At 32.2% G+C, this 288,358-nt stretch overlaps 8 protein-coding genes across 11 annotated transcripts in view; 5 read left to right on the plus strand and 3 right to left on the minus strand.

Moving 5' to 3' along the window:
• Positions 1-61,869: 61,869 nt before the first annotated feature.
• Positions 61,870-81,876, plus strand: LOC130891427 (dnaJ homolog dnj-5). 2 transcript variants are annotated; one of them, XM_057796175.1, is made up of 10 exons: positions 61,870-62,272; positions 63,211-63,551; positions 63,616-63,843; positions 63,900-64,299; positions 72,584-72,710; positions 74,960-75,253; positions 75,323-75,456; positions 76,716-76,897; positions 77,949-78,121; positions 81,629-81,876. In XM_057796175.1, exons 1-10 carry the CDS (start codon positions 62,011-62,013, stop codon positions 81,777-81,779), a joined length of 2,292 nt encoding a protein of 763 aa, XP_057652158.1. In that variant the 5' UTR covers positions 61,870-62,010; the 3' UTR covers positions 81,780-81,876. The 2 variants fall into 2 exon arrangements, with proteins under 2 accessions (XP_057652158.1, XP_057652159.1); XM_057796176.1 differs by having other exon boundaries at positions 61,893-62,272; positions 77,949-78,146; positions 81,629-81,781.
• A 1,762-nt stretch (positions 81,877-83,638) lies between these two features.
• LOC130891244 (DNA polymerase epsilon subunit 4) lies at positions 83,639-85,517 on the minus strand. 2 transcript variants are annotated; one of them, XM_057795863.1, is made up of 3 exons: positions 85,346-85,517; positions 85,004-85,257; positions 83,639-84,020 (listed from the first exon to the last, which is right to left on the minus strand). In XM_057795863.1, the coding sequence occupies exons 2-3, from the start codon at positions 85,241-85,243 to the stop codon at positions 83,880-83,882; spliced, it is 381 nt and encodes a 126-aa protein (XP_057651846.1). In that variant the 5' UTR covers positions 85,244-85,257; positions 85,346-85,517; the 3' UTR covers positions 83,639-83,879. The 2 variants fall into 2 exon arrangements, with proteins under 2 accessions (XP_057651846.1, XP_057651847.1); XM_057795864.1 differs by having other exon boundaries at positions 85,019-85,372.
• Positions 85,518-85,597: 80 nt separating this feature from the next.
• Positions 85,598-86,104, plus strand: LOC130891451 (PHD finger-like domain-containing protein 5A). Its single transcript, XM_057796214.1, has one exon. The coding sequence runs from the start codon at positions 85,687-85,689 to the stop codon at positions 86,017-86,019; it is 333 nt and encodes a 110-aa protein (XP_057652197.1). The 5' UTR covers positions 85,598-85,686; the 3' UTR covers positions 86,020-86,104.
• A 280-nt stretch (positions 86,105-86,384) lies between these two features.
• Positions 86,385-86,954, plus strand: LOC130891452 (PHD finger-like domain-containing protein 5A). The gene has a single exon (XM_057796216.1). It carries the CDS (start codon positions 86,512-86,514, stop codon positions 86,842-86,844), a length of 333 nt encoding a protein of 110 aa, XP_057652199.1. The 5' UTR covers positions 86,385-86,511; the 3' UTR covers positions 86,845-86,954.
• A 6,339-nt stretch (positions 86,955-93,293) lies between these two features.
• LOC130891444 (putative autophagy-related protein 11) lies at positions 93,294-230,807 on the minus strand. Of its 2 annotated transcripts, XM_057796206.1 has the most exons (12): positions 230,622-230,807; positions 205,447-205,476; positions 167,316-167,477; positions 156,346-156,533; positions 126,246-126,337; positions 105,608-107,505; positions 100,828-101,026; positions 100,477-100,684; positions 98,163-98,417; positions 96,315-96,417; positions 96,135-96,260; positions 93,294-94,043 (listed from the first exon to the last, which is right to left on the minus strand). In XM_057796206.1, exons 3-12 carry the CDS (start codon positions 167,465-167,467, stop codon positions 93,752-93,754), a joined length of 3,513 nt encoding a protein of 1,170 aa, XP_057652189.1. In that variant the 5' UTR covers positions 167,468-167,477; positions 205,447-205,476; positions 230,622-230,807; the 3' UTR covers positions 93,294-93,751. The 2 variants fall into 2 exon arrangements, with proteins under 2 accessions (XP_057652189.1, XP_057652190.1); XM_057796207.1 differs by lacking the exons at positions 167,316-167,477; positions 205,447-205,476; positions 230,622-230,807 and adding an exon at positions 109,662-109,714 and having other exon boundaries at positions 93,306-94,043; positions 156,346-156,532.
• Positions 230,808-261,873: 31,066 nt separating this feature from the next.
• LOC130891450 (protein-lysine N-methyltransferase EEF2KMT) lies at positions 261,874-272,821 on the minus strand. Its single transcript, XM_057796213.1, has 5 exons — positions 272,635-272,821; positions 272,242-272,574; positions 271,821-272,077; positions 266,244-266,497; positions 261,874-262,050 (listed from the first exon to the last, which is right to left on the minus strand). Exons 1-5 carry the CDS (start codon positions 272,719-272,721, stop codon positions 261,950-261,952), a joined length of 1,032 nt encoding a protein of 343 aa, XP_057652196.1. The 5' UTR covers positions 272,722-272,821; the 3' UTR covers positions 261,874-261,949.
• A 4,483-nt stretch (positions 272,822-277,304) lies between these two features.
• On the plus strand, positions 277,305-277,793 carry LOC130891569 (uncharacterized). The gene has a single exon (XM_057796393.1). It carries the CDS (start codon positions 277,305-277,307, stop codon positions 277,791-277,793), a length of 489 nt encoding a protein of 162 aa, XP_057652376.1.
• An 8-nt stretch (positions 277,794-277,801) lies between these two features.
• Positions 277,802-288,358, plus strand: part of LOC130891570 (glucose dehydrogenase [FAD, quinone]-like) — a 15,256-nt gene continuing 4,699 nt past the window's right edge. Inside the window, exon 1 of the mRNA XM_057796395.1 lies at positions 277,802-277,919. Coding sequence (XP_057652378.1) covers positions 277,802-277,919 — 118 coding nt within the window. The remainder of the gene's footprint in view (positions 277,920-288,358) is intronic.

A 288,358-nucleotide genomic window follows, 5' to 3' on the forward strand; every position in this document is an offset into this window, starting at 1 on the left:
CCATGAAAGTTTTTGTTATTTGCTAATTTGAGACATAGATACAAAACTTTCTTAAACAAAATCTTATGAAACTTCGTATATTGCTATATGAAATCTACATTGAAAATGTGATTTTGTTCTTGGTATAAAGAAGGAAGTTTTATTGTAATTTTCCTTCTGATTGTGTACTTTAAAGTCGTGTCAAACATATTTGGAGTTTATCTCTTTTCAATTATTAAACCTTATAGTTGTTTTGCAATTTGGGATGAAATAGCCATCCAAATACCAATTGAATTTTGAAGTTTTCGCGAAGTATAGTAACACAAGATTTTCAACAAAAACCATTCGCGTTCTTGACCTCATATAGTAAATAGAGTGCGTTGATTATAATTGCAAGTGTCAGTAACAAGTCTCATCAAGCTTTACAAAAAGTTTCGGCTTGCTACCTCAGCCTTTTTTTATAGTGAAGCTCGAACAACTCAGTCGAGTTATTTTGAAGAATATCTCAATTTGAGTTTCGCGCTGTTATAATTTTTTTTACTTTAGACCGATTAACACCATGTAACATGCCATTCGGCATGTTCACGTATTATAGCACATAACTCACTTCAGATTTATTTATTCTAACATTGGAGTTTTTGACCTCCCACTTCATTGGAGAAATTCAAAGAAGCTTCGGAATATAATCGAATTCTTCCACTTCCTATCTTCACTTCAAATCGCAGTAAATTTTAGTAAATTTGTTATATTTTTATTCTTTATATTCGTTTTTTTTTTGGTGCTCACTAAAATTCCATTTATCTTTATGAATCCCCTTTTGTTTTAAGCAAATTTTGTATGATAGTTTTCATGTAAATTCGTATTTTCTATTAATTTGGAGAGCCGAACGAATAGAATAGAACAGATTCCTGTAAAAAATATAAATTTAGTTTTTTTATATTTTAGAGCATAAGATCTTTTTATTTGAATATGTTCTTTCTACTCGTTCCTTCTTCTGTGATTTTCATATGTGTTCCCTTTCCTTCCTCGCTTTATTTTTTTCCCTCCATTCCTGTGGGTTGGGAGTTTCAAGCACAAAGGATCCAACCACCAGACCACAAATTCAACTCTGGGAATCTAATTGAGGGTTGCAACCATCCCGGATTTCCAAATCCCAAAAGAGTGGAAACTGTTTACGGTGACTTGTCTCCATTGTTCTCAACAATTGAAAATTGGTCCAGCTTGTTTCGCTTTAGAAGATAACCTACGTGCGGGAGGTCTTGTTAAGAATAGTCGGCGCCTTAAGACAAATGAAATTGCAGAAGAGATCTGCATTTCCAAAACAAATGTTCTAAGAATATTACACGAGCATTTAAATATGACAAAAATTAGTTCAATGTGGATTACCTCGAACTCTCAACGCAGCGTTAAAGCAATGTCGAATTTAATTATTTGTAAAGCTTTGCCGAGAGGATCAAGAAAGATTAATCCGATCAATTGTGACGGGTTATGAAACTATGGTCCTCTACTATAATCATGCCAAAGAAAGCTAAGGTAATAAAAAGCACCAAAGAAGTGATGACTGCAAGCGTATCCTTTCTATTGACTTTAACGAATCAAATACAACCATGAAAGCAGCGGGAAAAAAATACGGCGAAATCAGGCGAGTTATGGGCCACTGTACACGAATATGGTTTCACAGAGATTGAACAACCACCATACGTTCCTAATCTGGTCCCGTCCAACTATTTGTTGTTTGTATCACTTTAGTGAGACGTTCTGAAAAGTATGGGAAAATGAAGGGAGAATATTGAAAAATAATCACGGCTTTTTATGACCCTTCTTTCTGTTAGGCTAAGAACTCATGTATCGCACTACGTATCTGTTAATTTTCGTAAGATTTGAATATCTGTTGTTGTCTTTTTCCTTTTTTATAATGCTTAGCAAATGTATCTAGTTTATAATCAACCCTATGAGTAATTGTAACCAATTTTTTTATTACTTTATGGTATTATAGCTGTAAAGTAAAAGAAAAAATCGTACACAAATCCCTCAAACGAGATCACCAGACGAAATAATACAAATTCATTCTATTCTCGACAGATTTATCTACGTTTAACGGGTAATAAAATTAGGTAATTTGGAGTTCGAATTACATTGTCTCTGTTGTCACTTCTACAATCGCTATTGCGGCAAAAGCAATAACCACATCTGTTGATAAAGTTAAACATAAACCCACCACGACATCGCATACGATGGATCTTCAATCTCCCCTTAACGCGTCAGTCTATGGCCCTCTTCCCTTTTTGTTTTACTTTATTGTGTCATTTTGTCAATGTAATATGTTCATGTGTCACTACTCCCATGTAATGGTGGCTAAAATACCTTTAAGCAACTATTAAAACATAAATTTTTAAAGTTTATGGAATGATAGAACTGAAATTTTGTCCGATATACAAATTTATAAAATATATGTAATTTCTTTTCAGATCGTTTCTCTTTCATTATTCATACATTTCTCATTTTAATATCAGTATATGAATAATTTAAAAAAAATTTCTTGTATTTGATTTAATTCCAAGTATATCCGGATTTTTATAACTAAATACATGTTTATTGCTTTGTCACATCCTGTTAACTTATTAATGTATTTTTTCTAATATTAAGATGTTTAAACTATGTAAACAGCTTCACAATTATTACGTGAAACATCATACCTATATAATTATAATATATATAATATATATACATATATAATATAATTATAATATAATTAGCATAATTTTTGATATTTTCGAAATAGATTTTGATGTATTACGTCCTTTATAACTTAAGGTAAAGTCACAGCTGCTTTGAACTTCTGTTTCCAATAATATCTTAACAATACATGAATATTATATTTGTAGCACTCCATACTATTTATAATGGAAACGTACTACGCCGTCAATAAACAAATATAGAATAATTGAAAGAAAGTATTTGTACTTTTATGGAATTAGTTACTAATATAAACAAGTTACAATATGTTTAAATTGAGGATAGGAATTTTCACATATGAAAAGCGACATTACGTATGAGACACTCTCCGTATATTCGGTTTGGCACATATTCAAAATAGGGATTAAAAAACAGATTAACAAAAAGATTGAATAGAGAGTCGTATTTGATCACCTCTTCTAGAATCATGTAAATGTAATGGCGATCCTGCAATCTGGAGGAATGACTAGAAGACATCGGGAAGACATTATATTACAGTAGAGCAAAAAATAGTAAAAGTCGTAGATGAACAGGGTAGTAAAAAATCGCAAGATTACAAAACACACAAGTAAATACAAGATATATTTTAGCTCGAATTACAAAAATTACTATAATAAAAGATTTTAAACACGCATATAATAATGTTGAAAAAAATTTCTGGAAAATGACTGAAAGTTTTTGAAAAAGAAGTTAAAAAATCTTTGCAACAATGTTTAGGTCTGATAAAGATCTCAAAAATATATAATACGAAAGCAATGAAGAGAAATAATCATAAGACTAACATTGAGATTTAGTAGAAAAGAAGTGAGTGAAACTGTACATACAGTATTTCTGAACTGAAACACTAACAATAATCTTGATAGTGAGTGCAAATGAAAATAATAATTTAAGAGGCTAGGTTATTGACAAAAAAACAAGATTTGATGCAAAATAAACGTTACAATTTTAGCAAATACACGTGCTCAAGATTTTAATATTGTTCAATTTTAGAAAAGAATTTAAATGGATAAAAAAATTTAGCATGCTTGATTTGGAGAAAAATACGAATACCAATATATCTTAGGTTCGGTTTCTTCATGATCTAATATGTTGAATATGACGATGGTCCTAGAAGCACCAGGTCTGACCTAGATGCGGCGGTAGTTACTTGAAAAATACCACTAGATTAGAAAGTATAGAATCTACACAGCATTGGTTTCAAATTTTAAGACGCCACTTTGTTTAGTATTTGTTTGGCAGCCATCAATAATGAACATTTTCAGTGAATTCAAAGAATAAATGTGAGTTTAAAAAGTAATCTAATACTACCCCAAACGTCTCTCAACGGTCTTCTCGCAAGGCGGGCTCAGCAGAGATGGATAGAGATACCTGGCACCTCGTTCTTCCCACACCAATCTTGAGAAACGAATAACTGTCAATGGCGAGTATTATGCCACTTTATTGCAAGGCTTGAGCGCAGAAATCAAACAAAAGCGGCCGCATTTGGCTAAGAAGGAAATGTTGTTTCATCAAGACAATGCACCGGCTAACACGTTTCTTATTGTAATGGTCAAAATTAATGAATGAAAGTTTGAATTGCTACTTCATGCACCCTTTTCGCCAGATTTAGCCCCTTCGGATTATTTTCTGTTCACAGACAGAAAAACATGGCTCGGTTGTTAAAGATTTTCCAATAAAGAAGAGGTGATGTCAGCAGTTAATGGCTATTTTGAGGATCTTGACGATTCTTATTATAAAAAGAGTATCGAACTTATTGACCATCGCTGGGAAAAGTGTATGAAGCTAAAAGAAGATTATGTTAAAAAATCAATATATTTTTTCCAAAATGTTTGTATTTTCGTTGTTGTGCCAAGTACTTCTAGGACCATCCTCGTAATTGTTAACTACATAACTTTCAATTGGCGAATAAATATGCACAGCCCCTTCACCCTACTTGGTTTGAATCTGAAACTAATCTAATCAATATGTATTTGTCATTATTTTACGTAGTTAACAAATAGTCTACCATTGGTAACTCTATAAAAGATGCCTCAAGTTGAAAACTGAACGTTAAATGTCTTTCTACAAGATGTGATCTATACGAACACTTAATCAAGACTAATACGCTTTGTTATATCCTACCAGAAGTTAACCATACTTCAGGCTTCTCTTTACATTGCAAGTGATTGTTCCCTGTTTTCATACTTCCGTGGTCGAAACACTCGAACACCCGGTATAATCACTATCGGAATGGAAAGACCGCTTTGTTATTTTCACCGCAGGAAATATCAAAGATTAAACCATTAAGCGTAATAAAACAGTCCCCTAATTACACCAGCCCAGTTTTTTACGGAAAGAATTCACTTGAAACAAAACACAACAATACTTTTCAAGTACCTACTCGAAGTGAATCATTAAGGGGTAGTATATTGGCGCTCTCGCGTGCCGTATCTCTATCCCTAAACAATAATTTGAAAGATCAGGATCCCAGCTGTCGCGGTGGTCCTCGCAATTCTTCGAACTTTTCTCGAAACAAACGCCACTCGAGAAACAGTTAAAACAATGTGTCTCCATTGTGCACAACAATTCGCGGCGTGTGCTCTGGAATTGTCTCTACTCTTTTGTTTTAATTGAAGTATCGACCTACCACCGCTCTAGGCAGGTACGAGTATATTAGTTCTCTCTACATTCAGGATTATTGCCACCCGGAAATGCAAATTTTCTAGGTTGTATGTATTAATATACTTTCTACATTAAACTTGACTGATTTTGACTAAAAATCTGTTATTTCGAAGACGAGAGATGTGATCAAAGAATACGATGCATTATTTCATTAGAAACCACATAATAAGATTATAAAAATTTTAAATCAATCTTCTCCACGGTACCTCCCTTGATTAGCAATTTACTCATCGCAATGCATATTTGGGAACATTAAAGGAAAGCTTCTTTGGGCAGGTAGGGAGACAAATGAAAAAATTCAACTTGAAATACAGCGTGTTGCCATGACTGATAAAAAACTATTAGTCCGTTCTATGGATATATGAAAAAAATATTCAATTTTACATTAACTTCTGTGGATTTATGAATGTTTGTCCATCCTTCACCGACTAATTGCCTTTTTAATGATTCATACCACCTCTCAAAATTACTACAATATCACCATAAATAGATTCGAACATTTTATAAGTATCTCTAACACTTGAAACAAAAAGCTTATGTTAATGTGTTGTTCAAGACACATAAAAGACACTTGAGCACTAACCTCATTTCGTCGGTTTGTTTCAAATTAAAGCTTGTATATTAATTAATGTAGCAAAAGACATATTGAATTTTGCAAATCATTAACTTTTGTGGATTTCTTTCTGTTTGCTTTCCCATTTTTTGCACAGTCGAAGGACGTCTGTAGCGCTTCCCATCTTTCACTGACTCATTGCCTTTTCTTAATACTTATCTCACTTTAAAAAGTCTTAAAAATTACTACAATATCACTATAGATAAGTTTAAACAAACATGCATGATCTATGTTTAAAGACAAACCTGCAAGCACGAACTCACTAACCTCACTTCGCCAGTTAGTTTTTATTTAAACCCCGTATGTTCATGGATGAAGTAAAAGATATATTCAATTTTGCAAATCAATGACTTTTGTGGATTTATTCCGTACATGATGGTGAAGAAGTGGCCCAATTGTTCTTCAATAAGCTCTCAAATAGTCAGTTGCATTTTTAGCAAATAAGTTTGTTCATTTTTTCAATAGTTGAGAAATATCCCGATCGCTCTTCATTTTTAATTAACTCATCACCTATCTTAGTCGCTCATTCCTTTAGTCAATAGTACTGAATCGGTACCAGAGACGTATTTGAACATTTTTTAAGTTACTTTGGAAAGAAAACTGAAGACGGAAACTGCAAGCATCTCTCTAAATTCACTTCGCCTGTTTCTTTTATTCAAACTGTATATATATAGATGTATCAAAGGATATATTCAATTTTGCAAATTATCAACTTCATTAGATTTGGTTGGGTTCCAACGCAATATGTTTGTATCCATCCACTAAAGCATAATACGCAAAGTTATTATAAACAATTTACACAAAGAACTTGTAAACCTTTTTACTCATTTAATAAAACTTAACATTTCCAAACCTATTATTTGTATACCATTAACTACCACCAAACTAACCATTATATTACATAATAAAAACATAGGAAACATCTAACCCTCTCATAATAAAAGAAAAACACCCGTTTTAACATGAACGTTTCATTTGATTGAATCAGATAGTTCAAATGAAACGTAATCTATAATCAAGTGGTTGCTAGTCCCATCGAAAGAGAGAAAATAAATTACCCGAATAAAATTGAAGTGGTATCGCAGGAAATGTATCCCTAGGGCCTGTGGGGTTTCATCCATCCCCTAAATATCTCTTAAATAAGGGTAAATATTCTATAATATCAGCTCCAGCTTTACTTATTTGATTTTCGCAGCAGGACATCGGAATTATTAGCAAGATAAAAATTATGGTTATTAAAAAAAATTATTTTCATAGCTTACGCTCCACATACATATTCGACAATTTATTAAGTAGTTACATGTTAAAAATATGAATTTGACCACTAGAGTGAGCGATTTAAAATTCGAAACATATCCATGAAATTGGGGCGAGGGAGCAAACTAAAAACACAAAATTACTGTCTTCGGCATCGGGATATAATTCATTCTATTTTGTAGCGAAATTGGTAATGCCGCTGATTAAACAAACTTAACTAAACTATCTATAGCAGATAAGGAACATTATGGTGTTTTTTGTTTTCACGTACTTTTGCTTCCCACACTCTTTTCACTGGTCTTGACTCCTCCATTCTTTGTAGATGACCCCACCAACTCCACTGACTTTGTTCAATCAATTCCATAAGTGACTAAACTTCCAGATATTTTCGAAATATGTTCATTTGCTAGCCTATCATTTTTGTTACACCTCTCACACTGCTTAAAAATTTTATGTCTGCTGCTTGTAATGCACTTTTTTTTCTACTAGTGAGAGTCCATGTTTCGCAGTCATAGGTTAATATTGGTCGGTAAATTGCTTTATAAACTTTTAGTTTTGTACTTCTTGAGACTTTTATTTTATTTATTAGGCAATTGTTTACGCTGTAATATGTGTTTATGGCGTTTCTAATTCTCTTAGCAATTTCTGCGTCTTCATGACTTGTATTATCTATTTCTGTTCCAAGGTATATATTCTCATACCAAATTGCTTCAGAGTATTTGAGCCGGTGTGAGTAAAAGTGGCATAAGTCAGTTTATGGCCAATTTGAGTAACATGCTGGTTTCATGCAATTGCTATGAAAAATTTAATTAAAAACATATTGGGATTGCGATACTAAAACTGCAAAAAGGTCTACCTGTAAGTGGTTAATGTAATATACAAATATTAATTCTGCATTTTTTATTATACAGAAAAAAAATAAGTTAAATTGACTCGGCGAGTTTCACTCTAAACATGTGTAAGACAATCAAAATGTATTGTATTGTAAATTTGAATGTTGAATATACCATATTCATTGTTGATCTTTTAAAATTGTTATGTTACTGGCTTGCTCTTCATTATCTTCCTCTTCAGCATTAGGTTCATAGATTTCTTCTTCATCATATGACAAGGGTCTAATATCTTCAACATCTAGCAAGATCTAGCATATCTGGCGTTTTAACTGTAATGTTTCTTTATATATTATTTCCAGAGAATTGTTTATTTGTTTAGTCTAAGCCACTGAATTTTTAACCAGTCTACAGGATTCTTATCAGTGTTTATCTTTCTCTTGCTCATATTTTTTTCTAAACTAGCAGTATTAAAAAATGTTCATTTTTAATTTCATTTACAAAGAACTTTTTCTTATTTCTACACTTTGCCATTATGTCATGGCAGCTTTCTGGAACATAGATTACTTTTGCAGCCAAAATATACATCATTTGGCAAGAATGAATAGCTTGAAACCAAAAAATGTTCTGAATAAATCTCACCAATGCCAAATACATATTCATGTTTCGGTTTTGCTCTACGTATGTATCTCTATAAATAATTACATATTTTAATTACATGTTTTTTATTAAGTTTTAAATGCTTTAGTAAGCAAGAAGAAATGTCTTATGAGCTTCATTCCATACATAAAAACATCTTTGACAAAATCATGTCCTCCGAAATTGTAGCGGTAAAGGTTTTTTTTGCAGTAAGCATCTGAAAATGTTAATACTGAAATGGGTAAAGCTTTTTACAAATCCATACTGCAAGCGTGAATCCTTTGGTTGTTGCTGAAAATTTTGGTGGCTTTTGTCATGCAATCCTTAGGTAAAGTTCATTATCCCTCTCAAAAATTTCCTTATCTTATTGGCCCAAATCGGGCTTTTTTTTAAATTTTGTAATTATTGTATTTTTCCTAGGAATGTAGAAATGCAAGTTGAACTTTGCTTTGAATATTTATCTCTAAAAACTTTCCTTAACTGTACTTCTCTGAAATGAACATTTTTCAACATTAAAGGCATACTTATTTCGTATGTTCAATGATTCACATAAATATTTCCGGTTTAGGTTATGATATTGACATAATCTCAACTTTTAGTAAGATAGTTCTGATTCCACCTTTACTGTTTCCAATAATAATAATCACAGTATTCAACAATACACACTATTTAAATTCACTTAAAATATAACTTCCTGGAATGAATACAACAATATTAAGTTTGTAGGGATTAATACTTAAAACTGCACTTCACTGGTGTATAAATAAAGAGTGACTTACTTTAATTTAATTGTCTACAAAACTAATTATTTATGAAGAGAGAAAACCAGTTCTACATAGAGGTTAATTTATGTACTAAATGACTGAAGCCACTTTTATTCTATGTAATACTAAATCTGAGGATTTATTCAAATTTTATGACTTGTCACTTCCATTCTCACCGGCTCATTTGTTGAAGAATTAAATGAGATAAAACAACGGAATAAAATTTTTGGAACCACACTATTCAAAGTGCACTAAAAAATATTTAGCCTAAATCTTGGACTTATTTGAATAAGGGATACAAATGATGACAAAGTTGAAAAAGTATACTGTAAACATATAGATACAGAAACATAAAGGAAAGTTTATCATATGGAGACTATAATTTTATGATAAAGTAACGTTTTTAGTATTTATTTAGACTCTTTTTATTTGTGGGGTAAATTAATAAACACTGTCTCTTACTTCTTAATTTATTTAAGCACTATACACTATTTATTTAAAACTAACTAACTGCGTTTACACAAATCATTTATATACCTAAATAAAATTTTACAAAGTTCTAGAATAAAAATAATCAAAAGGAATAAATTAATAGACTTTCCTTTAAATTATATATGAATGAACATCAAATGATTTCCGCCAAAAAATATGAAAGAGAAGCCGCCCGAGAAGCGACGCGCGAATTTACCGAATTTTCAAAATTCCATAGTAGCTGGTATTCCAACCTAGGAAACCAATTTGCGAACTTACTCGTAACAATAATTAGCTGCGGATACCATGGATACAAATCTATCAATATGATATAGTTGAAATAGTTAGAGTAAATGAACATGATAATATCATAAAGCATGAACTTCTGATGTATGCAATTAGTTTTGGGAACACAGGGACAAATTTTAAACATACTCATACTTTATTGTATTACTATGTTCATATACTCTAGTATCTATATGACTAACTTTTCTTTTATATTTCTGTACCTACATGTTCGTAAAATAACTTTTCAACTTTATGATTATCAGCTAGAGTATTAAACTAAAGTATTATACTGTTTTTCACTAACTAAATTCTACTTTTCATATTGGGACAAAATAAATTACACAAAATACTGTTTTCAGCACCAAAATGAAAACATACGTGTTAAACTCTCACACAAATTTGTTTTCATTTAGTCAGAGGGCGCTGACTGCTCAACGCTATGCAGTCATAAACAAATCACACTGAATTTGTGAACAAATCTGTCAATGTCAAATATTTAAGACTCACCCACTGATTGCCATGCGAGTGGATGCGTACTCACCTAAGCTTTTTTCGCGTGGACCTTATTTTTGTTCTACAACAATAAAATTAAAGTAATAAGGTATAACATAAAACGACACATAGGAACCCGATGGCTATCTCTTCTATCAGCAATTGATACAATTTTACTTAATTGGACACCAATTTGTAACTACTTTGTTAGTTTGAATGTTGACTAAGTTTATAGTTACCTTCGTTATGCTAGTCATATATTAAATGTTTCCAATGAAACAATAAAAAAATGTGAAGGAAATAATGTGACTATTTCGGATGTTAATAACATTATGGATGGTTCAAAGACTGAGCTAATTCAAAGAAAAAATCATAAATATTTTGGCCATGTAACAAAAAAATTATTAAATACTAGTACAGAGTCTTCCCAAGTTACATGCAGAAAAATTCTTGAAGGACATTTTATAAAACGCAATTGTATTAAATATCGTAAACACTTCATCAGCATTTATTTTATTATAAATATGAATTATTGTAAACAACTTGGCAATGAATATATGTATCACTCTTGAATATATAGTTCATTCAATGTTGATAGTTAGTTCGCTCTTAAGATTAATTGTATTCATTTAATTTTGTGTAAAACAAAGTTTTTAAAAATAATTTTCGAAAACAGAAAATTATAATTCCCAAGACGTTTTTAATAGAACTATTAACTCCATACTTTTTATTTATAAGAATAATTTGTATTTAGAGAAATGGTTCGATTTCAATCAGACTAACTGGTTTTCTTTAATGACCTGTTTGTCATTGAAGTATTCGGTCATATTTGATCATTTTGAAAAAATTATAGATAATCTAAATTTGTATAGACTCAATATTGGTATGGATAATTTATATTCAGAATTAACAAATTTCAAATTAATTTAAGTAAAAATATTATAAGACAAAGACTTTCTTGAAGTGAGTATTGGCCATTTATTAGTAAACACTACAGAAGAATTTAAAAACATAACTAAAATTGTCTCATATCTACTTTATGTTCCCGCCATCTCAGCATTTACTGAAATGGTTTTTTTAGTAATTAATGCTTAGTGGCGGGAGGATAGAAGAACATCTATTAATAAAAAATTATGCCCTCATTTATTTCAATTTCAGTTATAATTATGGTGAGACCTATGAAGTTTTTAAAAAAGATTTGTATTCAAAACATTAAATAAATAAATTACTGTGAATTTTTCTAAAATACTGTTTAATATTCTTCATAGACCTGAATATACTTCATTTCTTGTAAAAAAACTTGGCAACCGTATTATCAGCATCCATTATTTAAATCGTTCTTGAAGACCAATTGTATACTAAAAATAGACTAAAAATTTTCTTTTTTTTGGTGCATTTTAAACAAAATGTGATTATTTAAAAAAATGTCAATAATTTGTTTTCAATTTTCAATGCATTCAAAATAAAGTGTGGTTTCAAAAAAATGTTTCACCCAATTTTATTCACTTCTCATTTATATTATTGATTCCTACACTCTTTTAACTTGTTTATCATCATCCATTCTTTGAATATTTTCCCACAAATCGTCCACATAATATTTTTTTATATGTTCATATTTCTGTTTTGTCTTTTCGATTTATTTCTTTCTATGTCTTTCTAAAGATGTATACATTTTTTGTCCATGGTATAACACAGCTTTCTTATTATCTCTTTCTATCTTTCTTTTAATATTATTGTCCAATATTCATATATTTTATTTGTATTGTGTCTATTTTTGTTTCTCGCTGGGATTTATTTGTATTAATTTTCATACCTCCATTGCAGCATTCCATAAATTTATATTTTCTTGTGATAGCTTCTTACTCCCTTCTACTAGTACTACATCTCTTCAGCTATTTCGACTCTATGTATTTTTATTCCCAACAAATATTTTTTTTTATTTTCTGTTAACTTCTCTTTATGATATCTATAATTACACAATTGGGATTAGTCCTATTCCTTCTTTTATTTCTTTAGTGGTCTTAAATGTATCTGATGTGATCTCATTTTGTATAATTCTATTTTTCTTTTTATATAAATTTTTTTATAATTTTATTGGTTTCATTTTTTATTCCTTTTCATTCTATCTTTCTAAGTGTTGGTTTATATAAAACAAGATTCATTAATTCTAAATATCCAGTTTTAATTTCCGTGTGTCTCTTTTCTTCTAGCTTTTTTATTTTGTGGGCTTCTCACTATATAAACTAACTTTATATCTCAGATATTGGTTTCCTAAAGATGTATTGATACGATAGATTATAATTGTAAAAATTCATAGACGCTGTTTACGGGTGTCTTTCCTTTTTTATATTTTGAATTACCAATTCTTTATGTTCTTTTCAATTTTCTTTATCGACATTTATATTCGGTTGTTTGATGGTCGAATAACTCTTGAAAATATTTTCACCTTATTTTTATGACTTTTTTTCTTTCGTTAATATTTTCAGTTTGTTTCTTTCATGTATTGTTCCTTTATCTAGTGAAATATGTCCATTTGGTTTCCAAAATATATCTTTGAATTTTCTTTTACACCTATTACTAAAGGTTTATTCTCCTGTACACATTTTTAAATATTTTCCCATTTCTCTTTTTCTTCATTTACATTTTTAAGTTCCTAAAACCTAATATACAAATTTTTAATAGAAAGTTAATTTGTTTATGGGATATGTTGAGGAATTGAAAGTCAACTATTTAAAATTATTCCAAACGATAATTTAGCAATTATATGTTAATAATACACAATTAGATGAAGTATCTACCGTAAGTACGTCCTCTTCGATGTGTAATTACAGAAAACCAGACACTCATAATGAAAGTATTGAAGGAATAACATTCAATTATATCGATAGTGAAGCAAAAAATAAATTATACAAATTTACAATATAATAATAAACCTTGTTATTATTTTGTTTCTCTTTTAGCTCGAGGCAAATAAGGGGAGGTTCCGCGGTTACAACAGCGCCGTACATGTATGGTGTGATTATTTGAAACCCGATTAATTTGAGCTTGTCACAATTAAAGTCTGAATATTCTACATGTCGTTTACCCTAAAAGAGTTTTTTTTTTTTGGAAAAAAGTCTTTGAGCACAAAAACTTCAATTTGAGTACCAGAACGAAACTATGGCGAATCAAGAAATTTAAAAATTTAGCCAACTTTTTTCTTCTTCATGAAAACAATGCGCATTAGCAGAAGTTGCTTTTAATTCGCAAGCTTTAGCCACTAAAAGTTACTAATGTTTCACCAGATTTAGCACAATGTGACCTACAGTTTTTCCATATAGTATATTAAGAAGACAAGAACAAAGCAGATAAAAACCATTTCAAAATAAGATTTGTTCAAGAATCCTCTTAATCATAACTTCAAAGTTGAGATCAGTGCATTGCTAGCTATTTATTTATATTTAGATATATTTTGAAGAAGATTAATTCAAATTTTATATCACCTGTTTAGTTTGTTTCAAATAAAGTAACGTAGACTTTTTCCCTTCCCAGTTTACCTTCAATATCTGAAGTCGATAACATGGTTACCGAAACTTGGTATAGTGGTAGTTCAAAACAGTGTGTTTGGTATATAATTGATGAATTTGTAAGAAAGCAACTGACTTAAATAAAACGAAAAACCATGGTGAACTTAAGAAGATTATAATAACGGTAATAGATTTCAAATAGTATACATGACATGATCGAAAAGAGTGTAAATTGGTGACTAAAGACTTTAATAACCTTTGTTTATTCACTCCATGAACAATTTTTTTTCCAAATTCATTTACAATCTGTGGAATCTGTTGAGCAATACTTATCTGCCGGTATCACAACACTTGGATGAAAAATAGGTTAACAGCATAGATATATCAAAATTGTTGAAGTTAGTGAAAAGACAACTGTTAACATAGAAGGCATTATGTAATTACCTCTCCTAGTTAATTTAAAATTAAATATGATAAAATATAATACTAAACACTTCTTAACTAAAACTTCTAAACCATATAAAATATATTAAAATCTGCTAGCGGGGGAGAATCTTTTGAGTCTACGTCGGATAATAGGTTCTAACACTAGGTTTTTGGACAATTGATTGGGGTAAGACTGAAGTTTTTCATTGTACTTTTCACTGATCACCTCACTTTCTTCTCTAACCAAGAGCACTTGCAGATCCCTAGCAATGATGTTATTGAGCCCATACCAAGAATCATTTGTTATTAACCTCAGAACTTCTCACTTAAGTCTCCTATAATATTTATGTTTGATATAGGAGCTGATCCCCACAACTGGATCCCAAATAGTTTTAAATTGTAGTATACCAATAACTTTTTATCGATAGATAGTTGTTATTTTTTGCCAATTATCCAATATAGTTGTCCAAGTTTAATCCCTAGCTGTTTTCTTTTAGTGAAGAAGTGTATCTTCCAACGAAGTCTCCTATCAAAATGGATTTCAAGATATTTGACTTCCTCTCTTTATGGAAGTTCATTCACGTTTCCGTAACGGTTTTCTCGTCTGTTTGTGAAGGTCACTTGGATGGATTTAGAGACGTTAACATGAATTCGCCATATTCTTAAACATTGCTGTAGCCTATAAAGATTTGCTTGAAAAATTTGTGATGTAGTTTAACGATCTCGGTGTGAAGCTAGTAAAGCAGTATCATCGGTATATGTTGCACTAAGTGTGTTCTCTGATGTGGGGTAATCGGCTGTATATAGAAGATATAGTAGTGGACCTAAAACACCACCTTGAGGAACACCTGCGTTGATTACATGAATGGTTGAATAATGTTTCGGTACTTAACCATAAAATACCGATCTTCAAGGTAGGATTTGAGAATAAGGAAGTAAATTAGAGGAAGGAATTTTCAGATTTTATTAAGTAGTGTTCAATTAATAACCAATATTTTTATTGCACCTTGTATTGGATCTCCTAATTCAACCGCGTATATCTATTGTCACATATATCTGTTATCCTTCCCATTCTTACTATTTCTAATACGTTGCACTTCTCTTTTAATCCTGATTAAATTAATTATCTATAATGATCACTTGTAGTGAAACGCTACTGATTTAAGACACTTCGAGAGGGAGATAATTGAACTGCTCGGTTAGTTACTGGCTCTTCTTGCATATATTAAACCACATTGGTTGGTATTCTTAGAAAAAGGAGTGTCCGATACCCGGCACATTCTTTTCTTTCAATTATATTATACTGTCTTTTTTGTCACCAGATGTGTAAGAGAAATTCGTATCATATCCCTAGGGGATAACCCATTTCAATTTGGTATGCATAAACATAAACAACATTTTCTTAAAACTCAAATTCATTCATTCGTCCGTTATAAATAATTTATTATGATCTATACAGACAATTTGTTGTGAAGATGTCATCTAGACATCCTTGTACCAAAACTTTAGTATTATCCTGTTAGTTTAAGAAACAGGAAATGTAAACATTTCTAGATAAAATATATTTATGACAAAGATTGTTAGATACAGAAATATGAGTGACAAGGATATTATAATTATTGTAGGTTTGTATTAGCAAATAAAAAGAACATACTTTGAGCTAAGGAAGTCGAAAAATGTGCGATACACTACTAGATCTTATGATAATGTACATACAGTTTGAGAGCCAGCGATGGGTAGATAAACTATGATATGGTAGTAAACTTTATATTGTTACTAGGTACACTATTTCACCTGCCCTCTATATAGAATAGGGAATCAATATCCCCGTCAAAGGTTATTTTTCATTTCAATATCCTAAAGTGTACATTTTTTATTAAAAAACGCTGAGACAGACGGTTCACAGAATTTATTTCAATATCTGGCCTAGTTGAGTTGATTAAAATATTGATCATTTCCATCCAGTTAAAAAACACTTTTTTATACTGTACTGTAAAGTCGACGTTACAGTACTAATTCGAGTCCGGAAAATGGCACTTTACGTTTCAATACAGTTACTCTTAGATTCTCCTAGTGACTTCTGTTAATTTTTATTTTTTTTAAATAATAAGAGAATAATCAAAGGAGCTATTTTTCAGTAAAATTGTCAAATATGACATTTCATATGTTAATATCATTTTGCTTTTTATTTAAAACCGAAAACAGTATGAAAAAAAATATATTACGATATACGTCCGTAATGTTTTTACGGTACTCGATTCGTCGCCTCGTCCATAAAGATCTATCTCGTACCGTACTAAATCTAAGATTTCTCAAATTATAATGAATGATTTTGGGCGTCAAATCTAAAATAAATGAGACGGTTTTCAAAGAACACAATCTCGAATCGAGGGTGAACTTAATCTGTTTCTGGTCGCTTAGATAAGGTAATCGTAGCTAAATCGCATTGCCCCCTTTTATTTATACCCTCAGGACTTTATTCGCCCCTCCTATATACAGGAACCTGCAACAAACAGTGGTAAAAATCCTTCAATTTTCAATTGATGACATGATTATGATACAGAAATTGTTAATGACCGTTTGTAATTTATCAACAACAAAAGGTTTCTGATTCACGATTAACAATTGAATATTGATAAAATGAAATTTTGAAAGCGATCATTGAAATTTTATATTGTGGCCTTAGCTTTCATAACTAAATAATTATTATAAATTATCTACCTAAGTTGAGATACGAAATAAGTTGTTAAATAAATACAATTATTAAAGTAAAATACCATCATCATCAAAAGTTAATTGAAGCGTATGTTAAAAGATATTGTTTCAATTAAGAAAATTATTATCTGTGAAGAAATACTAATTTTGAGTCTTTTTCAAAATATTTTGAAGTAGCTGGCAAAGACTTCGATATATCGATATATATATATATATATATATATATATATATATATATATATATATATATATATATATATATATTTAAGCGGTTTCTTATTGGGAACGTGGCAAGGAAACACCAAAGTGGACTAACTTTAATATATTTTTCGAGCTTTCGAATACTTATGTATTCATCGTCTGGGAAATAATTAATATTGTCGATGATTTTGAATCGTATTAATTCTTGTGAAAATTTTAAATTCAATATTCAAATTGACGTTGACAGAAAGAAGTCATTTTCGTGAGCTTTATCAGTTTTATTGGTACTTTCAGGTCTCATTATTTTATAAAAATGTTTTCTTCCAATTCGAAATACGCACCGAAATTCTTCCTGCATGGTTTATCCATGATCTTTTATTTTTCGATCTAGAAACTTTGCAATTATTATGAATAGGCAGATAGATATATTTTATATAGTTTGAATTTCTCAATACACATAGTTGAAATATATAATCGCAGCATCTAAGTCTATTGTGTTCATCGATTAGAGCTGTTTTCATTATCTACAGACCTTCTTCCAGTTCCAGACCTCCATTTGTTTGGAGCTTCATTTCCACAGATTTCTTGTTCAAAGTATTTGCAGACTGCACTTAATTTCTAAAAGACTCAATCTGATTAGGTGCTTTTTGAAGCGTAATAATCTGTAATTAAACCTTGAAACAATTTCACTTGTTTTTGCTGAGGTTTATATACTTCTTAGATCTAGCAATATTACAAGACCATTTTTCTACAACACAGAACAATCTATTTTCTGATGAGTATATTTGCCTGTTTATTTTCTTCTTCGATCTCTTTGTGACCAACATCTATTATTTTTCCTATTTTATCGACTATTCTTCAGCATTCTCTTGAGACGTTCAAAAATGGAGGAGCTCAATGTTTCCATAGGTATTGGACAAGCAGCATGAATCTCTATGTCACAATAGTGTTGGTATCATATTCAATAATCGTACAAAATATGCTTTGGTCAATTTTTTGTGCAGCTAAAGGAATTAGAACATTTAATTCTATCACAGCATATTTGGAATTTTCTATAGTCAGGTTCTTCAAGAAAAAACTTGTATTTGGTTGTTAAATTTTATTCAGCAACAGTAAAAATGTCTTAGTAAATGCTACTTGACAAGAAAATCTATATTTTCAAGAATATGTTGTTTATTGTAGATGATAAGAAGTTATTTTCGGTTAATAACATGCAATATATCAACAGATCTATACAACCGCGTTTTCCTATAAAAGCCTAGGTAAACTAGCTGTGAACGACAGCCCCATCCACCAGTGTATGCAATGATGCAATAATGAAAGAGATAAAAGAAGAAGAATATCTATATAACCATATGTCAGTAAAGAAATGTATCCAATAAAAAAAACTTTAAATAAATCAGTAGTACAATAAAAGATTGAGGTTGCTATTTCATTTAATTCATATAATCAAAATATTTGTGATAAGTGAATGAATAATTATTATAGAGTGGTATTAAATTCATTTGGGCTGTTTCAAACTAATAGCAGATTTCCAAAATATATCTCCACACATCTATAACATAATAATCCCGTATTTATAAAAGTAACCGAAATATTTTCAAAAGATGTGTTTCAATTTTAAATTTTAGAAAGAGGGAAAATAATCCCATTACAAACAGCTTCCAGCGCCCTGTACAAGCTATGTATCGACTGAATCACACTGGTTTATCCAAGGCTGACACCATCAATTAGACCGTTATCTAAAAACTGTTATAGAATAATAACAGTCCCAAATGAGAGGGGAATGGAATTATTTAAAATGATTTACTGATTATTGAGGTATGATTTGGGGTAGAATCAACGATGACAAATTAAAATGCAAATTGGGAAAAATGTAAACTGTTGTATGAATATTTATCATAGAAATTGAATGTTTATTTCACAAATTGAAATTATTACGCAGCAAACTCAATTTATTTTTACTCAAAAAAGGCGAATCGTTGCAAATAAAAAATTCATATTTGCCTAAATGTGATTTAATTTCTCAACGAAACAAACATATATCATGGATTAATAAAGTGAATTTTTTATCTTAATTCCCCTTTACATAGAGTATTTCTTTATTCCTAAGATAGACGACATAAAAACAGAATTACGTCTGTAGCGTGTCGTCTACACGTGGATCGATTGAACAGAGCCGCACTTTACAATAATATACAAAAGAGAACCAGAAAGTACAAAATCAAGTTCTATGTATACTTCATCAAACACAAAGCAGTGCCATTTTGAGATGTATAATTGGCTTCGCAATACTTGATAATTTATTTCGATAGAGCCACCACCTTTAGATATTCGCATTATCATATAATACACATTTTTCGTCTTCAATGATCAAAGAACAATTCTGTAATGTGACGTTGAAACAATACATGGCTTTGTATTCTTTGAACAAATGACTCAAACACCTGCTCTGATTATTTTTTCAATCTGCTGCAATCGTTCTTGGATGGTCGAGCAGGGTTCGTGAAAAGTGTTTAAGAGTTCCAAGATATCTCACATGGATTTGTTCCCACTACTGCCCTTAACATGTTGTTGTCTAATGTTGTTGGGCATCCAGATCGATAGGAATCAGAGAGCTCGAAACTATAATTCAATAGGTAATTGTGTTTTGTTTTAGGTTAAAATAAAACGTGGCCAATAACAACAGTCCTAGTCTGTCCGATCGCCTTGACTACTCGAGTTAAAATTTTCAACAATACAATTTTGTTGGTATCTTCTAATAAAATATATTTTTTCTGGTTAGAATTATTACGTTTGTTGCGGTTACTTGGTAATAATACAGATTCCGCGTTTCACGGTATTCCAGAAATCTCTTTTGGCACAAAAATTGATTGTTTTTTGTAAATGTTTGATAAATCTCGCGGCTCGCAAAAATTTCCAAGGTGGTCATGGGCCCGCTGTCATCCTGCCTTATATCCTTCATTTGATATTTCTCAGATGCATAGCTTATAACTTTTTGGGTAATTTTGACATTGTCATGCTCTAGAAACAATATTGTTTCAGTCAATTAAAAAAAAAATATCGATCAGTTTATTACGTAATGACAATCAAGTGTATATTAAGTATATATCATTTAGCAATCAATAAAATTAACAATGTCTCCCCTCGTATATTTCACATCGTTAAATATAAAATTGAATATCACTACTTGTTCCTAATACACTACCGATTCGTATTTAATATCAAATACTATTTTTCAAAAAAAAAATGTTACTGTTATCGTTCTCAATATCAGCTCTAATCTGCAACGCCGTTGCATTCGCTGGTTTCTCATTCGAGTCACGTGACCGCCGTTCGTCGGTCACTTAATCCACTATTTATATGACTTTGGGGTGGAGACGCACGTTCGAACGTAATGCCAGGTCCTTTTCAGGATATTCAGCCCTCCTGACTTTGCGCTCCGCAACGAAAAGGCTAATGTCAGGATTAAATTTACACTTCCGATAATCCTAACCTAAGTGTGGGACACTAGTAGGATATATAAACGGAACAAAGGAGCGTTTGATTTATAGTTATAGAGCTGGATGTAAGGATTACCTGTAAATACGCACTGCGGTTTCAGTTTGCTAGAAGTTAATGGTGCGTTATAGACTTGAAAAAACAGAACACACATCAACTTGAGATTATTCAATTACGTTTTGAAAATTTAGGTCATATGAGATTATTTCTACAACAAACAATCACAAAATTATTTGAGCTAGGAACTAGAAAGTAATAGATAAAAGAAATATAAATATTTATCATTGATTTTCAAATTATTTTATGCTTAGAGACACCGTTAAGGACGTACCCAAGAGTAAACTTAGGTTTGTTACAACCTCCTAATCTGGACCGTTCTTGGAAGCGTTTAAATGATATTTTCGTGCAATCGCCGGCAATGCACTGATCTTGTAAATGTACTTGCTATAAGCCAAGTATCGAGAGGATCGTTCCGGAAACGGTTCGCAAACGATGCCAAAGTCAGTTGGAACACAAAAAAGAATCTTTCGGATAACGGTTACTGCCCTGTTGGATCACCTAATCTCTATTGCGCAGAACCGTCACCGTTCCCAAAACGGTTATCTGATGGGTCGAAATCAAAATATTAAATACGTATTTCAGTTCTAGAAACGATAACTATAATGCCAAATGCTTATGCCAAATATAAACAGTACAAATGAACATATAACAAAGTAATGTTCATCAAATATAAATTAATGTTTAAAATAAGAAAATTTGACTGTTATGTCTTTCAAAGAATATATACAAGGGCTAATCACTTCCTATTACCCCTAACTCACTTACGAAGGTGATCTAAAAAGATTCCAGTACAACAGGAAAACAACACATTTTTTTCTATACATAGTAATTTTTATTTTTAAAGATAGTATATTTTTAAGTCACACTTGATCTATCGTTTCTTTTACCTTTTTAACCCTTCCAAATCTAGTTGGGGTTTTCCTTATCGAAACAGGCGTTCACGTATGTGATAAAGTCTTCATCTGATAAAAATCTCTCGCCTGCAAGGGAAACCTTAGAGGTTAGGAAACAGGAACCAGTGGGCAGAGCGGGTGGATAGAGGTACAATCCGTGAATTTTAACCATGGCAATCACCGAAATAATAAGAAGTGCTTTGCTCTAATGGAGAAGCAATTTCTTCTTCTTCAAATGTAGTCGTTTTTTGGAATTTTTCCATTACCTCATAAAGCAATTAGGCGAAATACTCTCCGTTTGTTTCATCTTTTTAAAGATATTGAATGAACACAATCCCTAGATAATCTCAAAAAATTGTCGCTATCACTTTTCCGGCCGATGAGCAACCGCGGCACCCAACGCGCGGATAACCTACGCATACATATTTCTTCAGTCAATATATGGCAAATGCGTTCTTTTGATATACCGATAGCCTCTTCTAACCTCAATCTGACGTTCGTCTAGTATCATTTGGTTAACTCTTTCGATGATATCGCTGGTTGTCTCAATTTTAAGCCTTCCTGAAAGCTCGTCGTCACTCAAGCTCAGACTTCACGTTTGAATTCAGCTGCCCAAAATTTTATAGTCATTAGTGATGGTGCAGAGTCTTCGTATTTATTTTCTAACCATCTTTCAACTACGTATTATTTTTCGAAAAACAATCATTTAATTAAAGCTCGATACTAAATTTTTTATTTTTAGCATCCAAAATGGTTGAAATTTCAGTGAGAATACGCAAATATATTTTCCAATTGATAATTATAAGTGCTAACATATTTAGACTGTGGCCGGAAATATTTCCAAACACTTTGGTAGATATTTTTATTTATTTTAATAATAAAGTCTCTATTAAGGTTAACACATGAAATGCTTCTCGAAAGATTATTCAAGCTCTGTAAAATACTGACTCACATAATCAGAAGAAAATCGTTTACCACGCAAGTGTTCTTTAAGTTTTGAAAACACCAGGTAATCTCTGGGGGCCAAATCTGGAAATATAGTAGATGCCCAATTAATTCGAAGCCTACCTGAGATTTTACAGCTGTTACAGATAAGCGCGTTATTTTGATGCATGAGAACACCTGTGCGCAATTTTTCCTTGATCGGCCCTCGTATATTTCGTATGTCTGCTCTTATTAAATATTAATCTATTTATTTGGCAAATCTGACTATTAACCTAGGAAAATTATTGGAAACAAACAAAAGTAACAAACTTTATTAATCATCAAACGAAAAAAAATTTTTCAATGATTTCTATTTTTTTAATACAATTGTATGAAAATTGCTTCTGTTTCGCTTTCGCTTTAATGCGCAATAATATAATTCACCTGTTAAATGTACAATATTTTCAAAATTTAGTGTCGTAAAATATGAAAAAAATAATTTTTCCATTTAGGAAACTCTTCGAATTGCATATATCGGAATTTTCTGAAATAGTCCATTGTACATTAATTTCCTACGAGGTAAATTTGGATAAAACATTATATAAAAATAAATCCACTGACAAATGTCACACGATGCACATTTTTTTCCAAATTAGAAACAATTTGGTTTATTTGTAGTGTATTATAATCTCAACTGTTCAATTTAACAGCATTGCCAAGATGATTATGATCATATTTTTTCAAATTTAATTTTATGGATCCCTCAGTAACCAAATTCAAATTAACCAGAATTAAACTAGAATCCCGTAAAAATAAAATAAATAAAAAGAATAAATTGAGCAATTTTAAAAATAACATTAAATAAAAGTTTATTAGAAGTTGTAATTTGCTACAGACTTTTCTATGATTGATAATTCAATGACAATTCAATTGATAATTTCACCAAGTACTAATACTTCATAGGTATACGAGGTATTATCAATTCTAGAATATCTTTAGGAGATAAGAATTGAGTTATGACAAAAATTAAAAATTCTAAATAACAAACCAGTAACTCACTTCATTCTGTCAACCAAATATCAAGACCATGGACGATGTTTTCTTGAAATATAAAAGCATACAGCGATTAGAGTTCGTTTCAAGAGGAATAACTGTAAACTCCCAAAAGGATACTGATATATTGTTCTTCATTATGACAACGCGTTATAGCACCCCCAGGGTAAGCATTAAGAGTTGTATTGCTCTTTAAGAGCGAATTAAAAAATGTACTAAAAAGAAAACGTTTCGACACCATTCCTTTCGATTAAACGTTGTATATAAATGTTTACTAGCTTCCTTAACATTGCCTATTATTGAATAAAACGTATTTAGTGCTATTTGTATCATCATGGGACTTACATACAGATAGTTCTAAAGTTAATTTAAAATTTACATATTGCAAATTGCTTCTATACGCCAAAAATCTATTGGAATCTAAGAAAAATTTGAATATGCATAAGTTGGAGGACACTCACAACATCTAAAGCAGGCCGATATTTCGGTTTCAATTGATTTAATATGAAGCACAAAATAAAATTAACATTACGTATATATCTACACATTAAAGCCTGTATTTCAATTTGTCTTCATAGAACGAATATGTTGAAATTATAATAACACACTATCATTGAACTCTTGTTAATTCGCATAAGGGTTTAATACTAATGTTCTTTGATAGGTACACCATATTCAGAATAATATCTATATATTCTTAGAAGGATAGTAACCAAAAACTACGAGTATTTTGATCTAAACAAGTAATTTATAGTAGCAATCCTAAATATTAATAAGAACAAAGAAGTATCAAAAATCTCACCGTTGCGTAATGAACTGTAATAAAAAACATAAACTTTGGATACTATTGAATTGTTTACAGTTTAGAGTCCAAACACCCCAATCTCAGTCTAATGAAAGCCTTAAAAATGTTTTGTTCAAACTATAAACCAGAAATCACTTCATGATATCATTAAATTATCAGATTATTCTTATGCTTCTCATTATGAAGTTTTATTTAGGTTTTTATAAAAGTAAATACTCCAAAAATAGATTATAATGCCTTATATTCACTCGTATATGAGGATAATCTTATCTTTACTTCGATAATATACATTAATATTTAGTTTTCAGTTAATAAAATAGCAGTAATATCTTTGGATTAGCATATATCCTGAATTGAAACTACGTCGATAAATTAAGTCAAGATGAAACAAATCCTTATCCTTGTATCATCGTGTATATTCCGAATCATGCCAACAATTCTGGCGTCTTGCGAGTCCTGTACGAGCTTTGTCTGCCTTCTTTGATCAATACTGGGAGGAGGCAGTGACGTCATATCTCGGCCATCTTGTCATATCGGCCTCCATTTCGCCGAGAGATGCGATCTCCTGAAAGCATCCTCGTTGATTTCCCTCCCGCTCCTGTTCGGGGGTTGTTGCTCCCCGACGTAGTTTTCAGAACTCGAGATTCCGAAAGTCCTGAGCGCTGGTCCGCCACAAATTGCAAATCGCTCGTCCCGTTCTGCTTTTGGAATTATCTTTGAGATAAGAATTTGGAGTTTGGAGTAATTGAAATTAAGACATTCGGGTAGATATGTTTGATCGAGAGTTAAAAATAATATTATTAAATCAAGTAAATGTCAGCAAAGCTTTTTATCGGAGGGGATCCGGTAGAAATTTTTAGTTTGCGAAAAGCCCTATAGTATGTACTTGAAACACAGGTGGAATCTGTCTGGATCATTGGTGATCCAATGTATTAAATCGGATATTTTCTCTCTAAAGAATAATTTTCCGAACTGAAATATATCCTGACAAATTTCTACAAAATTCTTCATACTGGAACTAAATTGATTAACAGATCATCCAGACAATACATAGTTAATTGTAAATGTAAAAAAGTCGACGATAAACATCCTCCTACTTCGTTTGTTATAAAGAGTCACAGAGACATCTCCCAGCATACGGCGACTGTCACTGTGATTGATCGACAACGTAGGAGCGTGGCGCTCACTTATTTTAGCTCTGTGTGAAAATACTTGCGTCGAAACGCCCTAACTAACAGTGTAGTAGATAGTTTTTAAAGGGGTGGATAGCATCCACAAAATTTTAAGAAGTATATAATAATAATAGTAAGGTTTTTTCCAGAATTCATTTATTCCAAATTACTTATTATTTGCTATGTGAATCAAAATAAGACTTCAAATTGATTTCAGGAACATAAGATAAGTTTGAAAATGAATATTTACAAAACAGAAAACTTTGCAGTGATCGGTCCCACTGCCAATAAAATTAATATCTTTTGACTGGCAAATATAGAAAGATATTTCAATTTCTAGTTTCTGATCTTCTTAAGCCTCTTCACCACATGTTAAAATTGGATATTCTCGTTATTAAAATGAGCACATTCAAATTAAAAATCAAGTTTTATTGATCTTTGTCATCTATCAAAAACAAGTATAATGCTGGTTTCCAGTTTTTACTCTATTTTTTAGATAATCATACAAAAAGAAGGCAACTCGTTCAGCAAGTTACCACCAAATTCTTTTCACATAAGTCTTTCCGCTCGAATCGACCTCCCTTTGCGACAGGTTCTAATAATTATCTTTTGTCTAACCACTGATTTTTCATGTTAGAGTTGTTCATATAAATCCATTTTTTATTGCTAGTAACAATCCATCTACTACTTCACATGATTCCCGTGTTGCACAATTTTTATAGATCTTATTTTATAATTTTAAATGGAAAATAATCTTATCTTTAGAAGGTCAAAGGAAGTCCGATAATCGGCGGATACTGGTACTAAGTTGGTTTCCTACAGCTTTGCATATAACCTCAATATCCCACGCAGGTGGACGATCTGAGTGCGAATGATTTTCAGAACAGTCAAACGCGGGATTAAACCAACGCGGTGCGGTCGCTCATTAACTGTGTTAATGCACTAATTTCATATATATGGCACTCATACATACGACATATTTATTATAAAAACGTACTGCCTCGTCAATTGTAATGTAAAGCAATGGTACTCTTTATAGAATTAGAGAATCATAGATTTAGAGAAATTATAACATGTTAAAACTGAGGCATAGGAAATTTCATATATGAAAACCAACATTACTTATGAAACTCCTTGAATATTGAACATGATGAATTCAAAAAAATAAGAGTCAATTTGTTCCCCAAAATATTAGCTCATATATTGTTTTCTTATTGTCTTCGCGCATAGCATTCTTGCAATCATTCATCCTTTGCCGGGATCAATTAATTAAGAATTGCGGTGTGATAAATTTTGTAATATTTAAAAAAACATCAGATTCATCAACCTCAAAATTCAATATTCAAATGAACGCTTGATTATTTCATTGGTTAGATTATGCATGAGTTGAATTTGTTTTAGGTTAGATAAGGCTAGGCTGTTGTGAATGATGTTTAATATTGATTGGTTGGTTTATAAAACGCTCATAATTTAGCTGGCAAAAACTTCGTTCCAATTCATACTCCTTTATATTACTTTCAAGGAATTTTCCATTTAACTACAACTCTCTGGTCATTGCTATTTATTGGATGTACGACTGATCCAAGACATTTGACTTTTTAATAGTAAGTATACCTTACATATATTTCTTGGTATATACTTGTAAGAAGAGATCCAGTAGGTATTCGACAATGGTAAATATTTAAATATTTCTCCTATTTCTTTATTAGTAAATAATAATAAGGGGAAAAGGAATGATTTATATATCTGTTCTTAATAGTCCTGCCGGCTTTCAGTGTATGATTTATAGTAATTTATCCGTTCTATTCCTATTGTTAGTAGTGATGTAATGACTTTCGTTTCATTTGTATGAAAAATCTCTTGATTCTAGAGCAGGTTCTCATTTTTGAGTAATGTTTATTGCACTTTTGCATGGACTGGTTTGACTTTTGGTGACATTTATATCTATAAATTTTGAACAATATTTGTATTATATCAAATCTTCGATTTCTTCTCCTTCAGCTGCAGCGTTCAAACATTTCCTTAAGAATTTATTTTACGTTGACTGATTCCCGAATATCGATGTCAATAGCACAATATTTTCACACCCTTTACAAAGTCATTATTTGCAACGCCCTAGGTACAAGTAACCCTTCGGACGTTAATCTGAATAGATTCGCGACTAGAGCCTACGATACTTTTGTGTTCAGGCTACTGGGAATAATGTAAAGTGGGTTCATTTAACATCTATCATCGCATTAAAGAGCGGGCATTGTAGAGTTTTTTATTCAGCAGGGTGTTTTGTTTTCGAAATGCAAATAAACTGATACATTCACACATTGATCTTGATGTAGCATTTTATCATTTAAAATGACACAATAGATTATTTTAATTTCTTTAATTTCTTATTTATTAGACTTTTTGATATGTTTATGCTTTTAAATATTCTTTATTTTAGATCTAATCTGTGTTAAAAATAGTTTCTCTTATAATTTTTAAAAATAGATAAAAATTCGACGTTTCGACTACTTTCAGTTTTTATCAAAATATGATATTGACACTGATAAGTTGCGTATTTATATTAATTAATAGATCCCCTACATCATGAATATCAAAATGAAAATATAATCAAAATAGAAATTTGTTTTTTAACAAGAAAAATTAATTTTCCCTTAGTTTTTACATCTCAAATATATAGCACTAATCAATTAAATTATTTGTAGTTGTATTAGAATGTACAAAATAGAGCTATAAATTTTACATAAATTATTTAGATCTTTTTTATCTTTTATATAAGTTTTTTTGAATGTGAACCATTTCTAAAAATTCTCTTTTTCGTGTATTAGTTAGATTCCGTTCCAAGACTTTTTTTAATCTTTATAATTGAATTTATGTTTTTTCTGATATTTCATGGTTCGTTGATGCATTCGTTATTTTTTTTATCGTATTGATGACCTTTTAGTCTATTAGCTAAATACTGAGATGTCTGCCCTATGTAGACAGCGCTTCACAATTAGTACAAGGTACTAATTTTAAAACAAAAGAGACCTAAAATCAAGAACCTTTAGAAGCATAGATTATTTTGAAATTTTTGTGGTTTTATTTTTAGTATCGAAGTTACTTTATCAAACTGAGTATTACAATGATTTCGTTAGATTTAGTAATATTTATTCCCCACTTGCAGAATATTTGCTTAGCATACTAAGTGATATAAATGCAAGTACCAATTAGTTTTCGAGATATTTCGGTGTGAAAGAAAAGCAATTGATTTCAGAAAGCGAATTGAATAATTTTATTCTCAATTTGAATTTATCTAAACAAAACGTCAAATTTCATCACGGGTGCAGGAATAAAAACATCTTCATCGTTAACAAACTATCTATACACAAAAATAAAAATCACGCGATTGTACTGTTCTTCGAAATATATATGTGATTCTGCAATGGCATCAAATCAAGTTATATAAACAAACAACAGTATCGGCAGTTAAAAAATCATGAGTTGGAGGTCAACAATATTATTCCAAAATCAACCTCAAAAGTAGTAAGAAAAATTATCAACAACGAATTTAGGACATTATGGAATAGTGGAAACACATCTTACAACTTACAAGGTAAGTTATTTTCTTTCTTGTTTTTGTGTCTTTTAAATTAGTATTTTTTAGGCAAAAGTATTGTCCTAGCTAACAATAATTTAGAATAAAAAGGACTAGTGTAGACAAAAGAACACAAATTATGGTCTCCAAACCAATGTAACTCTTTTATTTGGAGTGATGAAGCCAGATTCGGAGTGGATATTGGTGGTAATTTGTCATAAGAGCATTCAAACTAAAATTGAATAAATCAATCAGGTATTTCTTTTTGCAAGCAAACTTTATAGTTGGGCTAACTTCACTGAGACTAGGCTCTTATATGAAATTAAAGTAGCCTTGAAACAAGTATCCACGGCAAAAACTATAACCCTTATCATCTCTAAAGAACCAATGAGGTGCAAACACGCCCTAGAAAATAAAACCATAGAACATGTAATGTCATTTGACTACCTAGGCACACAAATCAGCGCAGACGAGAACAGAACAAATGAAGTAAAAGGGCAAACAAACAAAGCCAGCCGAATATCAGGCGCACTTCGGAACATTATCTGGAATAATACCAGTATGAACAAAAGGGCAAAAGTTAAAATATACAAAATCTGCGTTAAACCCGTATTGACATATACTATAGAAACAAGAGCGGACAACAAAAGAGCTGAAAATATCATTCGAACAACAGAAATGAAAATGCGGATATACACTAAGAGACAGAAAGAGAAACACAGACATGTGAGGTGGAAATTTTACAATAGCTACCAGATCTCGGGTGGAATAGGAAAAAGTCTATAGTAGACTGGAAAAATATTTGACCTCAGATTCAATAGCGAAAAATCTAATAGAAATGCAATGGCAGAAAACGAGGAATATCATTTTTAAAAAGTTTAGTCCTTCGACTATCTAGGTATGTTGAATACGAATACAAATGATGAGACGAATAAGCTAGAAAATCGGATAGTAAAGGGTAGTAGAATAATGGGGTCTTCGAATAATATTCTTAAAGCAAAAGTAATCTCCAAAGCAACAAAGATAAAATTTACAAAACAATGATCAGGCCGACTGTACCTACTCTATGGATGTGAGTCCTTCCTGCTAACCAAGAAGAGTGCTGAAAAATTACAAGTGTGGGAGAGGAAAGTACTCCGAAAATATTGGGTGGTGTGAAAATAAACAATGAGTCATGGAAAAAAAGAACAAATGTTGAGCTGAAACAAATATATAACGCGCCTAATATTACGCAAAGAGTCCAAAGAGTCAGGTAGTGTGCAGAATTAATGATTTGCAAATTTGTCAAGAGAGCACAAATAGAGGAAGACGAAATTAGAAAAAGAATAGGCAGGCCGAAAAAGAAATGTATAGGAAAGGTAACATAGAATAAAAATTGATGGAGTAAAACAGTAAAGAAAGAAGAACAAAACACAGCTTAAAGATTTTGAAATATATATTTTGGAAATTTATAGCACTCCAAGCCCTGGAGTGCTATAATATAATGTATTTCTAATTCTTTATCAAACAAAAACAGCAGTTCTCAAAAATAAAATATTAAATTATCACAAATAAATTTATTAGCGATCTCCGGATATAATTGACTCTCTAAATCTGGTTTAATAAATACGATTAACAAGTTAGTTCACACGACGTAGGGGCTAAATGATAGGAGGATCAAAAGAAACAGAGGCGTAGAAACTTCAGTTACATCAATCTTAATGTAGAATTTTATTTGGAAACTGTATTAGAAACTTCGATATTTGCAACTTAATTAAAAAAAAAACAGATTTTGATGAACATTTAAGATACTATCATATTGATATGTGACATTGGTATTATTGACATGGACTGATTCACCATCTTTTCTTCTTTTCACCTTCTACCTTTTGAAGTATCGGTGCAGACTTTTCATCTTTTCATTTCAATTAATTTTTGGTATTTTCCCTCTCCTCAATATTTGTATCATTTTCATCTCATAGTTTTTCTTTACTACATAGCCCATAACTATTATTCCGATTCTCATTTGTAATAGAAATTTTACTGCTTTCTTATCATCATCAAGATTTATTACACTTTTGTTTAAAACGAGATCTACTATTTCCAATACACCTATATCTGGTAGTATTATTACTAAATATTTCTTCCTTATCGTCTCTTGTCAATTTCATTTTTTTTTGTCTTTTACTCCCAATTTCCATTTCCAAAGCTCTATATTTGTCTTACCATAGCCCGTTTGTATTAGTACTCATTTTCTTCGGTCTTCCTGTAGCTTTTTTTATAATATTCTACATTTCTATTTCATTTTTGTTAGATCATGATTGATGTATACCCTTCGGCTCTTCATTTTTTTCACCTGCTTTTGCATCAACTTCAAACGTTGGTTATAATTTTTATCAGTTGGTGCTCTGATTTTATTTCCACTTTTGTGTTCCCTAATTATTATATTAAATCCTCCATCTTTATCTAGCACTTCTAGTTTAATCATTACTTTAGAAAGATTTTATTCAATTTCTTTCTATTCTAAGATTTCTTTCTGTTTCTTTCGCATTTTCTTTTTATTTCTTCTTGGTGTTCTAAATGATAATTTTTGTAAGATTGACAATCCTCTATGCACATCATTTTCTTGATTTTCATATTTGATCGGTATTCTGTTTATTTCTTGCTTTCATTGAGAATATCTTCACTCCTTTCTTCCTTCTCATTTTTTCTTCTTTTCTTCTAAACAAAATGAAGACGAAACCGATTATCATTAAAATTATCATATTAGATTTAATTCGCAATAAGACATTACTATTGTACGTCTCTGATTTTGCTATCAAGGGTCAACGAAGCGAAAGAACTGGAGAGGAAAAAGGGATTAGGGCAGTCACCGCTTCGCGTATTGTCGTGGTTACTGGTGTAAAAGTGAAACTGCCGATTTTCGCACCCCCGCCTTATGAAATTCAAACGCTCCCTAGCATGCAAAAGTCGTGTGTTACAGCTTAAATAGTTTGCTCTTCACTAAACTCAGCGGATTAACTATATAACTGCACTGAACGGGCGGTAGCATATGTTTTACTTCTTTTCGAATTAAATTACTTCTTTTCATGGCGAGGGAATAAAGTAACTTACTTTGTGGTTTTTAATCATATATTTTAATGTTTTTTAAAGGGAAAATATAAAGGCAAACGGTTATTACTCATACACATCACTAGTATACTTATTTATATTTTACATGTCAGGAAAATAACGAAGATTGGTAAACCAACAAAAAAACGAAAAGAAAAAATAATCAAACAATGAATTGGCTAGATACAAAAAATATGACTAAGTAAAGGAAAAACTCTATGCAAGAAAGTACTTAACAAAAACAGAAAAACATGGAAAAATTGGTTAAAGAAGACAAGGAGCTCAAGTCGTCGAACGTCTGAAAAGGTATAAACATAATGCATTCAAAAAGGAGGTTAGCAAATTTATTGTTAAATAATTCAGATGAATTGGTGACCTCAATTCAGGAAAATTGTTCGTTTTGCAGTTTTTGATACGTATGCTTGTTTATATTAATATATTATAGAAACCAAACAGTTTGAACAAATCACTCTACAAAGATCATATGAGAGAAATTTGGACGATTCTCTAGAAGATAACGCTAAATACAGTATCCAATATGAAGTTGACACTATCGTTATATCGGCAATTTAGAAGGAAACAAAAATATTGAGGTTAATTGAGTTGAAGCATATACACAGTAATAACGAAGAAGAAGACGACGATGAAGACAACTTGCCAATGTTAAAAAAGATGTTGAGTTCATAAAAATAAAAAAATAAAGATGGGTTCAAGAAGACGAAAGAACATTTGCTAATATGATCGACATGTCTTGTCAATGCTGTATGATTGTACTAATCAGTAAAAAATCTTATTATTGAAATTTGAAAGAATAAATCAATCAACACTAACTGATAGCAGTGATGAAGGATTTTTCGAAGTAATTAGATCAACAATGACAAATAACCATTATCACAAAAAGCTAAGTTACTCAAAATTTGCAGTGATCCTTTGTATTAAACAAAAGTGTGATTAGTTTTATTATGTTAACTTATTGTTGTTTTATATTTTCGTACTTTTCTTGGTACATCAATATTTATTTTTTCTGTCACACATCTATTTTTTCACTAGTGATAGTTTTCCAATAACACACATTTCAGAATAATTATCTTTTTCATTCAGATATCTAGAATTTTAATGAGTTAAGTAAGATATTGTATTCAGGGAGTGTTAGAGTCAGAAGTACCAATGCGATATTACCTTCCCAACTCCACCCATCCCTGAAGGTCTATTTTATCTCTTCCACCCAGTATTTAGTTCGAAACAAAACTATGACGAATGAATAATCAGAGTCGGATTCAGCAATTGTATCTGTATTTTTGCGAATTAAATCGGTTCAATTCTCATAATAGTCCTTTAAAATGGATCGTAACCAATAAGAGAATCACAAGTCACAATATTTGATTGAGAATAAGGTCTGATTTGCGGTAACAGTCCAGCTTTGCTTAGAAATTTGATGATTTGCATGAGTTATTTACAAAATTATTCATTTCTACTAAATTCCATCCAATTACGACAAATCAAATTAAAATATTAAATTTTAACAACCAATTGTGCAAATTCACAGACGTTACCGATATGTTTAGACAAGATGTACTTATCTCACAACATTACATAACACAAATGGAACCTTCGGTCTTATAATTTAAATTTTTGTAAAGCACAAGCTTCATCCAAAGATAATCAAAACCCAGTTGATATATTTGAAATGAACAGTTTTTCTGCTCAAAAAATAGTGGACATGATATGGTTAGTAGATGAATGTAATTAAAATATTTTGTGCTTGTATCTAAAGTGAAGATTTCCAGACTGTAAGACTTCCAACTAATGGTTGGTTTCAATTGCGTTGGTGAAGTAAAATACAAAAAAAACTAACAAAAACAGCCTTAACGAAATGAAAGTACTGTTCAGTATCACAAAGAATCCGCAAGTGTGGGAAATATTTCAGAAAGAAATTAATTATGGTAGCATTTCAACAGTTATTAGAAACCAAAATCCTTCCCTAACATACCAACTACATCATGATTTACTTGACCTAGATTTTCAAAGGAAAATAACATTTTGTGCAAGTTTAAAATAAATCGCCAGAAGTTTTCCAGTTGAGTCAAATTTTCATAAAAATTGATGTGTGAATCGACATAATTTTCATTAATATCTAACTTCTAATCCAAATGTCATCTAGATCCGCAATAGCCATTAAATGTTTGGGGCGAAATAGTAGGTGTTCATGTGATAGGACCATAATTGTTTTCGGCTGACATTTTTAAGTTTTATTAGAAGTTCTACATGTTATTCACCAACAAATGTAGTATTTGAATGATGGTGCACTTGTTCATAATTCATAATACTACACCTATATGAGATCGTCTCTATACCGTATTCGAAACAGATATATCCGTAGATTGGCTAGTTCGGACTCCCAATTTATCAAAAGTGGATTTTATAAAAAATATACTTTCTCGGATACTGAAGAGGACGTGATAAAGAGAATCAGAAAGGCAATCCGATCCATGAATATGCTGAGAACTATAAGCCAATCATTTGAACTCATACTGCAGCGTATTCATTATGATTATACTGTCGGTAGCTTTTTTGTTTAGAATAAATTGTTTGTTATCATTTATTCTTATCACTAGGAAATACTAAGACAATTTTAAGATTAATTTTAATTATGGTTTCCAACAGATATTACAATATTACCTTATAAACAAAAGAGAAAATAATTAAAATTAAATCGAAGCTCTGTTAGGTAAAATAATTATTATTTCTTCAACGTAGAGTAAGCTACACATTGTTTATTTACATTCTATTTTCACATAAACGTATCTATACCTCTTAAATGACCCTGTATAGCGTAAAAAACAATTTTATGAGAAGCATCAAAAAAATATAAGCAATCGGAAACCGGATACTTGGGTATTCATTTAAAGAATCATATATAGTTTATTCTTATGTACCAGGGAGTAATAAAACTAAATTTCTATTGCAAAACTTAGTAAAGTCATTTTGTATATTAGAATGTTCATGAACGTACCTGAACTAATTGAAGTTTTCTATCTTTTATAACCATACCATACCATACAGAACAATAGAAAAAGTTTGGAGTGGACAAAAGCCCTGTGTAGTAAAGATTAAATATCCGTATAATTCTCAATAAGTGCCTAATAGCCAATAGAGAAATTTTGTTTTATTACAGGACAATATTACAGAAAAAATTATCAATCAATCAAAAACAATCTTTTGATTTCGATTCTGATTTGGTTTTTCAATAACTAGAACTACTTATGGTGGTGAGTTTTTATATTAAAATTATTATTATGAACAGAATCAAGATCTGAAGAAATATTTATGGTTAATCACTTTGTAAGAATGGTAATAGTCATACTGAATACACTGTTTACACCACTACTACACCAACACTCAAAATTACGAGTACACTATCTGACGAGCGTTTCGATAACCAAGTTATCGTCTTCAGAGGCTGAACGTAAATTGTTAGTGTTGGTACAGTGGTGGTGTGAAAATGGTATTCAGTATGAATCTCACCAATGGTTCCAGAAATTCCAACCTAACCAAATAGCCAGACAAACAATTTACGATATCTGACGGCGTGTTGAGACAAATATTTCTATTGAAATGAAGTTAGGATCAGACACAAAAACAAAAAAATGCCAAAAAAGAAGAGAGACGCTTCGATAAGAAATGTGTGAGCAACATTCTATAGGAATTAAAATATCAAGATAATCAGCATCCAAATATTCTAAGAAACAACAAATGGAACCAAAATCAAAACTCAGTAAAAAGTCTCAGTAATAAAGAGATATCGCCCGTTAAAGGTTCGGAAATCATTAAGACGATGAGTCATATTTTACTTTTGACGGAAGTAAAACAGCGATTAATAGGACTTATTATTGTCAAAAAGGCGAGGGAGTAAATTCAGACGTGTATTTCATAAGACAAAAAGTTCAACTCGAAACGATTGGTATGGTTACCGATATATGCTCAAGGGGTTCTTCAGCATACTGTTGTTCTTCTGGAAATTCTGCAACCTCCAAAATATATGAAAAAGAATGTGTTAGATCCAACTTAATGCAGTTCACAGAGAAAAAGCATCCTGAAAGAAATATTGGGTTTTGGCCAGATATACCAACTGCTCATTATGCTAGATTCATTATTTCATAATTTAATGCAATATAAAAAAGCAAAAATTAGGAAAGCGGGTCAACTGGGTGCTGTTATAAAATATGTGTGTAATTTTAGGAGCTGTCTCCTAAAGAAGTGATAAACCTATGGATAACCAATGCTTCATTATTTTTATACTCTGCCATTCATAAATATGGTTTCAAAATATAGACCTTATAATAACCCAAATAGTACCGAACTTTATGGCAACCTTAAATAAAGGTTTACAGCATAAGCTTAAATAAGATTCTTTTAAGTAGGTTAAATAGTGTAATAATTAAAGCCAGCCCTGTTACCCGCGAATAGAAAAAAGAAATAAATTAAAGCTCGACTTTAATGGCTCGTGGCTGCTTTTTTTATACGCGAATGAAAGTTTAAAAATTCTAATACGTCATTGAGATACCATCTAAGCCCCGTGTGCATGTATTTAGTGGCGGTCAGAAATATCTGAGAAAATGGTGCTTGACTACACGAAAAGCTAATAATTCATTACCAACATGGAACAGCCGTCAACTCTTGAGAATATTTAATCGGTGATTCGGTAAGCGTGATGGCAAACAGCAAATTTAGCATAGAGTTTCAACGAAGAAATTACTGAATTGACTAAAATGTTTTCTCACAAATAAAATAAACGCAGATGGAACTAATGGCCTTCTGTATAAACGAAATGAAATAAATAATTATAGAAAATTAAACATGAATTTCACATGTTTGTGAACAATAGTCGATGAGCAGATTTTTTTAATTTCATTCCAGGTCAGTTGTAAATAAGAATCAAGAAATTTCACCTTAAAAGATCATCAGGACGTCTTGAAGAAATTTTCTTGACTTCGTGGTTTGTAGACGATAGGTTATAGATATTATTTGTATATATCTGTAGATTTTATTATTATTGTTATTATTAATATTATTATAAATAATTAAGGAACCAAACCATGGTTTCTAACACCACAAAGGGACAACACAGAAAATACCCGAAGAGTCGTTATTTCTAGAATATGCTGACGATGTAGCGGCACCTATTGCTTATCAGGCTCTGGAGCTGACCTAATTAAAACTGAATCAGGGTATGCAGGTAATCAAAAGCTGGATATAAGTTCATTGACTATCGTTAGCGCTGAACAAGACCGAAGAAGACATTCCTACAAAAAAGAAAATCAATAACAGTTTTCCTATTCCAGTGGGAGATTATGAGCAACTTGAAACAAAAAGCACAGCCATGTATCTTGAAATAATAATTGTGAGCTGAGCTTCTTAGAGCAGAATCGTCTTACAGCTGACAAAGAAGTATCAAGAAAGACTAGATTAGTACATATCCAGAGAAGAATGGAATTGACAGTCGCTTTAGCTTATGGGACGATCTCTGATCCAGCTATGATGGTGATTGCGACAGTAATTCAGTGGTGTTGTCGAGCCGAAACGCTCCGAAACGTCGTTGCGGTACTTCCTTTTTGGACAGGAACGCGTTCCGGAACTAAAGATGATTTCTGATAACGAGAATTGGCTGACGTATTGAAAAAAAAATTAAAAAGAATTGCTGATTTTTTTTTCAAACTTTTAGCGAATTTTTATATGTATTATTATAAACAAGGGTTTGAACCGAACCCGAACCGGAATAAAAAACCGGAATGAACTGGCTTGTTTCTCCGAACCGTGAACCGGAGTCAGGAACGTTTTTTTATCTGCTGAACCGGAACTCGAATAGAGCCGAAACAACGGGAATTAAACTTTATTTATAATAAACATTAGAAAAAAAAAATATATAGTTTTAAAAAAGTAAAGATTTCATACATAAATTTTAATGCAAGCGGCTCACGGACCGTACGTTACTCATCCCTTGTATAGTTTATTGCCATACCCAAATGAGCCTGCGGCTAATGCTAAGAATTTTTATTATACATTTGTTGTGAACTAGAATTTCCAGATGTTGGTTTCCAGTATTGGTAGATGTTTTAAACTTTATTAGTTTATTATAGTGATGCTAAGAAAAATGCCGACAAACGTACCGATTTTCATCTGAAATGCTGGGAAATTCCCATCTTTGTAGTTTTTACATTTCCCACCCTTAGTGTAAGAAATTGAGTATTTAAAACCATTTTTTTAATCAGTGTCAAACCATCTTTGGGACAGCACAAGTGGAAGTTTTAGTTAGTGAATAAGAGCCACACAAAACTATTGTTTGCATTAAAACCTTTATTACATATAATGTAATAATAAGATTAATAAGTAATACTGTTAGCAAAATATTCTATGCACGCTACCTAAGTCAAAGAGTCGATTAAAAAGTGTTAATTTCGCATATTTCTAAGAACCTCTCGCTACAAGATTACGTGCGCGCTATATATATGTATGTAGTAGTTGCATTTTTCTATAATCTTTAATCTAATAAACTTAAAGTGTAAGTATATTTCATTTTCATTATTAATAAAAAAATGTCCGTTTTTTTTCCTATTAAATAATAGTATTTATTTATTAGGAAAATGCAACATTGAGCCAAGTATCCAACACCAACTTCAACGCTGATTAACTGGAATCTGTTGAGCTTGCAGCCATAGCATCAACGTCAATGTCAACAAGTACTTATAATGATAACGATTCTGACGAAGTCTCGAGGCCTAATATTTGGAGTGTTGAAATATGGTTAAAAAAGAAAATACAGTTTCCTTGGTTACTTTCCGAATCCGGAAAATTATAATATAAATACACATAGCAAAACTTTAGCTTCGATAATATTTTGTAACAGGACCGGCTTCACGGTCTATAACAGTGACGAGTTGTTTTTGCTACAAGTACTATACTAATAATTAATAATGATAAATTATTCAATTGTTGGCAAAATCATTTTGAATGAAAAAATAAGCAACACTCAGTGCTGTTGCGAAACAATCGCCAATACAAATTTGTGATTATCTACGCATACCACATACAATGGTATGACGTGTTTCACCTTATTTTTAATTGCTTCCAATACTAGTTACATTCCCTGGTTGAACAAGTATTCTTCTCAGGCTCTCAGATTGTGTGTATTTTGCCTCCGACATCATTTGTAGTGAAATGGAAAACTGATTGTTCAATTATACGTTATAAGTTATATGTTGACATTTTTAATTTCGTGAACTAATTATGTAACAAATGGAAACAAAACATTTGCTTTGCGTGTATACCAAGTTTTCTATTCCACGAGCATGAATAATATTAAAGTATTTTATCTTGCTACCTATAAATCTAATTCGTTATATTCAAAAATAGGTTTTTGGCCCATTATTCTCAATTTATCTTGAAATCCCACCATCTTGTATCCAAATTCTGTAGAAACGTATGAAATCTCTCCCTTTATTTCACCGTGCACCATATGAACTTTATCATCACTATATTTTGCTAGTGATTAAATTTGGTCGATGTGATACAAGTCGACTATTCAAGTATACACCACGTTTAATAAAACAATATACCTTGGATTAAGAGATGATTTCAATTCTTAAAATGTAATCAAGAAAAGTAGTTTTTAGTTTTTTTAAACTTCTTAGTTAGTCCTAGTTAGTCCTAGTTTGTTCTAAAACTTTCTCTACACACGAGGTGACTCAGAGAATAAAAAACGTTCTATAATGATAAATGAGTATCTATATGAAAAAATATATTATCTACAACTACACTAATCATACCTTTCAACACTTTGAAACTCTTTCGTTGTAGAATAGTCTCTATAACAGTGATTATTGGCAAAATCACAAAGTGCAAGATCGGGTCACCACTTGGGTTATCGCGCACACAAAAGCCAAAATAGGCGTAATCAACCCTCGTATTTCTACACAATTATATAGACACTACTGAGTGAATGAAAATGCAGAATTATATTAGCATCATCAACTATATCCAACATCCGTATCTGGTAAAAAGTCATGCATGAGCACTGATAAGAGCACCCAGTAATATGAATAGCATTTGTTTAGCGGGGCTCACTGATAAGAATTAAACGGCCGCCCGGTGACGTCATATAGGTCGTGACTCCCTCATCCCCCGATAGCCTAACACATATCGTAATTGATTTAGTGCTTTGTAACCGACATTCATCCGTGCACTGATAAAAAAATTAATAGCTCTCCCGGTTTTTGGTGGATAACCTCGCAACGATGAAATTTTGAAATATTAACTCGAAGAGCAACGTTCGGACTTCAGAAGTGATATATATGAGAAAAATCCCACTCGTTATTGATATGAAGTATCCCAAAAAATAGTAATATTAAGCTATAGAATAATGACAAGCTCGTTTCTTAGAATTAAATACAAAAGTATTATGGAAGAGAAAAAATACTCGGCTAGTAATTTATTTTAATTTAGATAAAATACTTCCTTCTGTTTCAAGAATGGTTCACACTACGGTCGAATACAATAAACAAATATATGATAACATGATGGATTTAAAAAAAACAAACAAAATTCCAAGTCAAAAACTTGGTGTTAAGTGTAAAGTGCGGAGCTGTAAGTTTAAAGAAGAAGCCAAAATAAAGTGAATAGTTGATAGCGAAACTTAAAATGAGTAGGAAGAGAGATTGGATGATCTAAGGTAACAATGATGATAGGAAAATGGTGGCCGTATTGATAATAGCTGTATTCAATGTGTAGGATGTCGATATGAAATACTTATATATTGCTAATTTGGCTTGATTTGAAGATGATTCGGCGTTTGTGCTTCGGTAGCAGTCCTTTATATCGAAGATGCCAAGGAAGGGCAACAGTGACGACGGTCTGAGAAAAAGTAAAGAATAAATAAGTACTGCTGTGGTATAGAGAAAGATACGTATGTATGAGAAGGACATTATGGATACTAATGGTGACGATCGAGTATGGGGAAATATACAGAAGAAAACCGCAATGAGTAACAAAATTATAGGTAATAGTAATAGGTAATAATTAGTATATAAGTCCATAGCGAAATTAAACCAGTATGCAGCATGTTTACAGAGTAGAAGGCACTTTCCAGTAAATATTCCTTCAAAATTCAATTGGGAAGTGATTGTGCATTTTTTGCATGGTAAAATATTGAGCTTTTAACTAATTCCGAACGTAGGTTGGTAGGTAAAGGTCGTGCTCCGCGTTACTCAGTGGATAGCCGTGCAATGATCTTTCTGAAATTGGAGAAGCGTACTTACCGGTTAGGCAAACGGATTCAAAGATGAATAAAGAAGGAAGAGTCAGAATTTTTAATTTTTTAAAGAATTGCCTACAGTGAGCCCTGCTGTTTAGTCCGAGTAAATATCTAACAGCTCTCTTTTTTAGTTTGAAGATTCGCTCAAATTGAGTCACACTCAATAAGGGGTGGATAAGTGGAAACTGATCTCAGCGCAAAACAGGAGGAACTTAATTTTTTAGATGAAGCGGAAATATATAACTCCCATTTCAAGGAATTGACCACAACAAACACTAGGAATTTTACAGATTCGGCAACATCAATGGTGGTGCTATTTAATAAAATAGGCAGCACATCATGCTTTAAGGGTGATTAGGGAACTACATACTTCACAACTGATGTCTAAATATGTGATATCGTTCATAAACAGAAGAAAAAATAGGGCATAGTACTGAGCCTTGGGGCACTCCATATTCTATTGGCTTTCAAGATGACATCGCTGTATCAACCCTTACAAGTTGGCTTCTGTTGGTAAGGTATGACTTAAACGAGAGGTGTTCCTCTGAAATCGTAGTACTGCAATTTGTTAATTAAAATATTATGATTAATACAATCGAAAGCCTTAGAAAAATCACAAAAAGTTTTTGCAGTAGAGTGATGGCTGCTAAAGCAAGAGTAAACATTATTTAGGAAGAAGAATATAGCATTATATGTGTATTTGTTACTTAAAAACCCAAATTGATGGGTAGTAAGTATTTTATATTTAAGCAGAAAGCCTCTTTTAGACATTTTTAAGGGTGAACCTAAGCAGAACGTATTATCATACAAGCATTATGTGAGTTGTTTACACATACTTCTTGGTCAAAAAATGAATATTTTCTATAACTTTCGACGTGAATTAAACCAACAGCAGTGTGCGGATCAACTAGCTTCGACTTTTGATGATGAAGCACCATCTCGATCCACCATGTTTTTCTGGTTTTCCGAATTTAATAGTGGTCGCACTTAGTTAGCTACGTGATAAATTTCGTCCAAAATCCACTGATGTGACAGAAAACATCGATGCTGTGAGTGACTGATATTGTAAGATACTTAAGCATTAATTAAACTCGTATATATTCAATATTGCATGAACATAAAGCCGTCAAAAAGATATGTTCGCGTTGGATACCGCGTAATTTGATAATCGCTCAAAAATAGTCGATTGGTGCAAAGAAATGATGAAAAAATTAAATCGCGGTGCTTCAAAAGACGTCTATAAGTTTGTGATAGGCGACAAATCATGGACCTATACATATGAACCCGAAACTAGGCAACAATCTACTTTATGGGTTTTTCAAGACGAGTAAAATGCAACAAAAGCTGTTCGCGTACTTCAAAGCAAATGGTCACCTGTTTTTTCGGAATAACTGAAGATGTATCCACTGTTCCATTAGAGCAACAATGAACGATAACTTCTAAATGGTACACCAGCATTTATTCGGAAAAATCAGGGAAACCAACTGCAAAAAACGGATTATTCTCCACCACAACAATGCGAAATCTCACACATCAATTCAAACAAAACCGTTTTTGAACAGTCAAAACATCGAATTGATGGATCATCCGCCGTACAGTCTTTGTTTGGCACCTAATGATTTCTTCTTATTTTCGCAGATCAAAGTTAAATTGCGAGGTCAACGTTTTTCTACACCTGAAGAAGCGGTTGATACGTTGAAATCATATGTTTTGGAGCTACCTCAATCATAAGTAGCAAACCTCGTACAATAAAATATAAACAATTGATATCTTGATACGAAATGCTTGACGTATATTTACATGTCCACCTTGCAAGGTATTCTTATTGAGAAATGATTGGTAATCATAATATCTACGTCGATTAGATTATTATATTGATTGTCTCATAAACCGTATCTCACTTCTTTCGACTGAAACCTGGACTTCACCTATTATATAACACAGTTATCAATATAATGGATTATTCTAAAGGAATGCACCATGGCATCGGATTGACAATGGAAGCAAAGTACGACGAAAGTTGGCAGATGTATTTGAGATGCATATAGAAAAATGTTAACAAGTGCGATTAAGAAAATAAATAGTTTGATATCTATAAATGTTTGAGTTCTAAAATAGACTCACGGTATGAAATTCAGAGTTTTTTCTGACCTGTCTTACTTCAAAGTACATTGTTAAATATTTCAGTTCCGTTTTTCAAACGACTCCTCTAGAAAATAACTTGATCAACGCTATGTCTAATTCTCACGATACCGTATATTAATTATTCAAAATACCCAAATTGACATCAATCTCAACATTATTCACATACCAAACACAATCAAGCCATTCACATACAACCCCAATGTACCTTCATTTAACCATCTACGAATAGAGAGCAGATCAAAGATGCAAATGCTTCCCATAATATGCCATCTATCGTCCAAAACGACCCGTCTAATCCAAATATGAATAGCAAATGACCGATAATCTGAAAATCAAAATGCAATTAATCAAGGAGAGATCGCAGCAGGCGCTTATTACCATACGCCATAGTATACAACCCCATAACTAGATTGCATAAGCCATAAGTCCATGCATTATTCAAAGCTACATACACATCAAATGACTGATGTATAATGAAATGACTTACTCTCTAGTCTTTCGGCTTGTTTATGGAGTACTATTACCTTATCGTATTTATCATATCCAATTTGTATTATTTGTTTGTTCCATTAATTGTTTTGGATAGGACGTCGCTTTGTATTTCACATTAACGTGACTCACTGTAATGAAATTGAAGAGATACCTTTGTGATTATTATAATCAAGTCATTACAGCAATAATATGAAGTTATAGTCCGTTCATTCACTATCAATTATTTCTGATGTTTTCTTACAGAAATCGAAGTTTACGTAATTGAAATTAGACTATGTATTGAATGGAAAAAACGGGTGATCTATAAGTTCTGTGGTTTAATGGCGCATCTAAGATTTCAAATTTCTTCCAAGAATGGATAATAATTGGAGATTTTCCATTTATTACAGAAAGTACTTGAATACACTTGCTTTTATATAAAGTACTTCAAATGTCGAGATTATCATTTGGTAACAAACAACTTTCACTTTGTTAACCTGGTGCGTTATCAATGAACAGAAGCGCGTTGAGAAACTATCCTTCTCTAGTTAATATCTTTTGACATATTATTATGAGACACAAAAGCGGAACGAATCATTGAAGGACACAATTTACTAACCCATGTTTTTTCATTAAGTCTTTTATGTTCCACCTCCGTTAAATGAATGATAGTTTTGTTAATTACTAATTGTTTCATCATATAGTTGCTCGAAGCATTGAAATAAAAAAGAGCTGATATGTATTTCACTCTTTTATATTCACTAGCTAATTTGTGTGCTCTAGAGAAAAATCTTTTTCCATTCATTTTTTCCAGACTTAATTAGAAGTGTACGAGTTCGAGTTTATTTTAGCAAAATGTGCGGAGTATTATTATGTTGCCTTTGAAACGGCAGATCACTTTTCATCTTTAAATCACGTTAAATATTTCTATCCAAATCTATAAAAAAACAAACAAGGCTATAGTTTTTCCAATTTTTCTTCTTATTGTTGATTTTTTCATAGGAAAAATGTAGTCGTTGCATCACGTTATCAGTAAAGTATTGTAATTATAATAATACAGGGTGTTTCTGTATTCGACCGACAATGCTTTATCACAGAGAGATCTCAATAAATGATTCATTTTGATATAGGAATACGAACCCTTACGGGGCCTACTTTGGAAAAATTTAACCATTGGCGCGCTGTCAGGGTTAATTGTCACTTTTCCCCCTATTTTTGACGCCACTGGAGCAAATACTTTTTTTAATTTTGTTTTACATTGCCTGATTATTTTTAGTTAGAAAACTAATAACCTGATGGTTAAAATGAACGGTGTTGTAGAAATTTGCCTCTAAACAAAAGTCTGCAGATAATTTAATACTACTCAATATTTGTGTCATATTTTTGATAGTTCGTGACACTTTGTGTATTTGACACGATTTTCCAGAATATGTGTTGTATACCTACGAGGCTAGATTTACTAGGGAAAGAATTTTCAACTCTAAATTTCAGCATAAATATTCGGTTAATGTATGGGTGGGTATGGTTGGAGATTGCTTAATAGGGCCTTACATTTTACCAAACAAATTAAATGGAGCGCTTTCTGGAAGAAATGTTGGATGCATTTCTAGAGAATGTACCATTAAATATTACACAACACATGTGGTTGCAACTCGGTTTTAGATAAAAATGGATTGGTCGTGGTGGACCCAATTGTTGACATTCAAGATCACCTGACTTAAATTCTAAAATCATCGAATCTGAACAAGATCTAATAGCTATAATTCAAGCTGCAGCAGAAAACATTAAATCCCATCCAGATTTATTCTCAAAGACACTTTTTTCAATGACAAAACGGTATAATAAGTGTATTGAAGTAAGGGGCCAACAGTTTGAACAACTACTTTTACTTTGTCAATTTTGTTATTGTTGTAATACAGTGTTGTTTAAATTTAATTTTTGCTATTATTAATTAAATTGTAAATTCTTGCAGACTTTTGTTTAGAGGCAAATTCCTACAACACCGTTCATTTTAGCTCCATAAAAGGTTATAAGTTTTTTAACTAAAGATGATCAGGCAATATAAAATAAAATCAAAAAGTGCGTAGTGTAGCGTAGTTTTGCTCCAGTGGCGTAAAAAATAGGGGGATAAAAGTGACAACTAACCTTGACAGCGCGCCACTGGTTAAATTTTTCCAAAGTTTGTTTATGTCAGAATATTACTTATTCAAAGAGTATATTGGTCACCAAATTTAAAAAATTTAAATGGGATTCTTGATTTATGGCAAATTTTTCATTTTATTTTAAAATTTGGAATATCATTTATTGAAATCTTTCTGTGGTACAGCGTTGTCGGTCGAATATAGAAACACCCCGTATATTATAATTGTCGTTTTACTCAATGTTTTGCATGAAGAGAGCTTGGAAAACTGATAAAAGTATAAAAAAGCATAAAAATCTATTTCTATAATAAGTAATAGTGATGAAGCATGAATGTGAATCTTTTTTAATCACTTGATTGAGGACATTTTTTCTTATATAGTTCTGAGGAAGAAGATATATCATTTGAACAAACCATTCTTTAAAAATATCAGCATTCATGTCCTCATGGTAGTTTCCGAAAAGTGTAGATTCAACAGTCAATAAACCACCTTTAACAAAAGCTTTTGAACTGCCGATGTGTGCTATTATCAGTCTTCGTCCCTTTTCTGTTAGTGAATTTAAACCAGTAGATAAATTATTTGAAAAAGCCTGTCTTCGATTTTTAATAGTTTCATCTTACCCATCTCTTAGTTTAGTCCCTTATTGGTTCCTTATTTCTTTTATAGTCGTTAGGTAATTTCTTTTCGATACCAAAATATGATGTTTCTTTATATCAACATAAATTTTCAGAAATTTTTTTACCAGCGAAAAGCTATATCTGAAGTTTTTATAGTATGCTTCGACTCACTTCAGGGTAATCGTTATTATCTCCAATCTTGGCAATAACTTTGTCTACTTCTTTTCTAAAGAAGAAAGCATCTACTTTTTCTTCCAACTTATTTTCTATTCAAAATTTTGGTTTTCCTGCAGCTTTAGTTCGCAATGGTTTGGTAGTGATCTAAGCACCGTCATTCCACAATTTAATATTTTTTTAATTTCTCTTTATAAAGAGAACACAAAGAATATAGTTTCTCACAGTACTGGGTAGAAATTAATATTTTTTGATTTTATCTAATTCCGTGAATCTTTATTAACCACTTGGTTGTGGCAATTTTTCCGAAAGTTTGGAGTGATAAACTATATCCTTTAAAAGTTTTCATATTGTGTTTTGACTTATTTCATGGTAATCCTCAACATTTCAACCCGTGGCAAGAACTTTGTATACTGTCGGAAACTCTTTTCTTACGAAGAACGCATAAACTTTCTTTCGAAGTCTCTCTTTCACATGATTTTCTATTTGAAATGTTGATTTTCCTGGACCTTTATGTGCTGTTTGAAACTCACCACATTTCTCTTCTTTAATAATTCGACAACAAGCGTAAATCTAACTAATTCAACTTTGTCATCAACACTTTTACATAAATGTTTTTCTGTAGATGATTTCAAGTTGCATCTAAACTGAATTGTTGAAATTACACAGCTTGGATCTTCTTATTATGTGGAAAAACCTAAAATCGTATTTTCGGCACAGGTACATTTATGAAAATTTCAGGAAAAATTTAGATTATTCTATAACAATATTTAAAATGACCGTGCGTAAGTTTTGGATTAGTAAGCAGGTTTTATTACTCTCCCGTACATAAAAATAGACAATAATACGTAGCGACAACAAAAAGCTATGAAAATGTAAACTTGACAGCTCTTATAGACTCGTAGTTAAAAATAAGGGTTTTCTCTAGCTTGCTTCTACATTATTTTCAAAATATTAGTTTAAAAATTGCATAAACGCGGAATCACATAAAACAGGTACTATATAAGCATTTAAATTGTAAAAGATAAACATCGAAATAAAGAGTTTTTCACCACGCTGTATAAAATTTCATAACTCAATTAAAAATTATTATAATATTTGAAACTCTTAAAATATGTGAAAAATCACATTAAATTCGTCTTTTCCATTTTGTAACCACTCTTATTTTAAACTTTCAAGCGATAAAAGTGTTGATAAACCTTCCTCCGACATTATTTCTTCGATTTTCCTGTCCAGCTTTTACAAAGAATCAGAGTGGGTTGCGGCTGAAATCAGGCATTTGTTCACGAATGTAGCACGATGGCAGCGCCTCTAGCGGGTATTCCCTACGAACATTTCGAGGCGTCGACAGGAAATGACGCCGCAGTTTCATCTCCGGTCCATTTCCGGTTCAGAGGCGCTAATGTGCGCTTAGCCGCTAGCTGGTAGCTAGTATGATATAGCTCTCTGTCTTGCTTCTTTAATTTGAGAGGGTAGAAAGAGGCCTTTATATTTCACCAACCTTTTTATACGTTTTGAAAAATGTTTTTAATCAGATGTTTTAAAATATAAATGAAAATCCTCATGCAGAGTTGGTAATTATAAAATTTAATAACATATAAACTTGATTTAAATGCAAGTTAATATTTAAGTATCATTTTCCATACTTTTATTTTTACAAGCTTCAGTACATCAAAGAATATAGTGGAAGAGGAAATCAAATAACACGTGAAAATAATAAATATGGAAAAAAAACTGATCATTTTGCATTACTCGATTTTTTTCACACTGTTTTTCATATTTGCACATCAAAATACTATAAAAGCCATTTAGAAAACTCTTAATGTATGTTTTCGCTGTTAAAATCCAACACTAAAGCTCATTTTTACTACTTTGTTGACTAAAAACGATTTATTAGCTCCAGCTTCTTTTGTCCGAATATTTAAAATCTATTAATAAAAAAAATACAATGGCGTTTCCAGCAGTTTATTTACATCATTGAAACTGAATTATATTCCCATCAACCTTTTTGAGCCACCTCAATAAAAACCACAAAGGATCAAAAAATAAAAAATAATAGATACATTTTCTCAAGACTCTTTCTTCGATTCTTACAAACACCTTTGTTACACCATGGGTGGAGTGGTACTATATATATATATATATATATATATATATATATATATATATATATATATATATATATATATATATATTGATTTTATTCTTATTTTTATTTTCATGATGTATTGATCTATTGATTGATATAAATGCACTTAAAGAAAAGTAAAAACGTCAAATTTTATCTTCCAAAAATTATTAAAAAATTTATTAATATACCAACAGGTCTAAGAAATAAGAAATTAAAGAAAGCAACTACCAGATATCAATATTTCTAATTCTGTGTAGTTTTTTGGAAAATTACAGAGCAATTCACATTTCAAATTGTTATGAAAGTTAATAAATGATTTCTAAATATTTAAAATAACTAAATAATCGTCTGATACATTCTAAAACATCAAAGACCCTTTAGAATTATTTTACGTGACTACGGCAGATTATAAAATATTATTGACCCTTTTGTATTATGTATTTTAAAACATTTAAAACGACTACAGAAGACACTCTGGAACATTACAGAACTTTCTACAGTATTTTAGGAATAGTTTATGTAACTATGAAAAATCACAGAATATTGTTGAGAATTTTAAGCCACTTGAAATAATTATAGCATCCTTTGCTACGTTCTGGAACGTTTTAGAAATAGTTTATGAAAATCACAACATATTATACAGAATTTTGTATAGTTGAAATGAATAGTAATTCCTCTAGTACGTTCTGACATAATACAGAACTTTATACGTGGTTAAAATGACTAGAGGTACGATCGATAACATTACCGAACTTTGTACAACCTTTGAGAAATATTTTAAACAACTCTCGAGGATCACATTATTGAATATTTTGTATGATATTATAATGGATTAAATAAGTAGAGAATCCTCTTGTTAACCAAGTTATCATCTTCAGAGACTGGAGGTAAACTCTTGTGGTGTATGGTCTTGTATCAATTGAACTATCAACCCTCTCGAAATCAGTTTACCTTCAGTCTCTGAAGACGACTGAGCCAATTTCGACATCTCTTATTGACATACGTATATTGCTTCTCAAAAATTTTATTCTTGAGCTCAACAGTGTTATTGAGTATTTTGAAAAGAATCGAATGACAAACAGGCTTATACACTGATATATTTAATTATTAAAAAAGCATCAATGCTTAATATTTGCGAATTATTTAATCATCTTAATACCTTCCAAATTAATGGAGAATAAAGCTTTTACAGAGTCAGACAATGAATTTAATCAAGTAGGCGTATCTAGAGGAACAAAAAAATGTGAAACAAAGCACTTAGAAATTCAATAGTCTAATGGAAAACAACTAAGTAACACAATGATTTCTCCTATGCCCAAGAAGTAGAGGCACGCCGAGAAAAGCCTGTAGAAACGATGTACAGAAGGACATGGAAGTACTGAGAGTTGTATACCGGATCATGCTATAAAAAATAAAGGAACTTTATAACAAAAGCAGCCAGAACTAACGAGAAACTAGCAAAAATGATAGAAAATTGAATAATAATAAAAACCTTCCAAAGATTGGTGATGAAGGATAATTGCAGCGAAATGTAACTAAAATATTGGAAATATCACTGTTTTCTTTTCTGGATCAATACTTCTTAACATTATTTTTATGTAACTACGCCTATGGTATAAATACCTCATAAACACCAATACGTTTTAGGCCGAATTGATACGTTTTGTACAGATACAAAGCTTAATGTGTATAAATAAATATAAATAATAGAATTTTGAGGGGCTGCATCAGGTGACAGTGTGGCTCGACCCACGCAGGAGGGGGCCTTTGTGTGTTTATAGAGTTCATTTCATTGCTAGACAAAAAGTGGGTGGTTTATTCAATGTGACAACTTTTTTTATTCTGCAACTCATTTTTTCTATGAAATATGAAGTCACACGTTTTTGAATAGATGTGATCTTTATAACAATGAAAACACTTATTTCAAATAAATTGTCCGTTATCAGGAATATGATAAACAAAGTTTTGGAAAATGTATTGGGAGAAAGTTTCAATAATTCCTGTCAATAATTAGATTGAAAAGGCAACTTTGGATATTGATGAACAGTACTTTAAAGATATAATTTTTTAAGTTGCTATATTTACTCTGTCAAAACAAGATCGTGGTCAAAACCAAGGACTTTCCACGAAGCATAGAAGAGTCTACTTAACCAAATCTGTAAGGCTGTCTTCCGACGATAATAATTACACGACATTACCCCCCTTTATAGTAATATATAAACAAACATAATAATAAATAATATAGTTGATTTCATGTAAACATCGCTTTATAAGGTAAATAAAATGTGAGTAGCTTCTAAATTTGAAGAAAATTATAAGCACAAAATAATAAACGTACCCAAAAAATTTAAGCGAAGCAATTGAAGTTTGAAGAAATATCTATCAAAACTTAATATGACCATTGTTCAAAATTGGATTGTGTGGGGTTAATGAAAATAGACGGTAATTAGAAATTAACTAATAATCATTTTGTTTTTAGAGTCAATTTGTTTTTTATCTGACATTTATCTAATTTATCAGATAAATATTATTTAGTTAAGGATTATCCCACGCCTATGGGTTAAGATTACGAAATATATAATACTATTTCACTCCACAGGCTATTGAAAAAATAGCTACTAAAATAAATCACTTTCAGTAGAATCCAAGGACTAAAAAAAATCATCAGGTAGCATAATAGTATTTTGGATCCTAGGGTGAGTTGGCGTGAGACAATTTCTCGAAGTTGACAAAACAGGACCTTTATTTAAAAAAGGCATAGATACTATATCTATACAAATTCTTCAAAGTAATCTATATAAATATTTCAGGGTTCGGTAGAAGGAAATGAAAACAAGTTTTTGACGATTTTTACATCTTCAAATCTCAATTAAATCCCAAATATAAGTATAAGAGGCTATGAATTTAAAATAAGAAGCAGGAAGTAGTAAAATTAAAACAACTTATCTGAATGAATGCGAGTCCAGTAAGAAACGTGGTGAAAATCTAGTACAAAATCTATCAATGTCGAAATTGTTGATGGATACATATGGAATCAGCGTTTGATCTCCTATTGTGAGACAAAGGTTTTCATTAAAATGAGCCCTATCAAGAGGTTTGATCACGATTGTTTTATTACGGAAAAACATACACTGAAACTATGAATATGATACTCTGCAATTTAAAAAAAAATCGAACATACTAATAACTGGTACTAAATCCTTCTAGCATATGTATAGTTATCAAGAATGGCACATGCCGCCAGGATTTTTAACTTAAAATCACAGACATTTGTGGATTTTTTCAAACAGTAAGGAGGTACAATTTGTGTATTCTTAACAGTTTAGTTACTTGTAACTTGCAAGGTGCAATGTGTAATCTGTTATGAATTTTAGTGTGATTATAGAAATTTTAGAAAGACTGCGGGAACGCTAAAAAATCGGTCCTTTAGCAGTTTATTCAAAAAAACATATTCAATTGTTTTGAATCATTTACAGACGAAAATTTATATAAATATGTCGAGAACATAATGGCCTCAGTTAATTGTATCCTTGGTGGTGGAAAATCTACGATTTACAGAGTTATTGAAGGGCAATGTGGCGAGCTTCAAACAGCACATAAAGGTCCAGGAAAATCAAAATTTCAAATAGAAAATCATATTAAAGAAAGACTTTGAATGAATGTGTATGCGTTCTTCCTTATAAAAGAATTTCGGACAGTATACAATGCTCTTGCCATGGGTCGAGATGTTGAGGATTACCATGATAAGAGCACGAAGCACACTATGAAATAGGTTAAAACTTGAATCTTTCAGAAAAAATGCTCACAAGTGGTTAATAAATATTTACGGAATTAGCTAAATTCAAAGAATATTAAGTTCCATCCCGGTTCTGTGGGAAAAGAATTGTATTCTCTTCAAAAAAAATTATCCATATCGTTGCAAACTAAACCCGTTTGAAACAAGAACAAATAATTCCTTCAAAATGAATTATGTTGAACAATTGTTTTATGAGACTGTAAATAATTGAAAAACTAGAAAGGTAGTAAATCATACGATTAAAGAAGAAGAAAAACTTATAGTTGCTCTACTTATACTGGTTTTTATTTTAAAATTATTATTTCTTAGCGTAAAGTTATAATGTTGTTTGTGATACTCACATGGATTACGAATTCATTATTATTTTAATACTCTTTCATATATAAAAATAGACTATAATGATGCCATTTTTTATGAAATACGTTATTTTATTTTTCCATGTATATATATTAATTGTACATTACACTAGAGACATAACATTACATTACAACGTCTAAGCTTCTTGTTCAAAGCATTTTCTATTCGCTTGTGATTACGGAGCATTATATAAATGGATGATCAACGGTTTCTTCGTCCTCCTTACAGAACTTGCAAGTGAAATTTTCTACTAGCCCTACTTTTATGAGACGCTTCTTGAAGCAGCGGTCTCTCTAAGAATTTGTAAAGTATAACTTATTGTTACCAGATATTTCCAAGATGTCGCGGTAATAAAATTCCAAATGACATTTTTTGGAGTGATTTTTTTTGGTCTCGAAACTGAAAGTTCCACGCTATTTAAAGGCATTTGGTCAATTCCCTTGATTACTAAATATTTAGGCATCAAAATCAAAAGGATCTAATAATTCATGCCTAGGTCATTAAGTTTTCTACAACATTCCTAGATCAAACCTGAGAGCTCTATCCTTTGATAGCAGCATGACTGTCAAAAGGAATCGCATTTCTTTCCAGATTCATTTCCATACAACAATAGATATTTCTGCCTTAAAGGCACTAGCGGTAGTGATATAGCATGAAATATTTCAGTGTCAGATGTCATCGTAGCTTTTGAATAGTCTGTGTATCTTTTGATGGTATTTTTTTCAAGTATGAGTGGTAGTACATCACTCAATAAGTCGTGTGACTGACACACAGAAGGCGCTGCCATTGTCAAATCCATATGACATTTATGAAGTACCAACTTTAAAAAGACTATGTGTGAAGTTTCGTGATAATTCAATTAGTCAGAAAAAAGTGACGTCCATTTAAGTGAAAATATTGGATTCAAAATAATTCCTGGTGTTAATTTATTATTGCTTCTTGATGAGAAAAAAATACTGTACAAGCTCAGCAATGGCCTCAATAGTGTTACCCGAACTCTGCTCCATTGAAAAAAACGATTTGTTATTGGTTAAACCTGCTCGAGCAGACACCGATGATGGTGAATGTTCTGATCGTCAAATTGAGATTTTTACTAGAGAAAACATCAAAAAGGTCCAAAAGGTATTTATATCAAATCGTAAATTGAAATTGCGTAAGATAGCTGAGGCCGTAAAGATATTAGAAGGCTGTTTGTTTACAATTATGCATGAACATTTGACCATGAGAAAGCTTTTTTCAAAGTGGGTGTCGCGTTCAATTACAGTCGATCAAAAACAACAAGTGTTGATAATTCAAAGCAATGTTTGGACATGTTCACACGTAATAAATGATTTCTTGCGTCGATAAATGACAATGGATGAAACATGGATCCATCACTTCACTCCGGAATCAAAACGATCATCATCTGAGTAGACTGGAGTCACGTTCGAAGCGTCCAAACGCACAACAGTAAGCTGAGAAGGTGGGTCACAAGTCAATGGCAACGATGGTTGAATTGAACAAATTACACTTCGAATGACTTCCTTATCCACCGTACAGTCTAAATGTGACTATTGGCTATTCGCTGCTCTCAAAAAAATGTTCGTACATTGATGAATAAAATCGATTGTTGGGAAAAAATGTTTTTTTCTTAGTTAATCACACGACTTATTGAGTGTTGTGTTAAATTCCTATATTTCTTTGTCATGTGCAAAGTTAGGGCGAGTGATGGCCTGCTTAAAAATAAATCTGATTACATATTCTAGATCCCCGTCACTCATTATTGCATTATACAAAATTAGCAAAAGTCATCGATCATCTTAATGTTTCTTGATCAAATCTGACATATATATTGACAATATTTACATTAACGATAGAATATTCAAACTCGCTTGGATACGTTGTAAATATCTAATTTTTCCATGGATTGTTTGATATTAGATCTTAGAATACGGATTGACGACACCATCCATTCTCCTCCGTTATCAGTGAGAGGCAGAGATTGTCGCTACTCTCGTCATATCGGCAGGGATACTTTTACAGGGGGTGGAGTGGTAACGGTTATTTAGGGATGTCGCATTCATATAAAGTGAGAGTTGGGAAACTTTCACATAAAAGGCTTGATTTAAAATATTAAAAAGTTCCGAGTTATCATGTCCGCAAATTAAATAAATCTTTCACAATAAAAAATACTATTTGGTGTATAAATTCAGAGTGCGGGATTATATTGGAACAATTTTATAATTCACTTTACGTTGTTTTTTTTTTGAATTTTTTATCCAAAATTTTGTCTGGTTTCATGTTTTATGTATTCTTGGTATTCGTCTACATCTTCCTTATCAAGATTCTTGTTTCCCAGCATTTACTTCGACTAACTCCCCTTCAAGCTATTATATCTCTATATCTACAAATAAAAGCAACGTTAAATGTCTACCGTGTATGTTTATTTTCTTTGGAGTTAGTTTTTTATGTATTTCCAGTTCTTTGGTTTTCATTTATTCATTTTTAGAACACCTAGATATCAAGTAATAGTATATTTTTCATTATTTGTGATGAATATATATATATATATATATATATATATATATATATATATATATATATGTGTGATAAATTTTATCACGTTGCAGACCTCAAGATACAAATAGAAATATTTATGTCCAGTTATCCGAAACACAACTGACTAGATAAACGTAACTAAAAAATAACTAGAAAACGCCCACCTCTGAGTTAAAGGCGGGGGCGGGAGTGGTAATCGCTTATCGGATTAGCGTTATCTTAACGATATAGACGGTGTCAAGACGCGTGTCTATGCCGCCCCCTGTTTAAACGATGCCACTAATGCTGATGGGTTTGTGTACGGGGTAGTAGGTATGAACGTAAAATTTGCAATAGACGCTGAAGTATTTTTTATCGGCAAATTTATGAGTCATTTTTAATCGGATCCTATCGATCTATGCAAATGTTTTATTAATCGAAAAACGACATTCAATTTTACGGATTTGCATATATAAACTTAGTGAAAATCAATAGGTTTAGGTTCCATGTAACTCTATCAAACTATCCTGTATATACAAACTGTATATGTTCATCCTCGATTAACTTTAAGTCATCCAGGTTAAACAATTCGATTGTTGTGATATAGCCCATTGTCTTTCTTTTTTCCTTTGGTTATTAACTTTAGTCTGCTTTCTCTTTATTATTATCTATTGTGATTCTAATACTTTTATTTCGGTTGTTCCTTCGGTCTTATATCAAGTGGTATCCATCAAATATTCTTCTCAAGTTCGTCAACTTTTGATTAGTCAGTGATCTAATTTTGTGCTTTTGTCGTATCTTAAAACCCATAATTATCCTGTCAAAGTGTTTTACAAAAACGCTCAATTGTTCCTCATCTTTTTATACTGAATTTGTAAATTCTACTGCATACGAGGGTTGTCTAAAAAGTTTCTAACCTGAACCTGAACACTTATCAATATAAATTGAGAAATTTCTTTTATATCTTATTTTTTAGACATTTCGATATATTAATGCATTAAATTGAGAAATATAGTTGCACATGCGTTAAGAAAATCTTATTAAAAGTTCACTCATTTTGGACACTCAATTTCTGTTTGACAATCGGATGAATGATTCATTGTGAAGATTCTTTTGAAATCGGAAAAAATGATAAATTGTCATTAAATATTTATTTTTGAAAGGCAACACGCCTAATCAAACAAAACAAGAGTTAAGCAGACCCTGCCTCATCGTTAACGACCGTAAAATTTTGGGCAGCAGAATTCAAACCGGCGGCGACGTACGACAACTCTTGATTTTAATACTCGCCACAAAATTTTAACTTCTGTTAAAATATGCCAACTCGTGATCATGGTTGTCATGAAGATTAGACAACTCGTGACGGAAGATTATACAGCTCGGGACTTTAATTATGAAATGAAAAATAAAAATAAAATATATATTTCCAGTACATTCCAGTGAAAATATTTTACATTCTAAACACATAACAAAACACATAAAAAACAAGAAAAAATATTATATTTTGTATCTATTAGAGACCTGTTTCACAAATCTATATTTTGCTATTTTGTTTGACAAACCTAATCAATTGTAAGTGTGTATTATTACGTTATATGGAATTTTAGAAATTATGGCTTCCGCAATTTTTAAAAATTAATTTCTCTATTGTATATTAGTTAGTACCTACCTAATGTTAAAATGCAATTTAAAAGATTTAGAAATTCTATTTTAATTTTTGAATTTTCCAACTTTACAGTGGATAAGGTACTAAATTTCAGCTAATACTCATAATGAATCCGTCACGAGTTGTATTATGTACACAGACCACCTTTTCGTTTACCTGAAATATCCCCATCCCGAATTGGCGCATTCTTTTATTAACGGATTAAAAATCGAGTTGCAGCGCGCCCATTCAAACGTATCAGCTGTATCAGCTTGACTATCGGATTAGAGTTAGAGAAGAAGCTTGAACCTGAGACATCCCACATGTGAGCCTTGTACTTTAGCCACTACGCTACGGAGACCTTTTGATATAAAAGGCTATTAGCATATTAAAATAACGCATTTGCTATGACGAATCTGAATCGAAAAATGCAAAGACGTTTTCATTGACCGGGAAAATGATGGTGACCGCTTTTTGAGATAGACATGGCATTACCTTCAAAAAGGTGATTATATAACGCACATTCTGACACTTCGGTAACTGCCATTGCTAAAATTTACTAATTGAACTTCGAATTGGTTGACCATCGACCATATTGACCAGTTCTGACCATCAGCAACCTTTTCCCGTTTCCTAACCTTAAAGTTTCACTTACATAAAATAGATTTGCATTGAATGACGACGTTATTATATAGGTAAACGCCTATTTTGAGGAGAAAGTCGGCAACTATAATTGTTTTACAAGTATATACCTTAGTTGTGGTTTTTTGTAGTATTTTCTCGTAATCCTTATTATATTTCGCGCTTTGTGTGTATTCTTTCTATATTTGCACATTACCAAATACCAAATAGTTGTATTTGCTGATATCTTTGAATCTATAATCATCAATATTTCATCATAATTTTATGTTTTCTGTTACAATGCCCGCATTTTGTATTGGCTTCGTATATTTCAACCCTTTTTTTTCAATTTTGATTATTTTATATTTAAATCATCCCATCTTTCTACTAATATTGCCATATGGTCTGCCTATGCTATTCTTTTAAGTAAATAGTTGTTGTTCAATAGGAAAGTACGTACAGTCATAAATCATAATCGCACATATTAGGACGAACCTTTTTAAACCAATTTGAAATCACAAAAATATTGCAAAAACTTAGTACTGGTTAACCATAAGCGTATACAGATATAAGGAGAATAATAAAATTACTTTATACTAGTATAATATCCTTTGTAGCTTCATTTTCATTGAGCAGGTAAGAAGGATTGCGTAAGTACTTCCCAGTTTAGATTCCCTTCGGTGCTTTCTTGAAAAAATTAACAACTCATTGTGGGACTGGATATTTAACCCAAATAAAATAAGTTGTGATTTATTTTTAGGAATATTTATGTATATATATATTAAAATAATTGATTCATCAGATTGTACTTGATCTCAAATAATTCCCTTATTTGCTCTTTTTTACATGCTTATTTTGAATGAAGTATCATTTCTTACCACCTCGCCCTTAATTTGAGCCCCATTGAGTAACATTCACAATAGTAAGATGGCAAACGTCATAATTTGCGATGTGTAAGTACAGCTATTTCATGTACAAATGTATTTCTCCAATGCCTTATTAAATTAAATGAAAATTAATAGTTCTACTAGCGACATTAAATGGAAATTTTCCAAATCAAATCTATATTATTCATAGTGAGAGCTATTCTTGAACTGCAACCGTCACTGGACATTTATTGAATTGCCTGATGATGATTCTGGAAGATATAGGTCTTATTTCAGATCTGTTAAAAGACTGAAAAATGTAGTTGACATTATATAGATAATAAAGTGGTTCATTCATAAATCATGAAAGATTTGGGCTGGAGTGGCGAAAACGGGAACCCACCGATTGGCTTAAAATTTTTATCAGATCCATACACTAGATGATTATACCTAAAAATTTTTAGCGTCTTGCAAGGAGAAAGGATGAAAAAAAAATTTCCTAACCCAACCTAACCTAATTGCCTATATTTTCATATTCTTTCCATACTTTTTGCAATATCTTTCTTTAGGTAAAAATCCGATTTCCTTTCACGGAGTTTTTTTGTGCCATAAACAATCTAAATATAGACACAAAATATCAGAAAATACGTGGTTAGGTTAGTTTAGGAAAAATTTTCTTATCCCCTTTCCTTGACGCCAAAAATTGATAGATGACATAAGTATAAAACCATGTTAACACTTTAAAAAAAATGTAAACAACTGATATTTTCTATTACATATAAATATTGAACTAAAATATGTCAAGATGATTGAAATAATAAATAAGGGGTTTTTGTTTTTTGGCTACCTTCATGTCTGCCTTTGTCAAAAATCAATGATTTTTTTTCCTGGTTAAATTGTAGCTATTACGAATAACTAATTTTTTTATGCTGAAAAGGATACTAGTAGGGGTAGAACAAAGAGAGAAGTGAGAGGGAATAGATATCATCCATTTCAATATTAATCCATACATATATTTTTTTTTCATAGGTGTAAAACTATTAAAAAAATGATTATAAATTTTTTTTAACCTCCTTCCTTTGCGAAAATCCTATCTAGTGAAAATTTAAAGCCAATCGGTGGGTTCCTGTTCTCGGAACTCTATCTAAGATTTGTTGTATAACAATCGTTTATTAATATTTCTATCAATAAATCTGCGCAAAATAGGACACAGTCTTCCCAATTCAAATTAAGAAAAGACAGATCTTGAGACACTCTGTATAAAAAACGAATGTAAACAATGTTTACAAACGGAAAGCCATGCCTAACCTTTTACTTATTGACATATTTGTGATGTTTCAAAATATTTTTCTAATGATATTCACATCTTATCTCGATAAATTAATAATTATATTTATAAATCAGTAATAATTTGCGATAACCCAATTACCTTGCCCTACGATACAGCATATTTTCATTCGTAGAACATACATTTTCATTAGGACCGGATAAAGACCACCCACGCCGTTCAAATGTGCGCGGCGGCTGCGCATATTAATTATGTTATTTAGATTGCTCTTCCAGATTAAATATCATAATTATTATAATTAACAATCCACAAATAGAAATCTACGTAATATAAAGGATGTATCTATGTGCAATTCACAGTAAGCTTTTATGAAGAACTGTGTATATTGTAACTAAAATCCAAATAAAGTACTCAATATTTCTACTTATTACATTTCTAATAGGTTATTTACGCGAAATACAATTTTAACGTCAACGACCTAAGCCAACGAAGCAAAAGACTACAGTGAAAAAATTACCGTAGACGTATAGTCAATTTATTAGATGCGGAACTAAATGTAAACTATTTGTATTTAAAACCAAAAATCACTAAATGAAAAATCAACATTGAAAAAAATTATATTAACTGATCTAAAAAAGAAATATCAACACAAATATAGGAAAACAATATACATTTATAATTTTTAAAATCTAATAATTATAAAATTGAAAGCAGACCGAGAAAATGACTGTAAACAACCTTAATATCGTTTATAAGATACAGTAATTGCCATTTACATATGTAACTTCAAAATACAAAAGCATATTTCTATAAAAAAGACGTTTTCATTAAATTATCTTTGAGATAACTTATTTCTTAATAAAATTCTCATTTCAAATTGCTAGTGACATCTACTAACTTCTAATTGAATCTTGTTCAAAAATTACAAAAATCTTTATTATTTAAAGATTGAAGTACGTTTTGTTGAGTGTGTGACTTACATCTCAAATTCTCTATGAAACGATGATTTATAAACACTGGCACCAAAAGCACCCTCAAATACTCAATATAAATTATTTATACAAAAGTAAAACGAAAAAATTTATTTTATAAATACAAAAATCTGTTGGCCTTTCTTGCAATTGACGTTTGACTTCGCATGTCAATGTTTTGACATTGATGTTTACTGTTGCTTATGTCAAAAATGACGCAATAAATAAGAAAATATGTGTTTATGTGCCAAAAAGGTTTCTTGAAAACCGGACGAAATAGAAATTTTACTACTTACATTGACAAAATATCAGTATGAGCGACAAAACAAGAGCACTTAGCAATGAGGCAATGGAACAAATTATTGAGAATATGACAGCAGAGAGGCAAAATATTGATGGGCAATATGTTCCTTTGGGCTTCACTCCATCGTCTTCAACATCTGAGCCCTTGAATTGGAATCAACAAACTAACTATATTAACAGATTCACTCCGGATGTACAACAGTACCCTCAACAGAGATACAATTTCTTGCCTCAAGCTCAACACATGTTTGAAGCTAATGGCTACAAGAAAGGTAATATGACTTAAATCAATTAATGTTGGTTTCAACATAAAATAATAATTCACAATATATTGTTGGTTTCTACAAAACTTTTCATTATCTATGTTAGATATTGATACATTGTACTAGTTACAAGGATTACCAATATCCCTATTATGTGCTCATCTAATAGATTATATTTCTAATTGATCACATTTAGATTGACAGAACAAAACTAAGAATTAGTGATTGTAGGATACATTATTCTTCTACAGTCTGATGTTGATTTGTTGTTTAATAAAAAAGAAATACATGTAAAAGTGTTCTTCTATTCTCAAAGAGAATATCATTTCTTCTTATAAATGTCTTATTTTTGTTCTATTAAGACAACTTTTGCTCTACACATTCAAATTCTAATGTAGGAATAGTACCAAAGAAATCATAGAAAAGAATCTATTATATTTTTCTTTAGAGAACTGTATGACTTCATTATATTATAAAAAGATCTTAATCTTCATAATATTTTAAAATACTTACCTGTTTTAATTGAATAATTATGAAAAATGTTGAAAAATACCTAGGAAACAACAAATATTTCGGAGATTTAATTATTTGAAGTTTTTACTGCAGCCTTTTCTCTAACCTACCCCATCTCTTATATTTTTTCATTGTTTTATATTATGATTGAGTGTCACCAATTATGCTCCATATTCTATTTAAAGAATTAATAATTTTATTATTAATAAGTTCATGTTATGGATTTATTAATTACCTTTGAACTGTCTTATGTGCTAATTATCAAAAAAGTAAGATGAAGTGAATAAATGCTTTCAATATTGAGTGAGTTCTCAAAAAAGAAGCTAGACTCCGACATTCTTCTGTGAGACAGATGTTCCTCATAATGCAAAAATCATGTTCTGCCTGAAGAGTTAAACAAACAATTTTTATCAACTAATGATCATCTGTTTCAGATTTTGATGTTTATAAATCCATGCAAAATGGAAATGCTGACATAGGGTTATTTGATACCGAATATCCCTATGTGCCCCAAATGATGAACAATATTCCAGAGCACCCTCTGCTCCATTCTCACATTGATAATATGCCTCATGTATCAAATCCTTCACAATTGATAGATTTAGTGGGTAACTGGATGGTACCTAATAATAGTGGTACATATTCTCCATTTGGTACATCTGAAAGTTACAAGCCAAATGTGTTTGATTTACCAACAGATCTCAGTAATAGTGTTCATTTGAAAGATGAACCAAGGTATAAGACTTTGGACCCAATGGATGATATACAGTTTCAGGTAATTACCACATTGAAAAAGAGAAAATTTATTAAAATTAAATTATTTACATTTAAAATCTCAGTTTACCAGAGATGCCAGAAAACCTAGGATGGTTGCTGAAGTTAAACCAATGAGACCAAGCTACTCAGATGTTCTAACTAAACCTGTACCTCAAACAGTGACAAAACCCTTGAAGAATGAAAGAAAAGATAGTAAACCGAAAAAAGACAGCAAGAAGAATAACAAGAATGAAAAGAACCAGAAAGTTTATACTGCAATAGGGAGAAACAATGTTAATAATGATTTCAAGGTAACATTTTCGTTCATTTATTTCATTTCAATATATGCTATCATATCTTGTTTCAGGGCAATGCAGATGTAAAAGACATTTCAGGTGAAAAAAACTCTACACAAACAAAAAGTGACAAAAAGACTGTTAAAGGAAATAGTTTCAATAGAAAATGGGCGTCCTTGGATAACATCTCCGATCCTCAGATGAAAGTTGAAGAAAATAAGAAAAAGAAAAATGATGATGGTAAAAACACCATCCAAAAGTCTTCTAAAAAATTCAACAAGACATTGAATGATGTTAATGTTGAATGTAATAGTTCAAAGTCTGAAAACTCAAATGCAACTAAAAATGGATTAAAAAAAATTTGCAAACCTTCTGTTAGGCCAAAGCAGAATGATTCCTTTGGAAGTAATGATAGACCGCCAGGAAAACGAATTCAGAGGTCTAGAAAAAAAGAAAATCACATCATTTTTGGTAAGTTGGAATAACACTACAATTTTTTTTATACACCAGTGTACTGATTCTAATCCAATATTTTTTATTTCAATGTCACTTTTGTTCTAAAACTTTTTTCTGTCCAATTGCAATAGAACTATGATATGTAATGGGTGTTCGAAAAAAAATAAGCGTTTTTTATTTTCTATGTAACCCTTATGTCTGAAATAGTGCAAAATAAGCCATTAATTTCAATTCGCCATTCAACTATATTCTATAAATAGACTCATACTAAAATGTTATTTAAAATACCTTGGTATGATCAAAATGTTGTTCTTCATTATTTTTTTATCGTTAGCAGATTGTTGAACAAATTTTTCTTCTAATTAAAAGATAGTAAACCTGTGTTCAGCTCTTAGCTCGTTACAAAAAATGAAACTAGCCAAAACTCCCCACAAGGAGGTGGCTGCACGTCTAGTTCCACCCACTCCCTACCCATCCCACCATCCAATTGTAGGGAGGGTTTTGTGATATATTTACAATATACAAAACACATTTATATTTACAGTTTGAAGTAGTATCTCAGTTAGTAATTAAACAGCCTATAAATTTGAACATGAATTTTCAAGTTTACTTATGATCCTGAGGCATTGGTTTGAATTCCCTTTTGAAGTTAAACTATTGCATATCTAATCTTGTAAGCAATGTTGATCTTATGAAATCATCTCTATTTTCTTCTCCGTAAACCTTTGTACAAGACTTTGTTACCAGTTTTACTATTCTTTCTACACTTTGTGTATGACAAGGAAATTTCATCAGCTCTTAGGCAAAACTTTGTTACAAATTAGTTCTCTAAACTCTCATTTGGCACATTGCTGTGAAAGTTTGCACTGAGACCTGTCAATAAGTTCAATATAATCTGAAGCAGCAAAATTGATGGTTAGTGGTTGAAAAGTATGCACTGAATCTCACTTTCTAGCTTTCAGCAATCTTGAAAAGCTAACTGCCGGACATGGATCTGTCATCTAACGCTATTGCTATCGACAAATTTTCGGGATGACAAAAAAAGGATTCCTCTGAATCACATCAATGATCAAACTTGACGCATGTCTCTCTGCTTCGTTGAATGGTTTGATTCTTTTTACTTATGTACAGCAATAAAATCATTTTAAATGTCTTAAAACATACATTTGCATGTCGAACATTTAGGTTTAGTTACATTATAAACAAAAATTACAGTACAAAAAACCTTTCTAAAACACATTTAGGAATTCTGCGCATACTAAAGAAGCTTATAAAAATTAGAACAATAATATTTTGAAGAAAATGTGTTAGGGAATGTTATTTTATTACCATTGGACAAAAAAAAGTTTTAGAAATAAATTTTAAGCAATTTAAATTGTTTTTAATTTAATTTTTTTTTTTCAAACTCGGAGCTACATAAGCAAACTAAAGGTTATAATTTAGATCTTTTCTATTATTTTTACCGAATTCTACGTAAAAAACTGCAACTTTTGAATGGTAATGGAATTTCGAAATCGCAAAAACGTTTTTTTCAAACCACCCTAATATTTAGTACTGGAATAATATAAAATACTAGTTGATAGGTGTATGTTTTGGTACTATCATTGTATAAAGAATAGGTTAGTAGGTTAACTTTATGAGGATATCATTTGACGAGGTGGACGCCACCAATAGATGGCAGTGGAGAGTTAGCGTCCACAGCACGTTTTTTCTTACTGTACATCGTAGCTTGAATTACGTGGTTTCTTAGCTTCGGTTGCCGAATTACCCCAATAACAGATGGCGCAAAAATTATTTAAAATATTATATTCAACCCTTAAGCTGTGTTGTAAAGTTTCTTATTTTGGGTGCCTATAGCAAAGTTGCAATTTGAGTTCATTATTGTATTGTGTTCGTTGTGTTATTGCTGAGTTTCGTTGGTTGTGCATTTGGATTATTTTTTTATTTGAGAATCGTTGAACTTGGATATATATTTCATTTTTAAGGTAAGTGGATATTATTACAATTAATATACATCACTACTCTCTTAGTTAATATATTCAAATTATAAGGGGCGCTAGATGTATAAATGCTACAGCTCACAATTCCGAAAAAAAATGTATATTTAGCGAACTACTTACTAAAATGTATTTATATAAGAAATATTCACTTCTTCTTTTCAATTTTTTAGAGATGGCTGGAAATAAGTGTGTTTATTTCAAGTGTGGACTAAGTAAGAGATCAGATCCTACAATTAAAATGTACCAATTTCCTGTGAATGATCCTACCAGATGTCAAAAATGGATCATACACTCGGGTGAGTTATTCTTAAGACAATTATTTTTCATAAAGGAATACAAAATATATTTTATATATATATATATATATATATATATATATATATATATATATATATATATATATATATATAATATATATGTAATGTCCCTCCATAATATAATCACCATTTTTGTCTCCATATCTGTTAAGGGTTAAGGGAATACTTTCAATAAAAATGAATTGTACTTTCAATTTTATTATATATATTGCAAAAAACACATTTAACAAGAGATAATTTTATTTGCTAGTAAGTACCCGCTTTTATGACCATATATACTTGGTTCAGTAGATCTTTTGCCTGCTTTTATTATACCATTAAACAAATAGATGGTTTTGTAAGCATTTATGGTCTCATTCTAAAATATAATTTCTGAAAGTTGAAGGTAGCAACAAGCTCCTCAAGTACATTTTTCTAGTCGCACATTATGAATGAATTTATCATCCCAACAAATATTGATGTTAGTTATTTATTTCACGATTTGATAGAACAAATTGATTATTTTCAAAAAATGTTATGTATAAAAAATCCTGGAGAAGAGCAATTTATATTTTAAACTGTAGTAGTTGGCCTCTTTTTTGTAACGATATAACTATATTAAATATGACGACTTGGATATATTTTTTAATGGTATATAATTTTTGTATTGCACTTTAATAGGTTAAAATTTTAAAAATATATGACTCATGCTTGATAGGACAATTTTTTTTTCTTTATTAGAAAGAGTTTTTTTATTTATTGGTCTTTCCAAATTTTTGCATTGATCCGTAACTTTCAATACAAAGCAATGAATACAATATTTAAATTAAAATCAGATTATTTAAATAATTTTGGTACGAATATACTTTTTTGTATATTTTTTATTTCTGGTGTTGTTACAATTCTTTTGAATGGTCTTTTTTGTTTGATTTTAAAAACCCTTATTAAAGATAAGTATGAAAGTGTTTTTAACGTTGTTGTGAGCATACCAAGAAATTTCAATGATGTGTAGTTGTTTTTGAGAATGATACACAGGTTTGGAATTATCTTAACACAATTCGGGAAATTCCAAATAAGGGTACTACTAGTCGTTATTCCATTTATGCCCGTTATTGAAATGAAATAAATTCAAGTTTTTGAACATAAAAAAATACTTTACCATAAGCATTATAATAAATATGTATGTTAACATTGATGTTCCTTATTTCAGGTAATGCTGTTTTGGCAAACCTAAGCCAGAAATACTGCTGTACCATTCCGCTACAAAAATGATGAAGGTTCAGAAAGTGAATCGTATAGGGAAAATTTGGATGAACAAATAATCCAATTGAATGTTTCCTCATATCCACAAACGTATTCAAATAGTGATTTTATTACCCCGATTCATTCCAGAAACATTGACATGACAGATAGTTCTATCAGTAACTATGAAGATGAAGAGTGGTTGAAAGAAGGTTACAGAACCTTCCATCTTGTTCTATGGGAATTGGAGGTAAGAAGCAGTCATTGCAAGAAGAAAATGAACGGTTGAGAAGGGAACTAACCAATGCTAGGAAAAAAGTCAATAACCTGAATACTCAGTTGAGAGCTATAAAAAAAAGGATTATGAAAACGCAACTCTCTGCGAACGTTTTGTATGGAGAAGGAACTCTAACCAATTTTACAAAATCTCTTGTGAATATGTAATTATGACATAAGATAAAATTCCCATGGTTACTATCTGAAAAGAAAACTGCCCTGTCATTATTTTATAAAGGACCTAAGACATACAGATATTTGCGACTAAAAGAGTTCATTTTGCCAGCAATATCAACAGTGAAATCATGGGTTGCCAATTTCCGTTGCAAACTTGGATTCAATAAAACAATTTTATGCACCTTACTTTAAAGGCGGAACGATGCTACCTTACGAGAAGAAATGTATTCTGATGTTCGACGAAATGTCAAGAGGAATCTTGAGTACAACATGAAAACAGATTCAATTGAGGGCTTCGAAGATCTGGGCGAGTTTAGAAGTAAGCTTTTCCCTGCCAGTGAGGCTCTAGTTCTCAAGATCAGAGGAATCTATAGCAACTGGAAAATTCCTATTACCTACTTTATATCGAATGGTGGGGTGTCATATGCTTCTTTATGGTGTATAATTACCAAGGCATTGGAAAAACTTAGTGAGACAAAACTATAGGCATAGGATGTGATTTATCGACTACCAATCAGAAATTCATAAAGCATTCGGGGGTTAACAAAAACCTTAAAAACTTTATTTTTTTCATAATGAGAAGAAATATTTTGCTTTTTTTGATGCTCCCCATCTGTTGAAATGCGTTAGAAACAATTTTTTGAACAATTCATATATTTTTCTGACATTCGACAAGTTTATGATCTTGATAAAAGGAGCAAAACAGGAAAGGCTTTATTGAAACTGACTTATAAGCACATCAATCCGAATTCTTTCAAAAAAATGAAGGTTAAATTAGCTACACAATTGTTGAGTCACAGTGTTTATTCTGCCAAAATGACATCTTTGGAAACTGGTGAACTTATTTCAAGTACAGCTAAAAACAGGGCTTACTTTGTTCTAACCATGCATAATTTATTTGATTTAGTACACATTTACATTCAACAAAACCCTGTAATCGTGTTCTGAGCGATACAAATCCAGAAGTGCTTGCAGCTTTAAGGTCAGGATATGATTTATTGGAAAATCTATACAAAGTTGGAAAAAAGGGAAATTTGACTAGACCTGATAGCTTTGATGGTTTTCTTCTCACCATTAACTCCGTTAAACAATTTGCAAGTGATCAAAAAAATGAAGGTTTCAATTATTTATTCACAGACAGACTAATTTAAGATCCACATGAAAATCAATTTTCTGTTTATTATCAAAGAGGAGGGTATAACAGAAACCCAACATTGAAAGCATTTTGAGCTGCATTTAAAATAAATATTGTCGCCAATTTAATGAAGCCACCTAGAAGTGCTAATGCAGGCAGTCAACTGGATGATGATGATAATATACTGCTTTTACCAACAGATGACAATGAAGCACTCGCTTCATTAAATGTTGAAGAAGAATCATCATCTGAACAAACGGATTCATCCACCAATTCAATTTCTTCTGAGGTACATTCAAATGATATTGCGACATTAGAAAATTGTTCTGTAGTATATTTTGGGGGTTATTTAATTAAAAAATGCTTAGATCGCTTCAATTGCAAAGTAAAGTCAGTTTAGAAGCTTCTGATGACATAAACTAGAGCTTCTTAATTGTATAAGAATTATTATTTAAATAAGTGTGCATTGAAAACTCCAACAACATTATTGAAAAATTCCACGATGGTAGTACTTAATAGCTTCGACAAAAATATAGGGAAAATTTCAGATAATAAAATAATATTAAATTTGAAAAAGAAAATTGTTGGAAAAAATTCTTCCCGAGTGGTATGCAACAAATGCAATCTGTTGTCATAGGCAATACATTTTCAATTTATTATTGCAAATTAAGATTTTCAAATATTGTAAAACTTCTCCAAGTTCATTAAAACCTAGACAAACTAAAAAAAAATTATGAATTATCAATAATTCGGCATAACTGAACAACCGATATATTTTGTATGTTTCTTATGGTATATTCTTTCTTTTTTTTTTTTTTTGGTAAATCAATACACAATCTTTTTATGTCAACGTTTCAGTAGCGTTGATCCAGCTACCGTTATGAAGAATAATGTTTTATAAAATTGTTGGTCCCTAGCTGACATTAATGAAAAAATTCGAAAACTAGAACATCAATAATATTATATATTATTTATACATAATAAGATGGTTTAAAACTGATGCAAAAAATTGTCGTACATTTTTCCAAGGTCCATTCACAGTAGATTATATTTTCGATAAAAGGTGAGTATTGAAATATTTGTGTGGATTGTGGTTTCATTTCCAATATTAAACAACAAAAAGAATAATGAATAACCAATAATAATCAACGTTTTTATTTATAGTAGGTGTTTCAATAGTAAATGTGATTACTTGCCCCAAGAATATCTAGAGGTCATCGCGAGTAGATTCTACATGTACTACATTTTTGGGGTTTTACAGTCTTCTTAACGGAGATTCAGGTTGTTTAATAGATTTTGTCCATTTCTCTCTGTGGTCAAAATTAAGAGCTACTCTGCATATATTTTCTTGATAACACATAGTCCAAATGGATCGAGTACTGGTTATAAAAAAAAATAATGTCCAGAAAACAAAAATATTAGAATGTGAATAATGTTCCGAAGCAACACTGTCATACTTTTTAACAAACATTTTGAGAATTTGAAAAAGTTTTAAAATTACAATAAATTTACTCAATTTGTTGGCCATTCGAATTTCCCACTAACAATGTTGTAGCTGTAAAATGCACAAGGAATATATACAGGACCGTACTACTTGTAGTTTTTGATAATTTTTTCAAACGCTCAGTCTATAATTATTATAATTTTATATCAACAATTTCTTAAAAAGTGTAGTTATTATTGTTACTTTATTTAATATTTCTGTTCGATATTTTCTAATTAATTAATTTACTAAAACTTTGAGTGTTTTATTTAGTTATCTAATATGAAGGATGCAATTACCTCAGAGCAAAAATCCGTGATTCCTGACGTTTATGCCAAAATCTAAAAATTTTTTTATTTACATTCATTTATTTCAATTCATTCATTATATCCTTCATAACTTCACATTGTATTGAACATACAAAATTTTAACTCTATTTATATTGAAATCCGTCTGTTTACAATTTAACTGAAAGTCCAAACATCAACTAATGCCATAAGATGTTTATTGCCCAACCGACCTCTGACCTGTTAGAACCCTACTGCTAAAAAATTATCATCTAGGTATCTTTAGAATTATAAGCAATAAATAGATTTAGTAAGTTCCGAATATCGACGACGGCATTTCTTCAAGAAAGGACATATTGCACAATTGAAGAATTCTACAATGTCATTAATTGAATTATTAGTACGATATTGTATTATGATACATTTAGTATATTTCATCTCGTTACGTTTAAAATATTAATATAGTTAGAACTTTTTACAAGTTATTGTTTTTGATTTTATCAAATATATTAATACCGTACGAAAGCGGAACAGAATCAAAAATATTTTTCCCAGGAAGAAAGGAGAAAATGGATAAACTTATTTTTACTTATTTTTTCGCCTCTTCCTAATATCATCAAAATATGAATATTTCAAAAATACATTCATGACCGAGGTTCTAAAATCGCAAATTCATATTATTTCAGTCACCAAAGGAAAGTATATATATTTTATATACCTGTGTGCAAGGATCCCTCTTTCTATCCCAAATTTAAGTGATTAATAGATTAATGAAAAATTATTTGTTTCATTTGCTTGTGCTACACGAACTCATTACAAAAATTGAAATTAGTGACAAATAATTAGTACTGAGATTAAGTTTATTTTCGGTTCGAGATGAATACATGCTATAACATTATTAGAAACATGATATTTCAAAATACTCCCTATCTATCTTTTGTAAAGATTCTTATCGAATAGGTAATTTGTGTCACTTTCGTAATAAAAAGTAAAATCGGCAACAATGTACTGTCGGTTCGAATTTCGAAGATAAAGAAAACTTCACATTTAATTGGGATCTTTCCAAAATTTTAGTTGTTGAAAATAGTGCTGTTTATTTCAAATGGCACTAAGCTATGGGTCATTTTTATGAAGAACGAGCGTAAAAGGAACTAGATGGCGTGCAAAATTGCCTCAAATGGTTTTAACATTGTCACTGTTCTACTATCCTATTGTTTATACAATGGTACTATAGTTATATTCAACTAATGGAAAATCAAAATACATATCACTTTAGTATCAATATTGTTTTAACTGACCTAGAAATTAATTGCCGCAACAAAATATGATCCATCTTTCCTCTATTCACTTACATTATTTTTTTTATTTGGAAATTACTGGATGTATTCTGTTCATTATTCTAGGAGTGGTTGGTCAAAAACTGAAACAATATACCAAAGGATGGTGGAAAATTTTTACTGTGTTCATATTATGGCTGTTTCACTTGATCTCGGACATATGCCAGTTAAGTCTTCACATTAGCCGTGACATGTAAGTTTAAGTGACTGTCATAACAGCCCAACTTATTAATATTTTTTAATAAAAATGTTTAGAACAAACAACAAGAGGTATATTTACAAATACCAAAGTATTTGACGGATTTTTTAAAAGTCATTTTCATTGTATTATTTGCTTGCATTGTATACAATATCTATCTTAAGATGAGCAACAAATAGTGTCACTATATTTTGTGTTAATAAATTTTTAATTGCAAGCAATTATAGAGGTAGTAGTTTGCTTATACAAAATACTAACAACAATAATGAATGGAAGACTGAAAAGGGTAGTAGAACCAGAAATAAGGGAATATGAAAAAGTTTTAGACAAGGAAAATCAACATACATATTACAAAACAAGTAATCAAAAAATGCTATGAGCACATTAGTATGCAAATGCTATACATCGACTTCAAATAAGCATTCGATAATCTGAAAAGGAGGTCAATTATACAGGACAGAAAAACTTCAAGTACCCCAAAAATTGCTGCGATTGGTGAAATGGGTTTTGTTAAACATTGCAGTGAAAGGCGTAATAAGGGAATGTTATATCAATGAAGGTATCATTAATAAATCAAAACCAATAATAGCATATAAGCTGATGATTTAACTCTAATAGCAAGGGACTGAAAAAGATTTGAAGACCCAATAGAAAAAATTGAAAGAGGCACAGGTAAAAGACGATTGAAAATAAATCAGAAAAAGACAAAATATAAGGGAGTTGAAAGAAAAAAGAAGTTCATAAACAAAAACAGTAAACATAAATGACCTCATCTTCGAGGTACTCGACACTTTTAAGAACTTAGGAACAATGATAAGCAACAAAAATGATACAAAGAATGAGACAAGATATAGAATTTGTGCAGGATATAGGACATATGATAAGTACAAAATCATAATGCTAGCAAGAGATTAAGCCGAGCAACCAAATTTTACAAGACTGCGATAAAACCAATAGTTACGTACGTTACGGAAACTACGAGACTAACAAATATGGACCAAGAACAACTGATGATACTTGAAATGAGAATAAATTATGAACGTTGGGAATAATGAGGATTTATGAATTATGAAATAAAGAATATATTAGAAAGTGAGGAAAATATTGAACACAATTAGAGCAAAAAGAATACAATTGTACGGACACAATAAAAGAATGCGATGGCAGGAAAATTACAAAATGGAGACAGAATAAGAAAAGATTGCCAGGAAGACCAAAAAATAGAGGGGAATATCAAATGGTACAAGATATGCAAAGACTAGGAGTACATAATAAACAAACAGATGCACACAAAAAGAAATGAAAAATCATAGTCACCCACAAAAATACAGGTTCAAAAGAGCTCAATCTGAACAGCTAAAATTCTAATTAGAATGTTAGCCTTGTATGTATAATCATCCGGACTGATGTCAATTAGCATTAGCATTACAAGCATTGAAATATATACCCAAGGTAATAATGTCAATTTTTTTAAACCGTAGACAATCTCATTGAAAAATAATCATCCGCATACTTAAGTAATAAATCTCAATAAACCTTAATTAATAAATCATTACTAAGTTGTTGAAGAAATCTTAATTAAAATATGTTGAAAATGTGGTTCCAACCAGAAATTTCGACTTTCTAGTAGAGAAAATCTGTTAAATTCAATTTGAAGCTAATTAATAATTAAAATTGTGCTTTATTACTAAATAAGATAGCAACGAATTTATTCAGATTCAATGTAAGATTATGCATGATGGAAATAGTAAGTTGTTGGCAGGATCTTGACAATGAGTTAGAAATCAAGTATAATAGAGACATATTTGACTATGATCTCGTTGATGATTATTTTTGTTTATTAGCAATTTAAATTTTAAAAAATGGGAGATCCAAATTGATCATTTTTGAAAGAGAAATGATAAGAGATGAGAGAAAACGATTTTTTAAAACTTCTTGTGCAAAAAATCTAAGTGTTTCATCCCAGTATCTGTCAAAATGGAATCTCGTACAATTTATGCAATTTGAATGTAACATAACAGCTAAACAATGCTTTTCTACAAAAAAATTTATTCCACTGTCAGAAAATTCATTAACTACGAGTACTTCTTTAGTTGCACTTTATGAGAATAATTTTTATGACTCATTTAATTAGATAACTTGTAAACAAAACATCAATTTTGTCACTTAAATATCAGAAATTCGGAAATCATATCGTCTGTAGATAGTTTAGATTTGTACTAATTGTTTAAATTGTATTTTAGGGCTTACAATACTTGGACGTGGATCTGTCTTCATTGGTTCATGTTTCTAAACTCTACTAATAGTTTTCTTCAAACGATAAGAGTTTTCAAATGGTTATGTGATAAATTTAAAGGAAGGAAAAAAGTCGATACATCGGATGATAGTTCTCGTTTTACACATAGTGGCCTTCAAAACAACATTAATATGCCCACAACTGGGGATGAAGCAATGAAAAGGTTATTAGCGTGTAAAGGGAAAGATCCTTATAGTATATTAGGTGTAGCACCAACATGTACTGATGACGATATTAAAAGGTAAATATTAACTCTATGTATTTGATTCACTATTTTCAATTTGAACTTTTTCTCTACTTACAATTGTAGGTACTATAAAAGACAAGCCTTTTTGGTACATCCTGACAAAAATAACCAACCAGGGGCTGAAGAAGCATTTAAAATTTTAGTTCATGCTTTCGATATGATTGGAGAGCCGGAACGAAGAGCATCTTATGACAGAGGTAAATACTTTATATCTTATCAAAAATGCATTTATACACAAATATTTTCAAAAGGCCTTTACAAATTTGTTAATAATAGTTCTTCATTAGTAACTATAGTCGTCAGTGATATTTGAAATCTAGTTAAATTGGCAAATGGATAGATATTACCTGAAATGAGTGCTATGATAGTGTCAATAAAAAATCAAATTTTGCTCTAGTCATGTTTTAATTAGATGTTGCTTTGGTTCATACATTTTTATCATCTGATAATAATTTTCCAAGGCTATCCAAATTATTTTAGACCAAGGTCGATAATTTTTGAAACCAAAAAAATAATATCAGTATGAAACCCATTGAAAAACGAGGAAAATGAAAGGAAAAATAGGTTTGGGGCGATCTGAGGACGGGAAGGGGAAAAGGATGAGATTTTAAGAGTAAAAATAGTTGCGGCAAAATTACAAGTCTTTGGAAAAAAGTCAAATAGCAAAGTTGTAGGTAATAAAAGGATCTGCAACTTTTATTTTACACTTTATTCACATAACCTCAAAATTTATGTAAAATTTAAAAAACCCAGTTTTTGGTTTTTTATTTTTATCTATAAAAAAATTTTCACAAAATTGGTAAAAACATACATTTTTATGTACCAAATTTACTGTAATTAATTTGTTTCGAAATATTTATTTTTTATTCTTATTTTGACGTAATATCGAAAAAACACCCTAATTTTCAATTCAAAACTCTCCTGTCCAAATATATGTTTTTTTTAAAAGTCGATGAAATTTTTGTTCGTTGAAATCTTCTAATAGTGTAAAAAAATAATACCATTACTATGGTCAATGTTTTCCCAAACGGCGAAAACACCGAAAAAAGTCACATCCGAATTTTTTTTTTTTTTATTATTTGTACAATTTTTAATTATTTATTAAAATGTACACTCCTATTACACACAGATCGTGAGATTCTATGTTACATTGATAAATATAAACAATTATATCAAATTTTAATAAATATTTAAAAATTGTCCATAATATTTAAAGAAAATTTCTGAAAAATTTTTTTAAATTTTTCACAATGTTGAGGTTATGTGAAAAAAGCGTGAATGCAAGTGTTATAGATCTTTTTATTACCTACATACAATTATTTGTTCTTTCAATTTTATCATATTCTCTTCCTTTTCCAATGGGTTTCATTCTACTATTATTTTTTATCATTTTTAAAGGTTTGTACCCTGGTCTATACAGATATTACTTATTGTACACATTAATTTTCAATTTCAGGTGTTGTTGAATCTGCACAGGTGGTCCAAGCTTGGAGTGAATTGACAGAATTACTCCAGCAATTACAGCAGAAAGTGGAAGCGGCAGCTAATACGATTAGATGTAGTTCGTGTGGTCTTAGACATAAGCGTGTAAAAATCGAAAGACCAAGTTATGCTGCACGAAATTGCAATACTTGCAAGGTGAGTAACAAAAATATTTATTTTATGTAGGATGCAAACTTGTTAAATATTATAGTCCCCTCGTCTAGAAGAAGAATCAAATGCATTTTGCAGTTTTTTACTAAGCTGTATGATGAGTCTTTGGTTATTTGTTGAATACTTAAACTATAAACTATTTAACAAAAAGTTTTCGAAACTCAGTAAAATCATCTGAACATGCACTGGCAGTCAGTAACCCTCTTGTGGGATTACATTTAATAGAAACTAATATACATTCTGTAAAGAGGAGAAACTTCACTTCATCTCATTATAGAATGTTTTCACAGTATAAGCTTAAACAAAAATGCTTCAGGTAAGAGGTCTATATCATCTCTGGAGGAACTGGAAGGCAACACTTTATAACTAATACACATACAAACGGGCAATTTAATTAAGTTTTTATATATAAACCAACCGAATATATATATATATATATATATATATATATATATATATATATATATATAGATATATATATATATATATATATATATATATATATATATATATATATATATATATATATATATATATATATATATATATATATAACTAATCCAGAAACTTTCCAATGAGCATTTTCTGACTCAAAATTCCTATTAGATTCTCTTTCTTTCTCAATTAATCAATATTCATTATTATTAAATTATAAAAATGTTCTGCACTATTTTCAATAATGAGTAAACACATTAGCAAATAGCGCCATTTGGTCGATTGATGCCACGTGGTTTCATTCAACATGTGGGACTATAACGTTATATCCCCACACAGTGCAGTCAATATATGCACTACTAAGCCAACACCAATCCTTGTCAATTACACCAGAAAGTCACAGAGTAGCATGCAACTCCCTCAGCTAGAATTATTCATTTCTGTTTTTTTTTTCAATATTTTCCTGTGTTTAATTGAAGTATATTTGTCCCTTGATATTTTTCATGAAGACATTTTGAATTATGAAAATAATTATTTTCTATGACTTAATAGCTAATAGATTTCTTTTAATTTCAGTATTTTTATTGTTTATTTGTTTAAGATCCATCATTCAGCACGTGAAGGTGATATTTGGGCCGAAGCTAAAGTAATGGGCTTCTTGTGGCATTACTATGCTTGTATGGAAGGAGCCGTATATGACATAACTGAATGGGCAGGTTGTCAAAGAGACAATCTTAAGCATCTACGGCCCGATTCTCATCACGTGCAATATAGGCAAGTACTCAAGTAGTACAAGTAGGCAAGTAATTAATTAGAAACATTACTATATATAAGATAATATATATCTAATATTGTTGGATTTTTGCATCGATTTTCAGTTACTATTTAGGATATTCAAGTGGCTGAACTTTTCAGTTTATTTGTAAAAAAGATATAAGTGTATTCTTTGAACTCTGCAGCCGCATTCTGGACTGGATCGCTTAAAAAATTTCTCTGGCACCTTGATATCTTAAATTCAAAAAATATTCATCTCACTAAAGCCAAGAAACACCTCTGGCTAGCTTCCGTATTAGCCATTGCCGACTGGTTGGAGATTGTCATATTTCAAGCTTTTGAGTGAAGAAACTAGAATAACATATTCAATAATAACTCACAATTTGACCCAAAATTATACTTAAATTGTAATATTTCAATTGGATCTTCACACAGAGAAACCCTAATATTATATTTGTTTGTAATTTTTGAGAAACATCCAACAGCTACTTATTATAAGAAACTTATCTTGATACTTTAATTTCAATAAATATTTATATCTCACTGAAGCCAATAAACTGAGGTTTAAATGTAAATAATAATTATTATTGCTTTTGAAGTTTCAACATGGTATCAAAATAATATAGGAAACAATTATTTTCTTGAATAAATATTCTTGATACTACTAAGATATTCAGTTCCTATTTGCCAAAATACAATTTTTTTGTGACATGTACAAGAACATTCTCAGCAGTTATAACATTATTTTAGTAAATATAAAATTAGATTAAATCGTGAAAGAGACATATTATTGTGAAGATATTGTGATAGAATTTGTGTTGAAATTAAGAACATCTGGATCATAATCACAGTATGTCATTATCCTGTGGTGTAATTGATCTATAGAGATATTACAGATAGAGTAGGCATGCTATAGGCGTACATACAAGTGGGAGCGTCTGGCCGATAGAAAGAGAGAGAATAATTTATGTATTGCTATCTCTGTCTAATGACGCATGCTCGTTGATTAGATTTGGTGTCAGAACAATTCTTTATTAATAAATTAGTACAACTACATAAAAAACCAGTACGTATACTTCCCTATATTACTTCCGGCTTTTCAATAAAATCTATTTAATTACATATGTTACATTCGATTATATTATATTTCAAATCGTAAGTCATGCACATCAGCTATTTTTTGCTACTCAATAAAATTTAATATATTAAACTTTTCAAAAAGCTTGTGTTTACTTAAAACTATGTAAGTTCCTTCATAAAATATTTGTCAGCAATAAATAACAGAAGACTAGCCATTTTTTACGCTCATTATGATTTCGCACAGTATCTTAATAATGAGATTTACAAGAGTGGATTTGTTTTATCTATATCGAGATCCATAACAAATATTTGAAACAAGAAGTAAACATATGAATGTATATACTCATGAGAAGCTATTTAATAAGAAATTTTGTAACGCTTACCTTTTCATAGTGGTATAAAGGTAAATTTGGTTGAGATTTTTCACAAATGACTTTCAAATCACTGGCTCCGTTATGTGCATACAATCTTTTGCTGGGAGAAATATCTGTGATATTGCAAAGTGACAATTTTCTAAAAAATAAATGTAAAATAAATAAATGTATCTATATATGATAATAATATATGTAATTTTAAGAGTAGAATTAACCTTTTGAGATTTGTACGATTATCATTAAACTATGTATTACTAAACACAGTTTGCTGTGTGATTTGCTCTTACAACACTTGAGTTGAAAGAATTATTCCTTGAAATGTTGTCGCAATGGCTTTTTGACAAATTATTGCTCAACTCAACTCTACAGCCACAGAAGTTTGTTAAAAAAATTTTACTTGTATCCAAATCCACAGCCACAGATGACTTTGACATAAAATAACTGACAGGTTTACAAAAATCTTGCTTATTTTCACCAAATGCTTTACTAGTATTTGCAGGCAAATCATTGTTGATAGAGGATAGCAAATTAACTACAGCAAATTCAGTTGTGTTTCATCTTTTGTGACTGTGTAGCTAACACTTTGAACATTATCTGTTGATACAAATCTGCAAGGGACCGCAGTTTTCCGTAAAGATCTCTTAATTTTACTTCCATCAGGCTCTTCATAGGCACTCGTATCAAAATGATAACCGCAAAGTTTTGTATACTTGGTTATAGAACTTAGTCCAGCAAAAGGCATCCATTCCTGTCTTAAACCATCATCATCTAGAAATCTACAATAAACAAAACATATTTTAATGATAAAACATTATATAGATAGTACTCATTTTTATAACACTTCTTTTTTAATATTGTGAATACAATCAAAACAGCGTTTTTGCTAACTACTTCTTGAATTACTTATACGAACTTACTTATGAAAACTGCAACTTTTATCTCCAAGTATTGGCTCTTTTTTGCAGAGAACACAGTAGTAAGGCATATTCGAAAACAAATGTTTAATAATCTTTATCACATTATTTATATTGGGCAAATATAATATTTATTTACAGACGTACAGATTACGTTCGCACTTTACCGTTGCCCGTTGAATCAGAGACACGCATGCGCAGTACACAACAAAAGAAAGAGATAGAAATACATAAATGACTCTCTTTTCATTCGCAAGACGATATCACTTGTAGGCATGCCTACTCTATTCGTAATATCTCTATTGATCAATCCAGTTATATTTTTGACAATACTTGTTAGAAATGTCCGTCAAATGGATCAGACGCAGAAGTGCTCCATGAGTGTACCTTTTGGGGTATCTCAACGCACCCAAACTTATCCTTATCATATGTACAAGGACTTTCTCAACAGTTATCACATTATTTTAGTAAATATAAAATTAGATTAAATCTTGAAAGACATCTTATCAAAATATTTTTGTTGTCTAAAATCGAAATTAGAACATGAACAAACCATAAAAATCAGATTTAACCACAAAACAAAGACAATTTTTAGAAAAAATTGGGCAGAATTTTTAATGAAATTTTACAAATTTTAAGCTGTCTATAAATAATTGCTACATATATTTGTTAATAAATTCAATTTTGACTATTACGAAAGAATATCTTATATAATTGAAGTGTGTATATTGTAATATACATGTGATAAGTAATTTTTTAAATTTCTTTGATTTCTTATACCTTAAACCTTTTATATATGTTTATATTTCTAAATCGTGTTGATTTTAGCTCTCTTTTGTTTTAAAATTAGTTTTTTTTTATAATTTTTAAAAGTCGAAACGTTAAATTTTCATCTGTCTTTCAAAAATTATAAAAAAACTAATTTTAAAACAGAAGAGACCTAAAATCATGACGATTTAGAAACGTAATATTTTAATTTATATATATAAGAGAATTCAATACCAAATATATTCGTATAGGGCTACATTAGTTGTTTAAAAACTTAAAATATAACATAAATATAAAGCTAAGTAAGAAATTGAAGATATAATTATCAAACAAGTCACAACAGTGTTAATTAAGTGACATTTCTATTTCAGGATAGCACTAGGAAAACAGAATCAACCTAGAAGGCATACTCCAACCACACATAGTGATCGACCAGACTTGGAAAATCTCTTGAATACTCTCTATGGTCAAACTGACGGTACTCAAAATACCCGACGTAGAAATAAGAAAGGAAACAAATAAAACAATTTTATCTCCAATATATTAAGATATTTTCTTTTTTTGCAAGAAAAATGCTAATTATAATGTGCGCTTTAAGAATAAAGATGTTTTAAAAATACTTCAATTGCGTTTCATTTGGTATAAAAATGAATATTTTCATTTTGGATTACTTTTTTCCCACTGTATTTTATCACCCAAATCTCACTTGGACATGGCATATGATACATCAAAAATGCTGATTACATTATTGATTATCTTCTAATACACAGGGTGTCTGGGAGCCTTGAAAACCGGTAAAAAGACAGGAATTTCGCAGAGCCGGGGATTCGACGGGATTCGGATTTTCTAATCCGAAAATTTTCAGTAATTTTGAATGAGCCAACCAGGCATAGCAAACGTATCTATGTTTGCCTAACTAACACCTGATATTGACATCGGTTTTGGGTTTCCTCTTGAAGTTTTTAGGATCTCTTTTTGCTTTTTACTAAATATAGTCAGCCATTCTGCTAAAGAAATATTTGAATTAAATAGTAGACAATTAAAATTGAGCATGTACTTTTATGTATGTATGTGGATATTAGGGTATCATATACACTGCGACCCAGAGAATCTATGTCCCCCTTACTGCGATACTGGGGGACCCTCGTGTTTACATCTAATCTGTTAATCCCACTTCTTTTAAAAAGGTCAGAATGTGGGATGGCCAGATCTTTGTCTTCTATTCCATATGCTCCCAGGTGTAGTGCTCTGGAGTTTCTTATTGATTCACACTTCGAGAGAATATGAAGGGCTTGTCTATCCCCGCATTAGCGAGCTTATCAGCTATTTCATTTCCTTAACTCCAGTGTGTCCCGGAATTAATTATAGGGTAACTTTATTTTTCTTGCCTAGCTCATTCAATTTCTCTATGCAATCCCAAACGAGTTCAAATTTTATAATACTGGAGCTTAAAGATAATTTCTCTCTATATTTAACTGGACACATTTTTCTATTGCATAAATTTCTGCTTAAAAAATGCTTGGTGTGTTGCACAGGCTTTCAGAGTATTTTGTGCTGGTCTCGAACACTCCTATTCCAGTTTTGTCTGCTGTTTAGATCCGTCCATATACCATTTAATGGCATTCTGTTCATTTCTTGTATGATGTTATGATCCCACTTACTTCTACTACTTAGTATTGAGGTAAATTTTTCAAAGCACTCTTATTTATAAAATACATTTTCAAAAAAGATACCAATGGTTTATTATGCAACCTCAAACAGTGCAAATTTTCGATCTATGGTATGTCTTTGAAAAAATGCATTGGGTCAGATATAAGAACATGTTGATCTTTCGCAAGGATTTTAAAAACTCTTTGATGAATACGGTTTCCAAATTTCTGGAGAAATGCCCCTTAGCATTCAATTTAACTAAAGCAATAAGTAGAACAATCCGTGCAACTGATGTCTGAAGCATTTGACATTTTGTAGACTGCAAACAGATGCAACGCCACTACGGCAACGATTTTCTGTCAATAAGGCTATTTTGTTGACAATTTAAAAGAAGAATCACTTATAGGTCAAAGATTAGTGTAGATTCTCTACAAAAAATTGGTGGACTAAAAAATGTAGATATTTCAAAATCTATGATACTCTCTGAGGACAAAAAACCACTAGATTTGGTGGAAATTGGAAAAAAACCAGAGAGAAAAACTGGAAACAAAATAGAGAAAAAAATCTTAAAAACTCTCAAAAACAGCATGCAGTAGTGGAGAAAAAAATAGTCAAGTCAAAAAAATAGCTTGTTTGTTTTATTATACTTGTATTTTCTAAAATAAATATCCATCATAATATAAGTGTAGTAAATTCACGAAATTTCAACCGGGAATATCTGAGAGAAAAACGGGAATTTACAGGAATTTTATTTTCAATTTTTACTGAACACCCTGAATACATTATCAAAACATTTAATAGAAATAAATCTAGCAAAATATTTGTTTATATTGTATCTTATATTCAACTTCTAGGTTATAATAATGAAAAATTTTACAAAAATTATACAAAATTAAACATAATTTTTTTACCAATCGTTACAAAAATTACTTCCATAGAATGAAACATGATTCCTGGCATAATCACATTGAATCATTCTAATGCTCCATCTAAAAAACATAAATTGGGATTATTGTCCACAACATTATCAACATCTCTTTTTAATAAGGTTTTTCGTTTTCCAGAAATTAGTTGCTTCATTGCTTCTTTAGTCATATATTCTAAAAACACTTCCTGAAAATAAAAAAAGTATGAGATCAATTTAGTTTTGAGATGCCATGAGATCATAAGGTTTTGATTTATACAATTTTCACTATATTAAATGGAAAATCTGACAGATCTTCAATTGGAATAGAGTTTTATATTTGAAGTAGTAATTAAAAAATTTCTGCCCAGCAAAACTAATGAATAATTCATTTTTTGGCTCAAATTAGGATCAATATAAAATATAATTACTATATAGTCATCCAACTATGAAAGAATTACTATGTGTACCTAAAAATTTGTTCATGTTTACCAATGGAAAATGAAATCATAGCCAAAATAAGAAAAGCAGCACTTTCAACTAAGATGCCTAAAAAGTTATTTTTTGACTAATAACATGTATGTTAGACATACAACTAGAAAAACTTTGGAAAAAGTTAACCAAAAAGTAGCAGCTATCAACCATTTTTTATTTGCATACTTCTTTCAATATTATTATGGTAATTTACATGAAATTAGAATATCATCTACCCTACCCTTGAAGATCAATGGAAAATTAAACCAAAAGTCACATAACTAGACAAACTTTGGAAAAATTCAATTCAGCTATCAACCATTTTTTATTCGCATACTTCTTTCAACATTATTTTCATCATTTATATAAAATAGATAGAATATCATCTCCTCTACACTTGGAGATCAATAGAAAATAAAAGATGATCTGCACTTCATCTATTTCATGATACTTTATTATGGTATTAACTAATAACATCGTTTATAAAATAAAAACTCTATACTTTTAAATTTAGCACATATTATGAATACATAAATAAAAGTTGATAGGTTTTACTGTCTCATTTCTACATCATACATATTTTTATTCAAATATTTGCTATTCTAGTAATATATGATTCATATTCCCTAACCAATAAATTTTGAATAATTTAATTCTTTCTATCGCAAGATTTTTGCTAATGATACACTAATACTGTTTTAGAATAAAATTTTCCTACTGTTGCTTTTGTTACCAAGAAGATTGCATCTTGAGAAATAATAGAAGAGCTGGGATCTAGCTTCATGATATTTTTAATTCTTGCTAATGGTAAACGTAACATTCTTGTGCGCTGAACGGTGTTATCTGTAGTGCTTGTAACATTATCAGTTTGTGGAGTATCAGAGTCTTCAGTCTGATTTTCTGTAATTTCAACATCTAAATAAGCAGATTCTGTAGAATCTATTTCGTTCAAATCCATCACGTTTAATTTAACTATAAGTATTAAAAAATAATATTAAAGCTTTTTTATTTTTACAATTCCTTTATGACCGATGAAATTTTATATTCAATATTGACTTACACTTTTCTGATAACCATATGATTTTAAATTTGTTGGTCCTTTTAGTTCACAGTCACCATAGTAAATTCTGTACTCAATTTTAAGTTACAAAGTTTGTAATTATGAAATTTTATAAATGAAAATCAATTTATTGCAAATACTAAATTTAATTCCAAACTAAATTTCAATTTTAAATACAGAAACTGCATTAGTTGGTAGATCGGATCGTTTTTTAAGTGGTTGTTTAGCTAAATCGACAAAGCCAACGAACCCAAGAAGATCTGTACATTCTAACCTTTTTACCTTTTATTGACGTTTAATGGTGTGATATTCTTTTATTGGGTTTATAAACGAATTTAAACATGGCTAAGCATCATCCAGATCTGATATTCTGCAGAAAACAACCTGGTGTAGCCATAGGAAGACTTTGTGAAAAAGATGATGGGAAGTGTGTGATTTGTGATTCATATGTAAGACCATGTACCTTAGTACGAATTTGCGACGAGTGTAATTATGGATCTTACCAAGGAAGATGTGTTATTTGTGGTGGCCCAGGAGTATCCGATGCATATTATTGTAGAGAATGCACTATGCAGGAAAAAGATAGAGATGGATGTCCAAAAATTGTGAATCTGGGCAGTTCAAAAACTGATCTTTTCTATGAGAGAAAGAAGTATGGATTCAAGAAGCGTTAGGCTTAATTTAACTTTTTTTTTATATCGGAAATCCTGTATGTATAATTTACTTTTTTAACTGAAAATATAAATTATATTAATTAAATGTTTTTATTGAGTACATCTGATACATTTGGTTAATTTTTTAAGTATAGTTTTATTATTATTATTTTAAGTAGTTAAAGTAAGTTTAGGGATACAATTTTTGCCTTCTTCAATTATCATTATGTTAGATGGAAAATATAAATGCTTATTGTGCGAGGAGACAAACTTTGAAAAATTGGAAGAATATAAATGCACAATTTACAATTAATAAAGGTTAAGATTTAATATGCAAAAGGCTAATTAAGGGAAAGAAGAAAATTTCTTATGATACCTAACCTCACTTTTTTGTTTATACTTTTTGACATTCTACGGTACTATAGACATGAAATAAAATCTGCAATCTATTAATAAAAACTCATTTATGATTATTCAAGTGAAATACCTAAATCACTTTATAAATTTTATAATATGGCTAAGCATCATCCAGATTTAATATTCTGTAGAAAACAACCAGGCGTAGCCATAGGCAGATTATGTGAAAAATGTGATGGTAAATGTGTTATTTGTGATTCCTATGTAAGACCTTGTACTTTAGTTAGAATTTGTGATGAATGCAACTATGGCTCATATCAAGGCAGGTGTGTGATTTGTGGAGGTCCAGGGGTATCTGATGCATACTACTGCAAAGAATGTACAATTCAAGAAAAAGATAGAGATGGTTGTCCAAAGATTGTTAATTTGGGTAGTTCAAAGACTGATTTATTCTATGAAAGAAAGAAATATGGATTTAAAAGGCGTTAACTGTTGTGTAATTAATAACCATCTTGGCAAATGTTGAAATTTTGACATCTTAAACAAGTTTATATGTGTATAGTTGCATTAAGATTACAGAATTTCTGAATTTAAAAGAATTTTGTTGATTTTCAAAGGATTCATATAACAACATTTAATGGGTTCAAACAGTATTTCTTTGTAATACAATTGCAAGATATTTTACCATATTCAGTTTATTTTAATGCATTGTATGTAAAGGTACTCAATCAACTTAGAGGTTGTATAATATCTGCCTTCTCATTTCAGCAGCAACATCTAAGTCATGACCTCATGACAACTCTTTGTTTCTTAAATCCAAAATTGATTGGAAATATACTGAATGATGCTTAGATTATGTATTAATATATTTGTGTATCTGTGTTCTCAATGTAAATGAATGAAATGATAATAAACAAATTTATAATACCTTTATTTTGTCATGTTATATTGTTACTTTGAATAGATCATTAGTAACATAAGCATGCAACCTGTTTGGAAACAGAAGGCATGGTTTTCTAATTTAATGAAAATCCAGTGACATATCACATAAAAATACTGATAATAATCACAGACAGACTTTAAAAGTCCTCCAGAAACAGCATTGACTAACTTTGTTTATATTCCATTTTTTAAATATTATTTACAATTAGAAACCTTTTGAAGCCAGACAAAATGCTATATAAAGTTATATAAAGTATATAACAATATATTTATTATTAATGTATAAAAAATTGGTTCAGGGTTCAGGGGAAGAACTTGATAACAGCCTTTGCGTAAATTTTTCAGGAGAGCAAAAAACAAGTTTGGAGACTCGTATCTTGTCAAATTTTTGTTGTAGTTTGCAAAATAAATGTTGAACTATCTATATACTTAATTTTAAACGTGTATACTCATTTTCAACCATTTAATTTTATAAAAACTTACCTTTTTACGCGAAAACTCAATATAAGTCAAATTTGTCATAGAAAGAACTTGATATCTCCCGGAGTTATCAAGTTATTCCCCTGAAAACTGAGAGATTATTAAATAATGAGGATTTTGAATTACGCACCAAAATAAAGTTTAAAACCTTTATTTATTGCTTATAAACATAAATAAATTGAATCAAATGAATAAAATGATAAAATTGACAAATTTCACAAGTTTAAAATGTGTCTTTGAAGTAATAAAATCGTTTCCAGCAGTTCCATGGTAATGTTTTGTTGTTACTGTTTCTATGTGTGTGGCAACTGGGAAAAGTAAACTGCAGCTTCTGGTCGACAAAACTCTTTTAAATGTTGAATATCTTCATACTTCGCTTTATCAATAGGAATAAGAACTGAAAACCACATAAAATTTGTAGGCCTAATAGTTGAAATTAATAGGCAATAATACACATTATAAGATTTATAATTTTTGTGTAGTGACTTCAAGAAAGAAACTACAAAAAAGTCCAAAACTAAAAGTAGGTTTAGTGTCAAGTAGGGGGGAAAATTTAACAAGGGCTAGGCTTAGTCTGGATAGGCTTGGATAACTAAGTTGAGTTAAGGTTAGTTTAAAATAGAGGTAAAATCACCTACCTTCATAAACAGGATCGGGCAAATGAAACTCCCCGTTTGAAAGATTTCCTCTCTGCCATTCCATAAATCTTCTTTGCACTTCTTCAGGAGGCAGATTTTTTTCTTTCTTCTTTTTCAGTTTAGGCAAAACTGGGGTTTCATACCAGGGGCCATTGAATTTTTGGCGGTTTCTTATTAAAGCAGGGTGTTCTTTCAAAACTTCAAATTCCCTTATTTCTCTTGATTTGCATGGCAGCTTTTTTGACTTGTACCTCTCATCTAAAAACGACGACCAATCTTTTACCATTTCCTGGTCTACTTCTACAACAGTAAATGGAGATGGCTTACATCTTGCGTTTTGAAAAACAGTTACCCAATCTTGGGGAGTTTCAGCAGGTGCAGTGTGTTTCACCAAAGCAGTGTTCTTATCACACTCTAAATACGAGTGCCCTCGGATAGGGAATGTCATTTTGATGTAATCTAATCTATTTTCCACATGAACTACATGATGCATAAGTCGGAGTATAGTTTTATTTTTGTTTTGCCCCGCGCATGAGTCAGAGAATATTTCTAGATGTCTGACTTTCTTGTATAAGTGATTGTAGATAAAGTCATGGAAAAATGATGCTACCTCATCACTCCCTTTACTTGCGATTGTTTGGGGATATATATATAAAATAGGCTCCTACTATCAGACATGACATGAATGTTAAAAGCATAAACAGACAACTGTCTTTTGTAATATACGTCATTAGTAGCAATGTTTGGGCAGGGATAATTCTTCGCATAGTCCATACAAATTGCATCCTTATGAGGTGATTTTCTGCTTGCTTTTCTTGCTGCTTTTTTTCTATCATAGAAAACCTGAGCATTAGTTAAATGAACTTCATGTTCAATATCCATTTTACGAATATCTCTGGATAGGTTTTGTTTTTTTTCTTCATCCTTTTCTTCGGCAAACTGTTTTTCGAGGAATTTTTTCTGTACAGCATATTTATCACATGAACTACATGTATCGGTTCTAGGATATCCGAACGAAATGTTGAATTCTTTATTAAATATTGTACGATATGACTCTAAACTACATCTAATATTAGGATGACAATCTTGAAAGAGTTTAAACATTTTAGACACATTTAAATCATCTGGCAGATATGTTTTTTTGGAATCCTTTTGACTATAGTGGCTTTCACGGCCTTTGAAAGATTTTATGTGGCTGCGTATAGCGTCAAGAGTCTCATCTGAAAGTTTGTGTGGCCTATTTTCATGTTTACCTTTATTATACTTAGGTGGAGTTCCTGTTTTCTTCATTTGATTCAGAATATAGTTAATCTTGCCTCGAGAAATTCCATGTATAGATATGAATGCGTTTTTACACACTTTAAATTCTTGAGCAGTGTTATTTCTCATTACTCGTACTGCATAACAGTAAGTAGCGTCTTTAAATTTGGCATCTAACTCATTTTTCACCCGGTGACGCTGAACAGGTAAAATCGTCACTAATCCTGTCAAATAGAGATTCACTTCATCATGACTTTTTAGGGAGTTAATATGTCGTAAAACTTCGGCCCTTTCACGTTCAGTAATGGCTTCAAAATATTTGTCTTTACATTTACAAGGTTCACCTGCCTCTCTGCTCTGTAAATTAATCTTTTTACTAACCTCCTTTAATCGCCCGTGTTTAGGCCTCTTCCTTGCTGACGGTGGTTTGCACTCGATCTCTTCTTCTGAGGACGCACTTTCCATTGTAGGCTTAAACTATAAACTTAACTTTGGCCTAATTAGACACTAGTTAATGTTAATAAAACTGAAAAGACACAACACTAACTTAATAACAGCAAAACATAACCTTCTGTCGTTATGAGTATAAACAATAATACACTACTGCTGCTGGTGGCCAACGCATGAACTATGGAGTTATCAAGTTATTTCCCTGAACGACTGGCACTTATCGAGTTGTTCCCCTGGAACTGATTATTTTGTTCGTAAATATCTCTGGAGTTATCATGTTGTTCCCCACAGTATTTTGTCATCTTGTAGAACTCAATTCTACCAACCTAAATCACTTATAAACTGAAAATTGAAAAAAATTGGAGTTATCATGTTCTTCCCCTGGCCCCTTCATATAGTGATTAAATTGTGCGTAAGTCGAAGAATTTTTCGAAAAAATACTAAGAGTAAAATTTCTTATCCATTTTACCTTAGAAAATAATCAACTACGATTTTTTCATAATTTCACAAGTTTTTAGTTGATAACAAATGACTGACCATCGAGACAAAAAAGTATTATTAATGTTGTTAGTTTTTTCCTCGCGTTTTGTAGTGGTCAGTCTACTTATTTTTTGTGAATCTTTTTGGGGGTGCGCCTATTTATATTTGTTCCTGAGATAGTATACTGTACCATTAACTAAGTTGGAATTTCCGTAACTGTTGTTGATATTCATACTGAACACACTGTTTACACTACCACTACATCAAAACTCACAATTACATTGTCACAATAATACAAAGTGCTACATTAAGGGAGCAAAACCTGATAATTTAAAAATCATATTTTGTAAATCAGGATGCAGTTCATTGTCTAACACACCTGCAATTTAAAAAAATCTCTAAAATTGATAAAGTAAATTCACTTTAGGTCATTGTTCCAGAATAATAACTTTATTGTTTATAACCATTATTTGCATATAATAGTATAATTTACAATAATCTTCAAGTTTTGATCACATTTTCAATGGATAATTTTTTTACTGCGTACTGTTTATACAATATAAATATATTTTGTTCCTGCTCTTAAAGCTTTCTGATTTTAAAATCTTGAAAAACAAAAAATTTGATAAGAAAATGAACTAAACCGGAGTTGTTTCTAAAGAGTGTGTTTTTAAGGATTACACCATAAATCAGCATAAATTAGAAGTTGATCAAGGTTTATAATTTTGCTTTTACCACCGAAAAAAATTTATAAATCCCTATATATATAATATTGTGGACAGACTGATCCTAGTTATTCCCAATTCGTTTTCGCTTATACCGATGTATTTTTTATTCTCTTCTGGTTAAAGTTTGTGTTTGGTAATATTTAAGTCTAGTTGATCTTTGGAATATTCATATAATTTATAATATTGTTCTTTGCTTTTTATTTAGTTAAATTCCGAGAATTCCACAAATTAAAGTAATTTCATTTGAATTTACTACTACGAGGATGTATTGATATCAGTATCATAAACAAAATATTGCGTAACGAACAATAACGTATTAGAAGTGTCAGTGTGAAATTTGACGTCAAAAAAGTAAACCACAGCAATAAATTAAAAGAAAAAAGATGTCCACCGAAATTGTGAAAATCGAAAAATTGGAGTATCGAGCCATCATCAAGTACCATTATTTAAAAGGGTTAAGAGGTAAGCAGATTTACGAAGATATGCTTAATACTCTTGGTGATCAATGTCCTTCATGTGCGACCGTGAAAAATTGGACTGCAAGCTTCAAAAGAAGTAAATTTTCCATTGAGGATGATGACCGATCGGGAAGGCCAGTTGCTGTGTCAGTCTCAGAAAATATCGATGCAGTTCATGACATGATTTTAACATACCATCGAATAGGGCTAAAACAGATATCTGAGGCACTGAATATTCCATACGAACGCGTTCATCATATAGTTCACGTCAATTTGGACATGAGAAAAATTGCTGCAAAATGGATCCCCAAATGTTTGAATGTTGACCAAAAGCGTGCAAGGGTAGAAACATCACGTTCTATCTGTGCTCGTTTTGAAAACGATGTAGACTTCTTAAACCGAATTAGTACTATGGATGAGACTTGAGTACATTTCTACAATCCAGAAACAAAGCACCAATCGATGAAATGGCGACACTCTGGTTCTCCAAGACCTAAGAAATTTCATGTCCAAAAATCTGCTGGAAAAGTTCTTGCTTCAGTTTTTTGGGATTGCCATGGAATAATTATGATTGATTTTTTGGATAAGGGTAGAACAATAACTGGAGATTACTACTCGACATTACTGACAACTCTACGGGAAAAAATTAAAGAGAAAAGACGCAGAAAGATATCCAAAGGTGTTTTGTTTTTGCAGGACAACTCTTTCCTCAACTGAAAAAGTTTAAAAGGTCGTAAATTTTCTTCCAACGAGGAGGTAATAAAAGCTGTGGAAGTCTGGTTTACAGAGCAAGAAGAAACATTTTTTTTGAAAGGTCTAGAGACGTTGCAGGTTCGCTGTAATAAATGTATCCAATTAAGAGGAGAATATGTTGAGTAATAAAATCTTTTGACTTTGAAATTTTGTTTGGTTCTATAGTAGACTTAGAATCTTTCAATCTATCCTCGTATAGCGCTGGAGTGTACAAACGAATGTGAAGGATTATAATCGTGCCTGTGAATAACTACTAATCAATTAATTGTTTTTTTTTAGAAACATCCCTTTTTTGCAGACAAAATGGAATTGTTGAACACTGCGGCTTGCTTGATTTTATTTTTCAATTGCAATTTCTGCTTTATTGTGAAATGATTTTTAATCAAACTCTTTTTCATGCGGATATCTACAAATTTTGGCATCTATACTACACACCCAAGACCATGCTCGCCAGTAACGCTAACTAATGAGCATAAAAACAGTAGTTCCCATTAGTTGTCTCTAAGGAAAATCAATGCATTCAAAGAATACAAGCTTTCCTATAAAAAATTCAACCTTTTCTGATTGTGAAATAATAAGTACAAATGACACTGCTTATTTTATTTTAAGTATGCATAATTATTAGAATATCAATTATAGAAATTGGATATAGCTGGTTTTGAATCCTAATTTAACATAAAAACAAAGATCAGAAAATAGTTTCCTAAAATTAAGGTGCGATAAATTTATGAAGTATGAAATAAAAACACATAATTAAAAAAATGCAATTTTATTATTGAAACAGAATATCAATGATAAGAATTACAACAAAAGTACAAAAAATATATTATATAAAAAAAAAAACTTAAAGCACAACTTCCATAACGTAGGGAAAAATGGCGAACTTTCTCACTAAAAAACGTTTTTTTCCAATTATTTTGTTGACATAAAAACTCTACAATAAATAGGCACAAGTGTGAGTTAACAATGAAAATATATTTTGTTCAGCTAATGATTGTTCATTTGTGAGTGAATTAATAAGTGCATCAACCTGCATTTATAACCATATTCTAGAATTATTAAAATTATTGATTGTAATGTGTTTTTAGTGCTTATATTTAACCATGCAATCAATGTATAATATGAAATTCCTCAAATGATACCAACAAAAATAAGTTCATTACTGCCACTGAATTAAAATTCGCTCAAAATAAATAACAAAAGTCATCTAAAATAAATTAAACTTTTTCTTTTCTTTCTTTTCTCCACTGGTTTTTACACTTTTATCAACTTCTGAATTACTCTTATTTTTGTGCTTTGACTTCTTTTCTTTTTTGAGCTTTTTCTTGTCTTTATCTTTCTGTTTTTTCTCTTCTTCTAATTGGGATTTATTGTTCTCTCTACTTTGGGCAAATAAATTAATGTGATTGCTTATACTATCATCTTCTTCGGCTTCACGAATTCTATCCATTTCAAGGCACTCAACTATTTTGTTTCTTCTTTCCACGATATCCACTAATCTAAAAAATAAAACATCATTTTAAACAATAGTATTGAAAAATGAAAATAACAAAAAATTAAGTTAGCCACAAGTCAGGCAATCAATTCGAATTGTGACAAAGAGAATTTATCAACCAATTTATATACTTTAAGATTTAAGGAATGTTAGTTTTGCATTTCTCACACCTGTGACTTTACCACTTGGTTGTTTTCCAAAGTGGATGGTGCTTGATCAAATATAGTAATTTGAATATATACTGGGTAATTTAAAAAAGTCAGTCATGTGTCTGATTAGTGAATGGTAGGGGATTTCTGGGATTAAAAGTTCATTCAATTACCAGTGCAACATTTTATAACAGGTGAGTTATAGAAAGCAGTTCGGACTTTCCATTCCTACTTCAAATAAACTTTGATTGAGAAAACAATAAGACGTGCTTTCGCGTCAAGAGGGCGAACTATACTTTGGGTCTGGCGCGACCCTGCGAGTGTAGACTGTTGGCAATCTTGCAGTGATTCGCATGTGAGTGAGGATCGGCCAATAGAGATTCTTCAAGTAGAAATAATTTATATACAATTCCTATAAAACTTGTATGGTTCAGTATCCTATTCTATACACTGATAAATATTTATGTCTATTGAACCTAAACTCCAGATTAAATATTACACTGTTTTGATTATCTCGAAACGCCGCCGTAACTTTGGACATGTAAATCGGTTATGTTTAACGTTCCCTCACTATATAGTGAAATTAAGTTTCACAGCTATTTTCAAATTATAAGCGTGTGGGTGCGTTTTGCTATGCCGTCCATTTATATCAGTTACCTTTTGCATCTTTCTGAAACATCTGTAGTATTTAATCTGGGCATAAAACACATGATTGAAATAAATATATACCTGCATATAAATAAGTCACATATAGAGACATTTGAAAAAACACATTTTTATTTAAAAATAACAGAACACTTATACAAAATTTATTTTGTGAAATATGGGTATGTAACTGTGAAATAACCCTTCTACAGACACTATTTTCTCTTAATACAACCAAATACATCTGTAGCAATTGTTAGCAGTGGACTGGGTTCTTAAAATTCTTTTTAGTTGAAAAATTACTCATGCTTCGATACATCAAGAACCTGACTCAAAAAAAGTTATTTTGAAACAAAATTATCTTACACACGTGTAACAACCATATGTTAAGTAGGTATCGGGAACATTTGTTTTAAAAGTAAAAGAAATTGTTTTGGTCACAAACATTACAGTTTGAGAAGTAGGCTAGACCCTTAAAGTCCATTTTGAATTACTCATCTTTTGTATATCAAGAACTTGACTAAACTTCAATAAAAGTTATTTTGAAACAACAATATCATTCACACATGTAACACTTTTCAATAAAAATGATTAAAACATGAATAATGTCCAGCTGTGTTTAATATTCTGTTCTTTTTTTGACTCTTTGTATCATAAATAAAATATATATACACACACCAAAGAATATAATTCTACAATTATACATTTTAGTGCTCACTTGTAATAGTTTTTAAAGTTTTAATTGTTTTTTTTGGTCCATATTATAAATTGTAAACTTATTTCAACTAATTTGTTGTATTTTCATCAGTCATCCTCAAAAAAAACTAATTTGAGATATATTTCTTATTCAGCATTAATGCATTTATAGGGATGAATAAGATGTTCAAAAATACTGAAAGAGAATGAAAACTTGTATGTTTCTATAGTAGTTTCTATTAGTAGTAGTAGTATAGTATATTGTATCAATATTGTTGGGTGTTAGCGCTGCATTATTAATTTCATGTTCCAATATACTTAGTTGTGTGTGACATTTGTCTGCAAGTACTAACCGAAATTGTAAACATTCTCTAAAATGGCGTCGATTCAATATTTTATTAAGATAATATAATCAGAAAGGTAGATGTTAGCACTTGTGCTGAATAAATCATTTTATGTATGTTTTATAGCACAAGGATATAACAATAAAATTAAACAATCCATTTTATAATGTTTTGAATGGGTACTACGGCATCAGATCATTAAATGTGACTACAGTTTTCGTTTAAATTTTACTAGTACTGCTGAATTGAAGTACTTCTTACTTTTTAATTAGCTGTTCTTCTCGGGCTTTATCAGAATCAGTTTTAATAGCTTCAGGAAGCATCATAAGATATCTAATTTCATATTCTACATCTGCATGTTCTTCTTCTAATCGTTGTTGTCTTTTCCTGAAAAAATAATGTAACAATGAATTTTGTCGAAGTAAGAAAGTCGATACTTACAAATACATCAATTCAGTTTGTTTTCTAAATAGTTCATTCTTTTCATTGACCAACTCGAATAATTGAAGAATTAAGTCTTCCACTTCAATGGGAATATCATCATCTGAAATATTGAATATTTTTTCAGTAATATCGAAAATAATAGATATAAAAGTACAATTTGAAAACTAAACAGCAGTTATGTTATTTGGGAGGTGCGATACATGAGCAATAGTTTTACATCAAAAGAATATCAATGGTAAAACAAATCATTCAATATATTGAGTAAGAATCAAATAAAATTTAAAATCTGCAAAAATTAATTCAGATAGTTTTATGGAAGGTACTAATATACTGAAAATATGAAAAGAAGACTTTGTAAATGTGGATATGGAGGAAAATGCTGAGTACATCTTGGATGCCAATGAAATCATCGACAAAGCAAGAATCGCGAACGAAGAGTCATCGTCATGGACCAATGTCAGCTGAGGTATGATAAGGATCGACGAGGTAGATGGACTGTGCGTCCTCTTACCATATATTAATGGCTGGATAGAGAGAAATCACTGGGAGGTGAACTATTATTTGAACCAACTACTCATGGTTCGTAATTTACTATAATGTATGACCAAAATAAGGAACTCAAATTTAGATAGAAATTGGAGACGGAAGAAACTTAATCAAAACAATATTTGAAAAGGAAACCATTACGTTTATCAACAACTTATTCAAATGAAAAATTGTAGAAAAGGGACTAGTAGCTACAATAACAAGGTTCAACCTTTAGAAGAAGATGATCACAATTTAATTAATAAATTTTCCAAAAATCTCAGTAAATCGTCATGTGGAACCAATTTGAGTTATTCAAAAATTAAAGTAAAAAAGTCTAAAGGGGAAAAAAGAGACTATTATCTACAATAACAAGGCACGGTCTTTAGAAGATAATGAAACCATTATGATTAAGTCAACCAATCAAAATTATATTTTTTCTTTGACAATAGAAATATTATGGACTTTTTAAATATATGAGTTTCTAAATTTAGAAGCATAAATATATCAAAAGGTCTAAGAAATAAGAAATTTATATCAGTTTCTATACATTGCAACTTCTTCAGATAAATACATGTTATACTAAATTAAATAATTTATATTTTCCTAATAATATGGGTGCAAGTTTAGTTTGTCCAGATTTTTCAGTCGTAGGTTTCAATAAAACAATTGCGGAACTAAAATGTCCTACACAATTTTCAAAACATTGTTCAAATATTTCCAAAACCGTGATAGTGACTATGATCAGAGCATACAAAGCATCAACAATCATTAAATCGACTAAATTGAAATATTAGGGGTCCGACTATTACCAAAATGAGACTGTTGATGTCAGTCACAAATTCGATACTTCTGTACGGCGTAGAGATATGGGGAGGGACTAAGCAGATAGAGATCCACTATAAAAGAATAGCCAAATTGCAACGCAGAGCCGTTCTTAGAGTATATATGCATACCGGTTAGTATAAGAACCTGTTGGTTCCCAATAATGGAAACCATATCAGTAAAGTAAAGTAGAGTCATCACCATGGACCAATGGCCGCGGAGGTATGATACGGATCGATAAGACTGCGCACCCTCTTACCATATGTCAATGGCTGGATAGAGAGAAATCACTGGGAAGTGAAGTATTATTTGAACCAACTACTCATGGTTCGTAATTTACTATAATGTAATTTGGAGCATATTCACGCGAGGATCCAGCATCCAGATAAATGCATTAATACATCAATAATAAATCATATCTAACTATCGCCTTAAATAAAATTTTCCAATTTTTTATATTATGTGAACAAAAAAATTACATCTGAAGGTATTTACTTGTATTTTCATTGCCCGTTCCTTCACATTTGTCTCTGATAATCAGTTCCAAACGTACACCTTGTTTTTCCAGACCTTGCAATTGAACTTCGATGAATTCCAGTTCCTTTTTAATTTCAGTCATAGGAAGACATTTAATAGTTCTTTTTTGAACAACTGGTTTTGTGGGTGCTTGTCCTTTTTTTCGTTTCCATTTTCCAAATGTGCTTTTGTTCGGCGCAGGCAGATTATTGGAATTTGTAATGGGAGAAATATCTGAAAGAAAAAAATTATTTGGATTATAATTGTGATGATTAAAGCAATACTTCAAAACAAAAAGAATAACCTGTTCTGTCACCAGATTTATGTACAGTTTAAAATTGTTCTTTCGCGATGCTAATAAAACATGTTCAGGATTTAAATTCTAGTGTTCGTGGAGCTCGATTTGTAATTCTGAACTTGTTCTGAATACGTCCAATGTATCCTCGGACATGGATAAGGATTTTTAATCTGGCACACGTGCAATCATCCTTTTTGTGATATTTACCACGAAATAACCTTCAACTTATGTGGTTTTCTACGTAATTATATTTAAAAAGTTGACTTTAGACTTACAAAAATCAAGAATAAACCTTTGGCCAGTTAATTATATACATTTTATCTTCCTAGCTAGTTTTGAATTCAAAATATAATGCTAGATGTTAATAAATCGTTCGTGGAGGAATGTATGTTCGGAACATTTTCTGAACAAAGCATATGCATTTGACATGTCCAAAAGATATTCAGAATACATTCTGAAGGTATTCACATATTATTCAACTTTCATTACAAACCCATTGATGTCCTTTTGCCCATATTCAGATTTAAGTAATACTTTACTAACGATAAGAAGTAAATAAGAATTGCTTATGCCAAATGAGAATCTCAAGTTATCCTTAACTTTAAGTAGTACTTAAAAAGTGTGGTACAGACCGGCATGCTACTAAGTAGTTGTAAAACCCACAGGTGCACTTTTAAAAGTTTTTGCCCACCCCATAATACATTCATTAAATTTCATAATATGTAATACACTTTGAGAAATTTCTATTTCATATTGTCAGGCGAAGGTCGAAACTGTGTCTTACAAATCGAAAATAATAGTGTCCATGATTTATTTACTTTGTACAAGCGCATGTTTATATTTTGTCGGGAGTGCGATAAGTTAAAAAAAGTACAGACTAACTTCTTCATCTTTATTTAGCTGTGAATTATTTCTTCAGTGTATATGATTGTAGTTTAGTCCCAGTTAGCCTTTAAGACGCAAGAACGTGCTGCGATTTATACATTTTGGACTAAGACATTTTCTTGTGAAGTTCCTATACGAATTGTTTTCGTTCTCGCAAATTCGGACTTGTAAGTTTTAAAATGGGTAAAACCAAGAAACTAGCGGTTGAAACTCGTGCATTAATCGCAAGACTTCATAGTCTAGGCAAACGTTACCGTACTATTGGCGCCGACGTCCCATGGATTACAACGTGAAAAAGTATGCATCCACCAGGAGCTTAGACGATAGAAAGCGTTCAGGGCGGCCTCGAAAAACAATAACGTTGAAGATAAAAGTATTGAATTGATCAGTAAACGTGATCGACAACTCACTGGCCCAGATATAGCAGTTCAGATCAATGAATCTCAGAATATGCTTTTGAGTACTTCTCAGTGAAAAAGAGATTCAGAGAAGATTGTTTTTTCCAATTTTTGTAAATTGAAATAATTTTTTTCTATTATCTGTTGATATTTAATTTAAGTTGATTTATACAAACATTACAGTATATTTTTGTGGCCCTTTTAATATACAAAAGCATTAATTATATTGTCGTTTGAAATCTTGTTTATCGGGTCTGACCTATGGATAACAGTACTTTTTCAGTCCATTGTAAATAGTTCTTATATCTTTCCAAGCAGAAAAGCTTCTCTCACCTCAATAATTTGTAGCTGGTGTACAAGAGCAATACGAAGTGTTATTTAAAAGTTTGGATAAATATTTTTCAAAACCTTTTCTCACAGGAACAAAGACAAACTTTTTAATGATCCAGGACTTGGTTTCCTTAAAATAATCATTTTCAGCCATTCCAATATCTTTATTAGGTTTTTTATATAATCAGCAAACGATAATTGAACCTCATAAAAACTTGTCTTCTCCATGTGAATATTTGTTTTCCAATTTTTGTGAATTAAAAATTAAATTAAATCCTCCACTGATTATATGGCATAAGTAGGAAATATACAATTGAGTTTACTATTTGATAAAAAATGAGAATTAAACAAAATATTTTTTTGCACTAATACATATACTTACTTTCTATATTTAGACTTTGCTTATTTCTAATTAATTCATCTTCAACACTTCTTTCTTGTTCAATTTCGTTATTTTCCTTGAGGACTTCATTGGAGGGTTTAATTAGTTCTTCTTGATCTTCTCTATAAATTGGTGTGGAATTTGTTTGTGGTGGTAAAGGCGCCTTTTTATTTTTTCTGTATTTTGGTGTTGCTCGAGGAGAATGTTGCTAAAAATACATAAATCATCAAACTTTAATACAATGAAATGTAATAGTTTGAATTAATTGTTTAAAAGTTCTAGGTACAAAAGTTGAAATATATCTGCAATATTTTAGTTTAACTTTCTAAGAAAGGTATTTCAAAATCTTACCACGCTTTGACTAGGTGTTGAAGTTAAAGAACTAGCGTTTGAGTAATCAAATAATCCTGAAACTGGAGGTTTGGGAGCTGGTCTCTTCTTTCTTGTACTTCCATAGTAACTTCCACTTGAAATAGACGAGTTCGAACCAAAGTGATGATTAGCATTCGACAATCCTAAAGATTCTTTCCGCTTTGTATCTCCAGAATTTCTGGTAACACGATATTTTAACATAATTTATAATTTTATTAAGAAAATGAAGAAGTAGACAAATTAGTCTCAGTTATATATCGATATTTTAAATATGTCTAATTATTTGTAAATCATTTTTTTATTATCGATTTTTTTTAAATACGATATTTATTAAAACATTTTTTTATTGTAATTACTCAAATTACTTTTGTTAAAGCTCTAGACAGACAGAGAATAATTGTACACTAAAATTTTCTTAACTCGTATAATCTCAACACGAATTTATAAAGAGTTGCGGTGTTTTGGTTTTATACCTCAATGTTTTTAAAAAGAAAACAAAAAATCGATAATAAAGCAACCGTCGGTAAATATTTTTTATTGACGTAAAGCGTAATGGTAACACGCGAAATCAAATACAACCGTTATTAAAACACTCCACACATCCTTGTTGGACGTAAACTGTAACTTTATCTACGGAAGTTGCCGGTACTTACTGAACCGTTAAATGACTAGAACATTAATGAAATAAAGTGATTCATTAGTTAATAACATTATACAATAGAAACGTCGTGTTTTTTTTGTTCTTTTTTACAACAACTGTGCTCGGTAGTAAACTAACAAATCTACTTGGATGGTTAAAGTGCCAGCAGTATGCCTAAATATTGAAACACAGTATTGGTTCAAGTACAATTTAACCCTGTAACTTGGTCGGACATAATTCATCTGAGAGATCAAGTACATTTATAATCTTATCCGAAAGAGAAAGGGTATAAATTCGACTTCGAAGTCATAAAGATGTTTAATTAAACTAAACACACATTGAAAGACCGCTCAATAAGCAGAATTATTGTGGGTGAGAGATGCTCCAAAATATAGAAGAACAGATGCAAAGTTAGATATTTTGCTGTCATTAGAAGAGGATTCTCACGCAACTATAACAGAAATTGGGTAACAACAAAATGTTAATCAGTCATTTTGTAGTGAAGTTTTTGAAGAAACTACAACTACAACCACACAAAGTTCAACTTGTTCACGAAATATTAGGAAAGAAACAGTATTTTTAGACGAGTCAACGTTTTGTTTAAGCGGTACATTAAATCGACAGAATTATAGCTACTGGAACACTCCAGCACCTCGAAAAAAATTATGTTTAGATAGGAATCGTAAGGGACGATTTATTGGTCCTTATTTCTTTCGTGGGAATTTAACAGCTGAGCGATATTTACATATCATCATATGGCAATACTTCTAATTGCAACATTGCTAGATTCACATAATGAGGAAAATTTGATCTAGTTAACGACAAATTATTTGACTATATCGTGGGCAGTTACCAATCCGATAAATTCCTTGAATTCAGCTACCTCCGTAGGCTTCGCGTTTCTAACTCATTGAAAGCGGCTAGGAAGATAGCTCTACTCTCTGTTCTGAAACTCTGTAGGCCAAAACATATTCTACCCATTTCGCAGATTGAACGCACCCGACGAAAGGTTAAAAAGTTTGTAGAACATATGAAGTGTATGAAAGCTAAATGGAATAAAAGTTATTTTTGTATTAAGTGGGAGAAATGAGTGTTTTTGAATGGCACATGAGAGCGTTAATTTTTAGCCGAAACTGCATCAAGAATTTTGTCGAATGTGCCATGAAAACACGAATTTTTTACATGAAATATGAACATCATTTATTGTAGGTACAACTGTGAATGTAAATTTATATCGTTTGAAATATATTAAAAATAAATACTTCCAATACATCTTGACGTAGTTTTTTGTCCCAGAAGTTATCGCTTCTGAAAGACCCACACACGGCAAAATCACTCATTCACGTGGACGAACGTCAAGTCTAAAGTTTGAAATTTCTGAGTGCTTAATCTTTATTAGTTGGTAAGACGTTTACAGCCGATTTCATAATCCCAACCTAACTGGCACTTTAACCAAAGGTTCCTTTAGATCAAAGGGCCCTTTAACTTAGTAAAGTGAAGTGATTCTATAATCGATTTGTAACAGTCTCTAAAGTAAGGGCCAATTTTATAATCTAAAGAAAAACTGGAGATTGAACTAGAGTTCAAACTATGACTAGGTTAGGTTTAAGTTTAAACTATACTTTAAATCAAGAATAAACAATATTGCTCTATTCTACAGGTCACAGTTAAAGACATTTTTCCGTCCGTTGTCACTAGCGTGGAAATACAACCAAAATTTTTCCGATATTTGTTTTAAAGTTAAATTGTTTATGAAAGTTGTATAAACGATAATGAACAAAGAACAATTTGCAATTGCATTTTATCTGTTAATGAAGTCGTACTTTTGTATAGCTTTGTGAAAATTACAAAGGAATGTTTTCGATAGAAGCACAACAAATTTAAAAAATAAGTAGAAGAATCGAAATATTTGCTGTATATTTGCGCGTCGACAGTGTTGATAATTTCTTCACCATCATCATCGAGTTCATCAAATATAAAGTGTAAATCTGAAATCTTTCTACCAAAACCCTTTATATTGAAAAAATTTGAACAATTTGAAAAATATAGGAAGGGGTTTTCCGTTTCATGTTAAACTGAAATTTAAAATACCCTCGCCGGTAACGTTCAAGCCGTAGTCTGTCGGTAAACGCCATGTATGAAACGTGAAAAAGTCGATATCTGTAGTTTAAGTTGAAATTTGAGGTTTAAACTTCACTTGTAAAATTGGGCCTAAAGGCTCCTTTAAAAAACGGAGGTTGACAATACTCTGTACTTTTCCAATATGAGTGCTAGCTAACATTTCTTTACGTTTGATGCAATGTTTCATTTCAATTATTCTATTGTATAATTATTTTTATCATTTTCAATGATAAGTGTCGAAGATTTTATATAATTGAAGCAGAATTTTTATTTCTACGACGTTTCTTGTTCTTATAATAGAATTATTGTAACAATTTTCACGTTTTCCCATTTTGTCAAGAGGTATCTCTGAATGCGATATCCACTGTCACCTACTAAAACATGTCTTTCAAGTGTTCTTCCTCAAACTGCCTTTTCAAAGCACTGTTACTGCTACACTGTTATGAATCCGAAGCCGAGCATCGGATACAGTTTGTACGTTTTTATCTATGTCGATATATTTTTCGTTTTCGCATGAGCTTGAACTTGAACTTAATATTGCACAATATCTAGCCATTCTGTCATAAACTTTTTTAAAATAACAAAAGTTTTTGCTCGAGCTGATACAGCCACGTTTGAATGAGCGCGCTGCAACTCTTGACGATTTTTAATCCGTTAATAAAAGAATGCGCCAACTCGGGATGGGGATATTTCAGGTAAACGAAAAGGTAGTCCGAGTACATAATACAACTAGTGACGAATTCATTAGGAGTATCACCTGTAATTTAATACCCAATCCACATTGTAAAGTTGAAAAAATCCAGAAATTAAAACCTAGATTCTTTAAATCCTTTAAGTTAGGTTAGGTTAAGTTACATAACCTAAATTTACAATTTCATAAATAATATAGATCTTTTAAAGAAGAGTATTTTTCAATGGATAATGATTTAACTAATAACATAATTACATTTGGATCTGAAATAAATTTAAATTGTGGATGACACTTTTAAATACCGCTTAAAGTACTTTTTCCAGTTGTTCACCGTACATGGAGTTCACAATAAGCATTATATTCCGTAGATCTTTTGCTTTCAAACAACGTGCACAATTAAAATCCCGAGCTGCATAATCTTCTGTATCAAGTTGTCTAATCTTCATGACAACCACGATCATGAGCTGGCACATTGTAAAGAAGTAAACAAAAATTTTATGGCGGGTATTAAAATCAAGATTTCACAAAAGAGAAAACGCGAAGACCACTTGCTGACATTTTTTACTCCGACTCATATTAACAATCAAGATGTCGAGATTGGGTCTTTGAAAATTAGAATTTTCCGTCTTTCCGTCAAAATTTTAGAAAGAAGGGTTAAATTTTAAATAAATACTCTAGTTGGATTGATTGAGATGATTTGAATTTTAGTATTTCAGTTATTCAGTTATTTGTGGAAATTTTGGGTTACATCGATGATCAAAAACTTGAAGATGTAACCGGTAGTGTACAGGTCTTGAAAAGAAAATAGATTAATTTCATGGACGCCTTGTTAACACAATCTGTGGCTGCCAGGTCGGCGTTGTGATCGAGGGATGGAAAAATTAAATATTTAACTTTAAATAAATTAGAATGAATATGAAAATAGCTTAGTTAGAGCATAGGTAACACTATATAACACACTCAACGATTTTAGGTTGAATGGTTTATTACCAAAGTTTTTAACCCCACCCTACCCACGTCCATCCCTAGATAGCAGCGCCGTGCCACGGCTATTTCGAACACTTAAAACCCGGACAACATGAGAACCACGCCACTCTGCACAAATTGGTCTCGATTTCAAGACCTGTACTATATGATTGCTCAGTTACTGGATATTATGGAGTATTTAAGAAAGAATATGGCTAGAAAAGCGATAGGAAGTTGATAAAGTTCTGTTCAATAAATAGTGTGTGTTATAGTATGACGGTATCGGTTGTTGTATTAATTTATGTTCCTAATAAAAATCAAATAATATAACAAATATTTACCTTTGACTACGAGGCAGTGGAACAGGTTTCGCTACAATATTTTCCTGTTCATCGTCATCGCTGGAAAATGGATTCAAACTGATTTTAGGAACACTAATTTTTTTTCTTCTCTGTACAGGCACGGGCTTCTCCTCGTCATCACTTTCAAAGGGATTAACACTAATACGTTTAACACCGTTTTTCCTCAATTCTTGACAAAACGATAATATATCGGGATCTGGTACAATTTTTTTCTTCAATCTCGGACTTGGTACGGGTTTTTTAGAAATTATAACTTTCTCTTCTTCTTCGTCTTCACTTCCAAATGGATTTGAAGATTGATTAGGCAATCCTTGATCTTCGTCGAAAGGATTGAGATCAACAGGATAACTTTCTTGTTTTTCTAGTACATGATGGTCCTTAGAAACGGGTATTGTTGGAGAAGCTTCTGAAATATAAGTATTAATTGCTTCGATCACTTTAGAATTTTCCTCAAAGTCATTTTTCACATTGTAATTGATAGTTTCTGCAAACTTTTCTTGTGGTTGTATTTCTGAATCATTATCCGTGTTGTTGATGTTGTAATTGACAGTATCTGTAACTTCTTCGGTACTAGTTGTATGTGTACCATCGATTTCAATAGATACATTGTCTGAAATACTGTCTGTTTTTACAGTTTCATCTTTAGTTGTTTCTAAGCTGTTTTCTTCTAAAGATTTCATAATTTCGACGCAATCGTTTACAGCTTTTATAGAATCGTCAATGATACTGGAATTGATATCTTCCAAATTATTTTTATTGTCCTCTTCAAGAGATTGAATACTAGTATCTATAAAATTACTTTCGTCTCGAGAAGAACTTGATACGGATATAATACTTGTATTTAAGTCGTTTTCATTATTAGCAGCATGAGGTAACACATTGTCTTTCAGAGTTTCAGCAATAATTTCTTGTTGTTTATCAACATTTAAGGAGATGGAGCTAATAAACGATTTTTTAGGAGATTCCATCGCACTTGCGGGTCGTATGTTATCATTTTTTTCTGTATAGTTATGTTTGCTATGCAAAATATCTTTATTTATATCACTAATATTACGTAAATCATTTTTAATACTAATTGGAATGGATGATAAAGTTGATAAAGGCACTGTTTTTCTATTTACATCAGCCTTGATATCAGTAACGTTATTTTCAAATAATCGTCTTCGAGTCTTAACTAAAGACTCCTCAGAAGATTCTTCTTTGGTAACAACATTTTGAGATTCTTGATCAGAACTTAGATTAAGGTTAAATTCACTATGTACATTGTCTTTGTTAGGAAAACCGCTGTCGTTTTGCACAATATAACTGGTCTTTATTATTGGTTCATTATCTGCACTTATGTCGAAATCGGCTTGAGCACTTATCACTGAATATGCACTGGTTTTTGAAGGAGGTGAACTTTTAGGTAAATCGGGAGATTCTTCCTCTTTATCTTCTATCGCTGAATCACTAGACTCACTGCATGGTATTTGGCTTCGGAAGAAATCGGATCGGGCAGAATAGAATTCTTCGCTTAACGTCTGAACTTTTTCCGCATCGGCGTTTTCTAAAGCAGTCTCGAACTCCGTACTGAATTTATCAGGCTCGTTCGTAAATACACTCAAACTCGCCGATTTTTCCTCATCACTCATCGACCGTTGCAAAACAGCTTTTTGAGATGATACAATTTTCTCTTCGTCTGGACAAATTTCGCAGCAATATTGAGAATTTTCTGTTTCGTAGTAATCTCCTAGGATTAATTCACTATTGCAGCGAGCGCAGCGGAAGCAAGTACGATGAAACAGCGATTTTCCTACATTAAGGCGTTCGGCTATGAATACTGGTAGGCCGCATTTGGCGCAAGGCTCTCTGCGCTGTTTGCCTACTGTGAGAGCCACCTAAAAAAAAACATTTTCAAATTTACATTAACGGAAAATACTGAAACAGGACCGAAATAACGCCCTTCACCCATCTATTCATTTCAGGTCGTTCTGTTATACCTATTCATATGCATCAATTTTTGATTTTTAAAACTTGCCAACAAGAATTTTCATCTTTTTAGACTCTTTACTTTCGATTGTTGTATAATTTGTTTATAAAATATATAAAATAGAATCGAAGGAAAGTCATTATTAAATTATTGATCAACTATAGTCGGGATATACTTTTTTGGCCGACCCTATCGCGATTAAATTTTCATAAATCAGATGGGTGGAGGAGGTTCCTTTGAGATCAGAGTATATATCTACTAAGATACTTTGATTTAAATAAGCTTTCAACTAAAAATAACTTCATGAAACTATTATTTATAAATCAATTTCATTATGAAAATGAACATTAAAAGATTAGGCAATTGTCACACAAACAAGGGAGCAACTAAGCAGAGACATATAATTCTGTTAATAAAAATTTCTGTAATGGAGTATTGTTCTGATTCCATTAAGACACTACTAAGAGTATTTAGATTCCATATAACTGAAAATAAAAAAATGTATGAAATATCAAAGAAACTCGCTCATCAGATTGGGATCAACATAGTACCCAGTGGGTCCAGATGGAGGCTGTAGGTGAATATCCAATTATTTGATAAGCAATAACCAAATGGAGTCTCTAACCCAGTCCGTACACGTATGGCTCCAAGACGAATGCTTTGGCCGCAGCCGGTTTCTGAGTAGGACACCTCCAAATAAGCAAATTTTATCGCTTCGGGAACATGCCATAACGACTGAAATGGTATGTTCTAGGCAAGTTCTGAGGTACAAAAAGTCCTTAAATAACTGGTGATTGATGGCTAGAAGATTCAGATTCTTTGGATCACTAGGCCAGATTGGGATTAACATGATAATAATGGTAATGTAACTAAAAGTATAGCTATTATATCCCTGAATTGTTTGCCCCTATGACAAGCTCTGCGAATATGAATGGAAAGATCAAGACGGGGGAAGGCACATATAGGTGGGCCTTCTGTCTCTCTTATCAATCAACTTGCCCACCTGAACCGACATTCTATTAGTCATAATTTGCTCACTGACATTAAAAGGTTCAAGTCAATGTACCTGATCCTGAAGTCAAGAATACCAGCTTTTGGTAGTTTTAAATAGGGTACGAGGGGACTGTCAGTAGGCCTATGTGGACAACGGTTCAAGACCATACACTGATAAAACTATGAACTATTTAACAGTAGAATAAAATATGTATATGTTTGACATAACTAATTTACGATGAGTTTTAAAATCTTTCCAATCTTTTTTCTTGTTTTGAATTATTTTGAAATTATTTCTACATAATATTGATATTCTAATTGTTAAATCCATGTACGTAAAAAGCATTGTTTTTTCCAAAATATAGTTTGTAAGCATGGCACAGTATTGTAAAAAAATCGAACACAAAAACTTTTTTTGCTCGAATAAATGAACTTCATTCTTTGAATACCGTACTATTTAGAATGGAAATCTATTAGAAAAAAATATATGTAAAAGATAATTTTAAGAAATGGATACTGAGAAAAAAAATATTGTAAAACTTATCGCAATAAAGGCTCAGTTTTTTAGCTTTAACTGATCTACAAGGTTTAATTATTTTTTCTTTGAGTTTTTCAAGATTTAACTAGTTTAGATTTAGAGCTACGTCAATAAATATTTTGATTTGAATAGCTACAAAGAAAAGAATCATTTGAAGTTAAATCTGGTGATTTGAAAGGCTACTTGGTTATATCACCATCAACAATACATTATTTTTTTTTCAAGGAATATTAAATTGAAAGTTATTATTAGTGTCAAAATGGTATATCTATAATGAATAATTATGATTTCTAAGAATGTTTCCTCGAGTTATGGATATAAAACAATTTATTTTTCCTAAAAATCCTTCACTACTCCCTTGTCGTGTTATAGCCGGGACTTCATTTCTCGGCAGAATAACGTTTTTACCTGTATTAATAAGTCACAATATTACTTTTGCGAGGTATAAAAATCACTATTATCTACTAATACTATAAAAAATGATTACTTAATTACTTAATATGAAAGTATGCTAACTAGTTTGTATATATTACCTCTAACAAAAAATTTCAGGTTTGTATTGCCCGATTATGTCCAAACTTTCTTCCTAAAGGAAAATAAACAGTGTGGGTTAAACAAAAAAAGCAAAAGCACATATGGCAAGTTTTTGTGCAATGTTACTGTTAGAAAAAATAGTTATACTTCAAATTTATTTTGATATATACGTTCTATTGCAGCAATAATTTCTATGACCATTTTTAGTACCTACAGAAAAATCTGAAGAAAATTTGACATGCAACAATTAGTAGTTCCCATATACAAGGGGATTGAAGTGAGTAAACTTTTGGATTTAAAAAAAAGTAGAAGCACAAGAAAAATATTTGTTACCCAATCGAAAACACACCTTGTCAATCCCAAAGGATATTTACTATAATCTTCCTGCATCTTAAAATATCAAATCCGTCCCCATTCGTTCTGAAGATCTCTAAGCATTCTTCCACAAAATTTGTAGTATTTTAGATTTTGGTTGATAATTTCAAACAACCAAGTCTGGGTGAAACTTTTGGAAAACTAAGCGAATGCTATGTTTTTGGAGAACGACGGGTTTGATGAATATTTTCATCAACTAAACGACCATTTTGTCCACTCTTCTATTCAGGCCCGTTACTTTTGAACCAATGCACAATTTTCGAACAGTAGTACTTACATTCCTTATATTCATATATCTATACAATTTATTCAAATCTTTTGGGTTTTATCAGCAAAAAGCAACACATTGTGAGGGATTTCTGATTGGAGTGCATATTAAAAATTTGATTTTCAAACCACGGATAAAGTGGAAATGTTCCTGTTTTGAGGGTTGGACACCGACTGAGTTATTACATACGCAAAAACCAAAATATACGTGATCGTATTTACGTGTATCGGCATCAGTCTGAAAATTTCTTAGCTTTAGGAACAGCCATTGTACAACTAAACTAATACGGATTGCGGTTAGCTTTAAATAAAATGGGGTTTGGAGTTTCGAGGTTTTCTATTTAGACTTTTAAATTGTAACAGATTTTTTTGAGCCTTTACGAGTTTTTCTGTTAGAGGCGTTCTGAAATTATGTATCTAATGGTATCAAAATGTTGATATAAAAAAAGGAGTTATGTGGATTGCAACTTATGCTGACATGTGGGTGATTTGCCACTGTCTTCCGACTTGTGGCTAGATAGTCTAGATTAGCAAATAGAGCAACAATTTACTAGACCATGATGACTATCCCTTACTGTAATGTTTTTATAAAATTACATTATAATATTGCGTAATAGTCAAGTGTTTGAAACTGACAATTATCAAATAATTAGCGTAGCAAAAAAACGGAACTCCAGATAGTGCAATTTTGTGAAGGTTTGATTCCGTGGTGGAAATTTGTCTACCTCGTTTCGGACGGGCTTTCACTTAAAAACTATAAAAAATTTTGCAACTGATGAAGTTTAATCGGCATGTAATTTATCAAGGTGTTGTTGTTATACTGGGTAAATAATAGCAATCAGTTAGGAACAATTTGTAACACACTGGAAATCAAAAAAACCCGATGAGTGGGTGTCTCGTGAGTATCGGCGATACTTTGTTGAATCTCAATGAAATGGATACAATATGGCAACATATGACGTGAGGAGTTAAAAAAGATTGCAAAATTTGATCAAAATCATATATTAGAAAAATCGATAGACTATTTAATTTATTTATAACGGGAAATTTTCTTTTTTGAGATTTGCGACTATGTATGCCTATTGAAAAAGTCAGAACAGTATTTATGAGTACGAATTTGAAGGTTTCAAAATGCAGTATATGATACCAAGAAAAAAAAACAACAAATCTTTTATGATCGTTAGTTCCTAGTGTTGATGTTAGAATATCAATTAAATTTAAATAAACAACATTCTCACTTGAACATAAACACTATCATCAAGTTTTGAAATGGATGATATATTTATGTTTTTTAGGATCATGACGATTTTAAATACAAAGTGTGTGACACAATTGTTTAAGTTACAAATATCATATAAAAATTCATACTTTAACGATTTCTGTACCAATTAGTTTCTTTTAAAATTTGTAAATATAAGTTTCAAAGTTTCAGTAGGCCGTCCATGAGTTCTTATAAACAAAACAACTGTGATTATTATTCAATATCCCTTTATTTCCATACACTTTCCAGAATATCCGACTAAACTTTCGGCATTCAGCAGTGCTAACAGAAAATAGTGGGTGCTCAATCTCTGTGAAACCACATTCGTGTATAGTAGTCAGTGCATACCTCGGCTGATTTTGCTGTGCCATTTTTCAACATTTCCGTGACATAAATGTCTTACTAAGTCCGAGTAACATATGACGTTCATGGTTGTATCTGATTCATTAAAATTTTCGAAGGGATAGCTTCGCAGTTTCAAAATATTGTAGCCATCACTTTTTTGGTGCTTTTCTTTTTTCTCATGAGCTCTCTTCTTGGTTCTAGCGGCAAAGTTCTAAAACTCACAACATTCTACTCTACGCTGTTTTTGCGTTTTCAATTTTTGAAAATGATGGACACAAGTCACCGTAAACAGCCTCTATTTTGTTTTGGATTTGTGTTGAGGTTGATTCTTCTTTGGTCAATCATTTTATAACAACGCGAACCTTATTTTGAGACATTTTTTAAAACAACTTGACTGAGTAGTCGTGTGAGCTCTACTATAATAAAATGGATTGTAGCAGCAAGTTGAAACTTTGTGTAAAGCTTGTTGAGACTTGTCACTCAGGCAATTATAAAGATTTTGGGAAAAACACTCTATTTGCTATATGAGGACAAGAGCTCATGGACCGCACTACTTACGTGTAAGGTAATTTTTCACTTGTATTTTCGTGTCATCGTTAGAAGTTTATTAAACATAAAAGCATCGCGAAATGATTTTCCAGTGTGAATTCAAAATTGAAAATTAATTGGAATAATAACAGAAAAAATCATATACGTATACGAAAAAAAATATATCTATTATGAAACGGTGCTTATGAGAAGAATCAATTATGAAAAAGTCAATGTATTGAACATTCATTCTGAATGAAAACATCACCTAAACCAGTATTTATTCTAAACTTTGCAAATTGTTGCATTACGTGCGTTTATTATACAGGGTGTCCCAGAAATTGCACGCCAGGCTGACACGGGAGGTAGATCAGCTTTAGATCTATCAAATAAAAGCAACATGACCTCAGTAAAAGTTTTTTAGTTTTCGAGATATTAACACTTTTAGGTTTTTTCAGAAAATCTCTACTTTTTGCCCTATTTTTGTCTGTTATGGGCATAAAAAACCTCTAATTTATAATTCTTTTTTTTCTGGGCTACCACTAATAGTTGGTTGAGACAACCCAGTATTCATTTTAATAAAAAGTAGCATGACATTAACAAAAAAAAAACAACTCAATCTTACCTTTTGTTTCAAAGCGAAAACCTTAACTAAAGTTTGGTTAGCGACTGTGAAAAAAAAATGTACCAGACTGAGTCAGAAAATGTTCTTAAAAACTAACCTACTTAGTGCTCTTTAAAAAATAGTATAATATTCATAGCTTTTTTTTATTAAAAATTGAATAATATCAAGTATAGTCATTGAAGTCGTACTACTTTCGCAATACTTCAAATAAAAAATAATACGTAATACAAAGTTAAGCCGACTTTTGTCTTCAACTTACAACTTTTTAGTTACTGTAATCGCTTTTTAGTTTAGCAATGTCTAATAGAGTTGTCCATTATCCTTTTATAAGCTTATCTGGATGACACATACCCAAGAAGATGGATTGGCCGGCTAGGACCAATTTTGTGGCCCCCACGCTCCCCAGACCTAAACCCACTGGACTTTTTCTACTGGGGATGTTTAAAAGATAAATTGTACAGTAAACCAATTCGATCGGTCGATGAATTGCGGCAACGAATCAATGAAGCAGCTCGCGAAATTACTAATTTAAGTTTAGGACGTTTAAAGACACAGTTTTTAAGAAAACGCAGGTTATGCATAAGAGCAGGTGGCAGAAATTTTGAAAATCTGCTATAATAGTTTATTCAATGTAAATTCTGAATGGTAAATGTTTATTTGAATGTTGTAATTGTAAAATCTAATGAAAATAAAAAAAATACAACCCTATGTTCTGTACCCAAATTATTTTGATGCCAGCCTACAACAACAATTATAAAAGTAGTACGACTTCAATGACTATACTTGATAATATTTAATTTTTAGTAAAAAAAAGCTATGAATATTATACCATTTTTTAAAGAGCACTAAGTAGGCTAGTTTTTAAGAACATTTTCTGACTCAGTCTGGTACATTTTTTTTTCATAGTCGCTAACCAAACTTTAGTTAAGGTTTTCGCTTTGAAACAAAAGGTAAGATTGAGTTGTTTTTTTTTGTTAATGTCGTGCTACTTTTTATTAAAATGAATACTGGGTTGTCTCAACCAACTATTAGTGGTAGCCCAGAAAAAAAAATTATAAATTAGAGGTTTTTTATGCCCATAACAGACAAAAATAGGGCAAAAAGTAGAGATTTTCTGAAAAAACCTAAAAGTGTTAATATCTCGAAAACTAAAAAACTTTTACTGAGGTCATGTTGCTTTTATTTGATAGATCTAAAGCTGATCTAACTCCCGTGTCAGCCTGGCGTGCAATTTCTGGGACACCCTGTATTCAGTTAGAATGTGGTTCTTATATAAAAGGATGTCTTACCGAGCAGTACACAGGATTTATATTGAAAGCGACAGATACTTATTTTACTCAGGACCGGATTAAGAGGTCTGGAGATTTTAAGGCAATATGGAGTGGAGTCCTCCCCAAAATAATTTCTAAAATGGAAGAAATAACTATTTTCACTCGAGTATTTTAATAAATAAATGAAGTAATGCTCCAAAAATACTAAATCTGCCCCCATTCGCTTACTTTTCTGGAAATCTGCAACAATCTTCTACAAAGTTGGTAGTCTAGTTTTTAGTTGATAATTTCAAACGACAAAGTCGGTGAAACTTAGGAGAAACTAAGCGAACGCTGAGTTATTATGAAACAAAGGGTTTGACGAATATTTTTTATCAACTTTCACGATCAGTTCGTCAATCACAATAATCAGAGGTCCACTCTTATTTTCTGCTTGAACGTCAAAAATCACAATACCATTTAAAAATACAATCAAAAATAAGAATGGCCTGAAATCAAATATTAGTGTTAACGAAAGGAATCTTCAAAGCGTTTTTTGCCCAAAAAATCAAAATGTTACTTCTGAAGTTTGAAGAATTTTCTTATGTATTAGTTTATATCATAATAAAGATAAAGTGCTATTATATAGTCGTGAGGATAGAATACGGGCTAAATATCCTCAAGTAATTGCAGGTAACTGCAATTGCAAGTAACTTGCCTTATGAAAATCTGGATACAGGCTGATGGTGAATGTCCAATTATTTTGATAAAGTTACCAAAAGGCGCCAACGGTTTAGAGGTACACAGTATGTAGACTTCTGCGGTGGATAACCCAAAATAAGCGAATTATTCCCGATTGGAAAACATGCTACCGTCTTCCAAGCTGAAGTTTTCGCTATTATAGAATGTGGACGGGCGATACTTAATCGACGTCATAAAAGCCCAGTTATCAGTTGCCCAGTTGCTATAAAAGCCATAACATCTGAAACGGAGTGTTCTAGGCTTGTACTGGAGGACAAAAAGTTCTACAAGAACTGGTGAGTGAGAGCTGCAAGATCAAGCCCGATTGGGTACTCGAACACTCAGGAAATAAGGGTAAGGAGGATGCTAATTTGCTTGCCAGATTGGAATTAGCTAAGCCACAATGGGTTGAAGAATTCATTATCATATAAGTTTAGCTATTTGATCTCTGAATAGTCTGCTCACACGGCAAACTCTACGGAGACGGATGCAAACATCTGCCATAAGACAAGCATGCCAGTGCTTTTCTACCATAATTTATTGATATCATTAAGAATGAAGTTCTTGTGTCTTCTTGTCATAATAAATTTCTATAAACAAATAGTACCCAAAGCGTGCATAAACAGCCAAATACAAGACCCACACTGTTTATTTTAATTTTAGACATATACAATAGAGTACATCAATCTATGTGATAAATGACAAAAAAGCAGTGAATGAAAATGTTAGTCAACTATTCCAGAAGAATCAGAAATCATATTATATTGCATCTGTTATTTAATTACAATACAAATGTGTCGACTCGTCATTTTTTGGTTGCTTCCTATCTGTATAAATTCGCCTTTCTTACTATATTTAGCACCATGTCAATTCTGGCTTTCTCCTATAATAAAATATATGCTGAAAGTGAGACGTATTGATACCAAATCTGACAATAAGTTGGCCGCGATAAAATAGAGTAATTTGAAGAGGTCTTATTCAAATCTTATGTTTGTTTGCTTCGTTCTCGATAAAATGATTCACTATATTTTTTAAACACTAATTTATATGATATTAGTGAATAATGAAATGGTAATAAAAAATAATCCGTTTTAATTGACATTGATCTCGGTAATTTTTTTTAGATTTCCTTCAACTTCCAAACTACTGATCATACTGTTTACACTACCACTACACAAACCCTCAAATTACACTGACAGGTAAACAGTTTACCTCCAGTTTTTGAAGTCGATAACTTGGTTATCGAAACGTGATATTAGTATGAAACGATATTAGTATGAATATCACCAAGGGTTCCAAAAATTCCAACTTAACTTCCAAAGTAACAAATCTAAAGTATCTACTAAGTTTTTTCCTCTCGTTCTCACCGTTTCCGGTTTTTACATATAAAATCGTTAAAAAATCGACATAGTGAACTAATCAAATTTGACCATATTCAGAGAAATGTCAAATTGATTGCATTACATGAATTTTGGCGAAATTACATGCGTGTAAAATAAAAACGTCTCTGTGAGATTTTTAAAAGTATTGCGACTTTCTCCTTTTTACATGTCATTAGGACTTTTTGGAAATTATGATCGGGTTAACACGATCATGATCTGAACGTTAGGAAAGTAATCGAGTCGTCGTTCATTATCATTCTGAAACTGATTGAAGTAATCGGGTCATGCGATATGGTAATAATCTATGTACGAGGGTTATCTGAAAAGTTTCCGACCTCAATCTGAAGATGTTCGAAATGAATTCTCAAAGAGGTTTTTACTAAAATTCAAGCCCTTTTTGAAGCTTATTGCATCGATTCATAACTGTTGGTGAAACACAACACTTCTAAAACGAAAAACTGACAAGATAGCGGATTGCAAAGAGCGAACCTGCTCGGAAAAAGGTAAAGACGGTTTCCTTATCCAAAAAAGTGATGACGACTGCCGTCGGGATAGTTACGGTAGGAGGGTATTAAACATCCTTGTTTGATAAGGTAAAGGGAGAAATTGCAAAAAGCAATCGCATTTGAAGAAAAAGAAAGTGCTTTAATCACGAACCTTCTCACACTTCAGTGGACGTCTTGGCTAAAATTCGTACTTCGAATTGATTAACACCCACCGTCTTCACCAGATTTCGCCCTCAGCGACATTTTCTTATTTCCTTACAGTAGAGAGATTCTCGTCAGATGAGGACGTCATCGCATACGTAAACGCCTATTTTGAGAAGACGGGTACTATTGTTTGCAAGAGTTAAAAAGATTAGGGCATCGTTCTAAAAGCGTTGACTACTATAGATCTAAGAAGAAGCGACCCTTAAGGCATTTGTATACGTCCGTTGTTTTCATCGGACAAGGAACCGTAGACCTTTGTTTACATCTGCCGGTTGGAAGGTTCATTGAACTCTATTTTAATCTTGTAGTGCACGAAACTAAATACGTAAGGCAGATTTAATATATTCTTTGTCAGACACGGTTGCAAATTTATGATGCAACGAAAAAAATCATATGCATAAAATTCAAGATGTAATATGCCGTTTAGCCTCTACACTGAGTAACTGACTCAACGACTGCTCATTATAAAAATGAAATATCGTACAGAGGGAAGTGCAAGTACACGCCTTTATTATAAGCCATTTACACTGCTAATTCGACAAAAAACAGGGGATTGTTGGGTGAAAAAAACAACTGTCATATGAAATCAGTCTTAATCCCTTCTTTTGATGAATCAACTGCAACAAGCTGATACCTTTTCCTATAATCCCAATCAAAACAAATCCAATTTTGCTGAATCTCACTTAATAAAACTGATTGGTTCGATTAAGAGAAACCCCATAGTATGATCAACAAGTTGAAAATCGTTGTTATAATGACTTTCATAGTTTATGTGTGATACACCTTTATATATAAGTTATTCACGAAAATAATATCCAGTAGACACTCCTTGGAAACTTTTCTTTGGTTTCTTGTGTTTAACATTAGCAGATAGGTGAATTTTACTTATATCCTCAGCACGTTTGCAACAAAGAGATCAAACCAAATTAAAAAAACAATCAGACATTACTGCAAAAAAGTGAAGAACGATTTGACAAGAAGATGGAAGAAGACAGCAAGAAATGCTCAACATATTTAGGGCTACAAAACACAAATTATTTATAGAAAGAAGTAAAAAATGCAGATAACGGAATTATAGAGCGAGTAAGAATTACGTTTTAGAGAAGAAACAATTGCGTACAACTTTTTTTCAGCATTTCTAGAGTCATCACCTTATTTGGTCGACCACTGCGAATCTGGTTTTCGCAGATCGTACGGCCTCGTTCAAACCCTGCTACCCAATATATTACTATTGACAACGAATGAGTTCTAGTTTAGCTTAGATATTGGTTGAGCTGAAGCCTTTTACATAAAAGTATTGTATCACATAACGATGACCAATTTTTGGCGTGTTTACAAATTCACTGACACCTTTCACTATTGATGATGCTAAACAAATACTAAACAACGTGGCGTCTTCAATCTTGAAACATATGCTGTATAGATGGCGTGCTTTCTAGCACAGTGGTATTTTTCAAGCAATTACCGCCATCTCTAGGTCAGGCCAGGTATTTCTGGGACCATCCTCGTTTAAGAAGCGTCTGATATTGTTCCTTAAAAGCAAATATGGGAGAGTTTACCACAAAGAGGAGTTGAAGTTGAATCTAGAAATAATATACACCAGGTAGGATAAAATAAGGACAACTTCATTACAAAAAAGGAGAAGAGGACAATCTTGCTTTGATTTACAGAAAATTTCAAGATTTTTCATCTGAACTATATAATATATATAGAGATATTGTATACCAATTGAACTTTACGAAGTTAAATACAAAGTAATTAATAATTTGGCTTTTACGTTTCTATTCTTTGTTGGATACACAAAGTGGGAGAGGCTCACTTACACTCTACTTCCTTGTGCGTCCATTTAAGCCTTTTCTGGGCAGGTCTATAGATCTTCTGCTATCCTCTATCTTACTACAGGACCTACTCATTTTCTGTGTCTTTGTTTTCACTGAAATTACATATCGACAATTCTCCTTTGTGACGTCTCCACGCTCATGTGGTCTCAAATATCATTCTATCTTTCGACTATTAGAAGCTTATTTATTTTCCGTTCTTCCAGGGTTCATTCAGGTTATTATATACTAAAAATTTCGTACAACTTTCATCCTACTTTCACAGCATATTTCTAATTCTCTGGATTTTAGATACTTTGTATAAGAAAATATTTTAATGTTAAAGTCATGCAATATTGTGAAACTTTAAACGCTGACATTACATGCAAAACGAGTTAACTGCGTGAGAAAGAAATTAAGAAACAGTAATAGATGATAATGTTAATATAGACACAAATATTATAGGAGAATCAAGCAACACATGAAAGTAATGAGTGCTTATCTCAGAAGAACATTATAATAGTTTAATTTTATTGGCAACAAATTATAAGTAAATGTGTGAATGGCGATAAAAGTGTAAACATTCAAAGCGAATTAGTTATGTGCTATTTATATTGAAGTAATAGGCCAAGTAATATGAAGCATCTGCCATAAATCCAATTAGAAAAAACACTTTTTAATTATACTATTCAATTTTTATTATTAAATACACAAAGCGAAGAAAAAAGTTTTTTATTTATAACGTAAAATATGACTAAAGAATTTGAATGACATCAATTAATCAATTGTAGATAAGTGTGTTATGATTGAAATGAGTCCACGGTCGACCTGGTAATTAAACGAAGAGAAAATTCTCTGTACGTTACATAGATTGACCAATTTTGAATTTAAAAAGGATTTTACAAGTATGGAAAACATTTAATGAAACTTATGTTTAGATTTTTCAATGATAAAGAAGATACGTGCAGTTAGAATGGCAATTTTATATTGCAGATCCTTGAAAGCAAGTAAAAAAAATTGAACAGCTAAAAACCCATTCCAAAATCCATTTTGACAAGTTGATCAGGAAAAACTATGCCTGGTACCAACTCCTGAGGAAACAACTAGACCACTACGAGTACAGAGAAAAGAAGAAAGAAAAACAACCTTCGTAAGAGCCTGATAATCCTCAAATAATGAGCAGTACCTCAGATAGAAACAGGGTCCATACTGTGAGCCCCCATCGCTGTTTGTTGAAACCCGTTCCCACCTTGTCGATCGTCGGTGTTCCCCACGATAGAGCTGTACCTGACCCCCCTGCCACTACATAGCAACTCACATCCAATAACCCCAAAAGCTATTTGGTACGTCCAGCCATTTTTCTATTATTTCAGTTTTTTATTCCTCACGTGGTAGTGGTTGGACACACACACACACACACTCACACGGAAGTCCTTACGGAACTGCGTTCCATTGAAAGAAGAAGAGCGAATGACGTCCACTAGAAGAAAGAAGATATAAAATCTTAGCTACCAGAAGGAAGAGCAGCAGCTAATTCCTCCCTCTGCAATGTAATGCCTAAAAGGCGGGTCCGCGGGGGATGAGAGGATAGAAGATAAGAGGTTTAGGGTTTAGTGAGTAGGGACACTAGCGCCGCAAAGTCGAGTCTCACATATCCAGGCGTACCACCTATGCCTGGAATCCGTAAAAAGGATTCCCCTCTTATAAAAAAAACACACACACACACACACAATAAGTCGATATCACACTAAAAACTACCACAGTCTCAGATCTGCAGAGGAAAAGCTTTTCTTTATCAGGGCCATTCCGAAAATTAACAATATCCTAAATAAATATGTCTCTATACCTGTCACAAATAATCCGAATCCGTCTCTGCGAAAGAACACATCAACAAAAGCGTATAAATAGAAGATGAAAGGGTTAAATTAAAATAGAAGATTCGCAACCTCTTTAGAGGGTGCATTCTGAAAAGGTCGGGAATGTGTGCATGAAATATTCGATCTCATTATCCTTGTAATAACCTACTGCCGGAGCTCGGCATGTAGTCCATTAAAAAATCAAAATTTTTTCTTACGTTTGTTGTGTTTAAAAACTGTGTTAAAAACAAAATAGGACAACACATTTATGAGATATACGAGGTGTGGCTATTAAATAACGAGACTAAGTGTTGCTACATAGAAAGTAAGCATGCGCCAAAGGTTAACGACTGTTCAGGCTGCTTAGCCTGAAGCTTACTCCCTTGAATATAATGTAAATCGTGTCTTTAGATGAACGAATATAGTTGTGGCCTTCGTTTGTATAGAATTTTTACCATAAAAATGATAGACTTAAAAATAAACTAACAGATTGTTGTGAAATTTTACATGGAACCTGGAAAAACTGCAAATTTATTGAAACAAGTTTTTGGCAATTAATGTTTGTCGCGTCCACGGGGTTTTGAGTGGTTGAGGCATTTTCAAGATAGCCGGGAAGATGTTGAAGACGATTCACGTCAGGGTCGCCCTTCCACGTCGGTAATCTTGTTCGATGTAACCAAAACCAAGTATTCGTGGGATTTCTGAATCTATAGGAATTCACTACGAACATGTGCAAAAAAGTGTGCAAAACTGAAACTCGCAATAATATTTGTATTGATACTTTGAATACGATTGAAAATGACTCAAATTTATTAGAAAAAGTAATAACGTCTGATAAATTATAGCTACATTAAAAGAAACAAGATATAAGTCGGTTGAAGCCTGTGAATGAAAAGACGTCCTGCACTGTTTCGAAAAATGGAAGATGTAGGGATAGAGGAGGGGTATATATTAAAGTTGATAATAAATATACATATTATCAAAATAAATATGTATGACCAGTTTGGTGATTTAATACACAGAGATCAAATATTTTAGATAAAAAAAAATGTTTCCAAACTTTTTCTGTCTAGAGTTGACTCATTCATTTAAGATTCAACTGCTTTTATATTGATAATCGATATCATTGAGATTGTTGAATCATATTTGATAAAAACTGTATCAGTTGGTCCTAAACATTATACAAATGAAATATGATGCCAAAGTCAGGTTTCTAATTTGATTTATGTTATAACAAATTCCCAATTGCTTGGCCTATAATTAAATGTTGATTTGGCTGTAGCATCATAAAATTATGCACGTTCTTCAATTTTTTTAAAAATGTCATAAAAATTTCAAATCACCAAATATAAATTTTTCCGTGGTAAATTAAAAATATAATTGACATCATCCACGTTGTGAGAATTTTAGAACTATCAGCATAGAATTAACCATAGATGTATTTGCAATACAATTAATGTTGTTCATCATTTTCACATTTATTTTTGTGAAATCAAACCCCAATGAAAGCTTTTAACCGAATGATTTATAAACCCAATGATATACGCCACAACATGAACACAAATGTCACAGTACATTGCACAAAAATACAAAAAATAATGAAAACAGAAAATCATGTTCGTTTAATGCAAACTATTGGAATTGAATTTTAATTTCTATCGAAATAAAAATGATATGTATAAATGAATTATTTATCGAATTTGTGCTACTTTTATAAATTTCTTTAGTTTCTTATTTCGCAGACCTTTTAATATTTTGTTTTTGTTGCTAAGTTATCTTTATTTTAGGTTTCTTCTTATTAAAAATTAAATTATAAAACAGATAAAAAGGTCGGTCTTTATTTTGGTAAAGACCGAAATAGATCGAAAGATTTTTTACCCGTTTTAAAATCTAGTTTTCAGTGAGAAAGGACCTAAAAGCAAGACAATTTAGCAACCTTTTTTAATGAATAATCTTTCAAAAAAAAAGCCTCAATATTCGAAGGATAGCCCATCGTATTCTAAGGTTTAACTCAATGCTCAGCAAGCATTCTTTGGGATTAGATGCAAAAAATTGTTGATTGCATTTTCAACATTTCTTTTGGATTCAAATCGAGCGGTGCAAAGCCCCAACTAAATGCTGGATGTGTTAGGAATCCAAAATCAAATACCACTTCTTCCGCGTAACTTACACAGTAGGTGGTTTAGCATTGTCTCTTTGTAAAAGATCTCGCATTAACACTAAACATTCATAATTCCACCAGACCACTTGCCGCTCGAATCGACATCTCTTTGAGACGGGTTCTGGTAATTGTCCTTTGTCTAACCACTGATTCTTCATGTTTTGGGTGTCTAAATAAATCAATATTTCATTGCAAGTAAGAATGTTTCTGATAAAACAATCAATTTTCGGCAGAACGCGAACGATTTTCAAGGATCAAATCTCCACAAGTAAATCGATTAATTCAATTTTGTGCAATTCGCTCAATAACTTTTTTTCTTTAATGCCACGGCTGCTTTGAACTTTTGTTTGCAATGATGTTTTAACAATACACAAAGTTCATATTTATCGCACTCCATACTATTTATTATAAGAAAGTAATAAACAAAAAGAGAATGGTTAAAATAAAGTGGCAGACGTGACTGATGAACCCGAGTTAGCCTACAGACGGCCAGAGCTCACAAACAATTTATCGGGACTCATTTCTTTGGAGAAGTTCAAGAATGTGGAATCAGCTACCAAGGCACGTCTTTTAGGAGATCAATATCGACAGGCATCTCCACACAGCAGGCACCACTCTACTTAATCGAGTGTAAAAACGTTTACCCTCTCGTGCATGCATTTAACATAAAAAAGAAGTAGATGTACTTTTTATAGAATTAGAGACTAATCTTAACAAGTTACGACATGGTTAAATTGAAGAGTAATAATTTTCGCATATGAAAGCCGAAATTACTTAAAACACACTCTGTAAGTTATACCTCGGTAGGTGAAATAAATTAAAGGTCGCACAATTCCGTTTTTTTTTTCATAATTATTGATTATATGATGTTATCAATCGAATGTTCCTTAATACTGAGGAACAAAAGGGAATCGTACCATGAAATAAGATATTGATGGTTATGCATTGTTATTCACTCTCAATTACTTTATTTGCAACCATAGAGTTGATATTGAAGACAGAGATATTAGAGACGTGTATGTAGAATTGTATTATTGGAATAGAGAGAAAGGATACCTCTCTGTTAAGGCGTTTGGCGTTACCACCTCCCCCCCCTACTGATGTTCTTACTCTCTTTCCTTCTATAATCAGTTCGGGTCTATTCAAAGAAGCTCCCATATATGATATGACGTTATATGATAATCTTTCGATTTTTATTGAATTTTGGCAGCTACATAGGGTCTCGTAGCGATTCATATTCCCATCAGTTTTAGAGCGTTTTCCTATGTTTTTTAATGCGTAGAATCGATTTTTCTAGGGTGTCGAACCCGTATCGTGTCAAGTAATTTGTTATAAGCAACTTAATAGTTTATAAGCTGTAACTCTTAAACAAAGAGAGATATGAGTATAAGATTTGCTTTAAAAATATCTACAAAAAAAGTTTCCACAGTTAAAAAATTCATATTTAAAAAGTTATTATCAATACAATGCAAAATTATTGTAAAATTAACGTGTTTCTCACTTTATCGGTCATTACTTGATGCCTACATGACGTAGAAAGATTTAAAGCAGCTCATTTTAAACATTAAAGTTAAAGCTTCAAAATGACATGCGGTAGACCTTTTAAATATTGTCTTTTAAAAGATTGAATGTACAAATTTTTATGAAAAACAGCACTATAATTTGTTTATAAGTGTTTTAAGAGTATATAAATTTAAAAAAACGAGATGCGCGTTATAGTAGATTAAAGTGCAGAACAATACCAACATTTTGACTACTCCCATTTATGTTTTCGACCCTTAATTGTAAAGTTATGCATGTTTTAAATTGCGCGATTACTTCTTTACAGTAACTTAATTGAAGTTAATTTTTTATGGCCTCAAGAATATATTAGTACTAATATATATTTATTATTTAATTGTTTTATTGCACCTCATTTTTTTTAAACCTTGTTTCGACGAAAACTACGACATACATACATATGCAGTATTTTGTATTATATTTCATATTCATGAGCTTGTGGGTAAGCTACTTTTTTGGAACTAAATAGTTTCAACTCTCTCAAATCCAAAAACTTTTGGGTTTAATTTGTTAGGTTGTAAATTTAAAATGTTAATTTGCTCGTAAGTAGCATAGAAAGCACTTAAAATATGGTATCTGATAGAATTTGACGTTGGTGGCAATTCCGTGTAGTTTTACTTTCAAAAAAGTATTGCAAACAAATACATATAAGTAATAATTAGAAATGTTTTAACATTTTGTTCAGTATGGAAGTTAATATATTCCATAAAATTGTGAAGAATATACGTAAAAATCATGTAAATTAAAATATATCTTTATTATTCATATTGTTAAATTTATTATCTTGTTTTATAAATTAAAAAATAGATATTTGTTAGGTGCAATAAAATAATGAAATAAGAAATTTTTATTAATATATTTTTGAGACTATATAAAATTAACTTCAACTAAGTTACTGCAAAAAAGTAATCGTGGACGCGCCTCAGATCGCGAGTGCGCTCTTTAGCCTCTGATCGCGCAGTTTAAAACCTGCAAAACTTTACAACTAAGGTTCGAAAACATAATTGGCAATGGTCAAAATGTTCGTATTGATTAGAACTTAAAGCTACTATATGGTGCATCTCGTTATTTTGAATTTATATAAACTTATAAACAAATTACGGTACTTTTTCTAATGAAAATTTCTATAATCAAACTTTTGTAACTTATTAACAGATAATCTTTAAAAGGTCTACAACAACTCATTTTTAAGCTTAAACTTAACTTTAAACTTTGACGTTTAAAATGAGCTGCTTTAAATTATTCTACGTCATGTAGGAACCAAGTAATAACCGATAAAGTGAGAAAAAACGTTAGTTTTACAATAATTTTGCATTGTATTGACGATAACTTTATAAATATTGATCTTTTGTAAAAAACTGCAAAAATCTTTTTTGTAGATCTTTTCAAAACAAATCTTTTTCATTTGACACATTATTTTTTCATACCTCTTATAAAGAGTTATAGCTTTATAAATAATTAAATTGTTTATGAAAAATTCCTCGACCAGATTTGGGCTCGGTATTATCGAAATATCGATTCTACACATCAAAAAACATAGAAAAACGCTCAACGCTCTAAAACGGCTAGCTACCGTACAATAATGCATTTATAAATATCAATTCACTTCTACAAAAATTTGATTTTCGAAATATTAAAGGAACATAATTTTCTATAGAAATGAACAATGTAATCATGTCAAAATTAAGTTAAAAATTATACATACTTTGGTAGGCGGACTGGTAGAAGCGGGAGAGACAATTCCATGTTCGGACGGCACTTGGGGTCTTTTTGGAGCAATCCTAGCAGACGATGCACCTGAAACAATAGTTTTATATAAGAATAAATATTTTATATTGCTCTTGTTAAACTACAAGAGAGTACTTAATTGATTTTGCATAATAGTGGTAGTCAGAGAGCTATTTAATTTGAATTAGCCGATCTAAATAATCTGACAATCTCATATATTATGTAAGTTAATTATACAGTTTAAATATTGACGATCGAGTTCTAATAACACCGATATATAAAGTTACAATTTTACAGATTGTTTGAAAACTATATTTTACAGTAAAAGATGGATCTGAATGGAATAATAATACTATAATATACTATCTTCTTCAAAGGATACTCATACGCATTACGTTAAAACTTGCGTTGAAATTGTTTCGGTTTTTTACTTCTTATACTTTGTTAATAAATCGTCTTGATTTTAGGTATCTTCTGATTTTGATAAAAACCAAAAAAGTCGAAACGACACTATTTTATCTGTTTTAAAAACTAATTTTCAATCAGAAGAGATCTAAAATCAAGATTCATCAACAAAAACTTGGATATGACTCTGGATTCCAGGATTGTAAAGTTAGGTGGCATGTTCTGGGAACATATCATCAGAATCAGTCTCTGTATATTCATTTATTTATATTCTTATACAAAGTACAATGAAAATACTAACATTCTAAATTATAATACTTTCACTCGTCCGTTTTTAAATCTAAAATTATGCATAGTCTAATCAACAATCACGAGAAAACAAAAAATTGCCTTGACAAAGGGTTGTAAGGCAACTCATCAGCATTGAGTATATATTATTTACTTAAAAAACACCCTATTCTTTGAGTTTCAGTTACACACAAATGTGGTAACCCCGAAGATCATAAAAAGTCGATAGGAGCCAACGCGAAGACGAGGTTGATAGAAACAAAAATTACATTCATAATATTGTTAAACATTTAAACATTAGTTTAGTAATTGATGGAAACATACAATCTGTATAAAACAAAGCGTGAATTATTTATATTAATCTCAGAAAATCATAAACAGAGGCCATGAAAAGATATATGTATATATATATAGATATATATATATATATATATATATATATATATATATATATATATATATATATATAGGTAGTTATTTTTTTTTTTTTTAAATAACGACTTGTCACACTTCCTCAGCAATTTGCTGGGAAACATTCACCACCTCTGCGGAGTCCTGCTTTGCAGAGAGGCTCGGACGGTTGGAGTGTCCTTCTAGTCGTCTACGGCCCCTTTTGTCACTTATGGCATCGTTCCTGGAACATACTTCATGAGTGACGGGCTATCAGTGGTTTCCTTTTACCCTACGTCTCCCTTCCCCTCTCGGGATTAGGAGTTCGGGTTCCTTTCTCTCTGCTGTCTTTGCCTTTCATCTTTTTCCTTGTTGCTGAGAATACTCTTAGCCAAGTTCTGCACCAATTTCCAGTTCTCTGTGCTGTCAAGCATCTTCTCTACAATGTTGTCTGGAGTGAGCTCGCATTCCAGCTGTCTGTAAGTCCTGTCTCTGACCTCTCTCCACTTGTAGCATACGAAGATGGTATGTTCGGCGGTGTCTACGGCGGCACAGTATATACATCTATCCGTGGTGTCTTTTCTGAACCGTTTAGCATAGCATCGAAAGACGCCATGTCCTGTTAGGACCTGTGTCAGGTAGTAGTCTACCTGGCGGTGCTCGCACTTAACCCACGGCTTGATGTCTGGTATTAACCTTTTGGTCCATTGGGCCTTTACTGTCTCACCTTCCCATCTAGTTTGCCATGTTGTGAGGGAACTTTCTCTAGCTTCGTTGCTATTCTGTAGCGATTTGTACTTGGATGTTCTTTCCTGGGCTAAGAGGTCAATGGGCACCGTAGCCGTAATTACTTGGAGTGCTACTCCAGACACAGTTCGGAAGGCGGAGGCTACTCGCAACAGCATGTCTCTTTGTGCTCTATTGACCGTAGTAAAGTGCTTTTTTCTCATAAGCGCTTTTTGCCATATTGGGGCTCCATATAGGACAATATTTTGCATAGCACTACACAACACTGCTCTTTTGCTTTGCCTAGGACCTCCTACGTTTGGCATAATCCGAGCAAGTTTGGACACCCTTTCTGTAGCTTTCTTTGTTACTGTTTCTACATGTTTGCCAAAATTTCTACTTTCGTCAATGGTTATACCTAGGTATCTCAAGTTCTTTGCTGGCTTTATATTGACTCCGTCTACGCTGAAGCTTATTTTCTCCCTCTTTTGTTTACCCTTTAGTAGGATTGCCTCAGTTTTGTGGGGGGCAAGAGCAAGCTTGTTGTCTCTCATCCAGGTATTTATTTTTTCCAGGCACATGTTGGTGTTAGTAACCAATGTCTGTTGGCTTTCTGCTCCGACTATCAGCGCCAGATCGTCAGCAAATCCTATTGTTACAGCATTACGAGTTAGTTCTAAGCTCAGCACGCCGTCATATAGTACATTCCATAGCAGTGGGCCTAGGACGGAACCCTGGGGAACACCTGACGTAATATCCATCTCCCTATTCTTTTCTAATTGCAGCTTTCTGTTTCTTAAATAGTTAGAGACAAGGTTTATTAGATATGTCGATATATTCCTTTTTTGTAGCTCTTTGATAATCAGGCTGTGACATGCAGTGTTGAAAGCATTCTTAACGTCAATTGTGACAAGGGTGCAGAATCTACTTTTGAACTCCGTTACAGTATTCAGTGCAGCTTCTACAGCCTGGATCGTGGATTTCCCTTTTTGAAAGCCATACTGACACATGTGCAACCCTCCTCTGTCTTCAAGCTCATCTTGTAGTCTTCCCCGTATGAACGCTTCTAGTAACTTGCTCAAGGAATTTAACAGACAGAGTGGTCTGTAGGAACTAGGTAACTCAGCTGGCTTTCCTGGTTTTAGTATTAAAACCATCTTTGCAACTTTCCATTCATTTGGAAATTCCTGTTTTTGAAGTAGTTTGTTCATCATGCCTAATAACCAATCTGGGGCACAATCTGCTACTATTTTGATAGCCTTAGGGGGAATTTGGTCAATTCCAGGTGATTTTCCACATTTGATACTTTGGGCTACCTTCCTTAGCTCTTCTGCTGTGAAGGGTGGGGCTGGAGCTTCCTTTTCAGGGTATCTCCACTTATCATTTCCGGGTGGAAACAGTACTGCCACGATTTCGGATTTCTTTTCGATGTCAAGCTCATAGGGTTTTAGAGTATTAAGCTTTTTTGCTACTAGCTTATACGCATCTCCCCATATATTATTATCGAGTTCTTTGCATATGTCGTTCCAGTATTTCTTCTTTGATTCCTTAATTAGGCAGCAGAGTTCCCTTCTATTGGTCTTGTACGCCTCTTTCATTGCTTCAATATCGTCTCGATTTGGGTTGTTTCTTCTCGCCGCACGTTGTTGTACCCTTCTTAATCTGTTGCATAGTGACCGTTTTTCAGCAATGTTTTCATTCCACCAATATGATGTTTCAGTCTTTAGAATTCGATTTTGCGTGCTGTTCTTGCTTGCCATCTGTATCAGCTTGGTTACTGTTTCATGACTCATTTCATCTGGAGTAATGGTAAGCAACTCTATGCAGGCTTTAAAGGCGGTCCAATCAATAAGGGGCCTTATTGAAGTTGTTTTGGTCTTCGCTCTATCTACTTTAATTTCGAATGCGATATATCTGTGCTCTGTCAGTGTTTCGGTATCAAGTATCTCCCAGTTGGTTACTCTTTGAGATACACGATTGGTTGCTATGGTGACATCAATAAAGGACTCGCTATCTCCTCGGATAAATGTGGGCTCATTTCCAGTATTCAGAACCACCAAATCGCGAGCGTTGATCCATTCCACCCAGTATTGACCCTTTTCATCGGTTACAGGTGATCCCCACATTGGGGACTTGGCATTTAGGTCTCCCAGAATAATGGCATCACTGTTGTTCGTTATGTGCTCCATTATACTGTCCACCTCAGTTTTGTAGTCTTCCATGCTGATGTTTGGGGATATATAGCAACATATCAGCTCAAGATCTTTGAGTTTGATAATTACGTGACCATCTCCGACTACGTGGTTTATTACGCTAAGCTTTTTATTTAGAAGTAGGACCCCCACATTATGCCTGCTGTCCTTGATCCAGTTTGCTTCTTTGGTCCTTTTTTTGTTCGGTTCCCCAGTTACCATAATATCAATACCTTGCTGAACTGCGGTGGCATACGCCATGTCTTGGGCTGTATAGGCACGTCCAACGTTGGCTTGAAGTATTTTAATATTGAACACTAAAGTTTTGACCGCGTGCAGTGCTGAGCCTGCGTCTGGTGTCACTAATTGCTTTTGATTTTTCCTTTACAAGCTTAAGGTAGTAAGGGCAAGCAGTCTGGTCAGCTCTGTGACCGTCTTTTTTGCATGTTAGGCAATAGCTTTTGTTAGTACAGTCTTTGGCCTTGTGGTTATCTTTGCCGCATTTAAGGCACATCTTCGAGTTATCGGTTCCTTTGCATTCATTGGTGCGGTGGCCAAACTCCAAACATTTGTAACACCTGGTGATTTTGACCCTTGCTCGGACCTGGCACGGTGCCCACCCTATTCTCACAGTATCCATTTTGAGTAATTCGCTGGCCACTCTTCTTTTGACCGCAAGTGTAGCAGTTTGGTTTCCCCTCTGGTTTGGTCTGCAAGAGAGCACTCGGACGTCATCTTCTTTTGCGTTTGCTACGCTTTTCCTGACATCTTGCTCTATCTGTTTTGCGTTCATATCTCCGTCTATGTCCGAGATATGAATAATGTCTTCATCTCTTTTAATTTCTACCTGGGTATCTTTATCCTTGTCCATTATAGCTTGTCTGAGGGCGGTTACTTGATTTTTTTCTCCAAGTATCTCCATAAGGACATCACCCTTAGCGGTTTTCTTAATGCCTTTTACCTTAACACCCATCTCATCTATGTTCACACTACTCTTGATCGAACGGAGTATGTCAGCATATTGCTTTCCTTCAGATTTGATTATAATCTTCTCTGTTGTCGTCGCTGGTCCTCCCTTACTTGACTTAGGTGCTAGTCGGCTTGGATCTCTAGGTATAATAACTTGCACTTTGACCTCAGATCCTCTGAAGATACCTTCTGCGCACTTTCTAAGGTAGATTTTATCAATTTTGCCGAAGGCTACTACTTGAATTTCCGTCACTCCATGGTTTTGAACCTCTGCTTGCAGTTTGCCTAGCAACTGATATAGTTGACCCATGTCGTTTTTCCCTTCTGGGTTGACCTTGTACGGCAGCATGTACATGGTTCTTGACCTTGCTCCATTTTTGCCTTTGCTGAGTATGACCTCGGTGTTCGTCCTCACATATTCAATACACCCTTCCTCAAGTTCTTCGCACATAAGGCTTGTTATTTCCGGAAAGTTGCATTTTAGGTCGCTTTCCGTAGTGGTGGTCAAGGTTACATCAGGGTCTGCTACTATTACCAGGTCTCCTCGAAGCTCTCTAAGCGATCCCAGCTCTGTAACAACGGTGCTTTGGTAGCAGCTTTCTGGCCACTCGAGATGTATTACCTCTTCTAGCCCTGTCCATCCTTTTCTTGCTGTTATTTGCGTCTCAACCCTGGTACGTATTTCATTTGTAAGATCGAGTAACTCTCGTCTTATGTCGGTTTCATCAGCTTGGACTCCTATACTTTGTCTTGCGTAGCTAGGATTATTGTCCTCTGGTTTAGCTAAATTATTAGCAGTTTTGCTCTTACCTGGCGATGATTGCTCAGTGTTGTTTCGCACCATCTGCGTGTGTCTGATGTTTAAAACATCCATTCTTCTGTTCAGGGTTGCCATTATGCTTACGAGCTCTCTCGTTATTGCCTTGATTTCAGTTTTTGTCTTTGTACTCACTTTGACTTCATTTTTTAATTCGTCGACTTTTTTATTAAGACTACCCAAGGCGGTCATAGCAGCAGTCATCTCTTGGCTAGTATCATCCGGGATATGCTTTCCATGTGAGTCTCGCTTTCGTTTCTTTTTGTCTGGACTGGTATTTTTTGCCAGTCCATCGTGACTGTTGTCGCTACTTGCTTCGTACGCCGTGTTACTGTGGCTCCCAGTCTTGTCATCTTGACGTGTGCCAGAGTTTGTCTCTAGGCTAGCAAAAACATCATCCGTGGCAGAGGCAGTTGAATCTTTGCGATTCATTGGTGGTGTTCTTGCCAATGAGGATCTCCTAACACTAGGGTCTGTAGTAAACATCCAGTGATACCCTGTTGGGGTCATATCTCCTTCATTTTGTCCTTTGTCTTCTAAAGACAATGCAGTTTTTTCGTCGTTTGAACTATAGCTATCCATTTATTTCTTGTCACCAGCGCTTCGTATGTAAGGGGGCGGGTCGAGTTGATTGAGAACGGATGTACCCTCGGCTGTCGCCTACCCCAGTTCACTGAGGCCCAATCCTCGCTTAGCCAGTCCCGGAACACACAGACGGACCAGACTCGCCCGGGGCGATGTGAACTTCCGACTTCCACATTCAATACATACTACCTGATCAGGGCCCGTAGTGGCTGGCTTCCGATCCCGCGCCATCATCCACCTCGGCAGAGACTAGCTCACATCAGCATCAGCAGCTACTTCGGTGACGAACCGAAAGCAGGGCGATGCACTCCCAGCAGACTACAACGCAGAACCAATCCGGGATACAGGAAAAAAGGTAGGAAGCCCCCTAGCCCTCGTAAACTAATAGCGTCGGAGGAGGAAAATCTTCTAGGAATAGTGGGGTTTTTTGGGAAGAGTCCACCTTGGGAGTGGGGTGGATCTCTAGCTAGGGTACCTCGGGCTTGCCACACCCGTAGTCGCAGTGCGACCCCCTGAGGCATATATAGGTAGTTATTAGTCACATAAAATCATTGTATATAGATATACATTGGTATATAGAATTATATATAGAAATTGTATTTAGTGTAATTATAAGCCCAGTGAAGATGTTGTTCATTTTCCACCCTGTAATTTCGATTGGGGTAAGTGTTTATTTACAATCTCCGGAATCGGCGTTATCCTTCAACGAAACCATACATCACACATAGGAAATACCCTTAAGTTTTCATTTCAATAACAATGTCAGAATAACAATGATTTATAAAAATATTATTAATTACAAAATTTAGAAAATGTCTTCTCGTTTTTTCTCCATTTGTTTGGAATGGTGTGGACTTTATGATTTCTCCATCTCTTTTGAAGTACTACAGGAGACTTCTGGCTTTACTATATTGTTTAAAATTTTCTTATTCTTCTTCATTCATTTAGCTGTCATACAAATCAATAATTTCAATTTCTCTCAACTTTTGATAATAGGCGTCAGCTTGTTAATAAAATAACAACACTATATGATGCTATAGAAAACTGATCAAAGCGGTTCATTGCATGTATCGAATAAATTAATAAAAATCCTGAAATAAATTTTGCAGAATACATCTGATATATACTTCACTGGATGTAAGTCATATTTACTATTGTCAAATTTCATTGCTCAGACGCAAAATCGTATTCAACACGTAAATGTTACTTACATTCTTCAGAGAATAAATAACTATTCATCATCATAGAGCAAGTTATTATAAAATTAATGACAATTAACTGGTTTCGGTTCTTGTCAATATTTTAATATTTAAAACGATATGGGGAGCTTATTGGAAGGAAGCTGATTATCGGCCACCTCTTTAGGTTTGTGTCTTGGAGAGATCTTTCCATTCCTCATCCAAGTTTGTTTTCAATTTAGGGTAAAACTGGAGATTAAAGTAAAGTTCAAACTCTAGTTTAAAACAAAAAAACAGAGTTGTTGAAATAAATAGAAATGTACTTAATTTATATTTTGTTTTGCAGGCCACATTTGCACCAACATTTTTTGCAATATACCTCAACTTTACCAAGTGAATAAAAATTCGTTTACATTGAATTTGAATTTTTATGATTCAAGAAAGGTGTATAAACAAAAATGAACACAAAACAAAGAGGATTATGTTTCTCTGACGATGAGTTGCCGAGTTTAGTCGTAACTGAATTAAGACAGATACTACAATTAAGCCTGAGCTAAACAAAAACTCTATTTACCATAAGCATTGAATGAATCGACAATATTGATAATTTCTTCTTCATCATCGTCGAGTTCATCAGATACGATTAAGTCGGTATATGTGGTTTGAACTGAGGTTTGAGGTTTGAAATTCAATTGTAAAATTGCGCTTTAATAGTAGAAAATGGACTAGGTCGCAAGTTACAACATTTGAATCATCTGTATAGTTGTTGAAGAAACTGTAAGGATTTCTCCTTTGAAGCTTGTATAGTTACTCCAATTACTTGACAGACGTTTTTAGTTTTCGCTCGACTACACTGCGAACAGAAACACACTCTGATCTGATTATATCTATATCTGATTGATGGTAATTCAATATTTTTTGTTCATTAGAGAGAATCACGTAATTTGATACGAGCAGACATTACCATTTGTTTCTTTTGTAGTATGTACGACGACTCTTTCCAAATATGTAATTAGTAACGAATGAAATTTGCAGTTAAATCATACCGGTAAATAGGAGATATTGGCAGCAAGAATAAAGGAAAATCAACTCAGGAGTTACTTGTACTTTTCAAAAAGAATATATTTGCATCAAATAAACCCTAATTATGGAGATATTTCTATTTTCATTTACGTTAAACAACATTGAAATCCTAAATCCGTTCATATGATCTATTATTTAATGGAGAAATAACGGTTACGTCTGTTAGAACATAGCTTAATATTCAATATTGAAGCTAGAAACTAGATCTTGTGATAATTTTGATCTCTGAAATACTAATTTTAGACTTACGCTCACAACAGAATTTTGAAGATAATTTTGCCATTTAAATAATGCAAATATGAAATGAAAGTGTAATTACCATTTAAGGTATGTTACAAATAGTAAATTCTATGTAATACTTTGTGAAACAAATTACTTTATTCATATGTCAGGGAGTCAATTCATATCTTATCAGTCACCTAAGTTTAATTGATTAAGGTAATTTTTGTTGTCACTTGAATTAACAAAGTTTTTGTGATAAAAATGTATAAAACATAATTAGATTTCTTTAACTTCAAAGGGTTCTACTACAATTATAAGTTATATAAAGGAGAACAGATATTAACTTAAACAGTTAGTACCAGAAATGTCTGACTTCCGTTGAACTTGTAATAACTGCGACACAATAATAATGAAAAAAAAATGTGACAACTGCAAAGATTTCCTACAAAAAGGATTGAAAACATTTTTTGAAGAGATGAAATAGCAGCAATTGAAATAATTAGAAAAGAAAGGAAACTACCATAAGCGAGTAAACTGCTCTTATGCAAAGATTAAGAGACTTGTGCAGGATGAAAATGCTTAATGTAGCTAATTATCACATACAAATTATTGGGATAAGACGATTCTAGTTAGTTAAAAATTACGTCAAATACAAATAGCATTGATTATTTTAAGTCTGAGGAAGATATTTGAAGTATTCGCTAGTTTGGTAATTAGACACAAAATGGGACAAAAGCTTCAAGGTACCAATCAAATTTTGATGTAAATAGTAAAAATAAACTATTCTTTTGGATGTTTTTATTGAGAGAGGTAACTGCATTTCAAAAAATATTGGTCATGTGAATTTGATCAAAAAGAATTAATAATATCAAACAATATTTTTCTCCAATAAATGCTTGGTGACAATATCTCAAAATTTAAATATTCGTAATATTTGATTCATTTTACGTAAGTTGTTGCTGTATTTTTTTTTCTATCCTGTGTTGCAGTGGTACGGTATAAGAGTATCGATAAATTGATCTGAATTATGATTAATTCCCTCGAACGCATTTTCAAAAACTAGCTTAGTACTAAGACTTCTATCAAACGATACTAATATGTGAAATTGGTATTAGAGTTTTGGAAATTAAAAGGTCCCAATGACCTCAGATTTATTCCATAGGCTCTGTTGAGTTTCGATGAGGAATTTGTAGTTTGCATACGAAAATGGATTATTATAAACAGTAGATGACGGATAATGACTCAAATTACGTGTGAGTATGAAGGCAATTATTCCAATGGACAACAAGAATTTCGACAATTCTTGTCAGCGATTTGGATGAGAAATTGTTGGACTTTTTGAGAATTATCCAAAGATTAATCGATTTTTGAGAAATTTTAAAAAAAATCATCGATTTGGTTGAGATATTGTATAAAGTAATGAAGATATATCCAAACAATTATCGATTTTTGCAACTGTTTCCATTTTTTAGAAATATCGAAATCATTTTTTCTTAGAAAAGTTTTTAATCTTTGGATGAGCCAATAGAGATAGATTTTTTGAGGAACAGTTTGAATTTTTTTGGAAAAATGCGAGCAATCATCTACTTTTTCAATAACTGGCTTTTAGGAAGGCTTGTCACAAGTTAAATTAAATATTTTTCCAACTTCGTTATTCAACTATTATGACCCAGTAGTCACTTCTATTAAATAGTCACTTCCATATCTGAAAGGATCGATTTCCCATTTCAATTCGATTTGAATTAGATAGCCAATATAGTTTTGAAATAGTTTTATACTTGATAATCATTGCAGTAATAAAATCATGTCCTAAAAGTTTTTGCGAAAATTTTTTCTAGTCGTTTGTGATTTTTTTAATATATTTTATATATGTATATTTATGGGTAGTGCATACAATATTGCTATTTACCATAGTAATGGTCGGCTTTTTTCCTTTTTTTTTGAAAAACCTTTCTAAATACGGAGATGTTTGAGATTATCCTATTGGATAATGTATTATGTCCTTTATGACTTATACTAATATCATATTTATTGAAATAATGTTTTATGTTTCGTTTCTGTTTTTTAATTGATTGTAGTATCTGTTTATGCTTTTCTTGAATATGTTATTTTTTCCGGATAATTATTTTTTTTCAATGCAGTTTTTGCTTTTTGAATATCTAAGCATCTAAATTCAGGATCTGATAGTTGGATAGTTCTATCAGCCATACTTATTATCACTGATCTTTTTTTGTTACATAGGATGACACGAAGCTTAAATATCTTCAGGACCAAGATTGTTTCGTTTACCATTTTGTTCTTATGATATTGTTAATTTTATATAATGTGACATCAAGAAAATTAATTCTATATTATATTGCTCGACTTCGATAGTGATTTGAAGTTTTTTATAACAAGAAATAAATTTTTTATTTAGGTTTTCAATTTGATTCTATGGTACGGCAGTAATTCACTTATCCACATATCACAAAAAGAATGGAATATTTATATCAAGTTTGCTTAGGACAGTTTCCTCAAGATCTTTCTTTACTAATTGTGTTATAACACTTGAAATGGAAGCTCCCATAGCACAACCATCAATTTGTTTGTATATTTCATTTTCATATTTGAAATATGTTGTTGTAAGTGTGAGTTCTATAGCTTTGTTTTGAGGTATTTCTGTATATTCTTTAAACTTTTATGAAGTTGTAGAATCGGCTTATTGACTAAATCACGGATAATCCACAAAGCGGATAACCCGCTTGCGAATAATCAGTGGATTACTGTATTTCTTTCCGCATACCTGCAACTACTAACCCATAGCTAGATTCTACAATTTACCATAGACTCAGAAATCTGGCATAGTTCAATTTAGTGAGAAATAAGATATTATTATATGTATTATGATTACTATTATTAAGTATTATTTTATATTTTTATATTATCTAATTTCTAATATATAATTCGCTTGGTTCGTAAAATTGTAATATTTTTAATGACAATAAAGCATATCTCTCTCTCTACTACTAGACCACAAAAATATAACCGTTAGACACCAGAGAGAGCTGCAACAACCGAACCTTCATATGTTTAATTTTTCCAAGATTTCAAGTTGATAAATTAATATTTTAATTGTTAGCCTCATTTGCGTATCACTTGTATATACTTCAGCTAAAGTCGAATACAGGAATATTTTTTATCCGAGGACATAAAATTGCTCAAACTTCCTAGGTATTGTCTAAATATTATCTCTTGATAAATTGTTCGTATAACCAAAAAAGAATTTTTTTCTACAATAAAAGTTTTTTGATTTTAGCTTATTTTCATATATTAAATTTTTTGTAGAAATATTTTTTGATGTTTCGGATCTTTCGACACAAATATCCAAGCAACTATATATAGCAAATTTTTCGAAAAATTATAAAAAACAAAATTAGGTGTGGTAGAGGCATCAAAGACAGAAGAATATACATACTTTATACTCACCTCTGTTATTTAATTTTTAAAACAATAAACACTATCTACCTACACATAATATACATAAAACAAAACAACAGCTAGCTAGCTAATGAGTAAAAACCATAGCAAGAGATAAAAACTCTCTATGCTGTATTAGTCAATATATGTTAACAACCGGATATGGTCGAGATAATTGCCCAGCATTTCCATTGTTGATCTACAATTTTTGTTCGGTTTGTTCATTATATACATAGTAGGTCATTACATCATTGGTTTTTTAAAACCATGAGATTTTTTTGATGATTATATAAGTTGGACCAGTGTTAAGTCGATTAATTCATCATTATTATTTGATTTAAACAGTATGTGGATCGAATTTTGTTACCACACTTCATTCAAGTTTGTTTATATAGAGTTTTAGAATCAAATCTTCAGTAACTTTTAATCAAAATAAAATTTCACCTCAAATCTGCTTTGAAGTAGGAGAAGGAGATGTATTTGAGTATTTTTCATAACCATTAACTAATTATTAATTCGTTATACAGGGTGTTTCAAAAAAGGTGATCCCGTCTCTAGGATATAAAGAAAACTGAAAAATATTTGGGGTTTACTCAATAAAAAATTTTCATAACGCCGTCCGTATTCAAAATATAGGACTTTGAAGAAAAATAAAATATACACACTTTCTCAATATTAGATTTATTAAGCAAAATTTTAAGTTAACTAAAACGCGTAACAGCTGCACTAAAATTTCCTAAACACTCGCCTAATGTTAATAATACGTCAGTGTATTCAAAATTTCAGTACATTTTGATTAACAATATCTAATTTAACAAATAACTCAACGTCATAACTATTGATGTATGACAGTTTTCCATGGCGAACTCATAGAAAGTGCTATTGCCGTGTAAAATTCAAAGTTAAATAATTATGGGTACTCAACTATTGGGGGACAACAATTTTAGTCCCAGAACCGCAATACACGATCAGCAAATTGTTGTTTGTTTCATACTAAGGCCTCCAATAGCTCAGTGCTACTGATTAGACTGGATTTTTGTGAAACGTTACAAGAAACGAAAGCCGTGAGTCCCAATTTTATTAAATGTATCCGTTTATCGATGGGTTCTCATTTACGCGACAAAAAATGTTCAATTCATATAATGCTTACTAATTAATAATAATAATTAAAACTTTCTCAATACTTTATACCAGCATCGGTTATTACTTCATAATTTTCACATTGAGATATTCCGAAAACGGTGCAAAGTATCGAGTTTTATCAAGAGTAGTTTTTTGATGTGAAATTGATTGATCTTCAAGTTCACTTGAAATTTTGCCAATGAATCTATTATTGAAAAAGTTATGTTCAATACTACTTGATACGAACCGTGTAACTAACATCCTGTATGAGAGTCAGGCATAAAAACAAATTCGTTTAATAAAGTCCCAAAATAAATTCGTATAAAATTTCAATATAATGTTGCGGCAAAATCGTAAAAAATGTATATAATTTATTTTTCTTCAACGCCCTTTATTTTAAATACGGATGGTGTTACGAAAATTTTTTACTGAGCAAACCCCAAATATTTTTCAGTTTTCTATTTATCCTAGAGACGGAATCACCTTTTTTTAAACACCCTGTATAGGGTTATGATAAAGTAATGCACAAAATTCATAAAACGTTGTATGTTCGTATTGAAAAAAATAAACTTAATTTTATTGAATCAAAACTATGTCCCGTTCACTATCTGACATAGGCCAAGAGGATTGTAGACATAATTTTCAGAGTTTTCGATCATCTGCGGAGTTATACAAGTCATTTGATGTCTAATTCGTTCCGGTAAGTTTAAGTCTGCTAAATTAACTTAGATCCGACTTTTCAAATATTCCCACAGAAAATAATCAGAGGTAAGATCGGGTGAGCTAGGCTATTCCATTCCCGCAATTAGTTCCGAAAGTACTTCTATATGAAGTTGTTCCAAATATCATTAATCTTCACCTTAATTTTTTTAGGAGCTCTGTGTGTTTTATCTGATTCCAGAGAAGCTTTTCGTTAGCCCAATAGCTACAATTGTATCGTTTTACCACATTTACCAAATTTGGATTTTCATCATCATCATCATGTCACAAAATTCCAAACAGCTGTTCAGATCAAATCCCACTTAGTGAACAAGTTGAAATTTAAAAAAAATTGCTACAAACGACTAGATAACATTTTATAAAAACGAACGAATATGAATATTTCTTTTAGGTGTAGTTGATGAATTGAATCAGAGTAGATAACTTCGCATCGACAAGGTAAATAATTGAATATTTTCGTTAAACTGAGTTTCTCTTCAAATGATTAACCAATTTCCACTTTAACTTGCTAAAATTTTGTTCAAAACGACGTGAATTATAGTGATTTTTCATATAAATTAAATATAATGCTTTCGTTGAATAATTACTCAATATTCGATTTTTATTATGTCATTCACTCAATAACCAAACCCAAACATTGCCACCCAAAAGTTGAAATGTTTTATTCAAAATCAAGATTATACACTTGTCGATAATATATACTGATATATACGTCGTTAATCGCTTTCTCTTTCGGATTCTTGTCCTTTGATTATTTACAGTGGCGTATCAAAAAAATATGCTACGGTATAAATTCCCTAAAAATGTAAACTACTCTTTCACATTTTCCTCCATAAATATAGAAAATATAGTAGTTTGTAATGAAGATAGTCAGAAACGGTAATTATTTTCATCTTTCGAAAAAATATGATATTGAAATGCACTACAATGTATTCAAAACTGAATTCTACTTCGAATCACTTTCACAGTTGTGATTAAGTTTGTTGTGCATAACCTCTTTTCAGTGGTGGATTCACCAGCAGGCTGAGTAGACTGTAGCCTAGGGCGACAGATTTCAAGTAGCAGAAAATTTTGTCTAGCAATGTTTTACTTCGATACATAAGATTGAAAAAAATATTGCTCACACTGGAAAGATGAGTTTTGAGGAGCAGAACGAGAGCATTTTAAGAAAAAGCGATGGAGTTGCGCGTGTAGAAAGTATATACTAGAAAAATGAAAAGAGACAACAAAAAAGATTTGATTGAACAATTAATGTAGATATAGGAATGGCTGCTAGTGATTACTTCAATGTTGATATGCTTCTCGTTGTCTTATATCCGAGTTAGCGAAACGACAAGAGACCTAGAAGAGATTTAGCTTGAAATTCTCATTTCTCATACAATTGATTTAAAAGAAGTTAAATTGTTCATGTGAGAAAAGCTTCTTTTGCTTAAAAAGATTGAAGAACTATTTACTATCGACTTTGAGTCATGAAATGATTAACGGTTTAGCTCTTTTATGCATAGTTAAGCCTAATGAACAAGTTTTCATATAACAATATAATTAATGATTTTGTTGTACAACTGTGAGTGTAATGAGGAATATACATCGACGTTACTCGTTTTGTGAGCTTTATTTATAATATATAAGTGTTGAATAGTTTTAAAACACAACTCACCTTCTTTGAAAATAGTACATGATTCAAATTTGCTACACACAATGTCTTTCAACAATTCTTCACAGGAAAAATATTTAAGAATCAACATTTTCAAATTATAAAATTGAGATTGTTTTGATTGAAAATTTAATTTGAATAATTGTAAACTAATGTATCGAATTTTGAAGGTCAGTAGAAGCGACAGAATATTAATAACCTACAGGTGGCCAATATTCAAATCCACCACTGCTTCTTTTTCTCCGATATTGACACAGACTGGTATACAATGGTGGAATATTTTGTGGAGCATCACCTGACCTGCACTACCACAAACTCTCCTTCTTCTTCCACTTATTTTAGAACCTGCCCTGTATTCCTCATTTTTTTCAGTCTCTATCTTCGATGTCGATGAATTGGCCATTTCTTTGGAGGTTTTTCTGCTAATCTTCTGGTAATTGGCTTCTCCGTGAACGCTTTTTCTACCAGCAGATCATCCCCCTTTCTGTGAACGTATGCTTTCCACTCTCCTCTTCTCCTTGGTACCCTCCTGATAACATCTGTTATCTGGTCGCAGACCTACTATAGGAACAGTGTTTTCGGTCCCAGAGGGTTACTCCGGCTATTGATCTAAAGGTTTTCATCTCTGTTGTGCGAAGAATTTGTTTTCTCCTTATATCCGCTCTGGTTTCAGCTGCATATGGGACTAACAGCTGTTTTATATATACATACCTTGCTTGAAGTGGACGTTAACTCGTAAAGGATAATATGCAGCATCAGTATAATTACATTTGAAGAGGATGCAGTCAGGTTTAGTTTTTTTTTCATGAGGCATAGCTTTAATTTTCACCACTTTGTTCACATTATCGTGCTTATTTCTCATTTCCAGAAAAACTGAAGGATTTTAAATCGAGAAAATCGGCAAATTTCAATTCTTCCACATGATAAGAATTACTCTTCTTGTTGCGCAAACTTTTAGAGCTTTCTGTGCTTATTTAATGTAAGTGTACATTGAAACTTGAAATTCGCACAACGGATATCTATTGGAGTTTTACCAGGCTCAATTACTGTTAGTAAAGTAAGGCTTACATAAATATCAAGTCGAATTGGTTTTATTTTGCGAGTGATGAACGTCATCTTTATTGACATGGCAAGTTTACTATGTTTTGGAAGCCGATACATCCAATGCATTTGTTTTTCATGTCTGACTCTCATAGAGGGCGCTGGTTACTCGGTTCGTACCAAGTAGTCTTGAACATAACTTTTTCAATAATAGATTTATTAAGTGAAATTTCAAGTGAGCTCAAACATCATTTCATTTTACACCAAAAAAATACTTTTGATAAAACTCGCTACTTTATACCTTTTTCGAAATATTTTGATTATTGAGTAATAACTGATGCTGGTATGAAGTATAATGTAATAATTAAACAGAAAGTCACAAGATGAAAATTAAAAAAAAAAGGATAATAACATAAAATAGAATTTAATTAGAGTAGGTGTTCAAAATGTGCTTCTTTTTTATGAATACACAGGTCTACACTTTTTACTAAAGAATCCATTGATCTTCTAAACGATTGGAAGGTCATTGTGACGTTGAATTCTGTCTTTTAATTCTTAAGGTGAATTACGTCTGTTGCTTAAACTTTTTCTTTAGGATACGACCAAACTGTGTAATCCAAGTGATTAAAATCGCATGAACGAGGAGACCAATGAATCGGAGCTTCTGCACCTCTACCAATTCATCGATTCGGAAAATGGTTACTCAACTAATTACGACACCTTCTGAGCTCCATCGTGTATAAAAAATAGAAATTTTTGCTCGTTTAGCTTTAAATCTTCTAATATCTCGAATAAGTGATTGCTTAAAAAATCCAAGTACATATCACCATTTATATATTCCAGGTAGAATGTAATAACCTATGAATTTGTTTCCTAAAGTTGCTACCCAAACATTAACTTTAAATGAGTGTTGATAACGTGTACGCTTTGGACATGTGGATTCTCATCACACAAATCTTAAATTCCCAGTTTCTCGACGATGTCATTAAATGGCTCTAAATATATTTTTACTTGGTTAATTTCTTTTCTGCATAACGCGTAACAGCTGCACTAGAGTTTCCTAAACACTCTCTTAAGATTAATAACACGTCAGTGTATTCAAAATTTGATTACATTTTAATTAACAATATCTAATTCAACAAATCAAAAGGTTTCAGAAATGTAATTATTATTGACTCAACGTCATAACTATTGATGTGTGACAGTTTTCCATGGCGAAGTCATAGAAAGTGCTATTGCCGTGTAAAATTCAAAGATAAATAATTATGGGTACTCAACTATTGGGGGACAACAGTTTGAGTCTCAAAACCGCGATATATGATCATTAAATTGTTGTTTGTTCCATACTAAGGCCTCCAATAGTTCAGTGCCCATACTTATTTAACTTAAAAAAAAGATCTTATACTGATTAGACTGGATTTTTGTGAAACGTTACAAGAAACGAAAGCCCTCAGTCAATTTTTTGAAATGTATCAATTTTATTGATGGGGTCTCATTTACGCAACAAAAAGTTTCCAATTCACTTGATGCTTACTAATTAATGATAATAATAATCAATAACTTCATCAATACTTTATAGCAGCATCGGTATTACTTCATAATTTTCAAATCAGAATATTCCAAAAACGGTACACACTATCGATTCTATCAAAAGTGCCTTTTTGGTGTAAAATTAAATGATGCTTAAGTTCACTTGAAATAATGGTTAATAAATCTAATATTGAAAAAGTTATGTTCAATATTACTTGGTACGAACCGTGTAACTAGCGCCCTATATGAGAGTCAGACATAAAAACAAATTCATCAGCTTCCAAAACATATAAAATTTCAATATTGCAAGTAGTTACGGCAAAATCGTACAAAATGTGTATATTCAACGCCCTTTGTCTTTAATACGGATAGCGTTACGAAAATTTTTTAATGAGGAAACCCCAAATATTTTTCAGTTTTCTATCTATCCAAGAGACGGGATCACCTTTTTTTGAAACTGCCTGTATTCAGTTACTTATGCTGACCCCAAGAATGGTGCTTTATATTATTTTGTTACACAATCTATAATATTATTGTTTCTATAATTTTGTTACGGAATTTCATAAGCAATTGTATTATTTTCTCCATTTAATATCACTTGAAAATCTAGATAATCACAGTAATTAAAACACAATTTACTATAACAAAAACAAAGAGTTCAAAGTTCTCATGTTAACAAGAAACCATTATGCAAATTATTCACGAGCACTTTCTCAAATTTTCACATCGTTATCGACTTAAAAACCTATTATTTTATATCGGTTTCGATTGTAACCTCGATTGGTGACTATTTTAGACATATTAATATAGTAATAATAACCAATAAAAAATTATTATGCTTCCATTTAGTTATCTAGTAGAACGAATTGTACATGTTTTAATCGCGTGTGCAAGCGGGAATATCCGCGGATTTTAAAAATGTAAAAAGACACATATCGCTCGGTGTCTCGATCCTTGTTTTTGGAAGAAAAATATCGCAGCGAAAGCGAAAGAATGTTTGGATGTGACTCTTATCCTTCGATGGGGAATGTTAAAAATTGGTTTAACGAGTATCAACGTGGTCGTACGTCGGTTTTGATAAGCCACGTCCAAGTGTCCCGGACACAGCTACCACAGAGGATAATGTGAAAAAAATCCACGATGTCCTATTAATGAATTACTGATTGGAGATACGGGAAATAGCTTTTACAGTAGATATTTCAAAACATCGTGTGAGTTATATTTGCATGCGGAAGCTGTCGGTGCTACAAACAAGCGTGACCGTAATATCACTTCAGAGCGATTTTTGATAATGTTTAAGCGTTGTTTCGCAACAGTTTATGAATCGTGGCACTTCTATACACCAGAGGAACAGTGAAAACAGTGAACTCCACCTGACGAATGTGCTCCAAAAAAAGGCAAAGACTTTCCTATTGCCTGGTAAGCTGCCGGCCACATTTTGTGGTATTCACAAGACGTCATTTATATCGACTTCCTAGAATTGGAGAAAATACGGACCCAATTTGCGAAACAAAGGGCTCCCTACCACAAATTTGGAAAAATCACTCGCCGGGTAGAATTTGATTCGATTTTGCAGACCTCGAGAAAATATTGTTTCCAAATCGATTGAAGGAGTTGGTGCATCACTGGGCAAAAATAAGATTATTTTAGCCTAGTTTCCTTTTAATCTTTCAAATTAGTATTTTATGTGCAAAATAGAAGACTAAAGACCAAGTTTAAAAGAAAAATAAAGTATCGTAGAAAGACACACGAATAAAGCTAGATATGAGTCTTGTCCTAAGAAAGCCTTTTTGATTTCTGTTATGATGTGGGGATTCATGTCAATCATTCAAGTGACAATTTCATACTTTGTAGAATTATGAGTTATTATTAGTCCTGGTAAGTTCTTAAAGTTAACACCTCCAATTCAAAAAAAGAATGCATTTTCCAGCAAAATGGTGCTGCTCATCATACGACTAAAAAAATTGAAGATTGAATATAATAAAACAATATTCTTGCTTTTAAATGGACTTGCAGCACTCCAATCTTTAGTTGAAACTACACCAAATGAAAAAGGCAATGCAACACAGTAGTAATTTGATTTTATTTGTTTTTTTCCAGAGGCTTCGTATGTCTATTTTCTTGCATTTGATATTTCCATTGTACAAAATCTTTTTTTCTCTTTTCTCTTCGACTGCGAGTGTAACTTACAAATCGTATATTACATTGTTCAAAATGGCTGTTTTTGAAGTATTAATGATTAAAGTGTTTAAAAGTATATATAAAGTATATATATATATATATATATATATATATATATATATATATATATATATATATATATATTACTAATTGAATGCATTGTGTACGAGCAGCTGTCAATTATTCAAGAACAAATAGCTAAATACGCACAGAGGAATTATTACACTAGGATCATTATATAATCCATCACATAATTAGGCCTCTTTCAAGAATAATGTACTTGATAATCTAAAAAATTAATTTTCTAAGCAATAATGTTTCACATGGAATATTTTACTCATTCAAAGTACACCATAACATGTGTGTTTTCTTAGTGTATTTTTCTGGTGGAAATCTCTAACGGGATGAGAGAATTTTTTTTGTAGAGGTCGTTATTTCTTTTTTTTTAATCGATATGAATAATAAAGAAATAATGTCTAAAGTATTCATCTCCAAAATACTCTTGATTTTAGAGAACTAATGAGAACCAGAAAATAGTTAAGGCCACTTGACATGATGCAAGACTACGTGCAATTTCTTGCAAGATCATAATATTACATAGACGAATATTGCACGTTGCTCAACATTAAGCAAGTTTCTTGCCAATCAAAATTCCATGAAAAAGTAAAAAATTTCCTAATTTCCAACAAATATTATGTTATATTTTGTGGGCGTCTTTGAAATGAAAATAACAAAGGTTGGTAAAGTAAACTAGGAAAAGTGATCAAGCTGCTTGCTGCCTTGCTTTTGGAGTCTGATGGTCAGAAAAGAGCACCCGGGCGATGATGAGCCAATACCTGGCTAGTAAGAACAAGGGGAACATGAGTTTGGCTATAGAATTAGACGAGAAAACATACAAAATTATATTTGAAAATTGATGGAAGAAACATTTGAAAAACTCTTAAGAACAATAAAACATAAGATAATTAAGAAATTCTTGGCTAGAGAAGTAATATCAGCAGATCAGAAGCTAATTTTTTTCTGGAATTATAATTTACAGGCAATAAAAATGGCATCAAATTGATAATGCTGCAAATTTCTTGCATTAAACAATCAGATGAAATTCATCTAGGCAAGCTATTGATCAAGAAATATTGCGTCTTGCATTGAATTGCACGTAGTCTTGCATCATGCCAAGCGGCATTCACAAATTCGCGTTATCTAACTGATATAATTTACAATTAAATAACAATCAGCTGGGTCCACTTGCATTTATAAAAAGTACCAAATCTTTTGATTTCAGGATCAGAAATCGTCATTAACCGTTTGGATTAATTCGATTTGTTAAAGGCTAACAATTTTGATTTGGGCAATGAAATAATTTTTGGATATATTTCGAACAAAGATGATATAATTGAAAGATATGAAAAAATATGAAAAATCAGGAAGTATAGAGAGTGTCTCATAAGTAATGTCGGATTCCAATATTCACTTTGTTTCTAAATAATCATACAAAAGTAAAATCTCTCGAAGTATAGCCCATCGTATGCTATGGTTTTAACCCAATCAATTGTTGCATTCTCAACATCCCATTTAGTTTCAAATTTTTCCTTCGAATAAATTTCGCCATGGATCTGAATAAATAGTAATCTGACGGTACCCGTTCCGAACTAAATGATGGATATGGTAGGAGGTTGATACCGATATTATTTCCCGTAACTTTCGCAGTATATGGTTAAACATCGTCTTGTAGTAGAAGAACCCGCTTTGGATTGTTTAAAACTGGATATTTTTCCGATAGACCATCACACATTCGTATCATCTGTCCACTATTTACCTCGGTATTGATAACTCGACCATCTGGAATGATTTCGAAATACACTAAACCTTCACAATTGCACCAGACATCCGCTCGAATCGACTTCTCTGCTAATTAATTTTTTTCTAGCACTGATTTGCCATGTTCGGCTTGTTGAGAAGAATCCATATTTCATCGCAAGTAACAATGCGTCTAATAAAACGAACAAGAAGCTGTTCAAACACCTCTAACTGACGTTTTTTTTGAATCTCGGTTTATTTATGTGACACTATTCGATAGATTTTATACATTTTATCTAATTATTTTAAATGGAAGGTTCGATAATCCGGTGGACGACCTGAGCTCGAAAGATCTTCAAGCGTCAAGTTACGACATGTTTAAATTGAGGCGTAGGAAATTTCACATATGAAACTTGACATTACTTATGAGACATTTTATGTATTTCTAAGTCAGCAAATTTTTCAAAGTTTCTAAACACTTATAAGCAAAATGCCACAGGAATTCTGTGCTGAGTATAATACATGGTTACAAAATTTTTCTCTACCAAATTCATTTCCAGAAGAAGAGACAAAAGAGAACATATAGACAGCATGATGAATGGATAACAAAAATTGTCATGGGATTTATACAACAGACTACCGAAACTGGATCTCATTATCTACTATCAAAAATGGATTTTATTAGGAATTATGTCGAATTGCAACCCTTAAATCAGACCATGTAACAGGAAGAAAAATATTTTTTTAATAATTTTCTAGTTGATTTTTATTCGATGATCCTATAATTAAGACACATCAATATTTCAAGTAATAGTTTTTTAAAACAAAATTAATTATAGCTACTGAAACGTCTTGCATATAGAGATATGTTTAAAACTATGTAACTAGTTAATAAATTATAACTATATATGTTCTAATTGTCGATAGGTTATAATTAATTTCTATCGTAACATTTTAAAGAATTAATTGCGCACAGCAAATATATTGTTCTTCTCGCTTACTTGTGTGAAAAGTATTGAATCGTTAATCTTCGCTTTCAAATCATTGCAGCTGATATCTTGAACCTAACCTTGAATTATGTTATTAAATCGTTTTTCAAGCGGCTTAAACGCAGATTATATCTTCGACGATATTAATCACACAATTCGACTTATAATGATTCTTTAATTTACCAATCGATTCTAGTGAAACTGTATTATCGCAAAAAATATCGTGTTTATGAAAGTAATTGTCTTGCTTAAGAAAGTAGAAAATAAGCTGGGACTAATTTCGTAATCGGTCTTTAATACACGAAATACATATACGAGGTATAACTACATTGTAAGTTCCAGCGCTGCCATAACAATTTTGATTATTTTCGGCAGTTACTCTGACTGAAGTAGAAGAAATATACACCATTTTCAGATCACTGCTGTGGACATGTTCTTTGTAGCTTGTGAAATCAGATATGTGATTCCTTTTCTAGGTCAGACAATGCAATGAAGGTCGTGATCAAGTGTACAATGGAGAACGATATGGACGCTCATTTTTGGTTACTGATGAACTGCACACACAATGAAAGAGAATCTTATGCATGGCAATAATTTTACAATTAGTGCTTTTGCTATGGAATTTCCGAAAATCTCACGTTCAATTCATGAAATTGTTACCGATAAACTGAAATTTCGAAAACTTTTCTCACGTTAGAAATCCAAAATTCTTGTACTGAACTGTACAAAAAACAACGAATGGGCAGTAAACTTTTTGACCCGCTACAATGAAGACGGTAACGATTTTATTTATCGGATAGTCATGGGGAATGAAACTTAACATCTCGAAAACTCATGATTGTGTTCCCACCCCGAGGCCAAACAATCGGTGCACATGTTTAATGTGAGACCATTAAGAAATTGTGTAATACAGAACAAGCGCTGAGGATTAGTGTCAAAAGGTGTTGTTTTTTCCACGATAATGCATGATCATTGGAGCACTGTCATGAAGTAAGCGCACATCTCGTCTGATTTTGCAGCGCCTTTTTCAATAATTTTTCGACGCAACTGCCTTAGTAAATTGAAGTAATATGCGGCGCTCACAGTTATGTTTGATTCATTGAAATCAATCAAAAGGATAGCCCCGTAGTACTAAAATATTGTAGCCATCTCTTTTTTAGTGCTTTTCGTGACCTTTGCTTCTTTTTGCACGGGCTCTTCTTTACGATGCCACTCCATGGAATCTCTTTTGGATGACAGATCATAGTAAAAGACCATAGTCTCATCAATCGTTACAATTGATCGGATTACTCTCTAAAAATCGCATTCTACTCGGCGCTGCTTTTGCAGTGCCCTGAGAATTCGACGCACCTACCATGCAACAATTTTTGTCATAATTAAATGCTCATGTACGATCATCAGAACACTTGTTCAGGAAATACCGGTCTGTGGTGCAATTTCTTTTGTTTGTAGGCGCCGGGTATTTAGAACAATTTCTTCCACTAATTTAATGTTGTGTAGAAGAGTCACAGTCACAGGACCACAGCCTCCATTATCTTTTTGATTTGTTTTGGTGTGAATTCTCCTTTGGTCAAACAACTCAATTTGAGACATTATTCAACAACTTGAGAGAGACTTGTCACTGACACGTGCATAAAGATTTTTGTGAACGTATTCTATTTATCACAAGGGGCCAAGAACTCATGGACTGCACTACGTACGTCTTATACATTTGAATTAGAATAAATCGCAGTTACTCTATTTTAACGAAACGGATTTTGAAAGCTTTTTAAGAGTTCCTATATCTTGACCATCTTATGACTATGGTAAACTACTTGCAACACTGTCATTGCAGACTATAGTTTTAAACGACACAGTAAATTTAAATGACTTGGAAATGCATTAAGTAATAATGGATTACAACAAATAAACAAAAAGATAGATAGATGCTTCTAAACTCTACCAAATCTCATGAAATGGTGATGGCGAGTCTGAAAAGGAAAATTTTTTTGGTCAACGCTTGTGGAGATGAAAGGACACCCTAAAACAGCATTTCTTAACCTTGGGTCCTCATGTCACGAGTTGCATTGAAATTGATCTTGAAAATTTTTAAAAAAAGTCAATGCTATGATTCTAATTCAATACTTACTTACCGCTTCTCTAGGACAAAGACTCATTTGAAGACAACGATTTAATGGCAGAAATAAATTTGTGAAGAAATTAGTGGATGACAAATTAAACCCAAACTGAAATACCGAAAAAAAGCTCCTAACAATCTATAAAGTATGTGGGGCAGAAGGGGCTGGTGCGATTTACTTAAGGGGACTGATATTTACTCTTACTGAGGAATTTAAATGTTACCAAACCTCAATTCTATTTATATAAATTAAGCAAATGATTTATTTAAATCGTGAACAGCCTTCTGGCAATTAATAAACACAATCATAGTATGGTGAGTGGGTTGGGGAAAAAAAGAGGAAAGAAAGGATAATATCTAATAAATTAATGCCACTTTAAGACAAAATTTTAATTAAAATCATGACCGCACTGAGTATGTGTGTAGATCACGACTTCGGACGGTAATACGCACGTGACTATGTAAATGGTTTCGTTAAATTTGAAATTACAGAGGAGTACGAGGTGTTTTAAATAATATTTAAAATATTGCACTGGACTAGCAATACATTAATCCTACTGAAAGAACTCTTCCAGAACGGCTTTTATCTGCTATCTCGAGACATTTTGTTTCAATGAAAAGAAAGAAAATGTTTCGAATCGATACCTAAAATTCACGAAATAGCAGATGCAATCCATTTCAAAGTATTGAGGATAAAAGTTTATTTGTTGGTCCATATCCTCCTTATTCCAAATTTAGCAGCGTCTGGATTTCCGCGAAAATTGAAAAAGGAAAGAGAGACGTATAATTTTTGGGAATATGCAGAAATCGATAAATATGGTGAGTAAGGCGGATGTGGACAGACAAGAAAACTTTTATCCTGACTGGAAGTATTTCTGGAAGACTTCTTTCACCTACTATTTCGTGATTTTTCAGGAATGATGTCAAAAAAAGAAAGGGGAATGTTCTTCAATAAAGTTTGAAAATAACGAATGGTTTCACTGAGAGATTCGAGTAATTCAAAATAAATAAAAGTATTCTGACGATGATATGAAATCCTCTTAACACTTCCATGAATGAGATGAAGAAGTTAACATATGAAGTGCTGAAAATCTTCGGGTCGACCTATTGCGTGAACAAATGTTCTCTTCCATGAATATAATGAAAAGTAAAGCCAGAAGTCAATTAACAAATGTAAATCGTGCTTAAATCTTGAAACACGTTATAAGGCAGATTTAAACTACAAAGGTATGTAAGACTCTCTATATTTGTGTTTTCATATGAATAAATATTTGGAACTGTTTAATTGGAATCAAAAATATATATATAGGAAATTATTAGTCACTTTTAGTTATTTCGCTTCAATAGATTGCCGATACCTGCAAAAGTAGCATGTGTAGGTAGATACTGAACTGCTTCCTCCTTTAAAACACAGTTTACAAGACGAAATCTCCCGCATTCTTTCATTTCCTAAAAAACGTCGTATAAACTAGCGAAATTTCTATTTTGCATTTTTCACCAATTCCTCAGAGGACGACAACTGCAGATTCTGCGAGCAAGTCTCTATGACAGTAGAGTATCTACTCTGCGAATGTCCTGCTTATTTTATCAAAGACATTGAAGGACTAATATAGAATACGTCACGATTTAAGAAAGTGACTAACCTCCAGTTGACATATGAGATGCAATAGAGAGAGAAAGAGAGATTCGTTGGATAATTTTTAAGTAGGATAAGGGAAATTTTTTATAGGAGGAGGGTTTGTTGAAGTTGGACCTGATATAGGAGTTCCTCCTCTGCGGAGCTGGGGTTGTGCTTTCTTTCCTGGCTGGAGAGGAACAAAAGCGAACAATCATTGGCCAGAAGAAAACGAAAAGAGAGCTCTTCTTGGTATGCGGATATTTATTTTTTTGTTTCTGTATTTTTTTTGTTTTTCTATTTGTTTTCTTTTGATTTTTTGAAAAAATATTTGTTCATTTTTAATTTAAGGGCGGGCGATTACAGCTGCGGCTAGATTATTCCCTATCGTCGGTCATTTGGTTGGTGAACCGGCTTACCAGGTTACAAGGAATCCGCAGTAAACCTGCAACTAAGTGAGAAAGGGTTTTATCTTATAGATATGGGAGAGTTGTCTAGGAAGTCAAGGTAGATTTCAGGGAGGTTGTTAGCAGCCGGAGAGGCAGATAGAGGAATTTCCTCTTGAGCTTTAAGCAAAGCGGCCTAAAATATTGGTGAGTTAGGGGGTTTCAAGGCAGCGGAGTTGTTTGATTCGATGATACGAATTACATAGCGGGCTTAGAGATGATTTAGGCAGTTTGGGATGGGGTTTATGTCTGCATTGGCATAAACGGTGAGACTGAGACTGAATCTATACCTGAGAATGGACTGCCGAATATAACACCCAACAGTGGTATTGTGAAGGATAATGCATGCTACCGTAGTCACCAAAAGAATAAGATACCAGATACCAGTAATAGTAAAAGTGAAATAGAAAAATTTTTATGCGACCGTGACATATATTTCCACGAAAGTTATAATGCTCAACAATTGTTAGAAACTGTAAAAAATATAATTATTCAATGGAATATGTTTGTTACAGAATTGCAAAAGAATCAGGTGACGAAGTAATTCGGCTTCCACCATATTATTGTATTTTTGTTATATAATCAAGTTGAAATAAAGTGAAAAAATTGTGGAGAGAGAGAGAGAGAGAGAGAGAGAGAGAGAGAGAGAGAAGTGCTTTATTGAAAAAAAAATGTTACAATTTATGGACAAATGCTTGTAATAACATAGAAATAACTAAATAAAGATACAAATAAAATTTCAATATACCGAAGAAAACCACAATGAGTAACAAAATTATAGGTAATAGTAATAGGTAATAATTAGTATATAAGTCCATAGCAAAAATTAAAACAGTATGCGGAATGCCCGGAATTAAATATTAACATTAAAATAAAAGTCGTTTACAGAGTAGACCTGCGTAGTAGATATGCCCTCAAATTATTGCGAAATACGGGAAAAGATGATATCGATTCAGTTTCAATTGGTAAATGATTGTGCATTTTTTTGCATTATAAAATATTTAGCACTTAATTAATTCTGACCACCTTTTGGAAACTGAAGAAGCGTGCTTATGAATTAGGCAAACGGATTCAAAGATGAATAAGGAAGGAAGAGTCAGGACTTTTTAATTTTCTAAAGAAGTCCTGCATATCTGAGATGCGACTCAATAAGAGCATAAAAAACTGTTGAGAAAGTGGATGAGTTCAGTTTTTTGAAAACTAAACCCAGCACCAAACAGGAGGAACTCGATTTTTAGATAAGGTAACTTCCATTTCAAGGAATTGTGTTAATCAATAACAAAGGCAGCAATGTATTTTTATACGATAAAACTTTAGTTTTAGAAACATTGAGACAGATGAGTTTAGAATCGCACCATGATTCCAGGGTGATTAGGTCAATAGATATGGTCCTTTGAAGTGCCGTGAGATAGAGTTGCTACAAGAGAACCAAGTGTCTAGATATCTAGATAGGCGATGTCGTTGTTTGGGATCTTGGAACATTCCACATTCTATTGGCTTGGTAAGTAAGACTTAACCATGCGAGAGGTGTTCTCCTGAAACCGTTTAGGCTAGAGTAGACAAGGGAGAATAGCAGTGCATTTGTTACTTAAAAGCCCAAATTGATGGGTAGCAAGTATTTTATATTTAAACAGAAATGATAAAAGCCTCTTTTTGACCAATCTTTCTATGATTTTAGATAACGTCAGAAGGGCTGCGATAATTGGGCTATGATTCGATGCTTGATTTTTATCTCCTCCTTTATGCAGAGATATAATTATAGCCGTCTTAAGGCTATTGGTAACTCAGATAGTAGTACACAACCCCAAGAAAACCCCTAAAAATACTCATTATTGATTTGCAAGATAGTAGTGATATCAAGTAATAAATAAAATGTAATTAGGTATTGATACATTGTGTATCATTTAGTAGATTTAAGATTAAAATTGAACAGTTCTATCATGTTAAAAATTCAACCCCAGCAATGATACAGCAATGTTAACGAAATATACCCTGTATTAAAATCAAATAAATTTAATATAATTCGAATTTCTCTGTAATAGTGAGCCCTGCACAACTCCCGTCTGATAAACAGCTAAATTTACTCATTTTTGAACTTATCGAATTTTATATAGGTTTTGGTAGGTAAATGCACTTTCTTATATTGTGGAAATTCTTGGGAAATGAGACACAACATCCGCAGAAAAATAGTCTCATTTGGGAGGAGTCTACATATCTCGGAACCAAAACAATAGAATCTTGCGAAAAATATTTTAGGTATAGGTGCAAAGTGGCTGAAAAGTCAAAATCGAGTCTCCAAACAATTTACTATTCATCTAATTTCTATTAAAAGTATTTTTATAATTGTTTTATTCTGGATTGTGTCTTTGGTTCTATCTTAAAAAACAGAGTTACGTTAATATTTATAATTTATGTCCTTTTCCTACTACAAGTTCAATTAAATTCGAAATTGAACAAAAAACAAATGAATTTATATATTGCGAAACCTTAAAAATAAATCACATATTCAAACAATTTCTTAATGGAGATAATATAATTGATATTAAAATTCTTACCCTCTCTTACAGCAAACGCTTGATAAAACTGTGACAAATAAGTTAATATAGATAGTCTATCTGGAACAGCATATTCAACCATATCTTCTGGTTCCAGAAGAGCCGGAATTCCCAAATACTCTTCTGCTACTCTGAACGCCAATTCATTATTGTGATACACGTCGTCTTTATTTAGCTTCGAGAAATCACTGCAACAAATAAAGTTTTAAACTTACTAATGATAGTTTTGATTTATAGCAATGATTTGATATTACCAAAGCATATGGTATTATTGAGGATTAATATAAGATAAATGTATATCTTGAGAAGGATGTATTGATGACACTAGGATAAGGTAGAAGATATTGAGACTCGGTATTTAAAATATCCATTTCTATTTCCATTCATTACAGATATAACCTTCAAGTTCCTCATACACTTTATATTTCAAATTAAAATGTTTGTACTTATATGGAACGAGGAACTAGCTAAAGGTAAAGGTAGAAATTCTTGACTAATCATAATACTTGAACTGAATGCCTTGATCAGGAGTTTTCATATTTCCATTTATGTCTAAGATATACGAAAAAAACTTATGCATAAAAGTATAATAATACAATAAACTATTGTATCTACTTGTATTACGAGAGTTGTCTGAAAAATGTCCGATCTCATCCCGAAGATGTCAGTATTTACCTTTTTTGGAATATATTGAATGCTGACTTTGCTAATTCAGCAAGTCGAAAAACCATCAACGGAACTTTAGTGATGGACTAAACAAATTATATCAATTTTTGACTTTGCTCATTCAATAAGTCGAAGAACGATCAACGAACCATTAATTACAGTGTGTTAGACTAACAAATTTATATCGAATACTGATTTTGGTAATCTGAAGAATCATCAAAGTGTAAGAATTATAAACAAAACATTCAGTGGAACATTGGATGTCGTGTTATTTTTTATATAAATTAACCAAATCAAAATTACAGAAATCAGTCTGACTTGAGTCCAAGTTTTGTTAAGTAAAAATTTTTTATTTCTTCTAAAAGTTGTAGTTAATAAAAGTAAGTGAGACGGTTCATACTTTGTTCCACCTGCAAACCAAAAGTTATAAATTGAAAATAGTAAACAGTAAGAGAATCGTAGTTATAAAAAAAAAGATTATTTTTTCTTTCTGTTCAAAAGGAAGCGATATAACTATTTAGATGCTCACTTGAAGTTTCCAAGTATAATTTTTTTTGAAAATTGATTATTCCAGTTAATTTCTAAATGGCTTATTATTAATATAAGTTCATATTTAATGAATCATTTTATTACTACAATTATAAAAAGGTCGTTAATAATTTAAGTTAATCGCCTTGTTAACGATCCTTGGCTACATTAGCCAATTAACAAACTCTTGATGATTCATAATTAGACCGGTTCTTTGACCATAAGATTATTGATAAAAAAAAATCATTTCTGCTCATTAGAAGTAAGTATTTTCGCGAATTCATAACTGTAGCAGTGGGTTGAGTGATAATATGTGCATATTTCGAAAAATACAAATAAAATACAGTAAGTAAATTAAGTCTGAACTTGCGTTCAGGAAGTGCGGAATTATATAACACTGGGAAACAATATAATTACTAAAACAATGGTAAAAGTTAAACAGACAAATAAATAACATTAGTATTACTAATACAGTCAATGACACTTGTGAGAATCATTTAGAAACAATACCTTTATATTTAGAAAAATATAAAAAAGCACCGGGACAATCAACTTTTGGAAATAAATATCCGTTATTCAACGGCATAATAGACTACCGAAAGAGCAGTTGTGTTGACAAAGTGGAGAAGGGGTTGGCATCAGTATGTGTAATGCGGAGTGCTCTTTGAGAACAAGCGAAAATAGAGCACCAAAGCCATTGGTTTTGATCCTTGCATTTCAATCTGTCGGTTTTTTATTAAAAAGCTTCAGTTTCGACAACTCGTTTATGATGAAATCATATTGGAGAAGAAAATTCTTTTCCTAATCTTTCATTACTATCCCGCTACGTAAACGGTGATTTGGAAAAACAAACAAACAAATCCAAGCTGTATACAAGTGTTTATTTTTTGATAGCCACTGAGGTAACCTGTAAGCACTGTTGTATTTGTTACAAAAAATTGGATTTGGTTCTTGATCCTAGATAAATTTTATAATAATAGATGGCTCCAAATTAAAATTTGACTGTTGATTACACTTAATGCAACAATAGGTAATAACACGTAAGGTTTTTTTGTTAAATTAAAAAAACTACATCCCTATGAAACAGTTACGTTTAATATTGAGGTATCTATAAAATTACTACAGATACATATGAAACTAACATATATAACAAATCAAGAATATTTATTTGTAACTAAATTTATTTTTTCCTTGTTTGGGGGGGGCATATCTCAGCAGTAATTACCCATCAGGGTCTAATATCCATTTATTCGATATCTTGGTGCAAACTTTCGCCCTGCTCTTTGCTAAAATCTTCAAAATTCTCAGGCAAAATGATAAATGAGAATAGAGAAAATGATTGTTGGAAATCCAAGGCGGGCCGCCCACGATGGAACTGTTTTGAAACAAAGGTTGATTACTTTCTTGTACATAGAAATCGCCTATAAATCGTTGGTCCCCTTTATATTGAAATTTTATTTTATTTATTTTATCTTTATTTAGTTATTTTTAAGTTTGTTTTTCAGTTTTTACAAATTTTTGTCTACAAATTGTAACAATTTTTTGACAATAAAGCATTTCTCTCTATATACAATTGTACAAAGACTTTACAAAGTTTTTCATTAGTCCAATCCATTTAGTGAGACAAAAGACACTTTTTGGGTACATACTTAACATTTCGAGATACCGGTTACTTCTTATATCTGGATATAAGCGCATATTTTCGTACGTTTCTTTCATTGTTACTGAATAGGCAACTAGTATAGATAGTTTTAAATTGTCTTCATGTAATAACTCAGCTTTTAAACTTTATTTTGTCTCTATAGTCTATAAACTCTATAATGCTTGCTATCGGGTTCCTGTATTAAACTATTTCTTAACCAAAAAGTTGTAATTTTTCTTTTCACTAGAAACCAAGACGTTCTGAATGTTTCTAGTCACGTACTAAATCATTGAACTCTTTTTTGGTCAAATGTAGCTCGCCAGAATTGGAACCAGGCGTGAATGTGGTATCGGTACACTGTTCCTCGGGGCTTTATGAAGAATAATTATTATTTCCATTATATCCCCAAACAATCTAAAGGCGCTGTCGGTACTGATAAGAGTGTATATTGAGGGACAGGCGAATTACAAATTGGATTATCGAGATTACGCTTTTCTTCTTTGTCATACAAAAATAGCAATCACCAAAATGGGTTCTCGCCATACCATTCTTCTCTTCCCTTTCATCCACTGATCGAATCACACGCTACAGTTGATACAGATCAAGATATGTGTGCCGTGTCAACTGTAGTGTGTCATTCAATCAGTGGATGAAAGGGAAGAAGTATTCCTTTTCCAGTTCCAATGGTATGGCAAGAACCCATTTTGATTATTGAAAGAAGCTCAAAATCCAATATCTAAATTTGTAATTTGCTCATCCCCCACAATACATACCCTTACCAGTACCGACACCAACTTTGGATTGTTTTATGATATAATGGAAAAGCTCCGAGGAACAATGTACCGATACCACATTCACGTCTGGTTCCAACTCTGGCGATCCACATTTAATGTAAAAAGAGTTCAATTATTTAGTACGTGGCTTGAGGTTATTAATACAACAGTCAGAGTTTCCAGTGGAACAAAAAAAGGAGAATTACATCTTTCGGGATAAGAAATACTGCGTTTTGCACATTTTACAATATGGAAAATTAATTATGTGCCTGTACTGATATCGATAGTTTAATACAGGAACACGATATCAAGCATTAAAGAGTTCATAGACGCATCGAAATATAGTTTAAAAGAGTTATTACATGAAGGCAATTCAGAACTATCTATTCCAGTTAGTCATTTAGTAACAATGGAAGAAACCTATAAAAATATGCGCCTACTTTCAGATATCTGAATAAATTTGGGCGGAAAGGTCAACCGGGATCCTAAAATGTTAAGTATGTGTCTCTTGTAAACCCAAAAAGTGTCCTTCCATCTCACTTAACTTTGACTAATGAAAAGTGAAGGCTATGTATATAGAGGGCGAACGATTTATAGTCTATTTTTATGCACAAGTGTGTAATAAAACCTACTTACTTAGCTAAAACTGAAATTGGTCTTTTATAACCATAAGCTGTACAGGATAATAGCGAAAGTTTTTCATCTGTGAAAATACTTGATCATTTTATTACTCTCAAATCCATAAAAATAGACTACAAATACTTAAGACAAATCTTTCCTCAGTTAAGTATCGACGAGTTCAAGTTGCTGGACTATATTAATTCCATTCCATAAATAAGTTCACTTTGCAAGAGCTTAGAGCTTGGAACTCATTTGTAAGCGTCGCGAGATTTTTACAAATAGTGAAATGGAAACAAAGTGTTTTTTTGCTTTTCGAAATATTCGCCGTTAAGATCTATACATTTTCGTATACGCTCAAACCAATTCTGGAAACATTTCTCCACTCTGGATGATATCGTAGAAACATGGTTTTGAAAGTCTTCAACAGCTTCTTCAGGTGATATAAATCGCTGTTGTTTGATAGTGGGGGACAAGAAAAAGTCATTAGACAATAAATCGGGTAAATACGGGCTGAAATACATTAATCCGATGTTTTTCTCCCCCAAATATTCAGTTGTTTGAGATGCTTTATACGGAATTCTCTCCCTGCGATATCCTAACAGACACCTCCATCTGTCTGTTAGTCACATACCGATCTTTAATCATATTGAGCATAGCATCGATGTTTCTCGGAATGGCAACCGATTTTGACTGACCTTCATCACTAACGGTCATACGACCATGACGAAATTCTGCAAACTAATTGTGAACAATCTTCTTTGATAGTGCTCCATTACCCAAAGTTGCATGAAGCGATTCTATGCATTGTTGGATAAGACCTTTTTGAAAATAATAAAAAATCATCAACGTATGCCTTAACGGATGATTTCCATTTTTACAGAAACTTGCTTCTTTTAAACATTTACTATCTACAACTTCCTCGGTTAGTTTTTGAATTGTCTCTGGCTTCGCAATAACAAACGTCGTTGTATGTTTACAAATAAGGTGGTGCCCCAACTCATTAAAAAGCAACTTTTGCATAACCAAAATTAATCTTATATCAAAAGCAAAAAATTAACTGTTGGTCAGTTAAATGTATGCTACTGAAAAACTTTTGAATAATCGTGTACATTTTGTTGATTTTTTATCAATTATCTAAATACCTAACACTGTATATATATATATATATATATATATATATATATATATATATATATATATATATATATATAATGTATAAAAAATAAATCAATCGACTAAAAATATCTTTGTGACTGATGTTAATTGAAAACATTAGAAAACAATAGTCACGTACATTATATAAATATGTTCTACTGATATTTATTATCTACTAAAGTACAATACATACCACGTAGGCTATAAAAATATATAACTAACTGTAAATATTTGTCGGCTTCAACTTAAATTAATGAAAAAACAAATGTAATATTGCAACGTTCTTTTATGATGGTTAATACAATACGTACTAAAAACTTTATCTATTATCAACTAGTAAAGTCCATAATAGGTTTATTAACGTGACAAGTACGATAACACTGGTCATCACTAGTTATGCCTCACGAACTCTGTTTGTTGATGTATAGTTCCTTCAATATCAATTGCAGAAGACAGTTATGCGAGAATCAATCAATATTTCATGAATACGCACGGCACTCCTACCATATTAAGAAATGAAAAATAATGTTTACTCCCCGTTTAAAATCGGTAAACATTTAACAAACCGTCAGTCCACGTGAACTCATCATGATTTAACAATGAAAACATCAGATCGTAAACATAAATGGATTTCTATAAGCCGAAGCTGTCAAAAGTCGTATGTGCACGGTTTCTTCGAAATATTCCTGCCAGACAGCCTGCGATAAGCATTGGCGTGTAGTTAGATTAAAGATGAATGGAATGAATTTAATAATAAAGATTTAGATATACAAACAAGAATGTTTAAAAAAGGAAAATATTCAGCAATCTGATAATGCAATTATAATAAGAATTGCTGAATTAACTAGAGTAAATAAATTTTCCGTCTATAGAGTAGTCACGAAAGGGGTTGCTGTGGATCATTCATAGAAGCGAAAAACATGTAAAGAAAAACTGAAATCAGTTGACAAAGCTACTCAAGATTTTATATGTAACAAAATTTATATTTTATATAAGGAAAACAGGGTTGCGATATTAGAAGTAATACAGCAAAAGATAGTAGATTATACAGAATACAATTATATCAGTTTAGAAACATTGTGTTTTGTCAGTATATGGTTTCAAACACAAAAAACTGAATAAACGGATGGCAATACCGAATCGTCAAGGATCGTTCGATGGCGACTAGATTATTTGCGTCAGATAAAAGACTACCAAAGTTTTAATAGACACATAATTTATCTAAAAGAAACATGGTTTGACATTCACTATGTAGTTAATTTCGGTTGGGTTGACAATAGTAAAAATTGATGTTTTAATGGGTCATGTTCTAAAGGGAAACATATTATAATAGTACACGCTGGAAGCAAAGTAGGTTTCGTACCTAATGCTTCATTAATATCTGCTTAAAAAATTAAAAACTGTTCAGCTGGTTATCATGAAGATATGACAGGAGAATTATTTGAAAAATGGTTTAAGGAACAACTTTTACCTAACATTCCACCACAGTCAGTAATCGTTATGGACAACGCATCCTACCATTCGTGTCAACTCCTTATGATACTAAATAGTAGTAGTAACAAAGCTCAAATTTTAGCATTTATGTCTGAAAAAAATATTCCTATTCCTGTCAGCGATCGTAGAAAAGGCCCAACAAACAAAGAATTACTCGTACTTACTGTTCTTAAAGGTCTCAAGTTAGAGAAAATTTATTATATTGCCAAGCTGTGCAAAGAATAGGGTCATATTCTTCTCAGACTACCTCTTTACTATTGCATGTTTAACCCTATAGATGAGCAAACGTAAAATCAGAATTACGAAAATGTAATCAGTCTCCAGAAGTGGGTAGAGAAGTTCTGGAACTCGTAAAGAAAGTTCTAACAGAAGACCGCCAAGAGCTTTGGAAAAACTGTGGTGAACATGTTATCAAAGAAGAAGATGAGTATGTGGTATCACCCTCTTTACAACCCTTCATAATTCAATAAAATTATGACTCAGTCGATTCTGAAAACCATTATTATTTACAAAGATTCTTTGGCATTGAAATTTTTTTCTCTTGTTTTATTTGCAAAGATTTTATTTTTATTAATGACTTTTGCTTTGAAATTTCCAAAAAAAAAGACAAATGGTGTACAAAAATGGCTCAGTGCACGCCTGGAACCCTGTTTAAGCCATTACATTACATATCATTTTCAGCGACAGCTTAGACAACTGACATATGACATACATGAAGTTGGCTGCTAACATTTTACCAACTAATACTCCTCGATTAAAATGTTTCATACAATGATACATGAAAATCGCAACTCGCAACTTTTACTTGCAAAGTCATTAAATGTATAATTCCATATTTTAAGAAACTCTTTCAATCCATATAAAGATCTGTTCAATTTTAAAAATGGTGATTTTGACTCTTAGATCAGGTGGGGCATAGATATATATTTCATTTTTTAAATAACCATTAAGAAAAGCCGTTGGAATGTCCAACTGTCTTATTTTAAAATCTTGTTGCAATGCAATTGATAGAATCAATCTTATGGTTGATATTCGAGCAACAGGTGAGTAGACAGGTTCAAATGGCTGCTCATCCTTCATCTGAAAGCCTCTAGTCACCACTCTTGCCTTCTTTGTTCCATCTTCTTTTGTAATGTATACCCATTTAGTCTCAATTGTTGTTTTTCCTGTAGGTAGATTCGCTGCAGACCACGTTTTCAAATTTTCGTGCGAGTTCAACTCCTTTTCCTTAGCATCTCTCCAATCTTCCACTTTCAGTGCATCTTCATATTGTACTGGATCATTATCTGATGATATTAGACAATAGGCTGTGTAAATCTCGTACTCATTAAAATGTTTTGACATATTCACAGTTCTCCCGCTAGAGGTTGTATCAGTTCTTGGTAAATACTCTTCAAAATCATTTAACTTTCGGACTCTTCCAAAGTTATTTCTTCTGAGTCACTCTCTTCTTCGATTTCAATTTCAATGTTATCTTCTTTATCCCTTAATTCAGTTTCTTTATCAAATCATATTCTTATTTGTTCATTCGCATAGTTTTTGTTTCGATATTTCTTCGAAATTCGTTTGTTTTTCATTAAATTTCACATCTCTTGAGCAGAAAATTTCACATTTTTCATTATTCCATAATCTATATCCAGCTCCACTGTACCTTACCATTATACACGGTTGTGCTCGTCTATTTAATTTACTTTGTCTCAGCAAAATAGTTGCCCATGCCTGAGACTCAAAAATTCGCAATCGTTGTGACTGTACCATCGTGTGGCTGGAGTTTCTCCAAAATTTGCCTCAGTAGGCGATCTGTTTAACTCATATGCAGAACATAGAATTACTTCGCCCCATAACTCTCTTGGTAAGTTGGTTTCTGAAAACTTTGTCCTTACCTTATCTAAAAGTGTCCGATTCATCCGTTCTGAAATACCATTCTGCTGCGGAGTATGTCGCATCGTATACTCCATCTGATTTAGATTTACAAAAATTTTTAAAATAATTAGAGGTAAATTGTCTCCCATTGTCCAATCTAATATTCTTTGAGTTTTAAGCCCATGTTTCGTTTTAATGAGTTTAATAAAATCTATAACATTTTGCTAGCTTTCATTTTTATCTTTCAATAGCTTAACAAATAAAAAATGAGAATAATCATCAATTAAAACTTGAAAATACTTGTAACCTTCTGGCGTAAGAGATTTTACAGGACCTGTTATGTTCGTATGTGTCAATTCCCATATTTTTATAGTTTTCTTTCAACATCTATAAAAAGGTTTTATAGTAGCTTTACTTTACTTTAAGGTAATCTAATTTTTTTAAACTATATTTGTTAATATGTCCTAACCTCGTGTGCCAAATATCATCATCATCGTCATTATCATCATTTTCCTTATTATAAAACCATTTATTATTTCCTAAATCTACATTCAAAACAAATAAATTGTTACAAGACTCACAATTAAATTTACGACCATTTTTACACAAAGTTGCACCTTTTATACCTGATTTATTATCGAAAACTACTTTGAAATCATTCAACAATAATTTAGACACAGAAATTAAATTATGTGTCATACCTTGTACTATTAGTGCATCTATCTTTATCTCTTTCCCTTGAAATACCCCTTTGACTGTCCCTTTTTTCATTGCATACAGCACTTCATTGTTTTTTGCAGTTCCTATTTTTACTTCTGATGCCAAATCCATCACATTTTACAAGTAAGGCTCCATTTCACCATTACCATATGCTGAGTGCACCCCGAGAGAACATCGATTGCCTTTTAACGAATAATTTCTCGCATAAGATATACATATTTTTAAAAGTATTTATAATAACATAATATTTATAAAATGAGGTGTTTACGCCTATGGTAGATCAAATAAAATTGTCGGCATAGGGTTTTTATAATCGGCAATTGATATTTGAAGAACTATACCATTCCTGTGATCAATTGTTGACTTCGGTAACTGTTTTTCATTCCGGTGCGACCATTCGAGTCCCACTGGATGATGTGAACGTCAAATCTAGTGTTTGATTAAACGTTGAGCAGTGGACATTCATTTTGAGTTTGGTCGAATTCTATAGGTAATTCCTAACAATGAAGTTAACTAAAAACGTATCAAAACTCTTTGGAAATAGATTTCTGATAACATTTAGACTCGAATATTTATATTATTATCAATAAACTTAATCGTAAGAAAAGTAAGACCAGCTTCCGGCGCACATTTTATATGGGCCCATTCCTTGCAACCTTCACCATGTTTCTCCTGGTAGACTTTCAGAATAGGCTTCGAAACAAAACAGACAGACGTAATCATCAACGTTGCTTTCCTTACTAGACTGGAGTACTTTTTTAGAAACTTTCTTCTTTGCTTTTTTATCAATTTTCTTGGCTTTTTATCTTTTTTTAGCAGTTTTATATTGTTTCTTTTCAAATACGTTTTATTTCGTAGGTGTCTGTTAGAACAGCAGCTTCCCTTAGTTTGGTTTGCTTTTCTAGGGTTGGCATTTGGGTATGGTTGAACAATTTCTGGGGAAAATGCATGCGTTAGATCGGCAAGCTTTGTTTCTTCGTCTCTTGCAGCAGGTTCGAGTTCAGCTTGACTGGTTGGAGTAGAAGGAGTGGAATTAGGTTCAGTATTGGACATTATACGTTGCTCTGGACGATGTTTTTCCAGTCCGACAGTTTATGGATCAGGACGGTCGGTAACAAATGATGAACCCCTCCCGCGGGCCATCATTTCCGCTATTTGACACATTCGTGTGCAGTGAATAGTTTTCTTGATATTTCGATTTCCCAACACGCCCCTATGCTCAACTAGGCCCTCCCTATCCTCCTATCTAAACTAAAAATAATTTGTTTTCCTCTCAAATGCACGAAATTATTAGCATAAGGAAAATGTTTGGAAGCGTAACTCAAAACTTTTTTTATTGTTTTTCTCAATATCTTTGAAACAAATTCTTCTGATGGATATTTCAATTTTTTCATAAGAAAACTTAATTGAAATAGATTTTCAAATAGAAAAGCAAATAGTTTCATTTCATATCTCGATTTAATCTGGTATTTGTCTCGTACTTTAAGGTGAGAGACAAAAATACTTACATGAGATCTGGTCTGAAATGATGTATTATGGCACAAAAAGCAAGGCCATCTCTCCAAGAGGTTGTCATATTATCAATTTTAACTCCAGGGTATCCTTCGGTCATTTTGCGACACCATAACTCCAAACCCTTAGTACCCCGTCTTTCATTCATGATAAAATATCTGTAACAAAGAAAAATTTATTTCAATTTTACCATAATAATCAAATGAGAATATAAATATTATCAAGGAACTTCTACCAGGAAGCAGAAGATATGTGTGGCGATACTATGACTATGGAGCCCTATGCAGGTTCTGTACGTCAAGTTAAGAAGAATCCTTAAAGTAATCGCACATGGGGCGACCAGTGTCAAAGACTGTGGAATCTAAAAGATGAAGACTGGACACTATATTTTAATATCGGATAGAGGACATAAATGAAGGTTGTAATGGAAGGGGACTATAATAACCGTACTTCTTCTAAACTATATAATCTACTTATTGTCAAGAGAATTGATTCGGTTCCATACTCCGTTCAAATGCCATTGAGTTATCGATAATATTTAACATTTGGATGGCTCAAACACCAGATTTTTTTTACAAAAAATTATAAATAAAAAAATGGAATTTGTACAATAAAATTATATATTAACAAAAATGTAAAATTGCGCATTTTCCAGTCGGACTTGAGCCCGCGACCATTTGATTATAAGGCAACGACCACGCATTTTTGTTATAAATCGTTCAGTGACGAATTTTATATACGGGGTAATACTTTATTCAATTAATGATATCCAACAGTCAATAAAATTTAAAATCGAGCCTACGTTACTAATATAAATAATTGTTTTCATCGCTTTCATTTTGTTGATAAATATTACTTTCTTAGACATTAGTAACACCACCTTTTGGTGAAAATATTAATGGTAATGTTTATTTGTACTTCAAAACTAATAATGGTAGCTATTATATTTTCACATATATTATTTCAATTTTAGGTTCAGAACAAAAATTTTAATTTGAAAGACGATCTAATCGTTCTAATTTTTATTTGTACTTCTTAAAAGCTTATCTAGCGGCATATCATTATATTCCTATGACAATATCAATATCGATTTGGTTTTATATTAAAGAAACTGTAAATCCTACCGTACGGAGATACAACGCGGCTTATAAATGGTATTAAAACAACCGTAAGATACATATTTTTTATTCCAGACCCAGATACATTGAGCGTCACGTACAATTCAGTTAGGACCGGATTAAGGACAATAATGTTAAAACAAAATCAAGAAAAACAATTTTCTGCAATACAAAAAACATGGGAGAATTTTTTTTTATTTAGTGAACTTCTTTTATACTATACCAAGCTTTCGAACGACTTGCATCCAATGCCAAGGCTGTTGTAATAAACACCAAAAGAAACTGGATCATGAAATAATAATTTTCTAAATCGTTAAAACTTACTTAAGATTATAACATGAAACTAATATCGGGAATTTTCACAGGAACACACATAATTATCTTTGTGGCGATTCTGAAATTTGATGTTGGAATGAAAAATTGTTTCTTTTTGAGGAATTGCATATGATCTTACTAGTTCCTGTCAATTTGTTGCCAACTTATTTTCAGTTGCTTCTCCTATCCATTATTTTGCCTTGCATTACCAAGTGAAGATGATCGTAGTTTATAGGGTTGCGCATTACATGAACAATACTGATATTTATATATCAGAAACTCTCCCACCTAATCAGAACCGTCAAAGACAAAATATTCAATGATCACCATGGAGTGCATGAAATCCCCTGATCAGATTGCCCGTTCCTATATTGGCCAGACAAATCGACGCATTTCCGTCAGAACAAAGGAACACTTGATGTCTGTCACTAATTCCGAAATTTTCTCCACCCTTGCCCAACATCGTCTCCATACCGGACACACAATCGATTTCAATATAACCAAAACTCCGATCCTTCGAGTCCAGGATTATTCGAGAAGCTATCGAAATAGAGAAACGTCCAAACTGTCTGAACACAAGTGACGATAGCCAGAGATTGCCGACAACTTGAAAACACAGTTAGCTGAAGACCAGCAGCGAGTGTGTTAGTGTCAACAGTATTCTTGATGGTAAACATATTATTTTCATTTTCTATTTTAATCATTTCATATTTTTGTTTCAGCTCTTCTTTTCTTTGTTGAAATCAGGAGTAGGCTGATTGAGGCATTGGTATCTACCAAGAATAAGGGGTGATTCATTGCATGTAGTAGGAAGATTGAGACCACGGAATCGGATCACTTCTTACCAATGAACTAATAACCACCATATGCCGACCCTTCTCGTGATAATGGCTCCAAAATAAGAGCCGAAACATCGAGTAATTTCAAAATTCCAACGCGGTTTAACCCGTGAATCTAGTTCTTTTCTTCATATATATGCATAGTATATATAAAACAAAAATGTTTCATCACAAGTACAAACAATGAACAATGTACAAGCATGAAATATAATAGACCAAGAACACGAACCTACATACGTCAGCGTATGACGATTAAATTAACTTTAAATAATATAATTTTATAAATTGTATCAAATTGAAACCAAAGTTTATACCAAGGGTTGGTATTCTGTTATAGTGCCCCTTCATTAGAGCTGCTTTTGACGAAGATCATTCATATCTAGCTCTCCAGTCGCGGTTTCCTTATTTATTAACTTCTTTGTGTACCGTGATCGTAATCGATCATTGACTTCCATCTTGGCTATCATATTGACTATCATTGCTTTATTTACTGTGGTACGGAAACTGAGTTGTTGATTTCCCGAACCATTGACGAAGATTTTTTAACTACGATTTTGAACCACGCACAGATTCATGCTTCTTTTATCCATTATTTTGCCTTGGATTTTTGCATTCATTGCTTTTGACTATTTCTAAAGTTTTGTTTATACGCTCAAGAGCCTCGGCGTTTGTAACTCGATCTTCATAAGAAGGCGATAAACCCCACAACTCAAACGTTTCCAAATGTTTAAGCAGTTTTTCTTCTTCTTTATACTTATGAAATGGACTGTGTTAGTTAACCTAAGAACACTAATACCTCATTACTTACATTTATGCATGAGGTACAGCGGATTCTTAAATACTGAAATTATTGTTTTAAATTCCATACAGAATTAAACTTAGTTCCAATTTACGACTGTATATATTAGCAGAGAGGAATTAGAAAAATAATTTGTGAAAAGACATAACCTAACCAATAAATAATTTGATTTATAAAATTTGATAGATCTTTTTTTACTACTTCATTTATAATTCTACACACAAGGACGCATCAACGATCCTTATATCTTTATCTGTATAAAACGTATTTTTGGCAGCTATATTTTACAAAGTACTAAACCAAAAAGATCGTTAGCTGCGTAGACAGCAGCCGGTATTATAATCGTCCATAGTGGCAGCCAGAGTATCTTGAAACAAGTGATTAGTTTAAAAAACGTGTTGTAATGCTATTTATGTACAGACTGAGTTCTTCATAATAAGTAACGTGAGTATTCTGGGAGAAATCACCTGGGCAATCAAGGCCAAATACTGAGGACTCCTCAGTGCAATCCTGCAATCAGTGAGGAGAAATCTTGGACCACTGACATTCAAAGACCACATTGACTATCTATCGAACAAGGCGAAGAAGGTAAGAGAACGATTAGCAGAATTCATCGGAAGACGATCCGAGCTGAAGATCAAGCTCCACTTCATCAAGGCCGCCCTTACGCTGTCATAAGTCACCTAAAGAAGCTGAAAGCCCAGCAAAATAACTTTTATATTCTCCAGTGAAAGCCCCTTGGTAGATCAGCAGATCTACCGAGAGATTGGACCAAAAGAAGATAGAAGATATCATGAAGGAAACCGAATAAAAAGAAGATTTGAAGAGATGAGGACTACACCAGAGAAAACTATACCAGACTAGATGACGACCAGCCGTGAAAACAAATAGGAGAAAAAGAACAATGAAAGTCCACATTAGAGATCTTTTCAATTCGACTACCGAAAGGGCAGTTAGTGCAATCAATCTTTAAGAAGGAGCAAAGTGTGTAGCGTTACCCTCATGGAAATAAGAGGATAGCCGGACACTTCTACAAAACCCATTGAAGTAGAAAAGAGAAAGAGCAGCCGAGAAAACGGTCTACCCCTGCAAAAGAGATATGGGGATGGCTTAAAGTTCTTCCTGGATGGCATCGATGTATTTTGGCAAAGACGGATTTGGATTACGTGTGAGTGTCGATATTAAAATAGATCTATCAATAATATCTTTACAAGGCAAAACAAAATGTTTATATGAATGTTTCAAAGTTCATTTAGCACAGATTTTTTGAAATATAAAATATGTGTACATCATTTTTATTATATACAGTTAAACACTAATGGATAAGAAAATAATTTCAGTAGTCCAGGTATGAAAATTTTTAGAACATCTTTACGATATAAATAAAAAAATTAAAGAATTATTACCAAATATATGGAAACATACAAAATTTTCTTTTCTGAAATATGTATATTTAAAAATGTAGGAACATAATGAAAATTTTATTTCGATTGATTTAGATACATAATTCCGGTTCTGTGTTCGAGGTTGACCGTTAAGTCCTAAGTACATCGTGACCAGCTCACGTTTCAAACAAAAATAACTCTGAAAGTAAAACAGCTGAAAGCTTGAGGTCGTTCGTCCATTTGTTCTTAATCGCGACGCACACAGAACTATTACTAGGCCATGTTGGGGTATTTTAACAACGTAGTAATCTCGACATTGGTGCGATTATCTGCGACAAAAAGAAATCTTTTTCAATGAAATAATGAAATTTTATACCCATTTATATTAAACAATAATAATGTATACAGATAGGTTAGTCTTCTTTTCCCTGTAACTTGGACTTGGCCTATTTCATAACGCAGTTATCGATTATTCAAGAGGGCATTGCGATGTCTGATTAACTTACGATAATATTTGAAAGAGAATTGAATAGTCAGCTGATGTAATCCTGCTAGGCTGGTGAACAGAAGTTCCAGTGTTTTCCCTATAATACTACAGTTCGTACAGTGCTATTGTTTACAAGTTTTTTAAACATTTCGACTATTCATCTGTTGGAAATTGTGGTTGTAGGAATAAAACGCATATGCTCTTACCAAAAGAACAGTACATTTATTTGATTAAATTAATGAACATTCCTAATCATACCTAATCGTTCAAGGAATCGAAGTGCTCATTTGTTTCTAAATTTCATTTATTAGTTTTAAGGTGAAATTTGATAATGATGTCTTGTATCACTATACCTCTATTCTACATCTATCTATACGGTTCCATATTTTGAATTGAAGCAACTTTTCATACCGTTTCCAAACTTCATTTTCTAAAGCAAATAAATAGACTTTTACTATAAATATTAAGACAGCTTAAACACAATTCTTGCCCAAAATGGAACTGAAATAGAAGTATAACCACTTTGTTGGTCATGATATAATGTTTACGTGGATTTGCGTGTTTACAAGACGTGTCCACTTTTGTATGGGACGATTTTAATCAATTGGATACAAAAGAAAGGCTAGTCGGTATTACAAGGTTTTTGACGGTTTCCCTGTAACCTCGTGAATTCATTCATCCGCCTACTGGCCGACGATGCAACGATAGGAAATAATGTAGCCATAGCTGTACCCGCCCAAACACAATATGAAAACCGCCCCGGGAGATACATTTGCGAAACAATCCATTCAAAGACTTTCCTACCAGGTCCTGCAGAAGAAAATAATGTTATATCAGGACCATCTCAAATAAACTAAACCCCATATAAAATATTCCCTTTCCAAATTAAAAATTGTACCCAACTGTCTTCATAACTCTAAAGAAATAAGTTATTATTACTGGTTTATTTTTTCTTTTTTGTTTTGTGCTGTGTTTTGTTATCAGTTGTCTTTCATAAATATTTGTTGCCCTTCTTCAGGTTTGTTCCAACCCAGCATAAAAAATCATAAAAAACATTTTCAGTACGGTGTGCAACAGAAATCACGTTTTCGCTTCCAATAATCTTTCCAAAAACGGTCGAAATTAGCAGGTTGGAACAAACCTTTTGTCTTCCGCTGTCACTAGTAGTTTTTTTTATTCATATATTTTCATGAGTTGTAGGACTAATTTTTTTTCGACGACCATTATAACATATGACATATTTCATACAGTTTCCTCCTATTGAAAATTTCAAATTGGAAATATTTTTAAAACGCAACGAACGAACGGCATACACTAGTGAAATGAAAAATTTTTGCAATTTTATTGGCCGACGGCTGTCTTTTTATATTGCACCCAAGTCGATAATTACCGATGTCAACATTTCCACACAATGGCATAAACATTTTGTTCGCAGTTAAACTGCTTTGCTGAATGACTTTTAAATTTGACTTTTGAACCGTTAGCAACTGACAGAACCAATTTGAGAGAATTATAGAATTAAAGTTAGAGTTAAAAATTAAACACTAACTGTGTTTTTCTGCGGTTTTCGGACAAATATTGTGTAGAACACGTGTTGCAACTAACACAACTACAAAAAATGGGGCCAAAAATACTTTAAACTTCAGAAATACTTCGAAAAATATCTCAAACAAAAAACAAATATAGTAAAAAACACTACCATTAAAAAAATACAGCCCTTCGATGTACGAAATGACAAGTACTGACCAAAACTGTATAAATAATCAATAGAAATATCACAAATACAAAAATCCAAGAAATGGGATCAAAAAAAATCTCAATTCAAAAACTTTTGGTATAAAAAATAAGAATTATTTGTCCAAACTGCAGAAATGACAAGATTTATTTATTTTTTCCTGATAAATAATTTCTCTTGATTTTAGGTCTCTTTTCTATAAAAACCACTTTGGAATAAATTGACGTATTCACCTAGTTCAGTTCTTATCAAGAGAAATTATCACCAAAAACATAAAAAGTAAAAAGTTGAAGAAAATTTTATTTATTCATTCACACCACCCCACAGTTCAAGGGACAATTGAAAAGTAGGAAAAAATACAGACATGAATTAACAAAAGTACATGACAATACAAGAAATGTAAAAATAAAACAATGCAAACGTTGTCTCTCGATGAGTTCAATAATGTTGCCAAAAAATGCTTTCAATGAAAAAATTTACATAAAGTGGGAATTCCTTAGAGAATCCCACAACTACGAAAAATCAAAAAATACGTTCGCACAAAAAAATACAATCTTTTGATTTGTGAAATTAGAATTACTGACCATTATTGCATAAATAAAACTAGAGATACACGAATATAGAAAAAAAGTACCTCAACTGGAAAAAATTGATGATTTCTGCAAACTCTTTTGAAATCATTCATTTTCAACACTTGTTGTATATATACTATGCCGTCATCAACATTACCATGTTTCATCTTTTTGTGAATTTTGTCGCCGTTTATGGTCTTTCTTCTTTCTTTGTAGTCACTAGTTGTAAAATAGTGAACAATAAATGGCTTCTATCGTCTTTCTTCACCATGAGTTAATGTCTTCTTGTGTATCATCTCTTGTTTTTCTTCGTCTTTTATTGTCACAAGTTGTTTTTCATTGAATATAAATATTTTTTGTCCTCACCTGTCATCACTGTGTCTCATCATCATTTTTTGTTTTTTTTGTTCGTTGATTTTTGTCATAATTAGTTAATGTCTTTTAGTGTCTCATGCCGTTGTTTTTTTTTTGTCTTTTATTGTCAGTAGTTGTTTTTCGTCGTTAAGTTGGGAATCAGTTGGAAAATAAATATTTTGTCGTCTTTTACTTTCAGTACTTAATGTCTTTCAGTGTTTCGTATCGTTATTTGTTGTCTTTCTTGTTCTTTGTTGCCACCTGTTGTTCTTTGTCGTTATTAGTTATATAGCTGTGAAATAGTAAAAATTGTTGTAATCAGTTGTTTTTTTCTCTCTTCTTTTTTTTGTCACTGGTTGTTTCCCGTTTTTATTCGTTATTAATAGGTCGGTTTTGTCCTCTCTAAATTTTTGTCTTAATCATTTGTTATTATTATTAGTTGAATTTTACCCTGATAAGTGGTCTTTCTTCATATCTATTGTGGAATGTTGCTCCATTCCTGCATAAGTATATTACGTAAATTTCTAGCTCTATCGAAAGTGTACTGGACTAATATACATAATATAAATCCTGTTTGACTTATCATTTTTTTTATGGTTGAGTTAAGTATCTAGAGCGAAAAGATAAAAATAGTGCACAACAAAAATTATCCATACTAAATACTGTAAATAATTATATCTATTCTATTCTTATTAGAACGCAACTAAAAAAGGACAGCTTCGAAAACATAAATTTCTATACAGTCTCTCATTCTCACAAGTTAGCAGCAATTAATTTCGTTATGGTAAGTACATGCCACTAATATTACACTATGGGATTGTAACTGGATCAGGCGCCTCCATCAGGAATAAATGCTGTGAAAAAAAAAGAAACCTGGAGTGTCGCATGTAGGATGCAGCGAAATATTTAATTTGCTGAGCACTCTGCTCGAAAACTATTGTTGTTGGATTTTTTGTTTATTAATTGAATTCTAAAATGGTTTATTTTGTGATAAAGTTCGGGTCCATCTTTCGGAACTTTTAATAACTATAGCCAAGATATCGATCGATCTACAACTAGACTAACGCAGTATATTGACATCATTTGCGTGATTTTACTTACAAAGTAGAAAGAAAAAATAAGCAATTTTTTCCTTATAGAATACATCTGTATGATTTCATTGTTCTTCAAAAAATTGATCAATGAACTCAAGTTTGTTCAATTTATGCTATGTTCAAACCAAAACCTACAAGGTTTAACTGATTTATTATAGTATGTCAAATAGGATACGACAGTTGTCACGAATTCAATCAATTTAGAATCAAGAAAAAGAACGAAGTTACTAGTCTCATCAATGTGATGTTTTTATTGTTGAAAGTTTCACCATTTATGTGATAGCATTTGAAGAGCAATTAAAAAAATCTGCACATGTCGAGAAAGAGAAACTTCATTAATAACAGGTGACAGTATGGTTGTTTTTATGAAGCCACCTTTGAGATAATTACCGACAAACTGGGCACGGTTCTTAAATGCGACTCATAATGGTTATTACATGTATAATAAATTATTATATTGGTTACTTAGAAATTGTAATAAAGAAAGGAAGTGCATATGTATAGTGACTACTTTCCTTAGATGTCGACAAATAATAATACGGGGAATAGAGACACTGCTCGTAAGAATAATTATGTGAGAAATCTATCTTTTATAAACTGAACAGTTGTTCGCAAATATTTCGTTTGCTTTTATTGAACAAATATTAGCTATTAAAATAGTTAAAGAAAATTAAGGAAAATAATGAAACAGCATCAAGTAATCGCAGCACCTACCTTTTTTATATATAACCTATGAAGGTTTTATATAAAATTTTATAACCTTTCGGTTGAAATATTAGTAGCGGTCCTTTTGCATGGAACTCATATAATTTCACTCATTTCAGTTTAGCTCCCATTTGATTTGAATGAATCGGATGAATTGAGATAATAAAAAATATTTGAACTGTACTTTATTTATTATGTCAATCTCCTCAATATTTCCAATGTAAATTTTAATTCGATGTAAATTTCTCATAGATTTAATCTCTACTGAACTTTCTCACTTAGAGCTTGGTAATAGTGGCCTTTGTGTAAAAAAAGTGTCTTCTAAGATCTATCCTTCGGTATCACTTCCACACAACAAGCAAAGATCCTGGTATTTTGCTACACAATTAATAATCACAATCAGTACCCCAAAAAATTATTCATTTTTATTTTACTTGTATTAACAAATGAAGTTAAGATTAGAATAAAATGAGCTGAATGAATGTCTCAGTTTGTCATTCCTTTCGACCCACCACATAAAAGTAAGAACAAGTGAGCTGATGTATCAGCTCAATTTAAATTAATTCAGATCGTTGCAAAAGGAAAGCTACTATTCACTTCATTAGTTATCTCACGTACTTTTATTCGACAAACCCAAGTACAAGGGCAGGGGATTCATCAAAGTAGAGTTGAAGGCGATCACGAACTTGTGTAGTCACTTTCAAAAACAAAGAACCATTTACAAATCCTTTTATTTCAGGTTAATATTTACGTAGAACGGCAACGAAAGTGTAAAGGCATTATTATTTCTCATCCATAATTTAGCAGAAAACAGGTATTTGTTGTGAAAAATAATTTTGCAAAAGTGAAAACAGAAGATTTTTTTAATAAAACAGTGAAAAAAATCTTGTGGAAAGTGTTCACGAGGATGTATTGATATCTAGTTCCATGCATAGACAAAATATTGCGTTACCATAGCAACGAACAATAAATTATTAGAAGTACCAGTGTCCACCGAAATTGTGATAATCGAAAAATTGGAGTATCGAGCCATCATCAAGTACCTGTATTTAAATGAGTTAAAAGGTAAGCATATTTACGAAGATATGTTTAATACCCTTGATGATCAATGTCCTTCGTATACGACCGTGAAAAATTGGACTGCCAGCTTCAAAAGAAGTAAATTTTCCATTGAAGATGATGACTGATCGTGCAGGCCAGTTTCTGTGTCAGTCCCCGAAAATATCGATGCAGTACATGATTTTATTAGATCGTTGAATTGGGCTAAAACGGATAACTAAAGCACATACGAATGCGTTCATCATATAGTTCACGTAAATTTGGACATGAAAGAAAATTGCTGCAAAATGGATCTCCAAATGTTTGATTGTTGACCAAAAGCGTGCAAGGGTAGAAGCATCGCTGTGCTCGATTTGAAAACGATGTAGACTTCTTAAACCGAATTGTTACTATGGATAAGACTTGGGTACATTTCTACGATCCAGAAACAAAGCAACAGTCGATGGAATGGCAACATTCTAGTTCTCCAAGTTTCGTGTCCAAAAACCTGCTGGAAAAGTTCATGCTTCAGCTTTTTGGGATTACCAACGAGTAATCATGATTGATTTTTTAGATAAGGGTAGAACAATAACAGGAGATTACTATTCGACATTACTGACCACTCTGCGGGAAAAATTAAAGAGAAAAGACGCGGAAAGCTATTCAAAGGTATTTTGTTTTTGCAGGACAACGCCCCTGCACACAAATCTTATGTTGCCATGCAAACTTAAACTTAACTTTGAAAGGTCGAAAATTTTCTTTCAACGAGGAGGTAATAAAAGCTGTGGAGGTTTGGTTTGCTGAGCAAGAAGAAACATTTTTTTCAAAGGTCTAGAGACGTTGCAGGTTCACTGTAATAAATGTATCCAATTAAGAGGAGAATATGTTGAGTAATAAAATATTTTGATATTGAAATGTTGTTTGGTTTTATAGTAGGCTAAGAATTTTTCAATATATCCTCGTAGTATTGCAATTACAGGGAAATAATAAACAGGTATTAAAAAGTTAAGTGATAAAATAATGCACTTAACGGAAGTACAATTAAATAACTCAATTCACTAACTTGCTTTTTTTAAAAACAATTTATTTAGCAAACTGAGAATTTAATAATTTAAAGTTACAAATAGTTACACCAATCTGACTAGTGTACTAAACGAATATCAGTTCTTATCTTATACCATAATAATTATAAAATTGGATAAATATATTTATGGTTCATTATCGTCACATTAATAATAATTAACTGAAGATGATACTTCAATGGGGTTGAAGTGGAATCTATAAAACCTATAGACAGACTAAACATATTCAAAATTTAAAGCAAGATAATTTAAAGAGGTTAGAGTTCATAACAATAAATAAGTAATTGATGATGATTCGCCGCTGCGAAGAGGGTTGTTTTGGATAACTTAACTCTACGACAAAATATATTACAGTGTTGCCTCATTGTGGTTAAATTCAAAAAACTTAAAATGAAATCCATAAGTTAACATAAAGAAGGGAGGAGCCTCCGGAATGTTGGAATGGGTGGATACCCTTATCTTTGTGTATAACCAAGCAGAAAAATTTAATGGAAAAAAAAAGAAAAGTTTAATCGGAGAGAAAACAAATTAAAAGGTAGGAATAATAAATCAGAAAACTCAATACAAAGAGTAGAGGAGAAATAAAAAGAAAACCAGATTTTATAGAATAAAGTCAAGAATAAAGAAATAAGGATTGAAATGCTAGAGAGAACCAGGTGACACAGAATCATCTTATCTTCAAAGGCGTGTCAAACAATGAAAATGAGAATATCATCAAAGACAAAGTAAGTAAATTTAAATAAAACTGAATTGGAAGACGTTAGGTGAATTGGAAAATATAGATAAAAAGAAGTAAATGAAATTTACAATAAAATAAAAAAGGGAACTGATATTTAGTATTGGAAGTATTGGAAGCAAAGAAGGCAATTTCTGCCAAAACATGAAGAAGCAAAAGCAAATAGATATAATATAATTAAATATAACACACAGACAATCAAAAATCAAGTTTATCAACCGTCAAAAGAGAACAACTATGGAAACAACGATGAAGACGAAAATGAAAAAATGGTAAAAGCTCAAATAAATCAGTAGTAGATCGTGCGGAGAAAAATCGTTAAAGCAACAATTGAAAACTATAAAAGCCAAAACAATAACTGACTAAAAAAGAATAATAAATACAGGAAAAAGTATAATACTCAAAAAATAGCAACTGGGAACACTAAAAGTATCAATGGAAAAGAGATAGAGCTGAGTTCTGCCCATTAGGGATATTAATTTCAGCAGACAATCAATTCTGAATGGTACAATGCCAGAAGTGTTCGAAAAAATCAAGGAAACAAATTGTAGAAGACGAATCATCTTCCACCTCAACATCGCGAGATCTCATACATCAGTTCTTAGGAAAACGTTTTTGAACAGTCAGAACATCGAATTGATGGATCATCTGCCGTGCAATCCTTCTTCCTATTCCTGCAGATCAAATATAAATTGCAAGATCAACGTGTTTCTAGACCTTAACCGTGGTCGATGCGTTCAAATCACGGAGGTACCTCAATCGGGATGGAAAAAAAGCTTTGCATGCAAAATTGATCTTGATAGAAACAATTTTGAAAAACGATAAAGCCATATCCAATTATAAATATTTGTTTTGGATGCAACACTCGTATTATATAGATAGATTATTGATCGTGCCTCATATATCGATAATTTTTCCTTAAGACTAAGCCCAACGTAGCACACGGATAACAAAAACAAATCTTTATAAAAGTTTCGATCTATTTTTTAATTCTAATATTTCTTCAAAAATACCTTCCATATTCTCGTATGATATTCGAGTAAGTAAGTAAGTAACCATAAGGCAGAAGACAACTTATAGGGGAAAGACCAAAAAAAAAACAACTTATCTTGTTAGTTATAAAAGTGCAATTTGTGGGTGCAATAAAAGATTCAAGGAAAATGAGAAGACGTTAATGATCAATATACATTCTAGATACAACGTTGGCAATAAAGATGGCACGACAACAAGAGTTATGAATGATAACTGACCTATTTAACTTCTATTAAAACAAAAACGAAGCATGACTTTATACTACTCGTGCATAAACTAAAAGCCATCAACTGCAATATATATAATGGTTTTAAATGTAAGTTGAAACCATAACCTATATTATTGTCTATGTAAAAACAGTACAAAAACAGAAAGTAATGATTCGTAACGTTCATTCTCCGTTTTGTGATTTCTTTCAATCAAATGTGACAGACCGTATCGGTCTGGTTTCAAAGTAAATGAAAATATTATAATGATGATGGACAGTTTGAAGTCTAAATAATATCGAGAAATTGATAAAATAATATTCCTTAATCGTGTTGTCAAATGTCACCTCAAAATTAAATCATAATGCAGTCATGTCAAAGGTACGGCCTGCTTCCGGCTCCTGGGCCCTATCAATTAGGCCCATGAGATCGTAATGTATCACAGAAAGAAGAATCATGTTTTTTAGAGCTTTTAGACTTCATTCGAGATTCCTCTAGGGATGTTTTAAATACTCGTACTCTCAAGTCTACAGATGTTTATAAGTAATTTCAAGGGCAGCGTGCCTGGCCAAGCGAGGGAGAAAGACAGTATCGCCATCTCTTAGCAGCAAGCGGAAATATCCTATTATTTTTGTCGATAACGATAGAATCTTCCATGTGCTTCGAAGATAGACTAGAACCTTCCTTAACCATATACAACGAGAGAGTCGGCTCGACGTGAATCAGTAGAGTCGAGTAATCAAAGCGATACAGTTGGAGAAGGATTTCAATTGTACTGCGAAGTAGTGATTGTGAAGGTATTGTGCATTTTTTGTGTAGTACGCGTGCGATATCAAAAATTGTTGAGTCGAGTTCCATAATTGTTACGATTTTGGCATAAGGTCACAAAAACGTAAAGTTGATAGTGAGTGCAGAGTGTTTCAGTCTAAATGGGAAATTGCATATTTTTTCATAGAATGGAAAGGTAAACCACTGTATTTGATTTGTAATTGAACAGTTGCTGTTTGTATGGAGTTTAATTTTGAAGGACACTATGATACAAATCATGAGACACAATTTGATTGTTACACTGAAAAAATAAGAATCGACACATTGTCTAAACCTAAACTTCAAGCTCAACAATTGATGTTTACTGAAGCTAATACAGAGAGCGAAGATGCCCTGAAATCTAGTTTTATTATTGCATTAGCAATCACGAAAAGATCAAAACCTTTCACTAATAGTGATTTTATTAAAGACTGTATGTTGAAAGTTCCCGATGTTTCGTTTCCATCTCAAAAGTCAATAAGTCAAAATATTTCGCTCTCAAAAAACACTGTTGCTTCAAGAATAAATGATTTATCTCATAATTTGATTCTTCAACTGAAAGAGAAAATTAAGGAATTTACAAACTTTTCACTTACTGTTAACGAGAGCACTGATACGGTTGATACAGCTCAACTTTGAAATAACTGAAGAACTATTAAAGTGCGTTCCATTGACAGGTACTACAACAGCAAATGACATTTATCCTGCAATTGAGCATTTGATAGCAGAATATGAACTCAACTGGAATATACTTAGCAGCACAACTACGGATTGCAGACACATAACCTAAATTCATAAATTGAGTAACTTTTTTGGAAAAAATTGGTCTTTTTAAAATGAAAAGAGCAAATTTTCATACAATTAGACACCCATTTTCCAATTTTTAGTTGTCAAATCCATTCTTTCTCTTCTGTCACAAAGTTCTCTGCTTCTATTTCAATTTCTACAAGAGCTTTCGAATTTCCTGCTACTGGAAAACTGTGAGGATTAATGAGGAAAAGTAATAAATATTCAAATTCAAAATGAATTAAACCTAGAAATAATTCAATTCACAATCACAATTTTTCACTATTACACTGCTTCAAGTTACCCAAAACACATCAATGTATATTAACTTAGTTACACAAACACCCGTTAGAGAGAGTATCGCTTATAAAGGGATACCTATTAGCAAGGTGCCCGACGAAAATGACATCTGTCATATATGTCATACTATATATATATATATATATATATATATATATATATATATATATATATATATATATATATATATATATATATATATATATATATATAAAGATTAGTTTGTTATTGGGAACGTGACAAGCAAACACCAAAGTGGACTAACTTTAATGTATTCAATTTTTCACAGAAACTCTTCTACGCATGCGTCAATCATAATGACTTTTCACACTCAGGTAGATCTTGATGAGATGTATCGAACAATGTTATCCACGGTTCGATATGTGTTAGCCATCCTGAGATAATGGCCACTTCCGGTATCTCCGGTTTCCGCATAAAATAGATATAATAAATCGATTTCTCGTATCATCAATAATCTATGTATAGAGTTTCATGATGATCGTCGTGGGGTGACTTATCATACTTTTACCGTTATTAGTATATCAGTATGAGTACACCAAGAATTTCTTATTTTCTTTTACATCCAATCATTATTATCCTAATAGTCCAAGAGACCCAACCAAAAAAGTAAGTTGTAAATCCAAGTGGGCGTCATGGAGGGGACTTCACTTCAGCCGCCATCTTGAAAAACACGTTTTATTAAATATCTCGCGAACCGCGCATCGTATGACGAAAATAGTGCTAAATATTAAGTTAATGGTCAATGATAACTTAAAAATAGTGGTAACTGAATTGTAGAGCATAAACTTTTCTATAAATTTCATTGGAAACCCATGCGTTATACAAACATACGTCTGTACAATTATGCGCGGTTCGCGAGATATTTAATAAAACGTGTTTTTAAAGATGGCGGTTGAAGTTATGCCCCCCTCCCCATGACATCCACTTGGATTTACATTCAGGGGACAACCCTGAACATATTCAATTAAAATATCTGTTCCTGTACGTTTTTAAAAAAAAAACTCGGTTCTTGGCCTAAACACAGTTAGCAGAATATTTGATAACTGCGTAATCATACGGACAGAAGACAAATAACATTTGAAAGAAGAATAACCCAACCTAACAGAACAAACAATCTATCTAATCCACGGTCTCTTACACATGTATCATTTGAATTTTATGGTGGCAATTAAAAATCAGACATGCACCACTTTATCTTTTTCCGGTTGTACTAAAAGTATGGTGTAAATATCATTTTTATTTGAACTCATATATCATCATTCTATTCAAGATTTAAATTTTATGACCGTAAAACAACAACTTGAGACACTTTTTTGTGTCCTTCTCATAAAATATGCAGAGGTATGACACGATAAAAAAGATTAAATTTACATATGTATTCACCTCGTGACTATTTTAAATTTTATAGCATGTGTCAAATGTTGTTGTCCGAGTCTGTTAATTTTGAGAACATATTTGGATTATTTACGTTTTCGGAGCGGAGTTTTTTTATATATATTCAAGGACTTGAAGAATTATACCGAAACGGTACTAAGGATTACTATACAATGGGACCTAATTAAGGTTAATTTGAATAAAACGAATTTATTATAGTTCAAAGATGTTTTAATAAAATAAAATTAAGTAACAGTACATTGCAGCATTCACATGAAAGTGTTTCTTCTTGGAGAATAACACTGAGAGAAATAGTGCCCAATGTTGTTCATAATTCCTGTTTCGTAAAAAATGGAACATCCTTGCTTGAAATAATGATTAGCAATGAAAATTTGAATTATTCGTATATGCATGAAAAAAGATAACTTTTGCTTAAAACTGATTTTCTTATACATACATCATATCTTAAGTATTTTTTTGTATTTGATTCTATTTTCGTATTTTTATATTGATGACTATTCAAACTTTTTTACAATGTTTGTCCTATGAATTACAAGGTTCGTAATGGGAGGCACGTACTGAAATAGTTATTTTCCTAACAAGTGCGGAAAGTGATAAATTATGCAAATTTTTACCTTATTAGATAGTTTTTTGCTTCTGTTACTATTGTTACTACAGGTAACGCTCCGCGTCGTTTGGGTCAACTGCAGTCGCGTGCGGGAAAGTATCACTTTCCGCACTTGTTAGGAAAATAACTATTTCCTTAAAGTAAACGTATATGGCCGAAATGAAACTTTCTTATTTCTTCTCCCGGCTACAATGATATCTTAAGTAAGCATATGGTTCGTCGTAGCCATTTTTCAAATTACTGCGTTTATCCCACATTGGTTCCAGTCACGACCGCCTTCCACCTCACGATACGACATGTGTCTCAATTCTTGTGGTGGCTATGTTGAAGAATACCTGAAATATTGCTGTAGTTGTTGATAATAAATATGTTCCTGGGGGTATGAGGTCTTTTCAAATAGGGAAATACTTTCGGGATATCTCATATTCAAATAAAATTTTACTGAAATCGGTTGATCCAACTTTCTGTCCAGCAGTGTCAATGATGGGTTGACGCCCCATGATTTCTTAGATATTCTACAATGTGTGTATTTCAAGTTCAAGTCTGTAAGGAAGTCTCTGTAAATTTCTTAACCTTCTAGCGATTATGTGCCATACTTATTGAATTGTAGGTAAATCTGGAGATCCTAGGGGACGTAGAAGATTTGAGCCTGGAGGATGTAGACTGGTTTAATGTGACTCAGAACTGTTTTGCTGGAAATTAGGAGTTTGAAGTGGACTGAATAAGAAAAAAAATTAACTTTCAATGTTGCTTGCATGTATCAATTTGCATTTATATCGCGTCAGATGACGTCTAAAGGTTGTTATCATGAAACCTCATTCATACATAAATGCAACGGTGAGATGTACAATTCCGCTCAACAAATAATTTATGTTGTTATTTATGAGTTATGATTTGCCTAGGCACTAAAGACGAAATACTTGTTCAATTCCTAACACTACGAGTGAATGCTGGATCATGTAAAATGATAAATTGCATTCAACCGACTGCCAAACGACTTTTTCCTGTTTCCTTACCTCAGATTTTCACTAGCAGGGGATACCTAGATTTTATCAGACGTTTTCGCAGACGTAAGCACCTATTTTCATCAGGTTCATATACTTAAAATGAGAGAGTGAAAAATAAAAATGATCATGGAAAAAATGTCTCAGTAAGACGGAGAAACGAAATTATGAGAAAGATGCGAAAAGTAACTGATTTGTGGGGACGGTATAGTAGCGCGCACGCACACGATTATCGATTGATAGCTGTGTAATAGTGATGCAACCCCGAACATAACCAATTCAAATGTCCGAGATCACGGCGACGTTTCGAGAGAAATAAGATCAGTGATATATCTGTAGTATTTAATCTGAGCTGTCGTCCTTATCGATGAAAAACGGTGTGCTGTTAATTTTACAAGTAACTTCTCGGAACGACAGTTAGTCAGTTAGATGGAGAAATAAATTCTGTATTCTGATATTGGAAATCCAGCACAATAATTGTATTAAAACTATTTTATTACAAACACGTATGTAAATTAATTTATTTCCTTACTAGATATTCAGGTTTCTATGTATATTTTTATCTTAGATGTTATGTTTTATCTTAGAACTGTACTAAAGAATCATAATAATCCTAAAGGAATCTTTTTTAGTTTCAGAATTCACGGCAAGTCGAGTTTGCTATTACATACAAGCTCCTAGATTTTCTACAAACACGATTGCTTCTCTTCTCGATTTTATCTCTTTGTAAAATCGCGATGTAATAGTTTGTTTGACGGAATAGCTTGTGATTAGCGTGACCGTTTTTCTTTATTTATTGCCGCGTTTGAAAATAAATCCACTACGAGTAAGTATACACTTTATGAGCGGCACTCCTTAATATCTTGAATTTATTACAAAATCGACCTCAGCACGTTTACACACGAGCTGTGCAATGGTTATGTTTGGTAAAGATGCATTCATAAAAATACAATTATTGTGAGCTGATCTATCAGGAGCATGACAATAATCAATGATATATACAAAGTGGATAAAAAAAGTTGGGTTATTATTTATTATTAACATTTGGTTAACGAAATACAAAATACATCAACCCCAGGTTCTGCCGTTAAAACTTAAGATCCACACAAATAGTTCAGAGAATTCTCAATATTTTTCAAAGCATTAAAACATAGAAAATTAACTATTTCAAAAATTTTCGAAATTCGGTTAATAAAACACAAGTTATAGCTATCCCTGGATATGTCTTTGAACCTACACATCCACACACCAAGTTGAGAGAGCTCGCAATGTTTTCCAAAGCATTCAATTCCAGGATATTTGATGGAAACTTCAGACCCACATAATTAATTCAGAAAATTCCCAATTTGTTTCAAAGCATTCAAAATATAATTTTTTGGAAGATCCGCCAAATATATGTTTGTCTCTGTCATCAGGTCTCCATTTTTCTGAAGCTCCCAAGCTCTCATTTATTGAGTTTTAAACCAAAAAAAATTGGGGAGATTCCGATCAAGTGATTATGGCGGAAGAATAAATAAATCGTAAATAAGTTCGGCTGATTTTTCTGCAACATTAGCGGTCAAATGAGCAAGCGTACTGTTGTGGTAGAACTTAGCTCTTAAATGGATGAAAAAATATTTTGTAGAACCTGTAGTAAAATGGTAAATTTTTTGAGATTGTTTTCTTCTTTCCTATTTGGTTAATATTTTTTTTGTTCTCGAATATTCGAGGTTTGAATAAATGCATGTTTCTATTGTAGATACCATCCCAACATTCCCAATGAAAATCGGGACAGAAATTTAAACAAGTCAAAATGCAAGATTAAGGATTTAATAAAAATTTAATTACACGTAGACGGTAGAACGCCGTTCGTGACTTCATCTAACGAATAGGAATTTCATGCTAGCCTTGATACCTTTCAAGAAATCTGCGAAATTTTTTTTTCAAAAGTTTTCAGGAAAAATATTATAAGAAAGGTCATAAATATGAAATCACATTGAGGAAAAACTAGGTGCTTTACATTTACAGTGACAGTGAAATTAGTCAATAAGATTGTGAAAAATCAATAAATTTATTTTATTGTTCCTCATGCCCCTTTTATAGGCAATGTCTTTGTGATAATGCCTCATAACGCACATCTTCAGGTCAGTACCTTCAAGAGATAAATATTTAGCATATGTAGAATAATACTTACAGAAGGCTGTGATCCACAGATTTTATACCAGCTAACTTTCAACAACCAAAAGAGGTGTTAATGACTAATTGCACAAGAGGGCAAACCTTATTACGCTTGAGTAGTTCGAGCCTGCCGTCTGTTCGTGTCTTGGTATCTGATTCCACAGACTTGCACTTCTCCAAAGAAAGGAGTCCTTATAGATTGATGTTCTGGTTGTCTGCAGGCAAACTCGGTATTCATAAGCCACGCATTTCGAGTAGGTCTTGCAGATACTAGAGTCAAGTCAGCGTCCAAGTTCCTGGTCAAATCTGGATCGCCTATAAGTCGATATGTTCTCTTCTGTATCGAGTCAGGCATGCTCAGGGTATGCTTGGGAGCCGAACACCACATATGCGAACAATAGTCCAAAGATGGATGAATCTGGGCCTTGTAGAGTAATGACTTTTTGAAAATAGCAGACTGGGTCTTCGCTGCAGTAAAATCAGATTGTTTTCACCCCATTTTTTTTCGATACGTCGATCGTTGATGTACAGGAGAAAGAGTCGGTGATAAGATGCACCCCTGTGGAGCACCAGTTTTGACTTCAAACCATTCTGAGAAATGACCATCCATAGCGACTTGGGAGGATCGGTCATTGAGAAAACTACTAAGATAGTCGATAAGTGAAGATAACAAACCATACGATCTTAATTTGTTTAGAAAGTTGGTCTGCCAAACACTGACAAAAGCCTTCGGCATGCCCAGTGCGGCTGCTCGGTATTTTCCATATTTTTCTATAGCTTAAGATTAACGACTTTCTCGATGACCATGGCAATGACTGGGACTAAAGTAATCGGACGGTAGTTGTTGGGAAACGTCTTATTCACTTTTTTTGGTATGGGTTGAACACGAGCAACTTTCCAATCTGGAGGTAAGAAACCTTTTTTATACGATATAAACAATACATCACTTTTATATCACTTTTTGTTTGTTGATTATTTATGTATGTAGAAAACAGTCAAGACTATCTGAAAAGATTCATATAAATAATAATATTGCAAGACTTTTTTGGCGAAGTGTATTAAATCATGAAATTGTTCCCTTTTACTAAATATGTATATATACTAAACAACTTTGTCTTTCATAAAAATTCAAAAATCGTTTCACACAAAAGCAAAATTACGATGCAGCCTACTCAAAAGTATATGTGATAAATTTCAATCAAGTTATACTAGTTTTCAAGTACACAATCTAAATCATCTTTTTATCGTAACGTATATTTAATTTATGGAATAGGAGTTTAGTAGTTTATTTTTTAACGGTCAGGCACGAGGCTTACTTAGAAGTTGGAAACCTTGCGTTAATATAACATTAATTTATTAATATGCGAAAAAATACTAAAATCTGTAATCACCAACGTACTGATGTAGCTATTCTTTGGTTTCAGATATCGAACTAGAATTCGAAGTAATCTGCGCAAACGCGGCTCGTGGAGAAAAATTTTAGTTGTTCTGCAGTGTTTTCAGAAAAACTCAATTTATGGAAGATTTGTTGTCCCTGTCAAATTTGATTTTATCGACTTCCGTGCCGAAATGATATGTGGCGACCACGCTTTTGAAAATACATAATACATATACACATATTACCGAATAACTTTCTCAATAAAATAATAATTCTTCCACCCCTGACTGATCGATATCTGGCCCATGGAATGACCATCGATAGCGACTTGGATGGATCGGTCATTGAGTAAGCTACTAAGTCAAGTGAGGATAACAAACCGAATGATCTTAATTTATTTAGAAGGTTAGCCTGCAAAACCCTGACAAAAGCCTTCGACATGTCCAGTCCGGTTGCTCGGTATTTTCTATATTTCTCTATAGCTTCAGATTGATGACTTTCTCCATGTTCTTGGCAATGGCTGGAAATAAAGTAATCGGAGGGAATTTTGGGAATTCCAAGTCATCTTTCTTTTATAACCTTCTTAATCTCCTAATACCATGCAATTAACCTAATTCTCTCATATATACCTGGTACTCGTTTTAGGAAAAACCAAAATACTTAAACGAACCCAAGCGAAACGTTTTAAATCGAAGAGAAGTTCACTTCTCGGGACAGCGAAGCGAGTAGATCTCGAATGCTTACATCTCCGCGTAGCCACGCTGCTCCTAGAGATGCAGCACGGTTTAGTTTTTAATTTTTCAGATATTTTTGTGTATATTGTTTGTTGTTATGTATGTACATAAATTGAGATTAAGTAGTTATTATAAAACTTTTGCTACCTCTTCATCATCCTCGACCGTAAGACTAGCGCCCATAGATAGATTGTTGTCACAATCACCAAGTACTACTTTACGTCTTTACTATAACCTACTATTATTGTTTTCAGAGAAAATTTATAATGTTTTAATTTCCAAAGTGTATTTTTTAAACTATATTGTTCTAATAACAAAATATGAATGAAACAAATCTCTCGTTATAATCCCTTCGCCGTCAGTTCTTGAATTTGAATGTTTTTATATACCAATAATGTAGCCCATTAATTTAATTTCTAGTTTGTTAATCTTTAGCAATAAAATTTATCACTCGTCTTTAACCGATAATCCTACTTGAGAAATAATTCTATCGAATTCAGTTTGCGTATTAACCACATTATATGGCTTTAAGAAACTGCATTACTAAGCCGAAGATGCAACAATGTTGCAACTAATTTATAATAGAGTTTCATTCAGGGATAGTTATTTCATTTCATTTATTGTTGCTGTAAACTCGTTTCAATAAAATATAAAATTAGAGAAAAATAGAAATAACTACATGATTCGTTGATGGAAACAACAAGAAATTTGAGCACTACAAACAATTACCAATCCGATAAGCCATAAATACGAGACGTAATGAGATAAGAAGATAATTTTAGTACCAATAAATTCACAATCATACTCATTTTTCTACAGTTACCTTGAAATTTGAGGCATTTCCTGTCTTTACAAAAAGTTCTTCCGTCACTGTGAATAGGTAGATCCTTACACGTTCATTTCTCAAAAAAGTTGATAGTCATTAGGTGTTAAATCGGGAAGATGGGGTGGACAAATACTTGAAAATTGAAATTTTAGAGGAGATTCTTTGTTATTCCCGATATATACACGAATTGATTATTTATTTGAAAGTATTTAAATTTTAAATGAATTAATCAAAAAATAATTTTTGTACCTTACCTAACAATCGATTGGAATCAAATGATAGCAATAGATGATAAATTCTTCAAACATGGCATTAGTTCCGACCAATCTAATTCATTATTATTTTTGGTTTATAATACCATTGAAATACAATACATTACTATAAGACCAAATATTACTATCTACAGAATGATGGAAAACTTTTTAAGCCTGTCTTATTAATCCACTGTTCTACTTAAACAGCGGTGAAATTCCACTGATGACTGTTCTTTTAATTGGGCACGGTCATCTAAAACGCCATCTTTATAATTTAGACATAAAAAAGTATTCGTATACTACAAACAGAATTCTACGTTCTAAGTTCTAAAACAAAAAGAAGCACAAAAAACAGATTAAAGGCACAGCGCGTATTCGCCGAACTTTAGAATTCCATTGTAGCCGGCCAAAGGACCCATTTTGCGAGCTTGTTTTTAACAATATAATAGAGGGACAAATTACGAATATAATTGGTGAGAAAAACGATTTATTATTTAATTGCGTAAACGTAAAACTTGAACTTCTCAAAGTACTGCCGTTTTCTCAGTATAACTCACCCTTAATAAATATTGGTACATGAAAAAAATTGATATTTTGACAAGTGGTTTTGTAACCGAATTTGTAATGCTACGTCATCACTATTTGAACCAAAACCACGAGTTGAAACTTGTCAATTCTTGTTTCTAGATAAAATAGATACAGCCAAAGTAATTACTGCTATATAAATTATTTATCGTATTTAGCCCGTAGTTCTAGAAAAAAATCGAAATGAGCTACGTTCCATTCAAAAATTTATAATTATCATAGTCATGAACGATCGTAATTTTTGTGTCGATTTCCATTGTCCGATGTCAAGCACAAATTTTGAAATATATTAACTTTAGTCGAAACAAAATCTCACGAGAAACTGAAAATCGTAAGTCACTGTTACTTAACTCGAGGTTAACGATAACTTGTAATTAATATCGGGTCAAAGATTGAAATGTGATCACGATTTAGCATCTCTCCAATACTTTTTAATATGATTTTAGAGAACGTAATGAGAAAAGCAAAATTGTATAATGAAAATATTATAATAAATCAAATAACACCAGTAGCATACGCAGACGATGTAACGATATTGGCTAATACAAGAGAAGAACTAATGAAGGCAATAAAAAACCTGGAAACAGAAACAAGAAAAGTCGGTCTTGAAATAAACTAAGAAAACATCAAATACATGAAAATAACAAGACAAGACGAAAGAGGAATAGACCACCTAAGTACAAAAACCAGAATATAAGTAAAGAGAACAAAATAAAAATATATAACATTAATAAGACCAGTGATTGTGTACGCCATAGAAGCAACTGTCATACATAAAAAGTGAGGTCTGAGAGAAAGATAATCGAGAGAAAAATATGGGATATGGGGAGAGAAGATAGAAGATGAAGAAAAATGAAGAAATAGAAGAAGAACTTTGAGGAGAAAATATAATAAGGTATATAAAAGCACAAATCTAAACTGGAGAGAGACACATCATGAGTAGGAAACCAACAGAAATGATGAGGAAAATAACACATTGAATACCTCTATGGCCGAGAGGCAGAGGCAGACCTGGAGAAACCAAATTAAACAAGATACCAGAATCCTAGAAATAGTGAACTGGAAAGCAAAATGCAGAAACAGAAGAGATTAGAGGGAGCTGATAGATGAAACCAGACCAACATAAAACTGTAACAAAAAGAAGAAGGGGAGTAATCAACCCTAATAAAGGGATTTGTAGGTTTAAAAAGCGCTATCCATAATCCAAGAGATTGAACGGCATAATGCATGAATTAATGAATAATATTTTCACAGTAAAAATAATGAATACTAAGAACACCAAAGATATTATTGTAATGTCTTTAAAGTGAGGATAATCCACAAGATTTTCTCGAAACACTATTAAGTCCATATGAAATAACTGTTTGATGCGCTTCGTGGCTTAGCGTAGTCACAGGTCCAACCAACAATGGTGAGAATGGTGAAAGTCGATAGTGAATGGTATAGGAACATGATTAGAAATTAGCTGGCATTAATTTTGTGGACATGTAGTTCCAACAGGACCCAGTGACATGCCAGACATTTATTATTTTCTTTAGTGTTATGTATTGTCACTTATCTAAGCCAGAAATATATAACACCTGGATATCAACATTTACGAAATAGATCCACATATGCTGCGAAAAGTTTATGATAACTGGTGTTGCAGATTGGGCATTGTACGCACCGGCGTAATGTCATGAAAATTTCTATCGCTTAAAGTTCATTCCATCACTACAAAAATATAGTTTGCATTTTTCACTAGCAGCCAACTTTAACAGATTAACGCAATATCAGATGCATGGTACTGTATACTTTTCCGATGCTTGGAATACATCGTAATGTAAAGTATAACTGCGTGTACTATCTCTTACGTGATACTTATTCTAATCAGATGGTTTTTCCCAGATCTCTGATATTTTTTAAAATTAAATGAAAACAGTCTTCAACAGTTTAAATAGAGTGCTCTTTCAAAAAATCTTAGTATGTGAACCGTAAAAAATAATGTAGGGAAAACCGCCCAAAGTAAGACCTCTTTTCCTTACATATTTCTTTTGTTTCACCATGATTTGAGCTTGTTTCACTGTGAAGAAAACCTGTTAGAAGAGCTGACGGATGGGAACTAGTTTTTTTAAATTATCTTTCACGGAAAATAATGCAGTACAATCGTGTGTAAACGTTAAATTTGTAACGTAATTTGCAAATATATAACCAAAAGACCCTGTTTTCATAAAGGTGTTTGTTTTAATGAATGTGTTTGAACCGCACCCGTGTGAGTGCTGGGCACTGGTAGATCTGCAGTTTCTTTCTCCTTTATGCCCATAATTGTAGAATTTGGCACCTATTTAAGTGGGCAGTTGTTTGGTAATAGATGCAAAAGGCCTATCGATGTGTGCCCTAGCCCCGCAGAGCCTACCTTGCAAGTGTATCATTGAGATACGTGATAGCTACACTTTTGGCTATACCAAGAACGGGTTTTGGGCAACTGCTTTCTTATTTGTCAGCCAAGCCATACGTCTCAACAATTTCAAATCGTTTCATCTATTGATTCAATACTCAGTTCTTCCCTTTCTGCTCGTTTCTGTCTTCACGTGTTATCCCCATTACTTACCTCAAGTCTTTTATCTACATTGCTTGTATTCTGCCTTTTGTCTTGTTTGTCAGTAGTCACGTCCACTTTCCTTTGTATTGCCATGTCTAAATATTTTTTCCTTTGTTTCGTTATGTTCATCCGTTCCTTTTCTTCTCCTATGTATGCTCCTTTTGGCTATTATTTGATTAATATACACAATGTTTTTAAATAGTACATCCGGTATATATTTCTAATTTTGCTGTATATTAATTAAATTATTTTTACTACTTTAAAGACTATATAATCTTTATTTGCACTGAAATTATTGAAACAACGTAAAAATAATGAATAAGAACCATTAACTTCGATTAATTTTATTCTATTCATCGTTATTCTATTAGACAATATCCAAGTCTATTATAAAAAGTTGTACATCCTCAACTTAATTGATTATTTATTAAAAATTTTCTAAACAATACCCCATAATAGCTAGTGTAAACACGGTCTGATATCATGACTCCACGCATCTCTTTAAGTATTGGAAATGTATGCTGTGACCATGACATTAATACCGTGTTTTAACCCGATGACGTTTCTGAAAGTTATTCTATGTTATGGTGGCTCGCTAGCAATTTAAATGAGTCAGACACAGATAATATTGATATCTTTTTAATGACAGTTAATTGTAATTTGTGTTAATTGTGTATGTAATATTGTTAATTCTTTTCTAAATATTATTAGTCTCTTTCCAATCACACAATTTGAGCACCCAATCGAGCACATGGGTGCACAATGCTTCAAACCCATGTTCCAAATTGTAGTTTTCAAGATCTGTGCGTCGAGCACAGTTGCGTTTTTTCCTTGCCCCATAAACACCAGATAAATGTTTGCGTTCCATGAGATTCAAAATTGTACTTTAAACACCAAACTGTATAATTGACGTGCTGTGGGTTTTTATTTCAAATTCATTTCGGTTTATTTGGATTTACATTTGTGTTTGCTTAAAACAAATTTTTCTTATATTATTAGATCCAAAGACAAATCGGAAATATGCATTATTACTCAATAAAGAAGGGCTTAAGAAGGTATATATAGTAAAAATTATAGTTTCAACGAAATGCTTCCATAGTATTCGTATTCTATATTTAATTAATTATCTTGTATTTCGGACACGGTAACAAATAAACAATTAATTTGTGACATGTTTTCAAATTTAACACTTGACACAAAACTTACCAAAGTTTGTCCAAATTGATTTTTGTGCGCCAAGCTCATATGCGTCGAGCGCATGGGTTTTGTACACAAACTGGTCTATAAATTAATAAAAATATTTGTGGCATTACAAAACGTATACTGTCAAAAACGTCAAACAAGATGGTGGACACGAAACCTAATAGATTATTGAAATTGAAAAAACACTATTTAAGAAGTAATCAAACTAAAAAGTAACAAATAATTCTTGTCATAAGAATAAATTACTATTATGAAAACGCGGGGTGATTTCTATGACATTTTTAAAATAACTTTGCGTTTCGGAAGAACAGTGATTTGAATGCAAAAATAGGAGAACAAAAAAACAATTTGTGGTTCTATAGAACGTATAATAGAAAAGGATGTAAGTGACAGAAAACCCCTAAGTGCAGATATGTCATTGTTTCTTGGTGCATTGTTCTAAATAACACTATTAATTCCTTCATCGATTTCATGAAATTTTTGCTTTGGACTAAATAAAACGAAAAGAAAAAATTGAAAGCAGTTTATTCGTTTAACGCCTGTAGGACACGCATGTCTGTTAGAAATAAAAAGAAGAAACTTGAAAGCAGTCTATTGGTTTAATGCCTGTAGGATGCATATCTGTTGGAATATGTAATTATATTGTTGGGTTTTTGCAGTGTTTGTTTTTTTACTAAATTGGCAATAATGTCCAGTTATCTGGGCATAGACATATCAAGTACCCACGACCCAGTTAAAGACTTAAGAAGCCAGATTAACAAAGCATCCGCACTATCAGGATAACTACGAGATATAGTCTGGTCCAACCCGTAAATGCGCAAAGATAGCAAAATTAGTCCGCGAGGACACCAACAAGACGAAACAAATGCTGAGGGTGGCCGAGATGAAAATACTGAGAACAATAGTGGGGAAAACAAGAAGAGACAGAGAAAGAAACACAAATGTCAAAGAGCAATGCGGGATACAAGACATTGTGAGATGGGGAAGACAGCGTAAGAGGCAGTGATACAACCATGTAAGACGGATGGACGAGAACATACTTCCGAGAATAGTCGTAGAAAAGAACCCGCCCAACTCAAGGCCTCCCGGGAGACCACCTAAAAGGTGGAAAGATAGTTGGCAATCCACCTCTCAGGAAAAGATGCAGAGGCAGCTTCAGAATCGACAGATCTCCAAGAAGTAGAAGAAGAAGCAATAATGTCGGCATACAAAATGAAAAGCTTATTGAAGAAGTGAGGAATATCCAGTACTGTATGACCAAACGAGCAATACCAAAACGCCGACTACAAAAACATGATCTGGAAAAAAGTTGCAAAGGAAAATTGATTAAAATTTTATCATTATTTATTACATACGAAGTAGAGGCATAAACACAATTGATTAAAAATTGGAAGAACAATTTTATTGAATAGGAAGTACATTATATATCAGTAATAAATTAGAACGAAAATAAAACTGTACCTAAAAAGTGCATTTTTCTCTGTTTTCTTCATCTTCCACTTCTAAACGAAGTCCGACCAAGACTGGATCGCAGATGCTGAATTTATTGAACATTTCGTGCACAGAACCTTTCGCTATTTAATTGAATCGATAGTGGCGAAGGTATCGAACTGTATTTGGAGATAGGAAAGAACTCGGAAGCGTACAGGACGATGTGTGCTCACCACTATCGACCCCATACCGATCCGTTATGTGGAGCAAAATCGGACCCGAATCGAATAGGAGTGATATATGACAAGTGTGTCCCGTCCTTGAGGTGAAGGTGGACAGTCAGAAAGATTATTAGCAAGAAAATCGTTTGCTTATTACTTAGATCTCTTTCTCTGGATCATCGCTGACAACTATGAATTATAGCAATAGACTTAACTTTCATCTCCAGTATTAACACTAGTAATAAAATACGATGTTACTTTTGGGTATCATCAAAAGTCTCAGTTTCTCCACTTTTTGTACATATTAAATTGTTTTCAGTTGGAAGGACCGACAGTTCTTCATTCTTTACCAACTCATTTCCACATTTAAATCTCTCATATCATTTGTCAAAAGTCTTCAGAGTGTCACCATGAACAGTTTTTAATATTTCGTGATGTTCTTTATCACATTTCTTAACTTGAAGAAAAGCTTGAAGGTTCACGTTTCAGGACAATGCAAATACGACCTCGCTATAAAGCATCTATAATATTACATTCTTAGATAGTATCCCAATTGTCCCTCAACACATGCGGGTATGAAACTAGTTGCAATAGATGTAGCAGAAATAATTGCTGCGATATATTCATTCAAGTATATTCATGAATTTACCATTCACTAGGTTTAATTATTTCCTTGAATGTCATTTCTGTAATAATTTATTATTACTAAAATTGGTAGTTCAATTATTTTTTTTTCTATTCAATGGCTCGCCCTTTTGAAATTAATTCTTAATTAAAGAGATTTGCCAATAGCATATCACGAGAATAAAGAACGGATCACGATTATACAATTTAGAGTTTCTTCTTTATTTCTGTTGAAGGACCACTAAACCTTCAGTGAAACTTCGAGAAATTGAACAGCGGAGTGTATTTTATCCAGTTTACAATAAAAACCAAAAGGTTATATGCATAACTCAGCAATTTATAGAAATCAAAATGATCTTGGGTGTTGTAGAAATATAATTCAAATATACGGTTGTACATCGGCCTATCAGTTTTACACAAAGATAAATACGTAATGCAGTCAATGAGTTCTTAGCCTCATATAGTAAATGGAATGCGTTGGCAAAAATATGCACCCATCAATGACATGTCTCGACAATCGTTACACAAAGTTTAAACTGTTGTTTACTAGACTGATTAAAAAAATCGACAATGTTTTTTCTTAAATATATCGAAAACATTGTTGGAAATAATGAAAAAAATCCTACGAAACGACAGCCCTCATTATTTCCCTGCGGATTAGAAACTATACCAAAAAAAGAAAAAAAATTTGGTTCTCAATAACGATTGCTTTGGTCCTAGCCATTGCCAAACATAGATCAACAGGGACCTCCTGGAGGATCCAAAGCAATCGCACTTGACATATCGAAGGATTTTTACCGATTTAGCAACCATCTAGATAAATTAAGATCGTAGGGTTTGTCGTTCTCACTTATCGGCTGGCTTAGTAGCTTTCTCAAAGACCAATCCATCCAGGTCGCTATCGATGAACACACCTTAGAAAGGTTTGAGGACAACGCTGTTGTTCCCCAGGGATACATCTTGTCACCTGCTCGCTTTCTCCTGTACATTAACGATCTACTCGACGAAACTGTAAGCCCGATCTATAGCTTCGCCGACGATAGCACACTGGTGTCGTCGCTGAAATCAACCGCCCCAATAAACTCGGCTACTACCCAAATCCGTAGGCAGTAACAGATCACCATCATAAATACCGATCTTGAACAGTCTGGAAAGGGGTGGAAGTAATCTGATTCTCTTGTTGGGTGTTGAGGTTGGAAGCTATATGTCATGACATAGTCACGTGGCCGTTTTAGTCAAGCAGCTTGACAAAAGCTTGGACCCATTTTTAAGAACAAAAAGATGTATACTCCGCCTTTTAATATGATGCGTCATCCAAAAGAGATTCCATGGAGTGGCAGTGGAAAGAAACAAAGCTCACGAGGACTGGGAGGGTATCCTTATGATTGACTTATGGATTAAATACAATGGTGAATGCGTCATATTATTAAGGCAGTTGCGACAAAAGTCATCGAAATAGGCTGCAAACTAATGTGGCTTCATAGAGATTAAGCGCATACCATATACCACACACGAAAATGTTGAAAACAATGCTAAATCGACGTGTGTGACACTAGTGAAAATGGCGATAAAAAAAACAAAGCAAAGTAAGTTTAGAAGGCAGCACTACTGAAAAATTCTAGATATGGAAAGGTATAAGACAAGGAGAGAAATACCTAGAAAGATTTATAGTGACTAAGTTGGAATTTCTGGAACCGTTTGCGATATTCATACCGAATATACTGTTTACATCACTACTACAACTACACCAACACTAACAATTACACTGTCTGACGCGCGTTTCGATAACTAAGTTATCGTCTTCAGAGACTTAAGGTACCTTTAGTACTTTGTCGTTCTCACTTATCGGCTGGCTTAGTAGCTTTCTTAAAGACCAATCCATCCAGGTCGCTATCGATGAACACACCTTAGAAAGGTTTGAGGACAACGCTGTTGTTCCCCAGGGATACATCTTGTCACCTGCTCGCTCATTTAATTGAAGTACAGAGAGCGAGATGTTTGGAAAATATAAGTAGACTGAGTAGAACTAGTACTAAAAGGTGGAGAAGGTGGAAAAAAGAAGCGTGGGACCAAGGAAACATTGGTTTGAGGAGGTTATGAGGGAACAGTAGGAGTGGGGGACTGGCAAAATATAGAAAAATATGGAAAGAAAGAGTGGAGGATCTCGAAGCCGAGGGCCAGATAAGCATGTGGAGCTGACTTTATTCTGAAATAAAATTGTCAATTTTTATTGTAAGTAGATCAGAGGGTAGAACAAAACGATCAGCCCCCTGTTTGTTATATGTGGCGCAACGATTTAGTAATATCCTTCCCTCGAACATTATTATTCAATTCTATATGAAAATCGGTCGAATAGTCCATAATAATTATGGACGATGACAATCCACATGAAGATGCAAACCTAATCATCTATTTAAATGGAAATTTGTAAGATGATTTTTATAAAATTCTATAAATATTAAGTTAGTCAGTCAAAAGAAATTTTGTATTGTCATTGAAAGTATAAATTTTCTGTTTAAACGACCAGCCGATATATAATACACCATGTTATAGTCAGCTGATTTCATACGACTGTCGTTGAAATAACACATAGTTTCATATTATTGGAAACTTACGTAATTTCTTCACTTACAGAAGCAGGTTTTTTAACATTTCCTCGAATTTAAAAATTAAAAGTCGAAGTTTTATGAGTAGAAACTTATATAAAGAAGGCGTTGAACTTTTACTTAAATTAAACAAAACTAGTGAAAATGTACACACACGAGTCGAAGTTGAGAAATGTTACGAGGGCAAATCATATTACTGATTACAATAATCAGTCTAATAAAGAAACAGCGGACGTCATATTAAAATTGATTCAAGTTATTTTATTTATTGAAATCATATTATTTCGAGAAAATCCGATGGATGAATTTAGAAATAACTTGTTTGTAACCAAAAACGTGTGAAAACGAAAAAAGAAACGATTGGTGAGTTTTTGCTATTTTTCATTCCATGTATGATTTTGATAACTTCACCGTACTTTACTTTATAGTTTTCGTTCTTGTATAAAACGTATTAAACTATACAAAATAAAGCATTAAATCCTGCATATAAAATACTTACCTTGGAACCTTAAGAAGCAGTAAACAGTAAAAAAATCCAGGAACCAATAAAATATAATAAGAATAAGTTCATAAAATTCATTATTAGATACCTGACTTTGACAAGTGCGGTGGCAAGGATGCGAAATGTGGCAAACAATATATTCAATTATATTATATTTGAATAGATTTTTTGAGTTACTATACTCGTGAAAAAAAGTGTCACCCCTGCAATCGCAAGTCACTGACAAAAAAACAAAACATGAAATTGTATTTTTCTTAGTAAAATCTCAAAGCTAATTACTTAAAAATGATATAAAATATTGTAATGTTTGATACTTTCACAGTCCAGAAATATTTTATGGTAACCACCCTTTTTATACTTGTTTACAATACGCTTTGGTTATCTAACTGTCCCATCACTATCAGTTAGCCATAAAACATCAACCAATACACATTCCCATTAACAACAAACGAAAATTCTACCTGAAAATGAACACAACAATTGATAAAGCAGCGGATCAAGCGGTCATACTATAGCGACAAGTCAGCTAGAAATGGCCCTGAACATGCGTGAGTCGGCTAATTCTCGAGTTTACCATCATTACCAAGTGACTGATAACTTCCATCAATATCAACTCATTGTTGAGAATCGGGCTCTCACTGGTGTTCAAATCCAACAAGGGCTTAAAGAAACGCGAGGAGTGACTAGACAGTTAGAAGGAGACTTAGAGCAGCTAACCTTGAATCAAAAAGGTCAGCTATTGGCCCTCAAATTAACCCCAGCCCGCCGAGCAGTACGTCGAAGATTTTCCAGAGAACACGTTAATTAGAATGACGAACAATGGGGCTTCGCATTTAAGGGATATCGAAATTGCTGGTACGGTTTGACCAGCACGTAGCCCGGACTTAAATCATGTCGAGCATTTATGAGATGAACTTAAAAGAAAAGTTCGGGCTATAAATCCTGCACCAGCTACAATATCGGACCTTAAAATGGGAAAAGAAATGCATCGAACAAGTTAAAAACTTATTTGATCCATGAAAAACGATTGGAAGCTCCCAAGCATACCCTGAAGAAGCTCGACTTAATACAGAAAAGAGCAATTCCACTTATATTCGGTCCAGAGTTGACCAGAAACTTGGACAGCTTAAGACATAGCAGAAAGTTCGCCGACCTGACTCTTTTACCGATACTACCACTGCAAATGCTGTTCCAAGCTGTCCAACATAATCCCGACCTACTCGACAGGCAGACGTGGCTCATGAACACCGAGTTTGCCCGCAGACCTCCAGAACTTCAATTTATTGAGAGTAATTTCTTTAGAGAAGTGCAACACTGTGGAATCAGCTACCAAGTCATTCTTTTCCGAGCACAACAACCTACGGAAGTTCAAGATCACTATCCACAGGCATCTCCATAAGGCACTAACTATTCGAAATACTCGAGTGGTTCCTGTGCTTACTTTGTACACCAAAAACACCATTTTTCGTTTGATATTTTTTCTTTACCAAAAAAATAACTCCATAACAACAGAAACCACTTAGTATAAAGCAAAGTCTAATGGCTTCGAGATTCTAAAATCAGGAAAAGAATGAAAGCTGGAGATTTGTTGCACGAGTGGGCGGTTTGAATCGATTTTTTTTTGCTCACGAGTATATATATTTAGAGGTGATGCCTTAGGATGTAGAGTTATGTTAAATGCAACAAATCACTACAATAGTTACTATTCTTAAAGCATAACTACACATTGTAATTGACGTTTGTTCAAAACGATTCGTGCTCAATATAAATTAGACAAGTTATCTTGACCGTTTGATAGTTACAATGAATTTATATACATGCTATTCACGTATTTCCTGTTCACCCTTCATTCAAGACTTAGTTCTGCATTCAAATTTTATACCAAGATAATAATTTCTCGTATTATTTATAATACTCGGTGGAAAAAAAGTTGTCAACTGTTAATCGATCAAAATTGTGTTTTTCATTTAGTATAAAAATAAAATCGCTGTCAGAATTGATGAAAATATAATTCTTATTTAGCAAATTTTCCATTATGCTTGTCAGAACTTTTGGTAGGATGTTCACGCATTTTTCACAGGTATTATCGTTGAGGATTTGAAGACTTAATTAGACTCATGGCTTCAAAATTCCCACATAGAGAAATGACATCGAGAGATTTTCTCAGCTATTTCAAATCATCAAAAGAAGAGGTTAGGCGTCCCGGAAATGCAACCGTTAGAATTTCGATAGTACTTCGTGCAGTGCTTCATTCTGTCCGCATGTCCTCCAGTCACAATTCGTCCAGTCGAGGTAGGAAAAAGTCTGAGCAAGGTTCATTACGATCATAGTCGTTTTTGAAATATTCGCCGAATTTATTTACCTCAGCAGCCATAGTACAATATTCTAAGCTGTCACCTTTTACTATGAAGTCGTAGTTTTTGGCACATTATGATGCTATCAATAAGATCTACGCCACCTGTTTGGCTATTATACTTGTCATACCTCCTCACCTGTGCTTTTGGCATATTTGACAAAACTGGATGCTAAATTGTTATCCTTCCAGGCTACGGTTGCTGCTTCCACACCGCTGACATCAGCAACATACTGAACAGAAAAGCCTTTGTCTTTTTCAGAATTTTTGTAATCTGAAATTCTATATTGTACCAAGACTCACTTTACCGTTTTTGACAAGTATTCTTGTATTTACGAGGTATTTCTCGCAATAGACGCCCGATAACATTTGAGGAAGCACCAAGATAAAGTTCGTTGGGCAGTACCATATTCTCTGAGACTGTTTTGAGTTCAATTTTATAAGCAAATCCAGATACTCCACAGAGAAAATAAATCTTAAAACCCCATTTGAGAGTATTTTTCGGTTTATATCTTTTCAAGTTATTGGTTTAATTTTTGTTAAACTGTTTTGAATATTTTGCTGAAATCCGGATGATCGCTAGGCAAAAAACAGGCTTTTCATATTCCATCGCAGATAGGGTATTTGTGGCTTTGCAGCCGAAGTAGATAGAGACGGGTCATCTTGTTTATCTTCTAAGCTATGACTGATCTGTTCAAGATCCACTTCATTATGTTTATGTTTATCGCCAGAAAACTGCCCTTGTTTCATATTATCCTCATCTCGATAATCAGGAACTGCAACACTGTCACCTTAATTTTATATATCATCTTCACTGTCTTCGTTCATTTAAATCAATGCTTTGACTATTTTGCCAGCCTAAAGAGGTCAACAAATTATACTCATAAGGAAAATGAATCGGGTAATGAGGAAATTTCTCATCGAAGACACTCAAATGAATAAAAACCCACAATTCACTACAAAGTATATGTACTCGCCCTTATTTCCGAAAAGTACACAATTTTTATCGCTTTTTCCTATTTTTCACAGAGATTCAATTATGAACTGTTACGTTGTGATACTAGAGTTAAGTTATTCAAAACAACCCTCTTCACAGCGGCGCATCATCATCAATTACTTATTTATTATTATGAACTCTAAACTCTTTAACTTATCTAGCTACAAATTTTGAATATGTTTAGTCTGTTTTTTATAGTTTCCACTTCAACCCCATTGAAGTATCGTCTTCAGTTAATTATTATTAATGTGACAATAATGAAACATAAATATATTTATCTAATTTCATAATTATTATGGTATAAGATAAGAACTAATATATTAAGAAGCCTGTGAAACTAATATTTTGTTCATTCAACTGATATTCGTCTAGTACGCCAGTCAGATTGATGTAACCATTTATAACTTTAAATTTTTAGTTCATTTAATTTGATATTCGTCTAGTACGTTAGTCAGATTAGTGTAACTATTTGTAACTTTAAATTATTAAATTCTCAGTTTGCTAAATAAATTGTTTTTAAAAAAGCAAGTTGATGAATTGAGTTATTTAATTCTAGCTTTGGGTACATGAACTAGATATTTAGGGGGAAACCACTGGATTCTGCTCCAAAAGTTATTTTTCTATATTTAACATTTAATAATTTTTTCACTAAGAAAAAGGATCTAGCTTAATTTGAATACTAAAAAAAATCAAGGATATGAGATTTAATGTCTTTATACATAAATGGTCGCTGCAGAAATGTAATAAATGCAATTCACTGTAATAACAAAGATTCCCAAATCGCAATACAAGAATAGGCTTGATATTTTTCAACAAACCTGGTATATCTATAAATAATTTTAAGTCAACATCATTATTATCACTGATATATTATTATAATATGAAAGAACATAATTTTTACGTCAAAAATGTGATACTATCGAATAAAAATAATAAGGTGAATTTCCGTTTCCATTTCAACTCAGTAGACAAAAAAGTTTTTTAGAAAAGTTCCTAATGTTTATGAAAAGCAATCAGATAATTAAAAACACGTCCATATGTGTATACAAACTATTATAATAAATCTTGTAATCGATCTTGTGGCTATTTTGCTCTCTCAATGTTTCGAGTGGTACTTACGTAAGTGTCTTTGTGTGATTGTAGTACGCAATTCTAAACACATCAATTACAATCTTTTGTAGATATACTTGAGGAATATTTTTTTATTTATAAACATGTAATTGCGTCTCTTCTAACTATTTGCGTGAGTAGTACTTACCGTTATAAGGAATAATAGGCACTGAGAAATCTGAAAATAAAATATGAGATTAGTCACAGTAACTGTAACAAGTTAATTAGGTTAAAAATAATGAAATGGAAGTCAACTATAGTTATTTAAGATATATTAGTAGTAGTTTCTTGTTCACTTTACTTAAATTTTTTTAATCAATCTCCATATTTTCAAATAAAATCAACAACTACTCTTCAAGCTTCGAGAATAGTTTGCAGGAAGAGCAACTTTTCACTACAAATAATCGGCAGGAGTCAGATCAAGTGAATATGGTAGAAGAGGTGATAAATCGTAACACATTTTGTAAAAATAAGATATGATTGGAACAGAGGACTTACGGGATAATATTTATGTAACTTTTCACCAGTTGTTAAAATTGTTTTTTGGCGTAAAAAATAATGTTTGATTAATCCCTGAACGCTGCCTCCAAAAGTATTGAATAATATTATTCCATTGAATTGTCTATTCGAACTTGCACATTTATATAGATTGATTATAGATTATGGAAACATAAGTTTGGCAGCTATTTATTTGTATTTTTTGTGACTTTCTACTTTAGTTTTTGAAACAAGAAGATCTTTTGTTTGTTTGCGGCAAACCAGAGACTTCCAGAATTCGAAGGATCTAGAATTTTCTTTTGAATATATAAAGCGAGTGTCTTTCAGCAGTGGTTAGTCAACAATTGTGACATAGAGAATACGGGGCAGTGACAAGTGAGTACAAAAGTGTATATAAATTGAAAATCAGTAAATAATTGAGCGTGTAAATGTTTGTGAGTGGTTAGTGCATAAATTCATCCCACCCGTTTTGTGATTAAAAACTATCATTTCTTATCAATATTATCTTATTAATCCATAGATTATGACAGTTGTAGATAAAGTATATATAAAGTGTTTCCAACCCTATCCGATTACCCAATGTATATAGCGAACTCAAGTTTTTGTATTTAATTGCTGTATGGCTGTAGATGTGCCGAAACGAAAAATTTCGGGAAAAAAAAAATTAATTAGATTAACCAAAATGTGATTTAAAAATAGGTAAAAAGTTTCGACCTTTTGTGGTCTTTATCAAAATATTACTTGACATTGATAATAGATCAGTTACAACATGAATATCAAATTAGAGATGTTTCTCCACAATTTTTTTTCAGTTGTTATTTCTTCTCTCGGTTGTTATAAAAGCTGAACTAGATTCTACTCTGGGTGAGACTGCTCCTTCTTTATCAACGAGGCCTGCAAGGAATAGCATCGTGGTCGACCAAATAAGGTGACGACTCTAGAAATGTTGAAGAAGATCCACAAAGAGATACTGGATGATCGTCGAATGAAAGTTAGCGAACTAGCAAACATAGTAGGCATTTCAAATAGTGTGGTACATCGCATATGAACTGAAAATTTGGACATGAGAAAGTTGTGCGTAAGATGGGTGCCGCATTTACAATAACAATGGAACAAAAACAGCGTCGTGAAGATGTTTCCATCCGTGGATAAAACGTACGCCTATCACTCCACACCCGAAACCAAAGAACAACCAAAGCAATGCACTGAAAAAGGAGAACCAACTACAAAGAAGGCAAAAACTTGGTTAAGAAGAAAGTGATGTTTCATCAAGACAATGCATCAGCCCACACGTCAGTTATTGCAATGACCAAAATTAATGCTACCTGATCCCAGATTTGTAAAATGGCTCGGTGGTCAAAAATTTTCCAACAATGAAGAGGTAACTGAATGCCGTTCAATTATACCATAATTGTATCGAAAAGTTGGAGAACCGTGTGAAAAAAAGCTTTACCATCACATGGAAGTTGCTATAGTACATTCGTTAAAAATAGTTTTCTTTTTCAGAATTACTGTTGTTTTCTTTTATTTTTTCCGCAAAAATAATCGTTGATAATAAGAAGGTTGCATAGATAGTGGAAATAGTTTCAAAATTATTTATCACTTAAAACCTTTTGCTGATCAAATTTCAAACATGGGTTGTCCTTGTCGCTAGAGGGTCGGAAATAGAATATTAAAACAACTGTAAAATTGGCGTCCTCTAGGTTAAAACCATTACAATGACTCACTATATATTTTGAAATATGAAATGATAAATGACAAAATAGAATAATGGGACATCCCTTGAATCATTTAGTTGAAGAAAACTATAGATGCACAAGATGATTATTACCATGTAATTCACCTTGTGAATATGAAAATGAGCTAGAGAACAAAATGGTAATGAGGGAAATATACAAAAGGATTTGTTGATATTAATAGAAACATGACTAAAAAATGATTGTGAAAACGCATAATAATAACCAGCTGGTAAACATTAACGACTAATAATTATGTTGACTACTTCAAAACGGATTTAGAATTCGTTTTGTCATACACTTATTGTGTCTCATGTATTATATGGTGACATAAGACTTTCAAATACAGAGTTACACGAAAGGTAGAAATAAAATTATTACAGTTTAATTTTTTATTTTTTTTTTATTTGTAATATTTGTTTTCAGCGATTAAATTTTTTTCTTCAATTCCTTTTGCAGAAGTAGGTCGCGTATAGAATCATTAAAAGCTCGCCACAATACCCTTTTTGTTCGTTTACTTTGTAACATGCCATTCGGCTTGTTACGTTTCTCTTTAACATTTTTAATATTCCTTTGTTCACGTATTGTAGTGCAGTAGTCACTTCTTATTTATTTATTCAAAGATTTTTTGAAGAAATTAATTTGTTATCGACCTCTTACTCTATTCGAGATATTTAATAAAACCTTGGAATGTATTCGAAATCGTCCTCTACCTGTTTACACTCCATTATTTAGATCAAAGTAAATTTTAGTGAATTTATGGTGATATTATTCTTTATATTTGCTGGTAAGTTTTTCAAATATCTTTGTAACTTTGCTTTTTTTATTATGGTGCTCACAAAAATACGTATTTTCTATTTATTTGGGAATAGCGAATAGAATAGTAAAGATTCCTGTTTGGTTATTTTAAAAAAATATAAATTTAGTTTTTTCATATATTAGAACTTCTTTTTATTTAAATCTAGCTTGTTCCTTTTTCAGTAATTTCAATCGGTGTTCCCGTCTCCTTCTTCATTTAATTTTTTTTTCCGCAGTTCTATAGCTGCCAAATTGGGAGATTCAACCACACCTAAGGATCCAACAGGTGCATCACCAGCAACAAATTCAACAACTCCAACATCTGGAATGCAGTTGAGGACTGTAACCATCCCGGATTTCCATAGATAAGTCCCGCTCTTATAAAATAAATGTGAGTTGTTTTTAATTTAACTGCCATTTTAAGTTAAAGCGAATTTATTATTATTTTCAATAGATTTATTTGTTGCTAAAACTTTTTTATTGTTCCCAGCAATAATTTCTATAATCGCGTCCGGGATAGTTTTAATTTGTTTAATTGTTGTTATTAATTTAATTCATAAGGTGTTTCCAGCTTTTCCACCTTTATTAATTTTTAACGTGGATCGTTAAAAAGCTGGTGGAGTCCAATTTAACATTAATTGTTCACCTGATCTGAGTACTAGTTATTTATATACTTTAACTTCACTTTCTGAGGAGCAGTCTCCTGACGGGGAACTAAGGTTATAACTTGTATGGTTATTCGGGATGAGGAAATATTCTTTTTTCATAAACATTTCTTGGGTTACCGAAGGATAAACTAACTTAACAGAAAAATACTATTCATCCACTACTTCGTAGGCTCCTAGCCGATGGTAAAATTTGTATCTGGATTCTAGTATGTTATACGATTCCATTCTAAATCTGTTTTTTATAAATCTTCCGAATCTTCCATATTTTCCCAAAGAAAATAATATAATGTCTGGTTATTCAATTGTACCTGAAAATATTTTATTGAGATACTCTATGATAATACAATCAGTTCCATCTTGTTGAAACCATTTTGTTTCACTAGGGATCCTTGAATCTACTTCGTTGAGAAACAACAGCTAAAGCAGCATATCAACTCTTCAAAATGCTTGCAGCTGTAATATTTTCCTTGAAAAAGTATTGGATTTAATATTCTGCTGCTTATGAGGTATCCTGACTCCCGATACGATAATTGTGCCTTTAACTACTTAATTTAAATGAAAGTAGCTTTACAGCAGTCATATGAGATCAAAATTTTCACGGAAAACTGGATATATTTGTTATAATTATCTCTCAAAATTTCTTTTGAAGATAAACACCGACTGCAAATATAATGAAATGTTAAACATTTCATCTTAGTAACAGTATCTAGTTAAATATTTCGGATATTTTGCACGCAATAAGATATATACTTTGTCTTCGCGTTCCATCACCACATATAATATAAAGATTTTGGTCCACAGCTTTTTGACAATACTACTTTTTTCTAGATAAATTCACAGAAAACTCTCCTCCCACAAATTAGTAAAGGAGTTTCAGTTCTATTGTATACGAAAAAGCTAGTCTACATGAATGCTTATGTTTTTAAAGAATGGTTCGAACAAATACTAGTTCTTCCCCAGAACTGGTTTTGATATTAACGTAAGGTTGTTTAAAAAGCAAAGTCTGAACCCTTATACCTATATAACCAGTATGACACAGCTCACAGGTAACTTATGGAAAAAAGAAGCGTTTACTAGGTGAAGGCTGGAGTTGTACGCATGGCAAGTGATTGGAGACTACCAATGTGGTGTCAGAAGAGGAAGAGCAACGACAGATCACATATTCACCTTCCGCTGTATCCTTGAGAAGTGCTACGAATACAATATAAAAATGCACAACTCTTCATAGAATACCTTACTACAGCGTAAAAAGAAGCTACTTTCATGAAAAGTTGAGTATGTTTGGTGTGCCAGACAAGCTTAAAAGACTGGTGGTCATGACCCTAGGCAACTGTAACCTAAAAGGTCAATTTTTGGCTCCGACAAATCTCATCATATTAATGTGTGTTGTAGGGGTCCGTTGCAAGATTTTGTTGTGTTCAAGAGATAAAAATTTTTCATGCTTTCAATTTCCCAATAGGGCACCACTCAATTTTTTAACCTAAACTGAGAAAGGTATAGAAAAGGTTGAGGTATCTTTAGGAATAAAGCTGTTTGTTGAAAATAAAATACAATGATCTATATTTGAAGTTTGAAATTACAAAAAAAAACGAGGTTAAAAAAAATTACCCGCAAAACTCATGAGTTTGTAGGTTTACAGAAAATAATGAAATTTTACAACAAAAAGAACTAATATGAGTGTATCTGACCTTTAGCAACACATAAGGCTCCTTACTTGTCAGGAGATTACAAATAGAACCATATCCGTGGAATGCGGTTAGGAATTGAATACGTTCATTCAGTTAATTGTCCCGGACTAGGTAGTTCCACGAGTAAAAGTTTGACGTTAAATCCAAATTAAGGTCGTCTAAGTTTTAAACCCCAATAAAGGTCCTATGTCAAAAACTAGGTTCCTAATTAAATTAAAAAGAAAAATGTACAAAATGTGAAATCTGTGAAAAATTTCGCCAATTTATAGACTAGTAAAAAAAATAGTTTATAACTTAATTTTTAACATTTCCTGAATGCAATAAAAAAGGTAGTCTATAATTTTGAGCCTAACCTAGTTCATAAGACAAATATTAGAACTTTTCCAAAAAAAAGATCTTACCTTCCTTTTTAACGAAGGGAACTTATATACATATACTTCTTATTAGAAGTCAATTAATAATTTTATATTCCAGAATTTTTTAAAATCGGCGGAAGGCTCCATTAAGCCGGCTAAATCCCGCTTTTCAAAAATCTCTGGAGAAATTAATCTTCACGCTACCACGGTCGCTGACTAAAAAAACAAGGTAACTACCTCTCCAATTGTCAAATTCTCAGTCAGTTATATCACGACTTCCGCAAATATAAAATTTGGAGCCAAATTTAAAAATTTATAATCAAATTCATAATGAAAAATTCCACATCGGTTGACAGTCAAAAGGAAAATATGAATGAAGTTAGCAGCAGACTTCTTGAGAAAAATCGGGTCACACATCATGACGACAATCTAGCCATGTGCAACAATAGCTCAATTTCAAAACACCAGCAACTTGGCTGTTACAAGCAACATAATTCTGCAACCAGTTATACCACGTCTGGCAAATTTCGAATAATGCTTGCGTTCTGTAGACCAAGACTTAACTTTGTTCAACAAAAGGACAAATTAAACTGTGCTAAATAACTTAAATTCCAGAAACCCAGTATGTCACCAACAAGTACGTACAAAACTACAGAAGAGGTATGAAATATAATACGTAAATATTTCTACTCAAAGATAATATGACAAAATATCTTATAACGAAAATTATTTACAAAAAGAAGTTGGTAGGTTTATATCGTATAATATTTATAACAACAGAAGTAACGCAAGCTGTGAGCAGTGAAAACGTCACACAACAACTGTAAGGCGAAGGTAGCCAGCTCAACATCACGCCGATTCAACGTCAGAAGAGGTTTGAAACAAGGGAATACTCTTTCTTGTATTTTGTTCAACCTGAACTTGGAAATAATTTTTAGGGGGCTGCAGACCAACACGGGAGAAACCCTACTCAGCTGATTAAGACAGAAGGTGGGCTACGCAGAAGGGAAATAGAACTTTAGAGAACATCCGAACATTCAATAAGAATCCAACCGAGCAGTGTGAATGAAGGTCAAGTCGCGCTGCCGAGACCACGCAGAGACGGCAGCGTTTACTACACCTTCGAGCGTGTTGACAACATCAAATATCTTGGCTTTCTCAAAACTGAAAACAACAAGACTGCATTGGAGATACAGGAAAGAGGGAAAGCTGGAAACAAGCGTATTACAGTGCCCAGAAGATGCTGAATTTCCGCCTATTCTAAACATTTTCTGCTTCGTCTACATCTACAAGATCGTTTGTTGCTCTCCCAATTGATTCATTTCTTTTTTCTTTAATATGGGCTGCAGTATTCTAAATTCATCTAATTAGTGCATCCCGTGTGTCCACTTTTATTTTGTAGACTTCATTTCTCATCCATCCCCATAAACACACATCTAGTGGTGTGAGGTCTGGAGATCTTGCAGGCCAACTAATGCGATCTCCACGAGTAACCCAACGCCCTGGAAAACGTTCGTCCAAATGTTGCCTGACCTGACGAGCGACATGTGCAGGAGCTCCATCGTGCTGATAGTACATTTGCATTCTAATATTTACAGGAGCAATCCTCTAGTAGGCCTTGTAATTCATTTTTATAAAAAATTTAGGAAGTTGTCTCCTGTGAGACGATTCTCCAAAATGAAAGGGCCAATTAAATAACTGTCAACCATACCACACCACACCACAAATTGCTTTCAGCTGTTGCGTGGGGATTTTCGTCCGACCATACATGATAGTTACGAGTATTATTAATGTCATCACGGGAAAATGTAGCTTCATCCATCATCTATACAACACGACGATATAAATAATAATGGGAAATAATTAATTAAGATTTTCGGTGGTTTTGAATTGTATTAATTCTTGTGAAAATACTGGAGGTTAGGAATATTTCAATTGTCTACTAAAAGAAGTGATACGCCTATGGATTATGAATGCTTCATAATTTTTTTACTCTCTTATTAATAAAAATAGACTATGAAGGTGGGCCAGAAAATATTTCAAGACAAAAATAACAGAACGTGATCTGAATTGAATGAGATGAAAAAATTTTACAAGCACACTGTATAATAAGTATATAATATAACACAAAGCTGAATTGATTAAAAATATAGAAAATGTAAAATACAATTGTCCTGTATCTTGAGAACTTGGGCGAATGACAAATTATTTTTAACAAATATGATTGGAAATTACAAACTCTATAATCTTTATAATAGCTGTTAATAATAATAGGAACCGAGATAATCGCAAAAAATATTATTCATAACACAGATACGATTTGATCAGACTTTTGACACAACAGAACTCCAAAACTCCAAAATTGATTATTCTTATTCGAGCTTAAATCATTTTAATAGTAAAATAAATGCAGTATGTAGTGTGAAACAACAAAATTCGCTATAGACAATCGTCCTGTGATGTCATCTCTTACTATAACGTAGAGAAGATGAAATTAGGAGAGAGTAGATTTGGCACAGCATATTACACAACTAATTACTTTCTCTGTTTTTTTTAAGCGATAATTATCGACGTTCCTATAAGACAAGCTTTCTCCGATTTAGATTGATTCTTGACGGTCATTGTTGATTTTATTATACAATGAAATTTATTACCTAAGATTCGTGACAAACCCATTAGAGGCACTAGTTTGAATTAAATAATCATGTCTCTTCCCACAGCCGAAACAAATTAGGGTGTGGTGTCTAAATGGCTAGACTATCGTCTTCTATTAAATGCTAATTGACAAATAAACAATAAGATTGCATAATTTGGCTAATTACTGTGTGTTTTTAGAACATTTGCACTGATACACTGAGGTATAATTACTGTCCCAGTATACGGAATCCTTTTTTTGCACAATCCCCGTTTCCATAACGTCCAGAAGAATGAATAGAATGGGCAGAATTTTTTTCTAACCCTATGTAACATACAATCTGTCTTAACAGGACAATAATTATTTGCTATATTAATTAAAGATGGCAATGGGAAAGTAACTTCCAATAAAGATTTTCCTTTCACACTATCTTAAATAAGGTTTTGTGAAATGGACAATAATTTATAACTGACAGTTTTTATATTTTAACTAAATCTATTTACAAGTTCGTTGGGTTTGAATCATTTAAGGCGACGTACCTCAACGTTTTCTCTTACAGGGTGTTTACAATAGTTATAAGGGCTTCGTTCTGAAACTATTGAAGGATTTCAAAGTTGGAGTTACTTGCAGAAGCCCGGAGTTGAATCCTATAAGCCAATATGAACGTGGACATTTCTTTTTGCGTAAAGTGAATGTTACCTGAATTGACTTATTTACGTTAGACTTGAATTTCCAATTATTCATCCAGATTTGATTTTTATTTAAGCTCTCTTGTAAATCCTTCGATGCGGTTTGAAGACTACATTCGTTACACAATTCACACCAAGATTGTAACCACCTTTTCGTTGTTCTAGAACCCGGTGCGTAAATATACAAAAGACAAAGATTTAGCCAAAAATACAAGGTTTTTAAATAAAGCAATAGCGAAATTCCGCCTGTCTTTTTCCCTTTTACTCAACGTGTTTGTTTTTCCTTTCTTCCGCTGGACGGCGTGCGCACAATCCATCACCGGAAAGCGTCGCGTGTCGTACCTTACAATTGAAATCTCGAACCAATGGCAAGGTAAATAAAAATTAAACTTGAAATATAAAAATATATATTCAAAATAGAACATTATAGGTCCAAGTATATTTCCTTGTGGTACTCCTGAGTTGATTGAGTCTATCCTCCAAATATAAATTTAATATTAAGTAAATGTGACATGGAAGTTTATTCATCATTTTGTATAACAACAATTTGTGTCAAACCTTAATAAAGGTTTGGCCGATATCTAGAACGGCTGATGATACAAAGGTTTTTTATTTAAAAACTTATATTTTCTACCACTCTCTATGGATTAGCTTTATCGTGCTATGTTGCTTACGGAAGCCGAATTGATGGTTATGGATTATTTGTTGATCTTCTCTAATAGATATTAATCGACTTAATAACAGAAAAATAAAAAGACTAGACAGGCAATTGTAGCAAACAGTGGAATTTTCATATTTGTACGCATAATATTATCGTTTTGTGAAACTTTGATTTGCGTTTATGCTGATTATTTGCATTGTTTTGAATATAATAAATATTTGCCTGTTTAATTAACACAGATAGAGAAATATTTTTCTAGATTTGGTTGACCTGGATTCAGATATGCATCGAATTCAACATCGCTAGATTGCTACGTAAATATTTTATTGCTTGGTTGTATAATAAATTATTACAACACGTTTATGAACATATTTCATATAATTTTTATTCGGATTGATTTTGATCTAGTTTGCAATCTTTCGTAAATACTAGCACACCGAACAACTTAAAAAACATGTAGTGAAATATATAAAAAAAATATTTCATGTTGATAAATTGAGTGAAAAAAAAACTGTAAAATGACTGATTTGTAATTCTTGTTGGTTAATATGAATATTGGGGTATCATATACACTGCGACCCAAAAAATCAATTGTGTTCCCCTTTCTTGCTACGATACTGGGGAACCCAGTGTTTACATCCTGATCTGTTAATCCCACTACATTTAAAAAATCTATAATATGGGATAGCTGTAGTTAATAGAGACCTTCGTCTTTTATTTTATCCTAGGAGTAAAGGAGTAAAGTCAATAAATCTGCATGCAGCATTATCTGCTGAGTCTAGCGTCTTCAGGTGTTCGTTGAGACGACAGTGCTCTGATAGGACTCCTATTAGTATTCGAGGATTGTTCTTACTTAGGTTGATAAATTCAGCTGATCTTCTCTGGTTATAGTTTCCCAGAAGGATCTTTGCCTGTATCAGGTTGTTCCAATAATTGGTTTTGCTCCTGTCTACCTTCTTTTCCAGTTCTTTTTTCATTGTTCTGTTGCTGATACCATAGAAGGGTTCAGGTCCAATGAAGGGCTTGTCTGCCCCCGCTTTAGCGAACTTATCAGCTATTTTATTTCTCTCCCCTCCGGTAGTCCCAGAATCCATTGTGAGGTAGTTTCCGTATTACAGTATGATACGTTTAATATTCAACAAATTATGTTTATGTTTCATGGAAACTGTCACTTTAGTATTCCTTTTTTCGAACGTGATTATTCAAAAAATAAAAACAACAAAGTCCAGATGAAAACAAACGAGCATGTTCACGATTAACAACTTTTAAACCTCCAATGATTGCGGAAAAATTTCAAAAGTAAATTGTTCAAATAAAACAATAACATGGTTACATATCCAACGAAAGCAACTTTAAAGTGATGTATTAATCTCTAGTTGCCATTTGAGATTTCTTTAAAGATGGTTCTGGACTTTAGAGGGTTGTAGAATTCAGCTTCTTGTAATTGTTCTGAACATTTTATGAGAGCTCGAAATTAGCAATGTAAAAAAGGAGATAAAGATCTACCAATAAAATAGACAAATATACATTTGAAGAAATTCTAATATTATCATCCTTTATATTTCAATGTTCTTCTCATTTATGTAAACGGTTTTCTTACTTATGTCATTTATTTATACACTAACTATTCACTAACAGTAACATACTAAACTATACACTAACATCTAATTATTTGAATAAACAGTTTAGTCTACTTGTCACTGTGACATCAAATTGTTTACTAGCTCTCCGGCTGCTAAAGACTGTTTTTATATACTATCATCACATTCTAGAATCTTAGTTTCCTGGAAATCTCTAATTTGCCGCAAACAAACAAAAATGCTTTCTTAGTCGTCGTCTTCATAGCAACAGGTCACAAAAACCTAATCGTATAAATAGGTCAAAAAAACACCACGAGAAACAACCACAAAAACTGGTTTACATATGTGCAACACGGACCATGAGATCGTGACCAACAGCTGCTCTAAAAGTGATTCTAAGTCTCCCACTTTTCCATATAGTATTGAAAAGCGTGGCGGAAGAAACATCACTTGGAATGTTCAGAGAAGCAATTAACACGAAAAAACCGTCCTTAAACATGACAAAAACTGAGTCATCCTCAGGACGAAAAATCAAGAAGGTTTAGCAAGTGGGAGAAATGAGCAGAAATTCCATGGATTCCAAGACACACCGGTATGGAAGGGAAAGAATAGCTGTCAGATTCGCTAAAGTAGAACCTTAGCCCTTTTTTGGTATAAACTACAGAAAAATAGATGGATAGGGATAGAAGAAGAAAGAGTAACAGTATACGAGTTCATAACAACATAAATAAGTTGAATCCATGCAAATTCTATAAAAAACTTGTAATTTATCTCTATTTGTTACAAAGTTTAACAAGGGTTCAATTGATAGTGAAACTCCCGGCACAAAACATTTTATTAAATCAAGGTAACGTAATATATGCGATTGTATTTATATTTATCATTATTATAGCAATAAACATTCTAAACTCGTTTATTTCTCCATTAACAGTTTTATATTGGCAACAGCATTAAGTACTATTAGTCATGGCTCTAGATAATTCACTAAGCATACTAACTTTGTCAAATATGTAGATGGTAGAGGGATATATAACCAGCCTTTTGTGAAAGCGGGCAATACCTATAGATATACCGAGAAACCGCAATTTGAAATCACTTGATGACAGTCGAGGTCTCTTAGTATCCAGGTCAGGTTAAAAAACATTTCTTAGACGTTCCAGTGGGAGAGTTTGAGGTTGCTAAACATCGGAAATCCTTTTAAACTTCATCATCATACTCACATAGCTCCCAGAATGAAGCAAAATGCATTTGTACCACCGTAATCACCAGATCTGGTTCCCAGCGACATTTTTCCATTTCCTAACCTCACTTGCAAGATAATGATTTTTCATAAGACGAAACATACGTAAACGCCAATTTTGAATAGGAATAAGACAACTATTGTTTGGAAGTTTGCAAGCTAAATTTGAAAGAAGACTATTTGTTTGTTAGGTAGGAAACTTTTCAGACGATCCTTGTAAATGAGCTTTTAATGTCTAACTGTCATAATTGTCAGTTTTTGCTGTTGCTTCAAATATTCTTGGACCACAAATTAATTTAAATTTACTGTCTAGTAAACAACAATCGAAACATCCCAGATTTTTTCTGATCCGTCAATGTTGTTCGGCGGATATCAATAACGAAGCAAACTGAATTTTTGTTATATGTAGTGACATACTCTAATATTTCAGTTTAGATGGAGATTAATTCCTGTTTAGACTATGAAAGAAAAGAAAAATTCATTTTCGAGTGTTTATCATAATACATTCTCAATCTACAATTTATCCCTGCCATAGCAACGAATTATTGTCTCAACATTATCATGATAACCAAATGAGAAATTCATTGAATAAAAACAGCTGGATGCATATATATGGACCCGTACTGTATTAAGTAACGCTCATCTATGTCAATATTAACGATACCTAACAGGACGAATGTTCAATATTAGTCAACCATTAGCAGGGGAACTTTCAATCCAAGGTTATCTTTAGTTCACAGATACAAGCCGTTATCAGTATGTAATACCTGTCAGATAAATTGTAAATCAACATTATTTTAGTTAATTAATAATATGTTAAACAGATTATATAATATACGGTACTTATATAGGGTGTTCCAATAATTCCATGACTCTCTCCCCCAAAAACTCAGAAACAAAGATTTGCTACAAAAAGCAAAAACTGCATTAATAGAAAACAATCCAGAAAAAGTTATAAATAACATATTAAACAAAAATGATAGTAGACTCTACAATCAATTAAAAACCAAAACAGAAACGAAATATCAAAAGATAAAACATTTTGCATTACCATATGTACAAGGACTCTCCCAACAATCATCGAATTATTTCAATAAAAAATATGATTTTAGTATAAATCATAAAGGTCATAATCATTATCCACTAAACTAAAATATAAAAAAACCCAAAACCAAAAGAAATAATATTACATATCAAGTATCTGGCAATAATTGTGACACTGGGACACATAGGACAGACATCTCAGTTTTAAGAAAATAGATTAAAAGGTCATCAATACGGTAAAATAAATAAAACTGCACTTACAAACCATGTAATATAAAAAAAAATATTGAATTAAAAAGATTAAAAAATTCTTGAAATGGAATCGAATACACGAAACGGTATTTTTAGAAATAGTTCACACACATAAGAACGAGAAAAGTACAGCTCTGTTAATAAATTTTAATGTAACTACGTACGAATAATTTAATTAATGGCTATTACATATTTTTGAAATGTAACAACAAAGAAAACATTAATTTTTTTGTTAAAATAGATTTGTATTTTGATTTTGATATTCAAGTAGTAGGTAGTGTATTGATTAATATAATTATACAAATTGTCAATGTCCAATCATATTTTGATAAAGAGCGAAACAGGTCGAAACCGGTTAATTTGAAAAAAATTTCTTTCACAAATGATATAAAATCAGGATAAATCATCACGAAAACATATAAGAGTGTAAGAAGTGAAAACGTTATTAAGTAAAGAATTAAATTGTTCTTAGTCTTGCATAAAAAGGAAGACCAAAACCAGTTTCAAACTTACGCAAGGTCAAGACCGAGCATGCAAGACTGTGGTCTTGCGATTTTTTCACAAGTATAGGGATTTCATTGGTCTGAATAGTGCTCTAGAATATGGAGAGATAGAGCTGGGTGTACATATGCAAGCCAGTATCTTTGATAGATTGACTTTTGTGGTATTCAAACCAAATCTAGGCAAGATGTTTGAGTAACATCCCTAATTCTTCCCTGCAAAGCTTCTACACACCATCAGGGCATTTGTGGCTTCAATGGTTATCTCCTGTTCATGTTTGTTCCAGAAGAGTTTATTTCTAGGTTAAGTTTTGGATATTTTTCACTCAATGGATCCCCTGTTTAGTTTGATGGATTTGAGATTCAGATTTTTCGTTCTAATGAAGGTAATTAGGTAAGTCTTCTTCGACGACTTAAGTAAAAACTTTCATAGCCCAAGACGGTGATAGACCTTATCTATAGGGTTTTCGATCATCAGCAGAGTTATACGAATCATTTCATGCCAAATTGAACTTTGTAAGAGTGCAGTTTTTCTTTCTTTAAAAATTTTAATGCAAACAACCTAAAATATATGTAGTAACTTCATCCCATTTCAAAGAATTGTCCACAACAAGCCATAAGAATTTTACAAATTCAACGACGTCAGTGATATTGTTTTTTAATACAAAAAGCTGCAATATATTTTTATATCATAAAACTAGTTTTAGAAACGTTGAGACAGAAAATAGAATCGCAACATGATTTAACGGTGATTAGGTCACTAGATATGGTCCTATGAGGTGTCGTGAGATCAGGGTTGCTCCAAGAGAAACGAGTGTCGCCTCCAAATAGACATATTTTACAACTGAATTCTAGATGAGAGTAAAAACAAAATAGGGGCTTGCTTAGTACTGAGCCTTGAGGCACTCCACATAAAACAAATGTTCTCACTAGTTGACTCTAAGTTTTAATTATGTTGTTTTTTGTCATAAATTGAAAATCAAATTTATTTGCTTTTTTATTAATTCTTTCAGTTTGTTGTAAGATGTATATTTTCTGAATTACTTCAGCATTACACTGTACTTCCAAAACAATAAAAATTAGTAGAAAGTGGATTTTATTGAAATTAGATATAAAAACTTGATCAAAACGATAAACAATTAGTTTTCACTTCATTGCTATTGAGTATTTCTAAGTATTACGTTTCTCTTTTTATTCGAAAAGGAAAATATAGTTAACTACCGACTTTCCCTTTACATCTATATTCCAACCAAAATACACACCTTTAAATCTTGCTTCATAATTATAAAAATAACAGGTTAATGATTGTGGCTTTGTTATGCAAATATAATTTTGTACATAAAAAAATATTTAACTAATAATAATCATTGTAAAATTCAGAATTCGAATATTGCGGTATTGTTCCGCAAGTAATAATTATTTCATATTCAACCGCAATAAGTCATAGTTAATACGAGTAACCTTTAACTCAATACTTGTTCTGTAGGTATACTGGATACAAAACTTGACATCAACTTTTTTTTGCAGAAACTTACCTAATAAGAATAAAATCCTCTCTCTGAAAAATGAATAATAAGAAATATTTCTATTATTTAGTTTTATTTTGGTGGGAATCATATCACAATGTTATTTTTTAACTTTATAGCTGCCGTAAGTAACCAAGAAATATTTCTTTCGAGTTTTCGATCTCTTTGGCCCACATTGTATTAAATGGATCACAATTATTGATTATTTAAAGTGTTTAAAGTGTGTAAAGAAACAATCGAGGTAAGTTTCAAAGCATAACCAAATTACTAATTTGTTATTATGATTATGACTATTGCTAATTTTTATGATTATGATTGTTACTAATTCCATTGAAGAGGATCCAGGTTTGTGCGCCAATTATTTTCTAGTTTTTGTTACAGATGATCATTTATAAAAACAGTTTTACTTAAAATTGTTGTGAGTCACCTATTTTTTTAACAAGTTAATTACAATTACTATAATCTTTGATTATACAAAGTTCGGCAAAAGTCCGGGATTAAGTCATGTTGTAACAATACAAATTTAAGGAATCACTTGAAGCCAAAGCATCCACTTCTTTACGCTGAGATGCAAAATATTCATCGAACAGATAAATCTGCGAATACTGGAAAAAAGCCGTGAGCAGCAGAGCTCCATCACGAAAGTCGAATTTTTCGTGAAATGAAGAATTTAACTAATACACAAACAAATCTTTTCATAAAATGAATTTCTTGGAAATGATATCAATTCTCAATCTTATTTGTTTATATGGAAAATTTGCTATTCCTCAATAACTGTTCATTTCACAAGTTATCTCTCTCTCTCGAATGAAAATTCATAATTTCGGTCTCGAACCCTCTTGTTCAATTCCAATTAACAAAGAAAAAATTGTCATTATGACAAGAAATTTCGAAAATGGTAAGTAAAAAAAATCACCCTAGCAACGATCATACTCGAATTATTCATTAAATAGGAAGCGGTCCAGTTCAACAATTACAACGATCAAAATGATTTCGGGCGTTTTGTGCTAGAAGAACTGAAGAAGAAAACTGAACTTGAGAAAGACAATGCTTCAACATCACTCCTACTTGCATGCGAAGTTCGAGCCTTCCAGTTAAACTTTTTCTGGCCAAAAAATAAGAAAATACAACAAAAATGACCATAAAATGGAGAGGGGTGGAGATGGAAAGTTTCGACCTTAGACAGGAAATCATATCGCAACTAATTGAACCTACATGTGAAATTTAATTTTTCAGTCGCTTTTCGTTTGACCTGCAGAGGTGAGCAAAGGTCAAAAACCACTTTTTTGCACTGCGACCCCTCGAAATATTCATTTGTTTTCAACCAAACTCTAATAACATGAATCTGCCGCCAAAAAAGCCATGTATGCTAATTTTGAACCAAATCGGACCCATAGCAATTGCTCGAGAGACGAAAATAAGAATTGTAGCATAAACAGATATATATATATATATATATATATATATATATATATAATATATATAAACTACAGACATTGGAAAAACCATCATAATCGTGTTCAAGAGGTCTCAAAACATGGGAAAAATGATGTGCCCCCCATTTTTCTTCTAGTCATGCCATTTTTCCTTGAAAAATTCGACTATTAAGCGAAGATGAATCAAGGTAAATATTATCTCATAGTACAAACTACTCATCTTATTATTGTATTAATGGTACAAGGATATAGTGCGTTTTTTGGAACGAAGTTATGCTCTAGGCATTTACCGAATGTGAGCTAGACCAAAAAAGTGTTGGCCGACACCCGAAACCGACACTTTTGCATTTAGTTGAACAATCCATTAGAAATTTTTCACAAATGGTCAGTTCAGATTGATTTTGAGCAAAATCCCTCAGAAACTCTGTCTGGAGAAAATTATATAACGGGATTTAACATTCTACCTATTTCTTTGGAATTCGGTAAAACATTGGTAGATGAATAGGATAAAACTGAAATTGATGAAGAAATCGTAGAACTAAAAAGGGAAATAGCTTCATTAATTTTAAACACATACAAAAACAGATATGAGCGCAACGAGAAAACTAATAAACTATTGCAGACTGCCACCTTCGTGGACCCACGTTTTAAAGGATCCTTTTTTAGTTCTGCAGAATACCTGATAATTGAAGATATAATAATACAAGTTAGTAGTGTATTAGAAATAATTCCAGTTTGTTTGAATAAGAAGGTTGAGAATAGAGCTGCGTCATCAGGAAAAAAGAAAAGTGGACTTTCATCAATTTTTAAATTTATGAAAACGGTTAAAGGTAGTAATGCTGTGAGTTTAAGTGTAAAAATTAAATATGAAATCGAACTATTGTGATGAATGAATATACCAATCATTGATGTTGAAGAAGATCCACTGATATGGTGAAAATATAACGCACATGTATTTCCTTTTCTTTCCCAATGTGCAAAAAAGTTTCTCTACATTCAAGCTTCCAGTGTTCCGTCTGAGCGAGTATTTAGCAAAGGAGACCAAATAGTAACTGACCTAAGAGCGTCACTAACTGGAGATCATATTGACCAGCTTTTTTTTAATTATGAATAAGATGTTTTTTAAACATTCCTAAAATTTATAATGAACATCTTTCAAGATAATAATTTTTTGTTTTACTTTTAGTTGCAAGCATAAATCTAAGACTAAAGAGTTTATTTTGAAAAAAGCCCATTAAGAGCTAGTGACAAATTAACACATTTAATTAATAATATACAAAAGAGATTGTTGTGGAGAATATCCTATGAGAATTTGGTTTTATAAAATACAATATTTATTGCCTTTTTTCATTCTCAAATATGCATAATGGTTTTGGTACAGTTTAATTGAATTTAAAAGAGAGTTTTTAAGTGGCTTTATTACAAAGTAAAAGACTGAAATAGTTATTTGTATGTTTAGGCCGCGAAATACCTTTTTAACGTACCGAAAGAACAGTTATTGCCGAGACCACTTGCGGCTGAGGCAAGATAATCTTGAGGTCGTTAAAAAGTTTCGCGGCTATGGCATACACACTATTTTTCATAGTTAATACAGTTAATAATACAGTACAGACTGTATTATTAAATAATCAAATAATCAAATAATATAATAATCAATTTAACGATTAAAAAATTTATTTTCTGAATAATTATTTCAACATAATTCAATATCAGAATCTTACTACCAAATATCTTCTGTAGGTTCATTATTAATCGAAAACAATCGATTATTTTATATAATCGATCATCGATTATATAAAATACTACAAGGACTGGAGGTTGAATTTTTGGCCCTTGTAGTATAATATACTAAATGTTATAAAATTAAATCAATCCAATAATATCTTCAAAATGTTTATCTAAACTAAACAAGCCACAACAACCTACTCCACCTATGAAAGACCAAGATGGTAAATGAGTCAGAAATAATAAAGAAAAAGCTGATGCATTTGCTAAACATTTAACAAATACATTCAAGGCGATTAATAGAGAAATCAAAAAATAGGCCATGGAGGAAATAAATAATTAGCTAGAAGCTTCTTTGCAAATGGATAAACCTATGAAAGACTTTAGTTACCAAGAAATCAAAGAAACGTTTCTTAACCAATGATATCTTGAAAAGCAGAAGCTAATAAGAAAGGGAATAAAAACAATTAAAAAATCAGAAAAATCCAAAATTTTTGAAAATTTATTCTATAACAAATGAAACCAATATTAATCCTCAGAAAAATTATTCCACTCTATCAATTAAGCAAAAAGCATGACATGGAACAATTTTATCGAGTTCTCAAGCAGGTAAGCGATGATCAAGAAAATAAAAGATATTGCTCTGCCTTATTCATGGATAACAGTCAAGTCTTTGATGAAGTACGTTACAAAGGTTTGCTCTATAAATTAGAAAAAGTATCACCTATCACTTTCATGAAGTATGACAATCCTACTGGCATAAATTACTCATAATATACTGATTTATAACAAATTGAATTTTGAATACCCCAAGGAAACGGATTGCGATCGTTACTATATCTTCTGTTCACCTCAGATTTACCAACCTCAAAGCAGCCTGCAGCCTCAACCTTCGCAGACAACATAGTACAGTAATATAAGGATATCAATACAACCCAGAAACAGCAACAAGACATTTATGAAATAATTTAAACAAAACAAAGCCAACGGATGAAATTATCACTTTTATGCTGAGAAGAGATCATTGCCCACCAGTCACTGGTTGTGAATAACTGCCAGTTCGCACAAGTAGCCTTGAATGGAATAATTATTGTCTTTATGAATCGAGATTCTGTTTGGGTATGTGTGCGAGAAGGTGGTGCTTCATTTTTCCAACACATGTAACTAGCATTCTAAGAACAAGAGAGTCGATGTGTTGCCTTGGTCCCTTAGATCCCCAACCTTTCGTCCGTAGAAAAATATTATTACTTACTTTTTGTCATCAACAATAGATTTTAGTGAGATGAGATATATCAAGAGGGAATTGAAGATGCTCGATTCTGAGTGCATGAGACATCGCGACCACATCATCAATTTTCACAAAGTTGGATTTCACTTCAAGTTTCATACTTACACATACACTGAGACAAATATAAATAAAAAATTGTGATAAATTCATTGATACTGGGTGTCCTATTTTTATCGGTATTTTCGATTCCGTTGTTAGTTATAACGACTATTTTTATATACGAGGTATACCCACAAAGTAAGTTTCATTTGGTTATATAAAACACGTGTACAGTTACAAAAAAAATCTACAATTGTTATACTGATTGTCTACATAGATTCCGAAATTTTGTAAGCACTTGTCATTGCGTTACACTGTTCAACGCTAGCCCCACAACAATTTTTCCAATATTAAAGAAAAATAAAATGCATCTCTATAAATGGTACCGGCTCAGAGACTTAAGGAAGACCATTTAGAACGTATTTTTGTGAATAAATGATAATGTTATGTAACAATGTGATCCAATTGGAAGTTTTCTTTAATTTTCTGATGAGAGAAAATTTATACTTTTTACATTACACAATAGAACTCAAAAGATGAATGAGAATAATTAATTTTCGAGGAATCGGGTTTGAAAAAAATGTAGTACAACGTATCATCGACCATTAAGTTTCTTTTTTAATTCTATTAAATATTATTAATATTTAATAGATATATTTAATGTGAGTTAACCTGACAAACTCCATAAAAAGAGAAATCATTGAGCGATACAACATTTTCTACTTCATTAAAAAAGTATTAATCATCGTAAATTTCGATATTTAAGTGCTTTGTGAAAATCGTGTTCTTTAGAAGTTGGTTGATACAAAACTCGAGGTCATCTGTATCAAACAAGTCAAAAATAAAAATAACAATGTAATGTTGCAGTTTGAAGGTAACACTAATTTAATAATGAATTACGTTGTTCATTTTATCACAAATTATTACTAAAAGGGTTATTTTTGAATATGTGAGTTCAATAAACGAGAAAATGAAAGAATGAACTGATTCACATACATAATAACGAGAAAACTGTCAATGATAGAAAAAACTTGACAATTTAAGTGAAATTATCATTATATTTTATGTATTTATGTAACTACAAATTAATGATGGCTGCTACATATTTTTTAAATGTAACAACTAAGGAAAAATTATTTTTTTGGGTTAAAACATTATTGTGATATTCAGGTTGAAGGTTTCGTATCGATTGACGTAATTATGTGAAGTCATATTTTGATAAAGATTGAAATAGGTCAAAACGCCAATTGACTGTTTTATAAACCAATTTCGAATCAGATGAGAACTAAAATCAAGACAATTTAGAAACAAAACTATTGAAAAGGGTCTGTTAAGTTTCATTATTTTTGAATACGTTAAGTTTCAGTATTTTTGAATACGTTAAGTTTCAGTATTTTTAATTTAGAGTAGTTTTGAATCTATTTTATTAACAACGGCAACGCTGCATTTTTCGTCGTCGTTGATCAGGAAAAAGTTAGAGCGACGAGAAATTCATTCAACCTAATTTATTCATATCAAAGTAAATTTTTCTTTTTTGATCAAGATATTATGAATTTTTAACATAAATATAGTAAAAAATTGAAAACAATGAAAAAACAGTTCAAGATTCCAAAAAAAATGTTCTAGGTTTTTCTCAATTTTAAGATACTAGATAACAAAAAATCTTTAAAATCGATATACCGTTTCAAAGTAGACATTTTGACAAAAAAAAAATAAGCACTAGTACAACATCAAAATCCAAGAAAAATCAATAAAGTAGTTCGCCGAAGATAAGAGTATTTTTTTCGGAAAAACGGTAAAATCTCGAAAAATATTCATTCTTCATAATTGGAAAAAATTCATGCTTATTATGTGCAAATAATTACGTACTTTCACAAAGTTTCAATTAAATTAAATAATTTTCACGCGAGAAAAAAATAAAAAGCAGAAAAATCAGTTTTTCGTTATTTTCTCGTGAAATTTGAGGTTATGTCGAAAAAAATGCAAAATGGAAGTTTTATATTTTTTTATTATCTACAACTTTTGTATAGAGCACTTTTCTTTAGGCAGTTTCGTTTCGCCATAAATAACTAAAACCCCATTCTGGCTTCATCTCAAGTTCCAAAGTTTTTTACCATTATTTATGACCTCAACTATATATTTCAGCCGGCAGTTGCCTAATTTTTTTTTAATTCAGCTATAAAAATCCATATCGGTCCCTGCATAATATTTCCGTCGCTACTTTTGAAGCCTCGAAAAGAATTGAATTGAATCGTTTCAATAGTTTTATGGTTTGAATTCTTCTACAGAATTGAGAACAATTTTAATATTTCCAGAGCAATCAGAAACGATTTTTTTTTCAAGCCATCAAGACCGATTTTATATTCTCTTTTGATAATTTAAATGCAAATATGTACATGAAATGAAGTTATTTTTGAAAAATGTAATTCGGAAAACGAATCGAGAAACCTCACTAGTTAACGTTAGTCCAAATATACGTTTAACCGTTTTCTTTTCTCAAAATTTTTGACAAATCATAGAAATTATGGAGAACATCAAAGAATCATAGAAATTATTCAAAAATTATCAACCTATAGTTGTAGTAGTATAATTGTACTAAAATCATGTTGATTATAGAAATAATGAAAAGTTGGAAATTGAATGATAATTGTAACAAAATTGTAAACAATATAGAAAAATTATAAAAAAGGTGAATGTGAATAATAAAAACTATAGAAATTATATGAGAATGAGAAACATTGAAAAATTATAGAAATTATAGAAAATATGAGCCCAAAGAATAATTATTAAAATTGTACAAATGTTATGGAAATTTTGAATACAGAATGTTTAAAAAAAATTTGACCCGCTCTAGGACAGAAAGAAGTTTGAAAAATCATTAGGGTTTGCTATGTAAAAAATTTTAGTATTCGAGATAAACGGCGTTGAAGAAAAAAACTACTGGCAAAATTGTAATTAAATTTTATCCTTGCATTGCATTGTCAAAAGGGTTCCAAGGACGAAGGAGAGTGTTTAGATGCTAAAAATTCATCATAAGCTTCTAATTTAAACTAAAACTTGTGCAATTAGTGGAAAACTTACCTAAATTGTGGAGTTTAAATTTCATAAAATATATCTATGAACTTAAAACTTCTTCATATCCATATATGGGTTGTGCATTCAATGAAATAAAAGGATTACAGTGATAAAATCCTTTCTTGGATAAACGAGTGTTTAGATGATGTAGTTTCATCAAAATTTTTTCTGTCAAATTGCAAACAGTGCAATTTTCATAAATTATGGGGTCTGAACATCATAAAGTGTATCAACGTTCTTAAAACCTTAAGTTGATTCGGTGGATTATGCGTAGTTTTTCTTAATTATAATGTTCCAATGATAAAGAAAAGCGTCTAAGTTCTGCAGATTAATCGTAAGTTTGATTTCTGTTATTCTATATTAGTTTAAGGCCTTTTATTCTACCCATTGGTATTTTATTTATGTTTGGAAGCTGAATCCTGAAACATCCCATGAATTTATTTTATCTGACTCTCATAGTCGGCGCTAGTTACACGGTTCGACCAAGTAGGTAGTATAGAACATAAATTTTTCAAAGTTATATTTATTGATCAAAATTTTAAGTGAACTTATGAATGAAAACACCATTTAACTTTATTTCAAAAAGATACTCGATATTTTGATTTAAAAGTAATAACCTATGCTGGTGTTATGTAATTTAAATAATTCAAATCAATTCTCAGGACCTTATAAATTTTTAGACACCAACATATGAATTGATCGGACTAAATACTCGCCCACTTTATCGTTGGAAAGGTTAAAAAGATCCTGTTGAATACACATAAACCGTGACAAAATCGCCGATTGTCTAATTTTACAAAAATCATAAATAATTTAGACACTTTAATTTTTAGAATTTCCTTCAATGCCAGCATTTTGTTGGCATATTAATCGTCTGCTGGATCAGCACTATAAATAGATAATAATATTTTGAGTTAGATACCTACATCCTAATGACATAAGAAGAGAAAGACCAAAGAAAAGATGGTTGCAGGAAGTAGGAAGAGATTTGAAAACAGTGAGACAATGACCAAATGAAGCAAAAACAAAAAAAAAATGGAAAGAAAGAGTGAAAGATATCGAAGCCGAGAGCAAGATAGGTATGTACGGCTAATATATGATTTTAGAGCTTAGATTCCCTGAATCTAAGAAATCTCTATACTTTAGCTCAAATAAATATTTGCGAGTACTATTATGATGATTGAATTTAGTAAATCTGCGGTCTAATTTTTTTTTAGAAGTCAAATGAAAATATGAATTAATAGATACATAGAATTAATAAAATCATAAGAATTGAAAAACCAATAAATTTAAATAAAAAAAAAAGAAGTGCAAAACTGAGGTTTGATAAGATGATAAGCTTTTCAGAATTGATAAAAATGTTGAAAAAGAGCATAACGAGCTAAAAGCAACCGATAACGAATTCAATAATATTATTATAGTAAACAGAATTGGGACAGTTTAATATGAAATACACGACTATCTAACATTATTAAGACTTGTTTATATCGTATAGATAGGATTCATTAAATTTAAATCAAAGATATCTTCCTATTTTGAGAAAGCAAAAATACCCGTCCTTAGCAGATATATTTATGAATTAAATAATAAGTATATCTAATGAGACGTTAATTCAAACATAGCAATATTGCTATAAAATTTATAAGATTACATTTACCAAATGATTCTAGTTATATATATTTAGTAAATACATGCAAGTATATCATAACCTCATTGCGTTAAAATAACAAACAGAAAAAATCTATAGAAAAAATATTACATTAGCAAAAAAATGTACGATCATCCTAAACGTTATCTTTATTATTTAACCTAGAATTAGTGAACTGGATGTTGTGCATTATCAAAATCGATTCTAACCTCACACAAAATTAATGTGAAACATCACTTACCAATTTAACTCGTGATGATTAAGTAAAAAAGTTGTTAGATTCCCAAAAATTATTCCATAAACCAGAAATTAACACACACCGACACTATTATTAATTTCAGAGTCGAATTTTTTTCTCGAATGTAGATATATACGAAAACTGAAATTCACGCAACAACCACATTCAATAATATAACTAAACTAGTCTGAGCGAGTAGTGAAACATCCTCTAGTTTAATGCTGTCGATCGTGGAAAAGCAGTGTTGTCTAATGTAACTCCAAATTTAACATGAGTATTTCTTTTAGAAATTTTATTAAAAAATTTGTTCATTTACATTTAATAATTGTGGAGTCGTTGAAATAATCGCGACAACTCTTATTATGAGATATTTTATTAAATAAATTGTTATTTTAGATGAATCAGTAAGAGATGCGATTTTCTTAACAGAAATTTAGATATGAAAATAATCATATAAATTAAAAATGATAGTTCTAACAGCTTAACTTTTAATAAAAAATGATAATTTATCAATAACGGAAGAATCTTATATTATTTATTTTCATCCTGAAAGTAATCTTATATGATGATAGTATAATAGGCCTTATATCAGTATATTACTATTATGTTATCAGAACAGGGTCGGATTAACCCATGATAACGTGCATTTTTATTATAATTTATTGATATCATAAAGGCACAGGTTTAGAAATTCAATTTTTAACATTTTTTGATAAATATTCATGGTTGAAATAATTAGAGTCCACTGGAAATTAATGACTTTTGCATATAACAAAAATTATTTAAGATATTTGCTAACGACCACAAAATTCATGATCTAAATCAGAAAACTAATGTCATTATTTGATCTTGCTATTTACAGGAGATGAGGCAACACTGTTCAGCTTCTCGTTATATACATACACAGACAGACATACGAAGTGAGCCAAGCGAGAAAGTGAATATGAATATTTCACTATATTTATTATTGGCTGGATACATAATCCAAGATTTGATTGTGTAAAAAATACGTGAAGTACTTTTTTGTTTATAAAACACTACGCTTGGCGAATAATTGAATATGTAAACAAGTTTTTCACCTAAAACTACATATCTAACGTCATTAATATGTAGAATCACATTTAATAACGACACTAAGAAATGAAAAAACATTCGGTCAGGAAAATTATATTTTAATTGTTAAATATACGAGGGGTTTTACGGGAGAACTACTTTCGCTACGGTGATTATAAGTACACCATTTTTGGGAAATGTCATCTCCCAAAATTTTTTATAAATTAGTATTAATATTCATATAAATAAGAATATTTCCGTTGTTGGTCTGCTTGAGGGTGAAAGTTATTGATTACAACAAAAGTAAATGATAAATCATTCAAAATTTCCAAGCAGTCCCTTCTTGAAACTAATTTATCTTTTTTATTTTAACAATAGACTAAAATTTAATTTTACAGCTCAAAATTAATCCAGAGTCTATTTTTCATAGCTGGTATCTTCTATACAAAGCTCTGGAGCTCTTTCATCCTAAGTTTGAATCGTTTCTGGTTTTGGCAGCTTATTTTCTGAACGCAAAGTGGGACATCTTAAAAGGGTTAAAGGAAGGGAGAGGAATATATTCGTATAGTATTTGGAAGAATCACTAAATGACAGTGAGGAATAAGAAATGAAAAGGAATTGGAGGAAGAAATTAGTGAAGAGGAAGATCTAGCCATAACGGTTACAACATAATCCTTAGAACCTATCAAGAATAATAAAAGGGCAAGACACAACAATAAAAATTTTAGATTATGGAGGCAAACATTAACTGAAAGAATATGGATCTTGTTGACAGAAGTACGGTGAGAAGAAAAGATCTCTGAAAATTGGAACAAATCCTTAATCATACCAATCCACAAAAGCCTGCAAAGTTCTGGTAAAAATACTTGAAAACAAATTAGACAAATATGACTAAGAAAATGTAGAAGAGTATCTTTAAAAGATTAAAAATTCTGACTCTTCCTTCCTTATTCATCTTTGAATCCGTTTGCGTAATTCGTAAGTACGCTTCTCTAATTTCAGAAAGATCTTTGGACGGCTATCCACACAGGAACGTGGAGCACGACCTTTACCTACCTACTCCACGTTGAGAATTAGTTAAGGGCTTAATATTTTACAATGCAAAAAAATGCACAATCACTTGCCAATTGAAATCAAATCGATATCATCTTTTCCCGCATTCCGCAATAATTTGAGGGCATATTTACTGGAATGAGCCTTTTACTTTGTAAAAGACTTCTATTCTAATAATAATATTTATTTCCGGGAATGCTGCATACTGGTTTAATTTTTACTGTGGACTTATTTACTAATTATTAGCTATTACTATTACCTATGAATTATTACATATTATGGTTTTATTCTGTATATTGAAATTTTATTTTATTTGTTTTATCTTTAGTGTTTTTATGTTTTTTTTCTAGTTTTTACAAACTCTTGTCTACAAATTGTAATAATTTTTTGACAATAAAGCATTTCTCTCTCTCTATCAAGCAGGTTTTAAAGCGGGAAGATTGATAATAGACCAAATTGGCATTATGAATCAACTTCAAGAGAATGCTTATGAATAAAATATAAGTCGTTATATGGCGATACAAAAAACCGAGAGCAAAGTAATTTGGGAAGGCAGCACTACTGAAATATTCTAGATAGGGAAGGGTCTGAGACGAAGAGATTCAATATCCACAACCCTCTTCAACTTGGAGCAAGAAATCATACTAAGAGAAAGTTGTATAAAAACCCAAGGTTCTATTTCTAGAAATAAATATCAGGAAAGAACTAGAAACAGTATTCAAGCTATTGGAAGAGAACTCAAGAGAATATGTCTTAGTGACCAACGAGAAGAAAACAAAATACATGGTAATGAAAGTCTATCAGAAAACCGATGTTATTATAAATTGTATTAAAAATAATAGTCATAGAATAGAAAAAAGTGAAACCAATCGAATATTTTACTATCACAAATAAAGGAGATGAAGAAAGAATAGCAAAAAGCAGTAGAGCAGCGGTAAAGGTATTAAATATGTTAAAAACAATATGTACCAAACAATGATAAGACCAAAAAGTTACAAGGAACAGAAAAAAAAAACAAAATAAACTAGAAATTTGAGAACTTACCATACTTTACGATGAAATTAAAGAAAAAGAGTATACAGAAGATGAACAAATTCATAGAGAGCTGCCACAATTATATAAGCACCCAAGTGTAACCCATGTAATTAAAGCTCAGAGCGCGAAATTGTTGGGACATATTGGTAGAATGACATAAGATAGATGGCAAAAGAAGAGAAAGACCAAAGGAAAGCTAGTTGCAGGAAGTAGGAGAAGATTTGAAAACAGTGCGAGTGAGACACTGGCAAAATAAAGCAAAAACAAAAAAAATGTGAAGAAAGAGTGAAAGATCTCGAAGCCGTGGGCGAGTTTGATCTGTACGGCTGATATGATCTTAAAGCTTAGATTTGAATATAAGAAATCTGTATACTTTAGTTCAAAACATTCGTCATGTATAGCATGTCCTGGCTCTTTCAAATATTCGTTTGTGGTCATTCATGATAAATATCTCATGATTTTTCATTTCTTTAGTGAAATGCATGGAATCACACACAAGAAAGACTACTGTTGTAATTGTAAAAACTTATGTTCAATTATTTGGATATGGCTTGATTTCACATAGGTAGAAAGAAGAACAGCGACGACTTGTTGGTTGCGACTTTATCTTGAACATATGGCGACACAAGAAGAACGTCAAAATAAAATGCAATAATTATTAAAGTATCTTGTTGTTAAACACAATCTATGGAGTTCTAAACTGAGTATTAAATGATGATGAGGATGAAATATATATTTGAAGGTAATCTGAAAGTAAAATCGGGTTCAGACAAGACTTCAGATAATGGAGATATGTAATGAACATGATATCGACCCCCACATACTGTTCATTGACTTTGAACAAACTTTTAATAAAATCAACAGATCCAAAGTGACAGCGTCACTTGAAGACCTGGAATTGACTAGAAAGCTTAGAAACTAGATATTCTTTGGAAAACAAAAGTTCAAGTTAAAATAGACGACCATTTAAGTGACCCATTTGAGATCAATAAAGAGCAACACTGTTTATAATTACTTTTTACTCTGTCATTAAGCATTTTGACCAATGGGGTATAAAATTCAACATATCGAGACAAATGTAGTTATACTGATAACACTGATAGCAGAACGCAAAACTAAACTGGTGCAGTTGCTAAACTAAACACGAGGGAGGTCAAAAATGACTCATTACTTGGAATCTCTGGAACCGTTGGCGATATTCATACTGAATACTCTGTTTACACCCCCACTACACCAACACTCACGATTACAATATAACTATTACAATATAACAATTACAGATAACTGGGTTATCGAAATGCACGTCAGATATTGTAATCGTGAGTGTTGGTGTATTGGTGGTGTAAACAGTGTATTCAGTAAAAATGACCGAACTATGCGAACTAAACGATAATGTTCCAATTCAAGAGACAGAATGGTATGAAGGTCCATTGTTGAGGAGGCCAAGGCCCACACAGGGCTGTAGAACCGCGTGGTAAAGTAAGGTGTCGAAAAATAACGAGACTTCTATTATTCCAGGGGTAGCATGGATATAAATTTCATTATTATAGACGCTCTTTCATCACTTTTCTCATTTATTTTAACCAAAAATATGTGGTTCTAAAGAAAATCGCTAGTGGAAAATTCATCAAATGTCCTAACCTACACAAATGATCTAATGTTTAAACTTAGTGCCTATGAAGAACTTTAACTTTGATGAAATATCTTAAATAGTTAAATAGTGAATTTTGACATTCTGTGATGTACGAGTACATTATAACAGTTATATCCACTTATTGACTTTAGACTTATGGAAAATAATAATATGAACAAATGATGACTTTTTTTGAGTTTGGAATAAATCCTACTTAGTAATAGTGATAAGGTTAGAAAGTTACGAACTTCCAAATAATTATTTTTTAGATTATTTGCCCACGTATAATAATTTCTAGAACTATTCAAATGTGTTGTGTATGTTTTAAACTCTTCATTTATGTTATTGTTTACAATGAATGCGTGACTTAGCAACCGACTATCAGTTTCCTACGTGAAAATAGTATCTTATAGAATATAAAACTGATATCTCTTTCAACATGCGTTGTTTCACTCTATACCGAAGTAGCTCACATGTCGGAATAAAATCGTGTGTAACGTTATAGCGTATCATCAATACCAAGAATAGTGTACACAATTATTTATTTCCTTTAATAATTTCGTGTAAAAATATTCTAGACGCATACTCACTCGCACAGCACTTGCATCCACTTTTAAATTAAATATTACAAAGACAGAATTTTGATATGGGTAATAGTCGACAGTGAAGTTATTTTCTGCAGAGTACCTATATCATTTACTTGTATCATTTACTCTAGATCATTCTAGAAAAAACTTTCAAAATATGCTAGCAACAAAAAGGTTAGATTTCCCATATAGGTACAGTGTAATTGGAAGTGTTAATGTACTTAGCGTTAACAGTGTGTTCAGTATTGTCCAGTTGTGTTTTAGGATTCCAAAAGTGATCTTCATTGATAATTTGAATGAATAAAAACGTTCAATTGCTGAAATTATAGCTATTTACTGATTGTTTTGTTCCATCATGACAATGCGCCTACCTATTCTGTCGTTTCAGAAAAATTAATCTGAATTCTGATTCATTGCTTCATCTGATATATTCTCCTGATTTGGCTTTCTCTGATTATTTTGAGAAGTTACTAATTTTTTACTTTCAAACATCGTGTAATCTTACTTACCGGCAGGACAATCGATATTAAATTAGACGCCACAAGCTTTTAACAAATGACGTGAAAAGTTATGGAAAAGGTGGAAAAGCTGGAAACAATACACAGATTGAATTAGTAAAAAAATTAAACTATCCCCGGAAACGATTATCGAACGAAATTAATATTTATTGTTCACAGCAACAAATAAATGCAACTATTATACAAAATATGCTTAAAACAAAAGGATATTAATAAAGATAACTGGAAGATATTTGAGAAACCAGCGTATATAAAGAATAATATAGATAGAAATACATCCCGAGGTTTTATTGAATTTCTCGAGTGGAAAGTCGATAACAAATTAGTTTTCTTCAAAAAATGGAATATTAGAATTAAAAAAGAAGTGACTACTGACCTAAAATACGTAATAGGAATATTTAAAATATTTGAAGAAAAACGAAACAAGCCGAATGGTATGTTAAATCGTGATACTCATACTAGGTTAAGTACACATGTTGCGCCATCTTTGAGATTGTACATGCCGGTAAAAGTTTGACTTGAAACGATAGTCTCTAAAAAAATGTTGGTTTGTTTTTGGAAACGACGGCCTTTGAAGACGAATTGATTTTGAAAAGTTAATCACAGTTTATTTTTGTTAAAAAAAAATCTCTAAAAACATATGTCGTTTTTTTTAGAAAAGTCTCCTATGCCAAATATCAGTTTGTTTTTAGTTAAGACAGTGTCTAAATAGAAATGACGGTTTGTTTTTGAAAAAGTCGATCTTGAAATGACTCTTACTTTTTGAAAAGACTTGGAAGCGCACTGGACTTATTGTGTAAAGCTAAAGAAACATTATGTGGAAATAAAAAAAATAACAGCAAAAACAGTCTCTAAAGACACATGACGCTTTGAATTTAGAAAAGACAGTCTTTAGAAACAAATTACAGTTTGTTTTCTTATAAAACAGTCTCTAAAAACAAATGTTTGTTTGTTTTTAGAAACGAATACTTTAAAGACAAACGACGATTTGCTCTTATTGAGAAAGTTTCTGAAGACATATGACTCTTTGATTTTGAGAAATACATTCTCTAAATACAAATGACGGTTTATTCTTGGAAAAAACAGCCTCTAGAGACCAATTACATTTGTTTCTCAAAAAGTCAGTCTCTAAAGCTTAATAATAGTTTATTTTTAGAAACGACACTTTCTGAGGCCATGTCATTGAAAGATGGCTTTGCGGGAAGCACTTTCAGACAAATGAAGAAAGGATTGCAGAGGTCTGAATAAAGATACTTTTTTATATGATATAAAAATACGGAGTACGTAGAGTTAAGAGAAGGTAATGTGTAAACAATTACTTTTTTAATGAAGTCACTATATCGTCAAACCACCTTGGTAATTAGTTTGCGAAATTATTAAAATTTCTTGTAATCAATACATCTTACGATGAATCTATGTGAACATAGGGAATCTAATACATATCTTGCAACAATCTAGGAATATGTGATTAATAGAAGATAAAATTTATAGAAACATCTTTGTACATAAATACTAGTAATTGATAGTTAAACGAAAGAATGGAGTGGATGGAATTAACCCAGAATTCAGCAGTCACGTTGTACAATTTGTACAATTACGGACTTTAATCATATTTCCAACACACAAACAACTTTTTATGTAAACACAGATATCGAAATAACCGTTAGGTATTGTGATAATATTTGAACTATTATTGTCCGAATACACATTGTACTAGGTCAATGAAATATAAACGAGCCATCTGTATAAATAAAATTTATTTTACAAGAAAAAGCTACATTTCTACCAATTATTTTGAAATTCATTTGTTCTCTTGAACCATTTTGGGTATATTTTTTTCAGCGAAAGTTGAGTTCGTAGGTTGATTTTTAATTCAAATTTTATTTAGTTTATTCTCTCAAGGCTTCTCTCCTCACTAGGAACATCAAAAGAATTATTATTAAAATAATTTCAAAATATGGTTTAGAATAGATAAAACATCAATTAAAAATTAATGCTGGAATAATTTTTTCAAAACGCCATAAAAAAAAAGGTTGAATAGTCACAATTATACTAAAAATGCAACAACTGCTTTATATATATACGAGGATGTATTGATATTTAGTTAGCCTAGACCAGTTCCATTCATAAACAAAATATTGCGTTAACATAGCAACGAACAATAACTTATTAGAAGTGTCAGTGTAAAGTTTGACGTCAAAAAAGTAAACCAGAGTTACGCAATAAATTAAAAGAAAAAATATGTCCACCGAAATTGTGAAAATCGAAAAATTGGAGTATCGAGCCATCATCAAGTACCTCTATTTAAAAGGGTTAAGAGGTAAGCAGAATTACGAAGATATGCTTAATACCCTTGGTGATCAATGTATACGCCCGTGAAAAATTGGACAGCAAGCTTCAAAAGAGGTAAATTTTCCATTGAAGGTGATGACCGATCGGGAAGGCCAGTTTCTATGTCAGCCCCCGAAAATATCGATGCAGTTCATGACATGATTTTATCAGACCATCGAAGTGGGCTAAAACGGATATCTGAAGCACTGAATATTTCATACGAATGCGTTCATCATATAGTTCACGTCTATTTGGACATGAGAAAAATTGGACATTGTATAAAGAATAGGATAGTAGGTTAACCTCATGAGGATATTATTTGATGAGGTGGACGCCACCAATAGATGGCAGTGGAGAGTTGGCGTCTTTTTTTACTGTACGTCGCAGCTTGAATTACTTGGTTTCTTAGCTTCGGTTGCCGAATTACCCCAATAACAGATGGCGCAAAAATTATTTTTTTTTTATTTCAGTTTAACGTGCCTCTACATCGCTGGTCATTGGCACACAAAAACAATCATGAGTTAAATACATTCGAATTAAATAAAAATAAAATTAAAGTTAAATACAGTTACATACAAAAAATAAAATCTGTTACAATGTATAAATTAAATTATATTTTCTTGTACAGCTTGGTGGCTTTAAGGAACTGCACGGTTTTCCTTATTTCCGTCGGGTAGTTAAGTGTCTCCTGGAGGTTGGTTTTCATATCAAACTGTTGATATGCGGTGGAATATTCTCTGCAGTCGGTGAGGATGTGCTTAACAGTCACAGGAACTTGACAAGTTCGGCAGACAGGACGACTTTCTGACGACATCAAATAACTGTGAGTAAGTTTCGTGTGGTTGATGCGAAGTCTTCTTATTGTCACAGCTTCTCTCCTATTCAAAAAGTTTAGGGAAATGTGAGAAGTAGTTGGGTGGATTTGATGTAGTGCTGCAGTGCTCTTGCTCCATGTATCGTGCCAAGATTTTTTAGTGAGGTGTTTGAAAGTAATCTTCAGATCATTGTCCAGCTGTACTGGGATTTCAAGATGATTTTTTGTGGCTTCTTTGGCATGGCGATCGGCACATTCGTTTCCAGCAATTCCAGTGTGCGATGGAAGCCAGATGAGAGAGACTGTTATATCAAGAGCAATGAGAGTTTGGTAGATGTCATGAATGTTTTGGACTATTGGATGGTCGGTGAATATGGTTGAGATGGACTGTATGGATGAAAGAGAGTCAGTACATATGGCGATATGTTTATGGGGAGAAGAAATATATTTGAAGGCTTGAAGGATACTGTATAGTTCACCAGTGTAAACACTACACGTCGAGGGTAAACGGAAAGAACTTATGAGTTCGTGGTTTGTAGTGACTGCGCAACCCACACCGGATTCAGCTTTGGAGGCATCCGTATAGAGAATTAGGTCGAATGAATTTTTATGCATAATTTCCAAGAATGCTTTCTCTACAAGAACGCTAGGGGATTCGTGTTTATTGTAGATGGTTAGTGATGTATCTACTATGGGAATATTTTTTATCCACGGGGGAGAAGAAGGCAAAGAAAGTGGAAAGGTCATCGAGAGGTTGGTATTTTGGAGTAGAGGTGTGAGCAATTGAGGGATTGAATTTACAGTTATTCGTGAGTTGTTAGGTACGGGAGTGGTGGTAAGTAGCGAATGGACAGGATTAGAAGGATTGGAAGATACTTTAGCAGCATATGACAGGAGAAGAGATTGTCGTCTTAGGAATAGTGGTGGCTCATTAGCTTCAACATTGACGCTAGCGGCGGGGCTTGAGCGAAAGGCACCAAGACAAAGGCGAAGAACGGTGTTATGAACAGAGTTCAACAAGTCAGTTTTAGACTTGGAAGTGGACATATAGATAAAACAACCATAGTCAAGCTTTGAGCGTATGAGAGCTCTGTAAACTCTTAGTAGTATAGTTTCATTAGAGCCCCATTGAAGGTGGCTAAGGGTTTTAATTATGTTCAGCCTCTTTAGGCAAATACCTTTTACATCATGAATGTGGTGATTCCAGTTGAGTCGAGAATCAAAAGTCATACCAAGGATTTTGCATTGATTCACAATAGGTAGAGGGGAGTTATCAAGGAAAATTTGGGGTGAGTGAATAGATGTTCTTCGAGAGAATTTTATCAGCATGGATTTGTTTCGGGAAAATGATAATCCTAGGTAGGGGGATCTCTCTTGTGGTAGATTTATTGCGTTTTGGAGCAGTTGGCATGTAGAGGGGACGTATTTACCGTGGCAATAAATGATTAGGTCATCAGCGTATTGGACATATTTTACGGGAGATGGGAAGTTGTCACATAGCTCATTTATTGTGAGGATAAATAAAGTAGAGCTTAATACTGAGCCTTGAGGGATGCCAGTATTTTGTGGATGAGGAAGGGAGAGCTTATACATAATATGTTACCATGTAGATTGTATTGAGTGAGTTTATTCATTATTGCACTTCTGGATATAGAGTCAAAAGCGCCTTCAATGTCGAGAATAGTTGCAATGACGTCCTGATGGTTATTTAATGCAGAGGAGATATCTGTTTGCAAGAGAACAAGGTTGTCGTATGTCGATCGATTACGTCGAAAACCCGATTGTGCGTCGAGAATAAGTTTGTATTTTTCAAGGAACCATAGGAGTCTTCTATTGATTATTTTTTCAAGGAGTTTACAAGTAGTGCAAGTGAGTGAGATTGGACGGAAAGACTTAGGGGATGATGTGGATTTACCTGCTTTTTTAATTGGAATGATTATAGAGTTGCGCCATGCATCATGGAATTGGTGAGTATTCCAAATAATGTTATAGATGTCAAGGAGCTTGGAGAGGGACGAGTCGGATAGTTTTTTGAGAAATATATACAGGACATCATCAGGACCGGCAGCAGAATTTTTGCAGGACGATAGCGCGAATTTTAGTTCATTTAAACTAATAGGAGCATTGACAGACGCAATATTGAGAGGATTTAGCTGTAGTGTGGAGGAGGGCTGAATATATGAGTTATGAAAATCGGATGCCGGATTATGGATGCTGAAATTTTCTTGAAAATGTTGCGCGAGTGTGTCAGAGATTTTTTGGCTGTCGGTGATAAGCAGATCGTTAGATATTAAAGAAGGAATTTTGTTAGTTTTTTTGTCTTCAATTTGTGCAATTTTTTTCCAAACTTGACTGGGGTCTGTATTGTGGGTAAGGGATGAAGTATAACTTTGCCAAGCAGATTTCTTACTTTGCTTGACAATAAATTCAGCTTTAGCTTTAAGCCTTTTATGTGCAATAAGGTTTTCTTGTGTTTTGTGACGTCTAAACCTATTAAGAGCATGTTTTGATTCACGTATGGCATTCGCACAATCCGGACTCCACCATGAAACAGCCCTACATGCCGAGGAAAAGACCGTTTTACCAATGTGAACCTCGGCAGCCGCAAGTATGCTCTTAGTGAACATATCTAGCGTATCGTTTATATTCGTAGAAATGATCAAAGATGATAAGTATGCTTCGGAGAGAGAGGTAAACTCAGGCCAGTTTGCATTTTTTATTTGCCAGAAGCTTTTGGCAACAGTTTCTTTATTACAGGGATTGGATATAATAATAGGAAAGTGGTTGCTATCATGTAGGTCATCTAAAACTTGCCAAGAGAGAGAAAGAGCAGTTTTAGGGTCTCAGAAGCTGAGGTCAATAGCAGAAAAGAAACCTAAGGAGATGTTAAAGTGAGTTTTGGTTCCAGTATTTAACAGACAGATACCAGTTGAATTTATGACTTTTTCTATTGTGTTGCCTCTAGTGCGAGTTTGGTCGGAGCCCCACATAGTGTGATGAGCATTAAAGTCTCCAACAAGAATGTATGGTTGGGGAAGCTGACGAATTAGGTCTGTTAACTCTTTTTCATCAAGGGGGTGGTCCGGTGGAATGTATATACTGCAAATGGTAAGTTTATTGGGGCACCAAGTAGTTATAGCTACTACTTCAAGGTTTGTTGATAATGGGAGGTGGGATGAGTATATGTCGCTGGATACAAATATTGAAGTACCGCCACTGGCTCTTATGCAGTTGGTACGGATGTAATGATATCCTTCCGCAAGTTTCTCAAGTTGCGTTTATGATCAATTTTGAAGTTGGTTTCTTGGAGACAAAGGAAATCAGGTTTATGGGAGGAAATGATTTTCTGAATTCTTTCTAGTCGAGGATAAAATCCATCGCAGTTCCACTGTATCAGAGAGAATGTACTTGTTTAGGAAGAAAAGAGAGAGTATTTACTGAGATAATGTCGAGGAGTCAGTGGTATTCCCATCATCAGTAATAGACATTTCGGGAGGAGTTTTTTGTTCGGGGTGAAGTTTAAAGTTAATTCTATTGATTAGACGTGTAATACGGTTTTTTAAAGATCTTTCTTTTATATTCGCTTCATTAAATGTTGAAGAAGAATCATTATCCGAACAAACGGATCCATCCACCAAGTTTAGATCGCTTCACTTGCAAAGACTGTAAAGTCAGTTTGAAAGCTTCTGATGACATAAACATTGGACAAGAGCTTCTTATATTCTATTAGAATTATTATTTAAATGATAAGTGTGCATTGAAAACTCCAACAACATTATTGAAAAATTTCACCATGATAATACTTAATAGCATCGACAAAAATATAGGGAAAATTTCAGATAATAAAATAATATTAAATTTGAAAAAGAAAATTGTTGGAAAAATAGAAAAAATTCTTTCCGAGTCGTTATGCAACAAATGCAATCTGTTGTAATCATAGGCAATACATTTTCAATTTATCATTGCGAACTCAGATTTTCAAATATTGTAAAACTTTTTCAAGTTCATTAAAAACTAGACAAACTAAAAAAAAATGATAAATTATCAATAATTCAGCATAACTGAACAACCAATATATTTTGTATGTTTCTTACGGTATATTCTTTCTGTTTTTTTTTCGGTAAATCAATACACAGCGTTGATCCAGCTACCGTCATGAAGAATGTTTTATCAAATTGTTGGTCCCTTGACATTAATGAAAAAATTCGAAAACTAGAATATCAATTATATTATATATTATTATACATAATAAGATGGTTTAAAACTGATGCAAAAAATTGTCGTACATTTTTCCAAGGTCCATTCACAGTAGATTATATTTTCGATAAAAGGTGAGTATTGAAATATTTGTGTGGATTGTGGTTTCATTTCCAATATTAAACAACAAAAAGAATAATGAATAACCAATAATAATCAACGTTTTTATTTATAGTAGGTGTTTCAATAGTAAATGTGATTTCTTGACCCAAGAATATCTAGAGGTCATCGCGAGTAGATTCTAGATGTACTACATTTTTGGGGTGAAAATTAAGAGCTACTTTGTATATATTTTCTTGATAACACATAGTATAAATGGGTCGGGTACTGGTTATAAAAAAAATAATTTCCAGAAAACAAAAATATTAGAATGTGAGTAATGTTCCGAAGCATACTTTTTAACAAACATTTTGAGAATTTGAAAGATGTTTATTGCCCAACCGACCTTTGACCTGTTAGAACCTTCATGCTAAAAAATTATCATCTAGGTATCTTTAGAATAATAAGCAACAAATAGATTTAGTAAGTTCCGAATATCGACGACGGCATTTCTTCAAGAAAGGACATATTGCACAATTGAAGAATTCTACAATGTCATTAATTGAATTATTAGTACGATATTGTATTATTCACATTTAGCATATTTTATCTCGTTACGTTTAAAATATTAGTATAGTTAGAACTTTTTACAAGCTATTGTTTTTGATTTTATCAAATATATTAATACAGTATGAAAGCGGAACAAAATCAAAAACATTTTTCCCAGGAAGAAAGGGGAAAATGAATAAATCATATAAATCAACTGAAAGTTAAAAAAAACATACAAAATAGCCAGGACTTATTTTTTCGTCTCTTCAAAATATCATCAAAATATGAATGTTTCAAAAATACATTCATGACCGAGGTTCTAAAATCGCAAATTCATATTATTTCAGTCACCAAAGGAAAGTATATATATTTTATATACCTTTGCGCAAGGATCCTTCTTTCTATCCCAAATTTAAGTGATTAACAGATTAATGAAAAATTATTTGTTTTATTTGCTAGTGCTACACGAACTCATTACAAAAATCTTTTTTTTTATACATTGAAATTGGTGACAAATAATTAGTACTGAGATTAAGTTTATTTTCGGTTCGAGATGAATACATGCTATAACATTATTAGAAACATGATATTTCAAAATACGCCCTATCTATCTATTGTAAAGATTCCTATCGAATAGGTAATTTGTGTCACTTTCATAATAAAAAGTAAAATCGGCAACAATATACTGTCAGTTCGAATTTCGAAGATAAAGAAAACTTCACATTTAGTTGGGATCTTTCCAAAAAAATTTGTTGTTGAAAATAGTGCTGTTTATTTCAAATGGCACTAAGCAACGGGTCATTTTTATGAAGAACGAGCATAAAAGTAACTAGATGGCGTGCAAAATTGCCTCAAATGGTTTTAACATTGTCACTGTTCTACTATCCAATTCTTTATACAATGCTATGAGTCTTGGGTACATTTCTACGATCCAAAAACATAGAAGCAATCGATGGAATGGCGACACTCTGGTTCTCCAAGAACTAAGAAGTTTCGTGTCCAAAAATCTGCCGGAAAAGTTCTTGCTTCAGTTTTTTGGGATTGCCATGGAGTAATCATGATTGATTTTTTGAATAAGGGTAGGACAATAACTGGAGATTACTATTCGACATTACTGACCACTCTACGGCAAAAAATTAAAGAGAAAAGGCGCGGAAAGCTATCCAAAGGTGTTTCGTGTTTGCAGGACAACGCCCCTGCACACAAATCTCATGTTGCCTTGCAAAAAATTCGTGATTCAGGGTTTGAATTACTAGAACACTTCCTTTATTCACCAGATTTGGATCCGTCCGACTATCATCTCTTTTGTCAACTGAAAAAAAGTTTAAAATGTCGTAAATTTTCTTTTAACGAGGAGGTAATAAAAGCTGTGGAGGTCTGGTTTGCAGAGCAAGAAGAAACATTTTTGTTGAAAGGTTGCTGGCTGGCTTTAATAAATGTATCCAATTAAGAGGAGAATATATTGAGTAATAAAATATTTTGACATTGAAATTTTGTTTGGTTCTATAGTAGGATAAGAATTTTTCAATATATCCTCGTATATACTTACATGAGCGAATGGAAAGGAATTAATCTTTATAAAACAAAAATCAGTTAATGATAAACAAGTAATTTTTATGATAGTTTAGTTAATTAATTTTTTAGCCATAACTTATATATCGTTAATAATATAACGAAGTAAGGGAACAAATACTGAAAGCGGCTTGAATTTCGGGATGCCTGAAAGATATAGTTAGGAAGAACAAATACCTGAATAGCGAAAGTAAAATCACCGACTGTAAGACTTATCATTACATACGCAGCAGTAACAAGATCAAATATGAGTAGGACACTACAGACGATGAGAACAGTCGAAGTGAAAATAGTAAGAAGTATACAAGGCAACACTAGACAACAAAATACGGAATGAAGGTATAAAACAACACAGAGTAGAATACAAGATATAGGAAGGTTGATGAAACAGACACAAAAATTCTGTATAGTAGACTTGTTAGGAACGAAAAAATAAACAACCTAAAAGGAAGAAGACTACAGGGAAGACCACCTAAAACCTAAACGATGGCGAGAATGCTGAACTTCGTCTTCCGCTGAAGACTTGCTGTCAATGAACAGGTAGTAGCCTACTAATATGGTCATTTGTGCTAGAAAGTAAAATAAGAAGAAGACTTTTTCACATTTAAAACATAATGATTTCAGCATAAATTATTAATTCATGTTTACACAATCTATATAGCATATTTTTGAAGTTTGAAGACACCACGTGGTTTATTATTTGCTATGAAGCCATCAATAGTGAACTTTTGTGAAAAAATTGCTCAACGTTATGTGATATAATACTTCTATTTGAAACCCATCAACCCAACCAATACAAAAGCTAAACTATATACTAGAAATGAGGCCGTACGACCTGCGAAGATCAGCATCGCAGCGGTCGACCAAATAAGGTAACGCCCACAGAAAGAAAATTTACAAAGTGCGTGATCTAGCAGACATATGAGAGTTTGAAACAAGTGCAGTACATCCCATATTAATTGAAAATTTGGATATGAGAAAGCCGAATTTTTGCGCCGTTTCATAACCATGGATGTAACGTGAGTCCATCACTCGACACTCGAAACAAAAGAACAATCAAAACCATTGACTGAAAAGGAAAAACTAGCCGCAAAGAAGGCAAAGACCGTTCCATCTACAGGCAAGGTCTTAACGTCGGTTTTTGTGGGATGCGCGTGTGATAATTTTCCTTGACTATCTTGAAGAAGGGAAAACTATTAACGGCTAGTATTATGTGAACTTATTGAGTGAAGAAATCAAGCAAAAACGTCCGCATTTGGTGAAGAAGATCGTTTTATTTTGAGGAGATAAATATATTTTTGTCTTTTCTTTGTTTGGTTAGGAACTTCTGGGACAATCCTTGTATACCATCAATTGAAAAAATTTGACGCAACTGGTTAGATACTCTTCTGATTTCATGCTATGAGAAAATTAATTCAACGTTCAATATATATATATATATATATATATATATATATATATATATATATATCATTTTTTTTATGGAAACTTCTTAAGTTCGTAGGTTGATTTTTTATTTGAATTTCATTTCATTCTTTCTCTCCTTACTAGGCGCATCATTGAAAAAATTATAATTAAAATTATTTAAAAATCTGGTTCAAAATGCAGAGTATAAAACATAGAAACGTTAAGAGAATGAAATTAAATTTAAATCAAAAACAAATTATTCCAATATACATATTTCCCAACGTTCAATTAATTCTCTCGTAGTATGAAGTCAGACGGGTAGCTAACCAATTACGCCGAATGTTTTCACTTAACGGTTATTTTCAAATTGCTTGCCTCTAAGTTCTTCTTTGAGAGATCCAAACGTATGAAAATCACAAAGGTTATAATCCTGGAGTGTATAGTGGATGATCAAGTAATTACCAGTTCATTTTTACCTGTTTCTGTTGCGGTGCAGCTACTGTTTAGGCCTTGGCGTTGCCATGATAGAATATATGGGACAATTGTCATTTGCATCTATAACTTAATTCATACCATAATTTCAACAATGTAGCACACAAGCATTATTTTAAATTTAGATTCGACTTAAATTTCCGATTAATTTCACTTTGAGGCGAATTAATTCAATTAATGTTTAACGACAAGAATGGTCAAAAATTGTTATACGGTGTATTTGTAAGTGAACAAACAAATTTAAATATACAGTCTTCAATTACAACATGATATTATCTATGAATCATCCTCTATCTACATTAATATGTCCTACGAAAAAGAAATCTTAACAATAGTAGTTGAGATGATCACTACCCTTAGGGTTTTTATTTATATTCCCTGACACCAGACCTAACCAGACAAGGACGCATCCAAAATAAAACTCGTATAAAGTAAGTGGTTACTGGTCATACACTGTTGCCATAGCTTAACAAAATATTTCCTCAATGCATCTCATTTTATGTGGAAATATTCTGATGTATTTGAAGAAAATATTATCTTTTTTCCGACTAAATTGTACTATGATAGTAAAATGACAATTTTTCTGGAAATGGGAGTAATGTTAATATTATTTTTGTTTTCTTCAACTTTTTACTTCTTAGAGTTTTTTATGTTTTTCGTGATGATTTCTTTTGTTTATATCACTTTTGATAGTAAATCAGTTTAAAATAACAGGCTGAAAATTGACGTTTCGACCTTATCAAAATAGACCTCCATTATTAAGATTGATTAAATCAGATTTAAAGTATGGGTTTCTCTTCTATTATGATTTAAGGTATCCATGTCAACTAAAGCTAATAGAGAGGGAAATTTGAACTACTTTAATATGTAAAATGTGTAAAAATTAAAAGATTGGATGTCAGAAGACAATAATGGACTTCCAACCGACTGAAATCGTGTGACATTGTATGAAGAAAACATCTTAATCGCAAACCAGACTCCAGAAAACTTGGTTTCACACCACATGACTACCAAATGTTAGTTGGAAAGATGCCAAGACGAATAAAAGCAGTAATCAGTCGACAAGGCGATGTAACACAGTGGTGATTTGATTTAATTTGCTTTGCTTTGGTTGATTTTTAAAAACCAGTTTTTTTATTCACAAAATGTTACAAAAAGTAGCAACGAAAATGATAGACAATTAATTGAATTTGCAGCAGAAAACCAAATTAAAATTGCAAACACAACACAACACAAAGATATTCATATAGATAATAACATGGATATCCCCAGACAAATGGACAAAAAATCAAATAAAATTAGTTTTTAATTAAGACTCTAGGAGGCAGCTAACAGGCACAATAAAATCCCGGCAGACTCCATGACTTTGAGAAACTGAAAAAGAAAGCACATGAGTTTGACATATAAATAGAAAAACGGCAGATGGAAAAAGAAGATACAAACTTATCAATTGAAAAGATTCAAAAGACGATAATAGAAACAGCGAACCTTTGTCTAAAAAGAGCAGGAAAGAAAAAAAGAATGGTTTGATTGTGAATACAAAGCAGCTCTTAATTACAGAAATAAAAAAAAAAATAATGAGTCACAAGCATAGAACCACAAACGAGGGAGTACGAAAAGAAAAAAAAATGCAAAACGCATCTGCGGGAAAAAACGAAGGAACAGTTTGAAATAATGATAATTATGATTATACAGAGAATGAGAATTTCTATAGAGAAGTAAAGAAATCGAGACATTATTTGACGACAAGAACGAATTATTACGGAGACGAAGAAGGACAGCTTTTAAAAAACATAAAAGACGAACTAGACAAATGGGCAAGGTATTTCAAACAACCAGTAAATGATGAGGAAGCAGATATACAGAAAGAGCGAAGGAATAACGAGGATCAAAATAATGGAGATGAACGTCCAGCTGAAAAAGAAGTATACACAATTATAAAGGATCTAAAAATAATAAAAGTGTTGGAGAAAAAGGAATCACCGCTGAATTTATAAAATATGAAAAATCTTACAAAAGAAAATAAATTTCTTACAGAGGTTGTGGCAAGAGGAAAAAAATATAGATACATGGAAGAAGGCGCAATAAAATGACCAATATATAAGAAAGGGGAGAAGAACATGTGCAAACATTATAGGGCTATCGCATTACTAGATACAGGATATTAAGTAATCACTAAAGTAATGAAATAGGTTGAGGAAGTCTGAAGACTACAATGAGGTTTTAGAGCAGGGCGATCAAAGTTGACCAAATATTTACACTTAAACTGATACAATATAAAATTTAAATGGGACACTCTTTATCGGATGAATTTATAGTGGAAAAAATTAATACGATGCGATCCTCTCTCCACGAATTTAATGTTATATAAGAAATGATATTGGAGCAAAGTAGCATTCAAACAGTAGCATAAAGCATATACCGACGACAAAGTGTTACTAACAAGGCTGAAGAGGGAAATGTTAAGGGTTTTCAGTAAGTTTTTAGATGAAGAAAAAAAATTGCCTACAAATACATAAAGACAAAACAAAATACATAGAAATGTGTTCTGAACTCCCAGCAAGCAAGCAAAATACAAAATGGATTAGAACAGGAGAAGAATAGAATTGAGAAAGTAAATCAATGTGATCATATAAAAGCAACCAAAACCTTTAAAAAAAATAAGAATACGTTTATTCTGGAAGGTTACAGAGCGGTAGGATCGTTATCAAAAATACTAAAAGCAAAAAACTTTTCAAAAGCACTCAAAAATTAGACTAGCAGTTCTATATGCATCAGAAACATCAACGATAACAAAAAAAGATCAGAATAAACTTGAAATATACGAAGGAAAAACCCCTAGGAAAGAATGATGAGTATTTTTAGGTAGGTACTTCCAATTCTGTCAGGTTTTTTGTGAATTTTTAGTGGGTGTAATACTAGTAGCAGATATGATAAAAGGAACATTAATGACTGAGTTTTGCTTCTAACTTCTTTACAGTTCTATTGCTAATAACAAGTATTCTTTGATATATTGAAGGAGACCGAAACTTTTATGACGCTTTTTTAGCAAAAACTGTGATATCAAGCCTGTTACATTTTAACGTTTTATCCGGTGTACAAATTTGACCCAGTATTCGTATTATTCATACGAATACTAGCAGAATGGTTTAAATCCAAGTTCATTGCCCTTAATAAGAAACCACGCGTCCAGAGATGCAACGAATACCGTGCGATTAGTTTTATGTAGCATCTTTTAAAGCTCTTTCTAAAAGTAATTCTGAAGAGAATTTACAAATTATGTAAAAGCAAAATATCCCTCAACCAGTTCGAGTTTATAAATGCTGTTTGCACGAGGGAAGCATTGTTCTCACTACAGGTCTTGATAGAAAGATGCAGAGATGTAAATTGCGATTTTTTGGATTTTTGATGGTGTGTATGAAAATCATGAATAATGAAAGTTGTCTTTTAAGTTATTTATGTAGTACTAAGTACTTTACTTAGTACTTTACTACTTTCTTTCTCAGAATGGGAGCATGGGAGCTCCAATATTTGCTATATATTTTTGTAACCAGATAAAACCTAATTTAGTATAGAACAACAAATCATGTTTAAATGGGAAAAATATCCTGTAATGGCAAAATTAAATTTAAAAAGATATCGGAATGTAAATGCTGTTTACTCACATATATTTTTCAATATGTGGCAACAGCACAGAACTACTTGAGGCGTGGGATCATTTCTTGTGAGGCGAGTTTTTTCTCTCAAGTTAGACCACCCGCTGAAAAGTAACTGAGAGCATCATCTTTGAAAACGAATCTGTGTGGGATAACTGAATGCTCAAAGGGCGATAATAATGATATAATTTGATATACAGGGTGATTTTCCAGTTACGACGTCTTAACAAAGAAAAAAACATTTATGAGTATAAAGAATTTTAAACTTTATTGTTATAGAACTGTATCGACAGACAAAAGTAATATAAAATATGTCAACACTATAACTATAAAGAAATTGAATTTATAATAATCCACGTTGTTGTAATTATTGTATCAATAATAATATGAAGTTAACGACGTCTGAGATTTTCCTTGTTAAAATGAATTATCTTGTATTTGTACTAATTCACAAAATTTAGTAACACTCAAATTGAAATTATATATCTAATAAGAAACATTGATTTTATAAATTTTTGTAATTTATAATATTTCATACTATAGATGTCATGTCGACACCATCTTAACTTATCGAATGAGTTGGGTTGATACTTCGATTCGACAATCGTCTTACAAAATATGGTCATAATTAAATTGAAACTAGACATCCAATAAGCAAAACTAATTTTACTAAACAGTACCTTAACTTGTTGAAATACAGAAAAGTAGTTTGATACTATAACTGGGAATATTTTTTCACGAAATTATTCTAAGATATCGTTAATTTACAAAAGACTAGCAATAGAAACATTTTCATAATAGTATATGAAATTTTATTAAACAAGCATATATCAGTATTTGATGTCTATCAGACAAGTAATGAGGCTGATTGTTTTGCGGCGCTTGTAGTAACCCTGGAAGCGACAAAGTCAACAGTGAAAGTGAAAATTATGAAAATATGCTTCTTTGACAGCTACAGAATGGTCCAAGAGAAGTCCGTTCCACCTGGACGAACCGTGAATTAGGTATAGTACTTGTACAGATCAACAGAGGGCGTTCAGACATCGCGATCAATTGGGTTCACCATCATAAAAGCACCCAGCCACTGCGCGCTGAGTGTGTCGCAGGCTTTAGCTTCCGGAAATATTCCATTGTTACCATAGCTACCCGATTCCCCAGATATATGGCTTATATTTCTTCTCCAGAATAAAAATCGTCGGAAAAGGAACGCATTATGAATCAATCGAGGACATTTACGCTAAAACGCATGAATAAATAATTTTATGAAAAATTAATTTTACAGCATTCGTCTCATTATATGTCAGGCGGCGTATTTTGTGTTTGTATACGTTTGTTAGTATTTCTAATGACTGATTATAAACGTCCATCATCATTAGCAGTACGCGCGATGACCATAAATCACAAAGCATAACGTTCACGGTGGATTATATTTTACTAGTTAATTGTTAGTGACGACGCGCCTATTTCCGCCGGAATTGCGTCATAACTAGTCCGGATTAATCCAAATACAGAATTTTTATACATGTCAGACATTATTAAAAGTATACTTATATTTGTTCCTAATATAGTAAGTAAATTATGTTTAACAGTCATGTAAACATATAAACAAACAATAATTTAAAGGAGAAATTTTGTTACAGAGAAATTATAATAATTGAATATGAAAATTTCATGATTTCCTATGCACTCTTTTGTGAATAAGATCACCCATTATTTATAAATGTATACATAGTACGATTATCAATTGAAAATAAAATAAAATGTAATTTTATACAGGTCTAGAAACAACCAGAAATCGTTCAAGCAGCAATAATGCAACTACAAGATGGCGTACAAGCAAAATGACTCCAACTGTTTGATACCAAAACGATAGCCCTGATTACGTAGATGTTCAACATCTCATTATTCATACGAATACTATCAGAATGGTTTAAATCCAAGTTTATTGCACTTCATAAGAAACCACGCGTCCAGAGATGCAACGAATACCGTGCGATTAGTTTTATGTAGCATCTTTTAAAGCTCTTTCTAAAAGTAATCCTGAAGAGAATTTACAAATCATGTAAGAGCAAAATATCCCTCAACCAGTTCGGGTTTATAAATGCTGTTGGCACGAGGGAAGCATTGTTGTCACTACAGGCGTTGATAGAAAGATGCAGAGATGTAAATTGCGATTTTTTGGATTTTTGATGGTGTGTATGAAAATCATGATGTTCTGTCTCTTTTTGATTTTTGATAAATGAAACAAGCATATACTCATCATATGTTCATTTTGAAAATCGTTATAATAATAGTTATTATTTCTTCATGCAAGAAAGACTTAAAATTGCAAGGAAAGTGCATTTTTGCATTTACAATGGTAGGAGTGGCACAGTAAAATCGAAGTGTTCCCCTTGTGGGAACATACACACAGATTTCAAGTTGTATTAGGAGCCTCGTCAACAAAAACAAAATTTGCAGTACGTTATTTTTTATAAAGTATGACATTTCATCGGCGCTAAAATAATTATAACTCTAGTTTAGGATGAGTTTGTCGAAGCAATTACGAGCCTGTAGGCGCCAGACTTGTATCAATCAGAGCTAAATTATTTAGAAACTATAGTGTCTGTTAAGGCTGCGATCCTTCTTAACTTCTAGATTATCACATGTGGTCACAATGGGTTTCAGTGTAGTACCGGCTATCTCCTCCATTTCTGTTATCACCTCCGGTTCGAATAAGGGGGATAGTTTTTTGGAAACAAAGTTTATAGCGCTGTGGCGATAGCGTTAACAGCAATGTCAAGATCTCTTTTATCGACGTTTGCACCTTCTTCGAATTTAGTTAATAAAAGATTGACGTGGGCTCTGTTACCAGGAACTCGATAAATTCCTTCAGAGTCCAACCCTTCAGTTTCAATAAATTTAACCTATTTTTCCATAAAACTTGGAACAATTCCACTGACTGGTAATGTTTTCTGTTTGGATTTTTGTTTCTTTTTATCTCTCTCTTCTACCACGTTTTCTTCCTTTAATTTACGTTTTTCCAATTTCAAATCATCTATCGCTTTTCTTTTTGTTTTTCTCGTTTGCGGAGCATTTTTTCTATTTCGGATTCTTTCATATTTGGTAAAACACCAAACATGGGAGAATTGTTGTCTCTTGGGAATGAAACTGGATTCGTCATCATGCTTCAACCCCTGAACCTGATACATTTCCATAGAATTTAATTGGATATTAAAGTGATGCGGATTCGTAGAATCTGGTAACCTTTTTTTCAGACTCACTAAACGTTTTTGAGAAAATCTCATTCGTAAATTAGAAAAACTTTGTGAAGGGAACTGCTCTGGTTCGCTCACGTCCGATGAATCTGAATTTGAATCACTTGGAACGGTTATCTACATCAGAAACGGGTGTATGAATTGACGACAATGTGAATGAACCGAGCTGTGGTACTCGAGGAGGTTGTACTGGAGTGGCGGTTCTTTCCTTTCTTTGTCTCTTATGGGTATCGTCTTTTCGACTCACTTTCGAATATATGTCACTAGCTCTTTGTCTTCTTTCCAAACAACTCCATTCGCTGTCAGTATCCGAATAAGAAGGTTGACTTTTCTCTCTTCTTCAGCCTTCAATTTCTAGTAGATAAAGCCACCTCCTATTGAAGGTGAAGAAGTGCTTAAAGTAGGCTATAAAATTATTTTTAAGCAATCCCAATTATTTAGATATGTATTCTGTATAGTATAACTTTTGCCATTCAAGGTCGTGGTTATTGTTACAAAGCAGAAGCAGGTGGGAAGTGTGAATCAATATAGTTTTAACGAAGTTATTTACGTGTATAGTGAATTGAACTGAATATACTCAGCAAAACTCATAGACACTTCCTTTCTATTGCTTCACCCTTTATTTAATTCTTTAATTAGTTTTCCAAATATAACAACTATTTTTGATAATTTTAACTTTATCACCATGTACGTTAGTATCTATGACAATGATCTTAAAGTACTCAATAGTAGATTGTTCAGCTAGTTACTAGAAAGCAATAGTACCTATAGTCTATTTCAGAAAGGTATAGAGTAATAAAATGGAGAATTCCATCCAGTTCGGCTCAATTTCGGAGTTGGCCATAGGTGTAGGTCTTGAAATAGGATTGTTTGTAATATTAAAATTTCAAGTAATTGCGTAAGAGAATTATGAGAAGTATGTCAATATCGAAATATTGTGTAGGGATTACTTAGGTAGTAGATTATACAGTTACGTTTTGCGTTTAACAGGCACCGTTTAACCTTAATTCCAACCCTATTTCAGATTCGGCTTTCTTTTTTACGAGTATCCTACCGGCACGCCTTTGGCACACTATTTTCATTGTTTGTGAATGAATAACAATAGGCTAAACCCATAAATTGACCCCAACCCGGGTGGTACTACCTGCCCTTGATAAAAAGAATATATAATATATAAGAAGAATTTTACAATGAAATCAATGCCAAACTATGGAAGTGGCTTAAATATTCGTTGGGTCACTCCGTGGTCCCTTTGCATACCGAGTGAGGTTTTATTACTCTACACCTTTCTGAAATAAACTATAGTGTATTATTTGTATTATTCTTTTCCATAAGATCTATTGTTTCATTCGTGTAAGCGTATTGCCTTCCAAAAACAGATATTTATTGATACTTTATTTTTGCCATATACATAAAAATCTTTGCATGTTATGTTTTAAGAAATGTATGTCGTTACGCAATCTTCATTTCAAGCTTTGTCAAGTTATGTTTTAAAATAAACTTTGCTGAGGGATTCGTTCGAAAAAATAAAAACTTAGAGCAATAGATGATTCTTTCTTCCTTGTCATGAATTATCTCAGCACTCCTGATGAGTACTATTAGGATCTGTTAATCATATAATAAGCTATATAATGATTCCCTTTTTTATGCTCCATTAATGTATCGTCTCGGATTACCTAATTTTTGTCTTATATCAATGTGAGTTTGAAGAATCATAAATCTACCTATTTAACTTCTCCTTACTATTGTATTCGTTAAGATTTATTGTAAACTGATCGTCCCCTGACGGGAACCAACATCGTAGTAAAGCGATTCCATATGTCCCTTAGACAACAAATTACTTACCCTTATTTTTGTATTGATGTGACTCTAACACGCATAACGTGTTCTTAATAGTCTTGATATCCAACGAGTACAGTAGTCATGTTATTGAAACCACTTTATTTATTTATATTTTATGGTAATAAATAGTTTTTACAAAGTTGTGATTTAAGTTATTTAACTCAAAAGAACGAAACACGTGAATTAGTTATAGCATAAGAGTGTTGTTTTTCAGTAAAATCCTTCGAAACAAATTTAATCTAATTTAAAAGGGGTGGAAGGTGTAAATACAAACAAAAATGCAACCAAACTAAAGAGAATCGAATAATGAATATCACAATAACTTTCAACTATGAGTTTAGATTTTCTATAATAAGGAGAATATAGATATGAATGTAATGTACGATTTCTTATAGATAGTTGGCCTTTATGAATCTGCTCGAAAATAAAAAAGAATGTATGAGTTAGGTACCTAATAAAATCGATGTTTCACTTACGTTTTTCAGATCCAAAATTATCTCCTTTCAAGATATGTCTCAGTTTTAGAAAAATGAATAAGTCACAAGGAATCATGTCAGGACTGTGGATCCTATCAAAAAGATCAACGTACACGTTTTCGTATACCATTTCGGCACCAATTTTTCGCACGTCCAAATCGTCTGTCAATATTCGATATACAGGGAAAATGTTCAAATTTCACCCATCATTCTAATTGTTAAACGAATATAAACTTTAACTTGAGCCTTTCAATCTATCAAGCACAAAATTTTAATTAAACAAGTTTTCTCTATATGCCGATGCTCTGTGACTTTTTCTAAATGAAACTGTTAGTTCGATAGTAGTTTTTTACAGAAAATTATTTAATTCATAATTTTTGTTCCATAGAACGTATTTCGTGAAAAAATCTTTTCAGGCTTGCGTATGCGACAACAAAATATGATTGCAACTGTGCCATTTTCTAAATGCTGTGCTCATTTTAGTACAAAAAAGTAAATATATCTGTAGAAAGCTTAGAAATTAAAAGTATTTACTAAAGAGAAACTCTGTTTTTATTCAGATATTAAATCAATTCGCATTAATAAAACTAAAGCATCAAGTGAAATGAGATTGACTGCAACGGAACTAGGTGACTATCGTAGTTGATTTTACTTTCGACTTGTTATTTTATAATGCGCGTTGACACTTTTTTAGAATAATGGATCGATGATTGTAGGTTATGGAAATTTCGTATTAGTTTAAAAGTAAGCTTTTGCGTGTATTATTATAGTTCCCTCGACACGTTTTCACAATAATCCAATATATATAGGTATTAGAAATACCTACATACTATTTTTAATAGCCTCATCAATTTATGAAATACATGTCAATAAAGAGGGTAGAAGAATACATGAACTGATCAAATTTGACCCGTTCAAACAGCACACGGGATTGAATCGGCAATTTGTTTTTAAAATTGGTACAACCTTTTGTGAATTCGTGTGAAGATTGGGTGCCATATGTCAATTAGTATGTGTTTATTTTGAAACAAAAAGTTAATCTGGTTGGATATTGACTGTGAAAACAACGACGAACAACGAGTTTGCTTAAAATTTTGTTTCTCATAGAATTATGGCTACGGAGTCGTTTAAAATATTACAGAAGTGTTTTGAAGAGTCAACTTTGTCGACGATATCATCAAGAAAGTGAGATAGTGCTAAAAAATTGTCATGCAGGAATATATATGGATCGACCCAACGTATTTTGGTTAATGTTTTGGGTATAAAGCGTGTTAGTGCTAGATGCTTACCAAAAAGGCTCTTTTACAATGAAACAACGTAGCTGAGGACTCTATATTCAAAGTTTCAAGAAGGAGCCAAAACCGAAAAAACCCACGTCAAGCTTTTGATTACCATGGATCCGATTCAGAGGGTCAAACAGTAATTAATGCCCACCTTTACACTTTATATTTGATGAAGTCGACGATTACGATGAAAAATTATCAACATGGTTGACACTTTGAAAAAATTATTCGTTCTACAGCGTATATGTAAATTGTCTCACTTATTTTTAAAATTTTAAGTTTCAAAATGGAGCTGAAACCGAAAAAACCTAGTCAATGTTTCCCCAATTTTTCAAATGAAGTTTTAATCTTAAACGGCAGTTTAAACTACAGATATCAATTTTTTCAAGTTTTATAGATGGCGTTTACCGACAAACTACGGTTTAAACGTTACCGGTGCGGCGGTTTAGAAGTAGTTTAAACTCAAGTTTAACATAAAACGGATTATCCAAACCTAACTTTTTCAAATAGTTTACATTTGCTTGTGACAACTAGTAGAAACTAGCAGAAAAATGTCGGTATAACTGGAACATGTAAAATAGAGCAATCTTGTTTATTTTTGATTTAAACTAGAGTTTGATTTTAGTTCAATCTCCCGTTTTACCTTAAGTTGAAAAATTGGTAGTATTTCTTTTTTAAGGCATTCATGTAAAACAATTGACCACGGTAATGTGCCGTCACATTTCAGTATAAATGTGAGTGGATTTTTGGCCAAATACGAAAAGAGAGTCATCTCTCAGCCACGGTGTTCGCCAGATTTGGCTCCTTTTTTCAATACTCAAATATCCGCTTTGGAAATTGTAAACACTGTGCATACACATTGGTTAAAATCAAATTATTTTTTAGATCTACTAATCAAAATAAGGAGGAAGAAAGGCGTTAAACAGATACTAGTGATTTAAAATGATGTGTTACTTAACATCTTTTGCCATTTGATGTTTTTCAATAAGTGCTTCTGGGCATTAGAGCAATAAAAAAAGTTTTAAGTTGCTAAGTTGATACCACTCTAGGTTGAAATGTGGTGTTGATAACAGATAAAAAAGTAGAACTTCAAGCGATGGTTGAGTAATTGAACTGTGAAACAACGGAAGTAGGATTACATATGAACTACGAGTATGGTAAAACAAAAGCCATGACCAGTCGACAAGAAAAACTGATAATTACATGATAATATTTACGACAAATCATACAGTTTTATGAAGAGAATCAAACTGAAAAAATAAAAAGAAGAATAAGATGGTAGGGCCTCATTTGAAAAACTTTATTCTCAAGCTTATATATTGGAGAAAAAATATTCCCACTCCATCATTTCAGCACGAGAGCCGTTAAAATTAATTGAAATTTGACAACACTTCTACAAAGTAAGAAGCTTTTGCATTGCAGGACATCCAAAATCACGAATGAAACTTCAGTTACAATACTACTTATTTTGTGGTGGATTCTATTCAAAATGATTAGATTAATAGAGACTAGATGGATTTCAATTAAAGTTGCTCTGCGTTTTATTATGCTTTTCGAGATGAACTAGAAGGCGTACTTATTTTAAAAATAATAATATTTACTAGAAATTAGAACCATAATGAAGAAATATATGATTCAAAAATTAAAGAATGCAGAAGAAAACTTTGCTAATGATAATAATAATAATGAAGGAGTACTTGTATGAGTAGCCTTCTGGCAGATTGTAATGCATCGAAAAAACATGAATATAAAAGTATCCAACAATTATTTTGAGATAAATTATCGATTTAACCTCGGTGGTTTCTTAAATGCAAGGCAACGCTGTGTCATTTGCCTTGTACTGAAGATAATTGATAATTTACTGGAAAATTTCAAAGTTCCGCATATTAAAATAACTTTATTTACCATGAAACGCAATACGGCTTTTAAATGTGTCACATGTCCGGTCTTGGTATATTTAGGTGACTTTTTTTTTAAATAAATGCCTATTGAATCTAATTATATAGAGAAAGTTTAATAAGATTCACAGTTAAATAAAATTCTACTAATTTCTTCAAAGATTATATGAAAAACGTGGATATCATCAGGCCTAAATTTTATGAATCTGCCATATTTATTTTGTGTTTAAAAGTAATTGATAACAGACTACGTTTTTATAGGAGGGGACAATTGAAAAAGTAGATTCGCAACAAACATTCTTGGTCCGGCAATACACGAGTAGAATTTATAAATTGTGGCATGGGTTTTTTCTTTATAGTTATACTGTGGTAATGACAACATAGAGGTTGATTTCATTCTAAAGTCGTGGCTCAGAAACGCAACAAATCGACAAGTTGGACGAGAGAATAGAAGGAAGAACTACTTTTATTGAAGATATACAAGATTAACAAATCATTTCAAGGTAAGGGTACCTATGGTAGGAAAAATGTGGGTGGTCCGTTAATTCACCAACTTGGAATAATAGAGGGCCTTCACTGAACTGCCAGAATATTTAAGTGTCAAGAAAAACGAATACCCAGGCCGAGTATACAGTAAATCTTAAGAACCAATTAAAGGCTAATGTAGGTCCGGTTCGGCAGACTGCTGACCTACAGGTTCGGGAAATACAGTAGTAAACCCAACCAGAAGGGTCCGGCCCGGGGAACAATTAGTGGTTCATCAGTCTTAAAGATGGAAGCTTATCAGTGGACCATAATTTGCCCAACCTATTTTATTTGTTGGGTTGGGAATACTTATTGAGCGTTATTTTTTCCTATCTAATCAAACCAAGTTTAAAATTCATCAATACAGTAGAAACTCTAAATATGAATTTCAGTTTTACTGAATTCTATAGTGGACGTACAAGTATGAAAGATGCTGAACGTTCGGACTTCCAGTTGATGTATTTACACCCAATAAAATGGCATAACTTCATAATGTGGTGGCCTATCTAAAATTGAGAGTACGGGAGATTTTGAAAGCCATAGGTAGCTCACTGGATTACATCTTAGTAATTGTAAACGCAGCGTTTACTGTTCGTAGTTGTTCATTTACAATATTAAAAACGCGCGTTGCGAAAACCAAGTTATCTTCAGACTCTGAGGACGATAACTTTGTGATCGAAACACACGTCAAACAGTGTAATTGTGAGTGTTGGTGTAAACAGTGTATTCAGTATGAATATCGTCAACGGTTCCAGAAATTCCAGCTTAAGATAAACTTAATAATATTTATAGGTTATAACGTTTATTTTCAATTTAAAAAAAAAACAGTAAAATCGACCCGTTAAGGGATTTCTAATATTATTGGTTACTTTATGGATGAAATATATATTTTGTCCACATCTCACTTCTTGAATCATTAAAATATTAACTATGTTGCCTTGTATCAACAATTTAACTTCGGGATCAATTAATATATAGTAGACTAACAAAACATATTTATTAAGAAAGTAACATTACATTGCATACTGTTCGATTTTCCATTAGAATTAATTTATTAGTCCTTGAACAAATATATCTTTATTGGCGTATCCAATGACCAAAAAAAGTTTGATTGACAAGGTACTGGAAGTTCTTGTATATGGTGAAAAGTTTTACCTGAAACAATAATTACTTTCTAACTTTTTCGTGATGTTTATAGTTTTGTTACAAAATATAAAACATGATCATTATAATCATTCAGTACACATGAGTTCATTTCTGTGCGCAGCATTCATCTACTTTGTTTTCATTCTTTTAATATCTTCGGACCATCTCGTTGGTAGACGTCTTATACTACAGTATACGTCTTAACGATATTCCCATTCCAAAATCTTCTTTGCACAGCATCCATCTGCAAACCTAGTTACGTGACCAACCCAGTTCCATTTTAACTTTGTAATGCGCTCAATTGCATCAGTAATACCTGCTATTTGTAGTAGTTGCTTTATTTCTAAGAGGAAGGCCCAGCATCGATCTTTTCATTTTTCTCTGTTCAATGCATATTTTATTTATAGAAAGTTTCACGAACGTGAAAGTTTCTGCTCCGTAAGTGAGTACTGGCAATACGAGTTGACTCATAACCTTTTTCTTAAGGCATATTGTGATATCTAAGTGGAAGATATGCTTTAGTTTCCCAAATTCACCCAAATGTCAATACAACTCTACATTTTATTTAACAGGTCTAGTGGACACTCCCGATGCGAATTACAGTCCCTAAATATTTATACCAGCCGATTTGCTTTATAAAAATACTATTTAGCTATTTGCTTTCGCTTATAATGAGGTTGGTCATAAATTTGGTATTGTTGCTGTTTCCGATGTATCCTATATTCTTCGCAGCTTTTTGTCGGCGAATCGCTGGTCATATAACTTTTCGTCGCTTATCTTCATACCCATTTCTCCAAAATTTATTATTTTCAACATATATCCCAAGAGTGTCATGAATAACTTTCGTATATTCTCACGCACTGCTAATACGTTCTAAATAATAAAGATTCATGAAGCCCTCATAAATCCCACTTTTCTATATGTTCGTTAGATCCTTTTGGTTGACAGGTGGTAAATTTATTAGGTGTTATTAAATTGGCCTGTATTTGAAAATTGAAAGTTTTTATATAATGGTTTATTTATTTTCTGATTTAGTTTTCAATAATGCTGAAATTATTAAATTCTTATAATCCCCTTTCCTGTTCGAATTTCCACTACAATGAGCAAGTCACTAATTCTATCAAGGCACAGCTAAATCCTCGTGGAGCCCCAAAGTATAATTTTATATCAGCTAGGATATTGGAAGAATTGAATTTCAAAACTTTAAAACACCTAACTTATATCTATAACGCTACACTAAGAACGGCACACTTCCCATCACAGTGGAAACTGGTACAAATCATACTTCTTCCTAAAACCACAAAGGAGCTGGAGGGAGGGCAGAGATAAGACATTGCAGGAAAAAGAACTAACCGAAGACCTATGACAGGATAGATATAGATAGCGGTTAGAATTTGGACGACTTTGAAGAACATTCTAAACCGAGATATATATGTATATACAATTCTCTATCAATTTCTAAAGTTTCGGCAATCGCCTACTTAACCAACAATTATAGCAATTACCGATTTTGTTCGATATTATCGTTGACGTTAAAGGGTAATTCGAAAAGAAATCGTTTTCTATGTCTTTTTGAAACGTTTAAGCCATTCAAAAAAAGGAGCACCAGATAAACATTCACCGTTTACACAATTCTTTCAGAAATCATGATTTTTAGTTTATGTTGTCCACGACGTTACTCTACGGTTAATAAAATCTAAATAACTATGATGCGAATTAACGCTTCGAATAAACTGTTTTGTTCACAGTGCAAGGTTTCACGGTATAGTTTTTCCAATATCAATTGCAGAAGAAAGAAAATAATGTGTATAAAATTCGATAAACATCTAACAAACCGTCAGTCCACGTGGACTCATAATCTCCACTGTTTACCAATGAAAACATCGAATCGTAAACATAAATGCATTTCTATTGGCCGAAGCTGTGTGTACACAATTTCTTCGAAATATTCCTGCCAGACAGCTTGCGATAAGCATTGGCGTATAGTGAGAATAAAGACAGGTATGAATTTAATAATAAAGATTTAGACATACAAACACAGCAAATAATTTTAAATATATTCGAATGTTTAAGAAAGAAAAATATTCAGCAATCCGAAAATGCAATCATAATAAGAATTGCTGAATTAATTAGAGTAAATAAATTTTCCATTTATCGAGTAGTCACGAAAGGAGTTGCTGTGGATCATTTACAGAACCGAAAAACATGTAGAGAAAAACTGAAATCAATTGACAAAGCTACTCAAGATTTTATACGTAGGACGATTTATAGTTCATATAAGGAGAACAGGGTTGCGAAATTAGAAGTAATACAGCAAAAGTTAGCAGATTATCCAGAATATAATTACACCAGTTTAGAAGCATTGCGTCAAGTTCTGTCAGTATGTGGTCATAAAAAACTGAATAAACGGATGGCAATAACCGAATTATTTGCGTCAGATAAAAGACTACCGAAGTTCTAATAGACACATAATTTATCTAGATAAAACATGGTTCGACAGTCACGATATAGTGAATTTCGGTTGTGTTGAGAATATTAAAAATTGCTGTTTGAATGGGCGATGTTTTCAAGGGATACGCATTATAATAATACAGACTGGAAGCAAAGACGGCCTTTATTAATATCTGCTAAAAAATTAAAATCTGTGCAACTGACGAAACAACAGCAGAATTATTTGAAAAGTGGTTTAATGAACAGCTTCTACTTAACATTCCACCACAATCAGTAATCTTTATGGACTACGTATCCTACCACTCGTGTCAACTCCTTATGATACTAAATAGTAGTAGTAACAAAGCCCAAATTTCAGAATTTATGTCTGAAAAAAATATTCTTATTCTTGTCAGCGTCGTAAAAAGGCCCAACAAACAAAGAATTGCTTACTGTTATTAAAGGTCTAGATTTAGAGAAAATTCATTATATTGACAAGCTGTGCAAAGAACAGGGTCAAACTCTTTTCAGACTACCTCCTTACTATTCCAAATTTAACCTTATAGATTTAATATGGACAAAGGTAAAATCAGAATGATGAAAATGTAATCAGTCTCCAGAACTAAGTAAAGAGGTTGTAGAACTATAGTAAAGAAAGTTCTAGCAGCAGACTACCAAGAGCTTTGGAAAAACTGTGTTGAACATGTCAAAGACGAAGAGTATGTGGTATCACCCATTTCACAACCCTTCATAATTCAATCAAATGATGACTCTAGCTCAGACGATTCTGACTACCATTATTATTTATATTATGAAGATACTTTGGGATTGAAATGTTTTTTTCCTTCGTTTTGTTTGCAAAAATTTTATTTTCCTTTATGGTTTTTGCTTAGAAATTTCGTTTCCTAGAAAAAAAACGGTCTCAAAAAGGGCTCAGTTCCCGTTTGGTACCTGTTTAAACCAAACGCACTTACAGGCAGGTACATTTTACTCGTCTATTTACGTTTTATAATTTAATATTCAATTAATAATGATTCAATTGCCTTTTAACGAATACTTTCTCGCATAAGATATACATATTTTAAAAAATATTTATAAATAATAAATTTATAAAATGAGGTATCTACCCCTATGGTAGATAAAAAAAATTGTCGGCAGTGATTTTTACAAACTGCAATTGATATTGGAAGAACTTTAACTGCTGTCTCTTACTGTTGTATTCACACAATAATTCACTTTTATAAATAAGATCAAGAGATCGGTATCCAACTGGATAACGACAAAGAAAAATGGAAGATTGAAAGAAGACGTTTCAGAATTTCTATAAAATTAGTCATATACACTTTCTTCAGCTTGCTGCCCATTTTGAGTAAGTATACCGCTACCCTTTTCAGGACGAATTTATAAATTCGGTTGAAAAGCTATGTATGTACATTGCTTTAGCATATATATATATATATATATATATATATATATATATATATATATATATATATATATATATATATATACATATATATTTATAGATAGCAACTGCACTCTTATTCGGTTAACTATCTGGAAATTTCACGATATTTGTCAATTCTATACAATAAGAAGCAAATTAAATTTGAAATATCTTTGAATGGGCAAATTACACTGGTAATATTGGTCAAAGCCAAAAAGTGTTTAACAAACGTACAATGAGCATTTTATAGCGAAAAAAATATAAGACTTCACCGGCCGATGCCAGAATTACTAAAACATAGTATCTAATACAAAATTCTACTTACTTATCAATTCTAAAAATTTCTCTAGAGTTACTGGATTTCTCTCTGTACAAGCAAATATAAATTCTTCGACGGAACAATTTTCTTTTAAACATTTCAATGTAGTTACTAGTGGTTCGAATAGAAAATCATCGTAAATAATGTCAGCCGCTATAACTTTGTGTATTGTTCCTAGTTCTTCACAAATATCTGAAGAAACTTTCTCCCATGGTAAATTCAAAACTTGTATGGTAGTATTATTGTCAGTATGTACAAATCTGAAATTTATTAAAACAAAAACACGATTACAATATACTAATAATACTAATATAGGCGTAGAGTGTGTTTCTTTTGTTGGTAGCGCAAACTTCAGAACTACCGAGAAAGCTTATTCATTTTGAGAGTTTACATTGAGACTCTTAGAAAACTATAACCCGATCAGTTGATTACGGACCCTAACCCAGAACGAGATATAAATCACAGTTTCCGAACGTCATGATTTACAAGAATTATTGATTGTGCATCCTTTTTTATGCGTTGATTCTTCCACGACCTTTATTTAGTTGTATAATACATTCTAGATGTTTAATAATTAAAATTTCAGTTTTATGCTGAAATGCCAAAAAGTGTAAAAAATATAAACTGCAGTAACCTATCAATGACGCTAATCATAGAAATTAACAGTAAACAGCCATTTAAGGGAAACAGCTGAATTTTAAAGTTCAAAAAACCATAGACAAATTAAACAACCCGTTAGCTGTTGGATTTATCCATCGGTGTACCAGATTAGAAAGAATCATAACATATGACTACGACCAGATTAACTCGATCAGTTCCCGAAAAACAATGAACGCGATTCAAAGATTATATACACGGATGTGATTCAGGTCAGTTTCTAAACATTCAGATCCTGATGGAGTTAACCCGATCACAGTTTCCGAAGAGTCCTATTGCGTGAACAGCGTTAAACTGTTAAAATATCCACCGGTTAACGTTAGTCTTAATAGATTTTTTGTCAGTTCTTTTATGCTAGGGAGAACAAGAGATTATTAGTCTATGTAACTGTATGATCTGAGGGTTGACTCAATATAACTTATTTCCTGGTAAAAAACTTGGTTTGGGCTAGAGTCAATATAGTCTTCTCTCAAGGTTATACACTTTTTCAAACGATGCTAAAGGTTAAAACTTTTTTAACCTTTACAAATAAGAGTTGTTGTATTTCTAATAACATCCTCGTATGATAAAAATCTTTCTCTTTAACGAAGAGGTTATTTTGCATTTTCTCCCTTTCCCTTATCAAGCAATGAGGCGTGCTATTGTTCTACATTTTTGACGATAGTCAATGAACACAATCCCATGACTATCCCAAAAACCAGTCGCCATCAGTTTTTCAGCCGATGAAATTGCCTATGTCTTTTTCGGAGAAGCTCAGTCTTTTACAATCTAATGCTAATACTATTTTTTAGTACCAAGAGTATAGTGGTGAATCCAGTTTTATATTTACAGTTATGATGTAAACAAAAAATCTGATTTATTTTGCTGCTAGCATCGATTGTTCATTCGAATGTTCTTTTGGTCCCAAGTAAGTGAATAATGAATAAGTGAATAGCTTTTTCTATCTTTCGAACCAAATACGACGATTCTCCAATACCATTAGGTGAATTTTTTGATACTATGCGCGAATGCCCGTTATTAGTCAATCAAATACGGTCATATTTGATTCTAGCTACGGTCGTAAATGATACCCCCGTATAGCAACAGTTACTTGCATGTGTCTCAACTAGTATACTCAGCCTCATGAGTTGAGACAAATATCAGCAAGATTTAATCCGTTTCGTCTTGTCTGTCTGCTACTCAACGCGTATTGGTGATAACGTGTTTGCAGTGTCTGTCGTAAAACAGTTTTGTTTAAATTTGTATTTGAACAAAAAATGCTCATTGTTCAAGTATGCCTATAGTCATAATAAAGTAACATTTTACTATTTGCAAGTGAAATGCGCGAGTTATGGACCTGGAAACTGTTGACCTTTTATAAAATGATCAATTGTAAACATTTATTTTATTATATATACGAGGATGTATTGATATTTAATTAGCCTAGACCAGTTCCATGCATAAATAAAATATTGCGTTACCATAGCAACGAACAATAACTTATTAGAAGTGTAAAGTTTGATGTCAAAAAAGTAAACCAGAGTTACGCAATAAATTAAAAGAAAAAAGATGTCCACCGAAATTGTGAAAATCGAAAAATTGGAGTATCGAGCCATCATCAAGTACCTGTATTTAAAAGGGTTAAGAGGTAAGCAGATTCACGAAGATATGCTTAATACCCTTGGTGATCAATGTCCTTCGTATGCGACCGTGAAAAATTGGACTGCAAGCTTCAAAAGAGGTAAATTCTCCATTGAAGATGATGACCGATCGGGAAGGCCAGTTTCTGTGTCAGTCTCCGAAAATATCGATGCAGTTCATGACATGATTTTATCGGACTGTCGAATTGGACTAAAACGGATATCTGAGGCACTGAATATTCCATACGAACGCGTTCATCATATAGTTCACGTCAATTTGGACATGAGAAAAATTGCTGCAAAATGGATCCCCAAATGTTTGAATGTTGACCAAAAGCGTGCAAGGGTAGAAACATCACGTTCAATCTGTGGTCGTTTTGAAAACGATGTAGACTTCTTAAACCAAATTATTACTATGGATGAGACTTGAGTACATTTCTACGATCCAGAAACAAAGCAACAATCGATGAAATGGCGACACTCTGGTTTTTCAAGATCTAAGAAATTTCGTGTCCAAAAATCTGCTGGAAAAGTTCTTGTTGTTCTTCAGTTTTTTGGTGTTGCCATGGAGTAATCATGATTGATTTTTTGGATAAGGGCAGAACAATAACTGGAGATTACTACTACTACCACCACTATACGGGAAAAAATTAAAGAGAAAAGACGCGGAAAGCTATCCAAAGGTGTTTCGTGTTTGCAGGACAACGCCCCTGCACACAAATCTCATGTTGCCTTGCAAAAAATTCGTGATTTAGGGTTTGAATTACTAGAACACTTCCTTTATTCACCAGATTTGGATCCGTCCGACTATCATCTCTTTCCTCAACTGAAAAAAGTTTAAAAGGTCGTAAATTTTCTTCCAACGAGGTCTGGTTTGCAGAGCAAGAAGAAACATTTTTTTTTTGAAAGGTCTATAGACGTTGCAGGTTCGCTGTAATAAATGTATCCAATTAAAAGGAGAATATGTTGAGTAATAAAATATTTTGACATTGAAATTTTATTTGGTTCTATAGTAGGCTAAGAATTTTTCAATATATCCTCTGACTTGTATCTTAGATTTAGACTACGATTTTGGTGAAGATTTTTGGTGTAGATTTTGATACTTTTGTTCAGTTAATATTCTATTAATAAAGTTATTTGTTTTTTTTTAAAAAAACTGTAATTCGCGGTTTGAAAGTATGGAATGAGTCAGTTAAAAACGAGAATTTGTTTGATAAAACCGGTCATGGTGATATCGAAACGTTATCGGAACGGTATGCGAACAAATAGACCTAAAAATTGTTCAAACGCATATCTTCTTATCAAGAAAAAGCGCTGCTTCACATGTTGCGTACAAATCGCCGCAACAAAGTAGATGGAAGCCATTCCAAAAGAAGCCTTCCAGAAAAGACTCCAAACAGAAGATAAACTGTTCCCTTTGGTTATGGAAATGCACGTCACATGATAATATAACTGTGTAATTGTGATCGTTGGTATAGTGATTGTCAGTTAGTATTATGAGAACCAAATTCCTTCAAATTTTGCTCAAGTGATTCGTGGATAAAACAATAAAAGTTGTAACTCTTTAAAAATTGTATTACAGTCGTATACGACACCAATTTTTGTCATAAAATGATTAAGAAAACCGATTGCGGTTTAGATAAAAAAATACTAATTTTTTATTAGAATTTTGATATAAAAATTCTCATGTTTACGAATTAAATGCCTAAATAGCTATTTAAAAAACACTAGATGGTATAGTTAAGTTATCCAAAACAACCCTCTTCACAGTGGCGCATCATCATCAATTACTTATTTATTATTATGAACTCTAACTTCTTTAACTTATCTTGCTATAAATTTTGAATATGTTTACTCTGTCTGTAAGTTTTGTAAATTCCACCTCAACCCCATTGAAGTATCATCTTCAGTTAATTATTATTATTGTTTATTCAACTAATATTCGTCTAGTACGCTAGTCAGATTAGTGTAACTATTTGTAACTTTAAATTATTAAATTGAGTTATTAATTGTATCACACAGCTTTCAAAGTAGATATGTCAGGAATGAATGAGCAACAAAAAATTATGCTTCAAGTTTTTCATTATCTTGAAAGGGTTCATCTTAAGTAGAGTAGTATACTTTATCTATTCTCACTTGAGGGCAGTATATATAAAACTAATGGGTAATAAATGATTTTTAATGACCGCCTTCCAAGTGGAATTACTTAATTTATGAATTGCTTTTATAATATATTTCAATAGAATTCTAATATAAAAATTCTATTATAATAATTATTAAAAGGGTTGCTACTTAAGTTGTGAGATAGACAAATAAAAACGTTTATAATTATATTCCGATTGAGGTACCTCCATAACATGTGATTTGAACGCGTCAACCACGTCTTAAGATGTAGAAAAACGTTGATCTCTCAATTTATTTTTGATCTGCCAAACAAAGACTGTATGGTGAATGACTCATCAATTCGATTTATTCACTGTTCAAAAACGTTTTTGTTTGAACTGATGAGGGAGAGCTCGCATTGTCGTGGAGGAGAATGATTCATCTGCGATTGGTTTCTCTGATTTTATCGAACACTTCCAGTAAACAAATGCTGGTGTACTATTGAGAATTGACCGGTCTACGTTGGAACGTTGGTGTCATGTCCGGTTATTCCGTACAAACAGGCGACCTTTTGCTTCGAAGTGCTTTGTGCGCAAACAACTTTTGTTAGATTTGGTTTGTTTTGAAAGACCCATACAGACGATTGTTGTTTAATTACGGGTTCATATGCATAGACCCATGATTCGAGGCCTGTACCGATCTTATCGACGTCTTTTGAAGCACCGCGATTGAATATTTTCAGAATTCTTTTGCACCAATCGATACGAGCTTTTTTGAGATTATCAAATTATGCGATATGAATGTATGCGTGTGAAACTAATGCCCAAGTATGCTTCAATCTCACGGTATGTCACATGACTATCTTTTAATATCAGTTTACGCATTGCATTGATATACAGAAAGTCATAGAAAATCATCACACGAATATGTTTGCGATTTATTTCCATTTTTTACCAAGATCAGTGTTGTCATATCTCAAAACTTGAGCAGCAGCCCTCGTAATAGAACAAGTGAAAATAGATTTACTATCAAAGAGTATAAGTATGTGTGGGTTCTTTACAGACATACGTTCAAAAAAGTTTGCCAAATTGGGAGTTTAAAAAAAAATAAACAACGAATCTCGTCGACTAGATTGAGCAACTAATCTGGAAACTAGAATTTTTACACATATTGCGATCAGCGTATTTAATTATTGATAACTTGCCTGCTTTGTGATCGTTTATAAGGATTTTGATAATAGACGTTATCTTCGTTGCCATTATTGAGTAAGTTTAACTTCACGTTTTCAACCAACGTACCCAGCACTGCTTCGTGACAATCTGTGAGATAAATATTATTCACGGAACAAACTTGTTTTAAAACTAATCCTGTTAAACCTACACCTGAACCCAGCTCCAAAACATTTTTATCGTCAAAGACATTTTTGTTTTGTATTATCCATTCTGATAAAGCCAAAGATGCCTAAAATTGAGAACACCAATAATTATAATTATTAAATACCTATTATTAATTTCTTCTTGGTGTATGTTATGTTTTCATAGGTCAAATGAATAAATTTTATTTTACTATATTTTTGGGACATCAGGTATTATTCTACTACATTATATGAGTCATGTATTCTTTACCTGCCAGGTTCTTAGACCGGTTGTACCATCTGATATCAAACTATTACTTTCCTTCAAGGTAATAAACTTGTTCTCATTACACAGTAAATAATGTTTGTAATTTTCTCGAAACGTATCCTGTGTCGCCACCAAACGACCGTACGCTGAATATATATCATCATGTATTACAGGTTCCTCTAAGTTTGTTTCACTTTCTAATACAGTTAAAATGTGCTTTAAAAACGATTTTTGATAACTTATTTGCAGAGGAAATTTTAATACTATTTCAGAGTTCACTGTCTTATTTAAAAGGTATTCTTGTATATTTTCTGTTAAAAACGAATCGAAAATGTTCTATAAAAAGATATAAAATTTTAATTTTGAGGTTAGAAATTTGTTGTGGCAAAAACTTACCTGCCAGTCGAAATGTGTTAAGGGAACATTACAAATAAACTGTTTGGAAATTTTATCGATTTTCTCTAGAAGAAAATCTTGACTCATTTGTGAAAAAAGTATTAAAACAAGAAAAAAAAGATGCTATAAATAAAATTTTGGTATAAAGAAAAGTATAAAATAGTGGTATCATGAATGTACTAAAGATGGCAGGCGAATATTGAGAGCCATTTTTAATCCTCAGTAAACTGTATTTGAAAATTTATTAGTAATGAATTCCTACATGGAGATTCTAAAGGTGACGACAAAATTCAATAGATATTTGAATAACATTATGTTGACTTATTTTTTCTTAGATAATAATCTGTTTATTGAGAAAAATGAAAAAATAAATATGTAAAATGAATACAACACACTAAAACTAAAAAAAAAATCACATGATCCTAATTCTGAAGATTGAAAAGGCCAATGATTCGCTCCTCTGCGACCAATTCAACGAAAGAGATAATTTGGATCTAAGTGAAATATGATTTTCAAAAAAAACATTTTGAAAACGATTCATAATATCGTACCCATAACCTTGATTATTATGAAAATTAATTATGGATACTTTAATAAAATGTATCTAATACGTAAACAATATGTTAGTTAGAAATTTGAAAACTGCATGCATTAAAGTTAATAAGTTGTTTTAGAAATTTTAGAAAAGTACGATAGGCATTTGGCAGTTTCTATGATAATTGTCTATTTCCACACATAAATAAACTATTCTTGAGTGTTTGAAATATTATTTAGAAACGAATTATTGTTGTTTTTGTTGTGAATACTATGAATAATTTAGAAACAAAGTAGACTTTACAATCAACATAAAATGCGAAAGATTCAAATTTCGTTAAATATTTGTTTTATCACTTGTTTGGTGAAATAATTCTCCGTATTTTATGCTATACGTGCAGTTTTCGTCTTCGTTAATGTGTATATAGTACTGGAATATCATCAAAACGTTATTTTTGCCATAAAAGTATATGTAGAGAAGGCTAACATACCAGTTATACTTACGGCTTAGAACAAATGTTTAATATTTCTAACATTACTATTCTAATACTACACCCTAGTTCCGCTCGATGCAGGTTCCTATAATTGGAATATCTTTGAAACAAGTATTTTCCACTAGGGAAAATTCTATGGTGTTTAGACGAGAGCTTGTCAGTTGCGGTTTCTTCCTTTATTTCACAGAATAGGTCTATGTTGTATCTCTAATAACCGGTCTTCGAGAGTATTTGCCTCTTTCCTTCTTAACTGCAATATTTTCGCCACCCAGTCAGAAGAGTGCTTTCCTCACCTAAGAAGGTGTCTAAAGATCTTTCTCTAAGCTTAAAGTTCTCAAGTACAGATTCGGGTCTTGTCAATTGTTGCGTGACTCCAAGCTTGCTAAGGTCGACATCAATGTCATTGACCTTAAGTCACTCATGTCCATAGTTCTAAAGAAATTGTACTGCTATATCGACTGTCAGCTCATTGAGTGCATTGTAAAATTAAAGGAACAGATTTGATTTATTGGTCATACTTTGTAAAGCCTTCATTGTCGCTACACTGTTTGTTTGACGTATTATTCTATAAATAGTGAACAATGAGATACATGTCATACATACAAAAATATTTCTAATGTTCACTACTTTACATGATGGGACCTTGACAGATGCGGAAGAGATGTATGGAAGTTTCCTCCTCAATTACACAGAATTGGAGACCCCATTTGTGACCACAAACTTCCGTGTGCCCTGTGATATTGGATATACCGGAGTTTTTGTCTCTTGTCTTCTTAATTACAGTAATTTCGTCGCCAAGTATGAAGGGTTTTCCTTATCTATAAAAGAGTCAAGTTCAAAGCTCAATAATCCACAAGTAAGGAATCCCAAATGCAGGTTTGGGTCCTGTCAGTGTTGAGACGCTCCAAGTCTGTCCACGTTGACAGCAAAGGAACATATTTGATTTACTATTCATGCTTTGTAGAGCCTTCAGTATCATAAATATGTCTGACATACCTGAGTTTTGCTAAAACATTATTTGTGACATATTCTTATATAAATAGTGGACGCATGAAGTTTGTTTTACTTGAAAATTCAGTTGTTTGCTACCACATTTTCATGTATAAAATAATCCAGAAACTGCGTTTGTAGCAAAAGTACTAGTTTCTTCTTTTTGACGACACCAATTTCCTTAAAGACGTTTACTTATGAAATAATGAACTGCTACCTGTAACAATTAGCATAAATTTTCATTACTCATTCTTTCAACTATTCCCCACGTTCACATAAGGGGTATATCAACAATGTAAGCTCCGTTTCTATTTCTATAAGCTTTATTTTTTATCATCCTTCGTACAGCTCTGACCTCGCACTTAGCGACTTTCATATCTTAAAATATTTCCTTACTTATAAACACTTCAACGATGATGACGAACTGAGAGAATATGTTACCACATAGTGCAAAGCAAAGGCGGCAATCTTCTAAGAAGAAGGTCCGCTATGAGAAGAGTCTACAAAATTACGAAAATTATGTGTCAAATTATTACATTAGTTGCAGATTTTTGTACAGTAAGTATTTTTAATCATGATAACTCATGATTAACCTGTGCGCCATTAACGAACTCAGAATAAACAACACTTTCTACGACCATAAAGAACTTCACAAAACCACATTTCTAAATACCTATAAATCAACAATCAACTAGACTAGAACCAAACAAAATTACATTGTCAAAATATTTTAATACTCGACATATTCTCCTCTTAATTGGATACAATTATTACTGCGATTCTGCTACGTCTAGACCTTTAAAAAAAATGTTTCTTCTTGCTCTGCAAATCTGGTGAATAAGAGGGGAGTTGTAATAATTCAAACCCCAAATCACGAATTTTTTGCATGGCAACATCATATTTGTGTGCAGGGGCGTTGCCTTGCAAAAACAAAACACCTTTGGATAGCTTTTCGCGTCTTTTCCGTAAAGTGGTCAGTAATATCGAATAGTAATCTCGAGTTATTGTTCTACCTTTATCCAAAAAAATAATCAAAATTACTCCATAGCAATCCCAAAAATCTGAAGCAAGAACTTTTCCAGCAGGTTTTTGGACACGAAACTTCTTAGGTCTTGAAGAACCTAACCACCGATTGTTACTTTGTGTCTTTAAATCGAGCACAGATCGAACGCGATGCTTCTACACTTGCACGTTTTTGGTCAACATTCAAACATCTAGTGATCCATTTTTCACGATCGCATACGAAGGACATTGATTAACAAGAATATTAAGCATATCTTCGTGAATCTGCTTACCTCTTAACCCTTTTAAATACAGGTACTTGATGGCTCGATACTCCAATTTTTCGATTTCCACAATTTCGGTGGACATCTTTTTTCTTTTAATTTATTGCGTAACTCTGGTTTACTTTTTTGTCATCAAACTTTACACTGACACTTCTAATAAGTTATTGTTCGTTGGTATGGTAACGCAATATTTTATTTATGCATCGCGTTGGTCTAGGCTAACTAGATATGAATAAATTCTCGTAGTAACAAATATAAATATACACCCGATGCAAATACTGGACATAAAAACTTTGCATTCGGCCAACGTGGGCAGTGAACATAGTCTGCTACTGGGAAAAATAAGAATGAAAGTAAATAAACTCAAAGAAAGGAAATTAAAACAGAAAGTATGAAAAACCAATATTGAACTGCTATGGGAACCTTCCACCAGAAGGCTCTACCAAAAAAGATAAAAACAACATTAACTCAATCGAGGCAGAGAAAAGCGTGAACACCAGTTGGAAAAACATAGAAACAAGCGGCATCGCAGGCACTTGGATCCAGGACAGTATATTACACAAATAAGAAAAGAACTGAAACACCATGATTCTATAAGGAAGTGCGAGCTAAATGTCAAGAAAAGAAAGAAGTCTACCTGAAATACAGAACGTCAAAAATCCTGATTTCTTACGAAGATTACAAAAGAGTACGTAATGAAACAATAACATTAGTAAGAGAAATCAAGAACAAATATTGGGAACAATTTTTCAAACAGATGGAGAACGATTTTTTCACGGCCTCCAGAAACAGATATGGCGAATGATAAAGGGACAAAGAAAATAAGTCAATGAGCTCTTCGAGAAAAACTAAATACAAAAGGAAACATGGGTCGAGTACCTCCAAAAACTGTACGGGAATGAAGACGAAAATAGAAACGAACTAAACACTCCTGAAATAACTACAGACGAAGATCTACAGTTTGAATTGACAGAGGCTATCAAACATCTCAAAAACAGAAAATGCCCAGGTCAAGATGGCATAACTAACGAACTACTCAAATACGGGTGAGAAAGACTTGCCAAGCAACTAACAAATCTCATTAACAATTTCGTCAATCAAAAAATCCCAGACGATTGGACAACGAGTACTACGATTCTCGTGTTCAAAAAAAGGAGATAAAAAAATACCATCTAATTATGGAGGAATCAATTTACTGGGTAGCACTTTGAAATTTACAACAAAAGTCATCACAAACAAAATAAACAGTCTTATCATGTTAACAGATGAGCAACAGGGATTTAGATCGGGAAGGTCGTGCACAGATGCGATCTTCGTCATCGGGCAGATCACTGAAAAATCGATTGAGTAGAGGGGACCAGCATTTATGTACTTTATAGATCTACAGAAAGCCTTCGATCGAGTACATCTAAAAGAAGTAGTACATCCACTATACGATAAACAAATCCCTTATGACTTGATGAAAAACATGTGGGATCGAAATATTACAATATTATGTTACGCTGATGATGCTGTTCTAGTTGCAAAAAATGAGGATGATCTTCAAAGGCTTTTAAATCTGTTTAACTGGACAGCTAAATCTTTCAATATGATAATATCTGCGTCCAAAACAAAGTGTATGACCACATCCAAAACTCCGATAAGACGTGAGCTAGTCGTAGACGACCAGATAATTCACCAAGTAATGAAATTTAAATACCTAGGAATCGAGATTTCTGGATTTGGAGACGTAGAGAATGAAGTAAGAAAGCAAACAACTAAAGCCTTAAGAATAGCAGCATGTTTGAACAAACCATATGGCGAAATAAACATATCGGAAAAGAAACCAAATCGAGAATATACAAAACCACGGTAAGACCCATAATGACCTACACCGCAGAGACCCGGCCAGAAACGGCGAAAACCAAAAGAATGATGGAAACAGCAGAGATGAAAGTGCTACGCAGGATAGCCGGAAAAACCCTACTGGACAGGGAAAAAAGTGAGAACATCAGAAGATTACGCAAAATAGATGACGTCAACGAATGGGTTCCATCAAGACAGAAAGAATGGAATGAGCACATAAGTCCTATGGATAACAACACACTGGTCAAGATAGTGCTCATTGGGTCGGAGGAGTACCGGCTGACCCAGAAAAAGGTGTAGCGACAACTTTGAAACAGGATAGGAGGCAAGAATGTCGTAGATAAAGCAGGCGACTACGCTTAATCCACGGAAGAAGAAAAAGTATTCTTAAAGGTATTGCAGCGAAAGTAATCATTTGCAACAATAATGCTGCAAGTTTCCGATGCCACTTTCATTCGACTTGGAACCAACCAATGTTATCCAATGCTGCCATGCCGCTTAAAGAAACTATTCATGTATAACAACAATAATAATGAAGTTATGTTTAAATTTTTACCTGTTGTATTTTTGAACTTGGTTATCAAAAAATTAATACAGTTTTTTGATGTCGAATATGCTATTATTATTGTTAGATAATTTACTATTATAAAAAATAAATAAACTGATTAAAAATAATTGAAGAAATACTATTACACAATAGTGACTGTTAACCTCAATCGATCAAAAGTGAATAGCAATATATCGTCACAAAATATAAGGGGACACAAAAATTCTGTTTTTTCTTCAACTAAGTATATCTGTTATACTAGATAGACGAAGAAACAATCTCATTACAACTACTATCAACTGCCACGAGCTTTCATTAAATAAAATTTACTAATATTTTCAATACCATACATAATTCATTATAATTATTTAAAAGTTGTTTAAAAGTAATATAATTAATGATATTCAGGTCAAAAATTTTTTCGCAAAACTACATTTCAAGGAGAAAGAAAAGATTTAGTAATTCAAAATATTGATAAAAAATTGTATTATTCATTCACATATATTTATGCAAATTATCTTTAATTAAATTTTATGATAAACGAATACGATAATATACATTGAAAATAATGAATACAATAATTACGAACCTAAGCTCAAATGCTTGCCTACCAAACTTTATATAGGAATGTGAGAGCCAGGGGCATTTTAAAAAGAAAACATATGATATATCTTATCTACAACTACATACTCTATAAATTACTAAGAAAATATTGACAATTCGATGGAATAAAATTATTCAATCGTAAGCCAAAATTTCATATTACATTATTTTGGCGTGAGTAGAGGGTGTGAGGGTGCTATAGCGATAACCTTTATCTTTTGCAAACAATATTGGTGCCATTTTGTTCAGTTTATGAATTTGTAGCTTGAGCTATGTTCGTTTTATCTCTGTCACTACTGCTGCGCTATATTATGAATAAATTCGAGTTCAAAATGTCCTACGACGTTGTCTGATGCATAATTGCCTCTTTTTTCCTGTAGCTGCAAATTTATCGTTTATATTTCGTAAATTCATTGATTTTTTCATTCCATGCATCCACGATAATATTGGTCTTCCTATCTTTCTGTTCTTCTGTGGGATTCATTCCATTATTTTGTTTTGGCAATCTCTCCTCCCCCATCCTCTGCACGTGGCCGTACCAAATCAACTGCTTTTCGTCAATATATTCTATAATTGTATGTTTCAGGTTCATTTGCTTTTCTATTGTGTTCCATTTAGTGATTTACTTATTGTTCTTGCTCTGTTTATTCTGTATTTATTCTATTTCTGTATCATCTGTTCCATCTGCGCTAGATTACATTGGAAAAAAATGTTTCTTTCTCTAAATAAAATATTATTTGATGAATTTTATACTGTGGTAAAAATAATTATACTTGATTCCAAGTTTGCTATAGAAACGGTTAGTAATTTTCAAAACTTAGAAAAACCCAAATTTCTGATCTATCCCCCTACTCAAAAATAATAATACCACGAAAATGCCTGGATTCCACGTAATAATTCCATGAAAAAACCCCTTTTTGGAAAGAAGAGTTTTATATCATAATTTTTTACATTTTAATACTCCTCGACATCTGTATCAAAAAATATACTTTCATCTTTTGGCGTATAGTTCCCAGTTCCCGTATCCACGAAGTTTGCGCTGTAATTGTGTATAAAATTTATTGTAGAATCTCGGTATATCTCGGAAACTCCCACATATCAGACATTATAGTAGTTTTGGATTCTATGCACTGACAATGTTTCTTTTTTCCATTTGGGTACGGCATACTAAAACATTCCTCTCTAGACAAACTAAGACGCGTTGTGACGATTGTTGAACCATAAATGCGACGCTAAAATATAACAAACCTTGTTTTAACTACCTTCTGGTTAAACAGCTGTCACAACGCGTCTTAGTTCGTACGTTCTTCAATTGATGAATCATCAATTTTCATAGTTTTTTCAATATTTCCGAATTTTGGATTCTTGCAACAATATCTGAACAAAAATTTCCCTCAAATAATTTTTCCAGTCGATTACATCATTACTCAACCTCAATTCTTGGGTAAATTTCGTACCCAAATACTCATGGTGAAATTTTCTTGGTACAATAAAGTAAATCCATAAAAATTTAGAATGTTGCGATGTTGATACAAATAGCAATAATATAGACTTTATTGATAATAACTAGGCTTACATGGAGAGGATTTTCGTCCAGATCTGTCTTTCCATCTTACACATCTGACACGTCACGAACCAAAACCGTCATTACCCCACCAACATAATCAAGTACTTTGGACTGCCAAATCTGATATGTGGGATGATGAATACGTTAGTTAATGGTGAAATCTTTCGGATTTCTAAAGATTTGGATCGGATCAGATATCTTATACTTGGTTATAATCCTGACCGACCGAAGGACATATCGTAACGACAGTGGTATTGAAAGTGAAGAAAAAAAAGTGACACTATTCGTTTTGTGCATGGTAGACATACTAGAAATGAATGAAAATAAAGGTAGAACAAAATGGGTGAAAAAATGGGCAGAAGGAAGGAATCAATATGGACACATGTTCTTACTTCAAAAACTTCGCGAGGATAAAAATGAATATTACATCGGTTATTACTTCTTTTGTCCACTTCATATTGATCTGATACTCTACGTATCTAGACTGTCGTTGCGTTATAACGGGCAGAAAATTTGAAAGAACTTATAAGCGGAAAACTAGTTCGTTCGAAAATCTTTTTCGTCTATGCCTAGTTAATGACTGATATTCCCTCTCTTATCGAAGATGGATTCTACCCATAAATATAGAAATTAGTAACAATAGCGTTAGATTTATTGAAAATAAAAATAATATTGATTTGTTTAATTTTTATCGATAGATCAAAACATGATTAATATTATATTATATATTAAATAAATTTGATATTTATATTGATATTTAGTTAGCCTAGATCAGTTCCATGCATAAAGAAAATATTGCGTTACCATAGCAACGAACATTAACTTATTAGAAGTGTCAGTGTAAAGTTTGACGTCAAAAAAGTAAACCAGAGTTACGCAATAAATTAAAAGAAAAAATATGTCCACCGAAATTGTGAAAATCGAAAAATTGGAGTATCGAGCCATCATCAAGTAACTGTATTTAAAAAGGTATATTTCATAAGAACGCGTTCATCATATAGTTAACGTCAATTAGGACATGAGAAAAATTGCTGCAAAATGGATTTCCAAATGTTTGAAGGTTGATCAAAAGCGTGCAAGGTTAGAAGCATCGCGTTCGATTTGTGCTCGATTTGAAAACGATGTAGACTTCTTAAACCGAATTATTACTATGGATGAGACTTGGGTACATTTCTACGATCCAGAAACAAAGCAAAAATCATGATTGATTTTTTGGATAATGGTAGAACAATAACTGGAGATTGCTATTCGACATTATTGATCACTCTACGGGAAAAATTTAAAGAGAAAAGATGCGTGAAAGCTATCCAAAGGTGTTTTGTTTTTGCAAGACAACGCCCCTACACACGAATCTCATGTTGCCATGCAAAAAATTCGTGATTTAGGGTTTGAATTACTAGAAACCCCCCTTATTCACCAGATTTGACTCCGTCCTACTATTATCTCTTTCCTTAACTGAAAAAAAGTTTGAAAGGTCGTAAATTTTCTTCCAATGAGGAGGTAATAAAAGCAGTGGAGGTCTAGTTTGCAGAGCAAGAAGAAACATTATTTTTTGATAGGTCTAGAGACGTTGCAGGTTCGCTGTAATAAATGTATCCAATTAAGAGGAGAGTATATTGGGTGCTAAAATATTCTGACATTGAAATTTTGTTTGGTTCTATAGTAGGCTAAGAATTTTTCAATATATCCTCGTAATCTCTATTTTTTGTTTCGAAATATTTCTTTATATCATGAATTTATTAACTTACTAACTAAATAAAAAAAATCAACAACTACAAAATTTTGTAGTGTCTGATATAGAATTTTTGTTTATTTCCTCTACTTAAATTTGAGTGATATTTTGATAATTTAGAGAAATTAATAAAAAATTTCAAATGATAAAGATAAAGAAAATAATTTGTATTTATTAAATCAGAAAATAAGCTATTCGTGCACTAGTGACAATATAATAGCTATTTTACTACACCTGGTATGAACCTTTAGAAGTATTAAAGAAAACAATACTCAACAAAGTGAACAGAGTACATAACATCTCCTCCAGGTGGACCCCAGTCAACTCTTTCTGTAGCCACATTACACATAGAAATCGATTTCTTTGGGGGAAAAATATAAAAAATAAAGATACTTTCACGAATATTCATACATATTCTGAATTAGTCGGAAAATATTTTATCATTTCGGTAAAATAGTCTTAAAAAACATCCGAATCCATGTCCTCGTGGTAATCTTCCGTATGGCACGACTGAAAGGTTAGCAAACCTTCTTTTAAAAATCCCTCTTCGCTTTCAATATGGACGATTATTAGTCTTTTCCCTTTACCTGAAGGCACCGTTGACAGGCCTTCCATGAAAGCTTTGCGAGCACTGGTTATATTTTTGTCTTGCCACATTTTTGGTACTGTATAACCTTCATTAATCCATGTTTCATCAAGATAAAAGATTTTCTTCTGCTCTGTTCCGTACTGCTTTATACTTCTCAAGTATTTTCATCGCCAGCAAACAATTTCATCGCTCTCCAGTAAAAGTGCTTTACGGTTATGCTTTTCCGAGGCAAAATCCATAGTTCTGAAATTGGTCTATAAAACTTTTTTAGCTATCAACTGAATACTGTCATCCTGGCCAGGCTCCATTAAAATCTTATCTAGGGTGGGTATTTATTTTTTAAAATAAATAAGTAGTGAACTTTTCTTCGAATTACACTTTTGGTGTCTTCATCAAGGACTTTTACTGGTCTGCCTGGACTTTTCTTGGGAGGTTCCACTTGGCCAGCTATCTTTCTCCCTCGCAATAATTTAAAAATGGTGGACTCTCCAACTCCAGTCATTCGGGAACATCGTTTCTTGTACAGTAAATTTCGGGTAATCGTATTTTATGCAATCGTATACATTTAAAATAATAAGTTTTTCATTCACTGATAGTGGAGAATTATTGGAACATCTTTTCGTTGGTGTAAATGTCGCCATTTTATTATTAATTTTATAATACTGTAAACACTGTTTACGGCTTAACAGCAAATACTACAGCGATAAACTAAACAAATATACTTATAAAAGTCTAAAAATTTTAGGTAAGGCACCATTGCCCTTACGGCGCATGGTTAAGCCGAATCTGAAATAGGGTTGGAATTAGGCAGAGGTACTGATAGAAGGTTAAACGGTGCCTGTTAACCGCAAAACTTTATAATCTACTACCTAAGTAATCCCTACAGTAAGACCTACACCTATGGCCGACACCGAAATTGAGTCGAACTGGACGGAATTCCCCATTTTATTGCTCTATACTTTTCTGAAATAGACTATAATACTGGTGGATGTTGATGGTTGACTCCCCCTGTTGGTAACCTATAATTTTGTATGAAAATTATATTTTGTGCTAACGAATTTTGAAAGAATGGAAAATAAATTTTGAATTTTCAAACATTCTGTACTTATTTTCAAAATGAATCATCGCGACAAAATTAGTTTCAAAATATGCCCATTTTTTTATCTAATTAGAAAACACCCTCTACAATATTTCATTTATTCATAAATCTAGCTAAGAGCTTTGGTATTTACTATAGTTCTGATTTAAACGATACTCAACAGCAACACCTTGTCACTAATTTCCAATATTAACTTACACTAGCTTGTACTTGATTGTATTTATCTCTAGTCTTATTGTATGTTGATTCGAAATTGAATGAACATTTTGAAATGAAAATGATTTATATATAGTGGTAGTGAAGTAGCAAAAAAAATTCCGATGCCGCATCCCTTTAAATTTGTCGAAAAAATATATTTCTTATCTATAAAGAAAACCACTAAAATAAAATTTCTTTTATTCTTTTGACCATTACCTGCGAGCCGCGTGCCGCGTGCCGACTGTGATATATATAGTCTATAGTCAGCACGTTTTTTTCAAAGGTTTCGCCTCTGGTACCTCCTTTAAATTTTTTTCGCCGTTCCAACTGACATCCTAAAGACTATACGTACATAAATAAGCCGCCGCGCCGCACACAGGAACCAAACATACTTGTGTCAAAAATATGGCCCTTAGTTTTTTTTATATAGAAATTTCAATTTTTTATGCCGCATTACCGGCTCTGCCATGAACAACACAACTGAGCACTAACTTTTCATTTTTCTTCTTTCAAAAAATAGCTGATTGTTATAATTAAATGTGGCCGACCCTTATTTTGGCCACCCATGTGCTATGCACGCGCTGCATACCTTCTAGGATTTGCTTCATTAATTCATTAAGACTTAACTATTTTTAACTTGAAAACTCGTTAAATGTGTTATTATAATATGTCATTTATACAAACACTTGATCAAGACTACTCGTAATACGCTCTGTTATATTCTACCATAAGTTAATCATACTTCAGGCTTCTCTCTACGTTTCAAGTGCTAACACTCTCCTTTCATACTTCCATGTTACGTTATGCTAAAACTTTTCCGAAGACTTACTACGTATATATACTACGTTAATACTACGTATTAACAACTTTAAAATGCATCAAGCAACTATTTCAATATAAAATATAAATTCAAAAAAACAAAAAAAATCAGAAATGTCTCACGTAAATGAAAACTACTTTGGATATTTCGAACGACGTCTGTTTTTTAAGTAATGGTTCGATAATGCGTTATCAAAATTTCCTGAATAAATATTAATAGTACACAGTCTCAGCTATTTGCACAGCAAAAAACTCGAAATGTTTATTTAGCGACTGGGAGCAGGTTGGTCTGGATGTGAACTTCTATTAATGTATATTATTAATCATTAATCTCCCATGGCATCAGGTGAATATGGAATTGACATTTTTTGAACAGTTGTAGTGTCTTTACCTCATCAAAATATTTTTTTTAGTTCACATTCCATGTTTTCTGATTTAAATGTTAATTATAAAATTATGAAATGAAATATGTTCAGATGCCTTACGATAAAATAATTATTCTTTAAAAGTTTTTTTTAATAATGTATGAGGGCCCACATATCACTCTTTATAATGCAATTTTCATATATCCTTGACTATATACATATATATATTTGTCGATGATGGAAATCACAAGATATAGAGCCAGGATGGAATACTTGAAGCTATTTTTATTGTTTTCGTCATATCTTTTTGTTGCAACTACAAAAATTTATGAAGACGAAACAGGCACTTTGAATTATTACATTAATTTGATCAACAATAGTGTTCGAGAAGCCACTAACTACGTATTACCCACAGATGCACGCATGTACCGACCTACTGATAATGTTATATACAGTAAGAATAATTAATTTAATTTAATTTTTGGAAACTTATTTATAGGTTTTTGCACATAAATCTATGACACGCAAATGGTTTTGTAAGATTCCAAATAAATGAATAAAACAGCTTTGATTTTGATGTATTTTGGTTTTGTGATGTGTTCTAATAGTGAATATAAGCAATTATATAAATAATTGGGAAACAATGTGAGAAATGTAATTATAAAAATTGACGAATTATTTGTTAACGAAAATAAAAATGATCGTACTTCAAAGGTCAGCAAGTACAAAGTTTGTATTGAAATTTCTACATGTAAATAATCTTGCCATGTTTTATGTTAAACTTACTATGGAACGGAAGTCACTCCTGTCATATAAGAGTAGTCTTACTTACAAAACCATTCGAGTCTATTTATGCAACGAAACCTTCTTCTTCTATTCTTTCCTTAAGACTTAGTATTGTTTCATCCTCTATTTAGCTTCTTGAGAAGTAGATGTCCAGCTTTCGTGCAATCTCTTTGGAGGTTAGCCCTGAGGTCTCCTTGAAAGTGGTTTTTAATCCTTCGCCTATTTAAGCCTATCGATCTGCCGTCATTCTCTCGACGTAGTCTCTCTAATATCGTCGTCTCGATCTCGTGAATCGTATAAACTATATCCCGAATTTTCGGAACTTCTCTTATAGCTTTGCTTCTTATTTGACCTCCTTTGATATTTTTCAATGTTTTTATTTTTCCTACCCTCATCTTCGTTCATGTTGTGTCCGCTCGAGTTTCCTCTGCAAATTTGAGTAAAGGTCGATTGTTTTGTGTATGCAGACTTTACTATCGGTGGACATCTATTTGTTTTTCCATATGAGGTCTCACAGATAGCCGGAGATTCTTGATGCTTTATGGGGTACGTACTTCTTCTTCTACTTCTGATTGTAAGTTTTTAGCGTTTGTGACCTCGACTCCTAAGTATGTACATTGAATACACGGGTGAATAGGGTTGTCGTTCACAGCTAGTTTACATCTTATAGGCTCTTTTGTTATTACCAATGATTCTGTTTTTTCTACAGATATTTGTAGGTTTTCGGCTGTTGTTTGGAACTTATATTGCAAACACTGTAGGTCATCTTCGTTCTTGGCTATCAAGATTGCATCGTCTGCGTAGCATAATAACTTCATTGATTTTCGTCTCATCTTGTATCCACCAGAAACTTATTTTACGCTATTTATTGTTTTATCCATAATTAAATTGAACAAGAATAGGCTCAGACTGTCACCTTGTCGAATTCCTGTTAGTATTGCAGTTTGTTCGGTAATGAAACCTTATGCTCAAATAATTTCTGAATTTGTCTGCTTTTGATAGTAGCCGAATTAACATATTACGTTGTATTTGCATGTTTGACCCTTTCTTACAGATTCCGGTTCAAAAATAATAAATCCGCAGTAACAAGGGGCTCTTCTTAATCCGAGGTCCCTGGGGGACACCTAAATGCCCGCTGATATCTTCACCTCTGTGATTTTTTCCAGGTAATTCGCTTAGATAATTGTGAGCAGAATTAACGTGGATGACGAGCTAATATCAAATGAAAAGTTTCCTGCCTAACCGAGAAACAAAACATTTTTCAAATGAAACCATTTTTGCCTTTTTTCCGAGCAGGTTCGCATTTTGCAATCCGCTGTATTGGCTATTTTTCAGTGGTGTTAGATGTAACTTTCACCTATTATGTTTGAATAGAGGCAAAAAGCCGCATCAATAAGGCCCATCAATAACTATCTTCTGTTTCTTTTCAGTTCAATGGGACCGTTCCCTGTTTAATTCCGAATATTTTACCTCCCCTTGAGTTTTCGTTGAGACGCTTTCTTGGTCTGCCTAGTGGTCTCCATATGTTTGATTTCTAGTTTTTAGTCCATCTGTTTTCTGATCTTCTATCTACATGATTTCTCGTACCTGGTTTACGTTCTTTCGCCCATCTCACCATATCCTTGTGACGGTTGTTGAACCAAAAAAAATCGTTAAAGACTAATAAGGTTAATTGGAAGCCAAGATAATTCAAAAACGTGTAATTCGAGTAGATTAATAGATAAGAATTAAGTATTACTTGTTATTGAATGTGTAAGTTAAAAATATACCAGTGATTTTGAGGATATAGTTTTATTAAATTTCCACTGATTGAAGGACCCTCATCTTCAATCATTATAACCTGAATTCCTAGTTCTTTTTCAATATCCTGATTTCTTATACTATCTCCGAAACTGACTCCCTTAATTGTTGTTAACGTTTTAACCTCAATCGTCTTCATTATTCTGTAGTTAATGTTTCAGCTCTCGTTTCTCCCTCTTTTTCTCTCTCTCAAATATCCGCTGACCCTTGATGCGTTTATCGCTCGAGTTCGTGTTTCTTCTATCAAATACAGCTCTCACTTAAAGTAGCTACTTTGAGGTGATTGAATTTCATTTTTTGCTGTATAGATATTATGTTGTTGTCGAAAGCCACTTTACATCTAACAGGAACTTTGGCTATGACCATTGATTTGATCTTTTTAGTTAAGATTTTTATATTATTATATTCATATGTTTTCTTCATTCTATATAGTAGGCCCAGTAGGTCAAGTGTTTCATCAGCAGCATATT

This window comes from Diorhabda carinulata, chromosome 3, assembly GCF_026250575.1.
Source record: "Diorhabda carinulata isolate Delta chromosome 3, icDioCari1.1, whole genome shotgun sequence".
Lineage (NCBI taxonomy): Eukaryota > Metazoa > Arthropoda > Insecta > Coleoptera > Chrysomelidae > Diorhabda > Diorhabda carinulata.

Coding starts and splice junctions, on each gene's coding strand:
- LOC130891427 (XM_057796175.1), top strand. CDS start 62,011: ATGAGCGACAAAACAAGAGCACTTAGCAATGAGGCAATGGAACAAATT. Junction 64,300..72,583: donor AGAAAATCACATCATTTTTG/GTAAGTTGGAAT, acceptor TCATTATTCTAG/GAGTGGTTGGTCAAAAACTG. Junction 75,254..75,322: donor ACTGATGACGATATTAAAAG/GTAAATATTAAC, acceptor TTACAATTGTAG/GTACTATAAAAGACAAGCCT.
- LOC130891244 (XM_057795863.1), bottom strand. CDS start 85,243: ATGGATTTGAACGAAATAGATTCTACAGAATCTGCTTATTTAGATGTT. Junction 84,021..85,003: donor TCTTGGTAACAAAAGCAACA/GTAGGAAAATTT, acceptor TTTTATTTTCAG/GAAGTGTTTTTAGAATATAT.
- LOC130891451 (XM_057796214.1), top strand. CDS start 85,687: ATGGCTAAGCATCATCCAGATCTGATATTCTGCAGAAAACAACCTGGT.
- LOC130891452 (XM_057796216.1), top strand. CDS start 86,512: ATGGCTAAGCATCATCCAGATTTAATATTCTGTAGAAAACAACCAGGC.
- LOC130891444 (XM_057796206.1), bottom strand. CDS start 167,467: ATGAATGAAAGACGGGGTACTAAGGGTTTGGAGTTATGGTGTCGCAAA. Junction 100,685..100,827: donor CAACACCTAGTCAAAGCGTG/GTAAGATTTTGA, acceptor ATGTATTTTTAG/CAACATTCTCCTCGAGCAAC. Junction 96,261..96,314: donor CAAACTGAATTGATGTATTT/GTAAGTATCGAC, acceptor TTATTTTTTCAG/GAAAAGACAACAACGATTAG.
- LOC130891450 (XM_057796213.1), bottom strand. CDS start 272,721: ATGAGTCAAGATTTTCTTCTAGAGAAAATCGATAAAATTTCCAAACAG. Junction 272,575..272,634: donor TAACACATTTCGACTGGCAG/GTAAGTTTTTGC, acceptor ATCTTTTTATAG/AACATTTTCGATTCGTTTTT. Junction 266,498..271,820: donor TATAAACGATCACAAAGCAG/GCAAGTTATCAA, acceptor AATAAATTTCAG/ATTTGTACATACTGACAATA.
- LOC130891569 (XM_057796393.1), top strand. CDS start 277,305: ATGTACTTTATAGATCTACAGAAAGCCTTCGATCGAGTACATCTAAAA.